The sequence below is a fragment of the Lissotriton helveticus genome, chromosome 5_1, assembly GCF_964261635.1.
Source record: "Lissotriton helveticus chromosome 5_1, aLisHel1.1, whole genome shotgun sequence".
Taxonomy (NCBI): Eukaryota; Metazoa; Chordata; class Amphibia; order Caudata; family Salamandridae; genus Lissotriton; species Lissotriton helveticus.
Window position 1 is genome coordinate 1,911,255,179 of NC_136065.1, and position 288,358 is coordinate 1,911,543,536.

A 288,358-nucleotide genomic window follows, 5' to 3' on the forward strand; every position below is an offset into this window, starting at 1 on the left:
GTCAACTTTTCCCCACTGGATCTACCCTCACTACAATCCATAATGCACCTCGTGAAATCCAGAACCCCCCACGATCCAGCTCCACCACGTTCCCTGCTGGCAGCCACCCCCCACATCCTTCCCACTATCTTAGATCAATTCAACACCTCACTAGCCACTGGAATTGTCCAGCTGCCCTGGAAATGGGCCATGGTCAGAGCACTCCTCAAAAAACCTAATCTAGACCCCAACATTCCAGGAAACTATCGACCTATATCCCTGCTGCCCTGGCTCAGTAAGATCCTGGAAAAACACGTCAATAAGACCCTGACGGAGTTTCTGGAGACCCACCAGCTGCTCCACCCCCACCCAAACAGGTTTTCGACCCATGCACGGCACCGAGACTGCCCTTATCAATGTGATAGAGGAGGCAAGGAAGATCACAGATCAGGGAGGAAATACAGCCATCATCCTGCTGGACCTCAGTGCCGCCTTTGACACTGTAAACCACAGCATACTACTGAATTGACTTACCAATCTAGTAATCTCCTTAACAGCACTCTCTTGGGTCGAATCCTTCCTGAAGGAGCGATCCTTCCAGGTCTTTGAAGGCGACACTGCCTCCGCTAGCAAACCCCTCGACTGTGGCGTGCCACAGAGCTCTTCCCTGAGCCCTATGCTTTTCAATGCGTACATGAGCCCCCTTGCTGAGATCGTCCGCCCATTCGGGCTAAAAATAATCACCTACGCAGACGATACTCAGCTAGTGGTGGTCCTGAGTCAGCCTCAAATCACTCCCAATAACCTTAGGGACTGCCTGGAGGCTGTAACCTTTTGGATGACATCCTCCTGTCTCAAACTAAATGGAGACAAAACCGAGCTAATGCTACTAGGTCGCCGCCCCAACCACAAAATCGACCACCTCTGGCCCACCTGTCTTGGAACCACCCCCGCCGCCCAAGGACACAATCAAGAGCCCTGTGCATCACACACAGAGCCTTCTGGAAATCAGTCGCTACTATCAACCACACACTGGTCACCCCCTACCAGCCAAACAGACAGCCCAGATCCACCCTCTCACACCTTCTCACAGTACCCAGAATCAAGAAGTTTAGATGTGGTGGACGTTCCTTCTCTTACAACATAGCCAAACTCTGGAATTCCCTACCCCTCCACCTACGTAGGGAACCGAACTTACTGTCTTTCAGAAAAAGCTCAAAACCCAGCTGTTCAATGACTAGGACAGGCTCCTTGCCCTCCCACACGCGATTGTCCGTAGCACTAGGACGCCTCAGGGTAGCTACCGCGCTTTACAAAAACTCTTTTCATTTAATTCATTTCATTTAATTTCCTTTCATTCATTTCATTTCATTCATTCAATATTGACTTGCAAATGTTCCAGATGTAATAAAATATAACGAATTAAATGGAAAAAAGAGGAAAAAATCAATAAAAATAACTTTAAATAAAAAATAGATAAGGCTGCCTTAGCAAGGAAAGGGCATGCGTGGAGGTTAAGCCATCATACACAACTTGGGGATCCCAGCCATATTTATCTGCCACTTCTCTGAGGCCAATAGACACGATATCACGCTTATACATCTGGGCGTGTTCACATCGAATGATCTTCTGCACCGTGGAAACCGCACTGGGCCACTTCAGAGTGGCCACAACAATGAATTGATTCTTTATCTGCTGTGCATTTGTCCGGCCTTATTAACACACAGACAAAGACTCTTAAGTCCATCTCCAAGAGCTCTGCAAATCAGGTCATGTCGTCGGCTGTTATTTCTCTATTAGGAGGAGCTTCAGTGCAATTAGCATGTAAGGCAGTGAGATTCTTGAACCTTGCTGCTAAAGAGCTAGAAAAATCTAGCACTGAACTCCTTGATTTGCATTCGTAGACAAGGTTAGACCACTGGTCTCCCTGGAAGATAGCAGGCATACAACAAATTTTCACTTTGGGACCTGCCAGTGTTTTAAAATCTTTAGTACAACCTCACTTTTAGACCAGTGATGGAAGTATCTAATAAATATTCGGCCTTGTAAATTTCTTAGATTCTTCTGTCAGGAAAACATTACTTTATTCAGTTCACCATAATGTAGTACAAAAAGCACCTTATGGTAATATGTTTGCACAGCATGTTGGCACTTTTATTATTACTTGTCAGAGGGTTTAACTTTATTTGAAGTAGGCCTTGGCCTATATTCATTATACTGGAGGACATATTTTAATTGATGATGTTAAATTATCATTGTGGGTGCCTTGATGTCCCAAAGACTGGGGGCCCGATGTAGGTAAATCCCATTTACCGATTTTGAAATACCGAATTCTACCGATTCGGTATTTCAAAATCGGTAAATGGGATGTAGGTCCCAACATCTGGATTCGTTACCGAATCCTTAACAATACTTTAATTACCGATTCGGTAAATACCGAATCGGTAATGCCCATTCATTCCTATGGGCTTTGAAGCCCATAGGAATGATTAGGCATTACCGATTCGGTATTTACCGAATCGGTATTTAAAGAATTCACAAGGGTGCAGGGGGTGTCACTTTGACACCCTCTAGCACCCCCAAAACGGGCATGTGTGCAATGTGGCACACAGACATGCCCTAAGGGCACGTCTGTCTGTCACATGGCACATGTGTACATGCACAGATGTGCATGTACACAGGAATCGGTTTTTTACCATGGATTTGTATTCCATGGTAAAATACCGATTCTGTAAGCCATGTGCTGATGGAACATAGGCTACCTACATTGCATTTTCGGTAATTTTACCGAATCGTCATCATTATCGAATCGGTAAATATTACCAATTCGGTAATGATAACGAATCGGTAAAATTACCGAAAATGTGCCCCTTTTCGGCCGATTCCGATCGGTAAAGGGCTACCTACATCGGGCCCTAGATAACAAATAACATGTACTGTTTGCTGATTTTATTATTTCAGGTGTTTAATGGCTTTATTGTATTATCATGGAAAGATTTCAAACCTGTTTTACATGTACATGTAATGGTTTTAATTAACTATGCATGAAATAAACGTACTTACTTGGAGGTACTCGCTTTGCTGATACCCATGCTAACAGGATTTTGTTAGCTAAGGAAGCTTGTGCTGTGGATGGCCATGCTGTATTGCTGTGTTAGTGAGGAAACCTTCCACTCCTGATACCCATGTAAGAAAGGAAAGTATGTCCTGCTGATGCCAATTCGATGCGAGGGAATAACGTTTTCACTGCTGGTGTTGATATTGCACTTGGTCTGTGAGGAAGGAAGCTAACACTGCTGCTACCTTTCTTTACAGCTGATTTCCAGGCTGACATTATTCTGTTAATGAGGGAAGCCTGCCATGATCAGGCCCACATAATAATTCTTCTGTGAGTAACAATTGTCCCTTGCCAATCCTTTTGCTGAAAAATGTCCCTTACGGCCAGGACATTTGATGCTCAATGAAAACTTATTTTGTGCAGAAGTGAAGCTTGAAACTATGATGCCCATAGGGAACCTGCTCGGTGGGCGGTGCAAGATTGCAGCGCTGAGGCCATAATGTAAATGTTCTGCGAAGGGTGCCAGCATATGTTGTACATGTTTTGTGTCTGAAGCAAGTTTACATGGCTGTAGCCCAGGGTGTAACTGGTAGTGTTCTGTAAACTATCCTGAATTGTAATCTTGTGAATTGCTTTTTATGCATCTGTGTGGCATTTCTGCCTGTGTAATGTGTGTGTTGTATAATTATGCATGCTTTTGTGCAGTGGCATCTTTTTGTCTCCATTGAGGAACCCCCATCCCTACACCCTCACCGTGTTTATATGTGTTACCTGTTCTTTTATGAATATCTTGCCCTTGTAAATCCTGGCTTTGTGAATCGAACCCTATGACTCCCCAGTGTGTTTGTTCCCCAGTGTCTGTTTACTGTTTTCCTTTTTTGCTATGTCTCTGCTTATCCATGCCTACACGTATCTGTATCTCCCAATGTCTATGTTTCTGGCTGTTTCTTAGTCGCCATGTCACCGTATGCATTAGTTTCCACGGTGTCCATGGACTAGGCCTGGGCGGTAAATTCTTTTCCGCTCGCGGAATTTGCGGAATTTGGGTAATTTCGCATTCCGCGGAGAACGCGGAATTGTCAAAAATTCCACGGTCTGCTGCTTTGCGCTTTCAAAATGCATGTTCGCAAGATATTTCTCCCCAAGCACGCAAATAGCGTTCGCGAACAGGAAAAAAGCATTGCAAACGGGCAGGAACAAGCAATTCCGTGCGTTTGCAGAACGTTTGCAAGCTCGCGGAGATTTTTTACCGTTTCACGGAGCTTTGCGTAGAGCAACTACGCAAATTCCGCCCATCCCTACCGTGGACCTGGTGCCCATTCCCGTACTTGTCTGTTACTCCATGTCTCTGTACCTTACAATGTCCATATCGCCTTACATCTCTTACACCACTGTACCCTCTGATCCATGCGCCCCTATGACAATTTGTCCTCATACTCCAGGTTGCCACATTTACTAGTTTCTGTGTGTCTAATTGAATGCTTGTCCATATCTCCCTTTTCTATACTATCCTGTGTGCATCTCTCCCAAAGTTCATCGTTTAGTTTAGTTTAGTTTACGGGCTTATGTAGCGCTTGAATCACCCCCAGAGGGGTATCTCAGCGCTCGTGGACTTGCAGAAGAAAGTTGTCACTGTGAGCTGACCTAAAAAAGGGCAGTTTTTAATGCCTTCCTGAATTTTAAGTGGTCTGGACATTGCCTTAAAGCTATGGGGAGTTTTTTCCATAAGGAGGGCGCCTGATATGAAAAGGCCTTTCCTCCAGTCTGTGCTTTTTTGACCAGAGGAATTGAGCAAAGATTTTGAGCCAGATTGAAGGTCCCTAGGGGGATATGTTGATGGAGTCTCTCTGCTAGACAGGTAGATCAATTTTCCCATATTGCCTTGTGCATCGGACAACAGATCTTAAATTGCACTTGTTCATGCACTGGTAACCAATGTAGTTGTTGTAGAAGAGGGTGTGAAGCTGATCTGTGAGGGGCGTTTAAGACTAAGCAAGCTGTAGTGTTTTGTACCACCTGAAGGCTGTTCAGAAAGGACTCATTAGCCGCGATCAGTAAGGTGTTACAGTAATCTAATTTACTCAACACTAGGGTTTGGATGAGGGTCTTTCTCAAGCAGTCAGGGAAATAAGGAACAGCTCCCTTTATCTCTTTACAGTCATGCGCACTTGTTTCCTTGTCTCCATTATGCATCAACCCAGCGTCTATGTGCCCTGTGTCCATGCCTCGTCATGTCTGTTCCTTCTCAAGTATGTATCTGCCTTGGTCCATGTCTGCTTGTCTCTCCGGTACCTATATTGCGTCACCACTTGCCCACGTTCTGCTGTCACCATTTCCTGTATGTCTGTGTGTCCCCTGTCTACCAGTGTCTTTGTATTATGTTGTGTTTGTCTCCAAGAGTTCATGTCTCACATTGCTACCATGTGGCCGTGCATCCCGTTTTTATGGCTCAGTGCCATGTCTTCCTGTGTCCACGCCTCCCCCTGCATCACCATTGCCTTGGCTGTCTGTCTGGCCGTATCTTCTTTATTTGTCTAAGTCAGACCTGACCCCTTGCGTTGAGATGTCCAGTGTAGATTCCGGGGGCCGGAGGCACTCGAGATTTTCAGAATATCTGATCATTTTGTAAACTAGTTCCTGTTAGATTGATTGTATAGAATTTCTCTTATGTGGATATCGTGAAAATCTGCATGGATTCGGAATAGTTCTGGCAGGGGCGGCCTTAGGCATGTGCAAGCTGTGCACCTGCACAGGGCCACCAAACCCCAGGGGCCACCACGCCAATATATATCCTTAATATAATAATCCTCTGAGGATGGATACATATTTGCGTGGCTGCCCTTGCCAGGGATTTGGCGGCCTCTGGCTCTGTTCCACTTCCAAACGCCCTGACTCCCCCCTCTTCACTGGCCTCCGCGCTCCGCCCCACCTGGACCCCCTCTTCCCGCCCCGCCCGGACCCCCTCTTCCGGGGCCCCCTACCTACGCTCCCTGCCCAGGGCCGACATGAGCCTAGAGCCGCCCCTGGTTCTGGTCCTGATATTGATATCCATGGCAATGTAGGTATCCACGGCAATGTGTGGAGTGGTGAAAAGAAACCTAGACTTGAAGATAGGGAGCCACGCCTTGGCCTTTCAGTACATCCGTGATTTGGGCCAATTCTGTCTATAACTCCTGCTTTCTTTCTGCCCCTTGATGAATAACCTGCAGATCACGGGCTCGGGCATAGGCGGGTCTATCACTGACCTGGGTTCGAATGTGGAATACAACCGGAAATGACGAAGGGATGCATTTTTGTATACACCAACGAATTGTCTGCCATCTTCCCTGGGAAAGAAGGACATCTGGCAACTGACATCGACAAAGACAATGATACAGACTATTTAAAATGGCAGAGGCCCAGCCAGCGATGGAAGCCGTACTTTGCCCGGTTAGATCTCGTGTAGGGCTGATGACAACTCCTGGCCCCTCGATTTGAGGGAGGGTGGTGCGGAGAAATTCTGAAGTATTTCGAAGCGCAGGTTTCTGACATCGGAGCAATGCATCAAAACTGTAGCCCTGAGCGAAATGCCTTCTCCTGACAGTTGAAAAATGCACTGTGCTGTGTGCATCTGTCTCGAAGGAATGTTTAAAATACCAATGGGACGCTTGTCAATGCTTGCCAGTGTTGACCTCCTTGTGGAAGGTGCAGGGTGCTTCCCGGGGGCACAACTTGCTCCACTGCGACGCCCACTTTGCAGACTATAAATGTGGTGATGGTGGAGGGAGAAAGCTGCACTCTGATTCTCCTGAGAAAGCTGTGTCTGTAACCCTGGTGCACCTGTCCGGTCTCTTTCCTACCTGCCACCATGACATCTGCATTTTCCAGACAGAGTGCCTCTTCCAGGACCTCCTTTGGCTCCTTTGGAGGCGCCCAAAAAGCTTTCAGCATCGCGGGGGGCGGTGGATCCGGTGGCCTCAGGATGTCCTCTGCAAGCCTGGTCTCGGCTGGGTCAGGTGGCGGCTTCGGCTCTGGTTTCGGGTTCGGCTCTGGTGGAGGTTTTTCTGCTGGTGGCGGCTCCAGCTCCTTTGGGGGCTTTGGTGGTGGGCTTGGTGGCGGCTTCGGTGGTGGTTTTGGCAGCAGTGCTAGCGAATCCTCCTCCATCCTTGGCGGGAATGAAAAGCAGACCATGCAAAACCTGAACGACCGCCTGTCCAACTACCTGGATAAGGTGCATTCCCTGGAGCAATCCAACACCGAGCTGGAGCGCAAGATCCGAGAGTGGTACGACAAGCATGGGGCATCTGCGTCCACCGCCTCTCAACGGGACTACGGCCACTTCTACAAGACTATCGAAGAGCTGAGAGCCAAGGTATGGTATGGCATGCAGGAAGTATGGGTCGCGTAGGGGCTAGAAACTCCATCTGGAGACCCATCTGTGACTGTGTGCTTGGAAAGCTGATTGAATCAGGATTGCATCTCTTGTCTGGTTATATCGCCATGTTTAATAGTGAGAGTTTTCTAACCTAGGACACTGTTCTATTCTACTCATCGGGGCAATGGAATAGTGAATGAGACCATAGCCTGGATCTGTTGGCGTTAACATGCCATCGGTGCTAGAGGAACATTTATTCTCAATAGAATTGTGTGGTGTAGTTTAAGCATGAGAGGCACAAAAATTGGGAAATTAATAAAGAAACATGAGCTGGGTGAAATGACTGCTACCAGTGTAGTGATAAAGGGGCCATACAGTTGGTTCTGATGGCCCAGTGGTCCAATGCATGTACTAGTGGGGTCTGTGTTTGAAATACACGCTGTTGCAGATACACCTTATATTATATTGAACTATCTGCCTAGTGCATGCCTTAACCCCTTAATTGCTGCCGTCGGCCAACGGTCGTCACGGCCACTACCTCCCCAGTGCTGCGCACGACCGTTGGACGTCCATTCAGCACTAGTTCCAATGGACAGCGCAGCACTGGGGAGGTTTATTTACAAGCTCTAAAGGGGTTAAAATTGACGTAGACTCACTCGTTTATATACACAAAACTTGGGCTGCATGGCTTGCTGTCCTGGGGAAACAGATCTTGGTGTAAGATTAATGGCAAAAGGAAAAAAAATCAGAACATATAGTTATAAAGCATAAGGTTTTAAACGTTAAGTTTTGAATACAATTTTACAGATCATATGGCTTCAGGTAAAGAAATTGGACCTTTGACCATTAACACAAGCTTTCTTTACCAGGACGTGGCACTAGCTCCCAGACTAGCTTGAAATGGAGGTTCAATATCAAACCTGCACACGAATAAAAGGGCTTGGCAGTGACCAGGGTCGAATGCATCGCCAGGTTGAGGCCATAAGACAGTTTTAACAGGACACAGCAGAAAGAAATTGTCAAAAAGTGAACTGGGTCATAGTTCTTTTATATTCGGCCACCGACCTATGAAATGCAATATCTGCCCCACAGACGAATTAGAGAAAATGCCTTTGTTTTGTGGGCCCTTCACTTCCTGAGCCACAAAACATGGTCTGGGGAGATTTGGGCTGCACATGAGATTTCTATTGGCTACCAGTAGCCAACTGGAACGGTCCTAACATAGGAACATATTATGGTTGGTTGAAATAATAGCCAACCTTTTAACTAATTAAAATAAGGCCATGTATTTGAGTCATTTTGATTGGCTACTGACACTAATTAGAACAGGCATCTTTACAAACTGCCAACGAATCAATTCCTGGCAGGTAATTGTGCAGCAGTCCATGCAGGGCTGACTCACATGTGGGCAGATAATTTCGCAGCGGCTGTCCGTAAATCACTCTAAAATTACTACCATTTAGAGAAGTGATCTACAAATTTGTTATTGCCTCCCCTCCCCCACCAGTGAAAAATAACCCCCCTTCAGAATTTGTCGCTAATATTTTATTAAATTGGCAATGTTTAAATATGTTTAAGCGTATTTGAACATGACTGTTAAAGTCTGTTACCTCTTTGTAAAACGCAATCAAATATATGATTGCAACATATTAACGTGTATAATCCCACAGTGTGATTGTTAGAAATGGGGATGGGGTTTTTGAAAGATGCTTGGAGTCCCTTCCCTTTGACACACACTCTCAGCTATTATATACATGACAAAAGATGTTAGTGATGGCCCAGTAGAGTGTGGCTTACTGCCACTCATTTCATTCCACTTAAAACAAAGCATCAGCATAATGCTTGTTTTGGCCAGAGCCAGGCGCCCTTCCTGGGATCACTTTAGGGCCTTCCTACGGGGTCCGCCCACCAGTTGGAAGACCCCTGATTTGGACCTTTCCTTATTATAAACCCTTTGTAGATTGAAACTAGGGTGACCAGTCATCCCATGTTTTTGCCAAGACACTCCTGAGCTGGCGCACATAGCAGAGGGACATAATTAGTCACGCCCTTCATTCGAGTCATATTTTGCTCTTGAGTTGACAAAAAATTGTAGTCCTTCCTCTATGTTTTGGGTTTTTTAAATCTGGTCATCCTAAGGCAAACAGAGCTTGAAAAAATCGAATATTCCTTTCGGACTGTGCTTCCACGTACCACAGACTAAAAAGAAAAGAAGCCCAGCTCCTTAAATTGATATATATGTTTTCAGAATTGTTATCACTTAAACGCTTTTAAAGTAACTAAACAATAATTTCTTACTACAGGGTTTCTCACTCAAAGTTTTGCACTAAATGCTTTACAAAGTACAACTACCACGATTCCCATTGCAGAAATGTGTTCTGTACAGGCTGCCACACTTTTGAGTTGGTGGTAATAACATCTTAGGCATGCTGTCTTCTTAGCTTCACCCTTGGTAGAGCAAGAAGTACCCTAACCCCTGATGTATAGATGTACACAGCTGATAAAACAGGTTATTTCTTCGCTTAAGGCTGTATAGTTTGATGACACCATAATAAAGCCCCGTTCCCCTAGTAGGAATGCCGTTATGGGGCTTTACCTATTGCTGAGATGTGGGGGATGTCCGAAGGGTTGAGGTATTCTTAAGAAGAGTTTTTCTTTACATTGACAATAAATAAGCTTGTACATATGTTCACACTTTGTCTGCCTTAAAATCAATTTGTACTAAAGCGAGTGATCGATTTAATTGCTGCTAAAAAGATCTGCAACCTGTAAGTCAGGGGCCTGCATCCATGCAGAGTGATCTCGGGCTTTCATCCTTCTAAGAACGATCAAACCTCGAGTGCCACTGAGGAGGCCATTAGCAACAACTGAGAGCCAGTTCTGCCGGTGGTGTTTAGCCACACGCAGGTGATCCCAGAACTTCCAAGTTCCCCACGCCATGCGTGCATCCATTTGTAAGTACCTCAAAGAGTCTAGGCCTTTTCTTTGCATTCTGGGACGTGTAGTCTTGTTAATCACATTATAAAGCTAGGACTACAAGCACCGAAATGCAAAGAAAACACCAGACTCTGAGCAGCGAGTCACGCACGTATCTGGAGTACTTCGCTGCTTTTCGTGTTGCCCCCAAATTAGTCTGTCCCGAAGTGCTAGGCTGATGTGCACCTTGAGTCTTCAGGGAGTGAGCACTGAGTCCACGCCACAGGGGAAGAGGCGGAGCAGGGGAGAAATGGAGCAGATGCTGGCCAGAGAGATAAAACATGCACTCTGATAGAGTGCTGAAATAAAAAGAAAAAAAAATAGTTTCCAGAAAGTAAGCAGTTAAAGGAAACAATTCATGTAATCCAATCAAAAGTCTAGTAAAGAGCCAATGCTTCTTTGAAGGGTCACATGCAAGAAGAAGGAAAGCCATTGAATAAGAAGCATACACATGAGACTGACAAGAAAGCAAAGCAAATGTAAGCAACAGACTGGCTCAAAGATGTGTACGTTTTCTTAATGTCCACAGTAGGCCTACAGACAAAACCATAAAAACAAGATGTGGCTACAATAAAAAAAAACTGTTTAAACAAGGAATTCCAGGCCCAAATATTATTATTTAATAGAGTTTCTTCACCACCCCCAATCATCTTCTTAGGACATTTGCTTTATTTTGTAGATTCCAGAAAAACGTTTAACACTCATGTGAGGAGGTGGAGGTAAGTAGCTGCACTTACTTAATTTGAAGGGGAGCGTACCTCCCGTTCTCAGGAGAGATAACACGCTTTTAATGGGAGAGTTCTTTTCAGTGCGAAACAGGTACTGCAGGATAGTGAGTGCCTGCCCTCCTATGTTTTAATTTTATACACTGGCTATTATTAAGGTTACCAGATGACCCATGTCACCAAAGACACAGGACTCCACTTCTGGATTTTAGTTTAGCAACCTAATGCCTTCTGGGAGTTGTTGTCCTGGTTTACTTCAGCTGATTGAGCTAACCTGCCTGAAATCTATGATTTATAAAATAAAAATAATGCTGTATCATGGTTCAGAGTGACAAACTAATTTTAGCTACTATTATTGCTGCTTCTGTGACATTACTCCGATCCGACTCCGCAACAGCCTTCCTTTCTTTCAAGTTGAAGACTGATCCGACACTTTGTGCGGAGCACCCGGGGATGAGGTCACATTCTTTCAGAAGTACTTGCATCAGAAAATGGTGGGTCTAGTTAATTTAGCAAACTGAATACTTTTAAAACCCTTTTATGCACATGTACACAGATCGAAACAGTTACTATTTTTTGAAAGGCCGGTGCACTACTTCTAACCCTGGGCAATGCACTACGCTACGCTCGCGTAGCTTGCGCTACTTCGCACTACGCGAACTGCACGTAGCACAGTGCAAACATGCGCAGTGTAGCATAGTGTAGTGCAGCGCTCATTTTTTGCTTGCTCGCAGTCCTGAACGTCAAGTTGGCGACCGCGAGCAAGCAAAATGACATCCCAGCAAGACTTTTTCCTCGTTCGCGATCAGCAACATCAAGTTGCTGATCGCGAGCGTGGAAAATAAACCTCCCGGCGAGATTCTCAAAGCGGGGAGGTCAGATTTCTCATTGCGAGTGATCGCGTATACTCGCTACCGCTCGTGATGAGAAACTACCAGTCCGCATTGAGAAAGCTGCCGCTCGAGTAAAAATCTACTCGAGCGACAGAAAATTACAGCTCGCACTGTGCAAGATGCCGTTTTCAATGATTGCACAGTGCCGGATGCTTGTCCGCACTGTGCAATCATTGAAAACGGCATCTTGCACAGTGCGAACAGGGTACTATGCAGTTTGCGTAGTGCTACGCATAGCTCGCGTAGTCCGAAGGACACTTTGCGTAGCTTCGCGTAGCTCTACTTCGCAAACCACACCCAGCCCTAATTACTTCCATGGTAACATTTTCATGCAAAAAAATGTTTTAAAAAATTGCTGGAAAGTCAAAGTGAGGCCTAAAAAAGGAGTGGCTGAAAATATCAACACAACACCTCTAGTTTTTGAGGCGAATTTCCTCCTCCACGATATCATTAGAAAGAATGTGTCTCATTTTGGCAATCATTTTTTTTTAAAGCAATTTTTTAAATATTTAATTGGCTCAGAAAGCAGACATGCTTTTTTTTCACAATTATCATAAAATAACTCGGAACTGTTGCATTTCAGAAGGTTTTCTTTACAGGTAGAAAACTTAGGACCCTTTGCATTTATTGCTCATGTAAATAGACCACTACATGCCAGGTATAGCCTGCATGACAGACTCTTCCCCATAACTTCCATCCATATTGAAAGCTCCTGGATGATGGTATAGGGTAATAGCTCCAATATATCTAGAGAGGAAGATGTATGCTAGCATACAATACTGTGTCATTGTTTGCCTCACATGGCCTCAAAAGTGACCAGCAGGTAAGTCTTGTCTTAAGGCCTGTTAATACTGGAAATATGCAACTCCATCTTGGCATCAGCAGTCAATTGCTGGGGTCACTGCCTCAGCAACCACCTCAATGTACTGAGGGTGGAGTTAAAGAGGGGCACTCATACAACATACTTTCTGCTCTTTTCTAGATCGCAGAATCCACCACTCATAAATCCAGGGTTATCCTAGAGGTGGACAACACCAGGCTGGCAGCTGATGACTTCAGGCTGAAGTGAGTATGATTCTCCCATTCACTGTTGAGTTCATGCTTAGGTATGCAGTGCTTCTAGGAGCTATTACTGCCACTCAGACCGCGAATAAAAGGTTGGATAACTGGGACTCTAAACCCACACAGGCATCATCAAACAAAGGAACCTTCTAGAATGCCTATTGTTTGTGGTTGATAGTGATGAAGGACTTTCCTTTCCCTTTCACCTGCTAGCCCCTTTACAGTCTAATCTCAGAGTGAGGAAATTTGTTCTCAGGGATATTGACAGCTCGTCCTTTTCACTCTATTACTCCTCTTCTTTGAGCTGTTCCTCTTTCAAGTTGTCTTAGGCTGATGTTATCACCAGTGCCCCCAAGGAACTCTTTGTAATTCAAAGTGCCCAGGTTTGATTCAGGCTTCGTTATGCGAGCAGTGTACATGCAATTGCTGTGCATTGTATTACAAAATGTATAAGGCGCTTACTACCCTTATTAAGTCTAGGATTCAAACTCCGCTCCGCTTGCGAAGTTTTTGGAGTTTTGCCAACTCCGCGCTCTGTTAGGAACGCAAAGTTAAGGGGAAAACTCCGACCCCACCGCGTAGCAGAGTTAGCCCCTGCACCCTCGCCCAAAGAGTAGAAAATAAACACGTACTTGCTCTAGCCTCTCTGGGCTGTCCTCCTCCTCTCCTTGGTCTCCTCCTCGCCGTCCGGTCACAAACCCCTACGTTGTACGTCTTGGGAGGACTGCACATTCGCGTGCATGCACGCACGCACAGTCCTCGCAAGACGTACAATGTAGGGGTTTGCCATCAGAGAGGATGGTGGGGGGTGAGGAGAAGACCACGGCGAGGAAGAGGGCAGCCTGGAGACGCCAGAGCAGTTAAGTGTTTCTTTCCTACTTTTTAATGTTGTTAAATGTAGTGTAGGTGGAGTGGAACGAAGCAGAGTTCCACTGAGTTTTTTTTCAACTCTGTGGAACTCCGCGTAGTGGCACTCCGCCACCCTTAACCCTTAGGAGAGGCACAGAAGCAATTGTCTACATGGGCAGCACGCAACGAGTGTGGCTGGAAGGGCATTGTCTTTGTTTTTGATCCTGTGTGGGAAGCAATGCAACATCTTCCAAGGCAGCACTCCAGTGCGTAATTTATATTAAAAAAAAATAAGTGCCAAGGCCCTCGTCATGAGACAATGTAGCTTGTACTGCCCATTTCTCATGCCAGCGCTGCCAATGAAAGTGCCAACACAACTACAAACCATTGTTCTCCTACAAGTGTCGCAATTCAGATTATTCTAGAGCCCCAAATCAACAAGAATGGATTGAGCGGCAGATATTAGTCATTTTTACTGTATATTGAATAAGTAAATAACTGTCATTGTGCTCAACTCCAAACTAGACAAACGGCACCACCACATGGCAGACTGCCATATGTACCAGTAGTGACAATTAAGTGCCCGTGTGAGCAGCGGAAAACACAGTCTCAAATTAAGCATTGAAGCACTCACTCCACGGCAGATCCCAAGGTTGAGACAAAGCATACGGTTCCTAGACATAAACAGGGGTAGTTTGTATTACTTTATGGCTAGATAGAAACTAGGTGGGTTCATAGAAACTAGATGGTGCTGAAGGTCTCCAGCCAATAGAGGTGAGAGAGCCAAGACATTAACAGGAATTGCTGAGCCAAATTGTATTCAAGAACCTGGCTTGTCTCTAAGAGCCTGTACACCATTGAGCCATGAAAATATTCAGCATGTAAATCATGCAACAATCATGAAAAGATATGATAGTTTCAGCATAACTTAAAAAATTATTTCACTTAAGTACTTTAGATTATATCTCTCCGTGAAGAAGTATTTATTAAAGGTGATTGTTTTTAAACATGAAATTAGAAACATCCCTGCCTCCCCCCAGCCTGATGAAAATTACATTAGTGAACTAAATTGCAAGTGAGCTGGTAGATGTAACCTATATGTGTCTTGGATTCTTATTATAGATGACGCATCATTATAGTGTACTAAATCAAACACAAGGCTTTCGTACCACACAAATCCTGAACTCACTCATTTGAAGGTGCTTTCATATGCGATGATAAAGAAAAGGGGGGCTGTTTGAAATCAAATATTTGCCTCGGATCACACAATTGTTTAAGCAGGGAAACCTTTAGTCACCTAGATCTTGATGACTCTTCCTCTCGCTCATTCGACATCAAAAGTCATTCCTTTATCTTTAATTCTTGTTACAGTATGGGTTGCAAGCAGAAACCACAGGACCTCGAGCCTCGGAATCCGACTAGAGCCTGGCTCGGGCTATCTGGGGCTTGCCCAACTCTGCCAGTCAATGCCTCAAAGAACTGTTGGGCCTAACTGAGGGACATGCCTCTAAGAATTGACACCATCATTTATGCAAGCCAAACTGGAAGACATGAAAACGTATTAAAATGAGGGAAACATGTGACCACCACTTTTTCTAGAAGAGGAAGGACATGACTACATTTGAAAAAATAAGACCCTGCTCCTTGGCCAGTGGGGGGAGGGGGTCCATTTCATTTCACTACTGGAGTAGGTGAAAGGGATTGCTGGATTCCCTTTATCCTAATGGATTGCCATAGTCAAGTCAAGTCAGAGAATTTATATAGCGCACTACATACCCAGAGGGTCTCAAGGCGCTTAGGGAGGGGAGGAGGATTACTTGTCAAATATCCACGTTTTAAGTTGCTTTCTAAATGCTAGGTGGTTCTGGGTAAGACGAAGGTAGGTGGGGAGTGAGTTCCATGTTTTAGCTGCCAGGTATGAGAAGGATCTGCCTCCCATGGTGGTCTTGTTGATGCGGGGTACAGTGGCGAGGGCTTGGCTGGAAGAACGTAGTTGGCGGGAGGGGGTGTAGAAGGACAGTCGTGAGTTGAGGCATTCTGGTCCGATGTCGTAGAGTGATTTGTGTGCGTGGGTTAGCAGTCGGAAGGTGATCCTCTTATTGACGGGTAGCCAGTGGAGGTCTTTCAGGTGGCCAGAGATGTGTTCATGACGCGGGATGTCTAATATGATCCTGGCTGAGGCGTTTTGGATTCGTTGGAGTTTCTTCTGGAGTTTAGCGGTAGTACCTGCGTAGAGGGTGTTTCCGTAGTCCAATCGGCTCGTGACCAGAGCATGGGTGACTGTTTTTCTTGTTTTGGTGGGGATCCAGCGAAATGTTTTTTTGAGCATGCGAAGAATGTTGAAGCAGGATGAGGATACGGCGTTGACTTGTCTGTACATTGAGAGTGAAGAGTCCAGGATAACGCCTAGGTTCCGTGCGTGGTCTGTCGGGATGGGTGCTTTTCCAAGGGCTTCCGGCCACCAAGAGTCGTCCCATGCAGAGGGGGATGTACCTAAGATGAGGACTTCTGTTTTATCTGAGTTCAGTTTCAGACGGCTTTGTTTCATCCATTCGGCAACTTCTTTCATTCCTTCGTGTAGGTTTGTTTTGGCGGTGCTGGGGTCATTGGTGAGAGAAAGGATCAGTTGAGTGTCATCCGCGTAGGAGATGATGTTGAGGTTGTGTTGGCGAGCGATGGCCGCAAGGGGGCTCATGTATACGTTGAAGAGGGTGGGACTGAGTGAGGATCCTTGTGGTACGCCACAGATGACTTCAGTGGCCTCGGACTTGAATGGTGGAAGGCGGACTCTCTGGGTTCTTCCGGTGAGGAACGAGGTGATCCATTCAAGTGCTTTTCCTTGTATTCCGATGTTTCTGAGGCGTTGTAAAAGGGTGCTGTGGCAGACTGTGTCGAAGGCTGCAGAGAGGTCGAGGAGGATGAGGGCGACTGTGTCTCCATTGTCCAGTAGAGTTCGAATGTCGTCTGTTGCTGCGATGAGGGCGGTCTCAGTGCTGTGTTTTGCTCGGAAGCCAGATTGTGAGGAGTCGAGGGATTTGTTGGCTTCGAGGAAGGCGGCGAGTTGGTTGTTGACAGCTTTCTCGATGACTTTGGCTGGGAAAGGAAGGAGTGATATGGGGCGGTAATTTTTGAGTTCGGTGGGGTCCGCTGTGGGTTTTTTCAGAAGGGCGGTGAGTTCAGCGTGTTTCCAGCTTTCCGGGAAGGTGGCGGAGTTGAAGGAGCAGTTGATGACGTCTCGGAGGTGCGGTGCTATGACGGAGTCTGCTTTGTTGAAGATGTGGTGAGGACATGGGTCTGTGGGGGATCCTGAGTGGATAGAGTTCATCAGGCGGATGGTGTCCTCAGTGGAGATTGGGTACCAGTCGTTAAGAGTGTTCGAGGGGGGAGAATGTTCAGCGTATGGTTGGGTGGGTTGGTCTCCGGGTTGGTTGTCGAAGCTGTTGTGGATGTCCGCAATTTTGTTGTGGAAGAATAAAGCCAGGGAGTCGCAGAGGGCTTGAGAGGGGGTGATGTCGTTGGAGTTGGCCGAGGGGTTGGTGAATTCCTTGACGATGTTGAAAAGTTCCTTGCTGTTGTGGGCGTTGTTGTCTAGTCGATCCTTGAATGCTGTTTTCTTGGCCTTTCGGATTAGTTGGTGGTGTGTGCGGGTGGCGTTTTTGAAGGCGTCCTTGGTGATAGTGGTTGGGTCTTTTTTCCAGGCCTTTTCAAGGGAGCGGCAGAGTTTCTTGGACTTCTTAAGATCATCGTTGAACCATGAGGCCTTCTTGCTGCCAGGTTTGCGTTGACGTTTTTTCAGTGGTGCTAGGATGTCGGCGGTGTTGGATAGCCATAGGGTGAAGTTGGCGGCGGCTAGGTCAGGGTTAGAAGAGTGGGCTGGGGTGTTTAGTAGGAGCGATGAGGAGATCTGGTCGATGGTGATTTTGTTCCAGTTTCTTTGCAGAGTTGGTTGGAGGTGGTTGATGGGTTTCGGCTTGTTGTAGGTGAAGTGAACGCAGCTGTGGTCAGTCCAGAGGAGATCTGTAGTGTGGCTGAAGGAGACATGATTGCTGGAGGTGAAGATGGGGTCGAGTGTGTGACCTGCGATGTGGGTGGGGGAGGTGACCAGTTGTTCAAGTCCGAGGTTGGCGAGGTTGTCCAAGAGGGCGGTGGTGTTGCGGTCGTTGTTCTTTTCAAGGTGAAAGTTGAGGTCTCCCAGAAGGATGTAATCTTTGGAGGGGAGCGCGTGTGGAGTGATGAAGTCCGTGATGTCTTCACTGAATTTTGCGCGGGGTCCTGGTGGTCTGTAAAGGAGGGTGCCTCTGAGTGTGGTCTTGGGGTCGATGTGGATCTGGAAGTGAAGGTGTTCGGAGTTGGCGAGGTTGACGTCAGAGCTGGTTGAGATGTGGATTGATTTTTTATGAACGATAGCGATTCCTCCTCCTGTGTGGCCGGTACGGTCCTTGCGTGTGATCTTATAGTCTTCAGGGATGGCAATGGTGATGTCTGGGGCTGAGGAAGCGTTCATCCATGTTTCTGTAAGGAAGGCGATGTCTGGAGAGATGGTGTCTAGTAGATTCCAGAGGTCAATGGCATGCCTGTGAACCGAGCGGGTGTTGAGCAGGATGCATTGTAGGTGGTTGGGGTCGGGAATCTGTGGTGTGGTTGTAGCGGAGATGTTGTCGGTGCCAATGAATTTGCAGGAGTGGCAAGAGAAAGGTCCATGGGTGTGTCCAGGAGCGGCTTGGACGCAGTTGGGGGCGCGACCGGAATTAAGGGCTAGGAGGGTGGCGGCATCGTAGGTAATGCGGGAGGGATGGGCAGCGCGAGGGGCAGGGGGTGTGGCGCTGGGCGCGGTCCAGGCGCGGACGGGCGTAGACGGGCTTACCTTTGGCGCACCTTCGGCGTGTACGTAGCGCGTGGACGCTGCGCGTGGGGACATTGGCCATAAATGGATAATGGAGGGGGCGGAGCATGGGAGGGTCAGCTGGGAGGCGGGGAGCGGGGAGGAGCCACGGGCCAATGAAAATAAACACTAAGATGGCCGTTCGCTGTTAAAATCGAAACTGGGGCAGAGCTGGGTTTCGAGTTCGAGTGAGGTATACTAATAAAGTATAAAGTCCCGCTCCTTAGCCGCACTACAATGCTCTGTATGCAAATCAGTTAAATGCTAGATAGAGCGATAGTGCGCGCGTGCAATGTAGCATAAACAGCGCTTTTAAATTGATTGATAACGATACCAGGCGCTTTAGATAGCGCAGTGCGCTGTGTCAGGACAGGCAGGCAGCAGGTCTCAGGACAGGCAGGCAGCTGGAAGAGAAGCCTCCGTAGTGCTAGCCGAGTGCAGGGTGAGCGACCGCAATGGAGGGGATCCAGGTGGTCACCTTCCTGTATAACAGAAACAGTATAACAGAAAGTCTGAAGGACGTGACTTCCAAAAAGAAGCAGCTCAATTAGATCTTAAGTAGCATCCTTTGATATTAATGTAAAAGGCTTCCACGGGTGATGAAAGTGAAATCACCCACTCTGACCCAACTATGACATAACAGGAAGTGACATCCCGTGGTAAATAAAATAACTCATCAACTGCTTTCTATACTGTTACTCTCTTTTCTAGTTTGATAATTTGACTTAAAATATCCACTTTAGGCATTCTCCATACCAACATTCAGAGTTTTCACTGAAAGAGAGATAGACATATGAATTGATTGTTTGTAAACTAGGGATTGCTATAAGAAAACCAGAGGATGCAAATAGAAGTAGGTGGAAGCAGTTGCTACCACCTGGCACCCCTAATTGTGGTAGACACCTTGTATTGGTGGTATCCAGATTTAATCTTATCTGATTTTCCACTTTCCATTTCCGCCAGAGAAGCTTTGGAATAGTGGATGGACTGTCACTGCAAAATCCTTGTAAGAAATTGGGTTGTTGGTTAAGTCGGGTGTGAGCCCTGGTCAAGCAGCGATAACATAGTAAGGCACAAGTAAACTATAAATTAACTTGTTGATATCTGGTTGCTTTGGACCAGGACAAAGTTACATGTGCAGGTCGACCACGATGGAGCGTGGGCTGGCTAAAGGGAACCAGTTAGGTCCGCTGAACAAAAGTGCCTTTGTTACGGGTTTGTGGAGAGTTGCAGGTATCTTTGCCAAAGATATATCGTGCAGTGGAGGCAATACCTTGGTTCCAGAAACTGGTGAGGCTACATTGTGAGGTCCTGTTGCATCAGCGGCGAGGATCCCCGCGACAGGACTTGCGATGTGAAGTCTGGTGTCTGGGATGCAATGCGCAGTCGGGTTGATGTGTCGGTTCTTAGGAGTGGCAATGCTGTAATTCTGATTCTGACAGTGTCAACAATGCTGCAGTTGGAGAGAGAGGCATAGGCCTGCACAGAGGGTGCACCATTACTGGTGGTTCCAAAGGTGATGCAGGTTGTGGCAGAAATGCAAGTCTTTTGCGACTGATCCAATCCACGCAGCAGAAGAGATATGTCATTTCTTCTCAGGGTTGTGCTGCGCAGCAGAAGAGATGTTTCGGTTCTGCTGGAATGATAGGCTGGGCTGGCAGAACATCTTAGTCTGACTTTCGTGGATCCAGGACTGGATTTGTACCACGTGGCATGGCAGAGTCAAATATGACAGAGTCTAGGTACAGATGCAAGATTTTCAGAAGCCTGTTATGACCCTAAGGATTCAGATAGGAGGCCAGCCAACTACCCCTTGGAGTAACTCTGGGCTCTCAGTTCATAAGATGCAGGTCCAGTCCTTCTCACTCAGGCAAATAGGCAGCAGGTCCGCACAGTAAAGCAGGAGTTCAGCAGAGTGCAGTCCAGCAGAGGGACAGTCCTTCAGCAGCACAGTAGTCCTTCTTCCTGGTAGAGTATTCACGGGTCCAGAAGTGTACTGAAGTGATGGTGTCTGAGGTTAATCTTTTGTATCCTGGTGCCCTGCTTCTGGAAGGTGAGAGAAGCTCCTAGACAGTGGCTTTGTAGTACAAGGAATTCCCTGCCTCCCCTGATAGCTACTAGCTGGCTGTAGTTACACTGCAGGGTCATTAGACCTTTGTGTGAGGGCAGGACAAAGCCTCTGCAGGTGTAAATGAGGCTAAGACCAGCTCCTTCCTCCCACCCTGCCAGTGATGGCCCAATCAGTCACACATTAGCTCCCATTGAGTGTGACTGTCTAGGAGGAATACACAAATCCCACCTGTCAACTACATCCAGTAAAGTGAACAGAGAAAGCAGAGGCTGTAGACAAAAAATGGCTAAGGCAACTTTCTAAAAAGTGGCATTTTCAGACTTCGTCATAAAGTAAAAAAGAGAAGGAGGAAGGCAAATGTTTGGGAGGAAGACCATCCTAAGGCTGACAGGTCTAACAATCCTTCTTTGCATTCCTGGAGTGCTCCTTCTACAGGCCTTTTTCACTACTTCCTTGCTTTTTCGATGTGCAAACCCTAGAAACTTGTGCTGCATGACGCACCTCGGTAGATGCATGCTTTGTTTTACTTTTCTCATCATACTCCTGAATATTCCTGTCAATATGAGACTCTATGTAGCATTAAGTCATTTCACCCGCCCATAAAAGATTACTACAGTAGGTCACCTACTACAGTAGGTGACTGCAACTAGATAAAGCACAAAAAATTGCATTAATAAATGAAAAAAATGCCAGTAAATATAAGATAACAAAAAAGGCAATTTATTGCTCATGGAACAGATGTGTAATCAGTGCAATAAATGGGCAGGTACTGTCAGGTAACAAGTACCTGTACTTTTTTAATTTTAAAGAAAGGGAGAGTACCAGCACTTATCAGCAGAGACTCTATTAGTATTCAGGAGCAAATAGGTGTCCTGGGACTTTCAGAACTGAACTTCCATTTCAAGCACTGAGTATAATATGATCAGTGGTAAGTAATGCCTTGCAAATAACACAGAAGCGAATGCCTGGGGAATTTGAAAATATCACCTTTGTTCCAAAAGGTACGAGAATGAGCTGGCCATGCACTTGAATGTTAAGGCTGACATCGATGGGCTGCGCAAGGTCCTGGATGAGTTGACCATGTCCAGATCTGACCTGGAGATGCAGATCGAGAGCATGAAGGAGGAGCTGGCCTACATCAAGAAGAGCCACGACGAGGTACCATATTTATTCACATTTATTTCCGTTAATTCTTACAGGTCGAATCTGGCTGCAATGAGCACCTATCACTTAAAGACCATGGGCCATATTATCAAGAAAGGGTGATACATTATCGCCGCTTTTATCGGAAGGAAACTGCTGCTAAAGCGGCGATAATGGGTTTGATAATATGCCCTTGTGAATTCCCATAGAAGCCAAGGTTCTGGTGTTTCTGGGCTTCTATGGGAATTCACAAGGGCATATTATCAAGCCCATTATCGCCGCTTTAGCGGCAGTTTCTTGCCGATAAAAGCAATGATAATGTATCGCCCTTTCTTGATAATATGGCCCCATATTCTTGTGCTGCTAGTACATCGCACAAGTGGGGTGCTATTACTGAAAATAATTTTGTGTATCTGTGTATTTGTTTATGGATTCACCTTTTTAGGTCCAGTTTGATAGCGTCATTCTCTGATCACTTATTGTTATCAATTCTTTAAAATACATAGCAAGTGGGCTTTGGCTCAGACTACAGCACTATTTCTATTTCACATCATGCTGTTAGGTGTATTATTCTGCCTCCCTTGGAGTGCTTCCTTTGCAATGGATGACGAAGTGTGTTATATCTCATAAATACAGTGAATTATCACACATTAAATTATTATTTAATTTCTATTTTTGAATTCTTTTCTTAGTGTAGGTTGTGTAATATTTGCAATGCAAGATAATTTGGTTTACTTTGGCGCTCCTTCTATTTGTGTTTGAATTTTAGTCTGAGTGGCTTTGACGGTGGGCTGCAGGAAGTTGAGCGCCAGGAAAGTCATTTAAGACATTGATTGTTGATATTTCTTGTAATAACTCATTGTGCGCACGAGCGCATTGCCGTCATCGTGTTATTGCTTTTGATCATGTGTGGTCCTGTGCCTGCAGGGATAGCAGGACTTTAGCCACATAATAATCAAAGTGGCAACAAGATGACGTCGCTGTTGAATATCTCTTTATTTACAGCCTTTTCTGTCTGTTCTGTTATTGCAAGGCACAAATGGCACACTGACCTCCAATCGGTCATCATGTTTCATTTTCACCGAGCGCTGTTTCTACACTTAGGAGCTTTTTTTACTCATATGTTAGGCCAGTGTGCTGTGAATCACTGGTTGATGTTCTTGGACCGTATTAGCTCTTGTTACAAGTGACACACAAATCCCAATTGAGGCAGCCTTTATGCCTGAATTAGGATTACGAGTTGTGTTCAAAGTTCTCCCAGATCATAAAAAAAATTCTGTGTGGTAAACAGCAAGATTCCGATTTTTTTTCCCCGAGTGGGTAAAACCTTTCCATTTGTAGTAAAACTCCATATGCTGGTAGCAATCTCAGGATGAGATGGTAATTTCTATCCCGGGAAATGGCAAATCCTATGGTATCGGGTATTCCCCAGGAGAATTACCAGCAGCCAATGTCAGGGTTGGTTTATGCAGTGACCTCCGTGGTAGGCTCAGCTTGATGGACTAAACACAAACAAGTGTTATTTAAACCTTGATTATTATTGCAAATGTGCTTCCTGTCCCTTTAGGGAAAAGCAAAGCTTCCATGTATGCTTTTTTTGTTTTGCATGACGTTACTGTTGCAAATCACACACATCAGTGAATGAAATGTTTTTTCCCAATATAGCCCTTTATATACTTTATGGGCAATAGTACTAAATTTTGTGGACAGAGTTAAAGAAAGACACTAGCCCTGAAATTCACATTATGAGGTTTATGTTACATGTTTATTGTCGTGTGGTATGCAAAAATGAAAATAATTACAAACATCTGGTTAACAAAATATGTTAGATAATTCAATGCATTGATTTGTCCACATGCATCAAGACATATTACAAGCTGCCTTCAGAAAACAATGGAATCTGCATATTATTTTGTAAGCATAATAGACTCAGGGTTTTCTTGACATAAAATACTAATTTCCACTAGACTCTTCATGAATACTTATACAACAAAGTAAGTAGTTTTGTCGATGCAAATTGTAGTCAGTTTAATAACCCTACTTAACTCTTCCCGTCCAGCACCTGATACTAAAATATGCTTCAACTACTTGACGGGCTAGGCCTCACTTGGATCTGTGTGTTCTTCTTTGCAGGAAGTGGGTGAAATGAGCACCCATGCAGCTGGCAAGGTCAGTGTGGAGATGGACGCTGCTCCAGGGGTCGATCTGACTAAGGTCCTCGCAGAGATGAGAGAGCAGTACGAATTCATGGCCGACAAGAACCGTAGAGAAGCCGAATCTGTTTTCATCGCATCCGTACGTTGGCCACCTCAACATCTCAAAAATGGACTGTCAAAACAAATGACTTACTCCAGTCTAATTTGTCTTTCATACTTCCCTCTTCCACCACTTTCTTTTATAGAGTCAACAGCTGCAGAAGGAAGTCATGGCCAGCGTCGAGCAGGTGCAATCCGGGAAGGGCGAGATCACCGAAATAAGACGCAGCATGCAGGGCATGGAAATTGAACTGCAGTCACAGTTCAGCATGGTATGCTACCGCCATATCTATTGCACCAGGACAAACGTGGATCCATGGGCAATGACTGAGTCTTATGGGGGAACATCCTTTACAACGAAACTTTTACCACGCAGTACCTTTACAACGCAGGTATTACAACGCAAGTCGTTATAACAACTTGCGCTGGAGGGTGCTGTAGGATAGGGAAAAGTTTAATTAACTATCCAAAACCTTCCCTACTATACACGGGGACTGGAGTTGGAATAGTAAATTAAACTATTCCACTATCCAGCGCCCCCCAACGCAAGTCGTTGTAACGACTTGCGTTGTAATACCTGCGTTGTAAAGGCATGCGTGGTAAAAGCATGCGTTGTAACGACATACAACCAGTCTTATGCTGGAGATAATTTCATCCTATACCACCAGGACATTAACATCTGCAATGGCTCCATCGTATATTGCCTGGTCTTTGCCACCTTCAATGGCACCATTCTATTCTAGCAACTGTGTCTCCATCACTGCCACACCCTTGCCACCTCCAATGATTCTATCCTATACTACTTGGCCATTGGTGTCGCCAATTGATCCATTCTATACAGTAAGGTCATAGGTGTCTCCAACAAATCCATGCTGTACACCTTGACATTGGTGCCATCAATGCTGCATCCTATAATACCTGGCCATTCGTGTCTCCAGTGTCGGCATCCCATACTGCCAGACTATCGATGCCTCCAATGGTCCTTTCCTATACTGCCAGGTCATTGAGATCTCCAATGGTTGACTAAATCTAATGATAGATTTCCTTTGAAATATTTTGATGATTTTATTACATGAGATGAGATGCTCAGCAAACATATCCTTCCAGATATGCACATTAATGAGCAAGCTTTTCCATTAATCTCTTACTAACAGAGTTCTTCTAAAGTTCTCATTTAGAAACCAGCCTACAGTATTTTCGAATATGTTGGTACTTTTGGCCCCTTCACAAGTTTGTCTCTGCATCATTTAGAACCAGCTACAAGCTACTGGTAAGCCAGAGTGCAAGACAGGCTCAATTACAGGCTGAATAATCACATGCTCCTATAATTAACCATTTTAATACAAATACTTAAGGCCTACTCTTGAAGATATCAGAAAATATGGCATTAAAGGCAGTGGAGTTCATAGCGTTACTTTCAAACATTATTACCGCATGCATGTCTACTAACACTGTGGAGTAACTGGTGGTGGTAACACGGTTTCCGCTATAAGGTGGGGTATCACAGGTCCCTGCAGTGCAGAGGGGAAGGGGGCATCAAATCTTTTTGGGGGCCCCCATCCTTCAGGTTGTTCCATTCAGCCCAAGACCCATGAATATCTGTGAGACATGGAAGACTCATGGGCTCCTCATCACATTCTGCAAGGGGGCATCATTTTGTGCTACGCCAATTCCGCTTTTAGTTTGCTCCAGTTTTTAAATTGTGTTAATTACCAGGAGATGTAATGTTATTAACATTGCAGATCTCGACAATTACAGTAAATTTATAAAGCACAGCATCTTTCCAAAGAGAGATTCATGGGAGTTTAGAAGGGTATATATCTCCTCTTGTATTTTAAATCATCAATCAGAAAATGTTGCTTAGTAAAGATAGAGAATAGGAAATGTTGCCTGTCAAAAACACTGGGGAAAAAAATCAATTGATGATTTTTTTAGCATACTTATAAGCTCGATTTAGCGTGAAAGTGTAAAGTAATATCCAAGAGCAGAGTGGAATAAAGCCAGATAGATAGTGGAAAGGCGAGCATATTGGAATGTACTAAATCCACACAGTAAAAACCAGTACCAAAACTTGGTGAAGGGAAATGAATAAAGAGCCCCCAACTTCAACCTGTTCAACAAAACTAGAATCAATGAAAAGTGATATATCTTTTGCAATATCAATATTTTCTGTTTATTTAATTATATATCAGGTGAATAATTGTGGTGCAATAAGGCTGCATTTGCTCTACAGTTTATCCTGCATCCCATCACTGCTTAAACCAGTGGGATTAATTAGTTTTCTGATCTAATGATGGTTTATGAGGCGCACTACCTCCACTATGCAGAAGCTACCGGCTTAGCATCCTCTAGTCTAAAGGGACCAGCTAGTGAAAGGATTTTACAACTCATACTAATGACATCAAACAAAAAGGCATTTCAGGACCATTTGTTGTTGATGATATATGGTTAGATAAGGGGACAACTATTTTACTTTTCATTGAGTGGCCCTTTTAAGCTGTATAATGTCTTGTTAAATCAGCTGGGAGTGAAGTTGATATCTCTTTTCTCACCATCAGAAAGTCGGACTTGAAGCCTCCTTATCCGAAACAGAAGGACGCTACGCAGCTCAGCTCCTCCAAATCCAGAATATCATCAGTGGTTTGGAAGCACAGCTCGTAAACCTCCGCGGCGACATGGAGCACCAGAACATGCAGTACAAGGCCCTGTTGGACGAGAAGAACCGCCTGGAGATGGAAATCAACATGTACCGACAGCTACTCGAGGGTCAGGACGCCAAGTAAGTGATAGCACCGTAGCATCAAGCTACAGCTTCACGGACAGCATCACTAAAGCCCATTCATCATCAGGCATGAAATGAGACCATGATTGAGCATCACATTGGACACTAGTATTGCTTTTGGGAATAGGAAGATTTGACTGCTAAATAGTGCTTTGTCATACCTCTGGGGGATGCCTTTATGATCTTAGCATAATTTCCATCTAGTTTCTCTGCACATCCTTAACTGGACTTTCTCTTAGCTGCCAAGCTCTAATGATTCATAGTAATGTTGTTAATGTTTCCGGTATACAGTCAGTGCTATAATGGGTTGGCATTGGAAAGTAGTAGCAACAATGTGAATGAACAATCAAGTCAATATTTTAACTTTGGTGGAGGGAGGTAGTAGGTAGTTGGTGAGGCGGCAGTGGGTAGCACCCATGCTGCAAATCTCCCAATGTGCCTATCCCTGGGATTGAAGGAATCCCTCCTATTGTGAAAGAGTCCCCAGGATTCCTTGGGCTACAGGGAGGGAGTAGCAGTTTTGTCCTCCTTGCACTATAGGGAGCCAAGGGTAATCCATAGGATATTATTACTAGTAGTAGTAGTAGTGGTAGTAATAGTGCTACTACTACTTACTACTATTGTTAGTAGGAAGTAGTAGTAAATCACATAGAGGGTCTAAGGAGACTATACGGATAACAAAACTCCAAAAGTCAAAATGCACTTTCCTTAAAATGGCGCACACAAAATCCATAGTGGATTATAAATACTGATGCATATTTAAGAGCTTCTGAACGATTTGGGTCAGAGTTAAAGTATTTTCGATCATGTAAATTAAGTCACATATTTTCTATTATGACTTAAAATTGGTAAGGCAGATGTGTCTCCATTCTACATTATGGGTAGAGGATTCCACACATAAAAATTTGATGGACAGGTTTCTTACCAACTTGGATATATTCAGACCCCTGAACAATGTCAAAGAGTTGTACTCTCAATTGGAATTGATCTTAGTCAATCAGGATTTGGTTCTCCAGTAGGAATTTACTAGAAACTACAGTGGAAGTGAGTGTGCATTCCAAATTTTGGACGAGGGTTCAGAATCCCTACTGACTGCTGACCAGAATTGCAGTGCACATATAATTGATAGAAAATTGATTGTTCTATTTTGATCTATTTGAATCACAAGTGAACATTGAAAATTTCGGTAGTCTATTCAGAAGCTCATTTCAGAACTCAGATATTCCAGATTTAGAAATCTGCACTTTAAGAATCTAAATTGAATTGTATTTTTTATATCTTGATGTTACCTGACAACTGGATTCATGTTCGTATATAATCAGGGTTTATTGTGATAGGTAGCCTGCCAACTGCATGCTTGATCGTGTGCAATCAAGGTTTATCTTGATGGGATTCGTCCATTACAACGCAGTCATTATAACGACCTACCTTTACAACGCAACTGTTACACCGCAACTGCCTTTACATCGCATGCCATTACAATGCATACCATTACAACGCATGTCACTACAATGCATGCCATTACAATGCATACCATTACAACATATGGTATTGCAACACATTATACGGTAATGTAGATATTTTTAGTATTAGGGTGGGTATGGGTTTTAGGGTACATGGGAATAGTAATTTTTACCCCTACAATATTCAACACTTTCCCTACTGTTGCACTCACTGGAGTGAGAGTAGTAGTTTTTACCCCTACAATATCCAACACTTACCCTACTGTTGCACTCCCTGGAGTGGGAATAGTAATTTATGCCCTAACACTATCCAACACTTACCTTACTGTTGCAATCACTGGAGTGGGAATAGTCATTTTTACCCCTACACTATCCAACACTTACCCTGCAGTTGCACTAAAAGTATTATGTATTGTAATGATAAGCGTTGTAATGGAACGCGTTATAATGATAGTTTTTAAAAATGCGTAGTAATGGTATGCTTTGTAAAATCATGCGATGTAATGGTACTTGCAATGAAAAGACTGCGTTGTAAAAGCATACGTTGTAATTGCATGCGTTGTAACGTCATATATTCATCTTGATAGATCACCTGTATGTTTGCTCATGTATAATCAGTTTTCTGTTATGTGTAAAAGATTACTTATCCTGCTGGGCTACTTCTTTTTTCCCCACAGATCCGCTGCATGGACAGCTGCATCTGTACAAGGAGGTAAGAATGTTTATTTCTCATAGAACTGATCATTTGTTTTTAGTTTAGTGCCAGATTGACCAGTGGAGAAATTCTATAATTTCCTAAATGGTCTGTGGCTCTGAATGATTGGCATGTCTGGTGACAAGCAAGAGACATATCAGAGTTGGCTGATATGTGACTGTTACTGGTCCAGCTTACTGTCTATTCTTAAAGCACTAGCATCCACATTTCCTACCAGACACTTTAATGGTTAGGATTTACATGCATGTGGGAAAAGTGAGCCTTACAGAGAAAACCTCTGTTTATTGTCTTAGATTTCAGCTAAGTATTCTCCAGGAAAGTAATGACAGTGAAGACAATAATGTTGAGTATATTGGAATAAAAATGTGCACTCTTAAAACCAAACGGTAAAAGCAATGGTTTGTTCACTATGGCCCAGATTTACTAGGATTGTGCTTCGGGGTTGCATTACTTTTGTGGCGCAGCCCTGACACAAAATCCATTTTTGGCATTTATTAATCTAATAAAGTCAATCTGCATGGTTTTAGTAAATACAAATCAACGCAAGGCAGCACTTTGTGTTTGGTAGGCATTACATGGGTGGAATATGGGCATTCCCATGCACCTACCCTTGCTTGTATTTTGATGCAACCGCAGATTTACAAACACTTAAGAGGTGTAACATGGAGAATTATCTTTATTTCTCTTCATTACTTTCCCTTTCCATGTGCACTGCCTTCTGCAACACACACATAGAGAGGAATACACCTCTAAGGATAGATGTTTCTCCAGCAAGGTGTGCCTTCCTACACAGAAAATAATCCATGCTGTGACACATGCACCCTTGCAGCAGGCCACAAGTGCACCAGCGGTAGGAGACAGCAGAAGTGCACCATATCTTAGTAAATCTGGCGCAGTTCTGCTCTCCTCATTTTACACAAAACAACGCAGCAAATGACCTTGCTGTGCTGTGCGAAGTATTAGTAAATCTTTCCCTATATTATTATGCCTGATACATGGAACCTTTTACAAACACTAGTAAATATGGATTTACTTCTGAATTGATTTATTACTGATGGAATCTCTATACAAACACTAGTGCCAAGAAAAGACCAAGATAGTCCCAGTAACCAGGGCGTATTTTTATCAGACCCACGCAAACGCTTTGTACCTTCATATGAAGAAAACCACCTTGTGTAGGGGTTGGTGGGCTGTCCCCAAATGGCTGTGGCAATTTGGTGCTTCTACTGGCCCAACCATACCTTGCATCTCCATATTTAGATTTTCTGGCCAAGTCGTGAAATTTTATTTTTCCACTAAAGTGTCTCCCATCTTCATTGCAGATGCATCTTTGACAACAACAAAAATTGATGTTAGGCGTGCGATGAAATGGAGGCATTTCAGACCTTTCTTCTAATTTTCTGAAAAAAACACTCCCTCAAAACACGAGTTTGTCTATGGAAAATAAATATACAGTGCCCCTGAGGCACAGGGAGCCGTGTCCCAGAATATCATGGTTTCCTTTGCATCCTTCCTATACCCATAATGAGGTATATTACATGGTTGGAATTGGGAAATCTGGCCAACAGGGCATGAGAAGAACTGTCCAAATTAGGAAGGGTCTTTTTATGCCATGTTTGCTGGCAGATGATCTACCAAATGCAGTGGTGGTTCCTCCGCTAAGGTGGAGCAGAGTCGCCCCACTGCTTCAAAGCAGTGAAGTAAAGGAAACATAAAATGATAATAACTCTACTACGGGCTAAATGTCCATCCCAACAGTAGAGCCAGTGGCATCAGTGCGGTTGCAAAAACTACCATCCACTCATCTCCAGAAGAGGTGAGAAACATGTGAGGTGATCAGTGCTAATTCGAGTCAGTAGTTGCAAGTGGGACCCGCCAGCACTCATTTTTGTGGATCAAGATTTGCTTTTTTATCATCAGACTTTGTTCCAAAGCAGGAGAGAGAACAACAAATGGGGAAAGAAGGAGGACGATAAAGATGGAAAACAGTGACATAGGGAGAAAAAGAACCTGCAAGGGTGCGATAAAAAGGCAGAGACTACCTGGTGGTAAATAAAGGGGCATGAGGTGGAATCAAGGCTTGGTATTCTGTACTGTCGATATTCGATTGGGTCTGCCAAGTGCCCAGGCATTTATTATTTGACAGACTAAGCAGTGAGTGATTGAGACAGATTAGGGGCTTTATTATAGGAGTGCCCAATGGCGGCCGGCACAGGAAAACGCAGTGGGGTGGGGTCGGGAGGTCGACAGATGACGGAATAGGTATATTTAAATAAATAAATAATACATATTACGTCGGCTTCCCCCATGCCGCGCCCTGACTCGCCCCACTGCGCTTACCTGAGCCGGTCGCCGCTGAAAGTGCTACCAGGGTGCAACGGGCTTTTTCTCCCGCTTTGTGTGCCCTAGGGGCACTTTGGTATCACAGAAGGGGTCGCTAACGCTTGTGCATCCACTTCTGTAATACTAAAAGTGCTGGCTCACATACACTGCTAGTGCTTCCGCAAGAGGGTATTGTCTTATTTGCATGGGGACGTGGCCCATGCAAATGAGGGAATCCCTTTGCCTCTGCGTCTGCACCTTATTATAGATGTGGGGCAAATGCAAAGAAGCTCCCTGATTGCTGCCCTCAGATGAAGGAAAAATGAGTTCCATGCACCCCCCAGAGATCTCAGAGTCATTGACTGAACCCACCTGCAAGGGGATCTCCAATCCCCTATAAAAGTGCAGGCCGATGCCGCCTGCACTGTGAAAACACAGAGTGGCTTTAAAGCAGCCGCTTCGTTTTTCACAGGAATGCGCTGTTCGTTCGCGGCTACCCACCGGGCAACACATCCATCATATTGCAGCGTATTTTCTGGGATTGCACTGGGCGCACCTTTTAAAAGTTGCACCCATCTCAATCCAGGAAAATGTGCTGCACCCATAAAATGGCCCTAGATGTGTGTCTCAAACAACATTTAAGGAAGGACATGATTTGCAGGAGGATCTTCTAATCAAACTGAAATAAAAATCTTGAGCTACATTAATAATAACGTTGGTTTTTCATCAGACATCCCATCAATCTTCAAATAAATCATCCTTTGAATCTTGTTTCTGTAATATAGTTGATAATATACATTAGTTGTCCCAAAGTATTTCATAACTTAATTTATCTTCGTGCAAAAAGGAAAAAATTATGATCAGGGAAAAATAGTTGTTTTTGTGATATTATTGCAATTCTTTAGATTGCACAAAATAGATTGCTTAAGAATATACGTCTGCACGTGTTCACAACGAGAAATCATCCCTCTATATGTATATCAATAATAATTTCTCGGAATTCATGTGTTATTAAGGAGCTTTTCTGTTTGAAGCAAACTAACCGTTTGTTATTAGAAAAATTGATCTTTTTCATTTTTTTCAGGATCCAGCTCGTCTTCAAGTTCTACGACCAAAAGCAGCACATCTACTACTCAAGTCCGCATGATCGTCACCGAGGAAGTTGATGGGAAAGTGGTTTCTTCTCAGGAAAGGCGCTACTGAGCACATTAGCACAACGTCCAACCCTTGAGTATGACCTGGAGAGACAGTGCTGTCGAAGACATGACACGTAACCACATAGTCAAGAAAAGACTCTTGAATTTATCCTTCTAATGGACAAATACAATTAACTCAAAATACTTGCCTTATATCTCAGCCACTAACTCTTGCAAGCAAAGCATATATTTGTGTTTGTTTGACAGTATTTGGCAGACTTCATAAACTAACTCGGTATGAATAATTGCAAAGCTCAATCTATAAACTTTGCAAAGTTTTTTTTTAGAACATCTTAATCTTTGCAATGTTTGTGAATGTACAAAGTTTAAACTGGAAGAAAACAATGCTGCAAAAGTGTTTCTGTGAAATGAAATTGAAAAAACTAGAGAATTTTCTTCGCAAAAAAATTACATTTGCTATGAAAACAATGGGGCATATTATCAAGCCTGTGCGATAAAATTATCGCCGCTTTATCGGCCGAAAACGGCCGATAAAGCGGCGATAATGGGCTTGATAATACGCTCTATGGAATTCCAATCGAAGCCCATATTAGATGTGAAGACATCTAACATGGGCTTCAATTGAAATTCATAGAGCATATTATCAAGCCCATTATCGCCGCTTTATCGGCCGTTTTCGGCCGATAAAGCGGCGATAATTTTATCGCACAGGCTTGATAATATGCCCCAATGTTTTACTAAGCTTACAAAGTTGTAAACCTTTTAAAAGTGTGACGTTTTGAACGCTAGCAAATACTCGTATGAGAAATTTAAATTCCACAACAATAATAATAATTGCTAGTTCTGAAGAGGATGTTACTACTTGTCTTTTTTGATAAAAACTGCAATTGAGCTGATTTAGGCAGAGTTCGATACAATGAAACTGTGATCCTTGGATTCCAAGGGTTAGCGGTGCAGCTTATATGCAATGATATCCTCAAATTTAGATCACTAGTTTTAATGCTTGAATATTTATATATATAATGATCCTAAGTTTGGGGACTCTTTCGTAGCTCCTGCTTCGAATTCCCAATAATCACCAGCTGATTCTCTTCTAAAGCAATATAGATAATGCTCATTAGCCACGTTGAGGAATATCTCGTCTAATAGTACGCCAAGAAGGCCACTTCATTATATAACTGAAGTAACTTATTGTTGTGCTGTATCTAGTCACTCTAGAGCATAAACCCAATGGTATACACCTGCCACTTATCACAGGTTTTCATTGGTCAGCAGAACATCACAGCAACCACTCACGCCCAAAGTACAAGACACAGAAGCCCAGTTACACCAGAGGGTCTTCTTGGTTTAATACAGAGGCTTTAAAAAATAGAAACTCTCTTAACATATGGTATTGTTGTGCGCAGGCTTGCATTGCTTTACATTCAGTATACACTTACAAATCCCCAGGGAAAGGCAGAGTCAATATCAAGGTTCTTAGTCACTATCAGCTTTTACTATTTTGGATGTTTCTTACACTTATTCTGTAACTTGAATGTGTCCCTTCTGTGTTAACTCAAGAGTTATGTTTCTTTTTACTATGTTTAATAAAGATCGGGCTTGTGCAAACTGAAGGTGTGAAAATATGTAATTTCTGCTTCTCCCGTATTCCTGACAATTGACGCTGGTGATCCCTGATGCTGCTTGATCATGCGGAATCGGTTCAGGCAATATACTAGACTAGTCCATCTCTACTGAACATTTATACTTGCAGCAATGGATCTGGTCAGTCAGTTGTGTTGTTGTGTCATTCTGTATGTTCATGCATGCATTATTACATATCCATGCACGAGCCACTGAGCTTGCGTGCATCTAAGGAATGTAAGATGGCAGATGCCTCCTAGATAGGTAAATAAAAATAAAAAATCTTATATGCACAAAAGCGCTTTTAGGATAGTGGAGCACCTAAAAGCAGATGACAGCTGCCGGGCCATTCAAAAAATGTAAGAAAAAATTTAAAAAATGCCTGCGGGCTGGTGCATAGCATTTGTTTGAAGAATCCAAGGGGAGGGATAGGACAACCAGGCATAGTGGGTACTCTCCGGAACGCCAGGCAATGGCATTATAAAATCATGCAGAGTAAATTCTCAGATGAGACTAATACAAAGTGATAGAATACCTGCTCAAAGGAATCAGTGATTATAATACAAGTAGCCATTGTAGATGCCTGAGGAAGTATCCCATTGAAGTGGCCACCAGCAATGGGACTTACACAGAGGACTAACTCTTAGGAAGGTACACAAACCACCATTTGATGCACTCTGAGGAGTGCAACACACAGTGGCAAGTAACAACAAACAAAAATGGGTAATTATACAGCCAGCCAAGGTGTGTGCTCTGGGGAATTCACTTAGGAGCAGTAACCCAAAGGAATGGGCAATACATAACCAGCCATGGTATATGCTTTGAGGAGTTACCCTGGCGCAGCAAGAAGCACCCATGGGCGTGGCTGTGGTAAAAACAGCCATGATATTTTCTTTGAAGAGCACACACATGGGTGGCATTGAGCAACTCATAAGGAATGGTCATTATTTAACCTGTGATAGTATATTTTCTGAGGAGTCCACCCAGGGGCAACGAATGACAATTAGCATTAATCAACCAGCTCTGGTTTATTCTTTTTGAAGGTCAACTGGGTGGAGATGGGGCAATACGCAACCAGCCATTTTACTTGCTCTGAACCCAGTCGGTAATGGAAGGGAACAACCCATAGGGATAAATAGTTATACAACCTGTCAGGGTTAGGATTGCCACCTTTCTATGACAAAAATGCTTTGCTGTGTTAGAATAGGCTTCAGCTGGTAGGTAAAAAATAATTTATGTAATTTAAGAAAAAAATTAAATAAAAAAATAGAGAAAAGAACTTAAATAATATTACTTTAATGCGCTTATCAATTATACAGTACAGACAACCTACAACCAAATATATGTTAACTATAGGAAAAGTCAATCTTCCGGCAATCGCCTTTCTATCTACACAGACTGCGCAAAAAGTTACTTCCTGCCAAGCGAATGCTTAGGAAAACTGGAATCAAATATGCTCTGGTGAGCCCTGCTAAGCTGAGTATCTAATTTAATGGCAAGCCTCACATTTTCATGGATCCTAAACAGGTTTAGGTCATTGGAGTGGGTGGGGGAGTGAGCGGCTGGTGGATTCTGTTATTTCCTTGCTCATGTGTCATGTACATCACCACACTGTTTAAAGCTATTGACATACAATTCCATCTCCACTGTTTAATGTTTCAAATAAAATTGCTCTCCTGGAATGTTTGCCGGCCAAATGACCCATGTAAAGTGAGGCAAGTCCTTGCCTACCTATGCGGCCATAAAATTGACATCTTACCAACGTCAGGCCTAAACTGACAGAATAGGTGGCGGTGGTGCAGGAAACCCACTACCTAGTTAAAGGAACAATTGCAAGGCGATATAGGGAGAGAAACCGATCTGGGGAAACGCTGGCCTGACTCCGACGTAAGTCCTGGACTTGTTCTTAGATTAGTAAATTTGTTGTCAGCTCCGGCGCTCCCCAAATAGACATAGATACTGTGGAGCGCACTTTCTGTTCATTTTACTCTAATCTATATAACACTAACATAAACCCCATCTTCAATCAGATACTGCAATATCTGGACACCCTACATCTCCTTTGACAATGCCCATTTGCAGTATCTCTATGTTCCCTTCTCAGATGATGTGAAACAAGTAATCCTCAGCATGGCCTGGGACAGGGTGCCAGGAGTAGATGGTCTAGGTCCCCTGCTCTATAATTAATACTCCGATTTCTGAGCGCCGCACCTACTTCCCCAAGCATTGATAGTTTCAATATTAAAACCAGATAAACCGCCTAAAAGCTGCAACTTCGACAGACCTCTGATTAACGTGGACAATAAAATGAATGCCAAACTGATAGCCACCGAGCTCCTCTCACTCTTGCCTGACATTGTCAGACCAGACCAGTTGGGCTTTATACCTGCAAGCTCCACAGCCCACAGCCTTTGCAAAACTGCACTCACTTGATCCTCAAGTGTGTGCTGCAGCCATTTTTAGGTCTCGGCCTGATATCAGGAGTGCATGCGCTACTCTCATCATAGTGACTTCTTGGAATCGATAGGATTCTAGAAGCCTCGTCCCAGCTCTGCCTTCAGCTTTCATTTGTGGGCATCGTTTGGCATCACAAATTATGCCAAAGGCAGTGCAATGATTGCACTGAAGTCATGCCAATCATTCCTTGTTGCCACCCTGTCTCCTTTTAGGCACGCCCACCGGGATTGGATCGTTTACGGGCGGATTTATATTCTTTCCTTTAAAGGACTCGAAGCACTTTTTTTTCTCATTTGCAGCGCCGTCCACACGCTTGTAATGACCGCTGACAGCCTCTCCTGCTTCAGCCCCCCACCCTCGCAAAATGTGGAATTCAGCTGCATCATCAACGCACCTTATCTCTCTGGTATTTCACTTTTTAAAGCAATCTATTCATGCATTCATTTGCGCATTATGATGAGCTGACGAGTATATTTCGTGTGAGGCAGGGTGGACTACAGAGGTATATTTGAATGGCTCTAGTTAAGGATACAATGTATATTTGTAATACATGTTCTGGTTTGCGGACATGAACCCAGTGGTCTTCAGGGTAGTTAGCCAGGCCTTGGAAGAAACGGCTCTGGTCACACAGGGAGTGCAGCGTCATCTTAGATCTTGCACGGCAAGGATGCATTGAGCCTCAGTGGGACCCTCACCGTTTAGAGGTGATGCAGACACATCACAGAATGAACACAAGGGCCTTTTGTGAACCCCGCATGTGCGTCTGTTGTGACTCCGCGCTTATGCCCTGGTGCTGTCCACATGGAAGCAGTGCCGCGGGAAGCAGGGATGCGGGAACAGAGGCGCCTGGAGGGTACTCGGTCTTTGTGTACATTATCGTGACCCTCTGTCGGGCTGGAGCTCAGTGCTGTATTTAACGATTGGAGGAGATGAGACACCCTGATGTACACACACACACTCGCTGTGCATCAAGAGGCAGAGAACCAGATCAGCAGAGCTGCTGTAGAGCCAGAGAAACCAGGTCAGCAGAGATGCTTTAGAGGGAGAGAACCAGGTCATCAGAGCTGCTTTAGAGCCAGAGAACCAGGTCAGCAGAGCTGCTCTAGATCCAAAGAACCAGGTCAGCCAAGCAGCTGTAGAGCCAGAGAAAGCAGGTAAGTAAAGTAAAGTAAAGTCCACATTTGTAAAGCGCACAATCACCCGTAAGGGTCTCTAGGCGCTGGGGGCCGTCGGGAAGATTAAGCGAGCTATTGCCCAGAGTCACATGGTGCTGGGCTAACCTGCCGCCGGAGCCGGGGATCGAACCGTGGTCCCCAGATTCCAGCGTCAGTCGCCCTGGCCGCGGCGCCACACCTCTCCCTCAGCAGAGCTGCTTTAGAGGGAGAGAACCAGGTCAGCAGAGCTGCTCTAGAGCCTTGAGAACCAGGTCAGCACAGCTGCTCTAGAGCCAGAGAACCAGGTCAGCAGAGCTGCTTTAGAGCCAGAGAACCGGGTCAGCAGAGCTGCTCTAGAGCCTAAGAACCAGGTTAGCAGAGCTGCTCTATTGGCAGAGAACCAGGTCAACAGAGCTGCTATAGAGCCTAAGAACAAGGTCAGCAGAGCTGCTCCCGAGCCAGAGAACCAGGTCAGCTGAGCTGCTGTAGAGCCACAGAAACCAGGTCAGCAGAGTTGCTCTAGAGCCTAAGAACCAGGCCAGCAGAGCTGCTCTAAAGGCTGAGAACCAGGTCAGCAGAGCTGCTGTAGAGTGAGAGAAACCAGGTCAGTAGAGCTGCTTTTTCTGGCTATTCTTGTGAACGGCAAGTTGCCGCGTTCCCCAGTTGCTGCCGCGGACACCCCCCTGGTCTTAATTTACCACTGACGCCGCATAGTTCCCTTGATTGGTCATCACCTCACATCGTAAATAGGGTTCTAACCCTCTCTAAAACAGTTAGTTCCTACAGTGTACATTCATAACCCCTGGATCCTTTCTCTCCAACACTCGCCAACTAGGCAGTGTAATTTCAGGTTAGCTATACTCTCGCCCTGATGATGATCTATGTATCTATAGATCAAAACGTCGTCGACTCTCTAAACAGCATACCCGTTAAACTCATGTGTCAAAGCAAGTGCATTACTGTTTACTTCTAAAAAATCTTGCCCCACTATTTGCAGTGGCGTAAAGCTTCCTTTTTTGCCTGAAAAATGTTTGTATATTTGTGATTGTCTTTATGTTTTGTTCTTGGAGGATACAGGGCTGTGTCCCACTCAATCACGTTCTGATTTGTCACAAACATTCGCTTTTGAAATCAATAAATTCAAATGTCCGGCTGGACATCGTAACTCAATATAGCACTGATTCTGGTCTATATTTATTGTTGTCTGACTTATAATTGTTTGAAGGACCAATTGTTTTTCATAACTAGTTGATACCCAGGGTCCTTCCTACCTTGCGGGTTCCCTTGTTTAAAACAAACACATTGACTGACTGACTGACACTGACTGACGGACACTGACACTGACTGACTGACACTGACAGACTGACACTGACTGACTGACTGACACTGAGACTGACTGACTGGCACTGACTGACACTGACTGACACTGACTGACTGACACTGACTGACTGACTGACACTGACTGACTGACACTGACTGACTGACACGGACTGACTGAAACTGACTGACACTGACTGACTTGATTGACACTGACTGACTGACATTCATTAACACTGACTGACTGACACTGACTGACTGACTGACATTGCCTGACAGTGACAGACTGACACTGACTGACACTGACTGACTGACTGACACTGACTGACACTGACTGAAACTGACTGACACTGACTGAATGACACCGACTGACACTGCCTGACTGACACTGACTGACTGACACTGGCTGACTGACAATGACTGACTGACACTGACAGACACTGACTGACACTGACTGACTGACACTGACTGAAACTGACTGACACTGACTGAAACTGACTGACACTGACTGACTGACACTGACTGACTGACACTGACTGACTGACATTGACTGACTGACACTGACTGACTGACACTGACTGACTGACACTGACTGACTGACACTGGCTGACTGACAATGACTGAAACTGACTGACTGACACTGACTGACTGACACTGACTGACAATGGCTAACGTTAGGTCTGGCCTTTCATTAAGTTAAAACCATTTGCTTTGCTATACAATACAATTAGCAAAGCAAATGGCTATAACTTAATCAAAGGCGAGACCTATTGCATTTTCAATGCTTGTTCTGGATGCAACTGAGGCATTTGAATCGCAGAATGGATATACCTGTTCATATTTTTGGGTCGAATCCACCTTAGCAACAAATTAATTTAATTGATTAAGCTGCTATATGTGCAAACCACCACCAGGCTCTGCATTAACAGGGTATTGAAATTGCCCTTTGCCGTAGAGAAAGGAACTTAATAGGAGTACCCCCTGTCTCTGCTATTGTTCGCTATCGTCCTGGAACCTCTTGCTGCCAGGCTTTGCCAGCACCACTCTGAGAAGGGATTAAACTTCACAACCCACTGCTTGTCGTCTCTATGTACGCTGATGACATTACGCTCTATGTCTAGAATCCTATTAAAAACCCCACCACTATACTTGGAGAATTTATATGATTTTGGAAACTTACACGCATTACTACTACCTGTTCCAACTTGATTATCTTTCTACCTACTGTGGCTACAAGCACTTCTGAGCTCGAAATTCAGCTCAAGAGGTAAGTTGACACCATTCAGTATCTTGTTATGTGGCTTTTGAGGGACTTAGATCCCGTTATTTGGGACAGTGGTCATGTTCCCAAGCTCTATTGCTTATATGCCTGCGTAATTACAGGGATGGCTCCTCTACTAGGGCGGAGAAGCATAGCCCCACTGCTTCTTGCAGTGCGAGAAGCAAAAACATAAAATGGTAATAGCTTCTAGTTATTACCATTTTATGTTTAGTTGCGGGGCGGGCGGGCGGGCGGGGCTGCTCTGCGAGCAGGGGAGGTGTGGTGTTTCCGCTCCTCAGGGCGCAATGACTGTTTGATCGGCCCTCTAGGGCCACCCAAGCCAGTCATGTGCACTATGCCCTGTCTCCAAGCAGGCCGCAATGTAGCCTGCATGGAGAACAGCCTCCCTGTGAGCCCCTGACTGGGCGGCAACCCCACCAATCACAACACTTCCATTGCAGCCTTGTGATTGCTTTAGGGGATGGGTGGGAGGCTGCGTGCTTGCTGTTCCTGCCAGAGGCAGGAGAGCAGGAGCCAAGAAGACACTGGAACCGGCCAGCGGAAAGGTACGTTTTTAAAAAATGTATTATTAAATTAACCGCTCCCTCCCAACACGACCCACCCCCCCCAACAGCAAGGCATGCTGACCGCGACTGCTTAATTGCATGGCCCTCTATCTGAAAACCACATCTATTGCCCCCCTTTACTTCAGGTCAGCTAGGGATCTCTTTTGCTCCATTGGCCAAAAATGCAAAATCCCCATTCCTTTCTGGTAACCCTGAAGCTGCTGTTATGCTGCCTTTATTTGAAGTTAGTTCCATCTGCCTTCCCTTCTAGACCCTATCCATAAATTGTCTTTTCTTAGAACGCAAGGAACATTCTTCTGCTTTCCTTGCACTGATCCAGATCTATTGTTTTTAATATAAATGTGAAAGGGGCTTCCATCCCGCCTCCTTTCTTACCTGGATTTTCATTGGTTCCTGTGCTCGCCACTTAATTTTATTCTATTTCCATTGAAGATCCACTTTGGTGGAACACACTAAAAAAAAAAAAAAGTTGTCTCTCTCTGCTTTTTTGTCTTGCAGCAGACACATATAGCGCAAATTATCACCTGGAGAGATTAAGTGATTTGCCCAGAATCACAGTATATTGCACCACTTAGACTCGCATCGGGATCCCCAGCTCTCAAGTCAGCATCTCTGGCTGCTGCGCCACCTCCTCTCCACTTACATGAGACTTGTACAGGAACTCTTTCCTTTGTCCTAGACGTGACTGGTGAAACCAACCGATGCATTACCAATGCTTACTTAGAATGTAACTTCTAGTACTCCAAAAGAATGCCAGTAATGCATTCCATCTCGCATACCCCTTGCTGTTCCTTACACTTTCACCTCCCGCTCACCATTGCATACCTGTCAACTTGAAGAACAATCTGACTATGTGAGGAGGGGGCGGGGCCTTGAAGAGGGCAGGACCTCGTGCTGAGAAGTAACTACGAGGCACTTTTGAACCCCATCTCTCCTGCCCCCTTCTACAAAAAAAAAATACTTGATGAGGCTGGTGCTGATGTCCTGGGGTGTCTTCACACCCTTTAATGGATGTCGGCAGTTCAAAGCCTAGAAAAACGAGCTGGAAAACAACTATCTATAGTGGTTTTCAGCTTTTTTTCCCTGCCACTGTGTGATATCGGCTCCTCACCGGCAGGCCCGGACTGACCGTTGTGGGCACCGGGCAATCCCCCGGTGCGCCGCAAGGGTGGGGACCGGTTTTGGACCCCTGGGGGGCGTTTTTGTTACAGGGCCGTTTATGCAGCATAGCTGCAAAATCGGCCATGTGACAAAATCGGCCGAATACCGGCCCCGGCAAAGAGCTCGGTCGCACCCCCAACCTCCCCCAGGGGGGCCGGCCGAGCACAACCGGTTCTGGTTCCCAGTCCGGCCCTGCTCACCAGGTGCATGTGTGATGGGGGACGATATCGTGTATCACATTGTGGCACCGTGTGAGTTGCATTGTATTGCTGCCTCCTCCTGCTGTCCCTCATGCTGCTATTTCCCCCACTGTCCATGATGGCCCGCACCAATTCACCATAACAACAAAATGGCCTCCTCACAGCGCCTTTTTTCTCACTTAAGGATTTTAATTAATAACGCTGCGGTGCTCCCACCCTGTTCTGAATTGCTTGTTATAACTAGCAGCCGTGGACCTGGTGCATATCTGTGTTTACCTTTCCTATAAATGTTATGGAGGTTAGTTTCTTTCTTTAAAATCCAGCCATTCATGGTAAGCGCAGGCCTCTGTTGTGATGGCATGCAGTAAAATATTAAAAGGTGCTGTGGACTTCAGGTGTATAAAACAACAGTTTTCATTTGCTTTATAATTACAAGACTGATGTAAATAATGCAGCAGGCACACTGTGAAAATGCCTGTGTTCAAGAGCTCTTCTTGCAGCATCATTTCAAGAGGCGTGGATATCATTTCTAGGTTTTGCATGTGCAATGCTGAGGAAGAGCGTGCCTAGAATGCCTTTCACTGCCATTTTTGAGTATGTTTGTAAGGGAATGGAGCGTAAACTCCCTCTCACGAGGCCATCTGAGACAGGGTCTTCTGGCATAAGAGCATGGCTGAAGGAGTGGTTTCGAGAGAAGCCCGAAGTAACCAGCCGTCTCTTTTTAGTGTCCTGCACTTCTTTTTTATTTTCAAGCCAAACCTGTGAGCGCTGTTGGTTGTCCCACTGCCATGCTGTTGCTTGACTCCCACCTCCCGTCATTATTGCTTGCACCCGCATGCTATTGATTTACAATTTGTCGCCATCAGAAGGATGGCAGCACGAGCTGACCCTGCCAGGATCTGTCACCATGGCCTGCAGTCCACACACAAATATTGTCAAGACGCTTAACTGAAATCAATCAAGTTACAATATGCAATGCAAAACAACCACCAAATGAAAAAAGTAATTCAAAAGAGTTGTGGTGGATGTGGTCCTTGCATCTTTTTTCAGTTAATTATGAATCTTCATTTTAGTAGTAAAACACTACCTTTCATTTAAACAGTGTTTGAAGCATTTGAATCTAATTCCACCTGAGAAGTAAAAAGCGTACAAAGAGCCGGGTCAGGTACCTTAATGGACTAATGTGTCCACTGTAAGGGCCCGTGTTCTACCTTTTGGTCACAGGTTCAAATCCCAGCAGTTTCACTCACCCTTTCATCCTCCTGAGGTCGATAAAATGAATACTTATTTTATTTTAAAGATTTTATATAGCGCTGGCTAGACCCGGAGGCATCAGAGCACTTTACATGAGTATCAGATCATAGTTGCAGGTTACATCGTTACAAAGGTTACACAGTTATAAGAGCATGGCAACATAGTTACATGTAAGGTCTAGATAAACAATAAGCACATATACGTAAGGGAAAAAGCAGGCAAGTTTAGAGAATCAGGGGAGGGGATAGGAGATGGGGAAGTAGACTGTAAATGAAGGAGGGCAAGAGGAGGGGAGGGTGAGAGACACAGCAAGGAAAGAGGGGGGAAGGGCGAAGGGGACACAAACCGGTAGACCAGTCAAAGCGGTTTCCAAAGCCAGTAAGCAGTGATCCTAGGGGAAGTGGTATCATTTCCCCATCAATAAACATTTGTTATTTAGCACCAAGATACCTTTCTGGGTGAACATGTGCTTTACAAATACACGTTACGTTAATGAAAGACAAACGTCATGATTTCATGAGATTACCATGTTTAAATAAATTAAGGAGATTCCCTCATTGGAAACTTGCCAAAATGTTACTACTACAATTAAGTCTGTGTATATGTGTCCATGTGGGTGTGTTTGTGTTTATGTGGTATGTATGCGTCTGTGTGTTTGTGTGCGTGGGTACATCCGTGTGTGGTGTGTAAGTTTGTGTTTATGTGGTATGTGTTTATCTACGTGTGTTTCTGTGCGCATGTCTGTGCATGTTTTGTTATGTTTTGAGACCCTCACTGGTGATTAGTCGCGCTTTACAAGAACATGATGGATTCATTGATTGATTATGTGTGTTTGTGTTTTTGGTGTATGCATGTGTGTATCTGGGTGTGATTGTGCATGCCTGTTTATGCCTGTGTGTGTTGTGTGTTGTGGTATTTATGTGGTATGAATGTTTGTGTCTGCATATGTTTCTGTGTGTCACTGGTCCGTCTCCCTGTTTTAATGACTTCGGTCCAATCTCCCGCATCCCAGGCCTCATGCACTACTGAAGTGAGTCCATCTTATAAGTTTTGGCACCCCACTACTCACCATCATGAAAAAACTTGCTAGCCTCCATCACAGAATGACAGGCTCCACCAACACAGACTGCAGCGCTTTCAAACAAGTCATCAAGTTGCTGTTTTGCAAACCCCTAGTTCACTTTGTAAGGTCTCGCTCATGGCCTAGACTTGTGCGCCAATGCAATGAATGGCCACCGACTGACGGGGTGACTACTGGATGCAAAAAGAAACCAGCAGATACTCTAGGTGACTACTAGATACCAGAGGTACTCATTTCATATCAAGTATGGACATCTCACAGAAGAGACAGTTCACTACCTACAACTCGCAGAAGAGACGGTTCACTACCTACACCTCGCAGAAGAGACGGCCCAATGGTCGAGACACTCACTACCTACACCTCGCAGAAGAGACAACACAACGGTCAAGACACTCACTACCCACACCTCGCATAAGAGACGACGCAACGGTCGAGACACTCACAACCTACACCTCGCAGAAGAGATGACCCAATGGTCGAGACACTCACTGCCTACATCTTGCAGAAGAGACGAGACAGCGGTCGAGACACTCACTACCTACACCTCGCATAAGAGATAACCCAATGGTCGAAACACTCACACTCTACATCTCGCTGAAGAGATGACCCAGCGGTCAGACACTCACTACCTACACCTCACAGAAGAGACGACCCAATGGTTGAGACACTCACTACCTACATCTCGCAGAAGAGATGACCCAACAGTCGAGACAATAACTACATACACCTCGCAAAAGAGATAACCCAACAGTCGAGACACTCACTACCTACATCTCGCTGAAGAGATGACCCAGCGGTCGAGACACTCACTACCTACACCTCCCAGAAGAGACGACCCAACGGTCGAGACACTCACTACCTACATCTCGCAGAAGAGACAACCCAATGGTCAAGACACTCACTACCTACATCACGCAGAAGTGCTGCGGATGCTTGAAGATCCAGTACACTGTATCCTCCCTCACTGCATTCACTGCGGGAAGAAGGTTCAGGGTAATATGGTTCCAGTGCACCCTCACAATGCAGGCCCTTTGCAATTACACTAGTTGCCATCATGTCAAAAGTGCACCAGGCAAGTACTTCACATCTTAAACTTCCTACAGTGTTTCCTACAGTGTTCTCACTGCACACACTGCAGTACCATTTCAGCTGAATGCCCCACAATATTCACTGTGTACACTTAGGGCCTGATTCACAGAAGTAATCTGCGACAAAATCCTAAACTTATTACTTTTCGTATTCTCAGAAGGCATTTAGTAGTAGTAAAGTTAGGATTTTGTCTTAAGTCTGTCTTTAGTCTTTAGTCTGTCTTAAGTCAAATTTAAGACACAATCCTAACTTTACTACTACTAAATGCCTTCCGTGAACACCAAAATTGGCGATTGGTGTCTGTGGACGCGCACGTCCAGTCCAGTGCCATGCCCATCTCCTGCCTCAGATTCCCTGAGGTGCGCAAACACACAGATGCACACACACATGCACACACACGCAGGCAGGCACACACGCAGGCACACACACGCAGGCACACACACACACACACGCGAGCAGGCACACACATGCGCGCAGGCGCACACACGCGTGCAGGCACACACACGCACACACACACGCTCCTCACCGGTGCTGTTGGGGACAGTTGCCGGGTCCTCGGCTCCCGATGGATGGGCGGGCGGGGGCGACGTGGCCAGGGGCTCCAGACCAGGGACAGGCTGAAAAGTGCTCCGGCGGGACCTGCGGTGTGCTGCGGGAACGGCGGCTGTGGTGCACGGGCGGGGCAGGATGGCGGCTGCGCAGGATTCGTAGCCCCTGCCCTTCGGCAGCCTCCGTGACTCCGCCCTGCTAGCGCGCCATTGGCCGCTGCTGCGGTGTTGGTGATGTCACCGATCCGGTAATGCTGAGACAGGCGGGCGGTGAAGCAATGCAATGCCATGTCACCCATTGCAGCCTTAGCCTATTTGCACTATACCCAGTGTGCATTCACTGCTCCCAGTACAGGGTACAAGAAATTCAGGAAGTGTCCGAATGTAAAGGGAAACGTTTGTCAGCCATGTGGACCTATGCACTAGCCCTGAGAGCAGAAGGCATTTAGTAGTAGTAAAGTTAGGATTTTGTCTTAAGTTTGACTTAAGACAGACTTAAGACAGACTAAAGATAACTTAAGACACACTTAGGACAGACTTAAGACAGACTTAAGACAACATCCTAACTTTACTACTACTAAATGTCTTCTGTGAATACCAAAAGTAGTAAGTTCACCATTCACCACTCACAGTACAGGGTATAAGAAATTCAGGCCAGACTTGCAAGGCCCATAACATTGTATGGTCGGTAGATTTCAGGTAATTGCATCCACTGCACATACAACTGTTCCCATAGCATCTGATGCATGCTCACTTAACACACATTTCACCAGTCATATTGCACACAGTAAGTTACAGCACTATCACACAGGCCGCAGAACGTTTGCTGCATGATTATATTCAAATGAGTGTGAACATGAGCTGCACTGCAAATCCTGCACCTGCTAGTCATGCTGCATCCTAAATCCATCTTATGCTCACACTATAAGCTGCAAACAGTTCACGAGAGTACAGGCACACAGTACAAACTGCCATCACTGCAATCAAAGGACTATCCAAGAACATGCTGATTTAACTCTACCCTTTGCACATTTCACTACTGCAGTACATGAAACTTTGCCTCAAGGCCCATACATCTGCTCCCTGGGCTAGTGGCTGACAAGCGTTTCCCTATACATTCAGACAGTTCCTTATTCTTTGTAATTTTTGTTCAGAGGTTCCTGTGTGAAAAGTATTTGGGAAATAAACCACCACATTTATAAAGATTGAAAATATTGAGTTCAATGTCCATTTGTGAGATACCATAAGATATATGATTGCTTTTCCTCCACTATTTGGAAAGTTTTTTTAAGCAATACTTTACAGACAAACATTGTCAAAGGCAATAGGATGCACTCACATTTGAAAGCAGAGACCTATTGGCTTTGCCAATGCTTATATTACTAGTTGTGTAAAGCCGATGCTTTAGCCTTAGAACGTCTGTGGCATTTCCTATGTATGCCACAGTAACTTTCTTTGCACTATGTAGGTATTAGCAGATTGATTTTTTCTACTAAATCTATTTGGTCATTATGATCAAATTCGAAATATTGTAGTACACATTGCATATTGTAAATACAATTAATATACAAGAGCTAAGCTATATTTTACTATTAAACAGCCAGACACAAGTGCAGTTACCTTGCAGAAAACAAGGTCATTGTTGGACTTGGCCCTTCTGGCGGGTTCACCCCTAATCTTTTTGCTTTTAGTATGTGATCTGTGGTAGTGATTTTTTGGGTCTCTGCGCACTTTTTCCCTGTGTCCCAGAGTAAAGTGCGTGCGTGTAGTGAGGCTGGCCTGCCCTCCCATAGGAATGCATGGGGAATGTGTGTGTCCATGTTAGTTCCTGATGTGTGGGGAGTGCAGGCTCGAGTTTGGGATGTGCGAACTCGTGAGAATGAATGCTGCGCGATGGTATGTGCGGCTGGTATGTGTCTAGTAGGGAAGTGCCACTTCTAGACATTGATGTGTGTGTGCAGTGAGCGTGCTGGAGCGTGATTGGCTGGAGCTGGCTGGCAAGCCTGGCTCCAGGAAGTCTGGATGGGTCTGCCCAGGAGTGAGTGGAGAGATCAGCAGGAGTGATGTGAGGGAGGGGTGCACCTGGTGCCTTGATGGGGCTGGGCTTTCCCCACACAATGCTGGCTCCGTCCCCTGTGGTGCGTCTAACGACCCTAGCCTCCCCAGTGAATGAAAGGGGTGGTTGGGCCATCAAGGGTGCTCCAAAACCAGCTGCAACTGGTTTCTCCCCTACCTCTGCACCTACAAACAAAGGATTTTAGAGTATAAGAAGGGGCTGTGTCCCCTTACAATTGGTTCTGTTCTCTGTTCTGTACCAGGATCCTGAGGGGGCTGCTGCTGTTGCTGGGGCCAGGAGGACCGCCACTTGGATTGTCTCCCTGCCTGGAGACCCAGTGAGCTGGCTCTGGGCCCAGCCTTGCCCCCTGCCTGCCTCCAGACCTTGCTGGAGCTTTACTTTTTGCCAGAGCGCCTGGAAGCGCTCTATTCTTGTCCCTAGCGCCTGGGAGCGCTTTATTTTGTCACCAGCGCTAGGGAGCGCTTCCCTTGCTCCTCGCCGGTGCCCACCCGGCATTTGACCCGGTTTGGCCGTTTTTCGTATCCCTGGCAGGTGCCCACCCCGCCAGGGACCTGGTGCCGTTCTTTCGTGGCCCGATCGAGTGCCCACCTCGATTCATTGAGTGATTTAAACCAGCCGGTGCCCACCCGGCGTTGCCCCTCGAAAATCACCGCCGCAGCCCAGGGACATTGAAACCGTTGCCGGGCCGCTGCCTAGTGCGACCCGGAAGTCCCGCCTCCATACCCCCAGAGCAGCGCTGCCATTGGCGGCCCCAGAGGAAGTCAGGCGGATTCCAGCGTGACGGGGCCAGGCCCGAGGAGAAGCAGGAAGCAGCCTGCACGTCCTGCCGAGGCTCCCGAGTGAGAGGAGAGCCCCGGACCTCTGCCAGCAGCCGGTGAAGAGGCCCGTCGAAGGGAGCCCGTAGCCAGAGCCACCCGGGAAGCAGAGAGCCGGTGAGTGGGGCCCTGGTGTGCAGTATCAGGGAGGAGGGTGTCGGGGCACATTGCCGGTGCCCGCCCCTCCCCTCCAGTGTGTAAAGCCTGTTGATGCTCCGGGGGCATCACTTTCTTTCGAGTCCCCCGTGAGGGACTCCAACGTTCCGCCCACAATTGCGAGGGAGCCCAGAGAGGCTTCAGGGGCATTTTCTTGTGTGTAGAGCCCCGAGGCTCCCACCTATATTCGTTACGAGTCCCGAGAGACTCGAGGGGGCAGTCCTTTGTTAATCAGAGCCCACGAGGCTCCAAGCCCCCTCCCCCTTGTTCTGTGAGCCCTGAGAGAGGCTCATTGCCCACATTTGTTTCGGAGCCCCAGAGAGGCTCTTGAGTGACAGGATATTTGTTAGAGCCCAGCGAGGTTCTTGAGGGGCAGTGAGTTGGTTAGAGCCCCGTGGCTCCCACGCTGTGTTGCCCTCACCATTGTTCTTGAGCCCACAAGGCTCCAACGTTGGCCATCATTGATTTACAACTGTCCAGCACTTAGTGGACAGTTGCCACGTTTAGGTCTGTGTTCTTTCCTGCCTGCGCAGCCTGCCCTGACATTTTGGACTAAGGGCATTCCAGCCCTTGCGAGGGCAGTTGGCCTGAGGGACCGTTCGAGTGTTGTGCTACGTGCACCCTGCGCATTTATGGTTTACTTGATAATATGATTCCTGCGCAAATGTTCTACCTGCACCTCTGAATGTATTTTAATGCCTCATGTGCAATGTGTTTATGTTTTATTACCTTTGCTAAAAGTGACCTGCTTAGGTGATTGTTTTATGCTTCTTCCCCTTTGCTAAAAGTGACTTGCTTAGAGGATTGTTTTATGCTTCTTCCCCTTTGCTAAATGTGACTTGCTTAGGTGATTGTTTTCCTTCCATAGGTCCTGATAATAAGGTACTAGTTCCCTGCGTGATTTTCCTACAGTGTTTAGGGTTGCGTAGGAGGAATTTCCCTTTACCAGTAGTTACTGGTTGTATGCTACATTTACTATTTTTAATGCTACAGTCATTATATGTCTTTGTGCTAAGTGTTATACCTACAAGTATTTTTTCTAAAAAGTGCATACCCCTGACAGTGGTCCAGGTGGCCCTGTCCTGTACATAATCCCTTGTAAATTCTGCCCGTGCCTGTTGGCACATTGTAAAGTGTGTGTCTTATCTAATGTGTTTTTATTATAATACAAAGGCTATTTTTATATAACCTTGTGTGGAGTTTCCTTTGTGGTGGGCCTAGGGTGTTGTTGCTGGGGTGCGCGCGCAAACGCTTTACACATCGCCTCCGAGATTAGCCTTGCTGCTCGCGTCTCGTTACCTAGAGGGTGAGCAGGGGTTATCTTGGTGTGTAACTCCCTTGCCCTGACTTAGAAATGGTGATCCCTGACTGACTTTGGCATGAGCATTGGCCGGCCGGGGGTCCCGTTTCTAACAGTCATGATTTGAATGGTGCAGCAGGTGCAGTAGCACCAGGCCCAAAAGTTGTCAGAACTCCTCTAAACACCAAATATTGCTATATTTAATTATTAAATAAACAGTCACACATGCAGTTACTCTGCAGGCACTAGGGTCATGATTTCAATGGTGCAGCAGATGCAGAGACACTGGGGCTCAAAGCTCTAGGAACCCCTCTAAACGACAAATATTGCAATAGTTTACTACTAAACAGGCAGTCACAAGGGTAGTTGCCTTACAAGCAATAGGGTAATGATTTGAATGGTGTAGTAATTGCAGTAGCACCAGGGCAAAAGTTGTCATGATTCCTCTAAATATCAAATATTGCTGCATGTTACTAATAAACAGGCAGTCTCAAATGCAGTTACGTTGCAGGGACTAGGAGCGTGATTCGCTTGGTGCAGCGGCACCGGGTCCAAAAGTTATTAGAACACCCTCTAAACACATATTATTGCTATTAAATCAATGAATTCTACTATTTTCCTCTTTTATTTCAGTTGTCAAAATGTATGTACTTGCACTATACCACTAGTAACAGCACAGTATATTGCCTTTTTATACATTGCCTTTTTAGGTCGAGCTGGAGAAAAGCAATGCGAAGGATTGCGCCAGCTCGACAACTATTGTTGTCTGTCTCCTGGGAATCTGAGACAGGGGTCGGGCACGCGCGGCGATTGGTGTATGTGGACGCGCACGTCCAGGCCGGTGCCGTGCCCATCTCCTGCCTCAGATTCCCTGAGGTGCGCAAAAACACACATACACACATGCACACACACATGCACACACACGCAGGCAGGCACACACGCAGGCACACACACGCAGGCACACACACACACACACGCGTGAGCAGGCACACACACGAGCGCAGGCACACACACGCACACACACACGCTCCTCACCGCTGCTGTTGGGCACAGTCGCCGGGTCCTCGGCTCCTGATGGATGGGCAGGCGGGGGCGATGTGGCCAGGGGCGCCAGACCAGGGACAGGCTGAAAAGTTCTCCGGCGGGACCTGCGGTGTGCTGCGGGAAAGGCGGCTGCGGTGCACGGGCGGGGCAGGATGACGGCTGCGCAGGATTCGTAGCCCCTGCCCTTCGGCCGCCTCCGAGACTCCGCCCTGCTAGCACGCCATTGGCCGCTGCTCCGGTGTTGGTGATGTCACCGATCCTGTGTAGCTGAGACGCCGGGCGGTGAAGCAATGCAATGCTGGTGCGTACAGAGGGGACTTGTTTTAAGTGTATTCACCTTTAAAAAGCACTGAGTAATGTAGTGACGTTTCAATAAGAAGGCAGATTTCTGGGAGGGCGGTCATGCATCTCCTCAGTGTGTGGAAGCTGTTGAAGTTTTCACCGCCTGTCGCAGCTCCCAGAAGCCCTCGCCGGATGGCCTTTCATGTCCGCGTCAAACAGCTGGCCGCCTCCTCCCACCCAAAGCGGCCCGTGGCCATCGATTTCCTCTAGGCGCTGGCCCTTTCAGAGGTTTCCTTTCTGACAGACCTGACAAACGGCGCATTCTGTTGTCTTCATCGGAGGTTTTTGTGTGCGCACATCTGACGCGACATCTGGGCCCTGGACTGGAGGCCCGAGCCAATGGGGGAGGGTCACGGGATGCTTCATGACCCGCACGTGCCGCGCAGGACCACCTGAGCAGCAGCGTCTGTCACTCACCGTCTTCTGTCTGGGTACCTGTCCGTCCGAGCATCCATGGTCTTCTATTGGTCTGTCCAGCCAGTCTTTTCCTGCCTGGACTAGATGATCGACTTTCGGCCTCTATTCTCCACTGTCAGTTCAAGGAGTTTTGGACCTGGGCAGGGTACTTTTTAGGGGAGTGGAACAGTTCCGAACAACTTTACATTTTATTATCCATTTTCTTCTATTTCAAGCCCACATGATGTTAAACTTGCATTAATTGGGTCATACATAAGCAGTTAAAATAGGTCTTTCCAGAGGCCCCTAACATCTTAACCTTATACTTGGGAAAGCTAGACAGGTACAGGTATGCAGAAAGAAGACAGCTGTTGAGATATAGAAATGGAGGTGAGATAGAAAAGTTCACTTTACCAGAGGAGAGCGGGGGTTGGGGGTAGGAGGGGGGATTAGAAGGTGGTCCCCAGGGCATTGGCCCGCTTTGTCCATGCCGTAAAAGTCCCTCCCCTCTTCAGAAAATGAATCGGTCTGTGTGTCTGTCCACGATGATAAACTTTCTGGCTCCTTATCTGTCTAAAATGACTTGCATTCTTTCTCTCTCGTAATTAAAATAAATCGTTCTTTCTGTCCATAATGCTGTGTTTTTGGTCTTGGGTTATAACAAGCGCTGACAAAGCCAATATGCCTGGGTTTAGTGACATAGCACATGCACCGTTAGCACTTTACAGTGGAACACAAGCCAGGAGGAGTCTTTAGAGATGGCGGCGTGTGTAAAGTAGTCCCTGGAGCACTCCAGTGCAGACACTCGAGCGGAGGCAGGATGCTGCCAAGATTATAAAGTGAGACAAATAAATGCTCCACTTGGCTGAGCCAAGATCTGATTGATAAAGTCTCAAGCCAGTGGTTGAAAAAGGCTGTTCTAGGAAAGCCAATGGTTAAAAGAGGCAAACTCATAACCCACTCTGTGGATAGTGAGCAGTAGGAGTATTTGACAAATGTGGTGTCAAAACCCAGAGCTAAAAAATCAGGCTGTCTGTCCGTGATGATCAGCTTCCTGACTCCCTGCTAATAAAACGATCTGCCTGACCCAGATCATAAAACAGATTGATTCCTGTGTTGATGAAATGAACCTGTCTTCTGGGGGGCATCATTAACTTACGAATAGTATTTGAAAGTATATTGCTAACCCCAGCACAGTGACAAAAACACTTCAGTCTTGATTACAGTTCTCATTCTGTAGTGCTGAAGCGACTGGTGGAACAGGTTTTGCCGGTAATGACAATAATCTAAGTACAATTTTCGATTCGTTTGCCAGCATATTGACAGTTTGTCAAGGACAGCAGAAAGCACATCTAGAGATAACGATATACGCATGTGGAGACCTCAATGCACATGAAGTTCATTGCCTGCAGAAGACTGCTAAAATAATGTAATCAATAGGTTTTATTTATTACACTGATACACACATTTTAATTTCACAACCTGTTGGCCAGCTGTTCAATTCAAGTTCCGAGGAGTCCCCTACAAAGCTACCAATGTAGCTATAAAATGAACTGAGATCAGTGCAAGAGAGCAGAATCGACAGCCAAACATTGACCTCATAGGTCCAGCGGCGCCATAGATAAATAGGGAAACTCGCACATTCTCCTGCACTTTGCCCAGATAATAGAACGTCTGCATGCCCAATGTGCCTTAGTAACACACTGCTCTGATGCTCCACGACGTGCTGCCACTCTGCACCGCACATTAACTGTGGCCACTGCACGGTGTCGGCAACAAAAGGCAGAACCACTCCTCCTATAAACTTAGCATGTCTGTGCTGCTTCTTTAGCCATGGCCAGGGTTTAAATAAATATGCAAGCATTCCCATAATGTACGAAGTCACCTTCATTTAGTTTCAGCTACTGCCGCCTCCACCCACCACCCCCCCAACCCCCCAGTAACAGATTTGCTTTCGGCATGAGGCGATGTTTTGGGTTTTGTTTTAGTCTAGCTTCCCCGCATTTGTTAGCCCGCATTATTCTTCACGCCACACACTGCTGCATGCTTCACACTGCTGCACGCCTCACACTGCTGCACGCCACACACTGCTGCACACCACACACTGCTGCACGCCACACACTGCTGCAAGCCACACACTGCTGCACGCCATCCACTGCTGCACGCTACCCACTGCTGCACGCCACCCACTGCTTAACGCCTCACACTGCTGCACGCCTCACACTGCTGCACGCCTCACACTGCTGCACGCCGCACACTGCTGTACGCCGCACACTGCTGCACGCCATACACTGTTGCACGTTGCACGCCTCACACTGCTGCACGCCACACACTGCTGCACGCCGCACACTGCTGCACGCCGCACACTGCTGCACGCCTCACACTGCTGCACGCCACACACTGCTGCACGCCTCACACTGCTGCACGCCTCACACTGCTGCACGCCTCCCACTGCTGCACGCCTCCCACGGCTGCACGCCACACGCGGCTGCACGCCACACACGGCTGCACGATCACTCTGGGACACAACCACATCCCTCAGGGGCGCAACCACATCAATCAGGAGCGCAACCACATCACTCAGGGGCACAACCACATCACTCAGGGGCACAACCACATCACTCAGGGGCACAACCACATTACTCAGGGGCACCACCACATCACTCAGGGACACCACCACATCACTCACAGACACCACCACATCACTCACGGAACACCACCACATCACTCATGGAAGACCACCACATCACTCATGGGACACCACCGCATCACTCACGGGACACCACCGCATCACTCACGGGACACCACCGCATCACTCACGGGACACCACCACATCACTCACGGGACACCACCACATCACATCACTCACGGGACACCACCACATCACTCACGGGACACCACCACATCACTCACGGGACACCACCACATCTCTCTGGGACACCACCACATCACTCTAATACACTACCACATCACTCAGCCCAAAAACAACAGCATCACTCAGCACCACAACAGCACTGTCCTTGCTTGCTACCAAAAAGCATTGCCATAGCCAATAGGACTCGCATTAGGAAAGTGTAAGCTATTGGCTTTGTGAATAACAATGCTATTAATTTATATATTTTCAAAGCCAACACATATTAAAAAAAAATTGTCATTTACAATACCAATAGCTCACACTTTCCTAATGCGAGACCTATTGCATTGCAAATGCTTGTTATACATATGCAAGTCATAACACTTTAACAGACTTTCTGTAACTTATAATATACAACTACTCAACAAGCTACAACTTACAACAAAAAACAGTTTATTATTAATCACATAGACGAGACCCAATGCATTATGTAGTGGGTTTTTATTGGATTGTAATGTTGGAATGTTTGGTATGCTATTGTTCTCTATGTTGTCCCGTGCTTGGAGTGTACGCTGTCGGTTGCAGATCGACCTTCTGGCCTGTGAGACGCCCCGTGTCGTGGCTGTAGCCTCTATGAAATAAATACTCTTTAGAAGTTCAACTTTGTTGTGATAGCTCTCACACCAATTTACCAACCAATGCTTGTTTGCTCATGGAGTGCCTTCGTCTCCATCATGTCCTCAGTTGAGTGACCGACTTTGTTTTCCACCTACGTTTCAGTGCCCTCTGACTCTTGGTATTTATTGCAGGCCTTTTATAGTCTCTAGTTTCTGGAAGCTGCCAGGCACTACCTGCTTTCTACATGCTGGGGCACTAACCAGGGCTTCGCGTTACGTAAGCCCCCACCTCTAACGGCGCCTCCTAAGTTTGCTGTCATTCTCCCACGCGCCAACACCGTCCGCCGTTTATTGCGAGCCTACACTTGAGAGAAAATACACTTCCTTCCTCCTGCACACCGGTGATTCCACGGCCACACGAGTCGGTAATTGAACAGTTTTTTTTTTTTATCCCACCGGCGATGCACGTACACCCTTACTTGTAGCTCCCTTCTTTTTTTGCTGCGTGTAGATGAGCAATGCGGCCCCCGGGGAAAGCAGGTCGGCAGACCAGTCTTTTCTCCGGGGTGTTCGCGCGAGACTAGGACAGGCAGGAAGGTAGGTAGGGGATTAGGTCAGGGGTGGGAGGGGTTAGGAGGCTATTTAGGGGGACAGGAGGGGAAGGACTTCCTTTTCCTGTCCCGGTGCCTCAGGGAAGAAGTTAGTTTTAGAGAGTGCAGGAGGAGTGTCATTTAGGTAGGTGGAGTGTTAATTGGTGGTGTGGACGTCGCAACTGGTGCCCCGGTGCGACGATTAGCATAGTTGCTGTGTCTATAGGTAGGCGGTGTGCTATTTAGAGCTAAAATCAACGTGTCGCCACTGGTGCCCCGGTGCGGCGAGCGAAGGTGCCAAACCTCACACATCTCGCGGACGGAACGAGAGCCCAGGATTTATAATGGCAACGCCTGATGCAGAGGTGGTGCGGGCTGCACTCCTAGTGCTTGGCCGGGCTGGGAGGACGGACCTCCTCCAGCCCGGTGTCCTGGACCAGGCGTGGGTCGGGATGACCCGCACGCCTAGGTCAGCGTCTGCGGGGGTTGCTGCTGTTGTCGCAGCATGCATTGATGAGCCCCTGGGGGCTCGTGAAGGTGTATCCAGGTAGGGGAAGGGTAAAAAACAACAGGAGGCACCCAAGAAAGGGGGGAGGCGGCTGAGCCTCCCTGCCAAGGTTGAGGTCGGGGAAGTGGTGCTGGGAGAGGAGGGAGGGGCCGGGGGGCAGGGCGCAAGGGCCCCCAGCGGGCTGTTGGGGAGCCCGGGCAGGGCCAGGCTTCGCTGGCGTTACAGGCGAGCATGGGCCAGTTGGTAGGGTATGACGAGAGCAGTGAGAGCAGTGGGAGGGAGGACCCGGGTGAGTGGGAGGTGGCGGCTGGAGAGGATTTTGCGCTCACGCTGTCTGGGGGGGGAGTCTGGGGGGGAGGAGGGGTTCACCATCCTTGAGCAGCCGGTCGACCTTTCGGGGGGCCGGAAAGGGGTTGTCAGGCCGCAGGGTTCCAAGGGCAAAGGCCCTCTGAAGGCGCAGCAGCAGAGTGGGGCGGGGCAGGCGGCGGGGAGTGCTGCGGCACCCGTGCCCGGGCGGGGAGGCCTGGGGGAGTCCGGGCAGTCTTCCATGTACAACAGGTGGGAGCACATGACCGAGGAGGAGAGGGCCAGCGACCAGCGTCGCTTCATTGCTGAATATGAGAGGGAGTGGCAGCGCTTATGCGAGGCCAGGGAGGCGAAGGCGGGTGGGGTGCTCAAGGGCGATGGGGCCCAGGCACCTGCGCGCGGCAGGGGGACAGCTGGGGTGCGAGGCAGGGGGGCCCCAGGGGCCCAAGGGCAGTGGGTCTGGGTGGAAGGTTCAGGGACTGCCTTGACGGATCAGAGACCTGTTGGCACCGGGGCCTCCCCGAGCGCATACGGCTCGGGGGGGGGTGGGAGCAAGCCAGCAGGGACAGCTGGCAGAGGCCGGGGTGGGCCGACGGGGTGCAAAACGGCCTCCAAACGCTAGGACGAAGAAGCAGGGGGGTCCGCGGTGGCCTGCCCTCTATCGAGGGAGCGGGCACCGGCGATGTTGGAGTGCGAGTTTATGCCTGGAGTGAAAGGGAAGGGTGCTAAGAGAGTGGTGACGGAAGTGGTGCCGCTGGATGTTCAGGATGAGTGGTTGGACTATGAGGATGAGGAGGATGACTTGGAAGAGGGTGAGTTGCGTGAGACTGGGAGTGTGGGCAAGACTAGTGTGGCAACTGCCAAGGTTGGTGTTTTTCACGAGGCACGGGATGGCGCCAGTCGGGCCAACAAAGGGACCATGAAGCCGGCGGACGCACGGCGACAGGAGAGGGACGCTCCTGCAACCTTGTCAGGTGTGGGCGCTTGGTGGGACGCCTGGACGGAGGGGGTGAAAGTGGGAAGGAAGAAGCCCTGCCGGTCGGTGGGGGTGGGGGATGGGTCTGTGCGGACGGGGTCCCCTGTTGGGGTGGAGCCGGTGACAGCTGATGGGGGGAAGCAGGTCACGACGGCCAGTGCGCAGACGGATAAGGTGGAGGACCTGGGGGGTCAGGAGGACGGAGTTGAGAAGCTCCGGAAGAAATTGCCATACATGGGGTTGGCGATGCCTCTAGGTTCTCATTTGTCGGAAAAGACGAAGGGGAAGATTTGGAGGCATGAATATGTGGATGTGTTTAAGCTGCTGCATAGGGAGATTCAGGTGAAGGAGGGGTCTAAGGAGGAGGAGTGGGAGTTAACCAGGCGGCCGAGGGTACCGGTAACGATGGAGAATTGGACGCCGGCCTTTTTGATTTACGCGAGTATCTATTGCGAGAAGCACGGGGATCGGGCTATTGCTCTGTTCAAGTATATGGATGTGATCAGGAAGGCGCAGCTACATTTCGGGGGTTTTGCATGGCTGAGCTATGACGAGGAGTTCAGGGCCAGGGTCAGCATTAATCCGGACAAGCCGTGGGGGGAGGTGGACCAGGAACTCTGGATTCAATGGATGTCTTCGACGCCGGCGGCAGCTTCCACGCATACGGCTAGCGGTCTTCCGGTCAATTATCGGTCTTTTCAGTCGCGCCCCGCCCAGTCTGGGGCGGGTAGTCAAGGAAATTCAGGTGGACTGGGGAACCAGGCTGTGTGGTCAGGGGCAGCGGGACAACAGTACAAACCAGTGTCTTCTGGGGCCTGTTGGGGGTTCAATAAAGGTTTCTGCAACCGTCCCTCTTGTAAGTTCAAGCATGAGTGTTCAAAGTGCGGGGGGGGCGGCACGCAGTCACACAGTGCCTCACGCTGGCTTCGCTGTCAGAGCAGTGGAAGCTTGCCAAGGGTAGGGGGCAGCCTGGGCCGAAGGGCCCATACTCCGGTTAAGGTGGAGGCCATGTGTCCATGGCTCTCCCGGTACCCTGATAAGGAAGCGGCGTTACGTTTGTATTGGGGGTTCATGGAAGGTTTTCGAATTGGATATCAGGGGCCGAGGGAGAGACGTTGGGCTGGGAACTTGCGGTCTGCCAAGGAATTGCCGGAGGTGGTGGTGCGTAAATTGGAGGTTTCAGAGGGCAGGATTGCGGGTCCTTTTTCAGATTGGCCGATGTTGGATCTCATTGTTTCACCTCTGGGGGTGGTGCCCAAAAAAGAACCTGGGGAGTTCCGATTGATTCATCACTTGTCCTGGCCGGAAGGAGGGTCTGTGAATGATTTTATTGCAGAGGAGCACTCTAGAGTGCTGTATGAGTCGGTGGATGATGCCATTGGTTTGGTGAGGTCCTGTGGGAGGGGGGCTGAGTTGGCCAAGTGTGACATCAAGACGGCCTTTCGCCTTCTCCCCATTCATCCGGTGGATTTCCCCCTGTTGGGCATGCAGTTTGACGGGTCCATCTTCGTGGACATGGTTTTGCCGATGGGTTGTGAGATTTCCTGCGCGCTCTTTGAGACTTTCAGCTCCTTTCTGCAGTGGGCCTTTGTGGACCGCAGTGGGCACCGGCTGGTGTCCCACTATTTGGATGACTTTCTGTTTGTGGGTGCGGGTCACTCTGGCGCATGTAGAGAGGCTTTGCAGCAGTTCCAGTTGTTGGTGCAGGATTTTAGGGTGCCGTTGGCGCCGGAGAAGACGGAGGGGCCTAGTTGTTGCCTGACGTTCCTTGGGATTGAGTTGGATTCGGTGGCTTGGCAGGCGCGTTTACCGGTACGAAAGGTGGCGGAGATGCAGGAAGCTTTGAGAGGCGCGATCGAGGTCCAGAAGCTTGAGTTGAGGTCTGTGCAGCGCTTGTTGGGGTTGTTGAACTTTGCTTGCAGGGTTGTGAGGGCTGGCAGGACGTTTTGTAGGTGGCTCGGCATGGCCATGTCGGGGGCGGCCCTCCCACACCACAGGTTCAGGGTCACGCTGGGGGTCCTGTCGGACTTGCGTGTGTGGCTGGTGTTCCTGGAGGACTTCAATGGTGTGTCCTTGGATTTTGCGTGGGACAGGATGGTGTGGCAGGTTCGCGGCGGGAGCAGCTGGTTTCGGGATCTTCTGGGACGGCCGCTGGTGTGCGGAACAGTGGCCAGCTCATTGGCTGCGCCAGGACAGGAGCATTGCGTTTCTAGAGTTTTTCCCCTTGTTGGTTGCATTGTTGGTGTGGGGCCCGGAGTTCCGGAACAGGTCGGTGTTGTTTCATGTGGACAATATGACAGTAGTGGACTTGGTGAACAACCAAAAGGCGAGGGACCTGCGAGTGCTGCGCTTGCTGCGAAGTTTCATGCTGCTGTGTCTGCGTTTCAATGTGCTGTTTCGCGCGCAACATGTGCCTGGCGCGAGTAACGAAATTGCGGATGCGTTATCTCGTTCGCAGTGGCAGCGCTTCAGGAAACTGGCGCCGGGAGCGGAAGCTTGCAAGACCAAGGTGCCGGAGGGTATCTGGGCCTGGGGGGAGTGAGAGTGGTTGGGTTGGTTGAGAGGTCGATAGCGGAGTCCACTAGGCGGGCGTACAGGTTGGCATGGGCTGAGTTTGGGTCTTTTGTGGGGGGGAGACGGGAGTGTGCAGGTTGCCCAGAGATGTGTGTGAGTGAGGGGTGGTACAATTTGTGTTGGACTGCATGGATAAGGGGCTGTCGCAGACGACGATTGCTGGCAAATTGGCGAGAGTTTCTTTCTACAGCGTGGTGTATTTGGGTTTTGATCCGGCTAGGGCGGATCTGCTGAGTCGAATGTTGAAGGGTTGGGGGCGGGTGAGGGCGGAAATGGGTGGGGGGGTTGCCACGTGAGGCGGTCACGTTTGACTTGTTGGAGAAGGTTTTGAGGGAGTTGCATTTCTGTTGTTATGATGGGGAAGAGGTGGCGTTGTTTCGCCTGTGCATGATCTGGATGTTTTTTGGTGCATTTCGGGTGTCTGAGTTGCTGGGGACCCGAGGGGCGCCGGGTCGGATGTTTACGGATGTGCGTGTGGATGGGGTACGGTTGGGCATATGGTTGGGGCGTTCCAAGACGGACCAGATGGGTCGGGGCAAATGGGTATGGCTGTCGGAGAGTGGGCGTGTGGGTGTGTGCCCGGTGCGAGAATGGCTGGGGTTTTGTGGTCAAGTGCAGAGGTTGGAAGGGGAGATTTTTGTGCACACCTCGCGGAAGCGCCTGACGTCATTTCAGTTGCTGGCGGTTCTGCGGTTGGCTTTGCGAAGGCTGGGCAGGGATCCGGCGCGGTTTGGCACGCACTCGTTTCGGATTGGGGCAGCCACTGCAGCGGCGGGTTTGGGTTGGTCGTGGGAGGAGATCCGGAGGATTGGTAGATGGCAGTCGCGGTGCTGTGAGCGTTACGTGCGTAAATGAGGGAGTGGGGCGTGCTGCTTGGCCGGCTGCACAGATTGTTGTTGTTTTTCTTGTTATGCTGGGGTACTAATCTCTTTCTCTTCGTAGGTTGGGTTCGTGGACCGGGGGCCAAGATGGTCACCTGGGTTGTTGGGTACTCTTTTGTGCACTGGGGGGCAAAATACGCTGCCAGACAGGTGAAAGGTCGTAACCTGGGCCTGAGGAGCAGCCATCACGAAGTACAATGGTGGGGTAAGAGCGGAATGCGCTGGGGAGAACTGCTACCATGGCTGACAAGGAAAGTGTCGCAGCTGGGCTGCCCGGACATGCTTATCATCCACTTGCGGGAAAATGACTTGGTGAAGCAATCGAGGGTGTCACTGTTGCATTTGATGCAGAGGGATTTGGAGGCGATGAAACGCAATCTGGCTGGCGCCTGTATTGTGTGGACTGAGTTTATTCCAAGAAGGATTTGGAGGGGTGCACTCAAGCCTGCGGCTATGGAAAGGGCCCGCAGAAAATTGAACAGGGCAATGAGACTCTTTTGTGCGAATCAGGGTATCAAAGTGCTGACTCATGTCAGGCTTCAGCTGGAGCAGCCACTTCTTTTCCGAGATGAGGGCGTGCACCTTTCTCAAATGGGAAACGCATTTTACCTGATGGAGTTGCGGGATCTGATTAGTTGTTTGTGGAACAAATCGATCTGGTGTAAGAGAGACTGAGCTCGAAAGGTGCACGCTTGGTGGGGCAGGTAACCGCCCTCTGGGGGTTCCCTGGGTGGCGGGAACTGGGAGGGGTGGGGAGTCCATGACGGGCAGAATCACCCTTTCAGGGAGGGGGTTACAGGTGCAGGATGGGGGGAGTGGTAGACGGGAGTGCGATGGATGGAGATGACGGAGGAGTTGGAAAGTGATGCGCCCCCCGGGGAAAGCAGGTCGGCAGACCAGTCTTTTCCCCGGGGTGTTCGCGCGAGACTAGGACAGGCAGGAAGTTAGGTAGGGGATTAGGTCAGGTTAGGAGGCTATTTAGGGGGACAGGAGGGGAAGGACTTCCTTTTCCTGTCCCCGGTGCCTCAGGGAAGAAGTTAGTTTTACCGCCCACCCACCCTACACAGCTGAAAGGGGGGAGGTGGGGGCGTTTTGTTGAGTTGCCAAGTTGGGCAACATGCCAGTTTAGGACAGGATGGCACGATAGGGGTGTTTGCGGGAACTGGGAGGGGTGGGGAGTCCATGACGGGCAGAATCACCCTTTCAGGGAGGGGGTTACAGGTGCAGGATGGGGGGAGTGGTAGACGGGAGTGCGATAGATGGAGATGACGGAGGAGTTGGAAAGTGAAAGGGGGAAGTGAATGAGATGCAAAGAGGTCGTGGTGTGAATTGGGAGTGGCTGGTGGAGCACGTGAGTGGATGATGGGGTGAAAGGCAGGATGTTGGGGGGATTGTTTAAGTTAATGATGTTATGTTGATTTCTGAATGTCATGCCTGTCCTAATAAATGGCCTTTTACGCTAACTGATGCGTGGAGTGGTTATTGCGCGAACCAAAACAGTGGCTGCCACCCTAGCTGCAGGCCTCACTCTTGGCCTGTCGAGACCAACCCATGCCTGACTCAACATCACCGGCGCTATTAAATCATTCCTCACGGCGTCCTGAGTGCGGCACTCTCTTTTGCAATCGGCCCAAAGTAGAAATAACGCAGCCGCGGACCGTGGAGGGAGTTGCGGTGAGGCAGGCAGGCAGGCAGGGCGGGGGAGGGGCAGGGTGGGGGGTGATAAACACCGGAATATGGATGATGGCAGGTAAGTAAACATTTAAATTAATAAAAACGAATTTCGTAGCGCGCCCTGCATCGCATTTTGCGATGCAGGGCACGGAACGAAATTCGTTTTATTAATGTAATTGTTTACTTACCTGAAATCATCCATATTCCGGTGTTTATCACCCCCCACCCTGCCCCTCCCCCGCCCCGCCTGCCTGCCCCACCGCAACTCCCTCCACGGAACGCGGCTGGAAATAAGGGTTTATGTACAACTTTATTAACCAGAATTCGCTACCTCATGTAAAGAACAAGGAACACCTAAGCTGTCTGCAGGCCCACAGCGAATCTAGAACTGTCCCTAAATGCGGGACAACGACCAACTGTCGCTATAATGCCCCACCCCTGCCTGCAAACCAGCCAATCCCCTATCTCCTAAGCCTGGACTGCTCCACTTACCCAAAGTCTGGTGATGTTGGACTTCCTTCTGGAAGTCCTTCCTTGACACCTTTCTGTATTTTAGACTTAGAACCCATGCCGGAGGCTGCAGGACTGGTTTCTAAAGGTCACCAACCCTCTGCTGGTATTGGAAAGGTGACTCACTTCTCCTTTCCATATGTTATGTTATGTTATATACGTTTATTACGCGCACGGCTACTCATGAGTGTCCCGGCGCGAGACTGAATGGGGTAAAGCAGTAGGCTTCAGATGAATAAATGAGTTTTCAAGTTCTTCTTAAATACAACTGGATCCTGGATGGTGCGCAGGAACAGAGGAAGAGCATTCCATGCAACCGCCGCTTTCACTGCAAAAGAGCTGCCTCCTATCCTCTGACGCTTGAAACGTGGGACCTGGGCATAGCATGAGGACGAAGAGCACAGGGAGCGCGCAGGAACGTAGAAGGATAAACGCCTCTGCAGGTAAGAAGGCCCACACCGGTGGAGCGCACGGTGGGCCAGAATCAAAAGTTTAAATTTCACTCTAGCCGCCATGGGCAGCCAGTGGAGAGAGTGCAGCTGTTGATGCACACTGCCCCTGGCCGACAAGCCAAGGACAGGCTCATTACCGGCGTAAAGGTTCAGAACTGCCAGGGGAGGCAGGTTCGAGTTTCGGCGTCGGCTCCACATTCTGTGATTCTGGGCAAATCACGTAATCTTCCCGTGCCTACCAAAACATGAATGTATCCTTGTGTAACATAACTGGTACTCATGTAAAGCTCTCCAATATCTTCGGATGAGTTTGCGCTATATACAACCGCAAATATATATACACACACACACCCATTCCCCCCATGCACCCTACGTGCTGAGCTGCAGAAACAGAGACCATAGCACTCACCTAGAGAAGCAGTGAAAATACTGCTGCTCCCAGACTGAGGCTCTCTCACCCAATTACAGATTGTGCTTAATTCACTTTAAATTCTTATATAAACTCTTCCACATTCCAAAGACAATCCCCAGGATGGGCCTGGTCAGTATATGCCTGTTGTCAGGTCTTTAAGTGGGCTTGGACCCGCTGGTGCTGAGCACTGACAGGTTTTAATAGGGGGCCTCGAAACAGTTCCCTATCTGACTCTGTTTTATGGCCTATGCAAAAGAAACAATTGATGGACAGAATTGCTGGACAACACAAACATTCACCCCCAGTCACAAAGATCTGGGTTTAATCCATCATTCTTTTGCTCACCACACCACCCGAGTTTGGACCCAGCCATATGCAAATCAGTCTTGACCCTGTTCCTTATGGGAACAGTCCAGCCCGAGCTGCCAAGCCAGGTCCTCACTGGACCGGAAACAAGGATCCCGGGACTGGTTTCAGGGCATAATCCTTCATCAGCCAGGCTAGCTTGAATCCAGTGGTGTAGTGAAACCGGTCCTAGGATGCTTGTTTTCAGTCCAGGGAGGACCTGACCTGGCAGTTTTTGCTGGAGTGTTTCCATTGGGCGCAAGGTCAAGACTGATTTGCATATGGCTGGGTCCAAACTGGAATGGCATGGTGAGCAGATAAACGATGGATTGAGGCCCAGATCTCTGTACTGAGGTGAATGTATGACATTGTTCTGCATTCTTTCCATCAATTGTGCTCTTTGCATTTGTCATACCTGAGTGGGACGGGTATGCCCAGACGTGGGTCCCATGCTCTCCATGCCACTGTAGGCAAGCTATCCTGGTTGATGAGTGCTGAAAGCCGAAACCGGTCATAGGATGCTTGTTTCCAGTCCAGGGAGGACCTGGCCTGGCAGTTCGGGCTCGACTGTTCCCATTGTGTGCAGAGTCAAGATTGATTTGCATATGGCTGACTCCAAACTGGTATGGCATGGTGAGCAAAAAAACAATGGATTTAGGCCCTGATCTCTGTACTGGGGTGAATGTATGACACTGTTCTGCATTCTGCCCATCAATTGTTCTTTTTGCATCTGTTTTATGGCCTTACATAGGCAGTCCCATTTTTTGCAGACTGCAGTGAGAGCACGCACATCAATATGCGCATGCTCATTTTGCTCACTTCTCACTGGCGCCCTTTAGCACTCAGCCGCCCACGTTCCTTGCGAAGGAGCTCACTCCCAGGGCCCTGCCCATGGCTAGCACCCCTCTGCTCTGTAACTAGGTCTGCGCTTCACAAGTCCACTTACACACATGTGAACTAACAGCACTATACTGCCGCCAAAGTCTCAGGATTGTGGAATGTGCAGACATTCTGGAAGTGTGACAACAGATTAACAAAACATCGCAGATACTATCACATTCCCCATATATTTGGAAGAAATCCATGGGCCTCACACTTATACTACACTTACAAAGTTCTTTTAACAAACCTACCTATCAGCAATACACCTGGTTACTAATTCAAATTCACCAAGATAAGAGCAGAGAGGAACGCCTGTCAAACACATATCAGACATTTCCAGGAATACAGGAACATGTGCCATTTGGCTGAACTCCCAGATTACAACGATATCTTCCTAGAATGAGTTCAAAATAAGCATGCAGGCTCACTGTACACACAAGCCTAGTCGAAAACACATGGTGGTATAACAAACAAGGATTGGCAAGGCCAATAGCTCCCGCCTATGATAGAGCTATTGGTTTTGGCAATGCGTTTTAGCCATGATTTAGACCACACCCCTAATTGGATAGGCCACGTCCCTTTACAAGGTTTACCACACCCCCTTTAGAGCACCCCCAACAAGTTTTTTTCCCCTTTGAAAGACCGGCCTGTTGTGTAGGTGATGCCAGATGCCGAATATAGGCTTTCTGCATCTGGCCTGGGAACGTCCACAGATAACTCATATGCTGAATCATGGACTTCCAGGCCGTTCTGTCCCCCACTGTTTGCAGTACTGAGATAGGTCCATGATATTCCAATTGCTGCCCCACGACTCAGTGCAAAGTTGTTTCTACTCGACAAGCGCAGAGTGGCAGTACTTTGGGGCAGGGGGCCCTGACTGCTGGATTGGGTAAATGATGTGTCATATTTTCATGAGCACCTTAAGCGATATTGGGAATTAATGCCTAGCCCGTCCAGCCCTGCGAATATGTGGGAACTAGTTGTTTAGTATCGAGCCTCAGACCGTAAATGCCTGCATTGTTGCAGACATCACAGATTGTCCCATGGGACTCAACTGGGCTGCCAGATGTGAACCCATCCCCAACACAGCACTCCAGGTGATGTATCTGCTGCCATACATACGCTTTCCCACGTGGAGCTACCACCATGTTACCCACAACACACTGTAATACAATGAGCACCTCCTTCTGATACTATTCATCTGCCACAGAATTACCTCTATGCCTGGACATTGCTAGTACACAATCAAACAATCAATCAATCAGGGGTTTATAAAGCGTGCAACTCACCCATGAGGGTCTCAAGGTGCTGGGGAGGGGAGGCAGCTCCGGATCAGTCGAAGAGCCATGTCTTGAGGTCCTTCCTGAAGGTGTGCAATGTTGGCGAATGTCTGATGTTCACCGGAGCTCGTTCCAGGTCTTGGCTTCGATGTAGGAGAAAGCTCTCCCGCCTGTTCTGTTTCTGCGGATGTGGGGGACCTCTGCCAGGGCGAGGTCGGCGGAGCGGAAGCTTCTCTCTGGTACCTGGAAGGATACTCTCTCGTTGAGGTATTTTGGTCCGATGTTGTGAGGTTCCGTGGTTTTCGGGACCGGACTTCATTTTGTTTGTGTTGTTCATAACGCCATTTTGTGTTGCCCTCACGTAGGCCGTGGAGGTAACCGAACGAACAAAGTTGCATGGGCCTCATTGTTCATGTATGCATTAAAGAGGCCCTTTTCAGATTTGTGAGTGAACTGCAGGACGCTGACCTCTTCACCTGAAACTGACCCTTCACGAAGCCAATTTCTCTGGCTGATCGTTGTCTGAGATTGCCAATCAATGTTCAGGACCTCGTTAACCTTTAGTTTCCTTGCACATGTTTTATCTTGTCCAGCATCTATTACTGTTTCCTTTATGTTCTGACATTACATGGGTTGTGCTTTTCAAATATAAGTTTGTCCGGCTTGCAAAAATTGAATTTGGGACAGTCCTAATAATTAACTTTTGGGTTGGGTTACTGTAAATTGGGTTTTTGTTAATGTGATACTCAGAAAATGTGTCCTATTGGTCAGAATTTTGCACAGTGGGTGTACATTTATAATGAGAATATTGTGTATAAAAGGTGATGTCTTGCTCTATGAAAATTGAACAGTTTCTTGAGTTGTATACCGTGTTGTATTGCTGAGATTACTGTTACTAGCTGCAGCTAATAAATTTGTTCTCTGACGCCACCTAGAAGTATTCCGTGTCTTGTGTTTGCCAAGACAGGAGAACCCGAAGACTTTGGGCGTGTCCCTGGCGCCGCTGGGTTCTAAGAAAACCCGGTTCTTCAGTTGGTGCCCAACGGTGGGGCGACTTCAGCGATACCGGTCCAAGCCTGAGGACCGTGAGGAGCCACGTGAGGAAATTCTGGAGGAAGGCCGCCACTTCATTGACCCCTGCATGTCGACGTGGACCGAAGGTCTTTTCTGCGAGGCTTCCCGCTTTCCAACGGCTACGAAGGACTGCTGCCCTGACTGTTGCCCTGTCTTGGACCCTCGATAGATGCTTTGTAGAGCGAGACGATAGACGTTCTTCTGGTGGCGTGACAGATATTTTGGTTAAGTATAAGTGGGTCGCTCCCACGACTTTGTTTGGTTCTTGGTTTGGATTGATTTGGATGCTGCAGCAATCGAAGCCGAGGGGCTCGTATATTTGCGAGTGTATCGATAATTGATAACCCCTTGAAGTTTGAAGCTAGATTAGTGAGCTATAAGATGCCTGGTCTTAGCAAAATTGGGAAATGGTTTAGTTGTGGTTGCAACAGGGATTCCCGATTGGAGGATTCGTGTCCGATCCCTCCGGTTGGAACTCCGACTTATGAGCTCTATTCAAAACACGGAGTGGGTCCTATCACTTATAATGAAGTGTGGGTCCGCTATACAAGGAAAGATGGTGTTTTACGATGGCCCCAACATGGTAGTTTTGAAGTAAATGTTTTAGATAATCTGGAAGTTGCGCTATTTAAGAAGAAAGCCCGGCCGGCGATGTTTGACTCTTTCCGCCTTTGGCGTAAGGAAGCCAAACAGCGAGAAATTAAGCAAGCAAAAAGAGATAGGAAAGATAAGAATATGTCAGTACCACAAGCTGCTAGGCCGTTTAAGGAAGATGGAGAAGAGCGTGCGCGTGAAGTCTTAGATAGACAGCGTTTCATGGCCATAGATAAATGTTATCCGGCCTTGCCGTCTTCTCCTCCGAAAGTGATGGAAGACCTTGAAAAAGATCCTTTGATGTCTCATTTACTGAGATTGCCACCTCCTTATGTGCAGGGTGCTACTGCTCCTTCATTACCCCCGGTTGTTCTACCCTTTGTTGTTCAACCTCCTGCTGTTGTTCAGCCACCCGGTGCTCCACAGAGGGTTTTGCCTCTTACTGCGCAACCCACTCTAGGGTCGCAAGCTTTGCTTCCAGCTTTGCCTCAAACTCCTTTGCCTTCTGCTTCTGCATCTCAGACTCCTACTGTTCCTGTTCTTACTTTGTCTCAAGATTTTAACTTTCCTGTTTTTACGCCTACTTCTCCTTCTGCTCGAAAACGAATGACAGAAATTGTTGTTAATCTGTTGTCTCCATTGTTTGGGCCACTGAGTATGACCCCTGTGTCGGAACGTAAGCAGAGTCGTAGTCAGCTTCCTAGTTCCGAAGAGCAAGCAGTGTTGGATCTGTTGGCTCGTAGATGGATTTTCAATGCTTCCAGGTATAATTTGCCAGCAGTTATGGATGTTTTCTTTCAGTGGGAGCCGCCTAAGCAAAGGTATGTTTTTAATGTAATGTGTGCCTTTTCTGCGGCAGGAATGGGAAGATAATGAGTTGGGTCCGATTCTGCAGGAAGTGCTTGATGTTCAGTCAGAGTTTGCTAAAGGGACAATAGTGGAATCTAATGTTACTGATGCTGTAGAGATGATACTTGCCTTCAGGTCTAGGTTGCCGCCTCAGCCATTGTATGAACCTGATCCTTCTGTTAGGAGGAAAGTGAAGCAGTATCCTATGAGAGAGGTTCCTCCTGTATGGAGAGAGGCAGTTCAGGCTGATGTTGGTTTGGGTATTCAGGATGCAGAAGCCCATTTTCAGCGAGTATGGGTACATGTTCCTTGGAAGAGAGAAGAGGTCTTGGCTCTTAAGCAGACCTTACCTGATCCCCGTAAGAATCCTGCTGGTTATTACAAGGAGTTGTCCCAGACAGTTGAAGCGTGTATTATGAATTTAGCTAACATAGATATGTTAATGGGTAATGTAGTTCCTCAACCTTTGTGGGCGAAGATTCGTCATGAGAATCATGCGCAAGAATTAGGAGATACATGGGCTAATATTGTTGCTGCAGATGGTCGACAGGTAGGAGGTGCTAAACCTGAACCTTTAGTTGCAGATTTACCCAGTAGAATTATTAATTTGATGAAAACGATGATGCCCGCTTTGCGAGTGAATTGGGATAAGTTAGCAGCATGCAAGCAAAAGAAAGATGAGAGTGTGTCTGATTTCTTCACGAGGTTTGAAGAAACGTTTATTGATCATAGTGGTCAGGACATGAGTACTGAAGGTGGTCAAAGGTTGTTCGTGGACAAATTTGTCTTTAATTTGCTTCCCGAACTTTCAAATAAGTTAAAGGACTCAGAGTTCATGGGCTGTTTCTTCATCTGCCCAGATATTGGCTACTGCCCAATATTATGAGAATAGGGATAAAGATGAGAAGGATAAAGCAGGGAAGAAAACTAAAGATTTAAAGACAAAGGTTCTTTTGCAGCAAGCTTATCCGCTTCGTCAGAATCAGCCTCAGTTTCAGCAACCTCCACAGTTTCAGAGATTGTTACAGAAACCTGAGCCTTATGCTCCGCGATTCTTTCCTGGTCCTAATCAGTGTGCTTATTGCAGAGAGGAAGGTCATTTCAAGAATAGTTGCCCGGCTTTGTTACAGCGTGCGAATGGCGTATCTGGTAAGAGAGGTTGTGGTGGTTTCCAGCAAGCTCCTAGGGGAAGGGGACGTGGTGTGTTACCCCAGAATGAGCGTTCCTCTTCCCTTCAGAATTCTGCAAATTATTTTGACAGACAGAATGTTCCGAGTGTTCAGTCTGCACAGTACTATGTTGATGATTATTATGTCGGGAGTAAGAGTGCTGGTTATAATGATAGTTAGGACAGCCATGGGCAAATAGAGGGAGTAGTGTCAGTTCCAGTAGATCAGAGTGGACCTTATGTTGAAGTGACTACATCAGGTGTGATAGAACCTTTTCTTTTGGATACTGGTGCGATGAAGAGTTCTATTATGCACTCTAAACTTCCTGGCGCACCTTTGTCTGGCTTGACCAATGTTTCTGTAGGATTTTCAGGCGCCCCAGTTTGTAACCAGTTTTCTAATCCTTTGCCCTTTTCTATTGGCCCTTGTGAATTGGAAGCTCCTCTTATTTTGACGACTGGTTGTAATGAGAATCTGTTGGGTTTGGACTTGCTGAAAAGATTGTATGCGACATTACATTGTTCTCCTTCGGGAGTACATCTTACCCTAGGTAAGAAAGTGATTTCTCCGATGTATGTGTCTAAAAATTGTCTTCCACTGGAATTGCATTCTCTTCCTGATACACTTTGGGCTACAGGTCCGAATGATGTTGGTCTTTTGCAGATTCCACCTTATGTTGTCACTCTCAAGTCAAATGCTAGGCTACCTCGTATCCCACAGTATAAAATATCTAGTGATGGCGAGAGAGCTCTATTAGCGATTGTCTATGATCTGGTTGAGAAGGGTGTAGTTGAGGAAACGAGAGGTAATGTGTGTAACAGTCCTGTTTTGCCTGTCCTTAAGCGAACTGATGCTTCTCAGCCACCTGTGTACCGGTTTGTGATCGACCTTCGAGAGGTGAACAAGATTGTTGTGCCACAGTTTCCTGTTGTCCCTGATGTCACTGCTTTATTGACTCTGATTCCTGCTTCAGCAGCCTGGTTTTCTGTTATTGACCTGAAGAATGCTTTCTTTAGCATTCCGATTGCTGAGGAGAGTAGGGATATTTTTGGCTTCTCTTTAGGAGGACGAAGCTTCTGGTTTAAGAGAGCTCCCCAAGGTTATTGTGAAAGTCCCTCCATCTATAGTCAGGCGTTGAAAACTGAGCTTGATAGCTTTGTGTTGCCTACTGGTGCTACTCTTATCCAGTACGTTGATGATCTGTTGGTTGCCGCTGATGACGAAGAGATTTGTAAAGAGGCTACTCTTTCTTTGTTACGACATTTGTCTGACCTTCATCATAAAGTGTCACCTTCCAAGTTACAGTATTGCCGACAAGAAGTAACCTACTTAGGTCATCTCTTGTCGAAGGAGGGAAGTAGGTTGACCCCAGAACGAATCCAAGCGATTGCGCAAATGACTGTACCATCCACACACAGAGAAGTGCATGCTTTCTTAGGTATCACCTCGTATTGTAGGAAATGGATCCCTAACTTTTCCTTGCTAGCGAAACCTCTGTTGGCACTGACTCTTAAAGATACTCCGTATCCTCTCCCTTGGTCTGATGAGTGTCAGAAAAGTTTTTCTGAATTACGTGATGCATTGTGTTCGGCTCCTGTGTTGGGTACTCCAGACTATAGTAAGCCTTTCACGTTGTACGTGCACGAGAGAGAAGTTTGTGCATTGTCAGTGTTGACTCAACAGTTTGGAGACAAGCAACGCCCATGTGCGTATTTTTCAGCGACGTTAGATCCGGTAGCCAAAGCGTTGCCGAGCTGCCTGAGAGCTACAGCGGCAGTGGCTGTTTCTATCCGACAGTCTGCTGGTTTGGTATTGGATAATACGTTGATTGTGATGGTCCCACATGCAGTGGATACTTTATTAAACAGGACCAAGACAAAGCACCTTACTAGTGCACGTCTTTCAGGTTATAAGTTGACACTATTAGCTAGTCATGTTCACATTAGAAGATGTAATGTGTTGAATCCAGCTATGTTGTTGCCGATCTCTACAGAGACGGATGCTCAAGAACAGCATGATTGCTTCCTTCGGACAGAGGAAGAAAGGAAAGCTAGGATTGATCTTAAAGATACTCCTCTTGAGAATCTTGATGGTACCTTATGGGTAGATGGTTCGTGTTTCAAGCTTCCGAATGGTGAGACGACTGCAGAATATGCCGTCACAACTTTACATACAGTTGTTGAGACAGCACGCATAGCACAGAATTCTGCGCAAGCAGCAGAGTTGATTGCATTGAATAGAGCATGTGTGTTGTCAGAGGGAAAGCGAGTGAATGTCTATACTGATAGCCAGTATGCGTTTGGTGTTGCCCATAGTTTTGGACGTTTGTGGAGAGAAAGAGGATTTTTCACTTCCCATGGCACGAAAATTCAGCATGGGCAGTTAGTGAATGAACTTTTGGAATCACTTACTCTCCCAAAGCAGATTGCAATTGTGAAGTGTAGTGCGCATAAGAAAGTTGTGGATGATGTAGGTCGAGAGAATGCGTTTGCGGATGAAGTTGCAAAGGAAACGGCGAGAGACATGATGAGCCGTATGTATGTGGCAGGTCCTGCAAGATGGGTTGTGGAAAGTGGAATGTGTGAAGACACAATAGAAAGTGTGAAGATGATTCAGGCTGAAGCTACAGAAAAAGAAGTGAATACGTGGAGAGAGTACGGGTATGTTGGATTCGACGGGTTGTTGGGTTGAGTTGTCAGAACACCAGCGATGGTTGTTGCCTGATGCCTTTGTGCTCCCAGTGGTTACTATGGCTCATGGAATGGCTCACATTAGTTCGAAGGGAATATGCAAGTTGTTGGCTCCTGTATGGCAGAATGCTGGAATTCAGAAATGTGCTGAGAACGTGGTGAAGCATTGCATGATTTGTTTGAAGTATAATCCTGGCAAGGGAACTCCAACTCCAGCTGGTCATTTTGCTCCTCCGACGTATCCGTTTGAAGTGATACAGTTAGATTACATTCACATGGAGGGATGCAATAATTTGAAGTATGTCCATGTGGTTTTTTGCGCCTTTTCCAGATGGATAGAGGCTTACCCCCTAAAGGATAATACTGCCTTGTCTACAGCCAAGGTTTTGCTGAAGGAGTACTTCCCTAGGTATGGATTGCCGAGAATTGTATGGTTGGCCAATGGGAGTGAATTCGTGGGTCAAATCATAAAGAAAGTATCCGTTGGTTTGGGTATCAGGCAGAAGTTCCACACAGCGAATCACCCCCAGTCTGCTGGACTTGTTGAATGTTATAATGGTACCTTGAAGCTGAAAATAGCTAAGGTACAAGCGAGCACTGGTCTTACATGGCCGGATGCCTTGCCGTTGGCTCTTTTCTCAACAAGGACGACAGTGCATTCTCGTGTGGGACTTAGCCCATATGAAATAATTTTTGGACGTCCAGCGAATGTTTGGGGTGTGCCTCGTCCTAAGAAGTATAGTGACCTTGAGTACCCTATGTTGGTGGATTACTTACATGACTTGACTGTTAAATTACGTGTTCTCCACCAACAGGTCTATGACAGTTTGCCGACAGCTACTGCAGAACCAGGGCACACGATCCAACCCGGTGATTTTATCTTGACGAAGAATTTTCAGCGATCCCAAAATTTGGAGCCGAGATGGACTGGTCCCTATTTGGTATTGCTGGTCACTAGAACTGCTGTTAGAGTAGCTGGTAAAAAAAACTGGGTGCATGCCACCCATACGAAAAAAGTTCAGTTGCCCTTACCGTATGACAAGTGGGTGAGGGATGGAGTAGCTGACTCGGAATGCGAAAGGGTTCCTAGATTCGTACCTTTTAGTGATGCACATTTGACATGGACTCAGTCGGAACGCGAGGATGATGATGTTCTGCAAGCTGCTGTGCCTCCGTCTCTGAGATTCGACACGACGAATCCGGACCTCCTCTTTAAGGATCAGACTGTGCCAGGCAAAGAACGCTACAATCTGAGATCGAAAAAGGACGTTTGAAATGGACAAATAAATCTGAATTTTTTTATGTAGTGAATTACACCTTGTCAGATCAAGAGACTTTTTTTACTTTTTCTTTTTCGAGTCACCATCCGGACTCAGCTGCAGGGTCACGGTATAAGTTCTTAAGGGGTGAGCCGGGTATTGACACAAGGTCTGTGGTTTAGGGTCGTTAGTACGATCTTGATGCACACTTAAGTGAAGAAGGAAAATTGCCGTGAGCAGCACGTTAGAGGATGGAGTCTTTTGAGTCCGACAAGGGTGTTAAAAGAGTTTATTTCAGAGTGCAAATGTGTATATTGGTTCGTAGCAAATGTTTTTTAATAATGTGTTTTTGAACATTACGTTGGTTTGTGTGGGTTGCATCACAACAGACGCTTGCATCTACCTCCCAACCTACTCTTTCTTTTCCTACTGTTTCCCCACATGAGTTTCATACGTTGCCTGAACATGAACAGACGCGAAGATTAGAATTTGTGAACAATTTGTTTATACAGATGTTACATCAGCAAGTTGTAAATACCACAAATTGTTGGGTGTGTTGTCTTAAGCCACATATGACTGATAAGGGAATGCCATATTTGGTTTTGCCTTTTTCGCCTAATGGGTCAGTATGGGCACTCCAAGCAATGTTTATCTATGCGAATGAAGCCTCTTCTGTACGTTCCGTCAAAGATAATGCAAGTAATAATAACTTGATACAGGGAATAGTAGATATGATCAGAGATATTGATGCGTATAATGCTATCCCTAAAGATGAGGTACGAGCATATGTTGGTTGGAACAAGACGAGATATAGCATTAGTCTGACAGAAAAAGAGAGACAGAAATGGTCTCCTCCTATTTGGATTATACCCCACCGAGGTCATTTTTGTCTGCAAGGTAATGGTCAGAATCCGAGAGCTCAGCTTGGTAAGAGTGTGTGTGTTCACACCTATGTCTATACATCCCAGAAATCTCCACCGTTCGTACCTGCTAAGGGCGCGTATTTTATTTGTTATGACAAAGCATATACATGGTTGCCATCTGATTTTTCAGGCACATGTTATGTGGCATTTTTGCTTCCCCCTACATATACAGCTGCTTTCAATTACCATAAGACAAGATATGGTAGAGGTGTTATCGATACGAAAGATACTGTCGCACAAGAAGTTGGGGACTTCTTTAAGGGTTTTCTGCCCTTTTGGCGTCCTATGGCTAATAGTAGGAATATTCGTCAGCTTACGAGAGTGGTTGAGGCCACTATAAATGAGACTGCAGGTGCCCTTAGCAATATTACAGCTGAGCTTCAAGCGGATCGCCTTATGACATTACAGAACCGCTTTGATTTAGATATTATACTTGCAGATAGAGGTGGGGTATGTAAATTGATCAGGTCTAGTTGCTGTGTTTTCATACCAGATAACGCCCCAACAGTGTACCAAGCCATCTTGAGGTTACATAAGTCCGCTGAGTCTATACATGTAGACGAAGGGAACTGGTCATTTAATAGAACTGTTTTGGGAACTGCTGTCCAAATGGGGATGGAAGATTCTAATGTTCCTTGGTATGGCTTTAGCGATCCTTTTCTCGTGTTGCTTATGCATCCAGTGTGGTCCCGCCATTTGTGGCCTTTGTGCTACGATCTGTGTGAGAAGACCCGTCCCGAGAGAAGTGAAGGATAATAAGATGATGTTACAGCAACACCTTGACGATCTGATGAGAATAGAGATAGACCTAGATTCAGATTGACGTGAGTTTAGGTAATTGCCTACGTAATGGCAAAAGGAGGGTCTGAGGTTCAGTGGTTTTCGGGACCGGACTCCATTTTGTTTGCGTTGTTCATAATGCCATTTTGTGTTGCCCTCACGTAGGCCTTGGAGGTAACCGAACGAACAAAGTTGCATGGGCCTCATTGTTCATGTATGCATTAAACAGGCCCTTTTCTGACTTGTGAGTGAACTGCAGGACGCTGACCTCTTCACCTGAAACTGACCCTTCACGAAGCCAATTTCTCTGGCTGATCGTTGTCTGAGATTGCCAATCAATGTTCAGGACCTCGTTAAATTAGTTTCCTTGCACATGTTTTATCTTGTCCAGCATCTATTACTGTTTCCCTTATGTTCTGACATTACATGGGTTGTGCTTTTCAATTATAAGTTTGTCCGGCTTGCAAAAATTTAATTTGGGACAGTCCAAATAATTAACTTTTGGGTTGGGTTACTGTAAATTGGGTTTTTGTTAATGTGATACTCAGATAGAAAATGTGTCCTATTGGTTAGAATTTTGCGCAGTGGGTGTACATTTATAATGAGAATATTGTGTATAAAAGGTGATGTCTTGCTCTATGAAAATTGAACAGTTTCTTGAGTTGTACACCGTGTTGTATTGCTGAGATTACTGTTACTAGCTGCAGCTAATAAATGTGATCTCTGACGCCACCTAGAAGTATTCCGTGTCTCTGTTTGCCAAGACAGGAAAACCCGAAGACTTTGGGCGTGTCCCTGGCGCCGCTGGGTTCTAAAAAAAACCGGTTCTTCAGTTGTAGGGGATTCGTAGGCGTGGGTGAGGAGTTTGAACGTGACCCTTTTCTCGATGGGGAGCCAGTGGAGGTCTTGCAGGTGTTGGGTCATGTGTTCCTGACGCGGAGTTCCGAGGACGAGTCTGGCAGCGGCGTTCTGGATGGTCTGGAGTCTACGTAGTAGGGTCTTGTTTATTCCAGCCTACAAGGTGTTGCCGTAGTCCAGTCTGCTGGTTATGAGTGCATGGGTGACGGTCTTTCTGCAGTTGGGGGGATCCACTTAAAGGTTTTGCAGAGGATGCGTTGGCAGTTGAAGCTGGTGGAGGCGACGGCGTTGATCTGTCGGTTCATGGAGAGGGAGGAGTCGAGGATGATGCCGAGTTGGCATGCGTGGTCAGTAGGAGTGGGTGGATTTCCAAGGGTGGAGGGCCACCAGGTGTTGTCCCAGGCGGAGTTGCAGGATCCGAGGATGAGGACCTCGGTCTTCTCTGAGTTGAGCTTCAAGCAGCTGTCTTTCGTCCAGGCTGCCATGTTCTTCATTCCTTCCTGGAAGCAAATTCTGGTGTCTTCAGGATTCTTCGTGGGTGAGAGGATGAGCTGGGTATCGTCGGCATATGTTACAATGCTGAGCCCTTGCTGTCTGACGATGGCGGCGAGGGGGGCGATCTAGACATTGAAGAGGGGTCTCCGCAGTTGATATTGGTCGGTTCGGAGAAGGAGGGAGGGAGTCTGATCCTCTGGGTTCTGCCAGAGAGAAAGGATCAGATCCAGTCAAGGATATTGGTGGGTTCGGAGAGGAAGGGAGGGAGTCTGATCCTCTGGGTTCTGCCGGAGAGAAAGGATCAGATCCAGTCAAGGGCAGTTCCTTGTATCCCTGCGTCGTGAAGTCTAGCTGTGAGGGAGCGATGAGAAACGGTGTTGAAGGCTGCGGAGAGGTCTAGGAGGATGAGGGCCACGGTGTGTCCTTGGTCAAGTGGCAGGCGGATACAAATGGGGTCTGATCTGTGGTATGTTTACACGTCATGTGAAATATTGCTGGTGGGTTGGAATATAGATGTTTTTATGCATCTGTTCCAGACAAAACCTCACAAATAATTATTTTTAAAACAATGACAGGAAACATTAACATACCTCATATCCAATCGCAGTTAGGAGACATTTTTTTTAAATGTCAAAACATGGAACATTTTACTAGCATAACTAACATGCTTAGTTTCTTAGTGGTGATGGCACACAAATATGCATTTATTATTTATACGTATTGTTTTTAAATTAAAATATACAGGTGGAATATGTAAATCTTTCAGAAAAATCAACAGAGAGTTCTTTTTCAAGATTAGTAATGTTTAATCCATTAAAAATGGGCTTGCAAAAAGCCAGCCAGAACACCCCTCATAATGGGAAACCCCAGACTTGTTTTGGTCTATTTGGGCCTCACAAGTAGTGTGAGCATGAGTCCTATGGCACATCAAACATGGGAAGCTCGTCTGGGCATACCCATCACATTTATGGCATCTGATACAACGTAATACAAAGATTACTTGATGTTATCTCGGACACTGAAGATTGATTGGGCAAGATTCCAGCCCACATGCAAATCAGTCTTGGTCCTGCTCATATGGGAACAGTCCAGCTCGAACTGCCAGGCTCACTAATGAGTCCCATGTAGGCCAAAACCAGTCTGGATTTCTTTCTAGAAGCGCACCCGGCCTGGCAGAATATTTCAAGCATTCCTTCCTTCCACCACTTTATTGTTCATTGCGTGATTTCTTTTTTAGTAATTTTACATTTTCACATTTAGCGGTTTCAAAGGAAACTGAGGACTTCTATGCCCAGAATGCACTATTGTAGCCTTGAGCAGGTAATTCCATAAGTATATGGCCTGATTACCTGCGAAGGCTAAAATGTAATCCCTAAGGTCCTTTGGAAGGAAGAAATAGAGAATTACATACAAATGTAGATTGCCTTGAAATACAATGCTTCGTTCTCGGTTTCACATGGGCAGAGTTTGGTCACATGAGATGTCTGCAGTGTACATGCCTCTCTTCCTTTTGCAGCCAGAGATTTAAACTGCAACATTTTGGGGAGTTCACAAGATTCGCAAGTTGTCCCGTATCTGGCACGGGTAGCTCATCTAGTCCCATTTTATCTTTGCACTCCAGTGCTTTCAAAAGTCTTTTGTATGAAAATCAATACTTCAAATACCAGTGGCTTCTCAATTCATGGGCCAGGAGAGTGGTGGGGTGGGGCAAATACTACCCTGGGGCGCATGCACCACCATCATGAAGTCCCTGGGTGGCCTAAAGATGACCTTGCGGAACATAGCGTTGACGGGCACCACTTTGCCCAGAGCCTGAGGGATCCCTATGGTTCCATTCCGCACTCTGCAGCGCGAAGCGTAGGTTACCAGAATTATACTAGCAGCAGGAGTTACTGGAAGATCTGGGATTACGTTCCCATCAAAAAAGGGATATATATATATATTCTCAAGTCATTATCAATAGTGTGCTTGTGTGCCCCCCAAGAAGGTAATCATATCATTAAGCTACATAGTGTAGGGGTTCAGAGAATGCCGGGGCTTGCACCTTCCGGGACCTGATGTGCATGTGTGATAGGCTGAGTGAAAATTCCCAGAGACTAGCTGAACTGGGTGGAGAGTGAAAGGAAGGTAAAATGTCTTCTTGGGGCTTGTAGATCCCATCATACCCCTCTTCCCCAGATTCCATGTTCCTGCCTCATCTTCAACACATGTGTATTGCCCATAAGTAACATCAACCCCATTCCAACATGGCAGGCGTTCGGTGGCCCACTGGCAGGAGTGGCGGTGGAGATTCCACCATATGATTGGCAGGATCCCTGTCTGTGCTCCTGCCTTGATTGTATTCTAAGGCCTTAGTAGAACAGAGATATTAGCTTCTCTGCCTAGGTGTTAAATAGGGGTGCTTGAGACTTCTAGAAATATGAATGTACCTTTTTTTCTTTTCATGAACCCCTGTTCAAATATATGTAATTCAATACAATTGTCAGAAGGATGAAGTAGCAAAAGACATTAAATGGTGCAAATATTAGTACAGCTTTATAGACATGGTAAAGTTGGTTCTTCCCAACATCCTACAAAGTTGGTTAAGATCGGTTTGCCCTATCTGTAAATCACCTAGATCATCACTGGATCCAAGAGAAACAATCTCATCACTCATGATTTGAAGGCACTTAACTGGACAGATGAAAATTGCTAGCTTGACACATAAATCCCTATACTTCAATGCACCAAAGTATCTAGCCAACAAACTGGAGCTATCTGGCGTGTGCAGATCCTCTAGGAGCACCAGCACCTTACGTTTAAAAATTCAGAAATTTTGGAAAAAGAAAACCTACATCGAAGCCTTCTCCAGAATTGGCCCTAGAATTTGGAATCCCCCCTGAAATCAGACTGAACCTGTCAATCACATTATTAAGGAAAAGTCAAACTATTTTTGAAGAACAAAACTCTACCATAGAACTCTCAGACTCAATATATAGATAATTAGCTATCAAAGTGTCTCAACCTGGGCTCTCACTCGCTGTTGACGTCTGGGTCTAAAACTCACTGACCTCCTCCCGATTTGCAGCGGGTTTTCGTCTTGCCTAACCAATTGTACTACTACTGGGTCAAGTTTGCGCTATATAAACTTTATATATAAAAAAAAAGAAAAACCAAACCAGGTTGATAAAGTTCAATAATCAGATGAAAAATATTTGAAAACGTTATTTTTAAGAAAAAAATAATTTTACAATAAATTTCACCATAGAAGATGGTGACAAACTTCACAACTTTACAAAGCTGCAGAGTTTGTCACCATCTTAAAATTTAATTGGAGTAATTTTAATTTTTAACCACCGTACTCACCACACCCACAATTTACAGAGAGCTAGGATTTAAGATCGTGATGGGGAATTGAGCTCTAGTTTGTGCCTGCCAGGTATCATCACATAGAAGACTCAGGAGTTCAGAGGTCAAGGTCATGTTACAGAAATGCTGCTCTGGTACAAAAAGTGGCAAATGTATATAGGGCCAGATGTAGGAGCCCAAATACCGGTCGGTAATGGCCGATTTCGGCCATTACCGACCGGTATTCATGAATTGGCATGTAGGGGCCATTATTTTACAGAATAGGTAAATTTACCGATTCGGTAAATTTACCGAATCTGTAAAATACCGAATCGGTAATTTTACCGATTCGGTAAATCCAAATGTAGGTGGGACTCTTCTGAGTCCCAAAGGCCTTTCAGATTTGGTATTTTACCACCCAATCCAATTGGGTGGTAAAATACCACCTATGATCTAATGTCACGGACACCTTGCATGCCCAATGTATCGTAATACTTGTAGTATGACACCATCCCTGTTAACTCCTCTCTCTCATACCATGCTCTCCCCTCCCTCCTCCGCTTTACCCTTGCCCTCTCTATCTCTCCCTCGCTTCACTTCCATCTCTCTCCTCCCTTCTTTATTTTTTATACTTTTCAATTTATTGTCCATACTCCTCTGACGCACTTGACTTGTTTGATCTCACTGTTCAATGTTTGCTTTTACCTTCCTTGTAAAGCGCTCTGATACTCTCGGGTCCAGCAGCGCTATATAAAACCTTTGAAATAAATAAATAAATAAATAAATACCAAATCCAGATGTGCATGTACATGTGTGCATGCACACCTATGCCATGTGACAGACAGACATGCCCTTGGGGCATGTCTGTGTGCCACATGGCACACATGCCTGTATTTGGGGTGCTAGAAGGTGTCAAAGTGACACCCCCTGCACCCTGGCAGGAATCGGTATTTACCGATTCGGTAATTACCGAATCGGTATTTCCCATTGATTCCTATGGGCTTCACAGCCCATAGGAATCAATAGGAAATACCGAATCGGTATTTACCGAATCGGTAAATACCGAATATTAACGATTCGGTATTTCTATTTCTAGAAATACCTACATCTCCCACCTTCATATTTACCGATTCATAAATACCAAATCGGTAAAATTCAGTATTTATCAATTGGTAAATCCGAATTACCTACATCTGGCCCTTAGTGCCTTGCTTTAATGTGGAGCTGGACGGACACACATTGCTCCAATTCAGATAAGAAAAAAAATATATAGCAAGTAAAAAACAGAGGAACTTCAATTGGAACCTTTGCTAAACAAACATGTACAGGTCACATTGTGCTTTCTGTCATTTCACATGTGTAATTCTAAATTTTTGCAAACAATTCTAGCCCATGAAACACATTTTCAGAGATAAAATGCATTTAACTGATTCACCACTACTTTTGTGGCATATGTTGTACAAATAAAACAGACACATTTGCATCATACCTAGTCACATATTTCACACATTTAACAGTATCAAAACATATTTTGTCCTTTTTTTATTGTATAGAAATAGCAAAAATATTGCAAAATCATCTGTACCACACGTTATTTCATAAATAACCTTTGAAGCAAATACAATTGCCTCTCCTTTCTATCACACAAACCACAAAAAAAGGGCAAATGGATCTGTCCTGATTTTTAGATCACAGCCCACTAGACAGCGCGGTTTGCTGAAGACATCTTGGGGACATTCAGAAATCTGACCTAGGAATACATTCTGGCCATTCCTTACAGTTGGCTTTGTATTGTATACATTATTTGTAAAGCGTAACTATCACTCCATATTAGTATCTTGGCTCTATGCAGAAACATACATGATGCTGAAATTGATGCTGCTACCACAAATATGGATGAGTTAGATAAGTGAGAGACAGAGTGAGTCAGCTGCTCCAAAAATTTAGGTTTTCAAGGATTTTCTGCAGCAGAGTTCTGAGTGAATGAGGTCGAGATGACAGGGGAGAGTATTTCATGCTTTAACCCCAAGAAGATGTTGGTTTTAGTAGATTTGCTGATGAGGACCTAAGAAGGCGTGTGGTGACATGCGGTTTAAATCTGGCTGTTAAGTACTTAGGCCCTGATGCCCTAAAAGCTCTAAAGGTGATGACGAGTATCTTGAATAATGCCCTTTTATGGATAGGTAGCCAGTGCAATGACTTTAAGGGTGCTGAGACTGAGGAGCGACGCAGTAGTTTAAGCACCAGGCAGGCTGCAGGATGTTGAAGAGTCTGGAGATTTTTTAAAATTGCCTTGTGTGCACCTTCATAAAGGCTGTTGTAGTGATCTATTCTGAAAGTGATTAAGGTTGCTGTAATAGTTTTTCTTGCCTTAACTGGGAGTAAATCAAAGAACGTTTTTAGAGATTGTATCTGCTGGAAACACATCCCAGCCACTGTTATCGCTTGTGGACGAAAGGATAAAGTTGCATCAAATTTCACCCTAAGATTGTTGACTACTTCTACTGTGTTAGGGGAAGAGGGGTGTCTGACGGCCACCAGCGACTAGGGGTTAAAGTATTAGGTTTGCCTAGTAGCATGATTTCTGTTTTTTGAGGATTACATTTCAAGTGGTACAACTTCATCCAGTGTATGACCTTGGAAGTTCTCTTCTGCACTAGCAGAATGTTTATCTAACACTAAGATCAACTGAGTATCATCAGTGTATTAGGTGGTTTCAATATTAAATGATAATATCAGTTCTATGAAGGGGGGTATATATACAATGAACAGTACTGGACTTAATGTAGAACCCTGTGGAACATCTGTGCACTGGGGTTTCTCGGCTGACGAATAGTGTCCAAGCGTAACTACTTGTCGACGGTTTGTCAGAAATGATTTTGGCCAGGCTAGCGCCAGAGGGGAGATGCCACAGGCTCTAAGGCGGTATAATAGGATGTCATGGGAAATAGTATCAAAGGCGGCCGATAAATCTAAAAGAATTAGCATTGCATGTTCCCCTTTATCCAGGGCAAATTTAAGGGTCTACAAAGTATGTAGGAATGCCCATTCTGTAGAGTGTGATGGCCTGAAACCTGATTGATCTGGATGCAGCATATTAGTTTCTTCTAAGAACGTCCTTAGTTAACTAATTTCTCAGTGATTTTACTGAGGCAGGGTAATAAGGAGATGGGCTGTAGGCTAGCAAGAGTAGAATTGGATATTTGATTTTTCTGAAGAAGCTTGACTGCCCCATTTTCTAATCTGGGGGGTACTTCTGCTAGTGAGAGTGAAGAATTAATTATGTTGTTAATGAGTGGGTTGACAGTGTCAATGAGGGCGTGAAGTACCTTCGGGAGGGAGGGGAGGGGGCGAGGGATCGAAAGAGGATCCTGACTTGCAGGAAAGAATGTCTTGGCGGGAGTGATCCATATCAATCATATAAAAAGAATGCAGGTTATAGCCCTTGTTCTGGGGTCTATGTCGAGGGGGAGGCATCCCCTTAAAGTCAATATGTACGTTTTGTATTTTCTTTTCAAAGAAGTCGACTATTTGGTTGCAGAGAGTCTGTGAAGGAGGGATATCCTGTTCGAGTGATTTAGGGTGCATGAAAGATTTCACAATTTTAAAGACAGTTTTTTGGTCGGAATACGCTAACGCATGTAGTTTAGGGCCTGATGTAGGTGGCTCAATACCAGTCGGTAATGGTGAAAATCGGTACATTTCCCCGATACCGGTGTTTAGCCAATTGCAATTTTCGTAATACCGAATGGATTCGGTAATAAGGAATCAGTAAAATAAAGAAAACCAGTTACCGATTCCTTATTACCGAATCGGAGATACCGAAAACCCCAAATACCAATTCGGTAAATAAGAATCGGTAAAAGAGATTTACCAAAAATCGGTAATACCGAATTTCATGAAATTCGGTATATAAGAGTCGGTAATTACCACTGACTCAAAGCAGGTGGTAATCATGTGCACAGCATTTAAACATCCCCAAAATACAACAGTCTCAACACAATGACAGCCCTCTACGTTATTGAAAGGCGGCTGAAATACAGGCAGCAGGAATGAGGAACTGGAGAAGGGAGGAGTGCATATACAAATAGTGCATCACACTTTTTCAACTCACTGAGGCAGAAATTCATGAAAGATACAGGCTACTCCCCCAAACTATCCTGGACCTGATACGGGACCTGCAACCACTTCTGGAGCATCCTACACCAAGGGCACACGCTATACCGCCACATGTCCAGGTGCTCTGTAGCCTCCACCTATTAGCATCAGGAAGTTACCCGGGGTTGATAGCTGTGGCAGGTGGTGTGTCGCAGAGCTGCCTGTCTTGGTTCTTTAACAATTTCCTGGATGCCATGATGCAAAGGATGCATCACTACATACACTTCCCCACCACACAGTCCGAACTGCAGAAAACAAAAACAGACTTCTACCAAAAGGCACAGTTCCCGCATGTTATAGGGTGCATTGATGGGACACATATACCTATCTGTCCACCAGCCAACGAGTACATCTACCGTAACAGAAAATCCACCCACTCCATCAACATGCAGGTCATCTGCGATGCTGCCAACATCATCACCGACATCATGGCAAAATTTCCTGGGGGCACCCATGACTCCTACATATTCCGCAACAGTGGGATATACCCACGTCTGGCTGGGGGAGAATTTGGAGAAGGATACCTGCTAGGTAAATCACTGTGACACACCCTGATGTATACTGCTGAGGAATGTGTTGGTGTTTGTTATTAATGGCACTTTCTTTCTCACCTAGGTAATAGCGCGTATGCCGTGCGGGCATTTATCCTCACTCCCTACCTGAACCCATCAACCCCAAGTGAGAGACAATATTATGCTGCACACAAATCAACATGCAACGTGGTGGAGCGGACGTTTGTTCTGTTGAAGAGCAGGTTCCGCTGCCTCGACAAAAGCGGAGGCACCCGTCAGTACTGACCCATCATCTGCTGCAAGATCATCGCTACATGTGCCATGCTGCATAACCTGCGGTACAAAAGGGGGTGGTGATGGACGGAGCATCCGAACTAATCAAACACTCACACCCAGTCAAAAGATCTGGGTTTAATCCATCACCGTTCTTTAGCCCACTCTGCCACCCCAGTTCAGACATGGCTATATACAAATCAGTCTGACCCTGTGCCTCATGGGAACAGTCCAGCCCGAACTGCCAAGCCATGCCTTCCCTGGACCGGAAACAAGCTTCCGAGGACCGGTTTCTGGCATTACAGCCTTCTTCAGCCCGGCTTGCTTGAATCCAGTGGGAAAGTGAGCAAGGGTCTCACGTCTGAGCATACCCTGCCACACTTATGGCGGCCAAAAGCGGTACAAAAGGGTGTGGTGATGGACGGAGCATCCGAACCAATCAAACACTCACACCCAGTCAAAAGATCTGGGTTTAATCCATCACCGTGCTGCATAACCTGGCAACTAAGAAAGGGACAGCAGTCGATTTGACCGACTATGAGGACGATGACGATAACTGGCCAGAGCCAGAGCCCAGCGCAGCAGGAGCGGCACCAGCACCAGATGGGAGATAAAGACGGGCTGAGATTACACGGAACTATTTCTAGGTAAGTAAGGAGACACAGCCAGTAATTGTGTGTGAGTGACGTAGTTTAATAGCATGTCACTAGGCCACATCATGAAGGGCTTAACATAGCAGTCCCAATTCCAAACAGCCTACAAAGCCGTCATGGGTTAATTCACCCATGTATCAAAAACAAGTGTGCCTGGCATTACCTCCTGCGCCCACGCACAACATTTCTGCTTCCTCTGTGTACACTATCCTCACTGGCAATGTGTCCTGGGCCGATTTTGGAAAAGGGGGGTGGTGATGGACAGAGTTTCTGAATGATGCAGAATACTCTTACCAAGTCAATAGATCATGGTTTTAATCCATCACCGTTTTTTAGCTCACTGCACCATCCCAGCTGAGAACCTGGCTATATGCAAATTAGTCTGTTCCTGTCCCAGTGCATGATGGGAACAGGGCAAACCAAACTACCAAGCCAATTCTTCTGCTGGGAAGGAAACAAGCTTCCGGGGACCGGTTTCTGGCATCACAGCCTTCTTCGGCCTGGCTTGCTTGAATCCTGATGGTGCAATGAGCAAGGGACTCACGTCTGAGTATACCCTCCCACACATAGTGTGGATAAAACCGATTTTGGAAAAGGGGGGTGGTGATGGACAGAGTTTCTGAATGATGCAGAATACTCTTACCAAGTCAATAGATCATGGTTTTAATCCATCACCGTTTTTTAGCTCACTGCACCATCCCAGCTCAGAACCTGGCTATATGCAAATTAGTCTGTTCCTGTCCCAGTGCATGATGGGAACAGGGCAAACCAAACTACCAAGCCAATTCTTATGCTGGGAAGGAAACAAGCTTCCGGGGACCGGTTTCTGGCATCACAGCCTTCTTCGGCCCGGCTTGCTTGAATCCTGATGGTGCAATGAGCAAGGGACTCACGTCTGAGTATACCCTCCCACACATAGTGTGGATAAAACCGATTTTGGAAAAGGGGGGTGGTGATGGACAGAGTTTCTGAATGATGCAGAATACTCTTACCAAGTCAATAGATCATGGTTTTAATCCATCACCGTTTTTTAGCTCACTGCACCATCCCGGCTCAGAACATGGCTATATGCAAATTAGTCTGTTCCTGTCCCAGTGCATGATGGGAACAGGGCAAACCAAACTACCAAGCCAATTCTTATGCTGGGAAGGAAACAAGCTTCCGGGGACCGGTTTCTGGCATCACAGCCTTCTTCGGCCCGGCTTGCTTGAATCCTGATGGTGCAATGAGCAAGGGACTCACGTCTGAGTATACCCTCCCACACATAGTGTGGATAAAACTGATTTTGGAAAAGGGGGGTGGTGATGGACAGAGTTTCTGAATGATGCAGAATACTCTTACCAAGTCAATAGATCATGGTTTTAATCCATCACCGTTTTTTAGCTCACTGCACCATCCCAGCTCAGAACCTGGCTATATGCAAATTAGTCTGTTCCTGTCCCAGTGCATGATGGGAACAGGGCAAACCAAACTACCAAGCCAATTCTTATGCTGGGAAGGAAACAAGCTTCCGGGGACCGGTTTCTGGCATCACAGCCTTCTTCGGCCCGGCTTGCTTGAATCCTGATGGTGCAATGAGCAAGGGACTCACGTCTGAGTATACCCTCCCACACATAGTGTGGATAAAACCGATTTTGGAAAAGGGGGGTGGTGATGGACAGAGTTTCTGAATGATGCAGAATACTCTTACCAAGTCAATAGATCATGGTTTTAATCCATCACCGTTTTTTAGCTCACTGCACCATCCCAGCTCAGAACCTGGCTATATGCAAATTAGTCTGTTCCTGTCCCAGTGCATGATGGGAACAGGGCAAACCAAACTACCAAGCCAATTCTTATGCTGGGAAGGAAACAAGCTTCCGGGGACCGGTTTCTGGCATCACAGCCTTCTTCGGCCCGGCTTGCTTGAATCCTGATGGTGCAATGAGCAAGGGACTCACGTCTGAGTATACCCTCCCACACATAGTGTGGATAAAACCGATTTTGGAAAAGGGGGGTGGTGATGGACAGAGTTTCTGAATGATGCAGAATACTCTTACCAAGTCAATAGATCATGGTTTTAATCCATCACCGTTTTTTAGCTCACTGCACCATCCCAGCTCAGAACCTGGCTATATGCAAATTAGTCTGTTCCTGTCCCAGTGCATGATGGGAACAGGGCAAACCAAACTACCAAGCCAATTCTTATGCTGGGAAGGAAACAAGCTTCCGGGGACCGGTTTCTGGCATCACAGCCTTCTTCGGCCCGGCTTGCTTGAATCCTGATGGTGCAATGAGCAAGGGACTCACGTCTGAGTATACCCTCCCACACATAGTGTGGATAAAACCGATTTTGGAAAAGGGGGGTGGTGATGGACAGAGTTTCTGAATGATGCAGAATACTCTTACCAAGTCAATAGATCATGGTTTTAATCCATCACCGTTTTTTAGCTCACTGCACCATCCCAGCTCAGAACCTGGCTATATGCAAATTAGTCTGTTCCTGTCCCAGTGCATGATGGGAACAGGGCAAACCAAACTACCAAGCCAATTCTTATGCTGGGAAGGAAACAAGCTTCCGGGGACCGGTTTCTGGCATCACAGCCTTCTTCGGCCCGGCTTGCTTGAATCCTGATGGTGCAATGAGCAAGGGACTCACGTCTGAGTATACCCTCCCACACATAGTGTGGATAAAACCGATTTTGGAAAAGGGGGGTGGTGATGGACAGAGTTTCTGAATGATGCAGAATACTCTTACCAAGTCAATAGATCATGGTTTTAATCCATCACCGTTTTTTAGCTCACTGCACCATCCCAGCTCAGAACCTGGCTATATGCAAATTAGTCTGTTCCTGTCCCAGTGCATGATGGGAACAGGGCAAACCAAACTACCAAGCCAATTCTTATGCTGGGAAGGAAACAAGCTTCCGGGGACCGGTTTCTGGCATCACAGCCTTCTTCAGCCCGGCTTGCTTGAATCCTGATGGTGCAATGAGCAAGGGACTCACGTCTGAGTATACCCTCCCACACATAGTGTGGATAAAACCGATTTTGGAAAAGGGGGGTGGTGATGGACAGAGTTTCTGAATGATGCAGAATACTCTTACCAAGTCAATAGATCATGGTTTTAATCCATCACCGTTTTTTAGCTCACTGCACCATCCCAGCTCAGAACCTGGCTATATGCAAATTAGTCTGTTCCTGTCCCAGTGCATGATGGGAACAGGGCAAACCAAACTACCAAGCCAATTCTTATGCTGGGAAGGAAACAAGCTTCCGGGGACCGGTTTCTGGCATCACAGCCTTCTTCGGCCCGGCTTGCTTGAATCCTGATGGTGCAATGAGCAAGGGACTCACGTCTGAGTATACCCTCCCACACATAGTGTGGATAAAACCGATTTTGGAAAAAGGGGGTGGTGATGGACAGAGTTTCTGAATGATGCAGAATACTCTTACCAAGTCAATAGATCATGGTTTTAATCCATCACCGTTTTTAGCTCACTGCACCATCCCAGCTCAGAACCTGGCTATATGCAAATTAGTCTGTTCCTGTCCCAGTGCATGATGGGAACAGGGCAAACCAAACTACCAAGCCAATTCTTATGCTGGGAAGGAAACAAGCTTCCGGGGACCGGTTTCTGGCATCACAGCCTTCTTCGGCCCGGCTTGCTTGAATCCTGATGGTGCAATGAGCAAGGGACTCACGTCTGAGTATACCCTCCCACACATAGTGTGGATAAAACCGATTTTGGAAAAGGGGGGTGGTGATGGACAGAGTTTCTGAATGATGCAGAATACTCTTACCAAGTCAATAGATCATGGTTTTAATCCATCACCGTTTTTTAGCTCACTGCACCATCCCAGCTCAGAACCTGGCTATATGCAAATTAGTCTGTTCCTGTCCCAGTGCATGATGGGAACAGGGCAAACCAAACTACCAAGCCAATTCTTATGCTGGGAAGGAAACAAGCTTCCGGGGACCGGTTTCTGGCATCACAGCCTTCTTCGGCCCGGCTTGCTTGAATCCTGATGGTGCAATGAGCAAGGGACTCACGTCTGAGTATACCCTCCCACACATAGTGTGGATAAAACCGATTTTGGAAAAGGGGGGTGGTGATGGACAGAGTTTCTGAATGATGCAGAATACTCTTACCAAGTCAATAGATCATGGTTTTAATCCATCACCGTTTTTTAGCTCACTGCACCATCCCAGCTCAGAACCTGGCTATATGCAAATTAGTCTGTTCCTGTCCCAGTGCATGATGGGAACAGGGCAAACCAAACTACCAAGCCAATTCTTATGCTGGGAAGGAAACAAGCTTCCGGGGACCGGTTTCTGGCATCACAGCCTTCTTCGGCCCGGCTTGCTTGAATCCTGATGGTGCAATGAGCAAGGGACTCACGTCTGAGTATACCCTCTCACACATAGTGTGGATAAAACCGATTTTGGAAAAGGGGGGTGGTGATGGACAGAGTTTCTGAATGATGCAGAATACTCTTACCAAGTCAATAGATCATGGTTTTAATCCATCACCGTTTTTTAGCTCACTGCACCATCCCAGCTCAGAACCTGGCTATATGCAAATTAGTCTGTTCCTGTCCCAGTGCATGATGGGAACAGGGCAAACCAAACTACCAAGCCAATTCTTATGCTGGGAAGGAAACAAGCTTCCGGGGACCGGTTTCTGGCATCACAGCCTTCTTCAGCCCGGCTTGCTTGAATCCTGATGGTGCAATGAGCAAGGGACTCACGTCTGAGTATACCCTCCCACACATAGTGTGGATAAAACCGATTTTGGAAAAGGGGGGTGGTGATGGACAGAGTTTCTGAATGATGCAGAATACTCTTACCAAGTCAATAGATCATGGTTTTAATCCATCACCGTTTTTTAGCTCACTGCACCATCCCAGCTCAGAACCTGGCTATATGCAAATTAGTCTGTTCCTGTCCCAGTGCATGATGGGAACAGGGCAAACCAAACTACCAAGCCAATTCTTATGCTGGGAAGGAAACAAGCTTCCGGGGACCGGTTTCTGGCATCACAGCCTTCTTCGGCCCGGCTTGCTTGAATCCTGATGGTGCAATGAGCAAGGGACTCACGTCTGAGTATACCCTCCCACACATAGTGTGGATAAAACCGATTTTGGAAAAGGGGGGTGGTGATGGACAGAGTTTCTGAATGATGCAGAATACTCTTACCAAGTCAATAGATCATGGTTTTAATCCATCACCGTTTTTTAGCTCACTGCACCATCCCAGCTCAGAACCTGGCTATATGCAAATTAGTCTGTTCCTGTCCCAGTGCATGATGGGAACAGGGCAAACCAAACTACCAAGCCAATTCTTATGCTGGGAAGGAAACAAGCTTCCGGGGACCGGTTTCTGGCATCACAGCCTTCTTCGGCCCGGCTTGCTTGAATCCTGATGGTGCAATGAGCAAGGGACTCACGTCTGAGTATACCCTCCCACACATAGTGTGGATAAAACCGATTTTGGAAAAGGGGGGTGGTGATGGACAGAGTTTCTGAATGATGCAGAATACTCTTACCAAGTCAATAGATCATGGTTTTAATCCATCACCGTTTTTTAGCTCACTGCACCATCCCAGCTCAGAACCTGGCTATATGCAAATTAGTCTGTTCCTGTCCCAGTGCATGATGGGAACAGGGCAAACCAAACTACCAAGCCAATTCTTATGCTGGGAAGGAAACAAGCTTCCGGGGACCGGTTTCTGGCATCACAGCCTTCTTCGGCCCGGCTTGCTTGAATCCTGATGGTGCAATGAGCAAGGGACTCACGTCTGAGTATACCCTCCCACACATAGTGTGGATAAAACCGATTTTGGAAAAGGGGGGTGGTGATGGACAGAGTTTCTGAATGATGCAGAATACTCTTACCAAGTCAATAGATCATGGTTTTAATCCATCACCGTTTTTTAGCTCACTGCACCATCCCAGCTCAGAACCTGGCTATATGCAAATTAGTCTGTTCCTGTCCCAGTGCATGATGGGAACAGGGCAAACCAAACTACCAAGCCAATTCTTATGCTGGGAAGGAAACAAGCTTCCGGGGACCGGTTTCTGGCATCACAGCCTTCTTCGGCCCGGCTTGCTTGAATCCTGATGGTGCAATGAGCAAGGGACTCACGTCTGAGTATACCCTCCCACACATAGTGTGGATAAAACCGATTTTGGAAAAGGGGGGTGGTGATGGACAGAGTTTCTGAATGATGCAGAATACTCTTACCAAGTCAATAGATCATGGTTTTAATCCATCACCGTTTTTTAGCTCACTGCACCATCCCAGCTCAGAACCTGGCTATATGCAAATTAGTCTGTTCCTGTCCCAGTGCATGATGGGAACAGGGCAAACCAAACTACCAAGCCAATTCTTATGCTGGGAAGGAAACAAGCTTCCGGGGACCGGTTTCTGGCATCACAGACTTCTTCGGCCCGGCTTGCTTGAATCCTGATGGTGCAATGAGCAAGGGACTCACGTCTGAGTATACCCTCCCACACATAGTGTGGATAAAACCGATTTTGGAAAAGGGGGGTGGTGATGGACAGAGTTTCTGAATGATGCAGAATACTCTTACCAAGTCAATAGATCATGGTTTTAATCCATCACCGTTTTTTAGCTCACTGCACCATCCCAGCTCAGAACCTGGCTATATGCAAATTAGTCTGTTCCTGTCCCAGTGCATGATGGGAACAGGGCAAACCAAACTACCAAGCCAATTCTTATGCTGGGAAGGAAACAAGCTTCCGGGGACCGGTTTCTGGCATCACAGCCTTCTTCGGCCCGGCTTGCTTGAATCCTGATGGTGCAATGAGCAAGGGACTCACGTCTGAGTATACCCTCCCACACATAGTGTGGATAAAACCGATTTTGGAAAAGGGGGGTGGTGATGGACAGAGTTTCTGAATGATGCAGAATACTCTTACCAAGTCAATAGATCATGGTTTTAATCCATCACCGTTTTTTAGCTCACTGCACCATCCCAGCTCAGAACCTGGCTATATGCAAATTAGTCTGTTCCTGTCCCAGTGCATGATGGGAACAGGGCAAACCAAACTACCAAGCCAATTCTTATGCTGGGAAGGAAACAAGCTTCCGGGGACCGGTTTCTGGCATCACAGCCTTCTTCGGCCCGGCTTGCTTGAATCCTGATGGTGCAATGAGCAAGGGACTCACGTCTGAGTATACCCTCCCACACATAGTGTGGATAAAACCGATTTTGGAAAAGGGGGGTGGTGATGGACAGAGTTTCTGAATGATGCAGAATACTCTTACCAAGTCAATAGATCATGGTTTTAATCCATCACCGTTTTTTAGCTCACTGCACCATCCCAGCTCAGAACCTGGCTATATGCAAATTAGTCTGTTCCTGTCCCAGTGCATGATGGGAACAGGGCAAACCAAACTACCAAGCCAATTCTTATGCTGGGAAGGAAACAAGCTTCCGGGGACCGGTTTCTGGCATCACAGCCTTCTTCGGCCCGGCTTGCTTGAATCCTGATGGTGCAATGAGCAAGGGACTCACGTCTGAGTATACCCTCCCACACATAGTGTGGATAAAACCGATTTTGGAAAAGGGGGGTGGTGATGGACAGAGTTTCTGAATGATGCAGAATACTCTTACCAAGTCAATAGATCATGGTTTTAATCCATCACCGTTTTTTAGCTCACTGCACCATCCCAGCTCAGAACCTGGCTATATGCAAATTAGTCTGTTCCTGTCCCAGTGCATGATGGGAACAGGGCAAACCAAACTACCAAGCCAATTCTTATGCTGGGAAGGAAACAAGCTTCCGGGGACCGGTTTCTGGCATCACAGCCTTCTTCGGCCCGGCTTGCTTGAATCCTGATGGTGCAATGAGCAAGGGACTCACGTCTGAGTATACCCTCCCACACATAGTGTGGATAAAACCGATTTTGGAAAAGGGGGGTGGTGATGGACAGAGTTTCTGAATGATGCAGAATACTCTTACCAAGTCAATAGATCATGGTTTTAATCCATCACCGTTTTTTAGCTCACTGCACCATCCCAGCTCAGAACCTGGCTATATGCAAATTAGTCTGTTCCTGTCCCAGTGCATGATGGGAACAGGGCAAACCAAACTACCAAGCCAATTCTTATGCTGGGAAGGAAACAAGCTTCCGGGGACCGGTTTCTGGCATCACAGCCTTCTTCGGCCCGGCTTGCTTGAATCCTGATGGTGCAATGAGCAAGGGACTCACGTCTGAGTATACCCTCCCACACATAGTGTGGATAAAACCGATTTTGGAAAAGGGGGGTGGTGATGGACAGAGTTTCTGAATGATGCAGAATACTCTTACCAAGTCAATAGATCATGGTTTTAATCCATCACCGTTTTTTAGCTCACTGCACCATCCCAGCTCAGAACCTGGCTATATGCAAATTAGTCTGTTCCTGTCCCAGTGCATGATGGGAACAGGGCAAACCAAACTACCAAGCCAATTCTTATGCTGGGAAGGAAACAAGCTTCCGGGGACCGGTTTCTGGCATCACAGCCTTCTTTGGCCCGGCTTGCTTGAATCCTGATGGTGCAATGAGCAAGGGACTCACGTCTGAGTATACCCTCCCACACATAGTGTGGATAAAACCGATTTTGGAAAAGGGGGGTGGTGATGGACAGAGTTTCTGAATGATGCAGAATACTCTTACCAAGTCAATAGATCATGGTTTTAATCCATCACCGTTTTTTAGCTCACTGCACCATCCCAGCTCAGAACCTGGCTATATGCAAATTAGTCTGTTCCTGTCCCAGTGCATGATGGGAACAGGGCAAACCAAACTACCAAGCCAATTCTTATGCTAGGAAGGAAACAAGCTTCCGGGGACCGGTTTCTGGCATCACAGCCTTCTTCGGCCCGGCTTGCTTGAATCCTGAGGGTGCAATGAGCAAGGGACTCACGTCTGAGTATACCCTCCCACACATAGTGTGGATAAAACCGATTTTGGAAAAGGGGGTTGGTGATGGACAGAGTTTCTGAATGATGCAGAATACTCTTACCAAGTCAATAGATCATGGTTTTAATCCATCACCGTTTTTTAGCTCACTGCACCATCCCAGCTCAGAACCTGGCTATATGCAAATTAGTCTGTTCCTGTCCCAGTGCATGATGGGAACAGGGCAAACCAAACTACCAAGCCAATTCTTATGCTGGGAAGGAAACAAGCTTCCGGGGACCGGTTTCTGGCATCACAGCCTTCTTCGGCCCGGCTTGCTTGAATCCTGATGGTGCAATGAGCAAGGGACTCACGTCTGAGTATACCCTCCCACACATAGTGTGGATAAAACCGATTTTGGAAAAGGGGGGTGGTGATGGACAGAGTTTCTGAATGATGCAGAATACTCTTACCAAGTCAATAGATCATGGTTTTAATCCATCACCGTTTTTTAGCTCACTGCACCATCCCAGCTCAGAACCTGGCTATATGCAAATTAGTCTGTTCCTGTCCCAGTGCATGATGGGAACAGGGCAAACCAAACTACCAAGCCAATTCTTATGCTGGGAAGGAAACAAGCTTCCGGGGACCGGTTTCTGGCATCACAGCCTTCTTCGGCCCGGCTTGCTTGAATCCTGATGGTGCAATGAGCAAGGGACTCACGTCTGAGTATACCCTCCCACACATAGTGTGGATAAAACCGATTTTGGAAAAGGGGGGTGGTGATGGACAGAGTTTCTGAATGATGCAGAATACTCTTACCAAGTCAATAGATCATGGTTTTAATCCATCACCGTTTTTTAGCTCACTGCACCATCCCAGCTCAGAACCTGGCTATATGCAAATTAGTCTGTTCCTGTCCCAGTGCATGATGGGAACAGGGCAAACCAAACTTCCAAGCCAATTCTTATGCTGGGAAGGAAACAAGCTTCCGGGGACCGGTTTCTGGCATCACAGCCTTCTTCGGCCCGGCTTGCTTGAATCCTGATGGTGCAATGAGCAAGGGACTCACGTCTGAGTATACCCTCCCACACATAGTGTGGATAAAACCGATTTTGGAAAAGGAGGGTGGTGATGGACAGAGTTTCTGAATGATGCAGAATACTCTTACCAAGTCAATAGATCATGGTTTTAATCCATCACCGTTTTTTAGCTCACTGCACCATCCCAGCTCAGAACCTGGCTATATGCAAATTAGTCTGTTCCTGTCCCAGTGCATGATGGGAACAGGGCAAACCAAACTACCAAGCCAATTCTTATGCTGGGAAGGAAACAAGCTTCCGGGGACCGGTTTCTGGCATCACAGCCTTCTTCGGCCCAGCTTGCTTGAATCCTGATGGTGCAATGAGCAAGGGACTCACGTCTGAGTATACCCTCCCACACATAGTGTGGATAAAACCGATTTTGGAAAAGGGGGGTGGTGATGGACAGAGTTTCTGAATGATGCAGAATACTCTTACCAAGTCAATAGATCATGGTTTTAATCCATCACCGTTTTTTAGCTCACTGCACCATCCCAGCTCAGAACCTGGCTATATGCAAATTAGTCTGTTCCTGTCCCAGTGCATGATGGGAACAGGGCAAACCAAACTACCAAGCCAATTCTTATGCTGGGAAGGAAACAAGCTTCCGGGGACCGGTTTCTGGCATCACAGCCTTCTACGGCCCGGCTTGCTTGAATCCTGATGGTGCAATGAGCAAGGGACTCACGTCTGAGTATACCCTCCCACACATAGTGTGGATAAAACCGATTTTGGAAAAGGGGGGTGCTGATGGACAGAGTTTCTGAATGATGCAGAATACTCTTACCAAGTCAATAGATCATGGTTTTAATCCATCACCGTTTTTTAGCTCACTGCACCATCCCAGCTCAGAACCTGGCTATATGCAAATTAGTCTGTTCCTGTCCCAGTGCATGATGGGAACAGGGCAAACCAAACTACCAAGCCAATTCTTATGCTGGGAAGGAAACAAGCTTCCGGGGACCGGTTTCTGGCATCACAGCCTTCTTCGGCCCGGCTTGCTTGAATCCTGATGGTGCAATGAGCAAGGGACTCACGTCTGAGTATACCCTCCCACACATAGTGTGGATAAAACCGATTTTGGAAAAGGGGGGCGGTGATGGACAGAGTTTCTGAATGATGCAGAATACTCTTACCAAGTCAATAGATCATGGTTTTAATCCATCGCCGTTTTTTAGCTCACTGCACCATCCCAGCTCAGAACCTGGCTATATGCAAATTAGTCTGTTCCTGTCCCAGTGCATGATGGGAACAGGGCAAACCAAACTACCAAGCCAATTCTTATGCTGGGAAGGAAACAAGCTTCCGGGGACCGGTTTCTGGCATCACAGCCTTCTTATCCACACTATGTGTGGGAGGGTATACTCAGACGTGAGTCCCTTGCTCATTGCACCATCAGGATTCAAGCAAGCTGGGCCGATGACGGCTGAAATGCAAGAAACCAGTCCCCGGAAGCTTGTTTCCTTCCCAGTATAAGAATTGGCTTGGTAGTTTGGTTTGCCCTGTTCCCATCATGCACTGGGACAGGAACAGACTAATTTGCATATAGCCAGGTTCTGAGCTGGGATGGTGCAGTGAGCTAAAAAACGGTGATGGATTAAAACCATGATCTCTTGACTTGGTAAGAGTATTCTGCATCATTCAGAAACTCTGTCCATCACCACCCCCTTTTCCAAAATCGGTTTTATCCACACTATGTGTGGGAGGGTATACTCAGACGTGAGTCCCTTGCTCATTGCACCATCAGGATTCAAGCAAGCCGGGCCGAAGAAGGCTGTGATGCCAGAAACCGGTCCCCGGAAGCTTGTTTCCTTCCCAGTATAAGAATTGGCTTGGTAGTTTGGTTTGCCCTGTTCCCATCATGCACTGGGACAGGAACAGACTAATTTGCATATAGCCAGGTTCTGAGCTGGGATGGTGCAGTGAGCTAAAAAACGGTGATGGATTAAAACCATGATCTCTTGACTTGGTAAGAGTATTCTGCATCATTCAGAAACTCTGTCCATCACCACCCCCTTTTCCAAAATCGGTTTTATCCACACTATGTGTGGGAGGGTATACTCAGACGTGAGTCCCTTGCTCATTGCACCATCAGGATTCAAGCAAGCCGGGCCGAAGAAGGCTGTGATGCCAGAAACCGGTCCCCGGAAGCTTGTTTCCTTCCCAGTATAAGAATTGGCTTGGTAGTTTGGTTTGCCCTGTTCCCATCATGCACTGGGACAGGAACAGACTAATTTGCATATAGCCAGGTTCTGAGCTGGGATGGTGCAGTGAGCTAAAAAACGGTGATGGATTAAAACCATGATCTCTTGACTTGGTAAGAGTATTCTGCATCATTCAGAAACTCTGTCCATCACCACCCCCTTTTCCAAAATCGGTTTTATCCACACTATGTGTGGGAGGGTATACTCAGACGTGAGTCCCTTGCTCATTGCACCATCAGGATTCAAGCAAGCCGGGCCGAAGAAGGCTGTGATGCCAGAAACCGGTCCCCGGAAGCTTGTTTCCTTCCCAGTATAAGAATTGGCTTGGTAGTTTGGTTTGCCCTGTTCCCATCATGCACTGGGACAGGAACAGACTAATTTGCATATAGCCAGGTTCTGAGCTGGGATGGTGCAGTGAGCTAAAAAACGGTGATGGATTAAAACCATGATCTCTTGACTTGGTAAGAGTATTCTGCATCATTCAGAAACTCTGTCCATCCCCACCCCCTTTTCCAAAATCGGTTTTATCCACACTATGTGTGGGAGGGTATACTCAGACGTGAGTCCCTTGCTCATTGCACCATCAGGATTCAAGCAAGCCGGGCCGAAGAAGGCTGTGATGCCAGAAACCGGTCCCCGAAAGCTTGTTTCCTTCCCAGTATAAGAATTGGCTTGGTAGTTTGGTTTGCCCTGTTCCCATCATGCACTGGGACAGGAACAGACTAATTTGCATATAGCCAGGTTCTGAGCTGGGACGGTGCAGTGAGCTAAAAAACGGTGATGGATTAAAACCATGATCTCTTGACTTGGTAAGAGTATTCTGCATCATTCAGAAACTCTGTCCATCACCACCCCCTTTTCCAAAATCGGTTTTATCCACACTATGTGTGGGAGGGTATACTCAGACGTGAGTCCCTTGCTCATTGCACCGTCCGGATTCAAGCAAGCCGGGCCGAAGAAGGCTGTGATGCCAGAAACCGGTCCCCGGAAGCTTGTTTCCTTCCCACTATAAGAATTGGCTTGGTAGTTTGGTTTGCCCTGTTCCCATCATGCACTGGGACAGGAACAGACTAATTTGCATATAGCCAGGTTCTGAGCTGGGATGGTGCAGTGAGCTAAAAACGGTGATGGATTAAAACCATGATCTCTTGACTTGGTAAGAGTATTCTGCATCATTCAAAAACTCTGTCCATCACCACCCCCTTTTCCAAAATCGGTTTTATCCACACTATGTGTGGGAGGGTATACTCAGACGTGAGTCCCTTGCTCATTGCACCATCAGGATTCAAGCAAGCCGGGCCGAAGAAGGCTGTGATGCCAGAAACCGGTCCCCGGAAGCTTGTTTCCTTCCCAGTATAAGAATTGGCTTGGTAGTTTGGTTTGCCCTGTTCCCATCATGCACTGGCACAGGAACAGACTAATTTGCATATAGCCAGGTTCTGAGCTGGGATGGTGCAGTGAGCTAAAAAACGGTGATGGATTAAAACCATGATCTCTTGACTTGGTAAGAGTATTCTGCATCATTCAGAAACTCTGTCCATCACCACCCCCTTTTCCAAAATCGGTTTTATCCACACTATGTGTGGGAGGGTATACTCAGACGTGAGTCCCTTGCTCATTGCACCATCAGGATTCAAGCAAGCCGGGCCGAAGAAGGCTGTGATGCCAGAAACCGGTCCCCGGAAGCTTGTTTCCTTCCCAGTATAAGAATTGGCTTGGTAGTTTGGTTTGCCCTGTTCCCATCATGCACTGGGACAGGAACAGACTAATTTGCATATAGCCAGGTTCTGAGCTGGGACGGTGCAGTGAGCTAAAAAACGGTGATGGATTAAAACCATGATCTCTTGACTTGGTAAGAGTATTCTGCATCATTCAGAAACTCTGTCCATCACCACCCCCTTTTCCAAAATCGGTTTTATCCACACTATGTGTGGGAGGGTATACTCAGACGTGAGTCCCTTGCTCATTGCACCGTCAGGATTCAAGCAAGCCGGGCCGAAGAAGGCTGTGATGCCAGAAACCGGTCCCCGGAAGCTTGTTTCCTTCCCAGTATAAGAATTGGCTTGGTAGTTTGGTTTGCCCTGTTCCCATCATGCACTGGGACAGGAACAGACTAATTTGCATATAGCCAGGTTCTGGGCTGGGATGGTGCAGTGAGCTAAAAAACGGTGATGGATTAAAACCATGATCTCTTGACTTGGTAAGAGTATTCTGCATCATTCAGAAACTCTGTCCATCACCACCCCCTTTTCCAAAATCGGTTTTATCCACACTATGTGTGGGAGGGTATACTCAGACGTGAGTCCCTTGCTCATTGCACCATCAGGATTCAAGCAAGCCGGGCCGAAGAAAGCTGTGATGCCAGAAACCGGTCCCCGGAAGCTTGTTTCCTTCCCAGTATAAGAATTGGCTTGGTAGTTTGGTTTGCCCTGTTCCCATCATGCACTGGGACAGGAACAGACTAATTTGCATATAGCCAGGTTCTGAGCTGGGATGGTGCAGTGAGCTAAAAAACGGTGATGGATTAAAACCATGATCTCTTGACTTGGTAAGAGTATTCTGCATCATTCAGAAACTCTGTCCATCACCACCCCCTTTTCCAAAATCGGTTTTATCCACACTATGTGTGGGAGGGTATACTCAGACGTGAGTCCCTTGCTCATTGCACCATCAGGATTCAAGCAAGCCGGGCCGAAGAAGGCTGTGATGCCAGAAACCGGTCCCCGAAAGCTTGTTTCCTTCCCAGTATAAGAATTGGCTTGGTAGTTTGGTTTGCCCTGTTCCCATCATGCACTGGGACAGGAACAGACTAATTTGCATATAGCCAGGTTCTGAGCTGGGACGGTGCAGTGAGCTAAAAAACGGTGATGGATTAAAACCATGATCTCTTGACTTGGTAAGAGTATTCTGCATCATTCAGAAACTCTGTCCATCACCACCCCCTTTTCCAAAATCGGTTTTATCCACACTATGTGTGGGAGGGTATACTCAGACGTGAGTCCCTTGCTCATTGCACCGTCAGGATTCAAGCAAGCCGGGCCGAAGAAGGCTGTGATGCCAGAAACCGGTCCCCGGAAGCTTGTTTCCTTCCCACTATAAGAATTGGCTTGGTAGTTTGGTTTGCCCTGTTCCCATCATGCACTGGGACAGGAACAGACTAATTTGCATATAGCCAGGTTCTGAGCTGGGATGGTGCAGTGAGCTAAAAAACGGTGATGGATTAAAACCATGATCTCTTGACTTGGTAAGAGTATTCTGCATCATTCAGAAACTCTGTCCATCACCACCCCCTTTTCCAAAATCGGTTTTATCCACACTATGTGTGGGAGGGTATACTCAGACGTGAGTCCCTTGCTCATTGCACCATCAGGATTCAAGCAAGCCGGGCCGAAGAAGGCTGTGATGCCAGAAACCGGTCCCCGGAAGCTTGTTTCCTTCCCAGTATAAGAATTGGCTTGGTAGTTTGGTTTGCCCTGTTCCCATCATGCACTGGGACAGGAACAGACTAATTTGCATATAGCCAGGTTCTGAGCTGGGATGGTGCAGTGAGCTAAAAAACGGTGATGGATTAAAACCATGATCTCTTGACTTGGTAAGAGTATTCTGCATCATTCAGAAACTCTGTCCATCACCACCCCCTTTTCCAAAATCGGTTTTATCCACACTATGTGTGGGAGGGTATACTCAGACGTGAGTCCCTTGCTCATTGCACCATCAGGATTCAAGCAAGCCAGGCCGAAGAAGGCTGTGATGCCAGAAACCGGTCCCCGGAAGCTTGTTTCCTTCCCAGTATAAGAATTGGCTTGGTAGTTTGGTTTGCCCTGTTCCCATCATGCACTGGGACAGGAACAGACTAATTTGCATATAGCCAGGTTCTGAGCTGGGATGGTGCAGTGAGCTAAAAAACGGTGATGGATTAAAACCATGATCTCTTGACTTGGTAAGAGTATTCTGCATCATTCAGAAACTCTGTCCATCACCACCCCCTTTTCCAAAATCGGTTTTATCCACACTATGTGTGGGAGGGTATACTCAGACGTGAGTCCCTTGCTCATTGCACCATCAGGATTCAAGCAAGCCGGGCCGAAGAAGGCTGTGATGCCAGAAACCGGTCCCCGGAAGCTTGTTTCCTTCCCAGTATAAGAATTGGCTTGGTAGTTTGGTTTGCCCTGTTCCCATCATGCACTGGGACAGGAACAGACTAATTTGCATATAGCCAGGTTCTGAGCTGGGATGGTGCAGTGAGCTAAAAAACGGTGATGGATTAAAACCATGATCTCTTGACTTGGTAAGAGTATTCTGCATCATTCAGAAACTCTGTCCATCACCACCCCCTTTTCCAAAATCGGTTTTATCCACACTATGTGTGGGAGGGTATACTCAGACGTGAGTCCCTTACTCATTGCACCATCAGGATTCAAGCAAGCCGGGCCGAAGAAGGCTGTGATGCCAGAAACCGGTCCCCGGAAGCTTGTTTCCTTCCCAGTATAAGAATTGGCTTGGTAGTTTGGTATGCCCTGTTCCCATCATGCACTGGGACAGGAACAGACTAATTTGCATATAGCCAGGTTCTGAGCTGGGATGGTGCAGTGAGCTAAAAAACGGTGATGGATTAAAACCATGATCTCTTGACTTGGTAAGAGTATTCTGCATCATTCAGAAACTCTGTCCATCACCACCCCCTTTTCCAAAATCAATCTGTCCTGGGCCACCATTTTGCCGTCTGCAACGCCTCGTGGACTCTGTAACAGGGGGTGTTTCACTACTGCGGCTATTTGTCTCCTCACTGTCCGCCACATCACCTGCACCAGTATTGGCAGTCTGATTATTTTGTAGCACTTCAAGTGCAGTGGTCACTGTCACCAGCCTCCTTGCCACATCCCGGCTCCAGTGTGCCATCTCCTCCTGCATGGCCACCGAGTGCCTGCAGAGCAGTGAAGTGGCAGTGGAGAGGCAGTTCACCGCCTTGGTGTAGTTCTCCATTTTCTGCCTCTTCCTGCGCCTTGCCATTCTGTCATAGTCCATCTTGCTGCACAGCAGCCTCACTAAGTCGGACATGTCCCTCATGCCCTCAGCCATGTCCCTCATTCCCTCAGCCAGTGTTGTGTTCATTGTGCATATGCCCTTCTCAATGCACTGAAAGTGTGCTGTCATGTGCCCCATCTGCCGCTGAACTGATCTGATTGCCTTTCCTTGCAGGCACTCTACTTTCAACATGTTCACCTCCAGATCTGCATAGACACTCGGATCCTCGCCCTGCGAAGGTGGACTGTGTGCCCTAGCCCTGCGGCGTCTGGCACCTGTGTGTGGTCACTCTGTGGGGAACTGTGTACCGGCATTATTGCCATCGTCTGGCACCGTTGGCTGTTCTCCCCCCCTGCAGTCCTCGTCATACAACTCCATCAGTTGGAGGCTGGCAACTGCATGCCTCCAGGGTATTGGAGATGATGGCGTTGGTGACGTTGCTGATGATGCCGGTCGTGATGCCAGTGTTGATGCCGGTGGTGGTGGTAGTGTTGATGGTGGTGGTGTTGATGGTGGTGGTGTTGACGGTGGTGGTGTAGTGGTGTAGTGGTGTAGCCCGCAGGTGAAATTACATCCTCCTCCTCCGCTCTATCTCTCCGGGGTGCCTTTCCTGCCTTGCCTGGAGCAGCCCTGCGTGATGTCTCGCCTGTGGAGACAGATTGTATATTAGTTCACTTGTCTGGCAGCATTTGCATACAAATACATTTCATGTCTGCCAATATATCTGACTATCCTTGGCTTGCTTATCGCTGATGTGCGTCACATGCCTTTGGGTTCAGTGGGCTGACTGTTATGATAGGTGTTACACTGACTACATCTCCCATAATGCATTGCTGGTGTTTAGTAAAACCTGTACTGGAGTGGGATTCACACTGCCTCATTGAAGATTGGGGTTAGGGAGCGGGGGGCGCAGCTTGATGTGCATGCATCTTACCTTGTTTGGTTGCAGCTCTGGCTGAGCTGTCTGCATCCCCGATGCCGCTGAAACTCTCAGGCTCAATGGTGGACTCCACAAGCAGTTCCAAGGCAGTTGGTGCAGGTGCTCTATTTTTTCCTCCACCTGTCAGATTTGCTTGCTTTATCCTTTCAGACATCCTCTTCTTCGCCATAATCCTGAGGTCACACCACCTCTTTTTTAGGTCGTCAAAGACACGGTGGGTCACACCTATGGCATTAATGAGGTCCTGGAATCCAATCTATATTTTTCTTTTTTGTGACTCAGGCACTTGTAGTAATTTTTTACCAAATAGTTTGGTGTGCTCCTTTGCCACCTCCTCAATTAAGATCTTCAGCTCCCTCTCACTAAATTTCAATTTTCTTTTCCTTTCTGCACTATCAGTTTCCCTGTCCGGGCTGTCCATTCTGGTGTTTGATGTCAGGTAGTAACGTTGCTCCTGTTTGTCTTTCTCTGCTGCCTGCCTCTCCAACAGCTTCTGGTTCAGTGCAGCTGCTTGGGTATGGCCACTTCCTTATTGGGAGTAAATAGGATGCACAGGATTGGCTGATTCCTCAATTGCAGGAATTTTGAATTACCGATTCGGTACTTACCGATTCAGTAATTCAGATTCGGTAATACCGAATCGGTAAAATTCGGTATTAAGAAATCGGTATTTCACAATTACCTACATCAGGCCCTTAGTGTAGTATACTTTATTTTTCAGTCTGATTTGATGGTGATAGGCTTTAAGGGCCCGTTTGAACTGGGGAAGTTCCTCTGTATTATAGTCACTTCGCCATCTACGTTCTAGCTGTATACATTGTAGGTGTAGGTCTATCAGCTTTTGAGTGTACCAGGGGGGTGACATTTTAGTGCTGTTTTTTTTTTGGCGGGGCCAGATAATTGCTGAGCATGGACATTCAGGAGTTGAAATGTTGTGTGTCTCTAGTAGGATCTCCTGATATGTTGGGTCTCACATCTAGTGCTTTATTATTGAGGTTAGGATTAGCTATCCTTTTGTTCCATTTTCACACCGTTTTGAGGGGGTGATGGGTAGGATCCAGTGTGATGTTGCAACACTTGCGTTTTATCTCAAATGGGATGAACCAGTGATCCGTCCAAGGCATGGGCAGTGGCGCCTTAACTTTTAGGGAACAGAGATTAGAGCAGTTACAGTCCAAGGTATGACCAGTACTATGAGTGGAGGAACATATCAGCTGCTCTAGTCCCAAGGTATCTAATGTATCTAGAAAGTTTCTGACTCTGTGTTCGTTCTTGCATTCAAAGTGTACGTTAAAGTCCCCTAGAAGGGTGAAGTTGGAGTATCTGAGAGTTAGAGGGCCTAGAAAGTCTCCCAGCATATCTAGAAAGTCAGAGTTTGGACCAAATGGGCGATAAATCAGGGCTGCAGGGAATTAGGTGGAGCCGTCAAATTGAATGCAGAAGCCTAGACCTTCTGCTCCTCTCAGGTCTGTGACTTTGAAGGTCGAGCATATTATGGTAAATTATGCCAAGGCCTCCTCCCCGTAATTCTGGCCTATCTTGTCTATGTATAGTATACCTCTGAGGAAGGGCCTGACCAATATCTGGGCTACACCCCTCCCTAAGCCAAGTTTCTGTAATGAAAAGGATATCAAGATCTAAGTCTAGGATCAAGTCATGAATATTTTGTGCATTTTTACATAAGGATCGAGCGTTGATCAATCCACCTAGCAGTGAGTTGGAGGGGCTCTCGAGTTTCTTAGTCTGTTCAGGTTGGGGGCTGAGTTTAAGTTTGCATTTCCTACACATTATGTAGCCTTTCCTAATATCAGGATGCAAATAATTATCCCAATTCTGTGAGGAGTTTTAAGAGCAAGCAAGACATCTCTTGTTAGCATCATACCTGATAAAAATTGGGCAGCATTGCTGGCGCTGACTGTGTTGCAGGCACAGATGGCGGGCAAATTATATAGTGTGTACACTGGCAAACACCAAACTGCAGCAGAACGAAAATGGACGCTCTTCCGGTGAGTTTCCAGACCACCACCCCTCCTAGAGGAGTGTCAAAACTGGAATGCCGGCAAAAATTAGGAGGAGGCTCTCAACAGGAGAGCAGAATTCTATAGGTTACAGAGTGCATGAGGTGAAAACTCGGGAGGTAAGTGCCAATCCAAATTCAATGCACAATGCTCAAATTCAAACACAGGTACAAACAAAATGTTCTAATGACAGAAAATGTAGCTAATAATTCGATCTCCTAGTCAACAGCATTAGCAGTTCAAAATCAGATATACGTTCCACCCAGGTTTAAAAACAGAGTAAAAGAGTAAAAGAAGCAGCGCGGACCTTACCCGTGTACGCTGCTCGTCCGCGGTGGTGGGCACATTGTATAGTATGTGCACCGGCAAGCTCTAGACCACAGCAAAATGAAAATGGCTGCTCTTCCAGTGAGTTTTTGATTTGTAACTCACATTTTCAGGCTTTCTATTTGCTGGCTTTATTTGTTTTAGGCTATTCAGCTTAAGTTCGTCCCTCCTGTTGCCCAAACCTTATTTACAGTATCCTTCGGAGCACTCCCATCCTGTAAACAGGGCTTTAAATCTTCTTCTTATCTAGGCACATTTGCTGTGCATTCAAAGACAGAGATCAAATGTCAGTCTCCATTTTCAAGGGAGCTTGGTGTTTACTTTTTTTCCTCTGACGTCAAACTGAGGGGATTTATGTGACAATAATGCTGGCTACTGGGTACAATTCTGAACTGTGGTGAAAACAAATGTTTTAATACCATCAAAACAAATCAATACACTAGGTGAGGGCAATAACACACATTATACTTTGTGTGATGCATACTTTTAGCAGTAAAGCTGTATGTCTGTACAAATGTATTGGTCATTTCAATTGAAGATCTGTTATCTTTAAGGTCAGTGTGCTACCACACCATGCATAATCCACTTTACCTCACTCCACTTTACTCTGCATCATGCCACACCACTCCTCTCTACTCTGCACCACTCACACTAAGCTACTCCACGCTGCATCACTTCAGTCTACACATCTCTACTCTGTATCACGCTACATCAATGCACTCTACCCCACTCTACTGTACTATGCACCACGGCTCTCTTCACCACACCACTCTATGCCACTACACTCCTGCACTCTGTGCTGCTTCACTCTATGCCACTGAACTCCAAGCCAATGTACTCCACTCTGCACCACTCCACACTATGCCAGTGCACTTTATACCATCTGCACTATGTCACTCGAATTTAGTCTGCACCACTGCACTATATGCCACTGCAACACTCCACTCTACTGTGCACCATTAAACTGTACACAACTTCACTGTACTCTGAAACAATCTACTCTGCGCCACTCCAATCAATGCCACTGCCCTCTATGCTGCACTACTCCATGCCACTCTACTCTACTCTGTACCACTCTACTCTACGCCACTGCAGTCTACTATAACCCCTGCACTGTATGCCACTACACTCTACTCCACTTTACTAAAAAACAATGCACTGTATGCCACTATACTCTACTCTGCAACACTCTACGCCTCTGCACTCTACACCATTGCATTCTACACCACTGCACTCTATGCCACTCTTTTCTATTCTGCATCACTGTGCTCTATGCCATTGCTCTCCATCTCTCTCTACGCTGACCACTCTATTCCACTGCACTCTACGCCACTCCACTATATACCACTGCATTCTACGACAGTTTACTCTGCAACACTGCACTCCCTGTCACTGAACTCCACACCACTGCATTCTAGTCTGCACCACTCTTCTGTTTGCCACTCTCTGCCAATGCACTTTACACCACTCTACTCTGAATCACTCCACTCTACGCCACTGCACTCTATGCCAACACACACTAAACCACTGTCATCTACTTTGCACAACTGCACTTTACCATACTACACTCTAATCTATGACACTGCACTCTATGCCACTTTGCTCTACTCTGAAGCAATCTACTCTATGCCACTGCACTCTACACCAATGTACTCTATACCAATGCACTCTACACCACTTTGTTCAAAACCAATAAACTCTACACCACTGCATTGGATGCCACTGTAGACTACTCTGCAACTCTCTACACTTTGCCACTGCACCATACGCCATTGCCCTCTAAGCTGTTTCACTGTAACCCAGTCTATTCTACTCTGCACCACTGTCCTTTAGCTCTTCTCTCTACTCCACTTCACTCTGCACTGCACTACTCTATGCCACTTCAGTCTGCACTACTATACTCAAAGCCACTCTACTCTACAACACTGCACTGTATACCACTATATTCAGCTCTGCACTATTCCACTCTACGCCACTCTTCTCTACACCACTGCACTGTGCACCACTTTACTTGAAACCAATGCACTCTACGCCACTGCACTATAAGCCCCTATATCCTTCTCTGCAACATTCTACTCTATGCCACTGCACTCTACACCAGTGCACTCTATGCCACTGCACTCTTAGGTACTGCACTCTGTCACTGAACTCTACATCTCTCTTTTCTATTCTGAACCGCTGTACTCTACACCACTGCTCTCTGCACCACTTTACTCTGGACCACTCTACTTTACACCTCTGCATTTAATGCCACTGCACACTAAGCCACTCTACTAAACACCACTGCACTCTACAAGATTGCACTCTTTGCCACTTTACTCTACACCGCTCCTCTCTGTCCACTGACCTCTACGCACTTCCCTCTGCACCTCTGTACTCTATTCTTCACCAATCTACTCTACACCACTCCAGTCTAGGCCTCTCCACAACACTCTGCACCACTCCACTCTATGCCAGTGCATTCTACACCACTACTCTATGCCATTCCACATTACCCTGCACAACTCTACTCTACAGCACTCTGCTCTACGCCACTGCACTGTATGCCAGTCTACTCTATGCTGCACCACTCTACATCAATCTACTTGAAACCACTGTTCGCTACCCAATGTACTCTACACCACTTTACCCAAAGCTAATGCACTCTACACCACTGCCTATTTTCGCCAACTACTCTGCACCACTGCATTCTACGTCACTATACTGCTCTCTGGAACACTCTCTGCCATTGCACACAGTGCCACTCTACACATTGCGCTTTACATCACTGCACTCTACGCCACTCTATTCTACTATGCCCCACTGTACTGTATGCCACTGGTCTCCACAGCACTCTACTATTGTGCAACACTCTACTCTGGACTACTGCACTCTATGCCAATGCACTCTACACCACGGCACTCTAAAATCCGGTACTATGCTATACTGCACTCTACGCCACTGAACTCTATGCTACTCTACACCATTGCATTCTGTGCCACTGCATTCTACTCTGCACCATTCATCTCTATGCCAATGCACTCTACGCCTCTGTAATCTACTCTGTACCACTGCACTCTATGCCACTGCACTTAACCCAACTACACTCTACACCACTCTAATCTACAACTCTCCACTCTATCCTACACCACTTCACTTTACCCTGCACCACTTTACTCTACTCTGAAACAATCTTCTCTACTTGACTGCACTCTATGCCACTCTACTCCACCCTGCGCCACTTCACACTGCAACAATCCACTGTATGCCATCGCCCTCTATGCCACTGCAATCTACGCTGCAACACTCCACTCTATATTTCACTGCTCTACTCTGCAACACTGTACTCTACGTCTCTCTAATCTACACCACTGCACTCTACACCAATACACATTTTGCCATTATACGCTATGCTGCGCCACTCTACACCACTCTATGCCACATGCGCTCTACGCCACTCTACTCTAAACCACTAAAATCTACCCAATACACTCTACACCACTTTAAACAAAACCAAAGCACTCTAAGACACTGCTCTCTATGCAAATCTACTCTGCACCACTGTACTTTATGCCACACTACTCCACTCAAACAACACTCCACTCTATGATGCTTAACTCTAGTAAACTCTACTTCACTCTACTTTACTCTACTCCACTCTATGGCACTTTCCCTACAACATTCTACTCCACTCTATGGAACTCTGACAGGACTCCCCTCTAAGACCCTCTGCGTAACTCCCTCTACACCACTCCATGTCACTTTGCTACTCTCTATTCTACAAAATGCTATTCTACTTGAATCCACTCCACTCTATGCCACTCCAATACTCCATTCTGCGCCACTCCACTCCATGCCATTTTATGCTGCTCTACTCTGACACTGTATGCCACTCCACTCTATGACAATCTAACCCACTCTACGCCACTGTACACCATTCCACTTTACTACACTACTCCACTCTATGCCTCTCCATGTTACAACAATCTACTCCACTCTACTCTACAACATTCTACTCCACTTTACTGAACACCCTCCACGCCACTTCACTCTTCTCGACACCACTCCGCAACAGTCTATGCCACTCCATGACATTCTACTCCACTCTGACACTCTACTCCAGTCTAATCCACTACAGTCTACACCACTCTACTCCCTCCATGACACTCCACAGCACTGCGACTCTGTGACACTGCACTTCTCGCTACTCTACCTCAACTCTACACTACTCCATGACTCTCCATGCCACTCCATAACACTCCACTCTACTCCAGGCCACTCTTCTTTACACCACTGTCTTTTAGCCATGCTTAACTGGCACCAAACTGGTGTACAGCATGGCTAAATCATATTGGCAAAGCCAATAGCTCTTGCGTAGGCGAGACCTATTGGCTTTGACAATGCTTCTTACACAAGAGCACACGGTCTGTAATATGACACGAAAAGAGAGGTCTTGGAGGAGGAGGGGCCATAAATTGAATCATAACAAATCCTGGCAGGTTGGGGCGAGAAGGTGGTTTTCAGAGATAGGTGTGTTCCTAGATTTTCGAACAATCCAGTCTTGAAGCCGATCATGTGGGAATAACACGAGAATGCTCGCGACTCACTGCTGGGGAGGAGGAATGCTGCAGGCTACTGCCGGCTCGTGAGGCACTGGCGTATTTACGAGGCTATTCTCAGAAATACAAAATACGTTTTAAGCCAACGATTTCTGTGGACAAGGTGCTACAAATGAACAGTAACGTGTAGTTTTTATCTAGAGAGAGAGAGTACGCCCCCAAGATGTCCTTGTATTAAAACATTTTGCAGGGCGACTTTTAGTTCTTACCTTCGCGAGAGAGGGAGGTGGGTGTGTCAGATTTTCGTTTACTACAAGGTGCGGGCTGCTGAAATCCGAGCTATGTGTCGAAGGACTAGCCCAGGGCAAGCATCTTTTGTCAACAGAGTTGAAGAATGAATTACCTGTGCTTCTGTGTCCAAGGAATTTAAAGAAGATCAATGGGACCCCTGTCAACTTTGACCTCTTCGTGAAGGGCGCAGAGCACTTCCTGGGAGGAAAACCTGTTCCACTGGCAACGCCCCCTGAGTTGAACATAAAGAGTGCGCTGGCGTCTGGATGCACCTCTTGAACGCGTCGTTTTCCTTCTTCCCTTGTCCCTGATCCGCTTTGCGCTATGGCTTTCTTCACTACACCGGGGGATGACTGTGCTTCAATGGTCTGCCCTCGTAATATTGAACCCCCATTAGTGATAACCTTCGAAGAGGCATTGATTGAGGATCCTGCTGACAAGCCCAGTGCTGGGCACAGTGCATCTTGCACCGGTTCCATAGTCTCCTCCATCGGGGGCTACTCAGCGAAAGGCTTTAGCGGGAGTTTTGGTCGCTGGCCTGGCAGCGAATCCTCCTCCTTCTTCGACAACAGCAGTAGGCACACCATGCAAAACCTCAACGAGCGCCTGGCCAGTTACCTGGACAAGGTGCACAACCTGGAGCAAGCCAACGCAGAGCTGGAACGCAAGATTCTCCAGTGGTACGACAAGCAGGGCGCGTCCGCGTCCACCGCCGCCCAACGGAACCACAACCACGTCTACAAAACCATTGAGGAGCTGCGAGCGAAGGTATAGTATGGTGTGCAGCTACTATGACTTATGTAGAGGTAGAACGTCCAGTCTTCAACAATCTTCCCAGCTTTTTGGTAGAAATTATAACACTAGGGGGAACCCGTTAGCTAGCTAAATGTGTTCCCTACATTTTTTTGTGGTGAAGTAATAGATACGCACATGCACGTTTTTGCAAACACTTGCTAAGGCACAGGATAGAATGGTGGTAACGAGATGTTTGCACATTAGTGTAGGCCTGAAATGTCTCGTGAGAATAGGAGCTATTGCACTGCGCTAGCCATGTTCACTGCATGACTTACAGACTCTGGAAGGTGGACATTCGTGAAGGAGAGGTATGCGAGATCTTTTATGCTGATGTACAGATGGTGATAAACACAGGATCTTGTGATGGAAAGAAGTGAAAAAAGTCTTGATTTTTACATGATTACTCACCTCCACATAGCATGCATAAAATGTGAAAACGCTATGAAACCTTGTCCACCTCTACTCAGAGCTACCTAACTACCTTCAAAGTTTGCCTTCCACTTCTAACTCCATTACAGGGTTGGTGTGATAGCTCGTGGCCTCTTTGCTGTGTCCATCTGGGGGAAAAAGGCTTCTCATGATGTATTCCACCTTTGTACTTTTATGGCTGAGAAAGCATGCTTGAGAGTAGGTGGTTTGGCCTGGAAACACCTACGACCAATTCATATGTATGTGGGTATTTATAAACATTACGTAAGTAGTGTCTTACTCTGGAAACACGAGTAAAACTACTGCTGCAAACGGTGGCATTGTAAAAGTGTTCTTAATGAGGAAAAAGATTCCCCCAAAATAGCTTTGCAACATTCTGCCATGCGTAATTCCACGGGTTTACCACCAGACAGAGAATTCACTGAAATACACAGGGACAGGAACACAGATGCAGGCCTACTATTTTGTAGGTTTATATTCATACTCCTTTATAGTTTTTGTGTATTGACAAAAAGTGATAAATGTGTGCAAAATAGTATGAATCTCTCATGCATCGATGTGAGCATATTTGTCTAAATCCGGCCACCCAGGTATAGATTCATATTGGGTCGGCCACCCTCTGCAGTAGTCTTTATGTAACCTGTAGCCTACAGGTCTCCCCGGATTTTTGTACAAGCATGTAGACTCATTTAAAAGAAAATATTGTATTTCACTGCGCAGGTTTAAACACATTCAATCACTTACGCTCGAGTAAGAGTGATGGAAACTGAGAGCATTCTGCACATTTCTGGGCCCAAGAAAACTTTTGATTACGTTGGTGTATTCTTGCGTAATTTGTGGCAGTTCCCTTTGTACTTGCTCCACTAAATGCCCGAAATTGTCACTATGCTGCATTACATAATTCTCAGATATTATTTGGGAAATTGCACCATGCATACGGAATACGAGCAGCTATTGTTCACATCTCATACAATCTTGTGCGATGTTTTTAGAGCAACATGCATTCTCAGATCAATAGTGTGAGGAAACTTGAGGGGGCACCCCTGCAAAGTACATAGAGGGGGCCCAGTGTCCCCGGACAAAGTCAGGCGATATCAGGCCGCCAGGGCCTCGTAGAGCTCAGGGGCTAATGTTATGCCACTGTCTCAAATCCAAAGCGACCATGCCTCACATCCAAAATAAACGCCAAGGAACATTTTATGCTACAAAAAACAAAAATATCGTATGGATGCATTTCGTTCAAAAAAATTGCACAAAATGCCAGATTGGTATTTTTATGTAATTTGCATAACGTTTTGGTCATTTTGTGTAATTTCCCTAAAAAAGGAAATTACAAGCAGTGGTTGGAACTCATTGAATTTCTCTCCACAGAATTCTGCAGTGTTACATGGAAACTCAGTAGAATCTGGCAGGTCAGGCGGCTTGCACTGATTTTAAGCACCGGGAACTCGTTCTGCACTGAAAAAACAGCATGAACAGCACCACACAGGGCGACAGAGTTGATTTTGCTGTCGCTCATGTAGATTTTCTACTCAAGGGGCAGCTTTCTGACCATGAGCGGTCACGACTGCCACCGACACCCCCTGCCCCCCCCACACTTTGGGAGAATCTTGTCTGGTTACCTAATAGTGACTGAAAATTACGGATGGGGACGCCAAATCTTGCTTGCCAACTTACCATTGGTGAACTTAGGTCCCTAGCACACGTCAAATAATAAACTGGTTTCCCTATTGTATAAGAAGCAATAGATTATATGCAATAAAACTCTTGAGACAATTCAGTCTGGTTCTTTTTTTTCCTCCCGTTTTATTCCCGTGTTCTTGTGTATCCATTGAAACAGCCACAACCAACACGTGTTTCGTCTCTATTGGGGGTGTAGTCCGCGACATCCTCAAGGCTAGATGCTTCAAGTCTGTTACTTTTGAAATGTGGTGATACTTCCGACCCACATTGGGGTTCCGTAGTATGTGACGTGTCTACGATAGTTAATACTGATGTACAGTCTCCTTTCCAACTTTTATTGTGGGTTCTCAATGTTTCTTCTCTTCCAGTAAGCAAGACAACACGAGCTCCTCACCGAACACGGTAGAGACCCAGAGAGGCGTGTTGTCTTGCTTACTGGAAGAGAAGAAACATTGAGGCTGGATCTGAAAACTTTTGCTGAGTAATACCCCTTGTGCGCAGCGTTGGGTTGCTCCACTCTGCTCCACCTGATGTCCTCGGTGTTGGTTATGATGTCATGGTGCCTTTAGGAAGGACCACGGCACCGAAACAGCCCTCATCAAGGCCTCCGACGAATTCAGAATGATACTCGATCAGGGATGAGCCGCGGCTTTGGTGCTGCTAGATTTATCAGCAGCATTTGACACGGTTGATCATACTACACTTATTGACCGTGTCTCAACCATAGGTATAAAAAATAACGCCAAGCCCTCCTAACCTCCTTCCTCTCTAACTGCTCCCAATCAGTAAAGCTAGGCGACTTCACATCCCCATCCTTCACCTTCCCTTGCGGTGTTCCTCAGGGATCCTCGCTGAGTCCGACCTTATTTAACATATATATGTCCGACTTGGCGAGGGTCATCAAATCTCATGGCATGCGACTGACTACATATGTCGACGACACACAGCTAGGGTATAAAAAGTCGGAGCAATTTTTCAAACCGGAATGCTCGCAATAAGCACATGGATGGCAAACAAATGCCTTAAGCTAAACTCCGAGAAAACAGAGGTAATGATCTTTGGCAACCTCTCCCACAGCTGGTCTCCCTCCTGGTGGCCAACAGAATTAGGCCCACTTCCATCCCCAGTAACTAAAGTCAGAAACTTAGGTATCATCTTTGACGACAAACTATCATTTTTTCAACACGCTAACAACGTTGTCTCCTCGGATTTTCACACCATAAAAATGATAAAGAAACTTCTACCCTACCTTCCGTCAAATGCCAGGAGAAATCTCATGAGCATGCTAGTCATGTCCAGGGTAGACTATTGTAATTGCCTATTCCTTAACGCTCCGCAAAAAGTCTTAAACAAACTGCAAAAGGTCTAAAACGCAGTGGCAAGGATCCTGACTAACCCCCCCAAATTCAAACCTACATCCAACCTAGTACGCCAGCTCCATTGGCTGCCCAATGCCCATCAGAAGCTGTACAAAGTTCAAGGCCCTATGTATCGCCTGTAAGGCAGTAAACAACACAGGACCTGAATTCCTAAAAAAAAACTATGCCCCTACAAGCCAACCAGATCACTACGCTCTTCAGCAGCAAACCTTATGATTGTCCCCAGAACAAAAAAATCATCCTGGGGCGACAGTAGATTCCCAGTCGCCACCGCCAGACTTTGGAACACACTCCCCCTTCACATCAAAAGCACACCCTCTCACCTTGCCTTCCGTAAACAACTCAAAACCTAGTTGTTCAACCAATAAATAACCAGCTCTTTCTGTCCTACCATCCTCCGTCCACAGCGCCGAGACACCCAAGGGTATTTGTGCGCTTAATAAATTGCATAAATAAATTATATAGGAAACTTTCTGATTTCGAAGTAAAACAAAGGGTTGCTGCCCATTTTAAATTTTCGGACTGCCAATCTCTTCCTCCAGAAGGAGAAGTTCAAGATGCTCAATCTAGCTCAAGTCTTGTCTGCTCTAGACCAAAAAGACAGGATGGTAGCGTTGGACCTACAAGATGTGTATTTTTACATCATCATCCGGCTGGGCCACAAGCGTTACATGTGGTTCAAGGTAGGCCTCAAGCACTTTCAGTTTACCGTGCTCCCCTTCAGACTTACCAGTGACCTTCGGGTGTTCACCAAGGTGATGGTGATGGTCGCAGGTCATCTGTGCAGGTCAGGGGTGTCAGCCTTCCGGCTAGACCACAGGCGTTATATGCGGTTCAAGGTAGGCCTCGAGCACTTTCAGTTTACCGTGCTCCACTTCGGACTTACCAGTGACCTTCGGGTGTTCACCAAGGTGATGGCGATGGTCGCAGGTCATCTGTGCAGGTCAAGGGTGTCAGCCTTCCCTCAACCTCGACGACTGGCTGCTGAAGGTGTCTTCGCCCCAAGAAGTAATCTCCCAGCTTCAGACTGCAGCCAACCTCCTGTATTCGCCAGGGTTCTTTATAAATGTGCTAAAGTCACACATGACTCCTTCTCAGATGCTCACTTTCATTGGGGCAGTTCCAAACACAGCTCAGTTTTGGGCCTATCCTCCTGAGCAGTGAATCCGGGATATTCAGGTTATGTCTCAGCCTGTATCCTGGATTTCGGTGAGACTAACTCTGAAGCTATGGGCCTCATTGTCTCCTGCATCCTGTTGGTAAAGCATGTCACGTGGCATATGTGGGCTCTGCAGTGGGACCTGAAGTTCCAATGGGTATAGCATTGGGGAAATCTTGCCGACCTGGTCCAGATCTTGGAAGGAACTGTGAGAGATCTGCAGTGGTGTTTTACGAACCGCAATTGGGTCAATGGCAGACCCCTCTTCCTTCCCCGACCAGGACTCACAGTCTTGACAGATGCGTCACTTCTGGGATGGGGCGGACATCTTGGAGATGTGGAGATCAGGGGACACTGGTCTCCAGTGGAGTCAGTGTTCCCCAAAAATGTGTTGGAGCTTTTGAGTGATTCAGTTGGCACTGAAAGCATTTCTTCCCTCTCTCAAGGGGAAGCTAGGGCAGGTGTTCACAGACAACACCACCGCCATGTGGTACTGCATCAAGCAAGGTGAGGTGGGTTCATGGACCCTTTGTCAAGAGGCCCTCCGTGTCTGGACATGGCTGGAACAGCAGGGCATAACCCTGGTGGTACAGGAGGATCTTCTGTCACAGCAGCAGGGAAAGGTTCTCCACCCGAACCTGTCAACTCCGTGCCTGAATGCGTGGAGAATGAGCAATGACAGTTGTTGGCTTCTGACCTGCCTCCTGAAGTCTATAATGTTGTTCTGGCAGCCAGGCGGCCCTCCACTAAGAGGGTATATGCCTGCTGTTGGCAGAAATTTGTATTATAACTGTACAGAAAGGTCTATTGACCCTCTTTCTGCTCCTCTTCCTACTGTCCTTTTGTTCATTCTAACCCTTGCCCAACCAGGCTCTACTTTGGGAACTCTTAAGGGTTATATTTCTGCTCTGTCCGTTTTTCTGCGGCTGCCAGACCAACCCTTTCTCTTCAAATCTCCCATTGTACATAGATTTCTGAAAGGGCTGTCTCACCTATTTACACTTACGCCCTTTGCTATGTCGCAGTGGGACTTTAATTTGGTCCTCACCTATCTGATGTGCGCTCCCTTTGAGACGTTGAACAATTGTCCCCTCCACCTGTTAACCATCAAAACAGCCTTCTTGGTGGCAATTACATCGGCCTGGCGGGTGAGTGAGCTGCTGGCGTTCTCTTGTTTGCCTTCTGATTTAATGTCCTTTTCGGACAAAGTGGTGCTTCACACCCGGGCATTCTTTTTTACTGAAAGCTGTGACCCCTTTTCCTCTGGGTCAGTCCATCACTTTGCCCATCTTCTTTGCTCTCCCTCATCCCCCTAAGGAAGAGGAGCGGCTCCGCCGACTAGACCCACAAAGAGCGTTGTCATTCTACCTTAACCACACTAAAGAGTGCCAGGTGGATGACCAACTCTTTGTGTGGTACGTGGGAGCGAAGAAGGGAAGGGCAGTACAGAAAAGGACCATCTCTCGCTGAGTCATTCTCTGCCTCAAGATCTGTTATGCACTGGTGAAGAAGCAGCCCCCTGAGGGATTAAGGGCCCATTCCACCAGGGGAAAAGCTGCAACTGTCTCCTTGGCTCGGGGTGTCCCAATCCAAGACATCTGTCAGGCGAAAACATGGGCATCTTTGCACATGTTTGCAAAACACTACTGCCTGAATGGTTAGGTCCGTGGGATGGACACTTTGCCTGCTCAGTCCTGCAGGACTTCCTAGTATAGGATATTGGTCCACAGCCCACCGCTGGAATGGTATGTCTTGGGTATTCAATTCAAAGGTAAGGAATCTGCAGCTAGAAGTCTCTATCAGATGAACAAGTTACTTACCTTCGCTAATGCATTATCTGGTAGAGACTCCATCTAGTTGCAGATTCCTTACAGCCCCGCCCATGCCTCCCCGCTTTGCTAATATTGTAGGACTAGGGTTACTCCCCTTTTCAGGGCCCTAGTTTTGCACATGTCTACTTCACTTACTTCATGGCTCCGCGCTTCTGGTGTGGGAAATACGAAAAGTACCAACGTCTGCGCTTGAGTGTCGCCTATATATGCACCGCACATCATAACCACCGCTGCAGGCGCTGAGTAAGTCACGCGGAGCCGAACGGAGCCATGCGGTGATGAATTGCACCATGCAGAAGGGGTATTGCTCAGCAAAAGTTTTTGGATCCAGCCTGACGCCTGGGAAATTCACAGATAATGAATCTGAAGCTAGATAGAGTCTCTACCAGATAATGCGTTACTGAAGGTAAGTAACGTGTTTGTTAGGGCCTTTAACCTCTGTTATAGCCCTCGACAGCAGACTATATTGCTATAGTAAGCATTTGTTTGTAAATTAGGCCCTTTCCAATATCTTTTAAAAGAGTAGCATTGAATTTTCTCATTAACCACTTGGCTGCTAAGGGTTTTCCCCTCCTGTGCTGACATTTATTGAATCCCATTATACATGACGAGTTCACCTTGTCATGAGCACAGCTCCAGTGTACCTCATGACGAGCTCACCTTGTCATGAGCATGCAAGAGGTTAAGCCACTTATATGAGAAATGTGGTCCAATCAATTGTTTGAAGCACAATTAGAGCACATCTTGTATGAGTTTATTACGAGGGGTAGGCAAGGTTGCTGGAATTTGATTCCACACTTAAATAAAAATTCCTCGGGATTCCGCCAAATACTGCAACGGGGCATAGTGTGCATTTGGCACTATTTTCTTGGTGTAAAATGCACACTTATGTCCAAAATCGATGCAAAGATGCTTTTGGGCTAAGAAATAGCACTGTCACATAGCAAGTGCATTTACAGTGCATAACCTTCGGCGCCCTTACTTACTCTGCAGTGATATAGAGGGACTGCTCCCTCTTCCAGCGCTGTTAAAAAACTGGTGCCGCTTTTTTCCGCCAGTGAATGTGGAATTACTAAATTCCTCCAAATCTTCCGACAGAATTTAAAATTCCACCCACCCATATGTATTACTTCATGACATGAAAAATCCTTTCTCGTTTAAAATTTTTGATTAATCACTGAGATCTAAGCCAGACCACTATAGGTGATTTGGCAGATTAAAAACTATCTACGTTGTTAAATGCATAAATGCTCAGAATATGTTTTAGTGAATAGAGCATGATCCGCATTCAGGAACAAACAGTCACTGCTAGAAACAACTTCTACTAGAATATATACACAGTATGTCAATAGCGATCCATACCAAGGAATTACCCCAGAGACACATTTACTCCTATCATATAAAATTATATGACATATGTTGGACTGGGCCCTTTTTGCAAGGTCATCCCTGAACTTTTTGCCTTCGTCCTAGTCTTCTTTCTGACCTGGTGTTGGTGGTTTTAGGACTCTGGGCACTTTAGCACTGCTGTCCAGGGTAAAGTGCGTGGGCTCGCTGTGGTAAACATGGTAAGATTGGTCTACACCTGTTTGGCGTATTTAATTTAGCTGTCAGTCCCTTGTAAAGTGGTATCTCAAATACCCAGGGCCAGTAAAGTAAATGCTACTGGTGGGCTTGCAGCGCTAATTGAGCCACCCACCAAAGTAGCCTTTCAAACTTGTCCCAAGCCTCTGCCATTGCAGGGCTAGTACGCGCGGTTTACTGGCACTGTTACGAGGCACATAAAGTGGGTGCCTCGTCTGTGACCCCCCTTTTACTGCATGTCAGTCACCCCTAAGGGCCTTTAACCTTATGGCAGAGTGCATTGTAGGTAAAAGGTAGGACATGTACCTTAATTGTGTGACATGTCCTGGTAGCGCCAAACAGCTATTTTGGTTTCTCACTACTGTGAGGCTCATAGGAAGGCATTGGGGATTCCCTGATAAGTGTTTCAGTGGTAATTCCTGATATGAGAGGAGCAGCGTGGTCAAGTTTGGTATGTTTGGAATAGTAATAATAAATGCTGCATAATGGTGTGTGCAGATTTATTATCAGTATTTTAGAAATGCCACTCTTAGAAGTTGGCCTTTCTGTGTGCTATGTGTCTTTGCCTGCCTGGTGTGTATTGTGTGTCTGGCTCTGAAGTGACAGGGACTGGTGAGGTGTTTGGCTCCAGAGGGGCAGGGTGAGTTAGCGCTAAGCTGAATAGGCAGATCTGCATTTGGAGTAGTGGGAGGAGTAGCCCCTGACCCTAAATAGGTCTGTGCCTGCCTTGTTCAATGCTGGCTCCACCCCCCTGTGGTGTGTTTAGCGCCTGAGCTTAACCTGACAAAGGAGGGTGTGCGCACTGTATATAAAGTGTTTCAGTACCCCCCAGAACCAGTTGTGACTGGTTCCCCAAGCCCTGTGCCAGGGCAGAACAAAGACAAACAAGGTATAAATATTGGGTCTGTGACCCCATGTCATTGTGCTAACTGGGACTTGTGGACGAAGAGGTCTGCTGGGTGCCTGGAGGAACAGCCACAAAGGAATTCCCTCTGCTGGCGGGTGCTGTGAGCTGGCCTGCTTGGGCCCAGCTCTGCCCCTCATAACTTTGAGGCTCAGCGCATGGTGGGTGCTTAATCCACTGCCTTCAGGACCTGGGGGACCCTGCCCTGCAGCTCCCAGAAACCAGAGTGCCAGGAGAGGAGAGGAGCGCTTGGTGCCCTGCAGCATGGACAGCGCCTCCCTCTGGCTTATGGCTGGAGCCACGGAGGGGAGAGCCAAGTTGTTGAAAGCGCTCTCCCTTTCCAGGCGGTGCCCCCTGACGCTTTTAGAGCTGTAGGCAGCCGGGGCTCTGCTACGTGGCCACGAACTGCGAGGACACGCCAAAACCTGCAGGAATCCCTGGCTGGGATTGTTTGAGGACATAATAAGGCAGGCGGGAGCCTACCCCGCACTTCTGCACTGAGGAAGCCCCGGCCGTAAGGAGCTGCCGTTCGAGGGCGGCCGCCCGTTCCAAGGTTGCCGGCTAGCAACCAGCCCCGCAGTGGGGAGACAGGAAGCAGGCAGAAGTCAGGCGAAGACTGGTTGTGGGCGAGCACCGGGGGAATCCACCATGTCAACCAGCAACGCCGATGCCTTGGGAGGCGGGGCCTCAAGTAGCAAAGTCAGAGGACACTTCGCTCCAAGTCGGGCTGTTTTTCCTCGTGGTGATCGCTGCCCAAGAAGGGTCCAGGTGGGAGGATCTGGCCCATGCTGACTTCCGGCCTACAATCAGTGAGATCCCTGGCCCCACTGGAGGCTTTCCGCTGGTAGGAGAGCATGGGTGGGGTGTTCTCAATGCCGGACGTGGCGGGAACGGGATCCCTCGAGGTTGCATCACCGGCCCAGGATGTGCCGAAATCGGTGGAGCCTTTTTCCCTCATTGCACCCGTAGGCAGCTGCCATTACCAGATCTAAACCTTCGCGGGGGACCCAGTAAGGTCCCCCCAACCTCTGGGGGATTCTTGTGAAGGGAATTAAGCTTTGCCTGAGCCCTTACTGGTGGAAAAGGCCATTGCGGAGCGAGCCCAAGATGGGGCCCTGAGAGTTTACTGCCCTACATGGTGTAGGCAGGTCCGTGGCCCATAGAGCCTACAAGGAGTGCCATCCTTATGGTTGCCTCACTAAAGATAAATATGTACCATACAAAGCAGGGTCCCATGGTGCCGGGCTGATTATATGTATGCTGATAATGTATCATGCTCTGCTGATGAGGTATAGGCCTATAGGTGCTTGCCCTAGCCTACCAGAAATCCCATTTCTAACAACATAGTATACCACAATATATGACATCAATTGACATCCCTTAGCATAGCATCACATCACATAATATCTCCTTCAATGGGAGATCATAGCAACTTTTACCAAAGCATAACGTTCTCTGCATAGTATTGCATAATATATCTTACCGTAGCATGATGTTGCTCATATCTCAAGACATTACATAAAATTATATTACATAGCATCACATAACATCAAGGTCCATATGTAATACCTTTTTTGAAGTTGAAAATGGCCCGAGTTGCAGACTCGGACCATTTACATCCGCAAAATGTTTTTTAATGTACAAAAGCCAAATTGTGATTTGGTAGCTTGTTATCAAGTCAGAACTTAGGTGTGCGTATTTGGAATGGGCGTGTTTAGGGTGTCCCTTCCTAATACGGATTTGCAGTGGTATGTATGAATGTTTTGTGACCGAATAAAAGTAGAAAAACATTCATTTTTTACCAACACCTCAAGGGTGGTGGTAACCATTAACAAATGGGAAGGGGTCCAATAGGACCCCTTTCCCTTTGTAAATGTTGATACAAATATTTTTTAAGAGCAGGCAGTGGGCTCACAGACCACTGCCTACTCTTTAAAAATTAAACTAAAACGCTTAATTTTTTTCTTTTTTAACACATCCCATTTTACTTTAAGGAAAACAGGCTACATTAAAAGAATTTAAAGATTGATTTATTATAAATCAATCACAGACATGGTGGTCTTCTGCGATGGCTGTAATTCCTAATGGGTAGAAAACTGTGACCTACCTTGTTAATGTTCATGAGGTAGGTCCATTGTGACCCTATTAGGAATCCCTATTTCCAATTTCTTGTTTTTTGTACATTAGGAATTGCGATTTTCCAATTGCCATTCTCAAAGTATCACAATTAGGAAATCACAATCCCTAAATTCTACACATATAGCCTCAAATCTCTTAGAATAGTTTCTCATTGAATGAAATCTCTTAGTTTAATATAACATTTTTCACACTGCATTGCATCAATTTGCATCACATCTCCTACCAAATAATTTCATAACATCACATCACATCTCTTAGCAAAGTTTCACAGTACATATATCAGCATATCATCAAATCATATATCATCACATCCCATCTTTTGGAATAGCATCCCATTCAAGATCATCGCATCTCTTTATCTGAACTGAGAAGTGATTTCCAACGTTTTGCTGTCAAAATGTAGAAGTGTAAACTTCCAATTTATGATTTCTAGGTTGATATTTTGATTCAGAACTGCCACTTTGAACACATGGTTTGCCTTTAACTATTACTTGTATTTTTCACTTAATGAAGTCTAGCCTATCCCATGTAGACCACAATGAGTGATGCAGAGGGCCTTACTAGAGCTTCATTCACAGCTTGTAGCCTATGAAACAGGAATTTAAATTCACAAGTACAGAGTGCATTGACTTAACCCAGATGTGATAGCACTATGAGCATCATATGGCCCCAATGTCTCTGCAATTGAGTATCTCTGTTTTCCCACAATTAGTGTCAGATGTTTTCTTGACATCAGTCATGAAAGGATCTGCATGTTGTGCAGCTGACATCTGATATCCAGTTTCAGTAGGAATTCAATGTTGTCTACATAATTGTAAAAGATTAGGCAGAATGATTAAATTCAATAGGGCAGAGTTAAGAGGTAAAGAGCAAACCGGATTGGAGCAGTCATAGAGGCCTTGAGAGGTGGGATGAAATAATGCTTCTCCAAATACAGTGCCTAGAGAATCTGAATTTCATTAGACACGGAGGCTAGCATTGTGCATTAATCTTTTAATGCTACTTCATGCAGCACTTTAAAGAATACATTACAAAACATTAACAAACTAGAACCTTCCTCCACATATAAAAAGTCCCTTCACAGAATCATCTTCCTTTTTTAAATGCAAAGCCTTGTGCCTCTCCTTTATTTACAAATTCTCATGCTTGTACACATTCCTTCTTTATAACACTAGTTCTCATCCTCCCCCACAGTATTATCATTGATTGTTCTCTGAAAGAATAAAAGTTGATAAATATTATCTCCATACAACCTAATCATCAAATCAAATTATAATAAATCATATTAAAAAAAATCCAATTATATACATGCTTATTTACATATTTACTCCTATTAACAGAGGGAGTGAAGGGCGGGATAATGCTAACCTCAGTGTCTTTAATGAAATTCAGACTCCATAGGCACTTTATTTGGAGAATTGCTATTTCATTACAAGAACAGAGGCTATCATTAAACATGTTGGTAGCCCTCTAGCGCCACATTTGCCATATGCTTGTGATGCAAGGCGGCTTCCAAACAACCCTCATACTCATCTCACTAACCCAGGAGCAACATATTTTACTCAAGTCACACATTCACATACAAGAACACACTGTCCCTGAATCAGTGGAAAGAAGGCGAGCTGCTGGATAAGTGGGGTACCTCATTAACCTATACACTATTTCTATACATTATATACATTTAAAATATTCAACAGTCATAAGGAATAAAATATCAAGGTACTCCACTATTTGGTCGATGGACCAACTAGTAGGAATCAGTTGATGGCGATTAAGTCCAGCTCAATCACAATATTCCCATACATTTCCTAGCACTTGATTATCATGACTTTTATTTTAATAAAAACAGACTTGAGTTTATAATTATCAGAATTTTATCTAGATTCTTTTAGGAAAACAATTTCTCATATTGCAAAACTTAGACAAGCACATTCTAAAATGTATTAAATACATGTAAGAAAGGAGAATTTTAGTAAAACGCATTACCTATCTGCCATAGAAACATGACAGAACTGCATAGAACAGGTTCCCAGTCTAACTGACTTTCTAGCCTCCTCGATGTCTTCCTCCCGACATAGAATCTTCGCAATCAATCTCGTTTCTTTTCCCCATCAAAAAGTCCAAAATATTTCAAAGTCTCTCGCACCACAAAATTGTTCAAACCAACAGCATGTCATGGTGCGCAATAATGTCCACGGTAGCCAACCGTTTCCCTTTTTCCATGCAAACTCTTATATACCCTTATCACTAACTAACCCCAAAATTGAAACTCTTAGGGTCCACACTCATTTCTCATTGGTCCATTAGAGGGGTGGTGATTATCACCTCATGTTCTCCTCATTCAAACCAGTTGACGATTTTGCATTGTCATTTCCCAAGGTTTTCTCATGACTTAATGTTCACATTTGTATTTTTCGTTCTCTCTCTTGTAGCCATTTTAAATAGTTAAGTTTCCACTTCTTCCTTTCCGAGGCTTTTACAAGCAAGCATCTTTTCGCACAACTCACATCATAGGCCAGGCTGGCCTTGACATCTATTCTCCGAGCATAGGTCATGCACTCAAACTGGTCATTTACTTCGTGCATGCGTGGCGGCCATCTTTGGATGCTTTTTCACCTTCTCATTTAAACAGCCACTTTCAGACTAGGCCATGCAGGCCACAATGGGAACTAGTATAAAAATAAACACAACATAAATTAGATATAGAAATCAAGCCCTTCTGTTTACCTCCCACCATTCTAAATGTTTCCCCTTAGGAGTTACCTAGCAAAAGCGAACAAATAAGCGCTGTTTACTCACCATCTGCATTCTTTTTGCCACAAAAACACTTTTATTCGGTTATATCTGCAATATCACAGCTCTATGTTAGTATGACTCATTGTTTTTATTAGCACATTAATGTTTTGCAAAACAGCAGTTAGTTTTCACATGTCGGTCTATTTCAGGTGCTTTCAGTTGACTAGTTTACATGCTTCACGCAATTAATATCATTACGGTTATGAGAGAATGGGGAAACAGCCATTACAACGCAACTAAAACAACACACTACCATCACAACGAAACTCTTAAAACGCAGGATCCATTATAACGCATGCCATTACAACGCATACCATTAAACGCAGCTGCTATTACAACGCATGCCATTACAACGTAAGTATGGGTAAGTATTTAATTAAATTTTAACCCCTACACCATCCAACACTTACCCTAATATTAAGTCCCCCTGGAGTTAGAATAGTAATTTTAACCCCTACACTATCCAACACTTACCCTACTATTACACCCCCCTGGAGTTAGAATAGTAATTTTAACCCCTTCACTATCCACCACTTACACTACTATTACATTCCCATTAATTAAAAAAAATAAAAATACTTACCCATACTTACGTTGTAATGGCATGCGTTGTAATAGCAGCTACGTTGTAATGGCATGCGTTGTAATGGCTTGCGTTGTAATGGATCCTGCGTTGTAAACGTTTTGTTATAATGGTATGCGTTGTGAATGTATGCATTGTAACGTCATACATCCGAGAGAATGACTTTACAAGGGGTACACAAAATGTTTTTGTCTTTCCCCTGCTCTATCGCTTGCAAAAATGTATTGCATATCAACAGCATTCGACCAATCAGCTGCTCTCATAATGTGTTCCAAACTCCCACTTTTTCAAAAGGCTTAGTTAGCCACTGCACCTCTCATACAATGTGTTGTAAATCTTTGTAAATTAATACCTGATTGTTGCATAGTCTATTATAGTAGCTATAGTCACAGCTTTGGATAGTTTTACAAATGAGTTTAATTGTTTTACGCAAGCAGGTCTAAATTCTTCCATTCCAAAACTGTACTCCTTCATACAATCCGCTGCACAAAGTTTCTTGCATGCTTCGTAGTTTGGATACAAAATTGTTTCGGACACAGTCTTAGTTCTTTTAGTAATATCAAACAATACTCCAAAAAGGTCATACATTCTGTAACTCACCTCCAAAGCTTTCACATTTGAAACTCTGCAGCTCGAAATTAAACATAACAGAGATGCTAACCTCATAGTCAATCTTTCAACTGTAAATATCTATTAATTAGCCATGATGTCAACAAAGATAATACCATATTGACATTCCACAGAACCTCATACCTTGCGATAAGAGGTATTCTCAATCTGATTGTTTTTAGTACTCTTCAAACCAATACAGTCTTACCCACACTTCAACCTGACTGCATCCAGCAAGCACCGGTAATCTGTACCAATTTACTCTTTAACAAATAAAACAGCTCTCAAATTGTTCCACTGGGAAATTACCCACTTCTACTATAGGTGCCTCCACGAGATCCAAAGTCCTTTTCAAGCACTAACATACCCAAAGTTTCCAAATTTGTTTAAATCTAAATCGAGTACCTGGTTCCCAGGATTCCTTGAATAACTCCTCTGCCTTTCCCAAAAGGCCTGACACACCTGGAGATCTCCTGGCACTTTCCAGGCAAGGAGTTTAAAAGCCCCTGCCTGAACTAAAGGATTTTCCTATCCATCTACAGCTATCCGCAGTCCCTCGCACAGGTAGATAAAATAGTATTTTGCATGCGAGTTTCAAGAGCATTTTTTTTTTTGCAGAGTTTTATATAGCGCGAACTAGACCTGAACTGAATCAGGTATCAGAGCGCTTTACATAGAACCAGTTACGTTACATGAGGACACGCATTCATTTTAGGCACGGGGAGATTAAGTGATTTGCCCAGAATCACAGGAGGTTTTTGGCGTTGTTACCGAGACTCAAACCCAGATCCCCAGGTCCGAGGTCGAGCGCCCTAGCCGTTAGGCCAACTCCTCTCCCCTCAGACACCCAAAATGGATTTACCAGCACTAGAGGACATTTCTCTCTCTTAACACTCTGTAAAACCCTCTGAATCATGTACAGTGCCCAGTACAAGTGGGCATAAGGAGTGACGACTGGATTCCTGAGTGCTCACAAGCAGGAAAACAAGACATGTTCGGCAGAGCCCACTGACCTATATTTTAAGGAAAACATGGCCTCAGTCCAAATGGGTACCATGATCTTGGAGGCATACAAAGCAGTCATAAGAAGACAACACATACCACACTCAAATGCCCGGAGAGATAAAAGAAATAAGGGAAGTGGAAGAGCACCTGGACAGATGGAAGGCAGAGAAGGACAAATGCTGGGATCAAGGACAATCTAATATACAATAGGGCAACCCACTAATCCCCTTGGGACTGAGTATAATCAATCACAAAATGCAAATGTCTCTAGAGGAATCATTCAGTATTATTTTTCACTTCAATTAGTGTCACAGAAGTGAACATAATTTCTCAAAATCAGGGAATTTCTCAAAACACAGTGTTATACAAAGGATTACTTTAATCCAGTTTTTCTTCAATTAAACAAGTACGGCAACTCAAATACTACTGATAATATCTATTTGTTCTACAGTAGTAATCCAACACCTTTTGCTTTTAGATACATATGGATGACAAACACCATATATCAGAGTTAAACAGAACCTTTCATATTGCTTACATTATTCCTATTAAGCACATAAATATAAACAAAAAGGTGCAAGAGCGTCGACGTTTCGGTCTCTTAATGGTCTAGAAGATCCTCAAGATCATCTTCAGGACGGTGTAGTTGCACAGACAATCTAATGCAATAAAAACATAAAAATACACAAAACATCCCTGAGTTCAAAGGTATGGTCTGCCCAACACTTAAAATGCACAGCAGGATTAGTCATCTATCGTGTGTCTAACAAGGAATACAAAAATAAGTAAATAAATAAAGTGCCACTGCACACCAATGTGCATATTCTTAAACCTACTATGTGTTACACCTGTGAATGCCACCAAAACCTAAGATCATAAAAAGATATTCGGGTATTGTAAACAACGTCACCATCAGTGAACATTAGTAACACTGTTCCCACAAACACTTAAAATAACCAAGTCACTTACAAAACTACCAGGAAACTCCTTCTCACCTTTCAGTTAAACTCTGGATCTAACAAAGATAATGCAATCACATCAATATCAATTTCAGCCCAGTTCTCACCCGATTGCCCCCAATATAGTGGCACCAAGCATGATACAAATAAGCCGTACGAATGAATCAAACAGGGGCCTAACAATAAATAAATCAACCATTAACGTCAGTACTGACCTCGTTAGACCTTCGCAGACCACTACAAAACACACACAAACAAATCCATTATCAAGCCGTGTAAACTTACTTGGTTCAAAACTGGCATCGCTCAGTTTCTCTACCCGACTCACAGGACCGAGTGCGGCGTCAACCTCAGGCTGACCTATAACCCTTAACGTAAGATGACGTCGTGTCCATGGGGGCCATATTGAGTGAGTATACATATTGAGGATGCAATCAATATGTCCACTGTCATTATTGAATCGTCTTGTATCAATAGTCATACAAAATTCTACAAACTCCTAAAGATATACTTTAACAATCCTCCAAATTTGTATGTAAACGGATTCATACATGTCCATGTTATAACTCTAAACGGGGGTACTGAGTACGTCCGAATAATTGATTTTGTTCCGGTCCCATCATAGACAAATTGTAAAATGTGTATACTGTCTTGAAGGGACCGCCCAAAATATAAATTCTATTCTCTACAGGGAACTCGTACCTATTTCCTTATTCATTTGGTTAAGAAGTCCATATTACCTTGGGTTAGGAAGTCACCCTTTAGCATCAGCCATCTTCCGTGTGTCTAGCAAAGAGTAACGGAAATAAAATATCTGTGTAGCCTCATTGCGGTCCTTAGAAAAGAAGACATCAAGGAAGCACTATCCTCCAAATAAGGCATAAGCGTAATACTACACACAGTGTATATAAACGCCATACAAATTCTTCAATTACACAGTCCCACCATCCATTTGTACTGTTAACATTCAATAGTTATCCAATCCATAAACTACAGAGTTGCTACTTTATGCCAGTTGTGAACCAAGTAAGTTTACATGGCTTTATAATGGTGTTGTTTGTGTGTGTTTTGTAGTGGTCTGTGAAGGTCTAACGAGGTCAGTAATGACGTTAACGGTTGATTTATTTATTTTTAGGCCCCCGTTTGATTCATTCGTACGGCTTGGTGCCACTATATTGGGGGCTATCGGGTGAGAACTGGGCTGAAATTGATATTGATGTGATTGCATTATCTTTGTTTTTTTGTTAGATCTAGAGTTTAACTGAAAGGTGAGAAGGAGTTTCCTGGTAGTTTTGTAAATGACTAGGTTATTTTTAAGTGTTTGTGTGAACAGCGTTACTAATTTTCACTGATGGTGACGTTGTTTACTACACCCCAATATCTTTTTATGATCTTAGGTTTTGGTGGCATTCACAGGTGTAACACATAGTAGGTTTAAGAGAACGCACATTGGTGTGCGTTGGCACTTTATTCATTTACTTTTTTTGTATTCCTTGTTAGACACACTATAAATGACTAATCATGGTGTTCTTTTTAAGTGTTGAGCAGACGATACCTTTGAATTCAGGGATGTTTTTTGTATTTTTATGTTTTCATTGCATTCAATTGTCTGTGCAACTACACCATCCTGAAGCTGGTCTCGAGGATCTTCTAGACCATTAAGAGACCAAAATATCGACACTCTTGCACCTTTTTGTTTATATTTATGTTCTTAATAGGCATAATGTAAGCAATATGCAAGGTTCTGTTTAACTCTGATATATGGTGTTTGTCATTCATATGTATATAAAACAAAAGGTGTTGGATTACTACTGTAGAACAAATAGATATTATCAGTAGTATTTGAGTTGCCGTACTTGTTGAATTGAAGAAAAACTGGATTAAAGTAATCCTTTGTATAACACTGTGTTTTGAGAAATTCCCTGATTTTGAGAATTTATGTTCACTTCTGTGACACTATTTAAAATAAGAAATAATACTGAATGATTCCAATAGGGACATTTGTATTTTGTGATTGGGATAAGGACAGACACATTAGATTGTCTTGACTCAATAGAAATACCGCAAGTTAGCAAAAAATAAGACTAGGCCACTCGACAGACGTAAGCAACATAAGTGGGGAACATGGTGTTAAAACTGCTCGCCTGGTTGGCCCAAAGAGACGACAGCTAAAGATGAGTGCACAGAATGAAGACATTGGGGGGAGAATGGCGCTGTTGGATTCCATGGCTGAAGTAGCCCAAATGCTTGTAATATACCTTGATAATCTGTACCAACTTAAAATAAAGGCTGCATATGGAGAGTTGTTTGGGTTTCTTGAGGATCTGCCAAGCCGGTCTATTGGTAGAGAAGACAGGAATATGCTAGACTAAAGAATTAGGGTTCTGAAGATAAATTAAGCTATTACCAAGCTACAAAGTGGAAAGACCCCCAATGGATTCCCGCAATAGTTTTTTAAATGCATTAGGATTGAAACAGTGTGACCAATCAGGAATATGTTATAGGATGCAAAGAGTAGTTTACCCCGGGACCCAGGAACTGCAACAATATTAGTACTATATAAGTAGAGGAGTGCGCCTCTTACAGGCCTATCTCCTTGCTCAACCGAGAAGTCAAAATACTGCCCAAAATCCTGTTGAATTCAGCTGGGCCAAGTCATAGATAAATATTTTTTCCCAATTAATGAGGCTTCATGCCACAAGGACGTCCACAAGGCATAACCTTTGGTGTCTAATGGGATGTCTGGTTAAATGCCACAAGGTGTTTGAATCTGATGTTTTGCTGGCTATGGGTGCAGAGAAGGCATTTGGTTCCCTACAATGGCCCTACTTAAGAGCTAGTCACAGAAAGTGGGACTGAGGCCAGATATTCTGGCATGTGTGCAGTTACTGTATATTGCCCAGATGGCAAGAGTGAAATTAAATGGGAGCCTGTTGGATGAATTCTGCCTGGGAAGGTGGACTCACCAGGACTGTTTCCTGCCTCAATTACATTTTGTGCTGGCACTGAAGGCACTGGCGAATTGTACCTTGGTGAGGGGCCTGTGTTGGTATCTCAACTGGGAGGATGTGATTTCTCTTTATGAAAATGATCTCCTCCTCCATCTTTATGTAATTGACCTCCTCCATCTGGTGTTCCCAGATCAATCAATCCCAACATTCTGGACATACTAAAGATATTTGTGCAATACTCTATATTAACTGGCATAATATATCAGGGGATAGACATCACAAGGGAACTAGCCGAGTTCCAGCAGTGTAATTTTGGCAGGATACTGGAGAGATATATAGAAGAGATGTTGGTCATTGGGGAACCCTTCCTCTGTCATTGATGGGTAGGATGGCCTTATACAAGATGATATCCCTCATTACGTTCCCAGATATGCCTGCAAAATACACTGTACAAAGTTCTAGATGTCTTTTCTTGGGAAAGCAGGAGGCGTCTGTCAGATGGAGGAAAACCCAGAATAGCACTACAGAAACTGACACGACATGACAAGGATCTTATGATGGGGAAATAGTCCTGCCTAATCTGAACCTGCACTATTGGAGGACCCAGCTGGAGGTGGTCAATGAATTGCCATTCACCTCCCAACAAGAACCGCCATCAGGGCAGATAGGGGCTATATTAGTAAGTTATACTGCAGGGGCCGCATCGCAGGGCCACCATCACTGACTGAGATTGTTATTAGGGCAATGGATGAAAGCCACTAGGGAGATGGGATGGGAGGCAAAGGTGACGCTCAAGATACCTCTGTGGGATTCACACTTTCTACTAGAACTGACAATCCTGAAGGGACTATTGGAAATATCAAAAATAGGAGATGTCTGCTAGGGTGCTGAAATTGTGTCATTCTAGGAGCTCCAGCAGCACTATATGAGTTGGCAGATAGCCAGTTCCAAGAGTTACTTGGAGTTGAAACACACACTTGGACAGCACATTGAGAAGCTGAGGGAGCTGCAAGATAAAACGCTGTTAGAGTAAAAATTACTGGCAGTCCCTAAACACAGACATTCTATATCTGAAATTTATAAGACGCTGCTGTGTAACTGGGAGCACCCGCTGGATCTCCTCACGGAAAAATGGGAACAAGACCTGGGTAGGATGGAGGATGACAACTGCGGATTGGCAGGTAGGCACCCTGTAAGTACAGGGTTCTATTTGATTCAATTAAAGATCTTGCATTGTGACTGTTTTACAAGGACTAGTTTATATGGGGTGGGTGAGATAGAAAAGGAGCAGGTGAGGGAAGAGGGGACACTAGGGGGGACACTGTTGAGTTGTCCACGAATCCAGTCCTGGCACAGCTATGAACTGGTCTGTCAAGAATCACAGGAGATATGATTGACCTGACCCCAGTGCTAGTGTCCTTGAATTTCCATTGCTCTTCTGCAATGAGGCCCTCATAGTAGTAATGAGAGACCTAGTTTGACAATGGGGTGTACTGCCGCCACCAAGTATAGAACAATGGCACAGGAACATGGACTGCTGCAGGCAAGCAGAAGAATCTGTGGAGGGAGTGCCCACAGAAATGTCAGAAAATATGGACAGTATGGAGGGATTGGTGGAAGGAGATCAGACCGTATGGGTTGATGGGGCATTGGCGGGGAGTACTGAATGGACAAAAAACCAGACTGGATCACATAGCGGTCACCTGTCAGGACTGTTCCCGGAACCGGGGGAACTAGAGAAGTGGGTAAATATTGTCTCATGCATAGCTGTGAACTGGATAGTAGAGAAACCGCAACATGTGGGGGTCGCCTGGAATTTACTGATGTGGTGTGCTATGTTTTAATTAGTTATCAATAAAAATATTTTTCTTACAGACCTTGGAGTATTTGAAACATAGATGATTGACCCCTAATTCCATTGCAGTACAACTTCCGCATATTAGCTGCTAGTACAGTGTCTTTTGACACCTATCCTCCACTCCCAGATATTGGTGCTGTGATGATATTGACTGTTAATGTAAAGTACATATATATACTATTTTGATACTTGTTAAACCACATTTAACAATGATATGCTCGTCATGTTGGCCACACTGTTCACACCTGTGCCGTTTGTAAGTATTCTGCTACAACACCGCCTTGGATACATGCTACAAAAACCTACAAAAACTACAAAAAAAAGAGTAAATAATAATAAGATACACTGGTTGCGGTAGAGTCGATTCTAGATGATGATTTATTAAGATTTAGTTACAAGTTATCAAGATGGTAAGTAAATAGAAGATATGCCATTTAGCCCCACCAGGAGCAGCCTCTCTGCTGCTCAGCCTGCACACTCCAACTGACACTCAGTACCTCACCAGACACCCAGGCATTCCATGACATCACCAAGCATTTCACATTCTACTACATCATTAAGCACTCCAACGCTCATCCTTGCTGAGCAGTAGAACAGTGTAACTAACGAAAGGGTGTATGGCAACAATCAAGTCACATCACTGAGGTCCTGTTATGCAAAAGGAAGGTTCAATTTGGCAGCATGCTGTGGCGTTGACATTTAGTGAAATGTTGTTTTTACATCCAGTCCCTATTTTTTATTTACAGAAAGAAGTAGTGTAGGAAACTGGGTTACTAGTTGAGAGGGTGAAGCGCTATTCAAACAGCAACCACAAGTCTTGTCAGGGTGAAAAACAAGCAAATCCCATATTAGTTTGTGCTTAATCCTGTGATAGTTTGGCACAAAAGTAGTCAGGCTTAAAAGTAGTCAGGCTTGTGTAGAGTAAGTATGCAGCACTTCAAACAGCAGTAAAGTGAAAACACAACACAAGAAAAATCCCACGCCAATTTAGAAAAATAGAGTAAGGTTTAGCAAATTATTTGACAATAAAATGACAAAATCCAATCAGTAGATCTAGAGATATGCAATTTTAAAAAGTTCAGGTAGAGCCTAAAAGCACAAAGCGCTACTTGCAGCTTTCTTGTTATGCAAGGCTGGTTGAAAGTCACAAATTTAGGCCGACTGGGTTGAAGAACAGGCTGGATAAAGAGACCTGGATAGCCCCGCTGAAAAAGTTACCTTGTGCGAAAAGTTATGCTTCCAGTGGAAGGGATCACGGGGAGCAGAGAGAGCATTGCAGATGGGTGTCACTGTGTCATGAAGAGCAGGCCCAGCATCACGGAGGATCAGTGCTGTAGCATAAAGATCCTGTTGGGTATCGAGGGCGGTCTTTGCTTCTTTGCTGGAGATTTGTGTATTAGTCACCGGGGGTTGTGACTGCTGAAGCGCGTAGAGCAGATTTTATGTTGCCGGTCTTCACTGGTAGTTGTAGTAGCAAATGTAAATGTAGGAATTTGTAAAGCGCACAGCTACCTCCACCGGAGGTGTCCCGGCGCTGTCCGTATACCGCTTAGGAACCCTTCCTGGCTTTCCTGGGAAATGTCCACTCCTGGGCACCCCCCAGGTGCAGCCAGGCATCCCAGCGCTTTTGGGGCCGTTGTGGAGACTAAGCAAGCTATTGCCCAGAGTTGCAGCGTGGGACCCATGATCAGAACAGGCGCTGAGGCGAGAATATCCAGTCAGGGGAATTAATGAGCCGGAGACCCGCCGAGGCGGGAATCGAACCCTGGTCCCTGACAGAACTCTGCATCAAGGTCTGCCTGCTCTAACCATTGAGCCACACTTCTCCAGTAGCAGGAAGAGACAAGTTCACTAGAGCTTCATGTTGGGAGGTGGGAAGCTTTTGACACAAACAGGCCCATTCACAGTTGTCCAAGACCTGAGGGACAACTCTTGGGGATCAAGAACACCCTCCAGCTTAGGCCGGCATGTTTTAGGCAGGTCCGGTTGCAGGGCCACGAAGTCGGTCAGCTGGGCAGATGCAAGGAGACCTCTGGACTTTGACCACCTGTTCTGAGCTACAGAGACAAAACAAGCAGCTGACTCTTGGAGTCACCTCAGCCTGAGATGAAGGGTGCAGATCCAATCTTTCTTCTCTGAAAGTAGGGCAGCAGGCAGCAGAGTAGCAGTCCATCTCATAGCAGAGTAGCAGTCCATCTCGTAGCAGAGTAGCACAGCAGTCCTTCTTCTGTACTATCCACAGGTGTACTGAAGAGTTGGATCTGAGGGTCCAATATTTATAACTTGTGCCAGGTTTGAAGTAGAAAAAGGTTTTAGAGGTTTCTACCCCCAGAGGTGCTTCAAACTTCCCGATTCTCTGACCTGGCCTCAGATTGTCAGGGGGCACAAAAGACTAGAGTGAAACCCTTTGTGAGTGTGCTCAGGCAGAGCCTTTGTTATGCGTAAATGTAATAGGTAACAGCTTAGCCCTTTATCAAGTTAGAGATGGTCCATCCTGCCAACATCCTGTCCCTTTGTCTCATTGTCCGGTCTGGGAGCCATACAAAAGACCAACTGCCACCTACACTCAGTCATGTGACCCAGGAACCGGCTGAAGGCACCAAATAGTTAGAGCAGAAAAATAACAACTTTCAACAAAAGGCATTTTCAAAATTGTTACAAAAAATCTGACTCTACCGTTAAAGAAGATTTTTAATTGCAATTTCTCAAGACACTAACCAAACTTGATGTTCCTATCTTTTCCCAATTGAAAGTTATCACTTATTAAATGTACCATAATATCAGGTCATTTAAAACTCAAAAGTACATGTCCAATTCTTTAAATACACTGCACCCTCCACTATTGGCAATTTAGTGGCCTGCCCTAGATGTGATCTATATGTATTAAAAAGGAAGGTTTGGGCCTGGCAAAAGGTTTATTTTGCCAGGTCGAAATGGCAGCTTAAAACTGTGCCCACACGGTAGAAAGGCAGACCTGAGATGTGTTTGAAAGGGCTACTTAAGTAGGTGGCACAATAAGTGCTTTAGGTCCACTAGTAGCGTTTATTTTACAGGCCCTGGGTACATGTAGTGCCACTTTACTAGAGACTTACAAGTTAATTACATTTGTCAGTTGGGTGTAAGCTAATTTTACCATATTTAAAGAAGAGGACACAAGCACTTTAGCACTGGTTAGCAGGGATAAAGCAGGCACATTAAATGCTACTAGTGTGCCTGCAGCCTGCTCTCCTGTTTACTGAGAAGGAATACAGGAGCTGCACCCTCCACTCCAGGGGCTGAAGTGACTCCAAAGGGAAGATGACTGACCTCCTGTTCTGAGCTACACCGACATAGCAAACTCCATAGGCATCACTTCATCTTCCCAGCTGACCTGCTGCCTTGCAGCTTCTTCGGAACCGAAATTCACGCGATTCATCTTTGACGCAGGACTTCGCCTCCCAAGCCCTTCGACTTAAGCATCCTCAATGAAAATGCAGGACTTTGCATTGTAGCCTTGCTGCCCCTCGGAACCACAGCTTTGTGACGTATCTTCGACACAGTATCTCACAAAGCTCCACAACCAGGCTTTCAGGTGTTTTATTCAGTTGACCTGACGTGGCTCCATCGTGGTCGGCCTGAACTTGTGACTTTGTCCCAGCCCGGCGTGACCAGATAACCACAGTTGGCACTTTATGCTTCTAGGAACTGGTTTCAGATATACCTTTAAGATTGCATATCTCTGGTTCTACTGATTGGGTTTCTCTCATTTTGGTCTCAAATTATTTGTAACATTTTACTCTATCTTTCCAAATTGGTGTGGGACTTTCCTTCTGTTGTGTTTTCACTTTATTACTGTTTGAAGTGTTGCATAAATACTTTACACATTGCCTCTAGGTTAAGCCTCACTGCTTGTGTGCGAAGCTACCAGAGAGTTGGAGTTAGGTTATTTATGTGGTTTGCTTGTATCTCACCATGACACAGATTGTGGTTTCTGCTTGATTAGGGTTTCATCCACCTCAACCAGTAAGCCAATTTCCAATAGTAATCACAAGGACAGTGATAATAGTAAGTTAAAATCCCTCCTACATAGGGCCTTTCACATAGCAAATGAAAAGTTAATCCTAAAGACATTGGCATGTAAGCTCATGATCAATATGTATTTGGATGAAATACTGAGTTTTAAATATAAAGATACAGAAATATCGGGAAAAAAATATTGTGTTACAAAAATATCATTATGCAGAAATATAGTTGCCAAGAATATTGTGGGTTTTTTAAGAGACAAAGCAATATTCATTAGGATGGCTCTGCATTAATGACTAATATTTTAAATACTCATTGTGCAACCGTGGATATTTTGTTTAGAATGACGAGCATCGTTGCTAATAGAAGAACGGTAGAGTATTTACTCCATGTTCATGGAGTATGATATTTGCATAAAAAACGCAATCATAATGGAGATTTGTAAAGATTGAAAAGACAGTAAACTTGCAGAAACACGTCTTTTTGACCTTGAAAAACCGAATGCAATAAAGATTGGATAATCTCTCTCCCTCGAGTGCAGGGTCTCGTTTTACGAATGGAGTTGTGGCAATAAACATACATAGGTGAGTGTGTTTTTATATATGAGTTAATACATATATATATATATATATATATATATATATATATATATATATATATATATCACACTCCACACTTTCGCCAGGGAAAAAGTGAAGAGACCACAGCAGGGGAGTGTTGAGAAACCGGCTTTTATTCCATCACACAGGTAAATGGCAGCTCTCCTTCACCCACTACAGGCGAATGCATTTCGGCGTATTATCTGCCTTCCTCAGCGCCATGGGTGTAAGTAAATCAGGAAGGTTCGTGTCTCTCGGATGTAATAACCCGCCCTTCCTGATTGATTGATATATATATATATATATATATATATATATATATATATATATATATATATATATATATATATATATATATATATATATATATATATTTGTATAATAATTACATTAAGTTATGGTCATGTGCTGAAATATTTAAGTTGTACTAATTTATACTATATATATTTAATGAATATCGATATTTATGTATTATTTTCAACAATATTAGTGTGAAAAATAGTATTTTTTACTTACCATTATAAATATAAGTAAAATGGATATGGGTAATCAATATTTTTGACACAATATTCCTGTATCACGATATTGTTGTGATGGATATTCTGTCAGTGATCAGATCGATATTGAAGGCCTACTGCCTTTGGCATAACATCTTAAAATATAAGTGTATTTACTTTTACAGAACTATATAATTAAAAGCAAAACCTATCAACAGTTTTTATCCATTACTCAATACAATCTCCCCTAAAACAGACATTTTACAGGAATGCCTCTTTCTGTTTTTCACTCAGTTGTCTAATAACGTCTGATAACTCCTCACACAAAAGCCCCCCCACTTCCTATGCATTCACTGCGGCAGACCCCTGGGAGCTCTACAAAGCAGACCTTTATCTCCCTGCAAGACTCTCATTACATGCTGAACAGTATTATCTGGGTGTAAACTCCACACCTGTAACAGGTAGATTGTGGTCAAACCGTAATTCAATGCAATAATGAGTTAAACTTCCAGTAGGTAATAAATGAAAGCTGGGACTTCTGCGATGGGAATGAGAGAAGTGAGGGGGCTTGGGAGGGCTGAAGAGGGACGGAGAAGTCTCTGCCAGAGAAAACTGTCTGGTGGGGTTAGGGGAGTGAGGCCTGGCTGCTGCTGGAGCTGAAGCTCCAAAATGGTATCCCACTAACCCTAAATAGCTGACTTTCTTTGTCCTCCTAGCACAGCTGACCTGTCCTTTTTATTATTTCAAGTCCTCCCGCAGGGCACTTTTGCAGCACCCCTTTCCATAGTGATTTGGATTCTTCCCTAAAGGCAGATGCGCTTTCCCCAGCAGGGTTAGGACCACAGTTCCTTTCAGAGCTTCTTAGCCCTCAGATGGTTGGGCTTTCGGCTCCACAAGGCAGGCATCATCTATGGGGAGACAGTAGCTAGCCCCTTTTCCAGCAGGCAGTTTCTCCCTTTCTCCAGGCAGTCCTCAGTCCTTCTAGTGTGGGTCTTTTTCCAGGTTTCCCTCTCCTTGAACTGACTTTGGTGCGCTTGTAAATCCCACTCTTTCTTTTGGTTGAATCCTGTCACTGGTCCATGAGAATATTGGCACCTTCACCTGTGTTTTAGCTATGTTGGACATATACAACAATGTGCATTCAACTGGTCCACCTCTGGCACAGATCTCAAGCAGTTCCTGACATTTTGTTTTTCCCTCCCAGACTAGTAGCCCACTGTCTTTTCCCTGTAGTCTGAGCATGAGAATGGGTGAGGCTATTAGATACTATCAGGGAGACCAAAAACAGAGGCATATAAGAGGCAGAAGCTTCCTCACACAGCTACCTCTCAAACTTCTGAAGGAAGAATGGAGCAAGAAAGGGACAAGGGCTCTCCTTCTACTTCATAGAGAGAGAGATGTGTGTGAGCAGTGCTTTGGCAAAATCATACAAAAGGGAGGGGAAGGTACGTTCCATTGGCAGGCAGGTCTGTAGGTAGAACGTTCTATATTAGATTAGTGACCGATAATTTCTAACTATAGCAGAGATAATGTTTGACAAAAATGGAGTGTTCTAAATATAATTTACAAAAATAGTGTAATTGTGTGTACATTTTACATTATTAACAGCAATTTGGCATATTTTTATAAATTACATTTAAGACATGATATTTCTGCTAGATGACTGCAATTGACATGTGAATGGGGTTCCACTGAATGTGGGTTGCAAAGCTGGAGCAGGTTGTTGACAAGCAATTCAAAGGTATGTGGATTAGGGGTGTGAGAAATTCGCATAATTTGCTGTATTCATGAAAATTTGGAAAACGTTTGCAAAATTACAAGTAAGTAGGTGAAATGCAAATTAGTCATTATGTGCTATATTTTAATGCAAAAAGCATCATAGCGTCATTCTTCGTGCAAGAATGCATTTAAACAAAGCATTAAAAACAACAGCCACTGCAGTTGTGTTTTTGGGATGCGTTTGCTATAAATTTTGCTGCAAATGATGCATAATTATGATAAGTGCCTTAATGGTGTAATTTCAAGAATTTCAAGTGTAATTGCAAGAGCAAAATATTGTACCATATTTTAAATTTCACCTAGGCCTAACAAGAATGTGGTTTCTGGGGAAGGAGGGCATCAAAACTAGAGGGCAGATTTACAATAACTGGCGCATCCACAGGGATGCGCCAGTTATTGTGCGCCACAGCTCCACCGCCCATGGTGCGCCGCATTTACAATGCGGCGCACCATGGGGCAAAAAACTGCACAGATGCATGACGCATCTGTGCCGTAAAAGTGGCGCATGCTGGAGTTGCGTCGCAAGCGCGACGCAGCTCCAGCAATGCTCTGGGGGGCCCTATCTGTCCAATGCTGCGTCAAGCCTTACGCCTGCTTCAAGCAGGCACAGGGTTTTGATGCAGCATTGGCCTGAATGTGACTGAGTGAAATCTTGTAGATTTTACTCAGCCACTTTTAGGAGGCGTTCCTGCGCCGGAACGCCCCCCCCCCCTGCACCGAAACGCCTCCTTATGGCGCAGGGCTTTACAACGTGACGCATCTCCCAGATGCGTCACGTTGTAAATACCCCGCACCATGGCGCATCTTTTGCGCCACCGCTGCGTCACAAAAGTGACGCAACGGAGGCGTAAAAGAGGCACAAGGGGCTTGTAAATCTGCCCCTAGGACTTTACCTGGATCTCAAAGTCTCATAAGAATTTGGAGAGGATGGGGTGATGAATCATATCAAAGGCAACAGAGAGATCCAGAAGTATCAGTAATGCACTTCCATTTTTGCCCACTGGAGTGTTTTTGTCCTCCATTGTGATGATGTTAGAAGATTCTGTTCCATGAACAAGGTACACACATCTTACCATCAGTCAAATACTCCTTAATGTAGTCATTGAGCTAATGGAATACAACTTGTTCAATTAATTCACTCTGGAAAGTAGGCGCGGGCGGAGACCGCCACTCCTCCAGCGGAGTCTGCTGAGATTTCCCTACTCCGCGCTCTGCTGAGAACGCGGAGTAGGGGAAAAAACTCCGGCTCAGCAGCAGAGCGGAGTTAGCTAGCCCACCCCCACTAAATTAGGCCCCCGCCGCCACCCTGCATAAATTAAAATAACGTACAACATAATTTAAAAAGAATTAAAGTAACTTACCTTATTGCGGCGTCCCCGGGCTGCCCTCCTCCTCCTCGCATACATCTTGCACAAACTGTGCATGCTGTACGTTATTCTAATTTATATGGGGTAAAAGCGGGTGGCGGAGCGGTGTTTCCCCCCAACTCCATGAAAGTCTACATATCAGCACTCCGCAAGCCCCGTCCGGGGTTACTGAAAAGGACATGCAGAAGTCCTGATTGTCTGACTAGATTGTCAACTTTACAGAAAAACCTAAATAGGGAATGTTTTCATGTGATTTGGGTATGTCCATTCAAAAATAACATGTTGGGCATGGTACAGATAGAAACTGTAGGAAGTGATAAATTGACTTGAAAATAACTTTTGGGTAACTGGAGGCAACAAAATTCATATGATAAATGTCACAAATCTGGAGAAACCAGCAAAGAATAGTAGTGGCAGGGGACAGAGGTAGAGTCAAGCTGTGATCCTAGGAGCAGGTTAAAGCTGTGGTGAGGGGGGATTAGAGACCAAAACCATTTATGTCAAAGATGTCTGTGATAGTGAAGAGTTCAAAAGTGTTCACTAGAGATAGATTAAATCATGCTTGTTTCTTGGTTTTGTAAATCAGACAAGATTTGGTGTTGATCAATGGGATAGAAAGAGGGAATTATACTGTGTGTCTTATTCCAGTCCCAGAGGTTAAAGAAGATGTTTCCTTAGAGGTGGCAGGGGAAAAATGATGAGTGGGGGAGAAATGTCACCCTAAAATAAGGGATTCACATTAGTGGGCAGACTCTGCCAGAAATGTTAGAACTGAGGGAGCAGAGCTGTAGGTGTAGGGGAACCCACAGCCATTTTGTTGAGTCTGCCCTGAATGATGATGTTATAGCATTTTCTTGATACATGGACAAAAGGCATTTTGTCATCCCAAGCCAGGTATTGATAATGTATTAGGCAGTACTTGAGGTTTCTGATCAGGGAGAAAGTGATGCATATACTTAAAAAAATTACACATCAAATTTGGCTTGAACCACAGACAACCTCAAGAGGACCTGTTGGATTTTGATTCAATGGAGAAAGGGGTTGGGGACATGGAGAGGAAGATTGTGGGTGGAGTGGAAGGAGGGAGGAGATGAGTCAAGAAGACGTAAATGAAGAGATGTCAGACTTTTTTTAATGAAGCAAGCGAAGTAGCAATTTGATTTAGTCAGAGAAGGATGATGACTGGAGTAGTGACAGCAAGATGAGTAGGTTTCTAGGAGAGCTTTATGGATTTCCTGCAGAGCATATACACGTGATCGTTGTGGAGAAAATAGAGTTGGCCTGTCTTAGGTCATACTGTGGCAGTATGAAAGGGAAGAGTTGGGATGCAGAGGGGCATGTCAGCTCTGATGTGTATGAAAACTTGAGAGGGATTGATTGGGTGGACAGGGTGGAGAGTAACAAGGAGCCGTGTATGAAAGAGCAGTCAAAGGGAAATAGAAAAGGTGCTCACGATTAGTTGGGAGGCACTTAACAAGAAGAGACAGGGAAAGATGAAGATGGGAGTTAGGTTTGGGGAGTGGGACACAGTAGATGTACCATTGGATAGTTGATGGAGTTGTTGCTTTGACAGAGCTGTAGAAGAAAGAATACATAGGAGTTGTTAGGAAGGTGAGTGGAAAGCAGAGTCAGACAATTACATATTTGAGGTGAGTAGGTGATTATGGGGAAGATGGAGAGAGGGGTGGAGTGTGATGGCTAAGTAAGTCAATGAGATATAGAACAAGCATTTGCAATGCAATGGGTCTCGCATTTATATGAGTTTAAGCTATTGGTAGTGTAAATGACAATGCATTTTATTTATGCTTCAAAAACGTAAACATAAATAAAAAGCATTGTCATTTACAATGCCAATAGCTAAAACTCGCGTAAATGCAAGACCTGTTGCATTGCAAATGCTTGTTATCATTGTAATTATAGGCTCCAAAATTCCAGAAAAAAACGTGCTATTTGATAAAAAGTCAAGTCTGCTAAAAGATGTCACACATAACAGAAATTCACTTGACAGTGATGGGGAGAACATGTATGCAGGTGAGAAAGTGTGAGTGTATGTATGATAGAACCAATATATAAAATGGGACTAAGTGTGTGAGTGGGAGGGAGTATGTTTGTGAGAGGCGGTGACTGCTTGCATGCCTGATTTTGTAATGTTGAATGTGTGTTGCCTAAAAGGTACTGGTGCGTGTGTGCATAATTTTAGTGAGTTTATGAGTGACTGCTAGGGGGGTTTTGCACCTCTGTTTGCCTTTTGGGTGTTTGTGTGCGTTTGGTGTCTGATAGTGGGCTGTGAGTATGGGTATGTGTAATTGAGAAAATTGAGTCGTGCAAGAACGTAAGTAGTGGAATGTGTGTGAATGTCTGTTTGTGGGAAAGATAAAAAAGGAACTTTATGGTGGTGTATGCCATATGAGTGTGTCGGATTTGAGAACAATGATGTGACAGAGTGCATGTGATACAGAGGGGGTGTGTTTATAAGTGTGGAACTGTGTGTGAGATTGCATGTGCGTGTCTGTTTGTGTGATATGACAGAGATGTAACAGATATATGTAACACGTGGCAGTGCTTTCATTTTGCTGAAACCATGTGAGAATGTTTGTTTGAATGTAATGTGTACTTTGTACGGACTGTGGTTTTACCTGATTTAGTCGGTAACATGACGTCTGTATTGAATTGTGGTCCCAAATTATCTGGCACACAGGAGAAGCGTGTGTACGCTAGACAGAGATTATGCTAGATAGGGGGATGTCCTATCTTAGTTCCAATATTTACAAACCAATGTGTAGGCCGCATCGACCATCCACGCAGTACTACACATCCCGGCATGCCTAGCCAGATGCATGAGCATTGTTGCAGTTACGCTTGTGAATGTTTGTAATACTCCGCGTGAGACACGCTAATACATTTCGGAGCTGGCCTCAATCTCTTTGGATTCGTTGCTACATCAAAACAGCAATGTTTTTGGATATTTATTTTGTTTCAACATCGATTTCCTCTGATTTTTTTAGTGCATGCGCTGTGTAACAGTATTCCTTCACGAGCGCATGCTTAGTTTCCCTTCGAGTGAGTTTCTTTTACCAGCGCATGCGCAGCCTATCTTCAAGCAGGACCCCCACACCTGCTGTTTATTAATCGTGGGTATTATAAACAAGCGCGCTGCGCCTCGCGCTGGCAGCAGGGGGAGGGAGAGAGGAGGGGGCCTGCGCCTGCTTCCCTTACGGGAATGAGCGCTGACACCATATGTTTGCAATTTAATTACAAACATATGGTGTCAGCACTCAAACCCGCAAGGGAATAACCACACGTGCACGCGTTGCCATTGAAGGCAATGGAACGCGTGCACTGCTGTGGCTTAAAAAGGGGACCGATGGCTAAAGGTCTCCTCCTATGCAGCGCATGAGCGCATGCGCGCTGCAAAAAGGCAAGACCTAAAAAGTAAGGGGGTAGACTAGGGTATTGGTGATAATTTAGGGGCTAATAGAAGAAGATGGGGTAACTGTTCTGGGTATTCCCATGATAGGATTTTGCACTTGTATTTTGATACATTTGAGCACTCCAGACCAAACTGATTCCTAGATATCACTTACATAGTCTAGTGAGACGGGGGAATGGGACCTGTAGTACCTCTCATTCACACTGTACTATCATTGCACATCACATACTAACCTCACCATGGCATTACAAGCCTAGCACTCCATCACCATTTAATACTTCAACACTATCATCCCACACTACCATTCCATCACCACCATCTACCATGTCAACATCCCTACACTACTCTCCCTGGATCTGATTTCCCACTACAGCCCCTCACAACTTCCCTGCCACTGCATACCATCACTACAAAGTATCTCAATACATTACACTATAACCCTGGGCCATAAATCACTGTTACAATCTCGAACTCACTTGTGAATTACCATTCTAAAGAAACCTGGGAGCAGCCACCACAACCACAAAACCACACACCAGCAAATACAGCTCTGTTTCTGAGCAGCACACATCCACTCTTACACCAGTCTACTCCCTCCCACTGTACTACCAATGAACTCCGACACTAGACAACCACACTATCAGACTCATATGTCCCTACGCAGAAGAAAATTAATTTGATTTTGTCTGGTATGGAATCCAACGCAATCAGTATTTTCACAAATGTAAAAAAATGAACACAAATCATTTAAAATCTGTGATTATTTGAGGGAGTTATTGAAGGGCGTTGCTGATGAATACGAATTAGAATCTGTCTAAAATTATTAAATATAAAGACTTTGTCAGAGTAATAAAGTGAGAAAGTACATGAACACGTTATTACTAGGTGAGTGGAAAGTTGGCCAACTTTGTGAAGCTTTTCTTAAAATGCCACCAACCTAATGAAGTTGCAAAGGTTTTTTGTATGGTAATGGTTAAAAGGTTCTTTAAAATTTCGTTTTTCTTGAGGATTCCCGTCAAAAATAGGTTTGTGGGAAAATCCTACAAAAACAGGTTTGTACAGGAAACTCTAATTGCGAGTGCAGTTCAACTTCACAAAATTGTTAAGACTGTCATTTCGACAGATTTCATTGAAAGTAATTTCATTTTTGTAACAACAAACAATATAAAGAAGTTCTGAAAAAATCACTGCTGGGTTTTAAGATCAGAATAATGTATTGCTGCAGAAAGAATTTTACTGTCAGAATGTGAGAACATATCGCGCTCTAGTTTGTAACTGTCGGTTATCAATGCAGAAAATCCGAAGTGTATGAGGACTAATGTTACAGAAACTTGGGGGCATATTAGCAAGAACCTCATTAAAATTATCGCTGGTTTAGCGGCAGGAAACAGCCGCTAAAACGGCGATAATGGGCTTGCTAATATGTGTTATAGAATTCCAATAGTAGCCCAGATTAGATGTTCTGCACATCTAACCTGGGCTTCTACTGGAATTCTATAAGGTAGATTAGCAGGCCCATTATCACCGTTTTAGCGGCAGTTTCCTGCCGCTGAACCTACGATAATTTTAACGAGGTTCTTGCTAATGTGCCCCTTGGTTCTGAGGCATAGTATTGGGACAACGATTTTGCACAGTTTCACACCTTGTGCAATGTGGCGGATACAAGTGTTGGGTCAGTTTGTGTTACAGAAAGAAAACTACATAAGGGCATGAAAGGAAGGCCTTGATTATGGGGGAAATTCAAAACATATATAATATATTTATGCGAGGAAAATCAATCAATCAATCAATAGATATTTGTACAGAGCTGCTATTCACCCGTGAGGGTATCCAGGCGCTAGGTTTTTGAGCCCAATTGAAAAGCCAAGTCTTGAGTCTCTTCCTGAATCCCGCCAGGCAGGGTGATGTCCAGAGGTGGAGGGGAAGGCTGTTCCAGGACTGGGCGGTGAGGTAGGAGAAGGAACTGCCTCCATTGTGGCTTTGGTGGATGACCTGTGTCAGTGCAAGGGCAAGGTATGCGGACTAAAGGTCTCGGGGTGTGTGGAAGTTCAGGCAGTGGTTGATGTATGGTGGTCCTTAGTTGTGGAAAGCTTGGTAGTTATGTGCTAACATCTTGAATTGGTACCTTATCTGGATGGGGAGCCAGTGAAAGTTCCCGCAAAGGCGTGATCTGGGGCAGTTTGGGTAGTTTGAGGATGAGTCTGGCAGCTGAGTTCTGTATCTGGAGTTTCCTCATGAGTTGGGTGGTGGTTCCTTGCGTACAGAGCATTGCTGTAATCCAGCTGGCTGGTGACTTGGGCTTGAGTGATGGTTTTCCTCGTGCAGATGGGGAGTAATTTGAAGATTCTTCGGGGCATGTACAGAGTGTGGAAGCAGGCGGAGAAGGCTGCTTTGATTTGTTATTTCATGGTGAGTTTGCTGTCCAGGATGATGCCAAGGTTGTGGGTGTGATGTGTCGGTGTGGTGGTGGATCCAAGTTCGTCAGGCCACCCGGTGTCGGTCCATGCAGAGGCGTTGTTCCCAAAGATCATCTCTTTGGTCTTGTCCCTGTTGAGCTTCAGACTGTTGGTCTTCATCCAGTTGGCGACACTCTTCCTCTAGCTGTGGAAGTTGGGGCTTGAGGTGGAGGAGTATGCTGAGAGCAAGAGGATGTGCTGGATGTCATCGGCTTAGGATATGATGTTGAGATCATGGTTTCTGACAATGTCAGCTAGAGGTGAGGTGTCATGTAGGTGTTGAAGGGGCGGCGCTGGGGGTTGTACTTTAGGGGACATTGCAGATGGTGCTCTTTGGGTCAGAGGCGAAGGGAGGTAGGCGGATTCTATGAGTCCATCCTGTGAGGAAGGATGCGATCCAGCTGAGGATGTCTCCATGGATCCTGATGTGATGCAATCTCTTGATGAGCATGTGGTGGGACATGGTGTGGAACGCTGCGGAGAGGTAGAGGATGATTAGGACCACCAATTCTCCTCTGTGGAGGAGGTGCGGATGTCATCAGTGGCTGCAATCAGGGTGGTATTAGTGCAGTGGTTGGCACAGAAGTCAGCTTGAGAGTCGTCAAGCAGGTTGTTTCTCTCCAGGTGTTCGGTGAGCTGATGGTTGATTGCGTTCACAAGCGCTTTGGCTTGGAAAGGGAGCAATGAGATGGGGCGGTAGTTCTGGAGTTCGCTGTGGTCGGTGAAGGGTTTTTTAAGGAGAGGTCTGACTTCTGCGTGTTTCCATGCATTGGGAAGGTGGCAGTGGAGATGGATGCTTTGGGGATGGTGGTCACCTGGTGACTGATATCCTTGTTTCCAAGTTTGAAGCAGTGGGTTCTCCTGAATGGATGCAGTTCATGATGGCTTTGGTGTTCTGTGTGGTGAGCTGTTCCTATGCGGTGAGTGGATGGTCTGGGTAGCATCCGTAGGAGTGAGTAGGCTGTAAAGGTCAGTGAGTTGGGGTTTAAAGTTCCTGTAGATGGTGGAAAGCTTGTGAAAATGGTTCGCAAGATTGTCGCAGAGATCCTGTGAAAGGGAGCTGGTATTCTCAGTGGCTGTCGAGCAGGAAAACTCTCTGGCAATGCTGAAGAGTTCCTTGGTGTGGTTGGCGCTTGCTTTGATGTGTTGTCTGAGGTGTTGATGGTATTTGTTGACAGCTGACTTGAAGGTGCCTCAGTCTATGGTGTCTCTGCTGGTGCGCCGTATTTTCTCTAGTTGTTTGCAGCTGCGTTTCATTGTCCTGACTTCTGGTGAGTACCAACTAGCTTGTTTGGTGGATCTGCAGATATTGGCTGGTTTGATGGGGACAACTCGTCGGCACAGTTGGTGCAGCTCTGGACTGCCTGTTCTAGGTGGGATGCGGGCCGGGATTGGTGTTGAGGGGCTTCTTCCATTGGGTCTGTGTCACTTGCTCCAGGAGAATGAAGGAGGAGTTGGGAGATCTGGTGGTGGTGCATGGCTATCCTTGTGTGGTTGAAGTGGACAATGGTGTGTTTGGTCCTGGTGAGCTCTGCGATATGACTGTATTTGACTCTGTCTCTGGTCTTGTGAAGATCAGGTCAAGAGTGTGTCCTGCACTGTGTGTGGGATCGGTGACCAGCTGGGTGAGGCCAATATTGATCATGTGTTCCAAAAGATTTAGTGTCTTTTTGGTATCGAGGTGGAAGTTGAGATTGTCCAGGAAGATATAGTGCTTGAAATCAATAGCTACTGGGATGCTAAAGTTAGTGATGGTGTCACAGAAGCCAAGGCGAATTTCTGGGGATCTGTATGAGAGGATGCCTCTGATGGTCGTTCTGCCATCGGTCGGAGTTGGAAGTGAAGGTGTTCCCTGATCGGTGCGGTGTCGTCTCTGGTGGTGGTGCAGAGGATTGTTTCCTTGTGGATGATGCGATGCCTGCTCCGTGTTTTATTGGTGCGGTCACTGTGTTTCAACTTACAGCTGTTGGGTGGTGATCAGGGGTGTAGAAGGGGTTTAGGTAGGTCCCTGTGATTAAGGTCACGTTGGGGGCAAGGGTGGTGAATAGAAATATTAGAAAAGACATCCAAGTCTGGGAATTACTTTGTAAATTGATTTACACTGATATTGATAGGTATGTCAAAAATAATTTTGCCTCAAACCTTGTATCGTATTTGAAAAGTGGCAAAATGTTTGTTGCCAATTTCTTAGATTTTAAAAACAACATAAAAAGTGTAAAATCAATTAGACGTTCTACTGCAACGGAGAAACAAGTATGAACTGGCCATACTGGAAGCTGGAGAAACTTCTGGGAGGCTGGGCTCAAGAGAGATGCTTTCAGGCAGGGTATGACTGGCCTATATGGCAATCAGGTCGCGCAGGATTGGCAGGTCTGACAGATCAGTGTGTAGGCCGTTTTTGTTTAGCAGTTTATGGGCAGGTGGGCCTTTTTTTCTTTTCTTTTTTACTGTTCATTTACCTGATAGTACCACAATCATTGCCTGCAGCAAACACAAATGCCTGCCATCTCTCATAGCTTGCAAAATACCCATACTGCATGTGTTTACAAGTTCAAAATTAGCCTGATTTGCAAATGTGGGCCACGCTCATAGCTATTGGTTCGCTAATGGGGCTACTTCTTTTTTATGCCGGGGACTAGTTTTTGTCTTAGTCTGACCCTGCTTTCAGTGCTAGCACCCATGCATACCTACAGACAATAATTAGGGGCACATTTTACATGCACAAAAATTATTTTCTGCTATGAAGAAATAATTCTCCTTTGTAACCATGTGTCACACCATGGAGTACAGAATTGTTTCATGACTATCTCTTCCGAACCACGCGCAAAATTATTTTTGTTAATCCTAAAAGCATTTGGAAAATTGAATAGTGAATAGGACCACTGTAATTAGATGAGCTGCAGCATTCTCTGTTAAATATAATTTTGGTGAATTTGCAATACAATCCATCATCTGAATGAATGGCAGATTTTAAATGGTATTGTTTTTCTAGTTGAAACGGATCAAAAGTTATGCACTCAGTGGCAGGCCCTTTGCAAATCTTAACTGGTCAGCTTTCAGTTGCTAATTATTTCAAGTGGTATAGTGAGTGAAACCTTGGCCCGGTGGTAAACGCGTGTAGAATGACAAAATAAGCAATATTGCCGGAACAATTGCTGCATTAGGCTTCAAAATGTGATCAACCAGGCTGCATAATCTGACTCTCCTCTGCCGCATAATTCCCGGTGGCCCTGGAATTCGTATGGCCTAAATTTTTGATACATATGTAAGCAAGGTAAATCTACCGGGAAAGTGCTGGACACTCTCACTGGGGTTAAAACATTTACTGGGCTGATTTAAACTCCTTGCTTTAGGGAAGTGGGTGTGTCAGATAATGATGCGGGAATACTGGAAAGGGCCGGCCGCTAAATCTAAGGTTCGTGCCAAACCTCTAATCCTTGGCCAAGAAACCTTTTGTAAAAGGGGTTCAACAAAAAGCTGGCCGCGCTATTTCTAAAAGGAATTTCTAGAACTTCAATTGGCCCTCCTCAACTTTGACCCTGGGTGCGGAGCAGTTCTTGATAACAAAACCTGCTCCACTGGCAACGCCTTCTGTGAAAAGCATAAATGAGGAGCTGGACTGCGGATGTCCAGACCCTGTGGCACGCGCTGTATTACATTTTCTCACTTTCCTTATTAGGCTGTGGTTTATTTTTCAAGACCGGGCCATGATTGGGTTAGAAAGCTCTCCAAGCCTGCATGTCTATTTCAAAACCATGTTAAATCAATGAGAACTAGTCTGTCAAGTTGTGATAAGAAACTCAAAGTTGTGTGTTGTTAACAAACAAAAAAAGTGAAGTCTTCTTTCTTTTGTATGAAGCCCTCACCCACCAACCTAGTTGGTGGCATGCTTCATCATTGGGCCCACCTGGTGACACAGAGTGTGTCCCTGGTGTGCTACAAAGCCTGTATTACAGCGGAGCTGGCATATTTGCTGAGTGTGCAGAAAAGGTGACGTGAGAGTGAAATGTAAAAACTGTCCAGTGGTCCTATTACTCAAAGGGATTAACTTTAATATTTGGGCCTCTGGCTGTAGTGAAAACAAGGCAACGGATGTAGGTGGAGTGGTATTTAGGAGACTCCTGCATCCAGTGAGTGATCTACATGTTTCAGCCAGGCCTTTAGTGTAAACTGGCTTTCCTCAGGACCTAGAAATGTGAGACTGCAATCTATACTCGCTATTGTGTATGGATCGGAATATGTGTGGCACACGCTAAGGTGTCCTTTGTGTGAGAAGGCAGTTACTTCTCAAAGCATTCCTGTACATACAAACATAAAATGACAAGCAAACCCACAGATTGGTTGTGTTAGGCACGATGGCAAAATCACATCAATAAGTAATAGCCGTGGTGTTTGTGGTAAAAACGATAAAATGACAGCACGGTGGAAACACATAGGGCACCTCAGCATGTGCCACACACATTCCGATCTATGCACAATAGAGAGTATAGATCACACGCTTCACATTTGTAGGTCCTGAGGAAAGCTAGATGTCAAATAGTACTTTTGTGCTATAAAATAGTCTCTCATGGATTGTAGAGGAAGGACTCCGCAAGATGTAGAATGATATACTAAACAGTCAATAAATTGAGGTGAGAGAAATACCCCAATATTTTATAGAACTTTACTGCCAAGCCAGTCCTAAAACTGTATCTGATATTAAAATTCTCTGATCACAGATTGTAATTAGCAGAATTATTAAAGTGCAAAGTGCTCTTTTCTAAGGGAGAGTGAGAATCTGTCTGGATTGCAAAATTTCAATTTTTGTACTGTTTTTAAGCTTTTGATTAGATGTGTAAAGGCAGGCATCTGGGTCTATGAAGTCCAGTTTAGTGGTAATCTCAAACATGTTGCATGTAGTTACCTTGCTGCAATAGGCTTTCATGCGGAAAATGTTTCCACATTGGCTAAAAAACCCAATCATTAGACCGAACTGTCTACTATACAGACAAGAGCACACAAGGATAGCTAGGATTATACTTGTCAATCTACAATTTTGTAGATTTTCGTACTTCTAATTTAAGGGTTCGTGAAATGACAAACTATGCAAACATTAGATCTAAGTCCTCTCATGAACCGCCTTTAACACATACAACAAGCCATGGCAAGTCCAATAGGTCTAGCCTTTTTGACATATTGGCTGTATCAATGTTTTTTGCTAATACTGTGCAGCATCAAAAAAATAAGAAAAAACGAAATGGAAGAAATGTTGCAATGATGTAGATGCGTTCATGAACGCTTACCAGTCATGACACTGTTGACAGCCACACCACTGGGTAGGCATACACGAACATCACAATCCATGCATGTGTCTTGGAATGACATAGGCGCCTTTTATATATTTATTTAATTGTTTGATCAAAGATGATGGACATAGATGGTGGACATTACTTGAATGCTGATTGCCCCAACAAGTAATGAAAGCCTTCGGGCCCTCCCAAAAATATTTGTGGGAAACTGGGTTGTTGGTTGATTGGATTGAGAGTCCTGGTCAAGCAGCAACCACAATTCTTGTCAGGGTAAGGCACAAGCAACCCCAAATTAACATGTGCACAAACACTGGTAGCCTGGCACAAAGCAGTCAGGTTTAACTTGAAGGTACAGTGTAAAGTATTTGTGCAACATTTTAAATAGTAAAGCATAGAAAACATCACACAAAAATGATTCCACACCGGGTTAGAAACATAGAACCTAATTTAATAAATAAAACAAGACCAAAATGACAAACATCTAATAAGTAGAACTTGAGTTATGAAATAATGTACTGTAAAACAGAGCTTGAAAGCAAGAAGCGCCAACTGGGGATATTTGGTTGTGCTGGAACAGGACAAAGTCAAAGTTGCATTGGAGCGTGGGCTGGCTAGACGAACCTCATTAGTCTGCTAAACAAAAGTACTTCATATCCAGGTTACAGAGGGTTATATCAGTTCTGAACCATGCAGTAGAGGGGATGTAGCACAATTCTCCATGCAACAGCAGCAATTCATCGGTTTTGAGATGCAGTGTAGTTGGGGTGCAAGTTCCCAAAGTATCAACTTCGAGGACCCTGGCAGTTGAGGCAATGCGTCGGTTCCGATGGGTGCAGAGGCGATGTGGAGTTTCAACGCCATCGTCGAGGCTGCCGTCGATGGGGATGAGAGGTCCTTGCACTGAGAAAAGAAAGTGCTGCAGTGTCGGTTTCTAAGGTGATGCACTGGTTTCCAGATGTGAGGAACAGTGGCAGTGCAAGTCTGGATACGTCGGTTCCATCCCATGCAGTAGAGGTGATGCGTCAATTTTCTCCATACAACAGCATCAATGCATTGATTCTGCTCTCGCAGCAAGGGATACTTTTGTTCCATTGGAGCAAGCACCTTAGGTCCACTTTCAAGGGTCGATGACTGGAGTGGCACCACTTGTCAGGACAGACTCACAGATGGCACGGTCTAGGTGTAGGAGTCGGGTGGTTGGAAGTCTGTTATGCCCCTGAGACTTCAGTTCAGGAGGCCTTGGCAAGAGGGCTGCAAGCACAGATCAGCACAGAAAAGCAGGAGCCCACCAAACATCAGTCCAGCAGAGTGGCAGGCCTTCAGCAGCACAGCAGTCTTTCTTCCTAGCAGAGTATTCACATTTCCAGAAGTTTACTGAAAGGGCGGTGTCAATTGTCCAGTACTTATAGTCAGTTGGGACTTTGAAGTGTGGGGGACTACAAAGACATGTCTCTGAAGTGCAAAGAGATGTTACAATTCCTGCCTCGGCTCTGGGCTCACTACAGGGGTTATATAGTCCTTTGTGTGTGGACAGGACACAGCCCAGTCAGATGTAAGAGAGGCTGTGCCCAGCTCCTCCCTCCCATCTTGCCCAAGATGTCCCATCAAGGCCCATCAGGTCGCACTTAAGCTGCTATTGTGTTGCTGTCTAGGAGGAATACACAAACCTCAGTGATCACCCCACCCTGGACATGTTAGTAGAGACACAGACTAGGTACTAAATGTCTTAAGTAAGAAAATGCCAACTTTCTATACGTATATAATAAACAGAATAGGTGGACGTGCCGCTACCAAGTTATCCTGACATCTTTTAATCAAAACATACGACAGGAACGCTATGTTTACTGGATTGAATTCCAATTATTTCATTTGCTTCTTATTTTATTCAATGCTCTTATATTTGATCTTATACTTTATCAAATTTTGCTTATGTTTAAAAAAAACCTTATGTACTCAACAGAAATCACATTCCTATTTTCAAAAGATATTCCTATTTACAATAATATATTCCTAAAGTTTCATCATTCAAACATCAGTCATCCATCAATCATACCAATACAAAAAAATATACAAAAACAGACAAAACAAAGATACATCAATGATTAAATAAGTGCCGGAATCAAAGTATTCACAAACAAAGCCAATAACTATTTTTGTACTAAACACGAATCTGTGTTTTTCTGAATCCTATCACATTTTTAATTTTTGGCTTTTTGACAGTCTACGTGTTTCGAACTCGCGTCAATTGTGAGTTCTCATCAGGACCATAATCTGTAATAAAGAGAAAAACCTTTCTTTAAAACATGAATTGATGATGTCTGACTGCTGCCCTGCCCATTACTACTAGCCTCCAGACCTTACCTCTCGCTCTTCAGAGTTTAGAGGAAGTTGTGTTGTCCGCGACGTCCAACTACAATCTGGTGTAGAAAAAATCACAGTCACGACCCAATTCTGGCCATGTCACACGAGTCTCTACCAACATGCACATATGCCATCACTTACTTATGAGTAGATGTTAGTATCCTACTTTCTGTGTGCACTACCTGGCTCTCAACACTCTAGAGAAAGAAAAAGAAAAAGGGAAAAGGGGGGCCCAGTCAGTCATGTCTGACTCAAGGTTTTAGGGTAACTGTGTGTCTACATACACAGCGACTGCCAAGCAGTGCTTACCTTAGGGCGAGGCTCAGGCTGATTGAAAGAATTACTTCTGTGACCCCGCCGGCGGTATCTAAAATCAATTACCGTTGAAATCAGGTTTAAGGAGAATGTCCATCAGGCTTAGCAAAAAATAAATAAACAAAAAACAGCTAATGTTATTATATCATAGCCGCTTACTTTCACAGGACGGGGCACGCTGCGGTAAACAAGATCGCCTTCTTCCTTTCTCGAACGATGCGTCTCAGTCACATTCACTTCCTGGTCCGCAAAGGATCATGGGAGGTGTAGTGCGGTCGGAGTTCGATCTTTATATATTGGTCCGTGGGCATTCTATACAACTTTCTATAAGTGGCATTTTCAGGATTGCAATTTAAAATCCGATTTTACCATAATTTAGGATTTAAAATTGTGATTCCAGAGACACCAAACTTGGTTTGGTTGTATCTTCTCATTTTGAAATTAAACTTAGAAAGTCTAACACTAAAGGTAACTCCAATGTTAAACTATGGAAAGATAGGCCTTGCAGTGGTGAACTACAAATTTAAGAGTTATTCACCACCAGGACATGTAAAACTTAAAAGTGCATGGCCAACCTGTTAAACGGACTACACCCTGCCCTTTGGGGCTGCCTAGAGCCTACCTTAGGGGTGTCTTATATGTAGTAAAAAGGAAGATTTGTGCCTGGCAAAGGGTATATTTTGCCAGGTCGACCTGGCAGTTTAAACTGCACACAGGGTCTGCAATGACAGGTCTGAAACATATTTAAAGGGCAACTTAAGTGGGTGGCGCAATCAGTGCTGCAGGCCCACTAGTAGCTATTAATTTACGGGTCCAGGGCACATGAACTGCACTTTCCTAGGGACGTATGAATAAATTAAATATACCAATTGGGTCCAATCTAATCATGCTTTAAGGAGAGAATACGGACTATTAGTAGTAAAGTGCACAGAGTCTTAAAGCCAACAAAAATTAATTCTGCAAAAAAGGGGAGGAAGAAGGCAAAACGTCTGTGGATGATCCTGGAAAAGGGCCATTTTAAATAATATTAAAATAAAATATTTTATTTTAAGAACTGCGAGGGGTGGGGGAGCAAAAAAGAAGCAGGTTGGAGAAGTGGGCAGAGGGAGCAATGGGCGAGCTTTAGGTCAAGGCAAGAGAGAAATTAAATAATGTGAAAAGTTGCTGTGGGTGAAGGAATAGACAGAGTGGACAGAGGAAGAAATAACAAGGAGAGCATGAGGTAGCGGGTGGGTAATGAATGGTAGAAACAGCACTCAAGTGAGGGAGCAAGTGTGGGGATGAAGAAACACTATGGAGAGTGTGGGAGGCAGGTATTTGAGGGGAAGCAGCACATGAGAGAAAGAAAACACACTTATTGAGTGCTTTAAGAATAAAGTAGTTTTCTAATGTGAGAAGTGGAAGGATACAAGTCATAGAATCAAAACGATTGTCAAGAAACTATCCTGCAGGGAAGTGTCTAACAGAAGAAGTAGACGGAAAGCCAGAGAATACGATGCAATCAAATGAGATTGCCAAGAAAGCCAGCCCATGGTAAGCAATAGACGAGCTTTAATTTCAATGTAATTTTTTGGTATGGACGACAAGAGGCCTTTTACGAACAGACAGGTAAAATGTGTCTGTTTGCTAGATCTAACAATAAAGATTTTCTTACCTGTGTATATTGGGAGGAGTTGTGGCCTAGTGGATAGAGCTGCTAACTTTGGAACTGGGGAATGAGGTTCAAATTCCCGTCTTGGCTAACAACCCGTGATTCAGCAACACATGATTTAGATTCACAAGGGGCTAAATTGCTTTGCATAACACGTCCTAGCATAGCATCACATCATGTCATATCTAAACAACACATAACATATCACATTTCCTAGTACAGCATCCTATTGCATCTCTTAGTATCAAATCACTGCAACGCAGTAAATTGCATGATTTATTTTATAAACTGTGGAATTAAAAATGTGACCAGGCAGGCAAAAAAAGAAACATTAGAAACACTTGCACCACACATTGTAATAGCTTACAGATCAAAGAGCAATTTATACCTTGAAAACATACAATTATGCAGTTTCGAAATAGAAAACAATACATAGTATTGCACAGCATCATATCATACTGTAATTAGATCATATAGAGTATACTGCTGTCCCTAGTGTTGTTCTGGAGCACAGATATTGCGCTTCGGAGTCATGCAATATCATGCATATTTGGATGAGTAGGGTGTTGAATGGTGCAGCCTATATGTAAAGAGGCATGTTACTTTGAGAGTACATGGGATTGCTATGTTTGTATTGCTAAGGAGCACAGTGCATAACAAAGAAAGAGTGTGTGCATGAGCCTTAGTAAACATGTCGCACTGGTAGCCCAACATAGTTATGAGTGGCCATCAAGTAATGATGTGTGTGAGGATCATACAGTGCTCCAGTCATGGCAATCTGAGCAATAATCACATTTTAATTAAAGGGATTACGCCTTGCTTTTGGGGTTTTGGTCCATCAGGATTAAACCACACTCCTGATCCTCAGAATCCTGCAGTGGGCCAATGCAGGATGCTGATGCTTCAAAGTCAAATATATAATTGCACTCCCACTGAAGCCTTCAATTTTGACACCAAAAAATCCTGGTGGGCCAGTGCGGGTTTCATAGCCAACAAGTGTATTTAGCTACTGTGATTGATTCTTTGCTTTGTGCGGGTCTCAAGTCCATTCAGACCTAGTCACTTTTTCGGTTCTAGTTTCCCCCTAGTGGGACAAGACAGGAGGGTTTAGCCAACGAGGATTCAATAGGGGTTGTATATTTTTTATGATGGTAGCCTGAATTGTTGATGGAACAGGCTCTGAGAGGGACATACCAGATATTTGACGCTGGATTGACCATACCTTTCTTTGGGAGTTTTAATGCCTTTGTCATATTTCACTGGAAATCAGAAAACAGACTAAGTACCAATTTGGCTTGATGCTGGTCAAGTCACTCATGATCCCTCCTAGATACCTCAAATCATTAGGGCACACTCCTGGCCTCTCCTATACAGCCCAGGTCATCAGGGCTCACTTCTAGTCTCTGGGTCTCTCTCCAGCCAGGTTTCTTACAAGGCCTACTGCACCACACTCACAATGGTGCAGCTGATTCTTCCTCAATGGATGGAGCCATTCTCTTGCACAAGAGGTCAGCTGGATAACTATTAGACAACAGTTTCAGTGCTTGGGGGATTCTTTCATACAGAGCAGGTCAGGCACAGTTCTTCCTTTGCATATTCTTCCACTTCCAGAAAGTTCTGTGGAGTTGGTGGATAGATGTTATTTTTATCTATGCACTATGTAGAGTTTGGAGAATTCCATTGCCCAATCACGACAGACTTTCCACCAATACTCTAATCTTTCAGCTCTTTCTTTTCACTGCATCATAGATCTTCATGGCAATGGTACTCCTGGGCAAGGTAGATGAATATGTATATGTTGTAATCCATGGTCATCAATCCAAAAACAAATAAGACAGTGTTCTGATTTTATAACATTAGTTGTAATCTCAGTAGTAGCTGCACAAGGGATGGCCATGCCTATAGAATGGACTTTTTTCAGGGCTCTGGTATAAGGGATTAGCCTAGTCTTCGGTGGTTTGTGGAAAGTGATTTGATTTTCTGTAGGTACCTTATTGGAGACACAGTCAATTCCAAAGTTTTGTTGTTTAGACGGAAAAAACAATGCAGCCTTTCGAGGACCGTAAGAGTAATAGGTACCTAAGGCCAGCTACAGAAAAGATGCCCCTACCCATGTAAAACACTATTTAGATTGTTGAGGTCCTGGAGGGAGATTTATCTAGCAACTGGCAACCAATAAATGTGAACTTGGATGGGCTAATGAGGTTTCAAGGTGATTTCAGGATAAATCTTGCTGCAATGTTTGAAACCTTCTATGGCTATCAAGCTGGTATTAAGGGTCCCCAGTGTAAATGACAATGGCATAGTCTAGATGTTACAGAAAAAGGGCGATGATTGTGTGGATATGATGAAGAATGTCTAATAAAGGGAAGTGGGATGAGGTATTTTAAACAGTGTTGGTGCGAGTTCTGCGATTGAGGCCAAAGGCCAGAGTTATTCCCAGACTTTCACTTTCTCTTTAGATGAGGCGGTGGCAAGTTCTCCAGGCAACCAGTGGATGGGAATCATGTGTGATCAACATCTGCACGGAAGTTTTAGAAGGACCTAGGTGTCTGTTCCTACCCTGAATAACAGCAACGACAGAGCGCTCTGGCTTGCCAAAATTAATTGGAAAACTGGGTGATGTGAGAGCAGTTTGAGAAGATGGAGGAAATCAAATCTAGGACCTTGACCTGGATGACAATGTCTTAGAAGCTTGTGAAGAGAGTATGGTGGTGAACACTGTCAAGAGCAGCAGAGATGTCCAGAGATATCAGGGTTGGTGTTTCAGTGTGGTTCATTTGAGTCTTGTTGTCATGCACTGTTAAGAGAATGGAAGATTCTGTGCCTCAGTTAAAGTGTCAGCCAATTTAGTCAGCAGTTCAATGCAATCATTGAGTTAAATGAATGAAGTTTTTTACATCAGTTTATCTGAGAGTTGACATGCAGTTTTATAGATTACTTGAGTTAAGTTTAGACCCCTTAAAAATTCCTGAATCCAGTCTTCGTGTCATATGGGGAGGTTCGCTCAGTGGTACAGTGTATAGTGCAAACTGCTGAAAAGAAAAGTAACAGTGGTACATAGGCAACCATTGATCATGAATTACAAGTAGAGGTGACAAGCTTCATGATAATAGATAGTGAAAGGTAGTGTCAAATAGTTTCAAATAATGCCAGACAGTGAAAAAAAGACCTGAAGATGCTAAAGGCAGGAGTCAGAAGTGGAGTCCAATTGCAAGATCCGAGAGTGGCATGACAAGCAGGAGGCATCTGTGCCCACCGCCACTCAACAGGACTACAACCACTTTTACACGACCATCGAGGAGCTGAGAGCCAAAGTACACTTTGACAAGCAGACAGTGCGGCTTGTGTAGGGACAGCGCTTCTTATGTCTGACAATCTATAGGATTGACCCCGGCAGGAATAGGCTGCTCGCTCTAAGTATGTTTCTCGTTCCTTTCCACAGCATTGTGTGCCTTTGGGAAATTGAAGTGATGTTTGATTTAGCTCCTTTTAGGAAAGTTTAGGGTGAATGTGTCCTAACCTGGTAGTATATTCACTTCAATCGGTTGCTGAATGGCAGAGCTCTCAAGTTTTCAGAATTCATAGAAGTGAGATCTAATTAACAAAGCTGGTGACATGATAGAAAATTAAGGTACACAAATATGAGAAGTACCATTGGTGGAATGATAATTAAGCAAATGTCACATAAATAAAATCTCAGTAAAACTTTCCTAAAGTTGATTCACGCCCTAGGCCACTGGAATTATATGATTTTGCAGCTGCAGCGCTTTTCCTAATAATTGTGGATTTGCTGCAGTGGTCACACAATCTATCACCAGCTGCATAATTTTCAGATTTGAACAACAAATTGTTTCTAGCTCAAACAGATCAAAAGTTACTAAAAATGCAGCAACACATGTTGCTGCACATTAGAAGGTCCTTCACAAAGGTTGACTGGTTGGCTTTCTGTTGCTTATTGTTGTATTTGAGTATTAAACTGGTTCCAATGAGATGCCACCTTTATCCAGACACTGTTAACATGTACAAAAAAGACAAAATCATTAGGTAATACTATTACAGATTAATTAAATAATATGATCACAGAAAGTACTGCATTATGCTGCATAATTGATGTCCTGCCACACAATTGAGACAACCCTCATCCCCCCCTGTCGTATAATTGAAGTGGCTTGCTCATGTCTTTCAAAATTTAATTGTAGCAGCACTCTGATGTATCCAATACGCATTTACACTTTAATTTAGGGGGTGTGCAAGGGACCTTCCATTGTAGTGTAATTGCTTTAAAAAGCATTGAAGCTGCTTTACACTCATCAGAGCTTTGAAGAGTTGCATTGGGAGCTCCTGTTCTCCCCTTTCTTATGAGGGGTGATATTTTACCTGTTGTGAATGAGAGCTCAACCAGATCTCCAAATGCGTGAGCCTCACTCGCAATGAGTGACACTGGAGGTCTTTGCTATACAAGTCTCGAGACACAGGGCCATATTATCAAGAACAGGTGATAAAATTATTGGCGCTTTATCGGCAGGAAACTGCCGCTAAAGCAGCGATAATGGGCTTGATACTATGTCCTTGTGAATTTCCATAGCAGCCCAGGTTCTGGTGTTAACCTGGGCTGCTATAGGAATTCACAAGGGCATATTATCAAGCCCATTATCGCCGCTTTAGCGGCAGTTTCTTGCCGATAAAGTGGCGATAATTTTATCGCCTGTTCTTGATAATATGCCCCACAATCCTTTATCTGCAGTATAGGCGCTGCACATGCTGCCTGCATAATCTGCCTTTCCTTTCTAGAGTGCAACATTGATGAAGTCATGTGTTTTGAGGAAAGAGGCCTCATGCGTTGCATTGCATTCATGCCTCTTATCCCATGTGTGGGCGAGTAATTATTCATAAATAGCTTCCTGCTCCTTTTGACCTGAGAAGAAATTTACAAAGAGTGAATGACGTTATGTAAATGCATTCAATTAAACCTTAACTGTGTCTTGTTTCTCAAGAATCTAAAGTTTTGTGGTTCTTGCAGCCAATAGAAGACTCTCCTGCAGGGGAAGGAAGCTGGAGGCAGGAATGCAGCCAGACTGGTAGTATTTCACCCCCTGGAAGGGTTTTGGTGCATGTAGAGGAACTGGCAGGAAAAAGGGCATTTAAGATTCCAAATCTAAGATCTTGATTCACAGAATCATAGTCAGTGAAATGTTCAAATTGGAAAATGAATTTATCATGACAGCAAATCTACCAGTACGGTGAACTGGCTGCTGTTGTGAGGTTGTAGGTTTAGAGTCGCTAAAGCAGGGGTGGAAGTTTTGGTATGCAAACTGAAGCGAGCACACCCAAACATGCCTTTCTGTTGTTAGTCACAAACTGATTGTAGGGCGTTTCTCAATGTGCTGAAAAAAGATAAATGTAGATGTGTATCCCTGGTGGAAAAGGACAAAGTACACTCTCATATTTTATTGGTTTTCAGGTAAATGGTTCTCCGTTGAAAAATATTTTCAATTGTAGGAAAAATCCATCTACTAAAGTATGGATTGATGACTATACGCATGTAAAGTTACAATTAGGTGATTTCCATATGTTCTCCTTTAAGGTTTAATGAACAGCTGAGACCCACTGGAGGTTGGGAGCTTATTAGCTGGATAGGTGGGGACGCCGGTTGTGCTGGCCTTGTAGGTGTTGCTGCTGGTTTTGAAGATGGTGCAGTCGACCAAGAGAAGCCAGTGGAGTTCCATCAAGGTGGGGGTGAAATGGTAGTATTTCTTCAGGATCCTCGTGAGGCGAGCTAGTGCATATAAAATGCCATTTCTTGGGGGTCATTATGTAGCCTGGACAGCTGTAGATCTGAGCACTGTCACCATTCAGATGCAGGAGTACAAGACCTTTCAAGTGCAGCTCTGAAGTTGCTTTCTGGAAGGAGCCGTATCATTCTCCAGAGCTACACAATACTAAACCTTTGATTCACTTGAAGGTGTCCAGAATCAATCATCGCCATTTGGCCTTGAGTGAAAGTTGGGGTTCAAATCCCTCCAGGTTCTTGTTATTGAGCCAGAATTGGAGCAGTAAGGATTTTGTTTTGTTGGTTTTGATCTTAGAGTTGGTACTTGAGATCCAGACATGGATGAGATGCAGGCAGTGATTATGGCCTTGGATGTCTGGAGTGGAAGAGACTTTAAAATAGACATATATCATAGGCTTAATAAATAATAATTACTTAAGTGATGCAAATGTGTACAAGTTAAAATCATTATCTTCATTCAAGCCTAAGCAAGAATTGCATGCATTGGTGGTATGTAGGAGTGGGTTCCATGTAAAGGATCAATCCCATAGATATTTATATGACAAATATGTAAAATTATTTTACATAATTTAACAGAGAATACCATCACATCACATCATATCACATCACATCTCTTATCACAACATTGAAAGACATCTCTTTGCATAGCATCATATCAGATCACATGATATCTCCAGCAGAGCATCGTATCATATTTGTGAGCATCAAATCACGCCTGAAATAGCATTACATCATATCATAACATCACATTAAACTCCAATTCTGCTCAAAATAGGGGGTAAAAACCCATGGGATTAGGAATTTGGTGTGTCTTTATGACTGGCAAATTGGTCCCACAAGATTATCCCCCATCCCTTGGGGTTTTATTTGTAATTGAAAGGTCCTGGTTCAGATTTACAGCACAGTGATATACGAATCAGATGTGTTTTTACTGTTACGCCAGGAGTGTGCAACTTGTAATCAGGCCAAGGGCATCACAGCATTGCATTACATTACATCACATCTAGTACAAATGGCATCAGATACCCAGGGGCGGATCCTCCGTAGTGACGCAGGAGTGTCGCCCCACTGCAAGCCAGCAAAAATAAAATGATAAGAAAATACTTTATTATCATTTTATTTTACTGACTGAGCCAATGCCACTTAGGGTGGGGACGGACCTTGGCCGGTAGGACTAGTGGTGGGCACTGTAAGTGCGCGTGTCGGTTTGGCCAGCTGCCTTAGGATGACCAAACTCACTGGCGCACTTGGTTTTTCCACCCCAGCTGTATTCCACAGCCGGTTGGAGAAACGGCACAGACTCCCTGTGCCTGAGAAAGTGTCATACCAGCCCCCTCAGTCCAATCCCGGTGCTTCTCTCATGCTTGGTATAGCATGAGAGCAGCTTCGGGATTGGGTGGGGGAGTCTGGGAGCCTGTTCTGTGTCCTGCGTGGCAAAGGAGCACCGAGGTGGCCAGCAGAGGAGCACCAAGGTGGCCGGCAGAGTTAGGTAGGTCTTTTCTATTTAATTTTTATTATTCCCCCACCACCCTTTGGTAGCAGCCCCCACTGCAAAATTCCATCCCTTAAAATTAGCATTGCATTGCATCACATTTCATAATAAGGCATGACATAACATCTCTTAGCAGTGTATCACTTCACATAGGATCACCTTTTAGCATACTACCACATTAGGTCTCAATGCATACTGTCACATCTGATCTCTTAACAGCCTCACATCACATAGTTTAGAAACTCATCACATCACTTAGCACAGTATCATATGCCATCTATTTGTAAGATACAAGTTGGTCACCACTATAGTGTTTGGTGCAGGCAACGGATATTTATTAAAACAAAACGTTCCTTAGGCTTCCATTACGAGTGTCCAGGATGGTGTCCCTGAGGGATGCCAATGGGGCCATTCTTGGTTTGCTAATGTCACAGATCCAGGAACTAGTGAGCCTGGAAGCTCCATGCGTGATATTTTCTGGCCCGGTTCTGGAGATACCAGCCTTGGCGCCCCAGTTACTTCAGCATTTACAGAGCAGAAGAAACTCCCCTCAGATGAAGAAAAATAATCTGTCTTCACGCCGCCCTCTTCCGCTGCAAACAAAAGCCCCTCGCCCATTTACGATCTGCTCCAAGCTGAAGGTTTTGCCCCCATGCTTCCTCTGGAATGTGGAAGAACATGCAGCAATGGACCCGGTATTGCCTGGTCAGCCTGTTGTTCCCCATTCCAAGGAAACACGTGTAATCTCTGTTACTTAATTGTATTGGGTGCGTCACATATTTTAGCAGACCATGACACTGCATTGTTTAGCGTCATGTCTGTTGCCATCGCATCTTATGGCAAACAGTCTCTCAGCATCACTCCCATAGCTTGTACCGGAGGTTGCTCCACATGCACTGCTGAGCGGTGCAGAAGCACAACAAAGCGAGGGGTTGTTGTGAAGGCCAGGTAGGCAGGGCGTTTGGTTATTGAATAATTGTGGGGGCTGTCAGTTTGGTCTTCATGTGTGTGTGTGTGGTCGACGGGCTATATGTCAGTGGAAGCGATGCGCATGAGGATCAGGCATGTGCTTCTATCATGGAGCAGAAGCCAGAAGACATACGTAGCTACATTGAAACAAGTATGTCAGAGATCATGGGTTTCCACCAAACAGGGACAGCCAGGGCGCTCTATGGTGTCCAGCAAGTGACGTTGCCAGAGGTGAAAGTCTGTTAAAAAAGTATGGGAACTGTTATCCTGAGCACACATGGAGGGTGGGGGTGGGGGGGCCAGACAGACATTAAGGGGCACATTATGATGGAGGATTTTCCGCATCCTCCGGGCCGGCGGAAGCCACCGCCGGCCCGGTGGCTGCGGAAAATCCTCTGCGGACCCACCAAAGACCCACCGCCACATTAGGATGGCTGGTGGGTCCTGGTTTCAGTCCGCCGCTTTTCCGCCGCGGTTGGCTTACAACCGCGGCGGAAAAGCTATAACATGGCTGGCGGTGTCTATCAGACACCGCCAGCCATATTAGGCTTTTCCGCGGCGGCTTTCCGCCGTGGAAAATCATACGGACCTTCACTTCGGGGGCCCGTTGCGGGCCCCCTGGGTGTAGGGGCGTGGGGGGTGCACATGGGGGGTACCTATGGTACCCCCCTGCATTTGCATGAACAAAGCAGCAGGCACCGCGCGGTGCCTGCCGCTTTGTGCACGCAAATGCGGTGCATGCATTTTTAACATTGCGGCGGGTGCAGCTTGAAGCTGCACCTGTCGCAATGTTAAAGATAGAGGATGTGACCGCCACCCTGGCGGTCACATCCTAATCTGCACGGAGGGAACGCCGCAGCCCATGCGGACGTTCCCTCCTACTCTGGGGTCGCGGACGGACTCAAGTACGTCCGCGATCCTAATGACCCCCTAAGTGTGGAGTGGAGTAAGACGCATAGGTAAAAGAAAGCAATATTCTGTAACTATATTGTTGGACTTTAGCTTAGAGGTAACTGCATGAATAATATGGACCCATCTTCAATGATGAACAAATGGAAATGCAATTTAAACTAATCTCCACAGTGTAGGTAACCTCCTCATTTCCTTTTAACCTGAAGCAGCTATGGTTGTTATGAACAGTTCAGAAGGATAATTTTTTACCAAAAAGTAGGTGAATTTTTTTGTTAAAGGTAAACACAACTTAAGAACGTCGACCCCAGCAGAACGTGCCCACTTCGACTTCTGGATCTTTGGTATCCTGTTAAATCTTTGGACCTGTTGCCCTAATTTACACCCTCAGCAATCACCTTTTACTTTGTTATCTCTCCAGTGGACATAGTTAATACTCTTGTGTGCGGGTTATGAATTAGGTGGAGAATGCAAGTGGCTGAGTGGTACATCTGCATGGAATTCCACCGGGAAACAACCATTACAATACAGTCATTACAACGCACTACATTTACAATGCAGTCATTACAACGCAACTGTCTTTACATCGCATGCCCTTACAACGCAGGCATTACAATGCATGACACTACAATGCATGGTAATTCAACACGTGTCACTACAACCCATGCCATTACAATGCATTATAAGGTAAGTAATGGGGAAGAGTATTTTTACCCCCACACTATACAATACTTACCCTACTGTTGCACTCACAGGAGTGGTCATAGTAATTTGTACCCCTACACTATCCAACACATACCCTACTGTTGCACTTACTGGAGTGGGAATAGTACATTTTACCCCTACACTATCCAACACTTACCCTACTGTTGCAGTCACTGGAGTGGGAAAAGTATTTTTTACCCCTACACTATCCAACACTTACCCTACTGTTGCCCTAAAAGTATTATGCATTGTAATGGTATACGTTGTAATGGTATGCGTTGTAATGGAATGCTTTGTAAATGTAGTTTCTAAAAATGCGTTGTGATGGAATGCGTATTAAAATCATGCGTTGTAATGGATGTTGCGATGCAAAAATGGCGTGGTAAAGGCGTGAATTGTAAATGTTTGCGTTGGAACGTGTCCTATTCAATTCCACCTATTATAAGTTAGACTTCTTGACAAGTGAAACAAGTGCGTGGACACAGAATGACAATGTTGGATTTTACATATCATCCACATTCCAAGGGGTTCCACGCTCCCATCATTCTCCCGCTTTGTGCAGATGATAAAAGGAAACTCCCCTCTTGCCAAAGAAAAAGGGACCAGGAACAAGGCTTCCCTGCACCAACAGATCTTCATGACGGGATAAATCAGGTCAGAAGAGATGGCAGCCAAGAAATCTGATTGGAGGAACACCAGCCAATTAGTGGTCAGACAGAGCTGTTTCCCATCTAGGAATACACTCCACCTGACGTAATCAGCCCCACTGTGTGATCAGAACTCAAACATATACTCACACAGCTCCATGAATTCCAAATGTAGCTCCTGCTCCTGATGACCGGCAGCTCCTTAAAATTTTGAAACACCCTACAGCTGCCATTGGTAGAGCTACTGTAGGTTCCAAGCTTTAAAGAAAGGTTGCAAATTCCATACTTCAATGTACGTTTTACGTTCCTGAAGGAAGCTGTAGTTACTGTCTGGATGAAAACCTCTGGTGCAGGCAATTGTTCCTTCTTGTCCTTATTGAGTGCTGTAAAATTCAAGAGCCCGTTGTACAATGGCAAAGCCTCTTTTTCTACAGAACGCAGGATTTGGCACCACAAAACCTTTTTCCATATGAATTCAGCCAATTTGTGAATCAGAAGTATTTTTCCGAATACTAAAATGTGTTTAGAAAAGCGACCATATTGCAATTTGGGAGGGGGTGATAAGGGCTTCCCTTCCAAAGTATGGTTTAGTGACATACATACCCATGGTTTGAAAACGTAATTCTGGTCGCAAACCGTTAACTGATTACCGACTGCCAGGTTGGGACATTAACTGATGTGCAAAGGGGAAGGATCCCCCTTGGACCCATTCCCCTTTAGGAATCGAAGTGGCAGTAAGGGGAGTTCCCATGGGAACACTGTCTCCTTCCCCTGATTTTTTCCAAAACTGAAAACGTTTTTTTTGTTGTTAAAAGTATCCGCGAATCCTTTGAGGAACTCCCGGTGTCGCGAACCCACTCTGAAATAAGATGCAGGAGTCGGAGCTGAGGTACATGCTTCTTTATTCTTCCTCTCACAGCATGCAACTGACTAACTTGTTCCCCTTAGTTCCGGTGACCCGCTTCCTGCCCCTCCTCTTCCTACTCGCCTGCCCTGTCCCTGGACAGAGGTCAGGCATAACGATACGACACCTCCCCCTTTTGTACAAAGTCTCACCATCTCTCATATTACTTCAATGAGTCGCGTTGGCCTTCTTGTTTGACGCTTCGGGCGGCTCTCTTTTTCTGGTGTCCTGACGTGACGATCTGGGTTGGTGGCAAGCCTCAGGGGGCTCTGACGATCGTGGTCATTGGTGTCACTGTGGTCCGTTGAGTCAGTGGAGGTTCGGATCGATTGGGCCTCACGGTGGTTGTTGAGATTGCATCTTTTGAAATGCGATATGTTTCGGGTGTTTGTTTGGGGTCAGCCTTCGCCGTGACCATGGTTCCCTTTCGTCTGCTCACTCGGAGGGGGTGATCGAGATATCGACTGTCTGCCTTTGTTCGTCGGTCACTCCGAACTATCACCCAGTCTCCTTCCTGAATGTCAACGTCTCTGGCGCGCCTGCGCCGGTCAGCGTATATTTTCATCTTGAGTTTCTTTCCGTGATCGATTTCAGCTAGGGTGTCATGATCGACGTTTACAGTCCGTGGCTGCATCATGTTGTTCATCATGGGTAGCCGAGTGCGAGGGGATCTCCCCAGCATCACAGTGGCTGGGCACTGATTGGTAGTGTTGTGCGGTGTGGTATGCCCGCAGTACTTCATTCAAGGTTTGCTGAATGTCTCGGTGTGTTAGCTCAGCTTGCTGAATTGCCTTTTTTAGTGTCCCCATAAATCGTTCCACCATGCCGTTGGCTTGTGGCCATAGTGGTGTAATTTTCTGGTGTTTAAAATTGAGATGTTCCGCGAACTCTGTGAACTCACGGCCATTGAATGGGGGCCCGTTATCAGACTTGACTCGCAGTGGGATTCCCCATGCTGCGAAGATTTCGTCCAGTATTGGAATTACTACCGCTGCTCTGGTGGATGATACCATGTGTGCAAACGGGAACCGGGAGTACTCGTCCATGACAACGATGATGTATTGTCCTGATCTCAGTGGTCCAAAGAAGTCGACGGCGACCTGCTGCCATACTCCTTCTGGTAGTTCTGACATTTGGAGCGGGGCAGGTTGTTCCTCGCGACTCACCAGCTGGCATGTCATGCAGTCCTTTAAAGTTGATTCTACCATCTGGTCTAACGTGGGAAACCAGATACGTTCCCTCAGAGTCTTCTTTGTGGCGCTTATGCCTCTATGGCCTTCATGGGCGAGGTTGATCACCCCTTGGCGTAGCTTGTGAGGAATTACAATCCTCCCCCCTCTCAGAAGTAGTCCATTGTCGCTGATAGAGAGTTCGTCTTGTACATGTTGAAACGCTATAAGTTCGCGGAGAGGTGGTCCGGAATCCTGGTTCGCGTCTTTCACGTGACGCCATGAGTTGGTGCGGATGCGAGCCATGACATTTTGTATTAGCGGATCCTGCACTGACGCTGCTTGGATGGCTTCCAGCGGGACTGTAGGTGGGCAGGCAGCATCAATGACGAAATGTATGTGGTCTTCAGCCAGGGAGCGAGCGACACCAGTGATGGGTTGAGGGTGTCGTGACATATAGTCGGCTGGGTTTTCGGCTTTCCCCGGCTTGTGGATGATAGTACATATGTAGTCCTGGAGACGCAGACCCCATCGTTCAATACGTGGCGGCATCTTGGCGTTGGGATTGCCGAAGATGGTGATGAGTGCTTGATGGTCTGTGACGATTGTAAAATGCTTACCATAGACAAACAGGTGGAAATGCTTGCATGCCCACACCACTGCTAGACTTTCCTTCTCCGCTGGGAGTACGCTTTTTCAGTGTCTGTGAGGCTGCGGCTCGCGTACGCAATGATGTGACGCTGGTCAGAGTCTTCGCGGTATTGGGCTAGGATCGCGCCAAGACCCACCGGGCTGGCGTCGACTGTGATTTCCGTTCTCCTCTTTGTGTCGAAGTAGGCGAGGTTGATTGCTGAGCCGACAGCGGCTTTGATCTCGACGAATGCTCGCTCGCACGCGTTGGACCATTCGAAGGGTTGACCCTGGCGTGTGAGTTCTCGTAGCGGGTAGCTGATGGTAGCGTAGTCACGAATGTAACGCGCGCAGTAGCTCGCCATGCCAAGGAACGACCGAAGGTCACTCACATCCTGGGGCGTCGGGGTGTCGGCAAGAGCTGATACCTTCTCTGGATCGGGTTTCATACCATCCCTGGAGAAGATATGGCCGTAGAACTTCAGGGTGTCCTTGTGAAATTCACATTTGCTGGCATTGAGCGTCAAGTTGGCATTCAGTAAAGCGTGGCATACTCTGTCCAGAGCGGTGTCATGCTCGGTTTGGTCTTTCCCAAAGACTAATAGATTGACGCTATAATTGAAAGCATTCGGAATGCCTTGTATGACTCGCCGGATGGCCTCTTGGAAAATTTCGGCGGCTGATGAAATGCCAAAGTTCAACCGCTTATAGCGGAAAAGGCCTTGATGCGTGGTGAACGTTGTGATATACCTCGACTTGTCATGGAGCTCTAGCTGGTGATAATCTTTATTAAGGTCGAGCTTGGAGAACACCGTAGCGCCATTGAGGCGCGTGATCATGTCACTTATATGCGGGCCCGGGTGGCTTTCTCGCTCGATAGCAGTGTTGGGCGCACGCATGTCCACGCATAGTCGTACCTTGTTATCCTGTCCCTTTTTAGGAACCACCACGACTGGCGATACCCAGGGGGTGGGTCCTGATGTGCGCTCGATGATATCTGTTTGCAAAAGATCTTGGAGCTCATCGTCTACAGCTTGTTGTAAGTGGAAGGGCACTTTCCTATGGTGCTGAGCTACGGGTGTCACTCGCTCATCGATGTGCAGTTTTACCTTAAAGTGATTCAGCTTCACTAAACCATTGAAGAGGTTCGGGAACTTTGCTACAATGTCAGGGGCGTCTTCAGTCATCTAGAGAAGTTCCACTAATTTTAGTCGTTCAGCCGTCGGCAAGCTGAGCAGACAGTCAGCCAGGTCTGGTCCTTCAACCACGTGGATGTAGGCAGGGATCTTCCGGTCCTTAAACGATAGCACGGTGTGAAACCGGCCCAGGCAAGGCAACGGTTTTCTGGACATCCATGTGAATATACGGACAGCTGCTGGCTCTAGTTTAGGCCGTGGTTTCATGTTGTGATATTCCAGTGCGCAGATGTAGTTTAATGACGCTCCTGAATCAAGAACAAACTTTGCTGGGTGATCACCAATTTTGATGTCTAGTTTCGGGTATCGCTTCAATCGGTCAGGGTCTGAGACCATGCAAATGTACTCATCACTGTCCTGAGATATAGGTGTGTGTGATGATGATTCGCTGGATGCTGGCTGGTGTGAGCGGTAGGAGTTCATCGGTTGATTCCGAGATCGGTGGGTGCTCACGGATCGGCCTCGTGATTGGTATGGGCTTGTCGATTGATTGCTGGATTTCGACGAGCTAGAGGAGCATCTTTCTCTCCCTTTCACAGCGCGTGCATGGTGCTGCGTGACGTGCCGAGATTGCGATGGTCTGTATTTTGACTGCTGGGCCTGACAGGCTATCTCGAAATGATTGTCTCTCCCACAGCGGTGGCATTGCTGGCCGATCGCTGGGCATTGTCCTGAGTGAGGGTAGTCCTGTCCACACCTGTAGCACGTGGGCGCTGATTTATCCTAACTGTTGCGTCGTGGTTCTTGTCTGGATGAGTTTCTCCGGGAGGTCGTGTAGCGGGATGGCTTACTTGACTTGTGGGAGCTCGGCGTGTGTCAGGTGATCTTGTGTGCTTGCATCCGCAGGGCGTGTTCTTTCCTGTCAGACTTATGCGTCTCCATCCGTTTCGCATGGTCCTCTGCCTGGTCATTGATTCTTGTTAGTTCTTCAATCTCTTCAAGGGTATATTGTTTCTTCAGGAGTCGCCGACGTAGGGACTCAGATTGGCAACCATCAATGATGCGGAGTCGCAGTGCGTCTTCTGTGTTGAAGTTGTCGAATTCACAGTGACGTGCTAACTTCTTGATGCGCATAATAAAGTCACTCATGCATTCTTCTTTTTCTTGGGTGACTAGACTGAACGTGTATCGTTCGTAATCCACGTTACGCTTGTGAAGGAAACGTTTGTTGAGGGCTTCCTTTATCTCATCATATTGCGCTGTGGTTGCATTTGGCAGTTCTTTGATGATTTGAGCTATTTCTTTGCCTATCAGGTTTCTTAAGGCTATAAGTTTCTGCTTGGGGTCTTGTACTAGAGACCCAGTCATATAGTCCTCGAAGTCTTCGCTCCAACTTTTCCATGCGGGCCCCATGCTGTTGCCTGGCGTCAGTGTCAGGGGTTCCGGTGGTCGCAAGTAGGGCACCCCCATGGGCATGTGAGGCATCACGACTGTATTGGCTTGGGCTGGAGTGCCTGCTGTAGCGTTGCCTTCCGAGGTGCTGGTGGTGTCAGGATTGGACATCAGGGCTTGCGCACGCTCTTCTTGAGCTTCAGTGACTGGAACTCTGGTGGTTGGGGACTTCCCGCTCTTTTAGAGCGTAAGTTGCAAGCTGAAATGAGTGGCGCCTGACTTCAAAATGGCCGCCGGGCTCAGGTCGTGGGTTATCCAATGGCCGGCGCCTCACTTCAAAATGGCCGCCTTCCGGGACGCTGCACAGTCGGGCCTTGGTTCCTTCTGGTGATTCCACAGTCATGCAATATGTTTGCTGCGAGAGCGGGACTCACCCCTTTGTCGCCTGCTCTCCCTTGGGATGACGCGTCTCTCTCACGACGACTTCACCGCGTGGTGCCTGAGATCGCTCCCATGGTTTCTGCCTTTTTCGCGCTCTCCGTGCTGCGCTCTCCGCACTGCAGGGTGGCGGATCAGGCTTTCTGGTCGGGCCGTACACGGACGGCTGGCTGCGTGGCTGTCCTCGTGTGAGCGCCGCTCTCTAGCGGGGCGCACTCGCTCTTGGCGGCCCCCGGCGCCGGTCTCCGCCTTTTCGCGCCTTTATGCGCTGCCGGGTGATGGGCTGCAGACTCGTAGGTCGGGCCGCGTGCAGACGGCTGGGTTGCGTTTCTTTAGTGGGTGTGTAGACATCCCATCCTCGTCGCCATTGTCGCGAACCCACTCTGAAATAAGACGCAGGAGTCGGAGCTGAGGTACATGCTTCTTTATTCTTCCTCTCACAGCATGCAACTGACTAACTTGTTCCCCTTAGTTCCGGTGACCCGCTTCCTGCCCCTCCTCTTCCTACTCGCCTGCCCTGTCCCTGGACAGAGGTCAGGCATAACGATACGACACCCGGTGCATTTGAAATGTATTTATTTTTGTTTTGGAATACAGTCACATGAATGGTGGTAATTGCATCCTGCCTAATGAATTTTCATTGACAAGTCATTCTGCGATCATCCTGCAAATCATTACTACATAGGTTGGTAAGTAATATATTATAGTGGTTGCAAAACTTCGAAATGCAATTTGCAACTGCTTAGTACACAGGGTCCCAAGCGTCACCTGCAAGTTGTAGCAGGTTATGCCAAAGGAGTCAATGGAATGGGGACAACGGGGGAGGTGATGCGAGTAAGGTGTCCATCCAATGGTGTTACATTCATGGCTGGGTCTGGAATAGGGGCGAACAGAGATGGTGAGGGCGAGAAGAGTGGTGTTGCAGAGAAGCTGTGGTGTGTGCGAGAGATGGGGTCATGATGTGGCAGTAGACAAGAAGAGAAGGTAGGCAGTCATACAACATCATAGTAACATAGTAGGTAGTGTTGGTGTGTGTGATGTCGACTCTTGAGAGGGAGTGGCTGGCTGAGTTTTTGTTGAGGGTGAGGGCGAGCAAGGTGGTGTAGCATAATGGAACAAGATAGGTTGTTTATGAGCGAGGGGCTCCGCGGTGATCCATTGGAGAGGGGAGGCCAGAGGAACATGGGGAAGATTGGAGTGGGGGCAGACATGCGTGGAACAGTGACAATATGGGAAAGTTAGATTGTTCTTTGTGCAGAGTTGTTTATAGCAGAGGGATGGGGGATTTCTAAAGTTAGAGAGAGAATAGGATCGAGTATAAGATAGAATGTTTTGGGGGTGGGAAGAAGGCAAGGTTGGGCGAGACAATGAAGTAGGAGGTTGAGAGTGCAGAATGCTGGGAAGGTTAGAAGAGATGTGGGATTGGCTAGCATGGCAGCCTGGGAGAAGTTGTTGTGTTTGATGGAGTAAATAGAGAGAGAGGGGAGAGAACAAGTAAAAGGTATTGCCATAATCAATAGATTTGCATCAATTTGAGTGCCTTTAAGAGCCATCTCTTCAATGTAGAGTTGATGAGCTAGAGAAGTTGAGGTATTGGCCTCTCACTATCTCGTCATCCAGGCGTGTTGTGTGAACCAAGGAGATGAGGTTACAGCAGGTTTACACAGATATCTAGAGGCTACACTCCAGAAGCAGCATACCTGTAGCCCCCAAGATATAAAAGTCAATTATTCAACAATCTATGGGATCCACTCAGTTTTGGTGTTTGAGTAATCTGTGAGGTTACCACTAATTTAGCACAGTCTAAGGGGCCCATTCAGGAGCAGTTGTCATGGGATTTCTTTTTTTCTCATTTTGAGTGCAGGGAAATGTTGATGTCCCAGGAGTCTCCTTCACCACAAACTTCCTTTTGGCAAACCCAATGTTGGTGGAAATGGCATTGAAGTGAACACCCAATGTTGGGAACCCCTCTATGAGATTGATTGCGACATTAAATTCACTTGTTGAATATTCTGATCACCACTGTACCTATGTAATTTGATACTTTTAATGAAATGTTTTTAATCAACTAAGGTGGTTATATCATATGAGTTGCTGCTACCTTCTTGTTTATAAATTATGTTTTTGAATATTTGATGTGTATTGTTTATATCTTTAATAAATATATATATATTTTTTATATAAAAATTGTGGCACTTGTCAGTATATTGAGGCTTTCCCTTTACCCATCAAGGGCTCACGTTTAACCTGATTCTCGACAGGTCATTTGTTGCCTAGGAATCTTTCTATTACATGGGAACCACTCTAACCGCATTTACACACACAGCCTTTCTGACTTGAACTGCCATGTAAGTTATTTTGGTCTGAGACAAAAAAACTGTGCTATGTCCCCTATACATTAGGAGAAAAAATCCAGTGCTTGGGAGACATTACGCAAGTTATTCATCAAGGTTGCTCCCCCACCAAAATTAAAGTGCCCATAATTGGGGAACCACCTAATGCTCTGAAACACCCACACATTGTGACTTCCTGTCTCATACCCAACCTGGACCTGTAGCTTGAATGAAAGTGTTTTGCTGGATGCTCCCAAAAAGTACTGCTCATCTCTGCTTTCTGCTTCTTTTCAGATTTTTGAATCGACCGCCAACAAATACAGGACAATTCTTCAGGTGGACAATACTCAGCTGGCTGTTAATGATTTCAAACAGAAGTGAGTGTATTTATATAATTTATAAATTCCCATGAATTGTACACAGATATGCCAAAATTCCAAGAAAAGGATGGTGTGAGACTAAAGAATATTTAATATTTGAGCAGTATCAAACATTATGTTTATCCAGTAAGATCAGGGAGAGTGACAAGAATCAGCCAAACTGGCATCAGGCCAAGGGTGGGCGGACTGTTTTATTCCGCCCAGAGAATTAGCGGAATTTGGAAAAAACCATGCTAATCTTGCAGCGTAGAGTTTGGTCAATCACTGCATGGCAGAATATTTTCCTTCAAGGCTCCAGAAATGCGAGTGAGATTTAGAGTCTCCTAATGCCATTTTCTAATGTGGACAGTAAGGGTCAGTCACGAGCGACCGTGAACTGAGGGCTGCTTCTCAAGGAGATTTTCGCCGCAAGCGGCAGCAAAATCAGCTTAAATGGACGTGCCCTCTTGTGCACTACATGTGACATTAACGCAGATTTTTCAGCACTGCTCACATTACTCAGTGGTAGCTGGAAGGGAACAAGGGCAGCGGGAACAAAATAGAAATAAAAACAAAACACTTACCTTCTCACGGCTGTCATTACTCCTCAGCTTTGCTTCCGGACGAGTTCCGGAAGCAGGAAGCACGCAGGCTCCCCTAAGCCAATCACAATACTGCAATGTTATGTTATTGGTTATTTATAGGGCGCACGATCACCGGTTAGGTTTCATGGCTCTAAGTAATGAAAAGTCAGGGATCCCTACTATTTATAAAAGCCTGTGTAAACAACTACGTCTGTAGAAGTTGCCTAAATTTGGTGTAGACAGATACCTGCCTCATTTCCAATCGAAGTGTGTTCCGGAGGCAAGGGGCTGCAATAGAGAACCTACGACCTCCAATTCTGTGTTTCTTGTAGGTAGGGGTGACCAAGTAGTGAAGGTGACATGATCGCAGTTCTCTCATCTGACAATATTTTACAATGTGAGCTTTCACAAAGCCTGGGCATCTCAAGTGCAGAGTCTTGAACACTGGGCAGCCTGACTTAAATCTGCATCTCTGTGCCACCGGCAGCCAATGTAGGTCCCTAGTCACCTGTGTGATAGATCCCCCTTTTGGAAGCTGAACTATCAGCCTAGCTGTCTGGTTTTGAATTAACTGAAGCTTGCGCAAGAGGGATTACGGGAGTTCCAGATAAAGAGTGTTCGCGTTGTCCGGTCTGGCCATAACCAGTGCCAGGATAACTTGGATCAAGGCCTCTTAGGAATTTCCTATTCTTTTTTATCTGGCGTTGTTGCAGAAAACATGCCGAGGTTACTGCACTGATTTGCTGTTTACATGATTGATCCTCGTCAATGACCACACCCAAGCTTTTTACTGCCCTTTTCGTAGAGGGAGGGGAACCCATTTCACTAGCGCACCACCCGAGGTTCCAACATACTGTTTTACTCTTAGTGAGGACTATCTCAGTTTTGTCTGAGTTAAGTTTCAGTTGGTTCTCATTCATCCATCCCCTGATAAATCGCATGGTGTTTTGGAAGTGCAGTCTAGCTGCATCGCTGTCGTCAATCGCGAACAGCAGTTGCATATCATCCTCGTAGTTGAAGATGTTTACTTCAATCATCTTAAGGGATCTGACCAAAGGTTGAATATAGATATTGAATAAGTGGGGGGGGAGGACACTTGGGGTACCCCACAGCTCACCTCAACCTCAATGCAGTGTTGTGATTGGACTGAGTGCCATGGTTCGGCGTTCAGATGGAGGACTGGGAGCCATTACATGTTCACCATCAGGCTGTGCATTACAGCCTGGTCGAGAACATGTAAAGTGTGCATGACTGTTTGAGCGGTTCAAGACTGCAGGCCAAACCATCATGCACACTTAAGTACATTAACCACTCCTCTCCCTGTGGCACCAGTCCCGCCCTAACCCAACCCCATTTCTCCAAAAAATAAAAATGATAATAATGATGTTCGTATCATTTTATTTTTCCTTTTTCCTGCTCTGAGACCAGTGGGGTGACGCTCCTCCACCTTAGTAGAGGAGCCACCCCGACGCTACTGCCACTAAATTTCAAAGTGAGCAGCCCGTTAGCTGAGCTCATATATATATAAGGGGGTAAACCCAGCTAAGTCACTAGGGAACTGGGTACAATGCGATACAATATAAAGGGGTCCCAGTGAACAGAGAGAAAACAACTAACTACTATTTACAATGAATTAAATAAGAACAATAAAGAGAAGTAAGGCACACTGTCATTTAATCACAATGAGCTATGATCATAGTTTGTTAATACACATTAGCATAATAGACATCATAGTGCCCCAGGGTAGAATAAGGGGAGGGGTGGGATGGAGTGATAGTGAGAAGGAATTGTGCTTGTGAAACAAAGTGCAAGTACAAAATATCACAATTTGCAATACAAATATTGAACTGGCTTCAGATCCCTGAGCCAGTAAATAGAATAACTAATATTCAAAACAATTTGAAAAACTCATGCACAGGACGCTGCTAATTTATAAGCAATGTAATGGTGGCGTCAGCTGGTGTGAGATAGTAGCCGTCGACGTTTCGACCCCGAAACTACAACAGTAGGTGCAACTCACACCTTACACTGGGGTCTTCATCAGGACAAGAAGAAACCCAGGGGTACACTAGTTGTTCACGGTATATGGGTCTTTAATTTCCCACATGGGTCGATGGATCAATGTTCATCAATAACACGAGTCAATCAATAAAGGAGGATCGATACACCTCGTAGATGCAGCCCAATACGACATATAAAAAGTCGTCATATATCTCAATTGTATCAACAGAATAAATGCCCAAGCACGTGCCAGGTAAGATCGAGGGTACAGTTCATATGACCAAATCAACATGTCTGCCCCACTTAGCCGACCTTTAAGGACTATGCTGGTAGCCGACAAATCGGTCATCCCATCTCAAGCTTCTATCAAGGACGTAACTGTGATTCGCACGAATACTTCCGGGTCGGTAGATACCGAAACCTTTGTTTCCGGTATCTACGGACCCGAAACGTCGACGGCTACTATCTCACACCAGCTGACGCCACCATTACATTGCTTATAAATTAGCAGCGTCCTGTGCATGAGTTTTTCAAATTGTTTTGAATATTAGTTATTCTATTTACTGGCTCAGGGATCTGAAGCCAGTTCAATATTTGTATTGCAAATTGTGATATTTTGTACTTGCACTTTGTTTCACAAGCACAATTCCTTTTCACTATCACTCCATCCCACCCCTCCCCTTATTCTACCCTGGGGCACTATGATGTCTATTTTGCTAATGTGTATTAATAACTATGATCATAGCTCATTGTGATTAAATGACAGTGTGCCTTACTTCTCTTTATTGTTCTTATTTAATTCATTATAAATAGTAGTTAGTTGTTTTCTCTCTGTTCACTGGGACCCCTTTATATTGTATCGTTAGCTGAGCTCAGCAGAATCTTGCAGAGTTTTTATGTAATTCCACGCAAATCTGTGAAGTGAAACTCTGCGAGTTCCGTCCACCCCTATATCAAGGTATTCGCAGATCCTGAAGTTATAGGAGCCAGTCACAATTCACAAAGTTGAACCTACATGTTTTCCATTGATCTAATACAGAGTACTCTCCCTGGTAGTTTAATTATTCAGATATGCCTAGACTAGCTAAAGGGTGGCGGTGTAAAAATTAAACCAGATACAGATTAACACAATTATTTTTTTTAAAGTTTGAATTTAGAATATCACAATTATTAGACCAGCCAGAGTTATCACTTGTGAAGAAATACCACTTCAGTGGACATCTTATGACAGTATATACTGAGAAGAATGGTGTGAGCTTTTGCAACAGATAGCTATTACGAAGAGTGAAGAATCCCTGTTCCACAGATTGTGGAGACTGTTCTTCATCTCAAAATATCTACCATCGTAGAACACAGTGTTCCAATGTTATTCCAATAGAACTAACATTTAGAGCTCAATGTGGACCATGGTTCACTTGTTGCAAGACAGAATTACAAGTAGTAAAGGAATCTCTTTGAGGCTCCCTTCCAACTATCTTACAAAGTCTTAACTCATACTTTGTTTTTTTTTAGAAAATAAGTTAGCATCAGAATTAATCTTAATTATAGTTAGGTAAGAGTTGGATAAACTGTTAACCAAGAAGTTTTAATCACAACCACAAGTAGTGTCAAGTCTTTTAGGATGGTCCCATCATGTATACTGCATTATTACATACTTGGCCCATCCACACAACAATAACGATTCTAAACAGGTGACCTTTTACCTAGTAGCTTGGATATGACACTGGAAGTTTTTGAGGGACTAAGCAAACACAAGGAGATGAAGGACGGAGCACTGAAACTTTTCAGACATTCACCCCCAGTCACAGATCTTGGTTGAACCCATCATCGTTCTTTAGCTCACTGCGTCACCCCAGTTCAGACACAGCTATTTGCAAATCAGTCTTGACCCTGTGCCTCATGGGAACAGTTCAGCCCAAACTGCCAGCCATGTCTTCCCTAGGCTGGAAACAAGCATCCTGGGACCGGTTTCAGGCTAACAGCCCTCATCAGCCAGGCCAGCTTGAATCCAGTGACAAAGTGAGCAAGGGATCCACGTCTGGGCATACCCTGTCAACTTAGGGAGAACAAATCAAACACAAGGAGATGATGGACGGAGCGCTTGAGGGACTGCCATCTGCGGGTACAATGTTCAGAGATGTTGAGTCTTCAGCACAGGATTCCTAAAACAATCTGGCCTTTCCTGTGCTGGGAAACGTTTGGGAACTTTTTAAACATTTACCAAATTGAAGGTCAGAACTGACTTTGTTTTATTTTTCTTCTCCGCCCTAACTGAGCTTCATGGCTTTCACGGTGCTCAGTGCAATAACCGCAATATATACAAGTTTAGAGGACCTTTTGAATGTTTTTTCAGGAAGAATGACTGATGGACATTTTCCAGCTTTTTCAGTTCTTTTAGTATGTTTTATTGTAAAATATTTTTATGCCTTTTTAATAGCATTAGGTTCATCATTATCTAGCTGACCTTGTTGACCTTTTGATGAGGAGTTGGTGTCATGTCTTTTAGGATGGTCTCATCATGTATACCCGATTTTTACATACTTGTCCCATCCACACGACAATGACGTTTCTAAACAGGTGACCTTTTACCTAGTACCTTCCTTTTGTCTCTTCAACACTAGGCTCTCGATACTCTATCACAATCCCTGCACCTGACGTACATAAACATGTCCCCAGGCGCAACCGCATTATTCTGTATAAGGGTCACCACTTTTTTTATCCGTGGCCAACAGCCAGCTGTGCATGATCACATTTGTTTGGAAAAGCATTGGTGATTGTTTTTAAAACATTTATTATTGTTTTCATAACACCAATCATTGTTTCTAAAGCATATTGATTTTAGAAAAAACCTGGAGTGACCATTTTAGTATAAAAGACACTCACTCCCCCCGAAAAATTAGAGGAGAATTCCTTGCAAGCTGAGGTGGGGGTCCTGCATGCCGAATCTCCGACAAGCAGCTGTCTGATATCCCTTGCAGGTTGTCATCCTCAACGCAGAGACGGGGTCCTTCATTCCCAACCATCAGGTTAAGGGGCCGGTTCATCCCTCAGGGTTTCGTGGCTACAGATACACATAGCTATACACACATACACCTACATAATCAGGAAAGGCCAGGTACATTTTAGTAAAGTTACTTAGGGCGCGCATTTTAGTAATATGCAAGTGCTACTGTGTTTATTTGAACTGCTTATGTTCATCTTATTAGCACTATGGCAGAAATGTATCTACTGTTTACTATATTTGTACTAGCCATCTCTTTCGTATGCTTCTGTCTCCTGATTGTCTCAGCACATATGTTGTACACTAGGCTGTCGCTGGACCAATAATTACTTATTGAAACGTCCTAATCACCATCCTGTGTATTTTCTGAGAGAAAGCAAGCACGAGTGTCAGAGCGAAACGTACTGTACTGTTTTCCACGATCCCTGAGGAATCAGGGTTATCATGTTCAGTGGTTGCCAGAGACTATCTACACCACTGTAGAATACAAGGGGGAGGTAGTGGCACTGTAGAGCCAGTTGGTCTAACAGCTGACATATTCTGTGGGGGTGTCCAGAAGTGGTTGGGACACCAAGCCCTCAGTTTAGGTCATCCAAAACGTGCAGGTCCTGGGGGACTCTTAGGAACCACACGACAGTAGGAAAGTTCTTGTCAGGTCACAATAAGATCCCAACATGACTACAAAAACGACTTCTGGACTTCAGTGATGTAACCAGGTCTTTGAAAAAGTAGCAGATCTACTTTGAGTACTAATAAAAATATATATATATATAGATTGTCAAATTCTTTGCATAGTGCTTCAAATTAAAGGCTCTGAATCGGTTTGGCTTGATAATCGTCATTTGTATGGAAATGGGATTTTGTAAGCACACAAGATTGTCCATGGAATTCTATTAAAGACACGGAGGCGAGGATTATGCTTTTCTTTCTCCGTTCTTTATTCTTAGTACAAAACACAGCAGCCTTAGAAAAGCTCCAACAAAATGCTTATATCCACAAACACAGGAAGAATAGCATTTAACAAGGAAAAAACATATAATGTGCTCCAATGCAACTACAACTTCCATCAGTCAATTATGACCGTCCATAACTCCAGGCCTTCCACAGTGTCCATGAGGGTTAGCTAGGATGTCCCTCTTCTGTCTTCCTCCTCTTTCTTTGCGCAAATTATGCCAACTTCTTACTGGTCCTGTTTTGAACCGTCATTTCCTAACAGAAAACACAACAGCGTAAGCGTTGTAAAATAAACTACACACTTACGATAATGAATCAAGACTACAACATCATTTTTTCAATATACAACACATCTCGGCAAAAATTGTAAACCTGATTACTTACTACCATACGGACGGGATCCCACCCGAAGGTGACCTGGGAGGGATAATCCTCGCCTCCGTGTCTTTAATAGAATTGAAACTTACCGTTACCTAAGCTAGGCAAATTTCGATTCTATGGCAGGACCGGATGCTCAGATTACGCTACTTCAAAGCTTACTTACCACCAAATGAGCGGTATCCGCAACTGGCTTAAAGTAAAACCTCTTAAATGTGGAATCTGAGGACCAATCCGCAGCCCGCATCAAGTCCTCTAAATGAGCTCCCACTGAAAAAGCCTTAGAAGCCATGGCTCCCCTGGCAGACTGAGCTCCAAATAGTTTAGTGTCTATTCCTGCCTCTTGCATGACCCAGCACACCTACCTGGCTATGGTGGTGGAAGAGACTGCTTTGTGTGCTTTTTGTAAGGCAATTAGCAATTGAGGACGAATGTCTAATGTCATATCTTCATATGCCTTCAGGCAGTGAACGACACACAACTTGGGGACATCTACAAAACCTGGGTATGAGATTGTCCTTGACACAGATTTTGTACGACGTCCCACCGTAAAAGTAACCCCGTCTAGACAAAAACTCTCGCTGAAACGTCCAAAGCCCGGACATCTGACACTCTATGGCAAGGCACCAAACACAAAAGCATAGCTAACTTGGCCGAAAGTTTCTTTAAAGACGGATATGCATTGGGTTGCCACAACAGGAAAAGATTCAGAACAACATTGACGTCCCAAAGGACAGAATAGCGAGGTTCTGGAGGGAAAGAAAGACAAATACCTCGTAAGAGTCTACAAACAAATGGATGTTCCCCAACCGGTGCCCCCTCCACCGGATGGTGAGCCACTGAAATCGCTGAGCGTGCTGCGTTAATCGTTCGGTTCGCTAGGCCATCCGTTGCCAGTTCTGCCAAAAAATTCAAAATGTGAACGACGCCCGCGACCAGGGGATCCAAGTCCCATCGAAGACACCAACGCACCCACTTAGTCCAGGCGGATCTATAGCGATTTGCGGTACTGACTGCCCAGGCTTTTAATAAAAGGTCTTCAGCTGATCTTGAAAGGCCTGGGAGCGACCAGCGTCGCCAGAAAGCCTCCATGCCATGAGGCGGAGAGAGCCCTGAATGATGAGATGATGCGGTTCCTGGTCCGGATTGAGCAGAAGATGAGAAAACCGGGGGAGTAGGATTGGAGAATCCCAAGAAAGTTCCAGAAGAACCGGGAACCAGACTTGGTACCTCCAGAGCGGTGTCACCAGCACCAGCTCCACATTCTGGCGGCGAATCTGGGCCGCCGTTCGCACCACCATTGAAAAAGGGGGAAACGCATAAGGCTTCTCCTGACTCAAATCCTGGAGGAATGCATCTGTGGCCTCTGCCAGAGGGTCTGGTCTCCAACTGAAGAACCGCGGAAGCTGATGATCCAAGCGAGACGCGAACATGTCCTCTGAGAAAGGACCCCACAGATCGTTCAGCCACTGGAAAACCTGAACGTCCATCCTCCACTGGCTGGAGTCCCGCAGGTATCTGGAGTGCCAATCCACCACCTGATTGACTTGACCCAGTGAGTATTCCGCTGTCACGGATATATGATGGGCCAGACTGTAATCCCAGAACTCCTTTGCTAGATCCGCCAGGGCTCGTGACCGTGGACTGCCCAGATGGTTGATGTATCAAACCACTGAGACATTGTCTATTTTTAACAGAACACACGACCTCGCTTAATCCCAGGTCCAGCAGCGTACTGCGAAAGAACCTGCCAGAAGTTCCAAACAGTTGTTGTGCAATTTCTGCTCTTCTCACGACCAGGAACTGCCTGTGGAGAATTCCCCGCAGCGGGCGCCCCAACCCGATCTGCTGGCGCTGGATTCTATCACGAGGTCCGGGACTGACCCGAAGATCGCCCGACCATTCGAGGCCTCCATATGGGTAAGCCACCAAGACATCTCTTCCTTTACCTCCTCCGAGAGAGGAACCATCTGATCGTACAACATGCCTTTCCTGAGATGATGTGCCTTGAGACGCTGGAGAGTCTAGTAATGAAGGGGTCCCGGGAAGATTGCCTGAATGGAAGAGGAAAGAAGTCCCACCACTCTGGCAATCTGCCGCAGGGAAGTCTGGGCCTTGACAATTGTCTGCCGCAGAACATGTAAAATCTTGGACATCTTTCGTGACGGAGGATTTAAAGAGGATTGGAGGGAGTCTATGACAAAACCCAAGAATACCACCCTCTGACACAATACGAGGACGGACTTATCTCTGTTGATGACAAAACCTAGTCCTTGTAAAAGGGAAATTGTCTGCTGAAGTTGAAGATTCACCTTCTCGGGACATTGGGCCTTCAGCAGGATGTCGTCAAAATAGACAATAATCCGGATACCCTGACCCCGCAGGAATTCCACCACTGGGTGAAGCACCTTTGTGAAACATCATGGGGCTGAAGAAAGCCCGAACGGAAGGGCTGTGAATTCGAATACCCGATACTTCTAGATAAACTGATGAAACCGAGGGTAAGGAGGGTGAATGGGCACCACAAGGTAAGCATCCTTGAGGTCCAACCACACCATCCAGTCGCGCGGTAGGAGGACATCCCGGAGGAGGTATAAATCCTCCATCTTGAAATGCCGATAAATCAGCCACCCATTGATTTCCGTGAGATTGATCACCGGCCGTCTGCCCCCATCGTTTTTGTCCACCAGAAAAATGTTCCTGAGGAACCCCGAGGGATGTCGAGTTGACCGACGAATGGCTCCTTTTCGAAGTAGTTCTGAGACCTCTTCGTCGATCAACTGCGCATCGGACATTAAGAAGACTATAGGGCATGGAGCTCCTGCCTGCTTTGTATAATCGTAAAATTCTATATTGAATCCGCGTATAGTCTGTAAAACCCATGCGTCTGCAGTAATTGCTTTAGCATGAATATGGGACCCCCTCTAAAGATATTTTCTAGGTCAGGGAAAGAGGGGAAAACAACATCAAAATACACAAATTCCCTCACGACCTCTTGAAGTATTAACAAAAACACTTTTATATCTACTTATTTCATATACACAAGGTGACTCCAAAAGTGACTATTTTTAAACTTTTTTTTATTTATTCATTTTTTATCATTTCTTTAAATTCTTCGTTCATTTCATAGAAAAACAGTTCTAACAATACAACATTTAAAATTTATAAAGCAATTCATCAATAGACATCGTACAAGCAAAAGAAACCTAAATATTCATTTCTAATACATTCATGCACTCATTGTCATACACACTACATTCATACTACAATCTGTGTTGGAGGGATCACGTGTGGTTATGTGATCTAATGCGCAAGGTCGACGCGTTTCGGTGGGTTTGTGACCACCTTCCTCAGGACCTCTTGACAGAACAAACGTTCACTCCACAAGACATAAAGCTTTCTGTATCGACATCTGCAATAATAAATAACATTCAGTACATAGTATATGTGATTTCTACAAATGGGTTACATATTTACATCACCTTGTGCAACTATCATAGCAATTTAAACAATTATACTTTATTTCTTTTAAAGTTTTTATGAGAGAGCTCCAAAACTGCAAAAGGGGCACCTTTTTTACATTACTCAGAAGAATTAAGGGGAAACGAAAAAGATTCCAAAAAGGGAAAAAAAAGGTAAGGCATAGTTAGAAAGAAGCTCCAAGGTTTATCACTAGTCCCTAAGTCCATATAAGATAAGCATGAACAAAGGAGAACAATAAATGCATTCCTCACCTATGGGGATACAACAAGGTAATCCCACTGTGCTGTTCTGGTTAGGTTTAGAGACAAATTGTATGCCATCCACTATAGAGAAACGGCTCTGTATGAGAAAAAATATATTTTATTGCCTGAGGTCTGTCGTAGTAATGATCGACTTAAAATAGATTCTCTACCACATTGCTAGTTATCTACATTAGTTGGATCTGATTTGTTAACTCGGTCATAGTTGACTTAAAATAAAGTCTCTACCACATTGCTAGTTATCTACGTAAGTTGGATTTGATTTGTTAACTCGGTCATAGTCTGCCCTTAATCAACATAAATCCACGAGTGATCATAGATCTTACCTGTAAGTAACGTCTAGCTGTTCCTATTGCCAGATCACCATGGATATAAGGGGCGTCTAGAAGTAGGTAGAATCACTGAGAACGATAAAAATGTATCTCTATTTACAAAATAAGTGTGACCCTGGATATGGTTTAACAACTAGCTCCTAACATATGGCTACAAAGCAGCATATACTAACCTTGTTGTATACAATCTTTTTTTACAAGTGTTCTGAATATCAACTTGGTATGTCTATGTCTTCTTGTCGTAGTTACAGACCTGTCTTTTTATCTATAATTGGGAATGAGACAACAACCTTAGTAAGCCTGTCACGTATGGTTATGCCCGTCTACAATATGCTTCATAGATCCACTACTTATAGCTCCATTTACAAAAAACCATTAAAGATGTCTATACTCTTTCCCCTTGCGGGCCACAAAGGTCCCCATACCTTAGCTTTTTTACAATTGTGTATGAAGGTTATCAAGAAGCCGGTAGGTTTACTCTAAGGGCATTCCTATTCTGCTTAGTTGGTCACGCATGTACCTATTCATGGCAACCAGGTTTGGTATTAATCGAGGCGCCCCAAAGTCATGATAGAATCAAGGTATCTAGGCTCTTGCTTCAGTTTTACGCTTACCTTCGTTAAAATATCGTGCCGCCTTGAAACGCCTCCTCGTGTATGGGTCCGACAGACGAGACTGCGGGACTGCGTCTTGCGTTTAAATAGCAAGTCGTGGCGCGCCAAATGTCAATAATTGACAAGTGGAGTACACAATATGCGCGCCATTTCTAAATGGTGAAAAACGTCGTCACGCCATTTCTAAGTGGTGTGCCCGTGGTTAAAGCAAGGGCGCCATTGTTAGATGGGAAACTGGTATTTGTAACACCATTACTAACCAGAGTACAGGCGGTTGGAGGCATGCGCCATTACTAAGTGGAGTAGGAAGGGAATTAAGCTGTTTACATATACTAGTGGAGAGATGGAGAACTCGTATTTGTAACTCCATTACTACCCAGTATGCAGGCGGTTGAAGGAATGCGCCATTACTGGGTAGGGTAGGAAGGGTACTGGGCTATTTACATGTAATGGCGGAGAGGTGGAATAAAGCGTCAATGCCCAAATGCTATTTACGACAAATCGGGACAAAAAGTGTTAGAAGGCGGGATTATCCTGGATCATATTTATATCTCATATTGGTTTAGAATTAACGTGCCGGATAAATTTAACATGTCAATAATACTACTGGCAATAAGCAGTGAGTATATGTATGTCAGTTTTCTACATATAAAAAGGGTATCCTATCCTGCAGAAGTGATAGGAAATTCAAAAGTTCCACAGTAATAGATGATCTATCAGTATATAAGGTCATTTCTTATGCGTGTTCCATGAGTTGGTATATATAGCATCCTACCTACCTGGTTACTAATTGACAGAAACCTGCAGTATTATTGATGGTAGCACCTCCTATATAGCGTCTTGAGTCTCTCATGTTGGTATATATAGATCTATACTACAGTTGATTTTCTTGACTCATTATGAGGAACTCAGCGCTCTCTATATGTGCAGTAAATTTATCCTGTTATGTACCAAGAAATATTTTCGTTAAGACCCACTCTAACTGTGTCCAAATGAAAGGTCCAAAAACATTCACGTTTTTTCCTTGTCCTTTCCATAGTTTCGCCATTTTTGTACAGGACTTTTTCCAAAATACACCATTGGAGGTCAGATTCACTGTGATTCAGATCAAGACAATGTTGGCTCAGGGGTGCTGTCAGTTTACAAGTTCTTACAGCTGACTTGTGTTCGCTGAATCTAAGACGGAACTCTCTCCCTGTCTCACCAATGTAAGCAAGTCCACATGGACAAACAATATAATATATAACATTTTTGCTCCTACAGTTGGTAAATGATTTTAATGTTATATTGATATTGTTATGTCGAATGGTATCACTTATTATAGCAGAGTCACAGGCATGACAATTGCCACATCTGTGATTTCCACGAAGTGTATCCAAACCTGTCAGGGTTGTTTGAGTTTCACGTGACTTGCTTTTATTCCTTGTGTGGACCAGCCGGTCTCTCAGGTTCCTATTACGTCTATAGGCTATCAATGGTCGTTCCCAGACTGTCTCATTCTCGACCTCGAGAAGTCTCCAGTTTTTATTGATTACATTTTTTATCTTGTAGTTTAGTGTGGAATGATTTATCACACATGTTATTTTCTCTTGTGGTTTCCTATTTCCACAATTCAGTAAGGCATCCCTGTCGTAGTACTTAGCTCTTTTTAGAGCTTGGCGTACCAGACAGTGTGGGTAACCTCTATCGACTAGTCGTTTTTTTAGAGCTAGACTGTGAGTATTGTAGTCAGATAGAGAGGTACAATTTCGACGAATGCGCAAAAATTCTCCGAAAGGGATAGAATCTTTTTGGCAGTGCGGGTGAAAGCTGTTAAATTCTAGGATTGTATTTTTAGCCGTTGGTTTACGAAAAAGACTCACATTAAGCATGCCTTCTTTTCCTTCAATTGCAATGTCCAGATATTCTACTCTACTCTGGCTATAGTTCGAGGTGAACTTCAGGTTACTGTCACTCGCATTAAGCCATAGGATATATTCATCTAGTTGTGCTATGTCACCATGCCAAATAAAAAAAATGTCATCAATAAATCGTCGCCAAACTGAAACATTCTCAAAAAAAGGGGCAGCTGCATTGTAAATATTCTTCCTCTCCCACTCTCCCATGTACGTATTGGCCACACTAGGGGCACAAGATGCTCCCATACTTGTGCCCTTGATTTGCTTGTAGAGGGTCCCTTCAAATTCGAAATAATTGTTCAAAAGAACTACCTCCAGACATTGAATGATGAATTCATCTGGTCTGTTTTCTGGGTGACTCTGTAAGAGTGCAGTGACTGCCTGTAACGCTTGACACTGAGGAATGTTGGTGTACAACGCCTCAATGTCAAGCGTCACTAAAACGTCACTCCTCGAGTCAAATGCCAGGCCCTCAATCTTCCCAATCATATCTCCAGTATCTCTGACAAATCATACCATCAATAATACTGCAGGTTTCTGTCAATTAGTAACCAGGTAGGTAGGATGCTATATATACCAACTCATGGAACACGCATAAGAAATGACCTTATATACTGATAGATCATCTATTACTGTGGAACTTTTTAATTTCCTATCACTTCTGCAGGATAGGATACCCTTTTTATATGTAGAAAACTGACATACATATACTCACTGCTTATTGCCAGTAATATTATTGACATGTTAAATTTATCCGGCACGTTAATTCTAAACCAATATGAGATATAAATATGATCCAGGATAATCCCGCCTTCTAACACTTTTTGTCCCGATTTGTCGTAAATAGCATTTGGGCATTGACGCTTTATTCCACCTCTCCGCCATTACATGTAAATAGCCCAGTACCCTTCCTACCCTACCCAGTAATGGCGCATTCCTTCAACCGCCTGCATACTGGGTAGTAATGGAGTTACAAATACGGGTTCTCCATCTCTCCACTAGTATATGTAAACAGCTTAATTCCCTTCCTACTCCACTTAGTAATGGCGCATGCCTCCAACCGCCTGTACTCTGGTTAGTAATGGTGTTACAAATACGAGTTTCCCATCTAACAATGGCGCCCTTGCTTTAACCACGGGCACACCACTTAGAAATGGCGTGACGACGTTTTTCACCATTTAGAAATGGCGCGCATATTGTGTACTCCACTTGTCAATTATTGACATTTGGCGCGCCACGACTTGCCATTTAAACGCAAGACGCAGTCCCGCAGTCTCGTCTGTCGGACCCATACACGAGGAGGCGTTTCAAGGCGGCACGATATTTTAACGAAGGTAAGCGTAAAACTGAAGCATGAGCCTAGATACCTTGATTCTATCATGACTTTGGGGCGCCTCGATTAATACCAAACCTGGTTTCCATGAATAGGTACATGCGTGACCAACTAAGCAGAATAGGAATGCCCTTAGAGTAAACCTACCGGCTTCTTGATAACCTTCATACACAATTGTAAAAAAGCTAAGGTAGGGGACCTTTGTGGCCCGCAAGGGGAAAGAGTATAGACATCTTTAATGGTTTTTTGTAAATGGAGCTATAAGTAGTGGATCTATGAAGCATATTGTAGACGGGCATAACCATACGTGACAGGCTTACTAAGGTTGTTGTCTCATTCCCAATTATAGATAAAAAGACACGTCTGTAACTACGACAAGAAGACATAGACATACCAAGTTGATATTCAGAACACTTGTAAAAAAAGATTGTATACAACAAGGTTAGTATATGCTGCTTTGTAGCCATATGTTAGGAGCTAGTTGTTAAACCATATCCAGGGTCACACTTATTTTGTAAATAGAGATACATTTTTATCGTTCTCAGTGATTCTACCTACTTCTAGACGCCCCTTATATCCATGGTGATCTGGCAATAGGAACAGCTAGACGTTACTTACAGGTAAGATCTATGATCACTCGTGGATTTATGTTGATTAAGGGCAGACTATGACCGAGTTAACAAATCAAATCCAACTTACGTAGATAACTAGCAATGTGGTAGAGACTTTATTTTAAGTCAACTATGACCGAGTTAACAAATCAGATCCAACTAATGTAGATAACTAGCAATGTGGTAGAGAATCTATTTTAAGTCGATCATTACTACGACAGACCTCAGGCAATAAAATATATTTTTTCTCATACAGAGCCGTTTCTCTATAGTGGATGGCATACAATTTGTCTCTAAACCTAACCAGAACAGCACAGTGGGATTACCTTGTTGTATCCCCATAGGTGAGGAATGCATTTATTGTTCTCCTTTGTTCATGCTTATCTTATATGGACTTAGGGACTAGTGATAAACCTTGGAGCTTCTTTCTAACTATGCCTTACCTTTTTTTCCCTTTTTGGAATCTTTTTCGTTTCCCCTTAATTCTTCTGAGTAATGTAAAAAAGGTGCCCCTTTTGCAGTTTTGGAGCTCTCTCATAAAAACTTTAAAAGAAATAAAGTGTAATTGTTTAAATTGCTATGATAGTTGCACAAGGTGATGTAAATATGTAACCCATTTGTAGAAATCACATATACTATGTACTGAATGTTATTTATTATTGCAGATGTCGATACAGAAAGCTTTATGTCTTGTGGAGTGAACGTTTGTTCTGTCAAGAGGTCCTGAGGAAGGTGGTCACAAACCCACCGAAACGCGTCGACCTTGCGTATTAGATCACATAACCACACGTGATCCCTCCAACACAGATTGTAGTATGAATGTAGTGTGTATGACAATGAGTGCATGAATGTATTAGAAATGAATATTTAGGTTTCTTTTGCTTGTACGATGTCTATTGATGAATTGCTTTATAAATTTTAAATGTGGTATTGTTAGAACTGTTTTTCTATGAAATGAACGAAGAATTTAAAGAAATGATAAAAAATGAATAAATAAAAAAAAGTTTAAAAATAGTCACTTTTGGAGTCACCTTGTGTATATGAAATAAGTAGATATAAAAGTGTTTTTGTTAATACTTCAAGAGGTCGTGAGGGAATTTGTGTATTTTGATGTCTGCAGTAATTGCTGCCCACGCATCGTGAAAGGCCGCTAGCCGACCGCCAATTTGAACCAGGTCTGCCGGAATGACACTCACCATTGGAATTGTTGTTGCCTGCGTTGTTCTTGAAACCTCTGCCTCTGAAGCGCTGCCCTCTTGTTGGGTAGAAATTGGTGAAGTTGGCTGAGCGGTTATACTGGCCTCGCCCGGAGCCTTGACCTCTATTGGTGACATTCTGACTGCCACGGCAGGTTGTGCGGCCCCTACCATGACCGGCCCCTTGGGAGAAACGGTGCTGAAAGAACCTCTTTATTCTATACTGGACCTTTTCCCAGGGAAGTAAAGGTAGACACAAATGTGCCTAATTCTTTTATGAAGGGTTCCCCGAAAAGACCCACTTGGGCCACCACTCCTGCCTCCGAGGAGGCCAATTCTCCCAATATCGGGTCTAGTTTAATCAAGAGTGATCGCCGGCGTTCCGTTGATAAGACGCAATTGGCGTTCCCTAGAAAGATGACCACCCTTTGCACCCAATTCGATAGAACGTCGGGAGAAATGGCAGAGCCTGACACCTTCGCCTCATCCGCCATGTCAAGAATCTGGCCCAATCACATCCAATAGCTTATCCTGGCATGACCACCAGGAGCGGACGATTCCCTTGCGCGGATCTTTTATGAATTTCGCCAGGAAGGTGGCCATTTTGGCATCTAACTCTGGTGTCAAGGCCACCTTTCCCTCCAGCGTGGGCCTCAAACATTCTCCAAGCAGACACCCTCTCGTTTCTTTCTCTAAGGGTGGTTTGTGGAGGCGACTCGCCACGAAGTTCGCCACTTTGTCCCCCGGGGTCCAGGCTGTGGATCGCTGATCTCATCCGGATCCAACATGCCTGAACTGTCCTGGGGTGACTCAGAGGCGGATCTGGACGGGCGCCAAGAACGCACTGACACCTCGTCTCCATCTGTATCTGGGGAATCCCCACCGGTGATTGAGAAGCCGTACCCGTAGCTACCGAGGGCTCAGGGGTCGAGAGCGGCGCTGGGGTGGTGGCGGTCGCCTTTGCTAAGAAAGCATCACGCAGACGTTCATTGGTGCCCCTATCTACCCCCTGCACCCATTCGGGGACCCCCTCCCTGCAGGGTTTCTTCGGGACAGGAGGGCCCTCTCCTGAGGTGGCTGGGAGACTGACTGGCATCCGTAAATGGGCCTGTGCGATGTTTGCGCACTCCACCACAATGCAGTTGGAAAGGCGCTCATGGGGCCCACTACCTCATTAACACAGCGGTAAATGGAGCTGTCAACAGCATTAAAGAACTCCTCATAATTTAAATACTGAGGAGACTATGCCTCATAATAACCTTCTTGCTCCATGACAGGCAGGAGTTTAGACAAAAACTGCCAGCTACCAACAAACACCTCCAATTTACTGCCCCAAAATGCTGTTGGGGTCAGGCTATTTTTGGGCAGGCCAGAGGACTGCAAATGTTTTTGGTCCGGTTAAAAACTGGCAATTAAGGCAGCACTACACCTTCAAAGCGCACCGACCCTCTTTGAAAAAGACCGGGTCCAACCGCCACTTAGCACGCTACCACACACACAATGCCTGAAGTGCTGGTCTGCCTGCAGGCAATTCGCACGGTTCACACCACAATACGGACGCCATACGGGACGTTTTATTGTTAATTAGGGGCAATTACGGACCCGGAGCGGGCGTACTGAGAGGCGGCAGGGGGGCAAGGCTCTGGCGCGGTTAACTCCTTAGCGCGGTTCCTCTCTGTGAGGAGAAACCATGCTGTGGAGCAACGAGATGCCACAGACCCCCCTAGCGGTTGTTTGTGCACCACACTGAACGCTCCGGGGAATCGCGTTAGGAACGGAAAATGTTCCTGCGATTAAACAGGGGCTCTGCAAAGGAAAAACCGCTGCAGCAACAAAGCGAGCATTGCGAAAGCCCCCACACCAGCACCCAATCTCCGAACACACCATTCAAGTTATTTAAAACAACATCAGTGAGGGAAAGGGAAAAACAACTTAACTGGCTGCCTGAGCAGCGAAGAAAGAGAAGGCAGACAGAAGAGGGACATCCTATCTAGCCCTCATGGACACTGTGGAAGGACTAGAGTTATGGACGGTCATAATGAACTGATGGGAATTGTAGTTGTATTGGAGCACATTATATGTTTTTTCATTGTTAAATGCTGTTTTGTTCCTGTGTTTGGGGATATGAGCATTTTGTTGGAGCTTTTCTAAGGCTGCTTTGTTTTGTACTAAGAATAAAGAGCAGAGAAAGAAAAGCATAATCTGAGCCTCCGGTCCTGCCATAGAATCCATTCTGGTGAGGTGAATTCTACAACTATTAAATATTACACCCCATGGTCTCAGGAATAGCATGCCCTTCTGAATGAGGCCCAAAGTATTTATTCTAAATACCTAAGGGCCGGTATGCCTAATTGCATGCTTTATATGTAAATATTGTTCATCCAGACTGTTAGGGACTGGACAATCAGTATAGAATTTTCCAGGACAGATTATTAGTCTTGATGAAAACCTAGGACCCATAGTGGCCGAATGGATACATGCTAAACAGAGGGTGCAGAGACATTATTTCCCACTAACATATGTACTAGTTTCTAACCATACCAAGGGTACCCTATGTTAAAGAGAAACCTTGGTAACCCTGAGGTCCTATTATCTTATAAAACTTCTGTTAGGAAATAATAAAAAGTGTTTCCTAGAACATGGTTGAGCCCATTTTGGTTTAGAGGGCCAGGATGAGACCCAGTGATGAAGTATCCTACTACTAGAGTGGATGAGGGTCTGAAAAAAAACTATTAAAGGTTTCTCTTGGGTCTTATTTTCCTTTTGGCCCCTTCATGAAGAAGAACCCTTCTGCCACCAGATGGGCCTGTCTTCAGCTCCTTAGCCACTCTGATATTTAAATAAGGTCTTCTACCACCTGACAGGGTTCCATCTGCTTCTCTCCCTGAGTGACTGGAGCCTAGCGCTCTAGAAAATCCTGGGAATTATTATGAGAAGCCCCACCCCAGCATCTCAAATCAAAAGAGGAAATGGTAAGGCTGTCCCTCATTCTGCCAGCTGTTCTGTCCTCTCAAAGATAGCTAAGCCCATCTAAGTGGTTAACAGTTAACACCTGTCCTTCCTGGGCTCAGAGGCAGGCCTTTGTCTTCAGAGTCAGGGTTGTTATCTCTCTCAGTTTAAGATCTGTATTCCAAGTCTGAAGATGTAGGGATAGGCAGAATTGGCTTTAAGTCAGTTCTAGATATTTCAAAAATTACACAGTATTATCCTTGAGGAAGTGGGTACATTACACATTTCAGGAAACTGCAAAATTATAACTTATGCCCACTATGGTGGTTGAAATAAGTTTTTCCATATGGCCATAGTTTTTATCTAGATATAAAAATAAAGGACTCAAAGGTAAATCCTGTCTCTGCGTATCTGATCAAATTGTGGTAGCTCAAAAGATGAATGCTACTACTACTTTTAATACTACTATTACTACTAATCATAATAATAATCCCTTAAAACCCAAGTAATTTTTCCATCATACATAGTCACTAAAATGACTATTGGGGTCATTTAGAGATTTCGGGTGTGAGGCATCTCCCATAAAGCAATGGTTATCCTGTTGAGGTGGGAGGAAGGGCATCTTTCCAATGGGGCATTGATGAATGTAGTTTAGAACGTATGGGAAAGCCTAGCACCAGAGATGTTTTAATGCATGGGCAAAGTTGGCTCTGGCCCAGGGACCCAGACTTTCAGGGGCCCCCTGACAGAGTCAGATACATTCTCCAGAGTTTTGCCCTAATGACCTTGAATATTTCTTAAACTTTTAAATACTGTTTTCCTTTAATTTATTTTTTATGTACCTGATGTGTGAGAGTCTAGTACAGCCATTTTGCAGAGAATTGTTGCGTTTATGTTTCATGCAATATACATTAAAAAAGTGTCTTTTAGATCAAAACAAGGCCTAACATACAATACATGGAAGGGCGTCACATAGATTATTTGCAGTAATATTGGTGAGCTGCTGCTGTGTTACAATATTGAAAACGCACATAACTATCCCTGAATATTAGATGTAAACACATTTAGGGCCTTATTTATGAGACGTGATGCATCGCTGTGTGAAAACAGGGATGCGTCACTTCTTAGTGCGCCCACCTCGCGACATGATGGATGCATCATATTTACGTATGACGCATCATGTCGCTAGGAGTTACAGATATGTCAGTATTTCTGACGCATCTGTAGGCGCAAAAGTGATGCATTGCTGGGGTGGGCCTGAAAATAGACGCAACTCCAGCAGTGTATCCTTTCACATGAGGCAAGCCCCATATGTAAGGGCTCTCATCAGCCTTACGCCTGCTGTGAGGCAGGTGTAAGATATTGATGCAATGGCGTCCTAGAAGTGGTGCACAGAGTTCTCATAGATTTCAATGTGCTTCTTCTATGAGGTTTTTTGCGGGGGAACACCGACCCTGCATACATTATACCTGGCGCAGGTAAAATGTGGTGCAGGGCTTTTCAAAGTGACACATCTGCCTGGATGCGTCACAAGTGACGTACCAGTGGCATAAAAGTAAAGCAAGGCCTCATAAATAAGTCCCTTAGAATTTGGACAAGTGTTCCTTTGCACTGTCAGGTACCTAATGAAATGAAATGAAATAGTGTATTTAATAAAGCGCGCAGCTACTCAGACTAGAGTGTCCTGGCGCATGACCGTTCTTCCCGAAAGAGAGTAGGTCTGTCATTAGTCTCAGAGACTCAGGGAGTCTATTCCACAATTTTGCACCTAGAAAGCCACGGCATCTGCCTCCAGTGCGGGCACAGCATATTTTAGGCACAATGGCCAGGTTGGCATTGGAAGTTCTTAGGGGTCTAGATGTTGTGTAGCGATTAACACACTTATTTAGGTAGCCCACTCCTAAGCCGTGGAAAGTTTTAAAGAAGATGGTCATCGCTTTGAAGTCAATACGTTCTTTTATGCGGAGCCACTGTAGAGACTTAAGAAAATGGCTTATCTTTACATGGGAGAAGAATACGGACTCAGTCTCTTCTGCGTAGCACTGTTTGTCCTCCATTTTTAAATGGCTTTCTTCCGCACAGCTCAAATGCAACGAAGAGAAGTCCGAGATTCTCTTCTTTGGGAAATTTCCTCCTAAGTTTAGGGACACTCACTGGCCACCAGAGTCCCCCCTATCTACCTCTATTGGGAAGCCCGTTAAGAATTTGGGGGGGGAGGGGTGGTTTGAGGAGAACCTTTCCTTCTACACTCAGGTTAAGAAGCTTGCCGGCTATTGCTTACACCTTCTTAAAACCCTTAGAGAGTTTCCCCCCCTACTGCCGCAAAGGAGACAGTCATCCGTGGCCTTATTCTAGCATGGCTGGACTACGCCAATGCTCTCTATGTGGGCATTCCTGGCTACCTGCTGAAAAAGCTTCAGGTGGTCCAGAATGCGGCAGCCAGGCTTCTTCTTGACTTGCCCTCCAGAAGTAGTGTGAGCCACCACCTGTGCTCATTTCAATGGCTGCAAGGGTAAAGTTTAAATCATTATTCATTGCCCATCGTGCGCTCTATGGCCAAAGACCAACTTATCTGCAAAAACGCTTCTCTTTCTATGCCCCTCTGAGACAATTGCGCCCCTCGTCTCAACTTCTGGCTCTGGCTCCCCGCTTTAAATGCCAGAGGTTAGGTGGCAGCTCCCTCGCCCGGAATTTGGGCGTGGCATTGAACGCCCTTCCTTTTGCTCTTCGGAACATCAAGGATTTACTGGCCTTTAGAAAGCTCCTGAAAACACATCTGTTTGTCTAAGTATCATTCTCCGGCCCTCGTATGGCTCCCGCCAAGACACTCCTGAGTATCTGTGCGCGTTATAAAATAAAATAACATAACATAACATTAAGAATAAGAGTCATACTAGATTTGGGATTAGGTCTCAGGATGTCTCTGGCCACCGCGTTTTGTATCACTTGTAGGCGCTAGATAAGGAATTTGGGAAAACCAAGGTACAAGTTGTTGACAGAGTCAAGCTTTGATGTCACCAGACCCTGCACCACGATCTTTCTGCTCTCAAGTGGTAACCGTGGCAGGATTTTCTTTTGCATTCGGAGTATGCCAAAGCAAGCGCCAGTTAGATTTTGGATTTGAAAGCACATGGAGAGTGTCTTGTCTATGACAATTCCTTAATTTTTGACATTCTCCTTTACCGCGGGCAGGGGCAGCAGATCTTTTGGCCACCAAGAGCTCCAGTCAGGTTTTTCTGGATTACCAAAGAAAACAACTTCAGTTTTGTCAGGATTGCACTTCAGTTGATTGATCTTAAGCCAGTTAAAAACCTTTGTGAGGCAAGACCTAATCATTGCCCTATCAAAGTTGGTTCCTTTTTCACATGTAAAAATCAACTGAGTGTCATCAGCATAGGAAACTAGTTTGGTGCCCTCTTCCTCTACCCGAAATGCAAGGGGGAATAGATATATATTAAAAGGGTAGGACTGAGAATGGAGCCCTGAGGGACACCTATATTCATGGCCGGAACCGGGATGAGAAAGAGGGAAGCCAGATGTCCTGACATCTATCTGCCAAGAAGGATGACATCCATGTTAAGGTGGTCCCCCCACGCCGATGTTAGCAAGTCCCTCTGGACCCTCTCATGTGGGACCATATTGAAGGCCGCTGACAGATCGAGCAGTATCAAAACAGCCTTGCCTCCCTGGTCCAGCTTACCCATGTGAAATTCAGTCACTTCCAGCAGAGCGGACTCCGTACTGTAGTTAGCCCTAAAACTGAATTGGGACTCATGAAGGAGCTTCCCATCTTCAATGTGTTTTTTGAGGGCCTTGTTGACATGCTTCTCTAATACTTTGGAGAGGGCTGGAAGAAGGGAGATTGGCCTGTAGTTGGCAGGGTCCGTCGGTTTGGAGTTAGCCTTTTTTATCAGTGGAAGAATCTTAGCATTCTTCTATAATTTTTGCATGTTGCCTGAGGAGAGGTAAGAATTAAAGATCTGGTTTACCATGGGATTTTTGGTGGGAGCTAATAGGTTCAGGATATTCACTGGACATGGGTCGGTAGGAGAGCCAGACATAATTCTTTGGAGAAGGGGCAGTGACTCTTTAAGCTGAAACTCAGGGAAAGCTTATAAAGATGGAGGATCCAAGAGGTGAAATTTGTTATTAGAGCTAAGGGAGGAGGTAATTTCTTCCTCTGAGATGTTAGCGAAGGCTTGTTGGATCACAGAAATCTTTTTGGGGAAGAATTGAGCTATTTGCTTAGACCACTATTCTGTGCATTGCCCTTCCCTTCAGCCGGCTTTCGGGCGATAAAGGATTTAACTATGCTGAAGATTTCCTTACTCCTATTTTGGGCATTTTCTATCTTGGTTTGAAAGAAGTTTTTCTTGGCTGCCTTCATGAGAATGTAATGAGCTTTTAAGGTGTCTTTATACACCTTCCTGTCCTCAGGTAGATAGGATTTACGCCATTTCTGTTCCATTTTTCTACAATTTCTTTTACTAGATCTGAGGGAATCGTTGAACCATAGAGCTAGTGGGGCCGACCTCTTTGAGGAGCGGGAAACACCTGGTACCGCTGCACCAATGTTGGTTTGGAGCCATGAATCTATTGAGATGACGTCTGAGTCAGGGCAGCCAGACAGTTCCGGTGGGGAACAACAGAGGGCGTCTGCTAACATCGGGATGGATATTTTATGGAACGTTCTCTAATTAGGGACCCTCTGCCCTGCGTGAGCTTGAGGAACTGTGGCATAGTTGGGAATAACGAATATTAATAGGAGGTGTCAGATCAGGTAATGGGAAGAAGTAGGCTTACTTGTATGTAGTTGTGAAAGATTTGGTCTAGGGTATGGCCCTTCTCATGGGTGGCCGAATAAATAGATGGAAACATGTTGCAGGCCTGCAGTGTCTCCAACAAAGAAATTGTTTTAGGGTCTTTTCCATTGTCCATATGTATATTGAAATCTCCCAGAATAAGGCAGTTGTATTTTAAGGCCAGGGAGCTGGTGGCTGTATTAAGCATAGTAATAAATTTTCCAATTGCACAGGGAGGTCTGTAAATCAGAAAACCAGCTATGCTATGATGGGGGGATAAGGTACAGCAGAAGCCTAAGGACTCTGCTCCCTCGATGTTTTCCATCGGAATGTGAGAGCAGTCTAGTTTTTTATTGTAAATTATGGTGACACCGCCCCCTTCCCACTCGGTCAGTCCCTCCTAAGGATGTTATAACCTGTAGGGATGGCCAAGGTGATAGTGGGGTTGGAGGCTTCAGACAGCCAGGTCTCAGTGAGGAATAAAAGATCAGGCAGTTCATCTGAAAGTAGGTAATACATTTTTGGTTCTTGCTTTTGCATAGAGCGACATTTTAAAAGGGTGGCCTTTAAGTCCTCTGTTTTCTTATTAATTTTACACTTGTTGCGTGGGAGGTTCTTGCGTGCGAGTTTCCTGGGCTGGAGGAGAGATTAGTTGCACTTATTGCATCGAAAGTCTACCTCCAAGCTCGGATCAGCCACTATACACTGACATAATGGTAGCCGCCTAAGGCTAAGCAGTTTTTCCCTATTGTAGTATAGTGGAAGAAACTCACCGGAGGGCAACTGGGTAGCATGGCCGGCGCCAAACGCCTCTGGGATGCTGACAGGCGCAGAGAGGCTTGCCATTGGTGCACCAGCAGCGCACCCGCTGCGTCCATCCATTTGCATCGGGAATATATAGGCTAATGCCTATGATGCGAAATGGATCGCATACGCAGCTGAGGAAGCGGAAACTGCATGGGCGGAAGCGAGGAGCCTGATAGTAGCCACAGCCCTCCGCACAATCGGTGTATCAGCTGCGGCGGACCAGGACTGGAGGAAAAGCGAGATGTCAATCGGAGCAGCTAAGGAAGTGTAGGCAAGCAGAATAAAGAAAAGTGCAAGTGCGCCTAGGTAGGAGAAATTGTAATTCAGCCATACATATCCAATTTAAAAAGTATTAAAAACCTAGTAGCAGCGCAGGAAACACTAAATACTACCGCTGTCAGCTGCGTGCGTCCGTTTACATCGGTAATATATAGGCTAATGCCTATGATGCAAACTGGATCGCTAACGCAGCTGAGGAAGCGGAAACGGCGTGGGAAACAGGGGCTCAAATTGAATCATTTAATCGAAGCTGTTCTGCAGAGGGGCCCCTGTTGGAAATGGCCCTTTTTGCAGGGTTATCCTCAAAGTTTTTGCTTCTTCCTCCTTTATTTTTCCTGACCCGTAGTTGTTGGCAATATGACTCTGGGCAGTTTACCACTGCTGATCAGTGCTAAAGTGCATATGCTCTCTGTGGAAATTGTTATTGTAATTGGTTATCCATGATTGGCATATTTGTATCACCAAGAAGTCCCTAGTAAAGGGCACTGAGTGTGCCAGGGCTGGTGATACAAATGCTACTAGTGGGCCTGCAGCACTAATTGTGCCACCCACATGAGTACCCCTGAAATGGTGTCTCAGGCCTGCCACCGCAGTGCCTGTGTGCAGTCTGTGAATTGCCATGTCAACCTGGCCAGTGTCTCCACTGACCAGGCCTAACCCTACCTTTCTGTACACATTGGTCACCCAAATGGAAGACCCAACGTACCCCCTTGGGCAGGGTGCAGTGCATGTGAAAGGTAGAGCATGTACTAGTGCAGGTGACATGCTCTGGTAGTGAATTACAGGCATTTTCGTTTTTCACTATTGTAAGGCTATCTTGCCCATAGGCTATCGTGGGGAATGCTGGCTACAGTGGTTACCTGCATATCTTCCCATAGGAGCAAGATAGGACATAAAAGTCTGGTATCCCTGACCTCAGAATATAATAACACATCTTTTAGGAAAGGTGGTTTTAAAATCCTGTGTTTGAGAACAGCACTTTTTTCTGTGTGCCTTGTCCTGTTTGTTAATTGACTGTCTGGTTTGTGAGTGGCAGGGGCTGGGTGGCTTCTAGAGGCTGAGTGGGCCATCCCTGGGCTGAATAGCTCCATCTGCATTTAAAGTGGTGGGAGGGGATAGCACCTGGGCCTGGATAGGGCTGTGCCTGCCTTCCATAAAGCTGGCTCCACCTCCTGCTGGGCGGCTGAGGACCCTGCCCCTCTCTCTGAAAGGAAAGGAGAAGCCAGGAAAACAAAGTGCTCAAGGAACACCCGGTACTGGTTCAGACCGGGCTCAGAGTCCTCCTGCACAAAGGGAACAAATACTTTTTGGGGTATAAGTACAGGAACCCAGACTACAGAAAATTAGATCATCCTGGAATCAAGAAGGAACCTCTGCCAAGGAGAAAGCTGAGAGACTGTAGAGGAAGGACTGTCCTGCTGTGTGTTTGTGGGCTGACCTGCAGTTGCTTTGCTGCCAAGGAGAGGGGAAGGGCTTTGCTTTGTGCTGTGTCCCCTTGCCTGAAGAGATCTTCAAGGGCCTGAGTTGAGCTGGTTCCACGTTAAGAAGTCCCAGGAACAAAAGGACTTCACCCCCAGCTCTTCCCAGAACTCTACTGAGAGAGTTCTGTCTTTCCTAGAGTGCTTGGGCCAGTTGTGGTGCCTCTGGAAGTTGTACCTGTGCTTGGGAAGCTGGAAAAGAAGATACTAAAGACTTTCTGCAAAATTTCACGCACCGCTCACTTGCAGAGCGCATCCCCATCAGTGCGAGGAATATCCCACCACCACGAAGATCGAGATCGTCGCAGCGCCTGTTGCCGCTGCAAGAACCGACGCATCCTTCGCTTGCGGAACGCATCGCTCCGGTGCGGGAAAAGTACCATCACTGCGAGTATCGTCGCAGAGCCTGTCGTCACTGGGTGAGAATGTCGCACCACTTGGTTGCGACCACATCATGTCGCTGCGACAGTCGTCGCAGAGCCATCGCATCGAAGGGCCGCAAGATGAGAAGATCGACGCTGCGCCATGCATCGACGGCGCACCTGAGATCGTCGCCGTCCTGAAGATCGTCGCCTCGTACCTTTTGCGAGTCGCTTCCTACGAAACCTGCACACCGGCATCCATACAAGGTGTCGCCTCCCTACCCATACAGACCGGATTCGTCGCAACACGCCTACTGCGTCCAGCGGGGTTGTCGCATTGCCTCTCCAGGGCCTCAGGAGTGACGCATCGCTTGTTTTTCAACGCTGCAGCTTTCACTTGGAACTTTTGTTGCATCTAAAGGTACTGTTGGCTAAAACGTGTCACAACTGTGGATTATTTTAACGCAACCTTAAGAACTCTTTTGAAACCATATTCTTGTCGTTTTGGTCTTATGTAGTTTAGATTAAATATTTCTATTTTTCTAAACTGTTGTGGAGTCCATTTGTGGTGTTTTCACTGTGTTATTGTGAGTGTTTAGAGCTAGAAACTCCTGAGGCGAAAAGCCGGGAGCAGGGAAACCTTTGCTATCATACTGGAACAGTTCTTAGTGTGTGTCACTCTCTGTTTTAATTGCACGCTCCGTTTTGGGCATCATTTTCGTTCTTTTTAAAATAGCCCATTTGCTTCCTACTCACCCTATTTGGCTCTTGCTGGGTTCTCCCTTCTTCCAGGGGCCGATTCGGGGTCTTTCTGGTTGCGGGATTGATCCTCCGGTAGATTTTGGTCCGGCGCCATCTTGGGAGGAGGCGTAGGTTGGCACGCTAGTGCTCCGGGCGATATAGGCTCGGGGCTACAAATTGAGCATCTCGCGCTACCACCTCTGTTTAGAGCTAGAAGCTCCTGAGGCGAAAAGCCGGGAGCAGGGAAACCTTGGCTAACATACTGAAACAGTTCTTAGTGTGTGTCACTCTCTGTTTTAATTGCACGCTCCGTTTTGGGCATCATTTTCGTTCTTTTTAAAATAGCCCATTTGCTTCCTACTCACCCTATTTGGCTCTTGCTGGCTTCTCCCTTCTTCCAGGGGCCGATTCGGGCTCTTTCTGGTTGCGGGATTGATCCTACGGTAGAGTTTGGTCTGGCGCCATCTTTGGAGGAGGCGTATGTTGGCGCGCTAGTGCTCCGGGCGTTTTCACCTAGCGCTACTTAATGTATATCCCTTCCCGACCGTGCCGATGGCGCGCCAGAGGCAAGCCCATCTGCGCCCAGCCGGGCATAGGGCCAGACCCTATGCCCGTTTCATTGAAACACTCGATCTGTTATTCTCGGAAGGATCTGCTTCAACTTAGACCTACGAAAAATCCCAATTGTTGTTATCTACATAGGCCAGATGACACATACACCTATTGTAGTCTCTGTAATCAGAGTTCACAGGGAAGGAAACATGATACACCCATCAGTACTAACGTGCGTATGGCCCTACTGAATTGTAGGTCTCTTCCCAAACATTCTCTGGAAATTAACCTTATGATTCAGGATTACAATTTAGATATTTTGTTTCTGACGGAAACTTGGCTATCCCTTAACTCAGAAGCCGATTTTGTAAGCTCGCTACCCCCAGGATATCTTATTCAATCAGAGAGCAGGCCCATTGGGAGAGGGGGTGGGGTAGCTATCCTGTACAGAGACCATTTTATTTGCAGGTTGGAGGATGGTAACATTTCTGATTGTGAGAGTTCTCATTTCATTTTGCAAATCTCCCCCACCACCTCTATATCAGGCCTGCTGGTGTATCGCCCCCCAAGCTATTTAGGGCACTTTGTTAACTCACTTATGGAGATAGTAACTGTTTTGGCCTCTACTGCATCCAATTTTATCGTTCTGGGAGACCTTAATTTACATCTTAATGACCCCCATGATAAAGTAGCGGCTGACGTTCAGCTGGATCTGAAACCATATGGCTTCGGTCTTATTAATATGGATGCTACTCACATAAAAGGCCATCTGTAGGCCCCTATTTTTTCCAACATTTTGTCACTCCAGTCCAGCCCTCCAGTACCCCTTCCTTGGTCGGATCATTTCCTGGTCTCCTTGTCTTGGCAAGCCGAGATTGACTTACCGCGTATCACGGGCTTGCGCACTTTGGAAAGGGCCTGGTCTAAACTTCCTGTTGAAAGCTGGACCCTTAAGCTTGAACAATCTATTCCCCTACCCGACCGGACCCCGTGGTAGCTGATAATAACTTTAAGAACTGGCTCGACAGTACTTTGAATTTAGTTCTGCCGAAGAAATTAATTGAAAAAAGGGCAGAGCTTGTAAATTTCCCTGGTATACCTCTGAGCTCAGAGCCTTACGGAAAGGATGCAAGAAGCTCGAGCGTGTATGGAGAAGGGACTGGGCCAGTCATAACAAGGAAACCTATCGCTCAGCAATTAGGGCCTACAAAGTCTCTCTTAAAAACGCCAAGGCTGCATTCTTTGAAGAAAGAATTAGATCCTCCTCCAACTCCTCGAGAGAAACCTTTCAGATTGTAAAAGAACTACTGAAGGTTCCTGACTCCCCCATAGTCCCAGATACTTCCGCAGGCAAATGTAATGAGCTCGCTTATTACTTTGACGCTAAAATTCATAATATTCTTAAGACTTTGCCACAATCCGACTATACAGTAGATACCTATAGTAGGCATATGATGCCCGGTCCTCAGTTAGACTCCTTTGATCGAGTTTCTGTGGAAGAATTCCAAAAGCTCCTGACTGCCAGGAAAAGTGTCTCTCAGTGACTCCGTTCCAATATCTATTCTCAAACGGGTTGCTTCCACCATTTCCCCCCCGGCTACTGACCTAATTAACGCCTCCTTCTGTCAAGGCATTGTCCCTTCAAGTTGGAAGGGGGATGTTGTAAAGGCCCTATTGAAAAAGCCACAGCTAGATCCTACGGAGCTGGCTAATTTTAGGCCTATTTCATTGCTACCTGGACTCAGCAAGATTGCAGAGAAAATGGCCAATCAACAACTGTCCACTTTTCTGGAATCTAATGAACTACTACGTAGCTCTCAAACAGGCTTCCGCCCGGGCCAGGGTACTGACACGGCCCTTATATCGGTCATCGAAGAGGCAAGGTGCATCTTGGATTCAGGAGGATCAGTGGTAGTGATCCTCCTGGATCTAAGTGCAGCCTTCGACACGGTTAACCACCGTGTCTTGATTCAGTACCTATACAATCTGGGAGTGTCTGGTAAGGCCCTCGACTGGCTAACATCCTTCTTAGATAATCGGACCTTTCAAGTCTGGGAAGGCACTGCGCGGTCCAACTCAATCCCACTCCAGTGTGGTGTACCGCAGGGCTCATCATTGAGCCCGACATTGTTCAACGTGTACATGTCCCCTCTGGAGGATGTGGTTGCCCCTTTTGGGATTAAAATAGTAAGTTACGCTGGCGACACCCAACTCGTCGTCTCGCTGACTCAATCAGACCAGTGTTCTGAAAATCTTCACGCCTGTTTGTCTAAAATCCACGCCTGGATGAGCGAGTCCTCTCTCAAACTTAATGGTTCCAAAACGGAACTCATGCTGTTGGGGCACAAGGGGACCTCACTGTCTGATGCTATCTGGCCTACCTGTATGGGAGCTCTCCCCCCCAAAACAAGAAACCAAAAGTTTAGGGGTCTTGCTGGAACAAGATCTTTCGTTCAAAACCCATGCTAAAAATACGGCTGGCATCTGTTTCGGCTTACTCCACTCAGCTCGGAAAGTCCTCCCTCTTCTTCCCCCTCTCTCAAGGAAGCTGCTAATTCAAGGTCTGATCCTTTCTAGATTAGATTATAGTAACGCCCTGTTTTTAGGCGCCCCGGAAGGAACAATCTCTAAATTGCAGCGGATTCAGAACTCCGCAGCCAGGCTGCTCACAGACACCTCTGTGAGGGCCTCAGCAAAACCAGCCCTAAGACAGCTTCACTGGCTGCCTATTCGTGAGAGAATACCGTTCAAATCTTTGTGTATCGTTCACAAATCTCTGAAAGGCAAGGGACCGCCAATCTTGAAGAGACTAGTCGCGCCCTATAAAGCTAACATATCTCTCCGCTCTGACCATGAATATCTGGCTATAATTCCCAGAGTTAAGAGGGCGCGCACCGGAGGCCGTCAATTTTCCGTGAATGCTGCGTTTCTATGGAACTCCCTCCCGCTGAAGCTTCGAGCGGACCCATGTCACCTGCGGTTCCGGAAACTCCTTAAAACTTTCCTTTTCCCTCAGGGCCCCTGAGCTTCACTCCCTGCAGGACTTTTGCCTCTCTCTTAGCGCTGGGACGCTCCCGAGTAACCATGCGCTTTATAAATCCGGTTACATTACATTACATTACATTACAGTGTTGGTACAAATACTTTACAAATTGCCTTTGATAAGCCTGACTGATCGTGCCAAGCAACCAAGGGGGTGAGCAGGAGTTATCTAAAGAGTGTATCCTCCTTACCCTGACTAGAAGCAAGGGTCCCTATTTGGACACTGGTACCTACCTCTGCCAACTAGAGACCCTCAGATCTAACAGCCCCCAAAATATGTTTGGCCCAGGGCCCCCAAAATCCTTAAGATGTCCCTGCCTAGCAGTCCTGAGTATGAAGTTACTGAAATGGCCCCCAGGCACCCTGTGGAAATCTCTGTGTCAGTGTCATAGGTTGTTTTCTTTTCAGAAATAAACCCCCTGCAGAGCAAGCCATTGACAGTGTTAGTGGAGATCTCTTAGCATGATGGGCGGTCTTATTCCAGCAAGAGGGAGGTGATGTCCATTGCCAACTTGGTGACTTGATGGACCATTAAATAATGCCGTATGACATGAAGCCATATGTAGAGGAATGCTTGTTGTCATTAACACCAATTCTATGTTACATGTTTTGTCATCTATATTTTCTCTTCGTTTTCACTAGTAAGCCTCTTCTTCTATGATAGACCCATTTAGTTGGGTAGTATTCTGTTTTAGTCTGCATTCATCTCTGTATAGTAATAGGTAGATGAATGCCAAATGATCATGACAGATGACATCTAATGACAAATGAAGCTTCGGAAGGCAAACAAAACAGGCAAGCAAAGAAGAGTTTCAGGTGCAAAATGGATTTCAATGGATGAGCATTTTCTTTTGTCCCATAAGGTATGAAACGGAGCTGGCTATGCGCCAGGGCATTGAGGCTGATATCAATGGACTGCGCAGAGTCATGGACGAAGTCACTCTGTCCAGATCCGACCTGGAGTTACAGATCGAGAGCCTGAAAGATGAACTTGCCTACTTCAAAAAAAACCATGAGGAGGTAATGTAAAGAGTGTGTGTGTATCATGAGAAGCAGATACTATTTAGCAAAGACGTTCGATTTTACTGTAGATCATATGAAAGGAATCTTAAAACTTGCATGAAGCTTTATTTTGCCTTCAATAAGATACACACTGCTGTTGAGTTAAAACCCGTTCTGAAGAAATCTTTCTTGGGTCAGCATTGCAGTATTTTAAAATGAGAACTTACTGTGATATCATTGGCTAGGCTGATCCATCTGAGTTGATCAAGTGACCATGCAGGTCATTTTTCTTCACATTTCCCAAAGTTCTCAATTGCCCAGGTGTCCTTGTGATAATGAGCAACTCTTTATGGTGTCCCCCCTCTTTTACCATATATGTCCTTGGTGGGCTTAGGGCAAGGAACTCTGCCCTTTCTCAATAAACCTTATCAATTTCCTGCCCTGCTATGGTTTTACCACTCAGGAGTTAGCCCTGTCTCTCTGGTTGGGCTGCTCTAAACTGCTTACCCTGCATTAACCTTTGTAATTAGCAAAATATGTTCCTCTTTCCCATTGGTGGCTGGTAGGGAAACGTGGCAGGTGGACAGGGCGGGGAGGGGTGTTTTAGAAAAAAAAAAGACTTCCCTGCTCGTTGCTGCCCGGTCACGAGCGACAGCCTCTTCTAAGTCCTACTGCTCTTCTGGCTCCCGGAAGCATCCAGGCTCCCAGGTACTCCTAAGCCAATCACGACGCTGCTATCACCATGACAGCAGCGTTGTGATTGGTGTGAACACCATGGTTCGGCACTCAGAAGGGGACTGACAGCCTGTGCATGTGATCCACCCAGGCTGTGTAATACAGACGGTGGTGAACATGCACAGTGTGCATAACTGTTTGGCCAGTCCACTCCTGTGACACGGGGAGCCCAGCCCCACCTGCCCTATCTGTGCTCCAAGCACCACTAAAAATAATATAACAACTTCTGTTATATGATTTTATTGTCCCTTTTTCACTGCTCCAAGAGCTGAGGGGGAAGCCCCTCTGCCTTAGTGGAGGAGTAGTCACTTTTCATTTCTTTAGAAGCAGTCGCTCGAAACCTTTAACTTTGTTAGTAATTCTATCCGCTATCTCCAATTAGCATTACATTATCTTCTCCTTTGCCCTCTAACTGGGCCCTTCTCCTCACTGTGCTTCTCTTCTTCCTGACCTGCACTTCTGGAGGAGTGGGGGGCTCTCATAGTCTGTATCAGCCGGGGTTTCCTTGGATCAAGTAACACGTTGCCTTTCTGCACTTTATCTAATGCTTAAAATGGATATGAAAAGCAGAAGGCTGTACTTCTACTTAGTTGCAACGGTACCAATCTTTGTTGGGTCTCTTAGTCTCTGGGACAACACCAGTGCTTAATTTGAGCGGGTGTTTTCCAGTGCTCGGCACCACCACTTAATTGTCAACACTGGCACCTATGAAAGTCTGCCACATGATAGTGTTGTTTGTTTAATTCAGAGATGAGCAGAACAACAGTTGTTTATTAATTCAATATATATAAAAAATTACTAAAGCCTGTCGCCCAAGCCGCTCTTATAGATTTGGGGGCTTGAAATAATCTGAATTGTCACATTTATAGGAGTGTGATGGTCAGTAGTTGTGTAGGTACTGCACTGTGAATATATATATATATATATATATATATATATATATATATATATATATATATATATATATATATATATATATATATTCACTGAAAAAACCATAGGTTTCAGGAGTTATATAGTTAGGAATTAGCTTTTAAAAAACCTTTGAAATTCACTCAAAAAACTATAAGTTTTAGTGGTGTTATAGTTAGCTGGACATTTTACTCATACAAAACCATTGAAATTGCTCCTATATAGTTAGTTGTACTAACTATATTTCGTGCACCCGCAATCCACTGCTGATGATGTCACATATTAGATCATTCATGGCATGGTCAGTGACATCACTGATGACATCTCAAATGACATCACTGATGACATCACTGATGACATCATCCACGTGACAGTCACATACACCTTTTCATACACTATTACAATTTTTCATCACTCTTTGTAAAATACAGAGTATCATATTTAAATCCATTGTCACAGCAATACAAGTATCTAAAAATCCACTCAGTGATTCATAGATGTATACACACATCTAATCACTTACCTATGGATTCACTCATACATGCTGTCAATGAACAATAGAACACTATCAAAAATACTTATACATCTATATCGACATTAAACAACAGCACGCATCCTATTCACATATGAAGTCATCCTACTCACTTATGCAAACAATGGATCATACTTACATATTTACTTATCAAAACACTTATACAAACACCACTTCTTCTATTCATTTAGATAGTAAGTTATACTTAGTGAATTATAAAATCATTATTACAAGTATACAGTTATCCATAAAGTCACTCACACAATCATTGTGTCTTATGTATACTTATTTATATACAACAACTGACACATACACTGCCTTTTATTTTTCTAGTTTGTTGGACATGTACCATTGAGAAATATATTTGCTCATCACCACACCCATAAAGAGATTCACTCACCCAAACAACTGTTAGAACATGTAGTTTTAACTTCATATATCTACTGAATCAACTATTCACACATCTTTGGACAGTCACACCCCCCCCACCGAACCACACACACTTTCACACTCCCATACAAATACTCAGTTAACTAATCAATAACTAATATAGACTTTCACATAGCTAGTAACCAACTGTAGAATCAGTTTACACAACAACTGACGAAGTGATACAGATATTCACACAGTTTAGTCACTATCCACTATATTTAGTGAGACATTATAAATTGGTCAAGTAAACCGTCAATTACACTGCTACTAAATCCTCCATCCAAATATTTATTTATATATATCCACTTATTCTTCAATGCAAATTGCTATATATATAATGCATATTTAAATAACGAAGCAAACCACATTCACTGGATGATGTAATCAGTGATGTCATCAGTGATGTCATTTGAGATGTCATCAGTGATGTCACTGACCATGTCATGAATGATCTAATATGTGACATCATCAGCAGTGGATTGCGGGTGCGCGAAATATAGTTAGTACAACTAACTATATAGGAGCAATTTCAATGGTTTTGTATGAGTAAAATGTCCAGCTAACTATAACACCACTAAAACTTATAGTTTTTTGAGTGAATTTCAAAGGTTTTTTAAAAGCTAATTCCTAACTATATAACTCCTGAAACCTATGGTTTTTTCAGTGAATTTCAAAGGTTTTTTCAAATGCTAATTCCTAACTATATAAGGCCTGAAACCTATGGTTTTTTCAGTGAATTTCAAAGGTTTTTTAAATGCTAATTCCTAACTATATAATGCCTTAAACCTATGGTTTTTTCAATGAATTCGCAAGGTTTTTTAAATGCTAATTCCTAACTATATAAGGCCTGAAACCTATGTTTTTTTCAGTGAATTTCAAAGGTTATTTAAATGCTAATTCTATTGGCGGATACCTTTTAAATATATTAATATCCTAGTGGGACCACCTGAGCAGCCCTAAGGGGTCAGGGTGTTTCTACCCTGCCCCCTTTTTGTGTTCTACACGTTTGTTTTTCTGCTTTCTTGTGCCTAATTCCTAACTATATAAGGCCTGAAACCTATGTTTTTTTCAGTGAATTTAGGTGTGCCATACTTTTGTCATAAGTAAGACTGTTAGCGCTCTAGTTGTTCTTTAGAACACTCTGGGACCTTCTGTCATTGGTCTATAGTTGGGCTACATCTGGCTGATATTTGGGCTATATTTGTTTTTTTTGTCTCTGGTGGCCATCTTTGGGCTACATTGGGCTACATTGGGCTACATTTGGGCTCTAACATATATGTAGCCCAATGTAGCCCAATACATATTTTTTCAAAGTTCATTTTCGTAAAAACCACTGGAGCATATATCTTGAGACATAGCAAAGGCACATCGGGCTACCAGTCCCTACAATTTTGCTAAGTTTGGTGGAAAACCATTCAGCCGTTCGGGCTAAAAGTGAGTCCAACCGCCCTATGGAAATTAACATGGGGAAAACACGTTTTGTGACCCCCTTTTATCTCTGCCCCCGCTTGACGGATCCCCCCCAAACTTTCAGTGAAGGACCGGAGCGCCGCGAGGCAAAGTTAAGGAAAATTTCAGGAAGATTCCTCAACCAGCGCCAAAGTTATTCCCAATAGAATGTTGCGATTTCCCTATGGAAAACAATCCTAACTATATATACCTACTGGCTATCGCCAGTAGGTTATATATATATATATATATATATATATATATATATATATATATATATATATATATATATACACACACATATTTTCACTGAAAAAAACTGGTTACAATTATTTTATAGTTAGGTTAACATATCGGTTAAAATGTATTGTTTTAAACATGCAAAACCACTGAAATTCATCAGTTATAGTTATCTCAAGTAACTTTAACTCATGTCAGTAACTATAGCTTACGCTCCCACCATACACAGTTTCCTCGTTAAAAATGTAATTGCAAATATTGCATTGATATTATCAATTATGTCATTAAAGACTCCATGAGTAATGTAATATGTGGTGTAAATGCCAGACCCTGTATCCTACCCCAGTGGGCAGCAAAGCCCCTGCCCCACTTTTGGCCATGCATGACTGTGGGTCGGCTGCGGGCCAGGCCCTTTTGCCAACCCCTCACAGACATCAACTCCCTCCCCTGCAGCGCACGGCTGTCGACCTCATGGACACAGATGTTTTAAGGCAGGGTTAAATACTGATTCGGTAAAAGGGGGGAAACATTGAAGGGTGGCAGGGTGTCACTTTGACACCCTGTTGCACCCCTCATTCCTATGGGCCTGGAGGTCAGTTACCGAATCGGTAAATACCGATTCGATAAAAGGGGGAAAACATTGAAGGGTGGCAGGGTGTCATCTTGACACCCTGTTGCACCCCTCATTTGTGTATGGGTGCATATGTGGCACACATACATGCCCTAAGGGCATGTATGTTTGCAACATGGCACTGAAGTAATTTGCATGAAAATGCTTTTTTGTTTTTTTTCGTTATTTACCACCAACTTGTAGTTGGTGGTAAATAACGAATCCTAACATGGGATAAGCACTCATTTAAGTGCTTCCTACATTAGGAATTTGGTAATTTACCGAATCGGTATTTAAGAATTCGGTATTTTACCGATTCCTTAAATTAACGATTCGGCAAAATACCGAATCCTTAATTTAGGCCCCTACATCAGAAAAGCCTATTACCGGTCGGTAACGGCCGAAATTCGTTAATTTCGGCCGTTACCGACCGGTACTAGGCTTCCTACATCTGGCCCATAGTGTTTTGTTACAAAAAATAAAACAAACATGTCTTTGTCTCTTTATTTTAATATTTCATTGCAAAAATTCCATTATAAGAACAACTACTAGAGATCCTTGTGTGTCTTGGGTATATCTTCAGGCCATATAAAATACAACCATGCAACCAGACCCTAAATGACGCTGCATTCCCAGCTGAGGATCAAAAGCTCCAGCCCAGGCAATGCTTTTAAAAAATATGGTAGGTTCTCCTGGGGTCATGGTCATGGATGCAAACCCCCGAACACCCTCCCCCCCCCCCACAACACTAATAAAATATTTGGTAGTGCCCCCGTGCTCCATGAAGAAGCTGTTGTGGCTGCTGGCATAATGACACAGATGACTGGTTAGCCATTTCTAGGTTGGTTATGAGAATTTGTAGTAAACAGTAATATTGATGAACATTCTTATCATATCTGTTGATTTTAAATTCTTATGACTGGTTAAAGGTTATCAGTTTATGCAGAGGGGCCTTATCTATTCGCTTACAGTTTGCATAAAAAATATAGATTCAGCATATTGAATTGGGATTCCAGTACAACCTGTGATTTGTTTCAATAGGCATGCACCCTGAGACAAACCATTTAGAAATCCTACATAAAACAAGACTTTCTGATGAATTCCCTAATGTTTTCAGCCTAAAGTAGGCAGTATTTTTGATACAATGTTAAATGATTGGCACAATACACAATTTATCCCTAGCAGCCAGTGCAGCTTTCGTGAAAAACTATAATTGATTCTTAACGGTTTCGGTAATACTGAATATTGGTGTTATTTTTAGGAAATGAGTGAAATGCAAACACATGCGGCTGGCATGGTCACTGTGGAGATGGACGCTGCTCCAGGAGCCGACCTCACAAAGGTCCTCACAGAAATGAGAGAACAGTATGAGTTCATGGCGGACAAGAGCCGTAGAGAAGCCGAAGCGAGGTTCATTGCAAGCGTACGTTGATAAACTTCTAAATAATGTACTCTAAAACATGAGATGCCTTATTAGCTGTTGCCTGCCTCTTTTGCTTTTTCATGACTCCCTTCCATCTCTCTGGTTTATAGAGTGAACAGTTGCGGAAAGAAGTTGGGGCCAATGTTAAGCAGATGCAATCTGGGAAGAGCGAGATCGTCGAAATAAGACGCAGTCTGCAGGGATTGGAACTAGAGCTGCAGACAGAGTTCAACAGGGTATTCCACAGACTCCACATTCTAAATTCATAAAACCAAGCTGATCTTTGACTTTTCTCTTTATTATTTGGTGTAGTTAATTCCACCATTTAAGGTCTGACCATTGCTTTCAATACCGAGGGCCATATTTATGAAAGAGTTTTGTTGTTCTTAAGCCTCGCAACAGGGTGGAAGAGCGACACAACTCTTAAGTTCAATTTATCAAGTCATGCAAGGCCGCCTTGTATGGCCCCTTGTTGCTTGGTAAATCTGGAGTAACGTAACACAGTGTAAATTGCTGTGTTGCGTTACTCTAACCTAGGGAGGCATTCCATGGGTGAAGCGTGGCTATTCCTATGCATCCACACATGGATTTTGGCTCTTTCCTAGATTTACTATTACTGCTAGATCTGGGAATGCATCAAAATGCTATGCCTTTTCGGGTGAGGCATAACAAGGGGAAATATCTCAATTTCTCCTCATTGTTCCCTCTTTCTATGTGTGCTCTGTAATCTGATGCATTCCTGTGAATAAGAGCTTGATGCAGGGTTGGGTGAAATCTTTCAATCTTCTTTTGGGGTATTTGCTAGCAGTGAGGAATCCTCTGCAAGAATTCGATCTACCAAGGGTACGGTATTTTAGAGGTGATTCTGCTGGAGAATTCACCACAAGCAAAGAGAATCGTTCAAATAAGTACTTATCACTCCTCCCAGCAAACAAGATTTTAAATCGAGTCCTTGATCTACATTACTTTCTAGTAATGAGTGAAACCTATCCTGTCATATCAAGAAATACTGGATCTGGAATACAGATAGATTACCCTCTTTGGCTGTTTGACGTCATGTGAACGGAAACTTAAATTAAATGATTAACTTTCTTTTTGAACCATCAGAAAAAGGGCCTAGAAGCCTCACTGGCTGACACAGAAGGCGGCTATTCAGCACAACTCCACCAAATACAGTCTAAAATCAGCCATTACGAAGCTCAGCTCATCGACCTCCGGGGCAACATGGAACATCAGAACCTTGAGTACAAGGCGCTCCTGGATGTAAAGAACCGATTGGAGATGGAAATTGATGCATACCAACAGCTACTAGACGGCCAGGATGCCAAGTAAGTGACAGTGCGATTGCTTTATAGGACACCATGTTAGACTGCACCAAAAAGACAATCTTATGTCTAATATGGGGTGTTATATAGCACAAACATACCTACAAAGCATTGCCAAGCTCCACAATGGTGGGAATAGGGAGAGAATGGAAGAAGTCTGAACAAGGGTGATCAAATTGGGAACAGTCGTGTGGTTACATGTGGTTTTGTTGCTGCTTGAACAGGAGGAAATTCAGTTCCTTCCTAAAAAGTACTGGTGAGAGACTATGTGAAATCTGGTGGAGAAGGGATGTACAAAACCAAGAAGGATAACAAGATATGGTTTGTCATCTGGGCTTTCAAGCAATTTTGTGTCTCAAGCCTAATTTAGGGCCCGATTAGGATGGCGGACGGACCAGCGTCCGTCCGCCACCCCCGAGGTGGAGGGACCGTCCGCAGGGGCTGCGGCGTTCCCTCCCTCGGAATTAGGATGTGACCGCCACCCTTAGCGTGCGTCACCCATGAGGCGAGGATTTGTTTGGTCCTGACGAATGCTGAGCTGACTAGTGGCTCCCCATAGCAGAAACATGTCGACCTTTGTATTTTTATGTATAGGACTTCTTAGTTCAAACTAACACAACCATGTTTACGTCCGCTTTTCACTTATGTTTTTATTGGAGTTAGAGCTACCCCTTTATTAAAAGAATTTTGATAGTCTGGGGAGTAGTCCACACTCCTTTTTAAACTCACTTTTCATCACTGTTGGATACCACTTCATGTATTCCAAATAAGAGCCCAATGAAGACAACTGGCAACCGACTTTCAGTTGGTGCCTGAGGGTTCTTTTTCTGCACTGTGCATGCATTACCTACCTTATTACTTTCTTTCTGTGCAGTATTCTTACTTGGGTGGTAGTAACTGAATTTCTTTACTCCCCCCTTTTCTATGTGCTTTTTTCTTTTTAGTCACTCTTCTGTTGATTTGGATTCACAAAAAAAACATACATAATGCTATTATTAATAACAGTACTCGATTAGTAAATAACTCTGCTAACTCACAGACTGCCACCCACCACATTAAATTTTTAAAGTCTAACTAGCCCTGTGTTGCAGGATGTTTCATTATCTTTGTTGGTAGTTTATGTACGTTTGAGAATGTTTTCTATGAGCATAAGAGGCATTTTGGAGAGTGTTTAGAGTCCTGCCACCTTTCTGGTGTGCAGTTGTGAACATTTAAAAAATCTCAACAAATCTGGGTTGCATAAAAATGTAAAAGATTTTTTCTCCTGATTCACTATGTCCAGCACTTTGTGCCACCATAATGTGGACAAAAAAAGAATATAGACAAATGACATGCAAGGTGAAAAGAATGTAAGTAACAATTAGAAATGTTACATTTAAGTGTGCAGACAATGGGTAGACACGTGTGATGGCAGAAGGGGCACCCTTTAAATTCTAATTGGAAGGACAATATGATTTCCCTTCATAGCTAGTCTAAGCAGTTGCTGGACTAAAGTAGGCAAACAAATATCAATATTCATGATGTGGTTTTATGAAAACAATGAACAAATGAATATTAGCTGGGAATGCAAACATACATGAGCATTTGGACTTGAGAAAATAAATTTAAAAGTATTGTCCAATCAATTGAAATGATTCTAAACTAATACCTTTGCTCACTAAAAGTCATAATTTTGTTAAATCATTGATTTTGGGTCTGTATTTGGAATATAAATATGCAAGTAAATGGTACACTGGCCACTTTAATTCTTTGGGACTTCTAGGTTTTTGAAACATTAATGCATGGAATTTTTAATTGGTGCACAGATATGGAATTGGACACTCAGAGCTCTGATTGGTCACTGTAAATTGTAATTGGACACTTAGAAGTCTGATTGGTTGTTCAGATTTCTGATTGTTTGTTCAGATTTCTGATTGATCTCTCAGAATTCTGATTGGTGAACACAATTTTAATATGCCCATTTGCATTTCAGTTAAAATGCTGAGAGCTATTTAAGTTATCATATATTCAAAATGACGCCTGTCTACCCAACTGAGCTTTCAAAATTATGATAGTCAAACTGAAACTAAAAGTACCATATGGAAGTGTTCTAAAACGTTTTGAATCCTGCATTGTGACATATCTAGAACATAACAGTTAGCAAAATAAATCATCTTTAAAGGATGCCAGATTAGTTTACGACTTATTAGGTTTTATAAAAGCAAAGCGTCTGGAATAGGTAAATGTTTACTGATTCTTCTTCAACACTAAAATCATCATTTTTTCCACAGATCTGCAGCGTGGACATCTGCATCTGTAGCAGGAGGTGAGGGGCTTTATTAAACAACATGTTATTGGTTGCAGGGATGTGGTGGAGTTGGCAGAAACTCTCTGCTGTTGTAAATGGGTAGATTTTCTAAGATTGCTGCTGCATCTTCAGGGCCAGCAAGGCTCCTGACCGAGATATTGGGCTTGACAGAAATGGGACATAAGCTACCCATTTGTATAGACTGTTGAGAGCCCCTTGACCATCTTAGTAAATCTATAAGTAGCTTATTCTGGCTCACTCTAAAAAAGGCTATTAAGGAATGGTCTATATGTACAGAGCTATGTTTAAATGCCTCATATTTCAAATTATGTTTCCCTTTAAATGTGATGTCAGAAAAACATCTTACTATAGAATTATAAATCTGTTCCACTTTGACATATCTGCATACTTTCTTTTCCACCTGCTGCGGTCGGTTCAGTGACTAATGTGCTCAGAATGTAGAATTTCCTATACATTTAGAAGCTAAGATAACAACCAAAGATTACCTGTTTCTACCTGCCTTGTGACATCTATTCTGCCCTAGGCAGAATAGAATGCATTTTGACACTTTTTTTAAAGTAGTAAGTACGTGGTCTGCTTGTCACCTCACATAACTACATTCTACTCATGCCTAATGTTTAAAGATACTGGAGATACAGGCTATTCCCGGGCAAGATTTAAAGTCCCATGAATGGAATGCAAAAGAACATTGACCATCATCATTATGTGTGCCACAACTGGCAACAGAACAAGCACCTTCCTCCGGATGCAGAGCAGTTGAATATGTCTCTTAACTACGAATGCGCTATGATGCATTCAATTACAATGCAGTTGTTACAACAACTGCGTTGTTTCAAGGCAAACCATTACATCGCAAGTTGTTACTACGATTTGCTGTAGGTGGCTCGCTGGACTTAGGAATAGTATTATTTACTATTCATACTCCAGTTTGTGCAACAGCAGGGAATGTGTTGGATTGTGAATCCAACACCTGTGCGCCCCCTACAGCAAGTCGTTGTAACGATTTGTGATGTAAAGGTTCACGTTGAAACAACGCAGTAGTTGTAACAACCCCTTTGTAATGGAATACGTTGCACCGCATTCGTAGTAAACGATGTCTCCCGGAGTTGTTTGGGAGATGCCCCTACATAGAGTACTTATACTTTCAATACAGTGATCCAGTTATCCACACCCCGTTTATGGCTTTAGTTTACTAAATACAGAGATTGTCGACCTTATATATGTGTAATTGTGAAATTATGATATTTATGCAATTTAAGGAGGGATGCAGAGTAAATTCCAATGGTAATTATATGTGTAATTGATGAATTTGTTTACCTACTTTGTGATTATTAAACATTTTTTTATTTCCTAGGAACTAAGGTGTTTTCCAGCTCCACCTTGAAAACCAGCACATCTACTATTCATGTCCAAGGAAATTGATGGAAAAGTGATTTCATCCCAAAACGAGCAATACTGAACACATTTAGGACAGGGCATAGCAGCTGAGCCTGCCCTGAAAGACGATGCAATAGAAGATAGTGCAAAATTAGCCATAAAACATTTCAACTGGACCCAAGAAAAATATTCCACTTATCTAATTGTGAGCAAGCAGCAAACTACCCCTTTAAGGGCCAACATGTAGATACCGGCTTTTATATAATTTGTGATCAATGACACTGTCAAAAGGAGCTTTAGATGTCTGCGCCACTTGCATCTCAAATTGATTGTACACCAACTATTTTCATTTTGCTGCTACCAGTTTTGAGGACATGTTGCATGGGATATCAATGCTTGTCCACTTGTATTAAAAAGAACTGTAAAGAATGTAAGTATAAGTTTAGCTGGCTTTGGGCAGACAGGTTGTTTATAATGTGATTCTGAGCCTCCAGGTTAAAAGTGAAAGTTGCCTACTGAGTTTCTTTGCCTATCATAGACGTGATGATGTATGCAAAGTTTAAGTGTTCAATACATTTAGAATACTCTTATAAAAGTCACAGGGTTGAAGCCAGGGGCTAGTAGCAAGGCTTAATTCACTGTACTCTCTTTGCAATTGTGCACATTCTTTGAAAAAAAATATTTGAAGTTCCAAGTTTTCATAGATGAATTTCATCTTCTTATGTTTAATAAAGAGTTGTTTTCATCTTGTGCAAATCAAAATCATGAGTGTTTTATTTTACTATTTTGCATTCTGTGCTTTATTTTTCTGGATTCCAGTATTCTACTATTTAGATTGAAAGATGCCATTGCACCCAGGGGTTGGTAGCATCTCAAAGATCCACTTAAATTTGACATGTCCCCTGGTTCAACAAATCAAAAGAACTTTGGCATTAGTATTACTAATAGTAGTAGTAGTAGAAGTATTAATGTCAATAATAATGTATTTATAAGGCCAGAAGCACCAGCAAATCCCAAGTCCTAGGTATGGAAAAATAAAGCATGGACGACATTTAAAATTAAACTCCATAAATATATTAGAGTTAAACAATAACTATTGTAAACTTGTATCTGCGTGTGTATAATGAATACAATGTGAGTATATCTTATAAGTCACCAATAAGAAAAATAATTCTAAGAGGTCACTCACTTATTTAAAGATCCTCCTATATCACAGGGAGAAGTAAAACCTAATCCTTACTTCTGCAAACAGAATCCCACACCTCTCACGCCGCCACCTCTGTTGCCACTTGACACTTAAAAAACCCTCGCATACCAAGCAGACACTCAGTGAATGAGGTCACAATAGAAATTACTTATCAAATGAAAGGGAAATTCTGGAATCCGTATTCTGGAATCCTTATTCTGGATCTCTATTGTGCATCCAGAAATGGGGAAGAGCTTTAGATTTTTTTCTTTTCAGTGAATTTCCCCTACACTTTAAAATATGGCTCAGGGCTATCCCCCATTGACACATCTATTTCCATGAAAAGTCTGACATGCCATAGAAGCAAAGTGAAAAAAAACCTGCATAAATTGATGCTATGTTTTTTCTCAGATTCAGAAGATGGTAGTCCATGTTTCATGTTACTTGCCGATAGCCCTTAGTCAACAAAATGTCAACTGCCTTTAACAATTTTCTGCAAACCTGTGTAATTATAAGTACATGTTCTTCATCATCAAGTGGTATTTGATGCCTAATAATGGCTCAGATCTAATAGCTTCTTCTGTGCACTATAATGGCAGTGCCTAGTGTGCTAATGTGCACCTTATGTAAACAATGTACATCCAACTCTCCAGTCCACCATCCCTTACAACATATTGTTATTTATCTTTTTCAAAACAGAAGGGCCGATTGGGATTGCGGTGAATCCGCATCCTCTGGGCCGGCGGAAGCCACCGCCGGCCCGGAGGATGCGGATTCACCACTGCGGTGCCTTCAAAGACCCCCCCGCCACATTATGATGGCTGGGGGGTCAGCGGCGGACGGGAAGACTGTCCGCCGCGTTCCCGCCGGAGTCGCCTTCCGACCGTGGCGGGAAAGCTCTGATATGGTGGCGCTGCCTATCAGACACCGCCAGCCATATTAGGATGGGGCAGAAAACATGCTTTTCCGCTGCGGTTTTTCCGCCGTGGAAAAGCATGTGGTATTTAGTGTGTGGGGGCCCGTTGCGAGCCCCCAAGGTGTTGGGGGGTGGGGGGTGCACATGGGGGGTACCTATGGTACCCCCCTGCTTTGGCTTGCACAGGGTGGCAGGCACCACGCAGTGCCTGCCAAGTTGTACAAACCAAGGCTACACATGCATATTTTACATTGCGGCGGGTGCTGCTTCAAGCAGCAGTCGTCGCAATGTAAAATATACGGGATGTGACCGCCAGGGTGGCGGTCACATCCTAATTCGCACGGAGGGAACCCGGCTGCCCCTGCGGACGTTCCCTCCACGGACGGATGCTGGTCCGTCCACCATCATAATAGGCCCCTAAGTGCCAACAATGGAGGTATCTAGTGGGATATTGGCATAGAATTGTGCATCACAATATATTCATTAAGTTCTCTGGTGGAAGTGCTAAGATAACATTCTTTTAATCACGGTACACTGGCACTTAACTGCCAAGGAATGGTAAACACCCTTGTGATCACTATATTGCTCAAGAAATTAATATAATCTCAGACACCTTGGGACCAATTCCTAAACTTCATTTTACAATATGTAAAATGGTACTCAATTAATAATACCCAAGTAATTCAAAATGCACGTCAAAAACCTATGGCTGGAGACCTCGGGCTCTCCTATTTATTCACATGGTAGCAGAGATCTCTGCAGATGTAAGTATACCTGTTTGCAGTAAATGTTAGAGTGTCAGGGGGAGTGGTGAGGAAACAGGAAATAATTACTCAATAATGTGCCGTGTTTCTGGATATTTAAGAAGGGCCATGCTAATAGAAATCACACACTAACAAAGGAGCAAGACTGTTTCAATTCACAACATCGAAATGGTCAAACTTGATTTACATTTACTCCAGCTCAGCCTTGGACTAAGTCAAGCACCCTACATGCCCAACCATTGGAACTGAAGCACACTTTTATAGAAAACAATGGAGGAAGGTATTTTCAACAACAACCCATAGGAAGTAATGTTAAATTATTTACATTAGTTTGATATCAAAATTATCTATCTGTCTGTGTATCTAGGTATCCAGCTATCTACATTTAGTGACAAAAAGTCAAGTATAATTATTGATTAATTTTATTATTTTAAAAAATGTCATGAGACAGATATTTAAAAATTAATTTAACTTAATTAAATGCATAACGTTTAACCACATTTACTAATACTGAAATACAAATAAAAATGTTAGCATAGGTGGGTAAGTTTTGAAATTACTGTTTAAAAAAATACATTTTATACAATAAAGACATATATTTAAATTAAGTTACTATTCAATATACATTTAATTTGAGGAGTCTATCTGCTGTAACATTTTATTTGATTAGTGCCAGGCCAATATTACCTAATAAATTTATTATATATTCAAATATATTTGCAAAAAATTATTTCATGTAAAATTCCATGGTAACTTTACATCTTTTCTGTTGTAGCAGACTTCAAACTATCAGTTATGGGGGCGAACACAAGTAATTTTACATCTAGGTTTAACGCTCCACTCAGAAATGGTGAATGCCTTAAAAGGTGGACAGTTACACCATAGTGTAGGAGTAGATCTACATGTGAGTAGATATTCACATGTATACTTACCTTTGTGAATCAGGCCCTTTGTGTCTGCTGACCTTCCATTGCACAAACAAAAACAGAAATGGATCATACACAGTTTCCATTGATTTTTGCACAGTGGAAATGAACAAACTTACCTTCCTCACTCAAAAAACCTACACTTTCAGGAAAGATCTGTAGTTAAATTCGGTGCACCTGAGCTGGGGTTGGAGCAATCTATAGACTAAAAATCTGCTGAATTTATAATAAATGGCCCATAGTAGTACCAAAATGAAACATTAGATTAACGTATAACAGAAATAAGGAGATCTCAACACCCCCTCATTTGGCAAAGGAGATTTAAAATAGTCAATCCACCAATAACAACTCACTGTACCATACTGAAAGGGCCTTCTTTAAAAGAACACTTTACATGTTTTTTGATGTTTTATTTACACAGTCTTATTGTGTTCCAGTTATAGATTGGGGTCTGAGAGATGTGTCTAACTCATATTTCAATAAATAAATAGTGTTTCAACATCAGTTTTATGTGAAATATTGTAATACAAAATATGTAGAATTACATGCTTTTTAGTTTAAAATCATCTTTAGATATTTCAAACACATTTAAGGTCACACACCATGCATATAAATGTTTTAGTTATGCCTTAATGAAGTTTATTTAAATGGCCATTTTACCTCCATGGTAGTAGGAAAATCTTCAGATTCACAAACTTTCACATTTGAGTGACGAAAAGATGTGAGGTCCAATACACAAAGGCATGTAAAAGTACATAAAAGAGCTCTCCTATTCTATTCTGTATATACATTTGTAAATTTACCCCAAATCTTCCATGGCAATAAATGGGAAATATTCTGGTTCTATTTATACACAACTAGTTCCAATAGAAAGCTTTCTGCAGTGTTTACACTTTTGCTAATTGGGAGGGTTGTAAGGTACATAAGAGTACTACTTTCCATACTAATAAATGCTTTTGAGAATTTGCCCCACTGTCTATCGTTGCACATTTATGCAGATTGCTACTTTTGGAAGTTCATGTATGTTCCCTTGCGAAAACATACATAAGGTATAACTGTATCAATATCAGTGGTATATAAAGTTGCATATTTTTCCTTCACAACTTTGTGGTTTTTTTTGTTTAAAAACTTCACAATACATAGGAAGGGCCAGATTTACCAACAATTTACATCAAGTTTGCATCCCTAGCACAACGTGGTGTGATTGGAATTGCTTTCCGACACAAGACATGATTTGTATTGGAAGGTAGCCTGCAATGAAACAAAGTAGTACTGAGATACTTGCGCTACATTGCGTAATGAGGGTGCACCTTAAATGGAATATGGATGCTCCCATGCAACCACCTATGGGTTTTAGACGCAACTACCTATCTACTAACATTTTCAGACAGGAAGTTGCACCAAAAAGCCTTCTTGTGGCAGACATAACAGTTGAGTGAGATTTAAAAATCTACACATTTTATCAGCTTTGCATGTGTGCTTCACACTTACATATGATGCATAGGAATTACAAACTGTTTCATGTTTAGTATGTTGCAGCTGAGGTACAGGGCTTGACAGCTGGTGCTTTTAAAATTGTACTGTTTGCGGTGCAAGTGTATATTCAGGTTGTAAACAAATGTAGCCTACTTCACAAAACCATTTGTGCAGTTAAATGGTATACAGGAAACGTAACTTCAGCAATTCAGAACATAGGAATTTAAGCTTGTAAATTGATTTCCAATTAATATGACGACATTCAATTAAAGAGCATCAGGTCTATTCCCAAGGATTGGAGTGGGTATTCTCTTTTTTTTTAAAACTCTTTTTATTAAACATGTTCATAGCAAAGCATATGATCTGACAGTACAAAGTGGGCACAGGAGTACAATATGACATAACTGCTACATCTAGGCATGGCTTGGCCTCACACATGAGGTGTATAAAAGCATAAAAAATCATAACATTGATCAAGACAGTAGGTGACAGTAGTAGCCTCTCCCCGTTCACCCAGCACAGGGATTCCCACGTCCATCCTGTGGGTAATCACAGGTGCACATTTACCCCTCAGTATGCTTGCCAGGGGCACCACACCAATTTCTTAGGGCATTCCCTGCTACTGTATACCACGTACTCCACCCTCTGGCACCAGTCTAAGTCCATTTCCCACTCTGTGACCGACAGCGGAAGCTGCGTCCCCCATTGCCTTGCAATTTTGCTCTTGGCCACTCCTGCCACCAGTGCCAGCCACTACCGAGTATACCTGTATCATCAGTATAAGTCCCTTAATATTGAAATTTAAAGAAGTAAGGCCCGCACACTGGTAAAGAAGTCCAATTGAGCAAAATTAAAACTTGGAACCCAATTAGTTTCCACACTCGAAAATTGTACAAGCAGGATGAGAAAGGTGTCCAAATATAAAGGGAGATTTATAATAACGTAAACATGTCTCTGGATGTCGAAGTACGATGCAAACAAGCACGAAATCTCAGTCCGAATCGTTTTCAGGTCAGAACCACTCCGTGCGACTCGGTCACAAGCAAACCGTGGCGTGCAATGGAGACGTTTCATGACCGAGCTAGTACGATGCTCGATTCGGACAGCCGGATCAAGTCGGAGCGTCCGGCTCGCAATAACTCCCGGAGTTGAACTTTGGGGGTCCGCGTCGGACCACCTGTTACCAGCGGACTTACGACTCGGACACAGGGGGAGACCCATGGATCTCCCCAAGACAATCTTGTATGGTGCTGATGGTACTGACGCATACCCACTGTAGGGGGCTCACTTGTCCGCGACGTACCCATTCAGTCAATGGAAACCCATGTACGCGTCGTACGACCGGCTCCCATTGACTTCTATGGGAGTCCGACCGAACCGACTTCGACAGCATACGGCCGCATCGTACTCGCTCGGTTGGACTGCAGGAGTCCGGATTGGTCGGAAAACACCCAGGATCTGGCTCGGTCGGAGTGCTTTCCGACCCAGATCGGAATCGGCCCCATAGTGTTGTATGGATCCATAGTTGATAAAAAAAACATTAGGTACAGAGGGTCTCCATAAATAGTCTAAGAAATTAGGTTGAGATGTTGTAATCAGTAAAATGTTTAGCATTGAAAACTTACTCAAAATGTAGATTGGAACGAATTTATGTTATTTTTGTCCCCACTCATAGTGTTGCAGAAAAGCTAATTTAGGGAGCCAACAGTGAGGGTTCCAATCAAGTATGGTAGTTTTGTGCCCACCTGGAGTGTTGCAGAAAAACTGATTTTGAAGCAGAAGAGGAATGAAGTATCACAAGTCCACAGATTAAAAGATAAATAATAGATTAATAGTCAGTGGATATTCCAAGATTTTCAATTAGGATGTTGTGAAAACTACATTATAGGCAACAACAATTTTCAAAAACGGTATGAGAATGACAATCCATTCCCTTATGCGCCACATGTAGAATGTTGTAGAAATGTAAAGTATAAACCCCTTTCCTTCATTTAGATACAGTCACATTTTGTAACATCACATAACTGGCCAATTTTTGGAATACAGCAATGATCTCATATAGATGGATATATCTTACGCTAGGAATAACCTTGGAAGTTTGCAGTAGATAAAGCGATAGTTCAAGATCTATGCCCAACAACTAGTCCTCTTTGACCACTTCCTAAGAAGTAATGCATTTCATTGTCAGTGTTGAAACCTTGACTCATGCTCCATCATTTACAAATCCATTTGGATTCTTGTTGCATTAGACGGAGTTCCCTGCTACACCCCCTTGCTCCCATCTCGATATGATCAATGGCATGGAAACAGAAGGAGGCATCACCTTGATGATGCTTGCAATAGTGCTCTGCCATAGGGTACCTCAGATCCCCCTTACTAATCACCCTCCTATGTTCTTGTATGCGTAACTTCAAGCTCATCTTGGTGCTTTCCACATAAATCATGCCACAAGGACAACCTGATATGTATCATTTGGGACCCTATTGTAAGTTTCCCGATTCATGCCCTTATATAAGTATAAATCACCATATCCTTATATAGGCACACAAATCAGAACCATATTGAGGCATAGCTCATGCAGTCCAAATACGGCAGGGCTACTTCCACTAGTTCCGAAAATCCACAACGATTTCTTGGAAAAACCCGTCTTCAGCAGTCCGGGACTTCCCCTTGCTTGAATATTGATTTATCCAAGAACTCATGGAGTTTTAAAAAAACGGAGACTCTTTGGTGACGTTATTATGTCCACTTTTACGTCAAACTCAGCACCTTCAAGATATAAATATGCCCACACTCGTCCAAGCAAACATACGTTGGTTTGGAGCAGTTCGACTATCTACTTGCCCGACGCGCCCTGCTACAGCATGTGCCAAAGGAAGCCGACCCTCGAGCAGACGCACTGAGAGAGACGCTGTCTTTTCTCCTGCCGAGAAATCCAGCTCCAGTGTTTCCAAGCTACCCTTGCGGGTTGTTGGGAAATCGCGTCTCAAGACCGACCTTCTCCATTCTAAACTAAGGTACGGAGCTGATTAGACCCTTAGAGAAATCTTGAGCAGATTCTTGGCAAAAGAATACTACATTTATGCTACACCACACTTACTTCCTCCCTCGTACTAAGCTTAGGTTAGGTACACCGGGGTAGGCGTATTTTAGAAGCACCAGTTGAGTACTTTTTAGCCTCTGTTATTTATGTATGTATCTATCTATAGTTTAGGAACCATGCAATGCTCTTACAGTATTATTTTATTCTACTATTTATACTGTACACATTGTATTTTACAAACAGTTTTACTATTGTAGCAGTTCATTTCTTATGCTTGAGAAAGAAGACTGTTCAATAAAATCTTGTATTGAAAACGCCCGTCTTTCTACTTTCTCTGCACCTCTAGTGAAACGAAGCATGCACGATTGACTGAGTGAAGTATCTATCTATTGTTTCCACGACTCTGAAGATACGTTTTATCTTGGGGAAACAAAGTTGTCATGTTAAGCGGTTGTCAGAGACTAATCCCTTCTTGTGAATTCGAGAAAGTTTCTAGTGACCTCTGAGCTAGCTGGCACACACAATTAAATCTAGTATATTTGATAGAGACCTAGTCAACCTCAGTCCTAGGTATAATCTATAGGATATATTATTCCAATGCGCAGAGCCTATTGGGAACAGTTCCTATGAACTAGACTACAAACCAATCACATATACCACGACTGTGGTGTTACAGTTCACAAATTTGGTGATATAGTAATTGGCCGATCCATTGTAGCTAAAGTTCTTAATTTTGTTCACACCAAACTCACAGATATTGCAGGAGCTGCATGTGTAGAATCCTTTTGGTTTAGCCGGTAGCCAGTTGGCCCTTTTCTTCCTTCCTGATGTAACACAGCGTAGGCATAGTTCATCCCTAAGTGTGTTGCCTCTTCTATGTGTTACTGACGGATTTCTCCTGATTGTGTCACAGAGGCTAGGGATCTCCTCCAGCAAATGGCAATTGTTCTTTAGTAATCTGAAAATCGCATCATTGTGAGTGGTGCATTGTGTAATAAATCTAATGTCATTCGTTCTCCTCCTGTCATTGGTCCTTCTGTCTATCACCAGTGTTGATTCTCCGGTGATAGCCAGAGCTCTACTCTCTGCAGTGTCAAGGGTCCTCTTGTTATATCCCCTTGCCAAGAACCTGTTCTTGGCCTGCCGGATATTGCTACGAAAACTGTCATCTTCACTCCAGTTATGTAGGATATGGAGCTAGCTCGATGAACTCACGCTCTGTCTTTTTCCAGGTTCTTATCACAGTTTTCTGTCATCTTCTGTGTGCATTTCTGCTGGAGGACTGGTATGCTTCTATTTTCATCACAGGTTTCTGGTATTCCTTGTACACAGTTCCGTATATATAAATAGATATATATGTATATATAACCACACACTCCAACCAATTCGGTCAAGAAAAGACGGCAAGCACTCCGGTGTACAGATGTTTCAAAGTCTATTTATTCTCCAAACCCCCTTCACCCCCGACAGACGCGTTTCGCAAGTAAGCTTCGTCAGTGTCAGTTTGTGCAAACATACGATCGCCATTTTAAACCCACCGCACCTATTCATTTCATCAACATAGAAGATGGTAAATTCTATGGAAATGGCGGCCATCTTATAGTGTAGTATTACAAAGATTCCACATTGGTTAAAACAGCAAAAATAAAGTGCTCTAGTGCAATATTAAAATCGTTGACAACAATAAACATTACATAATTGTTATGCACACTCTGTTCATGTATATGTTTTTCCTAATACTGTATCAATTCCTATCTGTGCATTTTTAGATTTTGTATACCTGTATTCACGTAGCTCATTATGTAGGGGTGTATCCCCTAGTTTCAGATGGGCTACATCTACACAAAAATTATACTGTACACATTATTTTTCATTGTGGGGCCCTGTATGGGCTTAAATCCAAAATGTGTATAATATTTACATATTTACAAGGCTTAACCTGGGGATCATGCAAGTATCGACAAATATATCTACCCAGAAAGTGAGTGTAATCTTAGTAGTTCCCAGTCATGTTTCATAGGTGTACCCACATTTCTGTGTCATTATTGAGGCCCCACGTGTCATTGTCTTGAGGTCCATAATGTATCTTGACTCTGTGATGCGGAGTGCTTTTTCCCTATCCCCACCACGTTCTGATCTTGTGATTTGGTCTATGCAGTAATATCTGAGTAAATCCCTGTTGCTTTTGTGGAATTGAGCAAAATGACGGGCTACCGGATAGGTCTTATCATTGTTCGCGATAGCCCTCATATGTTCCAGGATTCTCAGCTTCGTGGGTTTGATAGTACTGCCTATGTACCGTTTGTTACATGGGCACTCCAGACAGTATATGTAAACTCTGAGTTACAGTTCAGATGTTTCGTGATCACCCTATTAGGTTCATCACCTCCAGATCTTCCTGGGTATTCTTTTACTTTCTTGCTATACTTGCAAGCTTTACAGCGCAAGCACGGGAAAAAGCCTCTGATCCTATTGGTAGCCGGGGTTACAGTTGAAGGGGAGAAGTGACTGTGAACCAGGTGGTCTGATACTGACTGGCATCTTCGATAGGTGATCATGGGTCTATCAGAAAGATGTCTTTTCAAGATGTTGTCTGTTCTTAATATATGCCAGTTTCTCTTAAAGGCCTGGACCAGATCACCTGATTTACTGTTAAATGTGGTGATCATTCAGGCCTGATCATTTTCATTCTGTGCCTCCTTCACCAACAGGAGATCCCTCGTATCATCATACACAAAAGCATTTCACTATGTGCTCAAAATTTTTCTTGTTTCCTGTCCAGGAACCACTTCGTGGCACTTAGCCCTTTTTCATGATCAATGCATGTGTATAAATTAGCAACATCCAGTGTTATAAGTAGCATATCATTTTCCCAAGTGACGCTGTCCATGATGCGAAGAAAATCCTGCGTGTCCCTCACATAAGAGGGTAAGTCCTTCACGATCGGGGCCAGGTATGTATCAATGAAGCGAGAAGTGTTCTCAAGTAGGCTGCCTATTGCCGAGACAATAGGCCTCCCTGGTGGTCTTTTGGCATTTTTGTGGATTTTTGGAAGATGGTAGAAAGTGGGAAGAACAGGAGAATCGCAGTGGAGAAAAGAGTATTCCTCTGAACTGATCATGCCATCACTCTTCCATTGATTCAGTAGTGTGCATTATTCTATGGTACTCTTTACATATTGTTCTCTCTTTACCATAGCGTAGCACTCCATGTCTCTCAATTGTCTTAGAGCCTCATGCTCGTAATTCTCCTTGTTAAAGATAACAATGTTCCCGCCCTTATCAGAGGGCTTGATCTCAATCGATTTATCATTGCGTAGAGATTTTATTGCTTCCCATTCCTTCCTTGTGATATTCGATGTTCTCATATCCATTTTGTTGTTAGCCATTCTCTCCAGATCTGCCGTTATTGCCTCACTGAAAACATCAATCGCATCATGGGATGCATTTGGCAGTTTCCTTGATTTGTTCTTTAAATTGCTTGGATCTCTGACTTGTGTTATAGATGTTTCATTATTTCTCTCCATGTCATGCTCATGATTTTGTAATTCTTGCGTGGGAGTTATCAGGATATTAAGGAGGTTATCTTCTATTGTTTCCTCCGTAGATGTAGTTTCCATCAGTTCTGGGCTCGCTGATTCTTGCCCTATTTTTGGATGTTGTAAGAAGATTTTTTTGAATTTAAGCTTCCTTATATATCTAAACAAGTCAATTTTTGTGTCCACAAGATTGAACTCACTTTTTTGAGTACCTTGATCTCATCAATCGTCAAGTTCCTTTTAGACAGGTTGATGATGTTGTTTTCTTCCATTCTGGTTATACTCTCCTATAGTAGGTTCCAATCCTCTATGTTTTCTTTCCACATTGATTTAATCCTTAAGTAGGAAGCACATGCAGCCAGGCAAGCTTCCATTCACAATGGGACTCCGTGCTTTCGGGAAGGATCGTTCCCTCCACAGCCTTCCCTTCTTACAGAAATGGTGCATCTCTACGCGGCCAGGCTGCCACGTACAACATTGTTCACCAAAACGCCCCTCCAGAATTCAGAGAGCACACAACGGAGTCCCGACCTCCGGTCTGTTGGCCTCGCTGCCGCCCACCTGACTGCTTTGCATGTTTCATACTGCCATGTCCGGGCGTTTTGGTGAACAATGTTGTACGTGGCCGCCTGGCCGCGCAGAGATGCACCATTTCTGTGGCAGATATGGGTATTTAAAGTGATACAGGAGAGGGACTCACTAACCGTGACTAAGGCCATTCAGGCTGAAAGGCGTTGGTTGAGTTGGTGTGTGGTAGAATAAAATACGATTGAGTAACTTACTCTGGAGTGCCGCGTCTTTTGTGGAAAAATATATGTTTGGGCCAGGATCCGGCCTCAACGCTGAGCACCCGCTGTGGAGCGCTGTACTGACAACAAGTGATCCCATTGTGGTGAATATATATATATATATTTTTTATTTGTTTTTTTTGTGGTTTTTTTTGGTGTTAAATCAACTTTCCAAACCCCCGTAGAAAACGTGTGGGATGACACCGCCCCGAAAACATAAATAAATAACGATTGCACACTCTAGAATTTTTACAATGGCAACCATGGGAGAACTCACGGGTGAAAGGGAGGCAGCTGCCAATGTGATGTTTATGTCGGCAATAGATAGACCGACGAGCACGAACAGCACCCCCATGCCAACAGCAGTAACCACCAATCTGAAAAGCCTATTCCAGAGATTAGAGAGGCTACAAGAACGTGAAGTAAGAAAATGGTGGGAGGCTACCTCCCTTGAAAGTTATATTGATTGCAATAGAATCCCCAGGCGTCTGCGCATTTACACAATCCCATCATATGAAAACCCGGACCCAGCCCTCTTGAAGGATTGGTCATACTGCAGAATCAGCAAAGGGTATGGTCAGAATGCTCATTAAATATGCTTGGAGCGACCGTGATAAATGCATCAAAGACATAGCGGACCTGGAGGAAATCATTGCAAAAGAGAAGGACACAAACGCTAGTGATGAATTAAGAACGGCTATGGCAAACAGACTCAAACAATATGAATTGGAAATACGCAAGAGAAAACAGACAAAGTTCCAAAGGGACGAACAGGACTATCTGTCGGGCAGGATTCTAACATTTGCACGCAAGTACGATGCCACAAGAAAGAGAGTCGCTCAAGGTAAGGGACAAACAACTATAATTGACACCGAGGAGTCAGAAGTAGAAACATCTGATGGGGAACAAAATGCTGCCCCTGTAACTAAAGAAAAAGAAAAAGCGAAACCTTTTTTCGACGAGTACCAGGTAATGAAAGAGACCCTTCAAAGACCACAATTAAGGAACCATCCCCCCCAAAGAAATCAAAGAGGAGGACGAGGCGGGGGGAAGAGGCACAAGGGGAGATTCCCAGGGCACAACCACCCCGATGGTCACACAGAGTGTTTCCAACCAAAGGAGACATGTTTTATCTTTTCAGTATTAAGTAATGTGTTGCGCAGTATAGCATTCGGACATGGGAACGTTGGCGCCCGCATTTAAATTGTGCACTTTTCCCTGCGGGCATTCTGTGGTAAATACGGCCCGCGCTGAAAAGATAAAACATGTCACGTGGGCTGCTGATACAGAGAGCTACCGCCCGTGATCAAGGCTTGTAAAGGCAGAAACGTTGGGCTGTGGTAACGTCTTCCCTCGTGCTGTTCACCATTAAAGCAACTTCTACAGCAACCCAGCCAGTGTCAGTGAGCCTTCTTGAAGGTGAAAGGAGTGTTTGAATATATATATATATATATATATATATATACATACATACATATATATATATATACATGTATATATAGTTAGGATTTTTTCTCTATGGGATTTTTGAAAATTCTATGTCTAATAACTTTGGCGTTTGTGGACGGAATTGGCTGGAATTTTCAGGAAAATGGCACATTTTGTTTCTGAGCAGCCCCTGAAAATTGGGGGGGGGGGTTCGTCCAGGGGGGGTCGAGAAAAAAGGGGGGTCCCAAAACGTGTTTTTAACATTGAGTTTTCCATAGAGCGGTTGGCCTCACTTTTAGCCCGAACGGCTGAATGGATTTGCACGAAACTTGGCAAAATTGTAGGGACTGGTAGCCCGATGTGCCTTTTGTAGGTCTCAATATATGTGCTTCAGTGGATTTTGAGAAATTAACGTTCAAAAAAAGATATATATCTGTAACAGCGGACCGGGAAGCGCTCCGGTTCGCAGACTTTTCGCGCAACGGAGCTTTGTGAAGCGAAGCTGATTGGTTCTCCGGCGTCTGTAAACATTCCAAACAGTCCGTAGCGGCCGCCATCTTGTCTCTCGGTAGGATCGAGAGACAAGAGGAGGCCAAAGCGAAGGGGCAAATGACCATAAGGGGGCATAGTAGATCCTCGCTGACCCCCTAGGTTTGATGTGGAGGTTTTAAAAGGGCCCCGCGGGGCAAAAAAAAAAAATAAGAATAATAATCGAACGGCAGAATGGATTTGCACGAAACTTGGTAAAATATTAGGGACTGGTAGCCCGATGTGCCTTTGCTAGGTCTCAATATATGTGCTCCAGTGGATTTTGAGAAATTAACGTTCAAAAAAAGATATATATCTGTAACAGCGCTCCGCTTCGCGTAACGGAGGTTTGCGAAGCTGATTGGTCATTCTGTCACTGGGCTATAGTTGGGCTACATCTGGCTGATATTTGGGCTACATTTGTTTTTTTTGTCTCTGGCGGCCATCTTTGGGCTACATTGGGCTACATTGGGCTTCATTGGGCTTCATTGGGCTACATTGGGCTACATTTGGGCTCCAACATATATATAGGCCAATGTAGCCCAATATATATTTTTCAAAGTTAATTTTCGTAAAAACCACTGGAGCATATATCTTGAGACATAGCAAAGGCACATCAGGCTACCAGTCCCTACAATTTTGCCAAGTTTCGTGGAAATCCATTCAGCCATTCGAGCTAAAAGTGAGTCCAACCGCCCTATGGAAATGAAGGAAATGAATGGGTAATTTGTAATTAGCAAATAGCTCATCGCAAACTAGGAATGGTAAAGAATCGCTATTTATTCCTTAAAGTTCGCTATTTAGGAAATGCAAAAAACTTTTATGATACATATGGCGGTTCATCTCGAACAAGATAAGAAGTATAGGGATAGATTTATGATGACTAGCGCATCACCAGGGATGTGTTAGTCATTCTGTGCCGCTGTTCCGTCACCTATGGTGTGCTGCATTTACAATGCGGCGCATCATGGGGCAAAAACAGCACAGATGCGTGATGTATCTGTGCCGTAAAGGTGGCGCATTGCTGGAGTTGTATCGCAAGTGTGATGAAGCTCCAGCAAGGGTCGGGGGTGCCCCTGTCGCAGGGTTTCTGTTCTCACACAGAACTGTGGACAGAGGATTGGAACCTCGGCGAATTAGGGTGCCCCAAAACTCACCTTAGTAATCAAAAACCCCTTAGCAAGCTAGGTACAGTGTCACATTGGATATAACAAACTCTCAATGTTTAGACAATCCAGAATATGAACTTATAGTACCTCAGGATACGTGGAACTCATGAACAGTCGGTCGTTATATATTTCTTAGAAACCAGAACATGGAGTTAAGAAGAACACATGTGTATTTGAAATGTTTATTTACTAATGCCGTCTTCTCAGGCGTAGTATCTTAGATAATACAAGTACACATATTATCAGTAGCAAAATTACCAGCATAGTTACTAGTACATAAAAAGCGAATGGTGACAGTATGTTAACATGCTGTAAATGAATAAGAGTTATCAACACTTATAAGCAGCAACGGGCCGTGGAGGGAGTTACGGTGGGGCAGGGAGGCGGGGAGGGGGAGGGGCAGGGTGGAGAGGGCTCCACCCTGCCCCTCCCCCTCCCCGCCTCCCTGCCCCACCGTAACTCCCTCCACGGCCGCGGCTGCTTATATCTCACCCTCCCTAATACACATATTATATTATTTGCTAAGAAGGTCTGTTTGTGTTGGTTTAGGGCGTGCCCATACTTTAGTGTCTTAGATTTGAAGGAATCACATCAGCATACACCAGCTCTCTCTTCATGTGAACCGCATCAACTGTTGTGTATGTGTGTTCGGCAAAGCAATAAAAAACCCGCCTCATGCCCAGAATTGGCAGAAGCTGCACTTATGTTATGAGTATGAAGTCGTGCAGATCAGACCTCATAACAATTCTGTATCGTGTTGTTCTTGAAACTTCAGCACTCGCTGTACAGATATAGTTTAACAAGCAAAGCAGATAGTAGAGCAATAACATATTATTCTCATGTAAACCACGATGAACTACTAGGTTGAAAGCTAAAGCAACAACTAAGTGTCGTGTGCAGAAGTTGCAAAAAAGGAAAAATGGCGTTTAAACCGGTAATGAGCCCATGCTAACTTAACACGGTGTAAAGATATCCAGGACCTAGATGACACCTCCCCATGATCCGGAAACGAACTGAATAAGATAATAGAAGTGCCATCTCATGAGAGCAGATTGCAAGTTTATATGTGGACGGTCCGCAAGGTAAAACATTAAAAACTAGGAAAATTTAATGCTAAAGAAAAATAAAACAGCCAAGTACTTTATCGAGTCTTAAGCCAATAGGCAAGCTAAATAATAAAAACTTGACAAATAAGTCAATGAATTGTCAATGAAATGCTAGTACTCAGCATATCAAACATGAAAAAGGTCTATGACATAACTGTGTATGCAAAATAAGCTGCAACAGCCTCCAATAGGAAGTCACCGTCTTCATCCGAAAAGAGTTCAGCCATCCAATTTAAAAGCGGAAAAGAACATACGTGCTCTCCCAGCACCGGATCCTCTATCACCATCAGAGGACAGCTCGGTGGGTTTTCAAGAAAGCTCTGTTCCAAGAAAGACTATGTTGCCGCCAGTAAATTCCAGGGACCAATTAGTCCATGCATCAATGCCACAGCCATAATCCTTTCGCCAGGACAAACCAACTCGTGAGTAATGATAGGAGTCATCAGCTGATTAAAGTCGACGTCAGGAGAAACCGGTCCGCAGAGACACAAATCAATGGCCCAATCGAAATCACAGGTCAGGCAGTGAAATACAGGCTGGACACAGGTGAAGTAGGAGAATCGAAAAGATAATCCATATGCCGTGCTTAATATCGCCAACGGCATTGTGCCATAATATTCTAGCATGCGATTGCGGAACAGTGTCAGCAGCTGCAGGGCGGGAGATTGCACAGGAGGGACATCCATATTTAAAAATGTAAAAAAGCACAAGAGCGTCCGCTGGTAATGCAAGTAAAAATGGCAATCCACGAAGCACAGTGGAGAAAATAGAATGAAAGAAAGCAGGGATGACTCCAAAGATTTTCTCAAATGAAGTCACGAGACCACTGGTAACAACTTTAAAAAAGTGCACCAGGGCCTTTGTGGAGGACGCGTTAAAGATAGTCCGAACCATCTTGCTGAAATGCAAAGGCGAATCAGTATTGAAAAGGGTCTGCACCTCTGTACGGGTGTTCGCTATGTGAAGCACGAAAGTTTCACGGGCCGAACTCAAGGCCACCTCTCTCTGAGACAAAAGAGCTCTTATTCTTGCCATGCCGTTGAAATCTGCTCCCAAGGTTGGTATTTGTGGCCAGATTGAAAACTCCCTATGTTCATGTGTGGGAGGAAATAGAACATTTTTGCAGCAAATAACCCGTTCACTTACTGTTACGATAAAAGGAATACTTTTAATTAACCCAGAACAATCTTCATTATTGAGCATCAAATAACTACCATTTTCCAACAACTTGAACGTGGGGATGATAGCAGGAACTGGCGTGCCTTGCAACACGCAAGCCATATTTGGTCGGTGTTTGTTGCATGAACCGTGTAACTGTATGTGCCTACACATTAGTGAATGATCTGGCGTCTCAGTGCATTCCTCTCCATTCAGATAAACTTCTTGATCATCTTTGAAACATCTGTATGTGTATGGAAGCGACCAGACCTCATGAAGAAAAGCACTACCTAAAGGTTCATAACGACCTATTGGTATATATTTCATACAATTTGAAAACTTATATAAAGCAAAAGGCAGCGTTATTAAACCGTGGATAAGGCACGTTGCCAAAAAACCCGCAATCCTCTGCTGATGATGTCACTGAGCATGTCATGAATGATGTAATATGTGACATCATCAGCAGTGGATTACGGGTAATAGTATCTCTAGTTTACTCCCTTATAGCTGTCTTTCTTTTAACATAAGTGTCTGTTTCCTTCCCTTATACTTACTGTTTTTGGTTCGCTTCCGGTTCGCGTACCGGCGAGCGACTGGGAAGCGAACTACGAGAAATAGAGGTTGGCACAGTTCCAAATATTGTACCAATTTTTTAATAACGGGGAGGTAGTTCTGAAAAGAACTTTTTTTTTATTGTTTTTTTTGTTTTATATTTTTTTTATTATTTTTCTGAACATTTTTTTACTTTTTTTGAATTTTTCTGAACAGTTTTATATTTTTTTGGGTTTTTCTTGGAGGGGGCAATGAAAACGATTCATTGTAAAGGGCTCAACAGGAGCAACAAAACAAAAAAAAAGTATTTATTATTTGGGGCGTTTCGTACAAACTTGCATATGATTGTCAATAGCTCTGTTGATCAGAGTGATGCTACTTTCTCTGTAGCAAATGAATCCACTGCAATGTACGCAGACTTGTTTTACTTCACCAAATCTCATTTGTATATTTGGCACCATCTCCCTGCCCTCTGGTCCCGTTACTTCCGGTACAACAGATCTTCTGGCCATAATAGGGAGATTATCTAGGTCGTTCCGAAACTGTGCAGCACTGTAGTTGTTAGGATGCCACCTAGTCATATGGCGATGCATTGTGTAGTTTCCGAAGCTGTATTTTTTGTCGGTCCCTCTGGACAGTCTATCTTGACATATAAGGCAAGTTACGTATCTTGAATTTACTTTTTTCTGACCTTTGGGAATTTAAAAAAATTGCCAAATGAAGTTTTCTTTCCGGTGAGACGTCCTGGGCTCCTCAGGCAAAAACTGCCTCTCTTCGTGCTCGTCGTCCTGTTCCTCTTCTTCCTCTTCTTGTTGAATTATAACTTGAGCAGGTGGTCCACTCTTCCTTGGAGGTGGTGGAGGTGGTGGGGAAGCACCAGCTGAAGCTACTAAAGAAGCCATTGCTCACTGGTAACAAAGGGTCTTTCTCTCACAATGATGAAAGTCAGAGTGAGGAAAGAAGGAGGGATTTTCATCATTTGGGAAAAACAAGAGTTCTCAACCAATGAAAAGTGTTCATTTTAGATTATATGACCTAGTCTTACATCATTAGGAAACCAAAAGTGAAATGAACCAATGAAAAGTGTTATTACCAAGTCACATGACCTGCTGTGTTTACGTTAAGCGCTTTGCAGGGCCTCCCGCTTTGCTTCCAGAAACCTGTGCTTTGCGACTCGGTAAGCGTACCAGTTCGCTAACGTAGCACGTCATATGACGTATCACGCGACAACGTGAAACGTCATGCGGATGGGAGGCGTTACGATGTTGTTTTCTAACGCGGCAGTTGCGGTAAAGAAACGTTTACCGGCTCGCGGTCTATTTTGCGGGATCAAGGTCAGCTAACGGGAAGCTTCCCGATTCGCGAAGCGGGAACGAAGAAAAAAAAATATTTTAAAAAAAAATTATTCATAAACTTATAAAATATATTTTTGGATTTAAAGAAGAATACATTTTACAGCTACAGATATTAGCTGTTAAAAAACCAATGAAATTCACTGAAAAAACCACAGGTTATAGACCATATATAGTTAGGAATTAGCATTTACAAAACCTTGAAAATTCACTGAAAAAACCATAGGTTATAGACCATATATAGTTAGGAATTAGCATTTACAAAACCTTATTTTACTCACACAAAACCATTGAAATTCCATATATAGTTAGTTGCACTAACTATATATCGCGCACCCGCAATCCACTGCTGATGATGTCACATATTACATCATTCATGACATGGTCAGTGACATCACTGATGACATCACTGATGACATCTCAAATGACATCACTGATGACATCACTGATGACATCTCATTTGACATCAATGACCACATCACTGATGATATCATTCATGTGACAATACAATGCATCTCCTCACATTTTAATATAACCTCTGTTTCACCCAGTGTTAAATACGGAGTTTAATTTTTGAAACCATTGACACACCAATACTAGTTACTACATACGCACTCACTGATTCCTATGTCTACACACACATTCACTCATTCACCCATACAATCATTCATACACACAATCACTCATCTTTACAACACTATCATATGCACTCATACACCTATACAGACACTCACAGTCTGCCACTCATCCATGGAGTTACTCACACACCTAGTCAGTCCTGTAAAGAATCAATGACACTTCCATTTTCTTGTCTATACAGTTAAACATAGAGCACCTTACATTTTCAAACATATACTAACACACACTTACCTTCTTATACAATCATTGATACAAGTACACATTGATCTGCACAGAGTCACACACCTCCCAGCCGGCCACACACACACTCAGTCTCCCATACAAATACTTGGACAATCAATCAGTAACCCATATAGTTAATCATATAGCTACTGATCAACACATGCAGCAGTTTACAGAACAACAGACATAATGATGCACAAATTAAGACAGTTTAGTCACTAACCCATGCACTCAGTGAGACACATTTAATCACTCACTCATACATTCAGTCATGCACCTACTAAATCCTTTGTCCAGACACTTATACTTGCACTCATTCTTCAATATGTAAGGCACATTTTAACTTTACAGAAACATACAGTCACTGGATGTTGTCATCAGTGATGTCATCAGTGATGTCATCAGTGATGTCATTTGAGATGTCATCAGTGATGTCATCAGTGATGTCACTGACCATGTCATGAATGATGTAATATGTGACATCATCAGCAGTGGATTGCGGGTGCGCGATATATAGTTAGTGCAACTAACTATATATGGAATTTCAATGGTTTTGTGTGAGTAAAATAAGGTTTTGTAAATGCTAATTCCTAACTATATATGGTCTATAACCTATGGTTTTTTCAGTGAATATATATATATATATATATATATATATATATACATATATATTTGGATACTCATACCTAAATAAAACTCTGTGCCAAAAGAAACGCTGGACTTGCGTGGTTTTCTCTGTCGTCTGTTCGGCGTGCTGAGAGACTGCAGCTGTTTGGATATATATATATACATATATATATATTTAAAGTTATTTTCACCCCAAGTGCTCAAAGTGGATTATTGTTATTTTTTGTTTCTGTTGGTGCATTTAAATGTCTATCGATGTTGCGTTATGTATTATTATACATGTGTGTCGTGGTTTGCTAAGGTCATGTTATTAATGTATGTATATTCAGTTGGTTTGTCCTGTGCCTCACCTTTGGATTGTAATGTTTGTATTGTTTGACATTCTTTGAGCCCTGGTGAAGTGCCCAATGTGGGAATGAAATGCGTTGGCTGAGCATCTCAATTTGCTGAATTTTAAAACTTGAAATATAAAGAACTTAATATATTTTCATACTACTATTTGTCTATTGGACTTCTTTGATCTGCGCACCCCCACCTCACCTTTAACAAATCTTGATCTGGAACACAGAAACGCTAAACAACGGCTGGCTTTGGGCTTGACTGCACAGAAACATCACCTATTGGAACTGGCATGAAGTGCTAAACTACAGGTCCACCGTTGTTTCTTTGGACTTTCGTTTAACTGCGCCTTCTAGCACTCATTGCTATCCTTGAAATTATTGGTACCATGTCACGCTTTGATGATAAAAGGGAGGAAATGGCACAGGACATCTTTGGGAAAAATGGCACAAAAAATGCCACAATACCGCAGTCGGAACAAAACATGCAAAGCACATCAGGATTACACGCCCTATTTGTTAAGTTAGAGTGCCTCAAAAAGAAAGAACTATCCCGATGGTGGGATGGGGTAACCCTCCAGCAATACATCGACAACAAGAAGACACCTAGAGGATGCTGCATTTTAATCTTTCCCACCTTTGAGGACCTTAGTGATGGCCTCCTGAAAGAATGGGAGACGAATCTTGAGGGAGCATCCTTGGTGATGATGCAAATATTGATCAGGCATGCCATAAAGAAAGGAGCAAAACTTCTATCTGAGATTGAGGCAATAGAAAAAGAGATTGAAGCCTCTGAGAATAAGGACCTAATTGACAAGAACTATGATATCTTGAAGAATGTCATTGAGGGGCTTCAGAAATATCTAAAACAGAGAATGATGCGTAAACGGTAAGATCAAGCGCGATGACAAGAACTACAGGGAGAGACACATCTATACATTTGCAAAAAAGTTCAACAATATCACAGGCAATGAGGATAGGAAAAAGGTGAGAGAGGAGAGCGAGGAATTGTGATCAGCTAACAGCATATCAATATCCTCAACAAGCATTGTATCTTCTAACAATGCCCCTGGTGAGCGCCCTTTAGGGGAAGGTACAACGGGTTTCCAGCGGGAGTTGGCCAGACTAAGAATCAGTGGAAACCAGGCAAAGACATTACCGCCCAAAAAACAAGGAGAGGGGGCCGCAGGGCAAAGGGAAGGGGCAGAAGAAACTACTGGGGGCAGCCTCAGGAGGTCAGTGAGAGCGTCCACCAGGGATACTTCATGGGTTGTTTGGATTTGGAAATTGTCAACCTTTCAAGTAAAAATCTTGACTTTGATGAAAAGATTTTACTGTGTAAGGGGTTGGGCTTTTGTCCCACCCAGGATGGTGAATTTGTTAATATTCATGTAGATTTCTTTAAATTCTCAAGAGCTCTGAAATCAAAAGATTTTTTTAATGACAAAATGACGTTTAGAAATACATCTGTTGACAATGCTGAACAAACTGAATACACCATATCAGAAGTCAAAAATGTACACTGTCTGTTATCGTTGGGAGATGGGGAGGAAGTGGACATACAATCAATCCTAGAGGAGTTGAATATAAGTGAAAATCTTATGGGTGATAGTGGTCTATGACCAAAATCCAGATTTACACCCACTATTTACCATCGTAACATTGATCTTTTTACTGAGAGAGTTAGTAAAGGTCTGTACAAAATGGAGAAACTCAACAGATCCAGATTCAAGCCCAAATACAATTTGACATCAGAGGAGAGAAAGACACTTACTAGGCTTAGGGAGGACAAGGAAATAGTCATCACAGAGACAGATGAGGGTGGTAACGTCGTTGTCATGAAATCAGTTGACTCCATTGGAGAAATTGAATGACAACTGAGTGATATCCAGTGCTATGAAAAAATAGGCTTCAATCCTATTTGGCAGCTGACCTCGGATATTAACATTAAACTGACAGAGTGTAGGGATATATGCTTACTTAATGAACAGGAGTACAGGTATCTTAGGGTGGACAATCCTAGGTTCCCTTGTATTTACATCCTCCCCAAAGTACACAAGAAAGGTGATTTCCCCCCCGGGGAGACTATACATCTCTGCGGTGGGCTCACCTATGGAGAGACTCTCTGAGTTCATTGACCTCAAACTACAAAGACATGTTCTTGACCTGCCGTCCTACATTTAGGACAGCAAGGACATATTGTCCAAATTTAAAGACTTCACTTGGTCTGATGAAAGTATGTTTGTGACCCTTGATGTCACAAGTCTGCATTCCTGCATCCAGCATATATTTGGACTCATGGCTTCCAGATTCTACTTGGACATAGAGGGGGCGGATTGCTATGAGCATAACAAAATGATCATGGAAATGATGGAGTGGTCTTCTCCAGGAACTACTTCCTACATGATGGCACTTGGTACCACCAGAGGAGGGGTACGGCCATGGGCTCCAGGTTTGCTCCCTCTTATGCCTGCCTCTTTATGGGGTGGTACGAGCGGGGGCATGCCTGGACTAGATGTGCCTCCCCCTGGACAGAGCACATTGCATTCTGGGGGAGGTACATTGATGATATCATCTGGCTGTGGTCGGGGACAGAGGTCTCTCTCTTGGAATATTTTTAGTATTTGAACACCAATCCCTACGTCGCGAAACTGACTATCGAATGCCACAGAGAGAGTATCAACTTTCTAGACTTGCACTTCTATGTTAAGGATGGTACAGTACAAAGCACACTCTACCACAAGGAGACCGCCAGCAATGCTGTTCTCCATGCCAGTAGTGCACATGCCAGCTCCGCAATTAAGAGCATCCCTTATGGAGAAATGATCCATATCCAACATAACTGTAGTGAAGAATGCAGCTTTAGGAGCAATATCTGGCAGGCTCTTGGCAAGGCGATATAACAAGAGGACCCTTGACACTGCTGAGAGTAGAGCTCTGGCTATCACTAGAGAATAGACACTGGTGATAGACAGAAGGACCAATGACAGGAGGAGAACGAATGACATCAGATTTATTACACAATACATCACTCACAGTGATGTGATTTTCAGATTACTAACAAACAATTGCCATTTGCTGCAGGAGAACCTTAGCCTCTGTGACACAATCAGGAGAAATCCATCAGTAACATATAGAAGAGGCAACACACTTAGGGATGAACTATGCCCAAGCTACGTTACATCAGGAAGGAAGAAAGGGGCCAACTGACTACCGGCTAAAGCCAAAAGGATTCTACACATGCAGCTCCTGCAATATCTGTGAGTTTAGTGTGAACAAAATTAAGAACTTTAGCTACAATGGATCAGCCAATTACTATATCACCAAATGTGTGAACTGTAACACCACATTCGTGGTATATGTGATTGGTTGTCCTTGTGGCATGATTTATGTGGGAAGTACCAAGAGGAGCTTGAAGTTATGCATACAAGAACATAGGAGAACGATTAGTAAGGGGGATCTGAGGTACCCTATGATGGTGCACTATTGCAAACATCATCAAGGTGATGCCTGCTTCTGGTTCCATGCCATTGATCATATCGAGATGGGAGCAAGGGGGGGTAACAGGGCCCTCAGTCTAAGGCAACAAAAATCCAAATGGATTTGTAAATTAAGGAGTATTAGTCAAGGTTTCATCACTGACAATGAAATGCTTTACTTCATAGGAAGTGGTTGAAGAGGACTAGTTGTTGAGCATGGACCTTGAACTATCGCTTTATCTACTGTAAACATCCAAGGTTATTCCTAGAGTAAGATAGATCCATCTATATGAGATCATTGCTGTATTCCAAAAATTGCCCATTTCTTTACAACTTTACATTTCTACAACATTCTACATGTGGCACATAAGGGAATGGATTGTCTTTCTCATTCCATTGTTGAAAATTGTTGTTGTCTGTAATGCTTTTTTCACAACATCTTAATTGAATATCTTGGAATATCCACTGACTGTTTATCTATTATTTATCTTTTAATCTGTGGATTTGTGATACTTCATTTCTCTTCTGCTTCAAAATTAGTTTTTCTGCAACACCCCAGGTGGGCACAAAATGACCATACTTGATTAGAACCCTCACTGTTCGCTACCTAAATTAGTTTTTCTGCAACACTCAAAAATAACATACATTTGTTCCAATCTACATTTTGAGTAAGATTTCAATGTTAAAGATTTTACTGATTAAAACATCTCAACCTAATTTCTTAGAATATATATTGAGACTGTACCTAATTTCTTTTCATCAACTGTTGATCTATGCAGCACTAGGGGGGTCATTAGGATGGCGGGCGGACAAAGTCCGCCCGCCACCCTGACGGAGATCGGACCGCACGCCATCAGGGCGGGGGTTCCATAGGGGGAATTAGGATGTGCCCGCCACAGTGGCAGGCACATCCTACATTTATATCATTGTGGCGGGCGGTGCACTCAGCACTGCCCGCCACAATGATAAACATGTGAGCACGCATTTGCATATGCAAAGCGGCAGGCACCGCGCGGCGCCTGCCGCCTTGCATATGCAAATGTGGGGGGGTACCATAGGTACCCCCCATGTGCCCCTCCACCTCTGCCATCACCTGGGGGCCCCGCAGGGGGCCACCACAGCAATCGCCGCCTGCCTTTCCATGGCGGCATTGCCGCCGCGGAAAGGCCCCTACATTTTGCCATTGTAATATGGCTGGCGGTGTCCATCGGTAAATCGGCGGTCCCCTCCGCCATCCTGTCCCCTCCGCCGCTGTCCCCTCCGCCATCCTTATCTGGCGGGGGAATCAAGACATGGATGTCGGGCGGATTGCCTCCGCCAGGCCGGCGGTGGCCACCGCCAGCCTGGCGAAGGCAATCCGCCCGACATCATAATGGGCCCCTATGTGTTTGGTCACGTCATTTGAACTCTCACCCTTTATGCTACCATATGTGTCTGTTTAAATTATTATAAATCTCCCTTTATATTTCAACACCTTTTTCATCCTGCTCGTACAATTTTCGAGCGTGGAAACTAATAGGGTTCCAAGTTTTAATTTTGCTCAATTGGACTACTATTCCCAGCATGCGGGCCATACTTCTTTACATTTCAATATTTAGGAACTTATACAGGTTATGGCTACACCTTGCTTTGGCCTTTCCACAAATTTCGGGTTACTCCTAATTATGGTCTACATTAGCCTTTGGGAAAGGGGCAGTATCAAACTTGCATCAGTTCCTGACATTTACACGTTGATATTCGTCTATCAATTGAAATGGATCACGAGATTTAGTTTTCCATACACAGTGCAAATCTGTCAACATCAACTATTTCCGTTATTTCCATATGACGTTAATCTATTCTTGCCCGCATGAAGTTTTAAATTAACAGTTTAGGAGACTCTGCTCTAGTTATTTTCAATTTCTGAATTTTATAGCATTTGGGGCTAGATGTAGGTAACTGCAATTTACAGACTCTTAAATACCGAATTTTACCGATACAGTATTTATGAGTCGGTAAATGCAACGTAGGTAAAAAATCTGTATTTTTTACCGAATTGGTAAAATTCGGAATCGGCCATTTGGTATTTACCGATTCTGTATTTACCAGATCAGCCAGAGAGGAAGAGGAAACTAAAATTCAGCAGCATGGAGCTGCAGGTAAAACACTGTGTCACACTCCCTTGATACATATTGCAGATGTATGTGTATGTGTGGATGAGTAATGTCTTTTTCTGTTACATATAGGGGATAGTGCATATGGGGTCCGGTCTTTCATCCTTACTCCCTACCTCAACCCTTCAACCCCCAGCCAGAGGAGATACAACAGGGCACACAAATCTACCAGGAACATTGTGGAGCGCACCTTTGGGCTGTGGAAAAGCAGGTTCCGCTGCCTCCACAAAAGTGGAGGGGCACGCCAGTATACACCAGTGACCTGCTGCAAGATGATTGCAACCTGTGCAATGTTGCACAACCTTGCCATGAAGAAGGACACCGAGGTGGAATTATCTGATTATGAGGACCATGATGACGAACAAGCACCACCTGAATCCAACACTGCTGAAGTAGCAACACCAACAGATGGCAGACACAGATGGGAAGAGATCACACACAACTACTTTTAAGTAAGTAAAGAGACACATACAGATTGAGTATGCACCCAAGGTACTTTAATTTTGTCACTACGCAGGTTTCTAAAGCACAGTTGTGCAACACAAATTATATCCATTCAATGATGTTAGTCCTGGGTCACTTCCCCATTAACTGAACTACTCATTTGCGTCCACGCCTACTACTGCCAGATGTTTGTGGCTGGCTGTCTTCACTTGGCGTTTGGGCTGTTGCCTCACCGTGGCGCCTGCTGCTCCTTTGTGTCTCTATGACAAGGGGGCTTGCCATGCTGCTCCTACTTGTGCTCCCTTCACTCTCTGGCGCATCCAGAGCAGCAGTTTGTGCTGTTTGTGCATTTATTAGCACCTCAACAGCACTGGTCATCCTAGCAAAGCCCCTAGACACCTCATTACTATTTTGCGTGCATGTTTATGCATCTCCTGCATAGCAGGGAAGTGGCTGTGGCCAGGCGGTTGATGGCTTTATTTTGTTGCTGCGCACGCTGCTTCTCCTTGCCCCTTGATGACATTTCCTGATCTAGTTTGGTGCACAGAAGCTGCACCGATTGTGACATATCACGCATCCCTGCAGCCATATCCTTGTTGACATCAACTAGTTCTCTGATGCCCTTCCCTATGTCTTCTATATTGTTGTTTAGGTTCCTCATTTGGCGTTGGACAGACATGATGGCCTTTTCCTGCATCCTTTGGATTTTGACCATGTTCCCCTCCAGGCCACGGAACACACTGGGACCCTCCACACGTGCAGCTACACTGCTTTCTCGGAGCCTGCGGCGTCTGGTACCAGTACGGGCCACCTCTGCACTGGACTGCAGTGTGGCAGAGCTACCTTCCCCAGGCAAGGTGTGTGTGTCTTCCCCCTCCATGTCACCTGCTGATGACTCCATTTCCAATAGTGAGGCAACAACATGCCTCCTGCTCTGTTGTGATGCAGGTTTTGTCACAGGCAGTGATGCAGGCATTTCTGGGGATGACAGTAACAGAGGGGATTGTGTACGTTCTGGGGACGCCTGCAACTCTGGAGCCATTTCTGTGTCTTGGGATGGTGGCTGTGTACTTGGTGCACCTGTGTCCTCTGATACATTCTGTGCACTTGGACATGGCTCCTGACTCTCATCCCTCTCTGGTGCCGTGCCTTCAGTCTCCCGGGAACGCCTGCGAGATGTCTCACCTGTGGACATATGAGGGTACATTAGCTAAGCGCTACTGCCTCACAGCCACTACAATTAAATAATTTTCACTTGAACAATGTACATGTTGCCAGCGCTTCATTCAGTCTGGAATCATTTCCCTAAATTGGTGCTTGCTGTGCTGTATGACATGGTCTTTCATTTACTGACTACATGTCCCATAATGCATTGCTCCTGTATAGTGCTAGCTGTACTGGACTGGGGTTCACTTAGCCACATAGGGTAAAGGGAAGGATGATGGTGTGGGGGGGATTGCTGTGCATGCGTCTTACCTTTTCTGCTGGCAGCTCTGGCTGAGCTGTCTACATCTCCCAGTCCGCAGACGCTTTCAGGTTCTATGGTTGAGCCCACCATCTCCTCCAGGTCAGTAAGGGGGGTGCTGAGTTCTTCCCTCCAGCAGTTTTGCTTGCCTGCTTGTGGTGTTCAGCAATTTTTTTTGTCAGGCTCCTGAGGTCGTACCACCTCTTTTTAAGGTCCTCTATGTCTCTAGGAGTCACTCCAACTGCATTCACTTTTTCTTGAATGTCCAGCCAAATTTTCCTTTTGGCAGATTCAGCCACAGTGAGGGACTGCCTGCCAAACAGTTTTTGGTGCTCCTTCACCACCTCCTCAACAAGGACCTGCAGCTCCATGCTGCTGAATTTTAGTTTCCTCTTCCTCTCTGGCTGATCTTTGCGCCAAATTCCCCCGCTGTCAGGCGTGTGTAGATCCCACTGTTTTGGAAGATGTATGAGTCGTGGGTACTTCCAGGAAACTTGGCAACTATGTCCGTGATGATGTACTTTGCATCACAGATTACCTGTACATTTATGGTGTGGGTGGACTTCCTGTTCCTATAAATGTACTCTGTGGTAGCAGGTGGACATATTGGTATGTGGGTGCCATCAATACAGCCAATTACGTTGGGGAAATGTGCCATGTGATAAAAGTCTGTCTTGGTCCTGAGCAGTTCTGTGTGCGTTGCAGGGAAGCCTATGTAATAATTCATTCTCTGCATCATGGCCTCTGGGAATTTCCTAAAAAAATGGGACACGCAGCTCTGGGGTAACCCACCTACCGCAGCAACCACACTCTGGTAACTAGCAGAGGCAAGCAGGTGTAGGCTACACAGCACCTGCACATGGGGTGGGATGGCGTGCACCCTTGGGGTTGGGTGCTCCAAAAGTGGGTGGAGGTTCTGATCAGCTCCAGGTAGTTTGGGGGTCTAGCCTGTACCTTTGTATGATCTCTGGCTCAGTCAGTTGGAATAGGGTGATTCTCTGCCTGTAGACCTGCTCCTCCCTTCTCCAGACCCTCTCTCCTTCTGCTTGTAGCCGTAGCTACCTCGCAATCACGTAGACTGCCGCCATTCTGGTCAAACTGTTTCCTTTTGGGGACTTTTTTACAGCCTGCACCTGGTTACCACCTGATTTGAATCCATGGTAAATACAGACTCTTAAATACCGAATTTCATGTAAATTCGATATTTTAGAGGTTATCTACATCTCAATGGTCATTTTTACCATTTCTTATTTGCCGATTCGGTAAATTTACCGATTCGGTAACCATACCGAATCGGTAAAATTACCGATTCGTACGTTTTTGTGGCCCCTACATCTCAAACACCAAATACAGGTAGGTAACGGCCGAAATTCGGTATTTTCGGCCATTACCGACCAGTATTTGATTATCTACATCTGGCCCCTAGTGTCTCATACATGTGGTTCCGTTTTGAGTTTAAGTTTTTCCTGTTCTCTGAACGTACAGCGATACATCTAGCGATTTGAAATTGATTCTTGTCCACTTTCATTTCACTCCTAGCTATTCATGGCAGACGGTTTTTCCTTCATGTTTTCGAACACAGGGAGGTTCTTATTTATTTGGCCATTTATAGGGCGCATATTTACACCACCTGTGTGTCCCCACGCTGGAACAGGCACCATGAAAGGGTACGAAAACACCAGTATTTGCCTATCATAGCTGGTCATTCACTTTGGTCCGCATGGTAAATTTAGTATGCTGTTAGGAATAACCATGTCTTCAGTTATTTGCGAAATTTAGTTTGGCATGGTTCTATTCTTAGGGCCATAGGTAGGGTGTTCCACGCTTTTGCTACAAGATATCTGAATGAGTGTGCCCCCAATCTGGCTTTAGATATTCGTGGTACAGTCACCAGTGACCCATCCTTAGATCTTAGGTTTCGGCATGGTGTATACTGTGTTAATAGTGGTTGTAGGTACAGTGGGCTTTTTTTTGATAGGATAATTTAGTAGTGGCACATTGCTTTGAACAGGATTCTCTACTCAACTGGTAGCCAATGCAATTCTGCCAGGGCTTTCTTTGTGGAGGCTCTTCTCGGGAGGCTTAGTACCAAGTGAGCCATCGCATTTTGCATTGTTTGTAGTTTATAGCCCTTTTTTAGTGGCACCTAAATATAGCATATTGCCGTAGTCCAATTGGGAAGTTACCACAGCATGTACTATGGTTTTCCTAGTATTCGGTGGCAGGAGATCAAGAATTTTTCTCAGGATTTTCATCGTCCCATAGCATTTTCCCGCTACTTTCCGAATCTGGCTGTCAAATGCCAGGTCTTAGTCAAACCATACTCCGAGATTTTTTACTTCAGATTTCGGTGTGGGTAATTGGCTCGTTGTCTCCGGCCACCAGGCTGATGACCAAATGGTTGGGGCCTTGCCCACAATCAACACCTCCGTCTTATTCCCATTGAATTTTAGGCAGTGGTTAGACATCCATGCTGCCACCTCTTCCAGGCACTTGGAGAATCGGATTGCTGCCTGCTCCCTGTCTTGAGATAGCATCACAATTAGCTGCATGTCATCAGCGTATGACACGATGGACACCTTATGTTCTTCTACTTGCTCAGCCAGTGGTCCACGTATACATTTAATAGAGTTGGACTCAGAGTCGATCGGGACACCCTGGGGCAGGGGGATGCTCTTAGATAGGTAAGACTGCTGTGTGACTTGGAAGCTCCGCACAGATAGAAAATATGTCATCCAGCACAGTGCATTTCCCCTAACACTGCACATCTCTAGCCTCGGAGGAGCAGTTTATAAGAAGCGGTGTAAAATGCTGTGATGCGGTTCTGTAGGTTGAGTGCCACCCTCTGTCCTTCATTAGCATATTTTAGCATTTTTTCTGTTGCCTGGAGTAGTGCTGACTCTGTAGAGTGTGCAGCTCTAAAACCTGATTGGGAGGGGTGCAATAGATCATTCTTGTTTACATGATGTACTAGTTGTTTATTAGTTACTTTTTCAGAGATCTAAGCCGTAAATAGTAACAAGGAAATGGGGCGCAGGTTCTCCAACACTTCTTGATCTATAGATGGTTTATTTTTAAGTGGCCACACTACAGCTTGTTTCCATTTAATGGGGACCTCTCCTGTTTGAAGGTAGTGTGCGATGAGTTCAAAGATGTATGGCATAATGAGGTTCACATCCTGCATTAGTATCTCAGGGTGGGTAGGGTGTAATTTGGAGCCTGATTTAATCCCTTTTGCTGTGACTTTGAGTTCTTCTACATCCGGAATCTTAAATTCGCCAAGGGTCTCCCCTGCAAATGTGATATCACGTCTGCATGTTGTGCTCGTCCCTTGCCGGGCTTCCACTGGGAAAGTGTCATATATTATTGCCACTTTGTTTGTGAAGAATTCTGCTATTTTATTGCAGTTCTCCACAGATGTGACTGCCTCATTTTTTATATTATCGCATGCTTTGAGGTCTTTCTGAATTGAGAACATTTCTTTGGAGGAGTTACTGGCCCTTTCAATCCTTTCCGTGTAAAAGTCACATCTAGTTTTCTTAATTAAAGCATGATATTTTTTTTATTCCTTGTCATAGTTCCCTTTAGCCTTACTACAATAGTCTTTCTGCCATGCACGTTCGAGCTGCTTACACCCTTTTTTGGCTCTCATCAGTGCCTCATTAAACCATGATGCTTTATGTCTCTTGGAGACCCTAGTGCTCCAAGGTGCCGTCTCAACTAAAGCCTCCATTATCCATGTTTCGAATTGACTATTGGTGAAGTTTATATCTTTGTCTAGTACGAGATTGTTTTTCCTCAGTGCCTGGGTGAATGTATTGGGATCAAATGTATTCCATTTCCTGTTAATGACTTTCTGTGCCGGTTTCTCTGCCCTCTGTCTGTGAGTGGGTACAGTAAAAGGGACTAAGTAGAGATCTGACCAGGGTATTGGCCATGGTGTTCCCACCTCCTTTTCCGTTCAATTTGAGAAGATAGGATCTAAAATATGTCCCCCTTGGTGTGTTGACATTTCCACTATTTGCGCTAGGTTTAGTGTCAGCAAGTCCTTACAAATGGCTTGCGCTTCCTGGCTCTCCTTATTATCAAAGTGTATGTTCAAGTCACCTAAGATAAGGACATTTTTATACTGGAGGGCTGAGTGAGCTATTTTCTCTTCCAGTCTAGCTAAAAATTGGGCTGGTGGGCCTGGTGGATGATAGATTAGAAAACCCGCTATGGTGTAATCTTCTACAGCTGACAGTGTAAATTGACACGCGTCACAGTTTTCCAGGTTTGCTTCCTTAATGTTGCACTTCATTTCGGATTTATAAATTATTGCAATTCCACCGCCTCTTTGACCCTCTCGATCTTGTCTTGCTATCCTGTATTGATCTGGGAGCGCATCTAGGATATCTGGGCTGGAGCTCTCGTTAAGCCACGTCTCAGTTAGGAAAAGCGCATCAAGTGTTTTTCCCTCAGTAAGTCATAAATCTCGTATTTGTGTTTAATCAGTGACCTACAGTTTAGTAGAGCCAGTCTCAACTTGCCCCCCTGATTAATGGGCTGGGTTGTGAATGCTAGAGTCTTATCACAGTGCCCACATTTTAATATTTTATTATTTACATCCATATTGTGTTTACAGAGTTCCTTGATAGGCTGTGCTAGATCAAGTAACTCGCCAGCCGAGTACTTAATCCTTATTTGAGATCTGCAACTGGCAGTGGTTCTGACCCCTGGGCCCGGTTGGGCGCAGATGGGCGTAGACAAGCTTGCCTTTGGTGCGCTGGCGGCGCGTGTCCGCTGTGCGTCAGCGCTATCCCCGGAATTTATTCCTAATTGGCCGCAGGCCTGTGAAAGAGACTAGAGCGTCTCTTGAACAAAATGGCCACCGCTGCTGTGTCACCGGAAGTGAGGAAAAATAATCTGTGTTAACTTCCCTCCACTCAATCAGCACAAGCTGTGGTGGAACAGGGAAAGCGGCATCGTACAAGGTATGAAGGCGAATTTATAACGTATTAAAAACAGTCTCAAGGATTATGAAGACATACAAACAATTAAAAGCAGTCTCAAGATTTAAACTACAATCACATAAATTCAGTAAGCGATCAGCTAATAGAAATATTGCAGGTATAGCGTGTGGTATATCGCAGTAACTTTAAGCAGCTATTCTCCCTCATTATTTCCGGAAACAGACCCTACGAGATTGGATATTTCCAACCCGTAGAAGGAGCGTATTTGGGTATTTGAATGGCTGGCGGGATCCACTGTCGTGCACACGCCAGAAGAGATCGGGATGCTGTTCTTCAAGGTAAGAGGCTTATGGCCAGTGGGTTGTCGGTATTTCTTTTAAGTGGCCAGTTGCTGAATATGGGGACTGATAACCATTGCTTTGAGCGCCCTCGTTTACAGGACTGGGAGACCTAGGCCTGTGTTTCTAGGTGCACTGAGCGGGATACATGGCAGGGGTTGACAAATAGTTTTTTTATTTACAAGTAAGTCCATGCCATCCGGCTATCTAATGATATGATAATCATAACGTTACTAAGTCTTCTATTCAATATCACACGGAGGTGGCAATTGACTGCCGTGATGAGCCTGTCAGTTATAGGATATCGATCGGTTTGGCTTTTAGACTCCTATTGACTCACACATGGGGGAACATTAACGCCGTAACAACAATGTTGTTGTAGGGTGGAGTAATTCTGGACAATTGCCACTGGGTTTATAGCAGTATTCGCCTGTGGTTCATCCGGCTTGTTAAGAAAACTTATTGTGTGGTCTTTTTATCAGTTCACTGTTTTTTTCATAAGATGATTGGATACTGTTTGGGGTTCTCCATAGCCTATAGAGGAATGAATTTGAATAATGGCTCTTGTTCCTCTCTGAGATATATGGATAGGATTGTTTATTCCTACAATTTTAATTTATTTTACATGTGGCGCCGTTGAGTTTGATTATGCTTTTACTTATGACTTTTCATTTATTCGATAGACATATACTTGCAGGATTTATCACACCTGCCAGCGATTTTTGGATGGTTCCAGAAGACTTCACTGGGCCAAAACACATACGGTCGTTTATAGAACTTAAACCTTCAGATTACCTAGCTTGAAGGTACGTGGTTGGCGGGAATTTTTTTTCGCTTTGTGTTAGTGCTCCTATCTTATTTAGATGTTTTTATTAGTGACTTGGTATTACTCATGCTTTCCAAATACTAATTTCGGATTAAATTTAATTGAACAGGTTTTCCCTTTAGAGCTGAAATAGCACCTGATATTCTATTCAAGAGTTGTCATTTGTTTTTGTCGCTCTTTCTGACCACATTTCTGATTTACAGAATCCCACTGATACTTTTCTGGTAGGTATATATCCCTGTTTTGTCACTAGTTTCCCGAACAGTTTAATTGAAGTTAAGATCATTATTCTTGAATATCTGTAAATAACTGTGACCCCATTCCAAACCCCTGTCCACATTAATTCAAGCCACATGGAGAAGTTGGTGGACGGTTTTTGTCCTTGATTGATTTTCATGCATTTGAGTGATCCACCTTTAGCCTTACATGTCACCTCTGTCCTAGACTTGACAGATGGAAAGTACTTGATACTATTCTGCCTTATGTTTCTAAGCATCTGACATTGAACATTTTTTATTTAGCAGGTGGATACAAGGACATAATTTGACTCAGACTAAGGGGGAGCACCTACAGTTCATGTTATGCTCACACGGTCCTTTTCAAGTCAGTACATTCCAGCGTTTATTTTCATTGGTATGTATCTACTGGGTCTTTCTGTCTCCTTTGGTACTATCCGGACCTGTTTTTTATGTTAGTACGTTTTTTTATGTCACGTGTTTCTTTCTTACAAAGTAGAATACCATCATGGTTGCATCCACTTCAAATACTGGTATGCTCTGAAGATCCGGATTAACCCACTTACTGGGTCTCGGCGGCTGGGGATCCGCCCAAGCCTTCCATACCCTTCATGCGTGCTCGCAAGGGAAATATCGCGCGAACTTACCCACGCGGTCCTCAATGGGTGCGGCCATCTTGTTTTTCATTCATTGCTATGGTTCTGTGCATGCTTTGTAATCCTCCTTTCATCTGTGCAATCCTTTGTTTCTTTGGACTTTTTTTGATCTTTTCTACTCTATATCTATCCCTCTTTTTTTCTAGATCTATATTTTGTGTTTTTTTCAACTTTTCGTTACTTTTAAAGCTACTTTTTAAAACTTTTTTTTCTTTACTTTTTCCCTATTTTTTCCTTTTTTTTCTTTCTGCTGTACAGGACCATGGCAAAGGGAGCCGGGAAGGAGAAGGGGAAGGGTCCCGCACCACGTACCCGGCTCCCTTGCGGGTGGTTACGAGGGGAGGAAGTGATGGCCAGGGAGATATTCAGCCCGGTGGAGGTGGCCGCACTGACCTTTTATGTGCAGCGCCACCTCCCCAAGACCGTGGCAGCAGGGGGCAGGCTCGCGTCAGGGTATGGCCTCCGGGAACGGCGCCAGCTGTGGGAAAAGGTGTGCCGGGCCATGCGGAGGGAGTCAGGGGTCCGGCGCACCTACCAGCAAGTGACGCACTGGTGGTCGGACCTCCTTGACCCCGAGCAGGACCTGCTCCACCTGCTCGGTATGGAGATCCCTGGCCTTGGTGAGTAGCTATTTAATAACTACTTTGTTTTCTTCTGCTCTGTGTTATATTGCTAATATATGTTTTTCCTGAAGAGCAAGAATGCTGCCAATTCGATTACATTGCAGGTAAATTAACGTTTAAATAGCTTCTGTGATTGCAGGTGCTTGCCTGCTCAGTGGCGTTGCCATGGGCGTCCCCAGGGGGGGCAAGGTGGGGCGCTTGCCCCCCCCTGGATTACAAGTCCGTCCAGTGGGCAGTGCCCTCTCTTGATGTGTTCAGTCGAGGTGCAGCTGCAAGGCCCGAGGCGGGCCCCCCCCCCTCTCATGGGCCATGCTGCCATGGGCTGAAAGTGTAGATTCCTTTCAGCTGTGGCAGACTGGGCAGGGCTTGTTTTGTGGCCGTGATCAGCAACTCTCTCTTATCCTAAACACTGCATCTGCATGATAATTGCAGATGCTTGAACTGGCCTTAGGTGTGAAGTGAGCCCTGCCCCTGCATTAATGAAAGGCAGAGCATCCTGCAGGGCTCACAACAACAAAAAAACGAGTGACCTTAGTGTCAGTTTCAATGAAGGGAAAAGGAGAAGAGCAGAAAATGGAGAGAGAGGCTATTCTTTTCTATTTTTTGCAACTCTTTTCTTGTTTTTTTTCCAAACAAGCATGTGCATCCAAAAGAAACATAAATAGAAAAATAGAGTTAAACATAAATAGTGAAATCAGTTGAATATAAGCACTTGGGGGCAGATCTACAAGGGCGAAAACCCATTACAACAATGAGACAACATCGCAGGTGCATTACAACACACATTTTACATCGCGACAACCTTAACAATGCATGCTTTTACATCGCGCATTGCATCACATTGCATCGCCATGCTGTTACATCTCCATCGCATCGGTTTTCAACCGCGCATGATAGTTTACCATTTACACTACACAAGTGTGTGAACCATTTCCATCGCATCGCACAACAATGTTACCATTTAAACATCGTGGTTTTACACATCACACAACTTAATTACAATACAAACTTTTTCCTTGTAAAACTCTTATCTGTGCATTTGATCAACAAAAAATCTCATGGACATAGTCACTCTAGATAACATCATTTAATCTGTTATTATCACAGAAAACACTTTCAGTAGTGGAGCAGCTGGTGTAGTCGTAAAGAAGTGTTGTGAAACTGGAGAGGTTCTTGTTTCGCATCAGGTTCAAAGTAATGCACTTTGCAGAGATTCCAATTGAACGAGCACCAACAGGATTGAGATATAGCCCCTGAAGAAGGGCCAGAAGGGCCCAAAATGCATTGGGCAGAAACCATTTACACAACGCAAGTGTGTGAACCATCGCCATCACATTACAAGTGGGTAACATTTACACTGAAACAAAGCTATGATGGAATCTAAAATAATTTTTGATTCAGGGGCGCGGTAGATGTTCTCTGGTCACTGAAATGCCCAGAATAGTTCCTATACTATACCATTGTTTCTGGACCTCTACATAAACCAGAGGTCTATAGTTTTGCCATGACTGGCCCCAGTATTTCCATAAGGCAGGGTACAGCTGATGCTTCAGGCCACAACCAGACCGTGGCTCCAAATCAAATGAAAAGGATAGGAATTGGCATTGTAAAATTAGTGTTGGGGGAGCACTCCAAGGGCAAAATGTTATTTTACCTGAAGAGTTGATAATCCTGCCACCGTTGCTGGCTCTTTTGTGCTTCTGCAATGGATGGCAACTTTAGGCTGGTAGCAACCATCAGGTATTACTTGATGTTGTCGAGTCTGCTGGCATGTAGCTGGTATTGTATTAGTCTTAAAAGAGAAACCAGAACGTGATTCTTGTGAATGTGGGAGGATGACCCTTCCTGTCATTAAAGTGAGCCAGGGGACAATTGTTCAACTTCCCTACTCGTTGTCAGTAGCCAGCGCACCTGGGCACAAGTGCACGTGTCGCAGATGCCAACTGGATGATAGTGAGGCAGCTGAGTGACGCCGATGTAAACTACACTGATCTCAAGGTCACAGTTGAAGCCCACCACAGAGCAGAATAAAAAGGCTCCATACCACAGAAGTGCCACCATGCATGCATAATCAAGCCGATGAGGGGGACACTGTGTGGTGTGTAGATTTACCAGGACACTCAGGGAGTACTGCATTGACAAATGAGCTGTAGAAGCTTCTGGAGCTGGCCCGGCGTGAGTGTGATCCGGGCCCAGCGCCACGCGGACCCAGGCCCAAAACACCTCATTGCACACTCTTCTTGCCAGCAGGGTCACAGGGCCTCCTCCGGGACCTGGTAGTTCCGCGCACGGGTTCCTTAGGGGCTCTCCACTGGTCGCGACCAGTACCAGAGCCACCGCCACTCTGGAGGGGTGTGCTCGTGCTGGAGGTGGTGTGTGTTATTTCAGGAAAAAAATGCGATGTTAAAGCATGCAGGGTGTTTGTGGGCGTAGTGATTGTGTTTTGTATGCATTTCAATGATGGAGCGAAGTAATGGGTTGCGTTGTGACAGCGTGCGTTGTGAATGTGTGTGCGATGTAAAGAATGCGATGTGAATGTTTGCAATGAAAACGTTTGCGATGCAGCATCATACATCCATCTACAAGCCCCATGCGCCGCCGGTGCATCACGTTCCGTGACGCACAGGTGGTGCAGCCTGCAAAGGGATATTTGCAAGCACAGGTAAAGTCACCCTACGTGACTTAATCTGTGCTTGTAAATATCGCCCCTGTTCACGCAACACTTTGCGTGTTAGGGGCGGGACATGGGTGTTGCTGTGGGTGTTCCCACGCAACACCCATGTCCACTGATGCATTTACAGGTTTACGAGAAATCGTAAACCTGGAAATGCGTCAGTTTGCTGCGCCACCATAGGGTGGCATAGCCAAGAGAAACGAGGAGTAATTTTTTCATTTCTCCTCGTTTTTTCCTCTTTCAATGCGTGCTGCATTCTACAGCACACATTGAAAGAGGAAAATGCAGTGATTGCTTTTGTGCAGGAAGGGGCCCCTTCCTTCACAAAAGCAATCCCTCCATTGCGCAGGCATCCTTGCACCATGGTGCAAGGGTGCCTGCGCCGGCGCATGGCAGCTGGCAGCTGTTTCTGCGCCAGCGCAGAAATGCGACATATCATTGTAGATATGTCGCATTCCTGTGCTTTGAAAGTTCCGCAGTGTGGCGCAGCGAAAGGGCTTGCGGTGCCATGCTGCGGCACTTTCTTGTAGAGCTGCCCCTTTGTGTTTTTATTTTCATGTTTTTTACATAAAAAAAGGAATAATGAAAAATTGGGTCGGTAAAATAATAGTGGAGATGACAACCAAGAGCAGGTAAGAGGCAGGGGGAGAGAGGCAGGGGAGAGGTAGAATATAGAGAGGTAGAACCAGTGAGACAACATTAGAGGCAGTGACGAGATGAGAGGTGAAAGGTTCAGTAGGTAGGTAAGAGGTGAGTGTAATAGAGGCAGAATTAGTGAGAAAGGAAAGAGACAGTAGTAGAGATAAAGTGAAGTGTCAAGCATGGAAGGGAGACGCGGATATAAGAGAGGCAGAAACAGTGAGACAAGGTAAGAGGCAGGGAGGTATAAGAGAAGAGGTGGGTGTAAAGGGGGTAGACCAGCAAAAAACACTAGGAGGCTGGAAGAAGAAATGAGAAGTGAATGGCAGTACAGGCATGGGACATGTAAATGTAAGAGTGGCGGAACAATCAAGAAACCTTACACAGAGAAGAGAGAGGAAATGGCGAGAGGTGGATGCAGAAGGCCAGAATCAGTGAGAAAGGTAAGAGGCAGGGGGAGAGACGAGGCATACATCATGGAGGAGAAAGATGGATATAAGAGGGTCATAATGAGAAAGAGAAGCAACAAAGTTGGGATAGCAGAGATTTTGATGTTAAAGGGTACAATCAACAAAATTAGGTTTGAGGAAGAGACGAGAATAAGAGTAGAGGATGAATGGAAATAGGTGGTGTAAGTGGCAAAATCAGTGAGAAACTAATAGAGTGTTCAGGAGGACGAAAATGTAGAGAAGATGTAAATGGGGAAGAGCCAGTGAAAAAAAGTTATAAGGCTAGGGGAAAGATGAGCAGTGAAGGTAGTGCATGGATAGGAGGCATGGCTATAAGAGAGACATAAGCAGCAAGAGCACATAGGCAGAGTGGCAAGAGAGAGAAGTGGACGGAGGAGAGAAGAACCACCAAGAGATATTAAGAGGTTGGATGAAGAGGGAAAGACGAGGAGAAGGTGTATGTAAGATGTGCAGAACCAGAAAGAGAACGTTAAAGGCTTGGTGAGAGATTAGAGATGAAGATTAGATCAGGGAGGTAGAGTTTGATGTAAGAAGGGCAGAATCAGCAAGAGGAGAGGGAAGGCGGAAGGGGAGAGGTGTATGTAATGGGGCAGGAACAGCAAGAGAAGATAAAAGGAAAGGGGAGAAGGAAAAGGCATAGCTGTATTTAGGATGGCATACCCAACAGAGAAGATAAAGACTGGGTGGAAAGTTGAGAGGTGAAGAGTAGGGCAGGGAAGAGAGATGTGAATGTAAGAGGGGCAGAATCAGCAAGCAAATATGAGAGGATAGGTGGGAAGATGAGAGGTAAAGAGTAGAGCATGGAGGTATTAGGGCCAACAAGTAAGAGTGGCAGAACTAGAGAGGGAAAAATGTGATCCTTATCAACTGTTTTCCTTATATTAGTTTATAAAATGTGTACTGCAGCTTTATGTTCATGAATGTGGTCTTTTAAAACCATACTCCTTATATTTTGTAAGGATTTAAGCAATGGACATTGATGTTCTTGCTTTTTGGAGTAGGTTTACACCTTTTAGATACAAAATGTTGTTTAAATTAGCAGTCAGATTTTGGCACGTTTTACTTATTTTTGGTATCCTCAAAGTGTCGGTATGATAAATCATTTATTTAATTTGGGAAGATGCCTATTTTTGTTAAAGTACATCTTGGGCTCTGTGAAATATAGGTACATAGAGGAATGCTATGCTATGTATTAGGGGTCACGGTTTCAGTTGCTTAGGCAAAACTTGAGAGGAGGCGCATTGTGTGTTTGTGATGCAACTTTATTTATTTAATACTTGTGCTTAATCATGTCGGAGGATGGTGATGAAGTAAAATGTTGCCCGCCCCTGGAAAAATTTCTGCGGACGCCCATGGGCGTTGCTACTATGCTTACTTGTTTGCAACTTTGTGCTCATTTGGCCTGAATATGTATGAGTGTAGTACTTTACAGAACTGCGTAATGCTAGAGAGACTAGAGCCTCGTGTCTAGTCCTTCCTTTGTACTCCTGCTGCCACTAAGAAGAAGAGATAGTGATGGATTGATAGGTTCAGGTTGAGTATATTATGACTTGTTATTAGTAGTTATAGTAGGACATTTTTTAGTGCTCTGAAATCATGATGACGGACTGTGTCTGTCACTTCGCGTGCTGCTGAGTGCTGGCAGTTGTAGTAGAACCTTTTTGTTGTTTAGTTAGTGATTTACATAACTTTCCAAGTAGACGGTCTGCGAATCCAGCAATACTGTACTAGTATCCTCCTAGTTGACCAGATCAGATAGGTCAATATATGTAGTACAATTGTTGCTAATTTGTTTCCCCGAGATAATTTAGGATTGTGGTCAAAGAAATCAAATATTTCCAAAAAACAATCATCCTTTGTGTCAATTTCATGATCATCAGCACCTCCCAGGGACAAGACGAGAGCATCACCCCAGACTCCGACGGAACAGAGTGGGCAGGAGGAACGGTCCACTGCAGGCTCTTCTGCTGGCCCCAGGTAGTAGTTCTGTTTTTAAGATAATTATACTTCCCTTACAAAATAGTCTTTAATCTTCTTGTAGACTGTTTCTACATTCTTATCCTGCCTCTCTACCATCACTCTCTGTGGTACTACTATTTACTATTATTTATGAGTCGGTCTGTGTAGGTAGCTAAGCTTGCCTAGTCGGCAAACGGTGTTAAACAAAACTCTGATCCAGCAATAGCTCTAGAGGCACTCAGTGCAGTCCTCTGGGTTGCCCTTGCTGTCTATTCTTTGACAATTTCCAACAACCAAATGTCAATGTCCACCGAGAATAAACTAGTAGTTGTCTTTTTGATTTGATAGTAGCACATACCATACCGCTAGTGTTTCAGGGACTATTCTGCACATACAGAAGTATAGACAAGAGAAATAGGACATTGTTGATGATAGGTGCAGTTCGACTTTCCACATACCTCAGTCAGAAGTAACTGTGCGGGACTCGGGAGCCCTCACCTTGTTGGAACTTCAAGTCCTCCTGGTGGTGATGGGGAGTAGTTGGTTCTGTCTGTAATTATACAAATGTTGCACGTTAAAGAGCAAGCATTCATCAGTTGTGCCAAAAAGAGTTGCATTTATGGCTAAGCATATAAGTGAACACCCTCCCAAAAACCGTGACTTCTTTTCAGTCCCAATAATTAAAAATTGTTTAACATTTTCTCTTCCATTACGAGACGAAGTAGGGGGTGGTGTATGGCATCTAAAAATATGACATGTTTTTTCTAGGCATCACAACATCTGATGCAGCACTTGCCACCACCAGTGCCGGGGCCAGCAGCGCGGAGGGGTCCACTCAAGCGGCGGCGCCACCAGGAGGAGCTGAGGGGGATAGCTCAGCAGCGGGGGACGGTCGCAAAGGAGAGTATGATGTACTGTACAGTAGAAAGTACACTACTACAAGTACACTGTACTGTTAAAAACAGTTACTGATTTAGAACTAAAAAATTTTTAGCCAATCACGGAGAAGCCAGTCCCCCTTGACTTATCAATAGCATTAGCTGCGGTAGTTCTCGAGTAAGCAATGGCCCCCTCTATTTGACTTCAAATCAGCTGGGAAACTTTTATCGTGAAGCCAAGTCATATCAGATGAACTTGAGGGATGTGATGAACGAAAAGGGAAAGAACTTAGGGTCAATGGAAGGACGAGCGAGTCGTAACATTTATGACTAAAGAATGATACGTGGTTTAGAATGCAGGCAGAGGTGGCTGATAGGAAGGAATCAGATGCATGGCTGCTTGAAGCAAGGATGGTTGGAGAAGAAAGAAAAAATGACTGCCTGTGTGGGTCAATCAGAAAAATTCATGTGTGGTGTGCATTGCAATATATCATTTGGGTGAAACTCAAATGCAAGTCAAGACGGTGGTTTACCAAATAAATTGAAAAGGGTGTTCTTTGGTTGTTGAGAAAAAGTAAAGTTGTTACAGTTGAGACATTAAGAAGTATGATAGACGTTTACTTTGGAAGCCTGGATGGTATCTTCTTCCTCAAACATAGCAGAGGTGTATGTAGAGCAGACGCTCAGTGCATGAAGAGTGTGACTTTGTTCGAACAGCATGTCCGTGCCAGAGTAGCAAAGCAGAGGAAATCCAAATACTACAAGTTGTGATTGTTCTGAAACTCTCCCTTGCCTAAAGTAACAGTACAGTAGTTTACTTTGCAAGCACAGCATATATTGTGTATGTATTGTATAGTTGACAATTATATCAAGTCAAGTCCCTTCCTCCGGCAATTATGGTTACCACACTCACTCCCTATGTTCATAATTTTCTTTCTGCCCATGTTAATCATGGGTGGACTATCGCTGTTGTTCACTCAATCTATCAGAATAAAGCACCTAAAGTCATGCATCACATAAGCAAAGAGATCATGTGATCGTCTGGAGACATGATCAGAAATGAATAATCTTCATTTTCCTTTTGTAGTACTGAAGGCCGGGGGGGGGGGGGCAGTGCAAAATATAAATTACATTGAGCAGTAGCCCTTGATGTAACCGAGTATGGCCACTGCCACCCCTATACAAAAGTAAGAGCTTCCCTAACCCCACCTGCATATACTGCTTAAAGGAATGCATGCAAGTCTGCGTCATCATGGCTTGTGTCTCTTTTTATTGGGTGCAAGCTGACTGAGCTGGCATTATGCCGGCTACCACAAGTTCACGTACAAGTAATTTATTTCGCAAAAGTAGAGAAAAAAAGTTGAATACTGGTGTACTCTCTGACTCTCTGACTATGTATTGAGTCCATAGTGCTGCCTGGTAGTAGAATTCCTGAAACTCCCACTGTTACAGGCCTACAAAGACGCCGGAAAGATACATGCCAAAATGTTATACTGTGCTTGCAAATTGCTAGTTTTACTGTGAGACAACTTTCTGTTGAATTATTTTGTGTTATTGTTAAAGAGTATTGGTTACATTATTTTTCATTCTTTCTTCCTATAGATGCTCCCAAAAAGCTCACCAGAGGGGAGATGGCTGTCCGGGCCAGGGCCCGGAAGATGGAGGCCATTCGTGTAGAATATTGCGGGCTGTGGACTCAGGAAAATGAGGAGGGAACCTCAACAACCTCCTCCAGCACTGCCCCAGTGTCCACCAGCCAGCAGCCTCCATCCCAGCGCCGTGCTGGGACAGCCCCCCTCCGCCGCTCAGCTGCAAAAAAAACATCAGCAGCTGGCCCCCTCAGAGCCTGGAAGGCACACGTGCGCCACCTAACGTTACGAGTGGACTTCCTGGAGCGCAAGGTGGACGACCTCGAAAAAAAGCTCTGGGACCTCCGCAAGGACCGCCTGCCCAAACACCGCCGGAAGTGACTGTGTCCCTTGCCCCTTTTTTAAAGACTGTTGGGGGGGTGGGAATCGGGAGTTGGGGATTATTTATTTTTGGACTACTTGCAATGGACCATTGTTTGTGTTAGGGAGGGGTGGGACTAGTTTATTTTTGTTAGGGGAAATACATCATTATTTTTTTATATACTTCAACATAGTGTACACTTTGATCTTATCTTGTGGGTTGGTGGGCGGGAGTTACGGCATGTGTGGTTTTCCTCAAACTTACCAGCATGAATGATCTAAAACGTCCAAAAATGTTCAAAAGTGCCACTAACAGAGTTAGTGAATTCAATTAGCCTACTAGTACTTTACTTGTACTACTATCAGTCTCTCCTCCGCATCCTAGCCCATCTTTCTACCTCCCCAAAATGCTTATCTTACCTGTGATTCGTGTTTGAGAATAGAGCTAGGCACAGTGCTGGCTGCATGGCAAATGGCGATTACACCATCCCGGACCGAAATTCCGTTGTTGTGGTGTTAGTAGGAGTGGTACCACACTAGCAGTAGCAGCATATGAAAAACAAAGTAAAGAAATTAGACATTGAGTGGCCTGAGAGGAGTATTAGAAGGAACAGTAGCCTAAGCGATGCTGAAGATAAGTATGGGGAAAAAAGAATTGCATGGATGATATGGCTACAACAAGAACAGTGATACAGCAGCATAACACAACAAGTCTTCTTGACATGTAGGAGGATGATGTTGACGATGGATCCAATCGATGGTGGGCATGAAATTCAGAATTTATTTTAAAATACTCATTGTTGTTTTTTTAACCAGAATTACTATATCCTAGGATTCATCTAGCTGCCTTAAAATTGAGTTGAGGAGGTTGCTTGCACCTTATCCTCCCCAGCAAGTGTGTGGAATTATTGTTGTAATTTACTCACACCTCAATGAAAACCACACAGCCCGGGGGAAGAGGGTTAGGGTTTGAAACTTGGATGGGAAGGGGGTTTGTGGGGAAAGTTTTGTGGAGAGAGGAAAAAAAATAACCCAGCATGGACAAACAACAAATGAAGATAAACAAATCTTTGGGTACGAAGCTATCCATAAATCTTTTAAGGGACATAAAGGAAGTGCACGCACTACTGCATGCATGAAGTTGTTTGCTAAATGGATAGGTTTCGGAAAAGTAAGTAGTACTTTCTACAATCATACAATGTACTAACTATGAAGAAACAATGTGACAGTAGAGGGCTGCAGTAATTACGCATGTTCACTTGCCTATCTGCCCTCAGAGAGAAGAACCACTTAGTACATTAAATTAGTTTAAAAAATAGCAAAGAAAATACAATGGCTGGAGGGATGAATTGAAGCAGAGAGCAAATAAATGCACAGAGTAACACTCATAGAAGTTCACAGCAATAACATTACTTAAAAGATAAGTAGAAATGAAGATGGATACCGTAACTGTATGTTGTTGTAGTTGATCTGTTGAAGTTGGGAAGTTGCATGCATCCAGCCATTCCTCTTTTTCACGGTACTCCTCCATTCCATTTGATGCTACGCCGATCAATGTTGGGGACCAGAAGACACCTTGTCCACTGCCTGCCTGGCGGATACTGAATTGCGGGTCGCTAAGCCTGAGGTCATCCTTTTTGCCATTGCACAGGGTAAAAGCCGTCCTGTAATTGTTGATGGAAAAACAGGAAGTGATATTAAAACACCACGGAGAAAAAAATATATGGTACGCTGTGTAGTGCAAAAATCACACTTGCAGTTTCAGAGTCGACATATTACAAAACATACAAGCATCATTACGAAAGTGCGTACTCTGAGTCTCCTTTTCAAGGATAAATAAGTGTGGGCGAAATTTACGGATCTTTCCCCTCAAGCTATGTGTAAAGTGTAAACAGCGATTTTAGAACCCTAACCCTAACTCTAACCCTAGCCCCTAACCCCCCTTTTTCACCATGGATTTTATCCAAACCACTTGCGCCCAATATTAGACCTTCCCAGCAATGCCCCCAGAACCCGCCAACCCACCCGCAAAAAAGTAGAACCCCCAAAAACAGGCAAAAAGCAAAAATGCAAAATCTCACACTTACAATATTTTCTGCCTTCCTTCGATTCAGTCCAAACGCGCTCTGCAGCTAGGCCATAACTCCCAATCAAAATTAGACTGTGCCAGCAGTGCTCCCAGACCCCAAAACCCACCCCCAAGAACCCCCCCAAACAGCCCCCCGAAAACAAGAAAGTGAGCAAAAACGGAAAATCTTTTTCGCCATGGATTTTGTCCATAACCACTTGATTCCGATATTAGACCTTCCCAGCTATGCCCCCAGACCCTTTCAGCCACCGGCAAAAAAGCAGAACACCCCCAAACAGGCAAAAAGCAAAAATGCAAAAACGGGGACTTAATCAAATTTAGGCCTAGTTCCCAGATCACTCCGTGCGCGCTCTGCAGCTAGGCCCTAACTCCCCTTTGTCACCATGGATTTTCTTCAAACCACTTGCAATCAAAACTATCCATACCCAGCGTTGATCCAAGACCCCCCAACCTCCCCCAAACACCAGGAACCCCCCCAAGCAGGCCCCCGAAAACACGAAAGTGAGCGAAAACTCTGAAAAGTGAAAAACTTTTTCACCATGGATTTTCTCCAAAACACTTTTATCCGGTATTAGACCTTCCCAGCAATGCCCCCAGACCCATCAACCCAGGCGAAAACAAGTTTAACACCCCCAAACAGCCAAAAAGCAAAACTTGAAAAAGTGAGACAATAATTTAGGCCTCAATCCCAAATCACTCCGTGCGCGCTCTGCAGCTCGGGCCTAACTCCCCTTTGCCACCATGGATTTTCTTCAAACCACTTGCAATCAAAACTATCCATACCCAGCGTTGCTCCAAGACCCCCCAATCCCCCCCGAACACCAGAAACCCCTCCAAGCAGGCCCCCGAAAACACGAAAGGGAGCGAAAACTCTGAAAAGTGAAAAACTTTTTCACCATGGATTTTCTCCAAAACACTTTTATCCGGTATTAGACCTTCCCAGCAATGCCCCCAGACCTGTCAACCCAGGTGAAAACAAGTTTAACACCCCCGAACAGCCAAAAAGCAAAACCGGAAAAAGTGAGACAATAATTTAGGCCTCATTCCCAAATCACTCCGTGCGCGCTCTGCAGCTAGGCCCTAACTCCCCTTTGCCACCATGGATTTTCTTCAAACCACTTGCAATCAAAACTATCCATACCCAGCGTTGCTCCAAGACCCAACAACCTCCCCAAACACCAGGAACCCCCCAAGCAGGCCCCCGAAAACACGAAAGTGAGCGAAAACCTTGAAAAGTGAAAAACTTTTTCACCATGGATTTTCTCCAAAACACTTGATTCCGATATTAGACTTTCCCAGCTATGCCCCCATACCCCTGCAGCCACCCACAAAAAAGCAGAACACCCCCAAACAGCCAAAAAGCAAAAATGGGCCTACCTTCAATTTAGTCCAAATGCGCTCTGCAGCTAGGCCCTAACTCCCCTTTTCCACCATGGATTTTCTGAAAAACCAATGCAATCAAAATTAGACTGTGCCAGCAGTGCTGCCAGACCCCAAAACCCACCCCCAATAACCTAGAAGCCCCCCAAATAGCACCCCAAAAACAGGCAAGTGAGAAAAAACGGAAAAACATTTTCACCATGGATTTGGTCCAAAACACTTGATTCCGATATTAGACCTTCCCAGCTATGCCCCCAGACCCCTGCAGCCACCCGCAAAAAAGCAGAAAACCCCCAAACAGGCAAAAAGCAAAAATGCAAAAACTCATACTTAGAAAATGTTCAGCCAACCAGTCAACATCGGTCCAAACGCGCTCTGCAGCTAGGCCCTAACTCCTCTTTCCCACCATGGATTTTCTTCAAATCACTTGCAATCAAAATTTTGCTATCCCAGCAGTGCTCCCAGACTCCCAGACCCTCCCCCACAAATCTGGAACACCCCCAAACAGCCCCCCAAAAACACGCAATACTGCTAGGCCTCAGTTTAAATTGTGCCAAACGCTGTCTGCAACTAGGCCCAAACCCCCCTTTTCCACCATGGATTTTCTTCAAACCACTCGCAATCATAATTAGACTATCCCAGCAGTGCTCCCAGCCCCCCCGACCCACCCCCACAAATCTAGAACACCCCCAAACAGCTCCCCAAAAACATGCAATACTGGTATATTCAAAACATGGCAAATTGCGCTGTTCACAAAACATTGCTGTTTTCAGCACTTCCACTACTTCGATCCTCTTGAAACTTACCTGGACAGTCACTTGTTCCAGCGATTCACAAGAATCTCAGCAAGGCAGAACAAAATCGAACCACTGCGCTCTTTGAAGAAGAAGAAGAAGAAGAAGAAGAAGGTCTACGACTAGTTTTCAATTAGTTTTCACCCAAACACACACACCCGCAAAACACTAACCCTGGGCGTAGTGTGCGGAGTGGGGCTCCGCGGAGCTACGCAAAGTGGGCGCAAAACTACGCCCACCCGCGCACTCCGCGTAGCCCCACTCCGCGCCGCCCGCCTCCCTCCCGCCCTCCCTAAATACATAAATAAAAGGATAGAAAGCTTTTAAAAACACTTACCTTGTCTGCCGGGTCCCCGGGGCTCCCTCTCGCCGTCCCGCGATTCGCGCCGCCACCGATTCAGATACTAATGCGCATGCGCGGCCGCCCGCGCATGCGCATTAGTATCCGTAATGGCGGCGCGAATCCAGGGACGGCGAGAGGGAGCCCCGGGGACGCGGCAGACAAGGTAAGTGTTTTTAAAAGCTTTCTATCCTTTTATTTATGTATTTAGGGAGGGCGGGAGGGAGACGGGTGGCGGCCGGCTACGCACCGTCTGCGGAGCGCGCGTAGGGCCGCCTGGCTACGCCCGCTACGCAAAATGCGTAGGAGACGGCACTACGTGCACTCCGTGCACGGAGCGTATCTGGCCACCCACCCTTACAAAACACCCAAAAAGGCCAAAATTCTACCAATTGTGGACCAAAGAACACCAAACCCCCCTAAAACCTTGCCAACATCATTATGAACGAGCCTTCATCGGGCCCCAAGCCCTAGACTCAGGGTGAACCATACCAACTTAAACCCAAAACCCTAGTAAATCGCACTGAACCCTAAACCCTAGATATGCTTTGTCTGTCTGTGTCAAAGAGCCTAGGTATGCTACATCAGGAGGATGCTTCACTCAGTGGTGCCTGCCTTGACCGTCTGCTTGGCCCTGCTGCAAGCATGGGCCAAAAATCCGTTCTGCTCAAGAATTTGCGATATTTCTGTAATTTCGCGAGATTTGCAAAATACCGAAAAACAGCAAATTTTGCAAACATAACGGATGTTTGGCCCAAGCTTGAGGCAGTGCCATGCAGACGGTCAAGGCAGGCACCACTGAGTGAAGCAACCTGATGTAGCATACCTAGGCTCTTTGTCAGACAGACAAAGCATATCTAATTGTATGCAGCAAGCCACATAGCCCCAATTTTACATGAACTGCTGTCTGGAGTGGATTCTGCCTGGCATAACACCAACAGTACACTGCCTCGCCCTCGACCACTACATACCACGAATAGACAGACATGTAGTTCTGCTGTAGTAGTTGTTGTAGACTGGTTTACCTGTTTGCCACTCACGAATTGGCCATAGTTGTTCCGTAAACCCAACCAACGCTGATGATCCATTCATCCCAGTGAGTGGCTGTAAAGAAAAAAAAATATTATTTAATCAATCATCATGGTATATTGGAAAGTGAGTCCGCTCCAAGGACATTTTGCATATTGTGAAATGCAACATAGTGGCCCCTGAATTTGAAGTACAATTTGAATTAAACAAGGTAAAAAAAAACAGAGTAGTTGACATGAGTTAAAAGATTAAATAATAACTAAGACAAGACATATGATTCATCATTTCATGCACAAAAAACAAACAGCAATTGGATTCATCAGAGCCAGACAGCCATTGCTGTCCACTTCATGCCATCTTCTCAATTATTCATTACCTGTTCTACTTTTTGTCCGCATCTTCTTCGGAAAGTGAGGGCCCACAGGGCAGCCTCTCCGGTCAATATCAGAAGTAAGTCTGTCAGCAATCAGCAAGCATGTAGTCAGTCAGTAATTTTAGTCCCACTTGAGGGGACGCGTCGTAATCCATCCATCTGCCTTGAGGGAAATGGATAGGGGAGTCTGGAGGAGGAGTATAGAGGAGCATGATTGAGTTATGAACTTGTGAACCTCAGGAATGCAGACTGCGGCACTTTCATATCAATAAGGAATATAAGATGAAGACAGTGCTGCTGATGGACTTGTTGTGATTAGGTGATTAGAGTTTTGTTGTGGTAAAAGTTGCAAAACAAAGAAAGACACAAAGGAATAAAAGTGAATAAGGACGAAAAAAAGGAAGTCATTTTCAGGGCTCGGTGTCAAACTCCATGAATTGAGACAGGAGTAGGTCAGGTAACAGAGAAGAACTTCCGTCACCTAAGTCGGTGTCCTCTTCTTCCTGCGTGCATTCACGTACTTTGTAATCTGGTGGTATGAAGTGCTGATTCATCTTGATCAGTGTTAACCTCTCCACATTTTTAGCCGAGAGGCGGGTCCTTTGTGAAGTTACAATGGCACCAGCAGCACTGAAAACACGTTCAGAAGACACGCTTGCGAGTGGGCAAGACAAATAATTTACAGCCAGGTTGGTGATCAGTGGCCATAGAGCCATTTTCCTGTACCAATACAGCAATGGGTTCTTAATAATAAAGACCTCTGTTGGGTCATCCAGATAGGCCTGCACCATCGACTCAAGGTTCTCCATGGTTGCTCCACTTTGCGTACCATCTGTGGCCTTTGCAGCACTGGAACGAGCAAACCCTTGATGAGTTAGGCAATTCGCTTCCGACAATATTATGGCTGGGCCTGGTGCAGGTGAGGATGATGATACGGTTGCTGCTGGTGTCGTTAACGGCTGTGAGGGAAAGTGACTCCCTTCGCTCACAGATTCAGAAGTGGAACTTGACGCTGGATGGCCTGCTGATTCAGTTGGACTTCTGCTGGCTCCTTGAATTTTCTGCCGATCTTTTTCGAACCGAGTGGCTGACACAGCTAGCCAATGTTTGTACTTTGAAACATCTGCTTCATCAAAAGGAATGAATGTAAATGTAAATGTAAATGTGTTGGACTTGTAAAGCGCACAGCTGCCGGTGAGAGACCCGGCGCTGAAGACCGCTGGGGAACCCGTCCTGGCTTTCCCTGTGAGATGGTCCCTTCTGGGTATCTCCAAGATGAAACCAGGCATCCCCGGCATCTGTGGGGGGCCGTTGTAGAGATGAGACAAGCTTAATGCCCAGAGTTGCCGAGTGTGATCCCTGGTTAGAGTAGGCACGAGGCGAGAATTGTCGAGTCCGCTGACCCTGGTCCACGACCCTTCCGCGTCGGGAATTGAACCCTGGTCCCGGGCCGTTCTCTGCTTCCGGGTCTGCCGCCTCTAACCAGTGAGACACACCTCTCCACTTATGCTTTGCTGGCCACTGCCTTTTTGTACCGTGGATCCAGAATAGTGGCACAAATGTGATGTTGTTCTGTATGTATGTTTTTAAGCCTTTCATTGGCAACTAGGCGGTTTAATAAGCTCTCCGCCAACTGATATGCGTCTTGCTTTTCACCAGCATCTCTGAATGTTGAAGACACCGCCTTCAGTTGGTGCTCTAGCATGACCAACAATGGGATAGCTTTGCCCAAAGAACAGTCCTCCCAGCTAACTTCACGCGTGAAGACCTCAAAAGGACGAAGCATGTCTGTCAGGCTTTTAACTAGCTTCCATTCCTCCAAATCTAGCCTCATGTCTTTCATAGTAGAACCTAGTCGAAAGACATACTCATGGATTACCATGCACAGCTCAGACAGACGCTCAAGCATGTAAAAGGTTGAGTTCCAACGTGTTGCCACCTCCGGGATGAGTCCTTTGACTGGCACTTTACGTTCATGTTGAATGCTTCTCAGCTCCTTCCGGGCCTTAAAAGAATGGCTGAAATGTGTGCAGATTCTTCGGCAGGTGTTCAGTAACTTCCTGAGCATGTTTTCATTTTTCAAGAAATCTTGCACCACGATGTTAATACTGTGCGCCAAACACGGCACTCTGAAATAGTCACCTTGCTGCATGGCCTTAACTATATTACTGCCATTATCCGTGGAAACATAACCAACTATGCGATTTCTTGGTTGCAGCCATTCAGAGACCTTACTGTTAAACTCCTCCAAAATGTTTTTTGCAGTATGAGATTTCTCCATGGCAAACATGGCTAATGTTGCATGTTTCCGAGTAACTTGAAAAAGTGTGTCCAGGTCAACAACTGCACTTGACTTGTCTCTAACCCCTGCAAAAGAGACCCAGTGTGCAGTGATGCACATGTAATCAAGGGCTTGGCAACTGGTCCACATGTCTGTTGTCAAGTGGATAGTGTGAACAACACTCTTCTGCAAAGCTGCCCCAATCACCTCCAGCACATCTTGATGTAGTGCTGGAACCGCAACTCTGGCAAAATAGGACCGGCTAGGAACCGTCCATTTAGGGCAGACTGTTGCCACCAATTCTAGAAACCCCACCCCGTCCACGAAAGAAAAAGGGAGAAGGTCCAGCCCTAGCATTTTAGCAAGCTTTGCGTTATACAGACGTACCGTTGGGTGGTTGGTTTCAAATGGCGCCTCCGACAAAAACATGCTACTAATGGTGGGCTGGACCGTTTTACGTGATGATGATGATGCAGAATTCAAACCAGTTAGGCTCATTGATGGACTTTTTTGCATTGGTGTCTGTCCCAGACTCTTAGTGTGCCTCATACATGTTGCAGGGGTAGAGGGTGTGGGCGCTACCACTGCAGTGCTGCTGCCAGGGGTATTGGGTGTACCAGAAAATATGTCGCTCGATTCTTGACTTCCCCCCTGCACAATCAGCCCCTTGTCAGCATCAGATGCAATGTGAATGGATACATTTGGATCAGTTCTACTTTGTTGGGCTTCCTCGATCTTACTTAGGTGCGTATACCAGTGGATAGGGTGGTGTTGTTTGAGATTACCTCTCTGGCCTCCGGTACCATAGTTGGTACCAAGCTTACCCCGACTAACGGATACTTTACAAATCGAACAAACTACCATGTTTTCCGCCTTTGCGCTAACAGTAAAGAAGTCCCAAACTGGGGACTGGTGATGTCTGCTGGTGGTGGAGGTGCTACTTTGACTTTCAATGCCAGATGAAGTGGAGGAAGGGCGTGGCTGAATTAGTTTCTGTTGTTCACTTACAGCACCACTTCTTGAGGTCGAGCTGGATGGAGGTCCATGCCGGCCCTTCTGACTAAAAAAGATGGAAGCTGTAGGTCGTGTTGGTGTTGTAGTTAACTGCGTTGGTGGTGGTACCAGTGCCACGCCGCCCATATCCCGCTCAGCAGCCATTTCGGGATAGGGTCAAAATGTTTGTCTGCTGCATGCCCGCTGGGGCTGGAGTGACGACTGTGATGACTGGGTCGTCGTCAGACTGTTCATCAGCAGCAGAAGACACCACTTCTTGTTCGTCGTCATCACACATAAGTCGAAGCCTTGCGGGAACCTTCCTTTTAGGCTTATCTACCTTTGTCGGCTCATGGAGTGCCTCACTCTCAGACTGCATTTGTGGGTTCCAATCAGGATCAAGGTCATCAGAATGAAGGGGGCTTGAAGAAGAACTTGTAGTAGTAGTAGCCCTCCTTGACCTTTTTCTTGCTGGGGATCTGGAAGACAATGGATCATCCTCAGGAGGAGTGGCTTCCTCGGAACGCTTGAATATCAATTTCCTGATGTGCCCCTACTTCTGGAGGAAGAAGCGTTGTAGGCAGTTGTGCCGCTCCATGAACCTCTACTTGCACCTCTCAATGCACCTGTCCATTCGCCTCTCCTTGCGCCTCTACTTTCGCCTCTCCTTGCGGCTCTACAAGTATTAATTTACAATTTTGCCTCTCCTTGCCCATCTATTGCGCTTGTACTAGTTGCACCTGTGGTTGTCTTTGCGGCTGTGGTTGTTGAACACTCGTCAGCTGAGTTACACCTGGCGTTAATTGGATGGTACTTTCTTGTGATGAGCCAAGATCACTGGTCGATGGTGATTGAACAACCAAAGTGGCTGACGCAGCAGCACTCATGTTCTTGGACCTAACTTGGCGTGGTGGCACTGAGCCCAATGAGGCGGAGGTGCTGCTTCCAGCTTGGTACTCGGCAGACACCGCTGCTGCTGCAGGCGTAGTTTTTTTCCCAAAAAAAGGTGTCGGTGGGCACACCAGTCTCCTTGGTAGGTGGTGCCACTTGCTTCTTCTGCTCCTTCTTAATGGCAGTGGCACTGGCAACTTTTTCGCTGAGGCGCTACGGCCACCTTTCTTTGGGGCCATCTTCTTCAGATGCCAGAACAGCAGGCCACAGTTGCACAAGTTGCAGAGTTGTCTTGTCTGTGGCCACACGTGATGTCACGTGACGTTGTGCTGCACACGCCGCTGCAGGACTTCTTCCTGGCACTGGTGGTTCTCTCGTGCACCTAAAAGCAATGGAAGCCAGAGGAACATCAGTTATACACCCCAAAAAGTCGAAAAACACTCAAGAATCACCACAATCCAATGCCATCCATGCCCTTAATGATGTTTGACTTCAAGGCACCCCACAGAAAGACTAGGCCAATGCACCACTGAGTACACCTGGGCATAATGGTTGAAAGCAGGGCAAACTGGGTGCAGGCCTGAGCACACTGCCTGGCTTCAAAATTGCCCCTTGACCCCCACCACATGGAGAGGCCCTGCCTGTCCCAGGCCTCAAAATGGCCCCAACACACATGGCCAGGCCCCAACAACGCCCCCAAAAGTCGAAAAACACTAAAAAATAACCACAATCCAATGCCATCCATGCCCTCAATGATGTTTAAATTCAAGACACCCCACAGAAAGACTAGGCCCATGCACCACTGAGTACCCCTGGGCATAATGGTTGAAAGCAAGGCAAGCTGGGTGCAGGCCTGAGCACACTGCCTTGCTTCAAAATGGCCCCTTGACTCCCACCACATGGCCAGGCCCTGCCTGTCCCAGGCCTCAAAATGGCCCCCACCCACATGGCCAGGCCCCAAAAACACCCCCAAAAGTCGAAACACACTCAAAAATCACCACAATCCAATGCCATCCATGCCCTCAATGATGTTTAAATTCAAGACGCCCCACAGAAAGACTAGGCCCATGCACCACTGAGTACCCCTGGGCATATTGGTTGAAAGCAAGGCAAACTGGGTGCAGGCCTGAGCACACTGCCTGGCTTCAAAATGGCCACTTGACTCCCACCACATGGCCAGGCCCTGCCTGTCCCAGGCCTCAAAATGGCCCCCACCCACATGGCCAGGCCCCAAAAACACCCCCAAAAGTCGAAAAACACTCAAGAATCACCACAATCCAATGCCATCCATGCCCTTAATGATGTTTGAATTCAAGGCACCCCACAGAAAGACTAGGCCAATGCACCACTGAGTACACCTGGGCATAATGGTTGAAAGCAGGGCAAACTGGGTGCAGGCCTGAGCACACTGCCTGGCTTCAAAATTGCCCCTTGACCCCCACCACATGGCCAGGCCCTGCCTGTCCCAGGCCTCAAAATGGCCCCAACACACATGGCCAGGCCCCAACAACGCCCCCAAAAGTCGAAAAACACTAAAAAATAACCACAATCCAATGCCATCCATGCCCTCAATGATGTTTAAATTCAAGACACCCCACAGAAAGACTAGGCCCATGCACCACTGAGTACCCCTGGGCATAATGGTTGAAAGCAAGGCAAGCTGGGTGCAGGCCTGAGCACACTGCCTTGCTTCAAAATGGCCCCTTGACTCCCACCACATGGCCAGGCCCTGCCTGTCCCAGGCCTCAAAATGGCCCCCACCCACATGGCCAGGCCCCAAAAACACCCCCAAAAGTCGAAACACACTCAAAAATCACCACAATCCAATGCCATCCATGCCCTCAATGATGTTTAAATTCAAGACGCCCCACAGAAAGACTAGGCCCATGCACCACTGAGTACCCCTGGGCATATTGGTTGAAAGCAAGGCAAACTGGGTGCAGGCCTGAGCACACTGCCTGGCTTCAAAATGGCCACTTGACCCCCACCACATGGCCAGGCCCTGCCTGTCCCAGGCCTCAAAATGTCCCCCACCCACATGGCCAGGCCCCAACAACGCCCCAAAAAGTCGAAACACATAAAAAAATCACCACAATCCAATGCCATCCATGCCCTCAATGGTGTTTAAATTCATGATCATGACACCCCACAGAAAGACTGGGCCTATGCACCACTGAGTACCCCCTGGGCATAATGGTTGAAAGCAAGGCAAACTGGGTGCATGCCTGAGCACACTGCCTGGCTTCAAAATGGCCCCTTGGCCCCCACCACATAGCCAGGCCCTGCCTGTCCCAGGCCTCAAAATGGCCCCCACCCACATGGCCAGGTCCCAACAGCACCCCAAAAAGTCGAAAAACACTCAAAAATCACCACAATCCAATGCATCCATGCCCTCAATGATGTTTAAATTCAAGACACCCCACAGAAAGACTAGGCCCATGCACCACTGAGTACCCCTGGGCATAATGGTTGAAAGCAAGGCAAACTGGGTGCAGGCCTGAGCACACTGCCTGGCTTCAAAATGGCCCCTTGACCCCCACCACATGCCCAGGCCCTGCCTGTGCCAGGCCTCAAAATGGCCCCCACCCACATGGCAGGCCCCAAAAACACCCCCAAAAGTCGAAACACACTCAAAAATCACCACAATCCAATGCCATCCATGCCCTCAATGATGTTTAAATTCAAGACGCCCCACAGAAAGACTAGGCCCATGCACCACTGAGTACCCCTGGGCATAATGGTTGAAAGCAAGGCAAACTGGGTGCAGGCCTGAGCACACTGCCTGGCTTCAAAATGGCCACTTGACCCCGACCACATGGCCAGGCCCTGCCTGTCCCAGGCCTCAAAATGTCCCCCACCCACATGGCCAGGCCCCAACAACGCCCCAAAAAGTCGAAACACATTAAAAAATCACCACAATCCAATGCCATCCATGCCCTCAATGGTGTTTAAATTCATGATCATGACACCCCACAGAAAGACTGGGCCCATGCACCACTGAGTACCCCTGGGCATAATGGTTGAAACCAGGGCAAACTGGGTGCAGGCCTGAGCACACTGCCTGGCTTCAAAATGGCCCCTTGACCCCCACCAAATGGCCAGGCCCTGCCTGTCCCAGGCCTCAAAATGGCCCCAACCCACATGGCCAGGCCCCAACAACGCCCCCAAAAGTCGAAAAACACTCAAAAATCACCACAATCCAATGCCATCCATGCCCTCAATGATGTTTAAATTCAAGACACCCCACAGAAAGACCAGGCCAATGCACCACTGAGTACTCCCGGGCATAATGGTTGAAAGCAAGGCAAACTGGGTGCAGGCCTGAGCACACTGCCTGGCTTCAAAATGGCCACTTGACCCCGACCACATGGCCAGGCCCTGCCTGTCCCAGGCCTCAAAATGTCCCCCACCCACATGGCCAGGCCCCAACAACGCCCCAAAAAGTCGAAACACATTCAAAAATCACCACAATACAATGCCATCCATGCCCTCAATGGTGTTTAAATTCATGATCATGACACCCCACAGAAAGACTGGGCCCATGCACCACTGAGTACCCCTGGGCATAATGGTTGAAAGCAGGGCAAACTGGGTGCAGGCCTGAGCACACTGCCTGGCTTCAAAATGGCCCCTTGACCCCCACCACATGGCCAGGCCCTGCCTGTCCCAGGCCTCAAAATGGCCCCAACCCACATGGCCAGGCCCCAACAACGCCCCCAAAAGTCGAAAAACACTCAAAAATCACCACAATCCAATGCCATCCATGACCTCAATGATGTTTAAATTCAAGACACCCCACAGAAAGACCAGGCCAATGCACCACTGAGTACCCCCGGGCATAATGGTTGAAAGCAAGGCAAACTGGGTGCAGGCCTGAGCACACTGCCTGGCTTCAAAATGGCCCCTTGACCCCCACCACATGGCCAGGCCCTGCCTGTCCCAGGCCTCAAAATGGCCCCCACCCACATGGCCAGGCCCCAAAAACACCCCCAAAAGTCGAAACACACTCAAAAATCACCACAATCCAATGCCATCCATGCCCTCAATGATGTTTAAATTCAAGACGCCCCACAGAAAGAGTAGGCCCAGGCACTACTGAGTACCCCAGGGCATAATGGTTGAAAGCAAGGCAAACTGGGTGCAGGCCTGAGCACACTGCCTGGCTTCAAAATGGCCACTTGACCCCCACCACATGGCCACGCCCTGCCGGTCCCAGGCCTCAAAATGTCCCCCACCCACATGGCCAGGCCCCAACAATGCCCCAAAAAGTCGAAACACATTAAAAAATCACCACAATCCAATGCCATCCATGCCCTCAATGGTGTTTAAATTCATGATCATGACACCCCACAGAAAGACTGGGCCCATGCACCACTGAGTACCCCTGGGCATAATGATTGAAAGCAAGGCAAACTGGGTGCAGGCCTGAGCACACTGCCTGGCTTCAAAATGGCCCCTTGGCCCCCACCACATAGCCAGGCCCTGCCTGTCCCAGGCCTCAAAATGGCCCCCACCCACATGGCCAGGTCCCAACAGCACCCCAAAAAGTCGAAAACACTCAAAAATCACCACAATCCAATGCCATCCATGCCCTCAATGATGTTTAAATTCAAGACACCCCACAGAAAGACTAGGCCCATGCACCACTGAGTACCCCTGGGCATAATGGTTGAAAGCAAGGCAAACTGGGTGCAGGCCTGAGCACACTGCCTGGCTTCAAAATGGCCCCTTGACCCCTACCACATGCCCAGGCCCTGCCTGTCCCAGGCCTCAAAATGGCCCCCACCCACATGGCCAGGCCCCAAAAACACCCCCAAAAGTCGAAACACACTCAAAAATCACCACAATCCAATGCCATCCATGCCCTCAATGATGTTTAAATTCAAGACGCCCCACAGAAAGACTGGGCCCATGCACCACTGAGTACCCCTGGGCATAATGGTTGAAAGCAAGGCAAACTGGGTGCAGGCCTGAGCACACTGTCTGGCTTCAAAATGGCCCCTTGGCCCCCACTCCATAGCCAGGCCCTGCCTGTCCCAGGCCTCAAAATGGCCCCCACCCACATGGCCAGGTCCCAACAGCACCCCAAAAAGTCGAAAAACACTAAAAAATCACCACAATCCAATGCCATCCAAGCCCTCAATGATGTTTAAATTCTAGACGCCCCACAGAAAGACTAGGCCCATGCCCCACTGAGTACCCCTGGGCATAATGGTTGAAAGCAGGGCAAACTGGGTGCAGGCCTGAGCACACTGCCTGGCTTCAAAATGGCCCCTTGACCCCCACCACATGGCCAGGCCCTGCCTGTCCCAGGCCTCAAAATGGCCCCAACCCACATGGCCAGGCCCCAACAACGCCCCCAAAAGTCGAAAAACACTCAAATATCACCACAATCCAATGCCATCCATGCCCTCAATGATGTTTAAATTCAAGACACCCCACAGAAAGACCAGGGCAATGCACCACTGAGTACCCCTGGGCATAATGGTTGAAAGCAAGGCAAACTGGGTGCAGGCCTGAGCACACTGCCTGGCTTCAAAATGGCCCCTTGACCCCCACCACATGGCCAGGCCCTGCCTGTCCCAGGCCTCAAAATGTCCCCCACCCACATGGCCAGGCCCCAAAAACACCCCCAAAAGTCGAAACACACTCAAAAATCACCACAATCCAATGCCATCCATGCCCTCAATGATGTTTAAATTCAAGACGCCCCACAGAAATACTAGGCCCATGCACCACTGAGTACCCCTGGGCATAATGGTTGAAAGCAAGGCAAACTGGGTGCAGGCCTGAGCACACTGCCTGGCTTCAAAATGGCCCCTTGACCCCCACCACATGCCCAGACCCTGCCTGTCCCAGGCCTCAAAATGGCCCCCACCCACATGGGCAGGCCCCAAAAACACCCCCAAAAGTCGAAACACACTCAAAAATCACCACAATCCAATGCCATCCATGCCCTCAATGATGTTTAAATTCAAGAGGCCCCACAGAAAGACTGGGCCCATGCACCACTGAGTACCCCTGGGCATAATGGTTGAAAGCAAGGCAAACTGGGTGCAGGCCTGAGCACACTGCCTGGCTTCAAAATGGCCCCTTGGCCCCCACCACATAGCCAGGCCCTGCCTGTCCCAGGCCTCAAAATGGCCCCCACCCACATGGCCAGGTCCCAACAGCACCCCAAAAAGTCGAAAAACACTCAAAAATCACCACAATCCAATGCCATCCATGCCCTCAATGATGTTTAAATTCAAGACACCCCACAGAAAGACTAGGCCCATGCACCACTGAGTACCCCTGGGCATAATGGTTGAAAGCAAGGCAAACTGGGTGCAGGCCTGAGCACACTGCCTGTCTTCAAAATGGCCCCTTGACCCCCACCACATGCCCAGACCCTGCCTGTCCCAGGCCTCAAAATGGCCCCCAACCACATGGCCAGGCCCCAAAAACACCCCCAAAAGTCGAAACACACTCAAAAATCACCACAATCCAATGCCATCCATGCCCTCAATGATGTTTAAATTCAAAATACCCCACAGAAAGACTAGGCCCATGCACCACTGAGTACCCCTGGGCATAATGGTTGAAAGCAAGGCAAACTGGGTGCAGGCCTGAGCACACTGCCTGGCTTCAAAATGTCCCCTTGACCCCCACCACATGGCCAGGCTCTGCCTGTCCCAGGCCTTAAAATGGCCCGCACCCACATGGCCAGGTCCCAACAGCACCCCAAAAAGTCGAAAAACACTCAAAAATCACCACTATCCAATGCCATCCATGCCCTCAATGATGTTTAAATTCAAGACGCCCCACAGAAAGACTAGGCCCATGCACCACTGAGTACCCCTGGGCATAATAGTTGAAAGCAAGGCAAACTGGGTGCAGGCCTGAGCACACTGCCTGGCTTCAAAATGGCCACTTGACCCCCACCACATGGCCAGGCCCTGCCTGTCCCAGGCCTCAAAATGTCCCCACCCACATGGCCAGGCCCCAAAAACACCCCCAAAAGTCGAAACACACTCAAAAATCACCACAATCCAATGCCATCCATGCCCTCAATGATGTTTAAATTCAAGACGCCCCACAGAAAGACTAGGCCCATGCACCACTGAGTTCCCCTGGGCATAATGGTTGAAAGCAAGGCAAACTGGGTGCAGGCCTGAGCACACTGCCTGGCTTCAAAATGGCCACTTGACCCCCACCACATGGCCAGGCCCTGCCTGTCCCAGGCCTCAAACTGTCCCCCACCCACATGGCCAGGCCCCAACAACGCCCCAAAAAGTCGAAACACATTAAAAAATCACCACAATCCAATGCCATCCATGCCCTCAATGGTGTTTAAATTCATGATCATGACACCCCACAGAAAGACTGGGCCCATGCACCACTGAGTACCCCTGGACATAATGGTTGAAAGCAGGGCAAACTGGGTGCAGGCCTGAGCACACTGCCTGGCTTCAAAATGGCCCCTTGACCCCCACCACATGGCCAGGCCCTGCCTGTCCCAGGCCTCAAAATGGCCCCAACCCACATGGCCAGGCCCCAACAACGCCCCCAAAAGTAAAAAAACACTCAAAAATCACCACAATCCAATGCCATCCATGCCCTCAATGATGTTTAAATTCAAGACACCCCACAGAAAGACCAGGCCAATGCACCACTGAGTACCCCTGGGCATAATGGTTGAAAGCAAGGCAAACTGGGTGCAGGCCTGAGCACACTGCCTGGCTTCAAAATGGCCCCTCGACCCCCACCACATGGCCAGGCTCTGCATGTCCCAGGCCTCAAAATGGCCCCCACCCACATGGCCAGGCCCCAAACACACCCCCAAAAGTCGAAACACACTCAAAAATCACACAATCCAATGCCATCCATGCCCTCAATGATGTTTAAATTCAAGACGCCCCACAGAAAGACTAGGCCCATGCACTACTGAGTACCCCTGGGCATAATGGTTGAAAGCAAGGCAAACTGGGTACAGGCCTGAGCACACTGCCTGGCTTCAAAATGGCCACTTGACCCCCACCACATGGCCAGGCCCTGCCGGTCCCAGGCCTCAAAATGTACCCCACCCACATGGCCATGCCCCAACAACGCCCCAAAAAGTCGAAACACATTAAAAAATCACCACAATCCAATGCCATCCATGCAATCAATGGTGTTTAAATTCATGATCATGACACCCCACAGAAAGACTAGGCCCATGCACCACTGAGTACCCCTGGGCATAATGATTGAAAGCAAGGCAAACTGGGTGCAGGCCTGAGCACACTGCCTGGCTTCAAAATGGCCCCTTGGCCCCCACCACATAGCCAGGCCCTGCCTGTCCCAGGCCTCAAAATGGCCCCCACCCACATGGCCAGGTCCCAACAGCACCCCAAAAAGTCGAAAAACACTCAAAAATCACCACAATCCAATGCCATCCATGCCCTCAATAATGTTTAAATTCAAGACACCCCACAGAAAGACTAGGCCCATGCACCACTGAGAACCCCTGGGCATAATGGTTGAAAGCAAGGCAAACTGGGTGCAGGCCTGAGCACACTGCCTGGCTTCAAAATGGCCCCTTGACCCCCACCACATGGCCAGGCCCTGCCTTTCCCAGGCCTCAAAATATCCCCCACCCACATGGCCAGGCCCCAAAAACACCCCTAAAAGTCGAAACACACTCAAAAATCACCACAATCCAATGCCATCCATGCCCTCAATGATGTTTAAATTCAAGACGCCCCACAGAAAGACTGGGCCCATGCACCACTGAGTACCCCTGAGCATAATGGTTGAAAGCAAGGCAAACTGGGTGCAGGCCTGAGCACACTGTCTGGCTTCAAAATGGTCCCTTGGCCCCCACCACATAGCCAGGCCCTGCCTGTCCCAGGCCTCAAAATGGCCCCCACCCACATGGCCAGGTCACAACAGCACCCCAAAAAGTCGAAAAACACTAAAAAATCACCACAATCCAATGCCATCCATGCCCTCAATGATGTTTAAATTCAAGACGCCCCACAGAAAGACTAGGCCCATGCACCACTGAGTACCCCTGGGCATAATGGTTGAAAGCAGGGCAAACTGGGTGCAGGCCTGAGCACACTGCCTGGCTTCAAAATGGCCCCTTGACCCCCACCACATGGCCAGGCCCTGCCTGTCCCAGGCCTCAAAATGGCCCCAACCCACATGGCCAGGCCCCAACAACGCCCCCAAAAGTCGAAAAACACTCAAAAATCACCACAATCCAATGCCATCCATGCCCTCAATGATGTTTAAATTCAAGACACCCCACAGAAAGACCAGGCCAATGCACCACTGAGTACCCCTGGGCATAATGGTTGAAAGCAAGGCAAACTGGGTGCAGGCCTGAGCACACTGCCTGGCTTCAAAATGGCCCCTTGACCCCCACCACATGGCCAGGCCCTGCCTGTCCCAGGCCTCAAAATGGCCCCCACCCACATGGCCAGGCCCCAAAAACACCCCCAAAAGTCGAAACACACTCAAAAATCACCACAATCCAATGCCATCCATGCCCTCAATGATGTTTAAATTCAAGACGCCCCACAGAAAGACTAGGCCCATGCACTACTGAGTACCCCTGGGCATAATGGTTGAAAGCAAGGCAAACTGGGTGCAGGCCTGAGCACACTGCCTGGCTTCAAAATGGCCACTTGACCCCCACCACATGGCCAGGCCCTGCCGGTCCCAGGCCTCAAAATGTCCACCACCCACATGGCCAGGCCCCAACAACGCCCCAAAAAGTCGAAACACATTAAAAAATCACCACAATCCAATGCCATCCATGCCCTCAATGGTGTTTAAATTCATGATCATGGCACCCCACAGAAAGACTGGGCCCATGCACCACTGAGTACCCCTGGGCATAATGATTGAAAGCAAGGCAAACTGGGTGGTGCAGGCCTGAGCACACTGCCTGGCTTCAAAATGGCCCCTTGGCCCCCACCACATAGCCAGGCCCTGCCTGTCCCAGGCCTCAAAATGGCCCCCACCCACATGGCCAGGTCCCAACAGCACCCCAAAAAGTCGAAAAACACTCAAAAATCACCACAATCCAATGCATCCATGCCCTCAATGATGTTTAAATTCAAGACACCCCACAGAAAGACTAGGCCCATGCACCACTGAGTACCCCTGGGCATAATGGTTGAAAGCAAGGCAAACTGGGTGCAGGCCTGAGCACACTGCCTGGCTTCAAAATGGCCCCTTGACCCCCACCACATGCCCAGGCCCTGCCTGTCCCAGGCCTCAAAATGGCCCCCACCCACATGGCAGGCCCCAAAAACACCCCCAAAAGTCGAAACACACTCAAAAATCACCACAATCCAATGCCATCCATGCCCTCAATGATGTTTAAATTCAAGACGCCCCACAGAAAGACTAGGCCCATGCACCACTGAGTACCCCTGGGCATAATGGTTGAAAGCAAGGCAAACTGGGTGCAGGCCTGAGCACACTGCCTGGCTTCAAAATGGCCACTTGACCCCGACCAAATGGCCAGGCCCTGCCTGTCCCAGGCCTCAAAATGTCCCCCACCCACATGGCCAGGCCCCAACAACGCCCCAAAAAGTCGAAACACATTAAAAAATCACCACAATCCAATGCCATCCATGCCCTCAATGGTGTTTAAATTCATGATCATGACACCCCACAGAAAGACTGGGCCCATGCACCACTGAGTACCCCTGGGCATAATGGTTGAAAGCAGGGCAAACTGGGTGCAGGCCTGAGCACACAGCCTGGCTTCAAAATGGCCCCTTGACCCCCACCAAATGGCCAGGCCCTGCCTGTCCCAGGCCTCAAAATGGCCCCAACCCACATGGCCAGGCCCCAACAACGCCCCCAAAAGTCGAAAAACACTCAAAAATCACCACAATCCAATGCCATCCATGCCCTCAATGATGTTTAAATTCAAGACACCCCACAGAAAGACCAGGCCAATGCACCACTGAGTACTCCCGGGCATAATGGTTGAAAGCAAGGCAAACTGGGTGCAGGCCTGAGCACACTGCCTGGCTTCAAAATGGCCACTTGACCCCGACCACATGGCCAGGCCCTGC

General features: G+C 45.2%; 2 protein-coding genes across 3 annotated transcripts; both read left to right on the plus strand.

Moving 5' to 3' along the window:
* Nucleotides 1-6,829: 6,829 nt before the first annotated feature.
* Nucleotides 6,830-33,116, plus strand: LOC144755996 (keratin, type I cytoskeletal 19-like). Of its 2 annotated transcripts, XM_078645468.1 has the most exons (8): nt 6,830-7,388; nt 12,968-13,050; nt 21,851-22,007; nt 24,126-24,287; nt 24,394-24,519; nt 26,806-27,026; nt 29,170-29,204; nt 32,614-33,116. In XM_078645468.1, the coding sequence occupies exons 1-8, from the start codon at nt 6,885-6,887 to the stop codon at nt 32,730-32,732; spliced, it is 1,407 nt and encodes a 468-aa protein (XP_078501594.1). In that variant the 5' UTR covers nt 6,830-6,884; the 3' UTR covers nt 32,733-33,116. The 2 variants fall into 2 exon arrangements, with proteins under 2 accessions (XP_078501594.1, XP_078501596.1); XM_078645470.1 differs by lacking the exons at nt 29,170-29,204; nt 32,614-33,116 and having other exon boundaries at nt 26,806-27,030.
* Nucleotides 33,117-112,525: 79,409 nt separating this feature from the next.
* On the plus strand, nt 112,526-222,393 carry LOC144755997 (keratin, type I cytoskeletal 19-like). Its single transcript, XM_078645471.1, has 8 exons — nt 112,526-113,110; nt 177,565-177,647; nt 210,150-210,306; nt 216,460-216,621; nt 216,732-216,857; nt 217,729-217,949; nt 220,217-220,251; nt 221,609-222,393. The coding sequence occupies exons 1-8, from the start codon at nt 112,667-112,669 to the stop codon at nt 221,674-221,676; spliced, it is 1,296 nt and encodes a 431-aa protein (XP_078501597.1). The 5' UTR covers nt 112,526-112,666; the 3' UTR covers nt 221,677-222,393.
* The last annotated feature ends 65,965 nt before the right edge of the window (nt 222,394-288,358 follow it).

What these genes read in the sequence shown, in the direction of transcription:
- LOC144755996 (XM_078645468.1), top strand. Translation starts at nt 6,885, where the DNA reads ATGACATCTGCATTTTCCAGACAGAGTGCCTCTTCCAGGACCTCCTTT. An exon ending in GCTGATGACTTCAGGCTGAA is followed by an intron (nt 13,051 to 21,850) that starts GTGAGTATGATT and finishes TTGTTCCAAAAG; the next exon opens with GTACGAGAATGAGCTGGCCA. An exon ending in AATCTGTTTTCATCGCATCC is followed by an intron (nt 24,288 to 24,393) that starts GTACGTTGGCCA and finishes TTTCTTTTATAG; the next exon opens with AGTCAACAGCTGCAGAAGGA.
- LOC144755997 (XM_078645471.1), top strand. Translation starts at nt 112,667, where the DNA reads ATGGCTTTCTTCACTACACCGGGGGATGACTGTGCTTCAATGGTCTGC. An exon ending in GTTAATGATTTCAAACAGAA is followed by an intron (nt 177,648 to 210,149) that starts GTGAGTGTATTT and finishes TTGTCCCATAAG; the next exon opens with GTATGAAACGGAGCTGGCTA. An exon ending in ATCTGCATCTGTAGCAGGAG is followed by an intron (nt 220,252 to 221,608) that starts GTGAGGGGCTTT and finishes TTTATTTCCTAG; the next exon opens with GAACTAAGGTGTTTTCCAGC.